This window comes from Sarcophilus harrisii, chromosome 4 (genome assembly GCF_902635505.1).
Source record: "Sarcophilus harrisii chromosome 4, mSarHar1.11, whole genome shotgun sequence".
Lineage (NCBI taxonomy): Eukaryota > Metazoa > Chordata > Mammalia > Dasyuromorphia > Dasyuridae > Sarcophilus > Sarcophilus harrisii.
Genome location: NC_045429.1, coordinates 390348095 through 390636452, shown reverse-complemented (window position 1 = coordinate 390636452; position 288358 = coordinate 390348095). Strand labels below are relative to the sequence as shown.

The following is a 288358-nucleotide window of genomic DNA, read 5'->3' as shown; positions in this document are numbered from 1 at the left end:
ACACCTTTTTATACAATTTGACACTATTGACTTTGTACTCTTGAGATTCTCTTCCTTTAGCTTCTGAGACATCCCATTCTCCTAGTTCTCATTCTACCTTCTTTTTTCCCCATTAAATTTTATTTTATTTTTGTTTTATTTTATTAAAGCTTTTTATTTTCAAAGCATATGCATGGATAATTTTTCATCATTGACCCTTGCAAAACTTCATGTTCCAAATTTCCACCCCCTTTCCCCACCCCCTCCCCATATGGCAAATAATCCAATATATGTTAAACATGTTAAAATTATAAGTTAAATCCAACATGTGTATATTATATATATGTATATATATATATACAATGATCTTGTTGCACACGAAAAATCATATCAAAAAGGAAAAAAATGAGAAAGAAAACAAAATGCAAGCAAATAACCACAAAAGTGAAAATGCTATCTTGTGATTTACACTCAGTTCCCACAATCCTCTCTTTGAGTGCAGATGGCTCTTTCCATCACAAGATTATTGGAACTGGACTGAATCATCTCACTGTTGAAAAGAGCCACGTCCATCACAGTTGATCATCATATAATCTTTCTTGTTGCTGTGTACAATGATCTCTGGGTTCTGCTCATTTCACTTAGCATCAGTTCATGTAAGTCTCTCCAGGCTTTTCTGAAATCATCTTGCTGATCATTTCCTATAGAACAATAATATTCCATCACATTCATATACCACAATTTACCCAACCATTCTCCAATTGATGGGCATCCACTCAGTTTCCAGTTTTTTGCCACTACACAAAGGGCTGCTACAAACATCTTTGCACATGTGGGTCCCTTTCCCTCCTTTATGGTCTCTTTGGGATATAAGGCCAGTAGAAACACTGCTGGATCAAAAGGGATGCACATTTTGCCTCATCCTACCTTCTTAACTCTCACTGAATTCTGACTTGTCCCAACTCCTTAATTTTTAGATTCCTCAGAATCTATCTAGCCTTCTCTTTTCTCCCTGGATTTAATTATCAAAACCATGAAGATAATTCTCATTTGTATTTCAAATCTTATCATCTCTCTCAAGCTCTGCATCTACATCTTCAACTGGCTACTAGATATCATCTTTCCATTAAATATGTCTAAAGTCTAACAATATCTCTCCCCCCAAAATAATTGTTCATTCTGTTTTTTCCCAGGGGTACCACTTTTTATGCAGTCATGGTGTATACTTTGACTATTACACTATACATAGCCATTCAGTTGGGAAATTTCTATTTAATCTCCATAATGTTATTTTTATATATTTCCATCCTTTCCATTCACACTCTAATTATCTGACATGATGCAAAGGAAACTGTGATAGAAGTGAATAATATTGACTTCAGAGGCCTAGCAATAATGCAAGACTTCTCTCAGTAAAGAAGTGATAACCTATTGCTTTTAAATTAGGCATCTAAAAACAGACATTGTCAATCTGTTGGTTTGTTCAAATGAACTCTGCTTATAAGAGAGGATTCTATGGGTGGTAGTGAGAATCATTTGAAAGTAATAGCAATGTTTTAAAAGAAGTATCTTTTATTATAAATTATAGGTGTATATATAAACCATTCTTCATACTGCTGCCAAAATAATCTTTCTTATGCATAGATTTGAACATATAACCTTCTGGTCAAAACCCTTCAATGATCTCCTATCACATAAGGAATATAGTCCAAATTCCTTAGTCTGGTATTAAAGGTCCCCCATAAAATGACACCACCATATTTCTAGCCTTAACTCCTACTAATCTCTTCCATATACTTTATATTTCAACCGAATCACTGTACTTAACAATATATACTTACACTATATACGTGTTTGACTAAGTTATTCCTTAATCCCACCAAGAATGCTCACGCATCCTCACTGGCTAAAATCCTCTACATCCTCTAAGACATATTCTTTAGCTGGTCTATCTGGTTAGATTGAGCTTTCTTTCCCTGAACCTCAGAGACAGGATGTTGCAATGAAAAAAACATGGAAGTTGAAGCTACAAAACATGGATCAAAATTCCAACTCTGCTGTGTATATTTCTGGGACTCGAGCATACATCTCTAACTCTCAGCCTCTTCATTCATAAGACAAGGAGGTTGAATTAAATGACCAGTTTTTCAGTCCCCTTAAGACTTAAGACTGGGCCCAGAGAGCAGCAGTAACACAGGAAACAATGGAGTAGAGAGGGGGAAGGAGGGACTGAGGAAGGGAAGAAGGGGGGAAAGACAGACAGACAGGCAGATAGACAGATAGACAGAGAGACAGAGACAGTGATAGAAAGAGAGAGAGAGAGAGATAGAGAGAGAGATTGAATAACATCCATCTGTCACAGGAAGCTCAGAACATAATACCTGATTTCAAGTTACCTATTGTACTTATGTCTTCAAAAACTAGGAGACCCCAAAAGAAGTCACTATTTCCCCAATTTCCTCTCCATGTCTATCTAGCAAAAGATTTCTTAATATATTCTTCACTTCTTTTGCTTAATGTTCCTGTGTCCTTGATTTTTGCCTCAAATATAATGAAGGATTAAGCTAAACACAAATTTAAGTTGGGACAGAATCTCAAAACTCTGCCTGAATATTAGGAATTTTTCTAATGGGAGTTCTGAATGACCATGAATTATTAATATTTTTTCTGATATAAACTTTATAAAGCAACATAAAGACCCTTGAATCTTTGTCATTGTAAATCCCCCCTAAGCTAAAAATGGACATAATAAGGTGTGGCTGATTAAAGCTCTAGAGATCAAAGGGATAGGGAAGAGTGAATGGGAATAAATACCATCAGGCCAACAAGTGTTACCATGTCATCCTGTGTCATCTTCTGGACCATTCAGGAATTAAGATATTCAGCCTTATTTACCTCCAAATTGATGTTTCTTTCTTATGAATTTGATTAACTTACAAATATCTAAATGAGAAATAGCTCTAACATGTAAAGGTGGATAAAATGTTAGCCTGGGTTTTAATGTTAGGGGAGTGAGGAAGAGAAATACAGAAACATGGTATCTGTCCCATCAAAAAATTTAGAATATATTCAGAGTGCCAATATCAACATAGTGATAAACATACTAAGTCAAATATTTAGGCAGATAAACAGAGGTAAATTATCTCCAGCACAATTATAACTTCCTATTTCTAACAAATCATATAAATGCAGATCTGGAAGGGACCTCAAGGTCATATGACCTACAACTCCCATGCTCTCCATCCCCAGGCAGGTCTCCAACTAAATGGTCTGAGAAAGTTGTCTACTCTTTCATTAAAAATCTGCAGAGATGGAACTTCAACAAGTTTCTATGCAAAGCTAGCAGTTGCACTGCCCTTGGTATCATTCAGGATGGATATATTCTGATTGTAAGCCAACCCCCTAAATCTTCTCCTATTTTTTAAAATACCTCGTTCAAAAAGACCACAAGGCAATCAACTAAAATGACTTTCTGGAAATGAATAATGTGAAACTCTGGGAAAGTGCTTTCAGCAGCAGGACTATCACAGCTAGAGTTAGCTAAAATTTCTCCTTGGAGGATTGGAAAGCCAAGGTCAGACAACCTCAAAGGGTCATTAGGCATTCGCCCAGTGACCTATATCATGATCTACTTTTTTTTTTTCCAGTATAAAGAGATAGCAGCAGAAAGTGGCCCTGCTTGTTTCTATCTCTAGCTAATATTCTGGAAGCTTGGGAATTCGCCTAGTCTGTCATGGGAAGTTTATCCAACCCTATCCCAAGGATTTGGTGAGGACCCAGGAGCCTTTAGCCCTCTATATGGAATCCAATTTAGTAATGGCCAGGATGATGCCATCCCTTGGCTATGGAACAAACCCACTGTTCCCCTGGCCCACATAGAAATTACCAAAGATAGAAGTCTGGGCCAAAAGAGCAAAAACGACTGCCCAGTGGAAGTTGAAACTCCCTAAAGTAGGCTCCAAACTGACCAAATATGAGGAACTTTGTAATAATAGTTATTAATTCTTCCCATATGATATAGTTAAATGTTTAGGTCACATTTAGCTACAGAGCCAGAATTTTCCATTCGCAACAAAGCTTTCCCTGTCTGAAAGTTTTAGTGGTTGATTCTTTAAATATCTGAAAAAGGTCTGAAGTTACTGAAATAATAACAGCTTACATTTATGTAATGCTTTAGGCTTATGGAGAGTTTAATATACATATATGTAATTTTTCACATTTGATACACATCATAGTCTTGTGGGGTAAGTAAACCCAAACCCATTGGATCCTAGACCATCCCCAGTCATCTTGATCTTTGTCTTGCCACCAAATGCTGATGAGTCCGGAGTAGTGATCAAGGCTGATAATTTCTCAACTATACCTCATTGAAATCTAATTCACACACAGGTCATATCACCTGATGTCCATTGGCCAAGGATGAACAACAACAGTGATATGAATTAACCTTGGCCCACATTTTTCTTACACATGTGCCTAACTATTATTATGTTCTAAGTTTAAGCCCACTTCTCCCGTGGATGCTGTGTAGATTTGTGGGAAGGAATGAACCGAGCTCTTAATAGATTTTTGTATTAACTGTCTTTACTATATTACCTGAGGATAATTGTAGCTATTCTCTGGAGACCCAACCTACCAATTTAAATAGATATTGGGAAATACTGCTATTGTTTCTTTTCTTTTCTTCTTTTCTTTTATTTTTCAGAAATCTAGGACAATTAACTTTTGGTTTTGATTTCTTAAAAAATAGCTCTGAAAAAAACAAACTACTCTTTTAAATAGAGATACTTGACTATACCTTTATACCCAATTATTCTGGCTTTCATTGAATGGTCAATCACAGGCTCAGCCTTAGCCTCTGTGGCTCATTGTTTAGGTTTTGGTAGTTTAGAAGGAGTGTAAATAATAATTGTTTTTCTGTTCTGGTTGGAAAATATTCTCCCAGATATCTTTGGGACTATAAATCTTTTGTCTTAATTCTTACCAAGCCCTTACTCCCTGAATGGGTGTGGCCTCAGACAAATTGAGACCTGGAAAAACCTTAATTTAGAAAGGCAAAAATAATCTCCAGTCATCTTGACTTTTGTCTTGCCATTGGACTTCCATGAATCTGGAGGTTCAAACTTTCTGAAGTTCTGTCTCACTTAAATCCAATTCACCCAAGAGTAAAGATATCACTTTTGTGATGGTATTGGTCCTCTTCTAGAACAAAGGATGAATAACTACAACCATTAACTTTATAAACTTACAAATGAGGAAACTGAGACTAAAAGAGGTTAAAGGATATATCTCAGGTCACACAGCAAGTAAATAGTAAAATTAGACTTGAATACAGGTCTTATGGCCCCTGGCACTATGCCATAAATAGCTTAATGGACAACACAAGATGAAGAAAAGGATGAAGATAATGTTGTTCTTATTATATAAATTGTTTGGGTTCTGCTCACTTTGCATCATTTCAAACAAGTCTTCCCAAATTTCTCTAAAATCATCTTTCTTGGCATTTCCTATAGTTACTTTGTTAAGCATATTTATTACAAGGGATCTCCCCCACAAGGGGTCAGGAAGGTAAGGAAGAAGAAGAAAGAAGAAAGGAGGAGGAGATGAAAGGAAGGAAGGAAGATAAGAAGAAGGAAAGTAGGAAGAAAAGAAGGAAGGAAGATAGAAAGAAGGAAAATAGGAAGGAAAGTAGGAAGAAAAGAAGGAAGGAAGGAAGATAGGAAGAAGGAAAATAGGAAGGAAGGAAGAAAGGAAGGAAGGAAGAAAGGAAGGAAGGAAGGAAGGAAGGAAGGAAGGAAGGAAGGAAGGAAGGAAGGAAGGAAGGAAGGAAGGAAGGAAAAACGGAAAAATAAAATATCAAATCTTTTTAACCTGTGATGGATGCCTATAACATAATTTTTATTACCTTTATTATACTATTTTTATCTCCATTATAGTATTTTTATAATATTCTCTTATAATTATGCTCTCCCAAAATCTATTTCATATTACCACCCCTGGTACCTTTCATACCTCTTCAAAGGAACTGTCTTTTACCTTTCTTTCTATACCCAATGCTTAGCCCAGTGTCTGGAAAGAACATAGTAGACATTGACTGAGTATAGACAACTCTTCCTCCAAAAAAGCCCTCCCCGGTGTAAATCTGAACCATTTAACAATATAAAGAGTTGCCTAGGATGGGGAGAAGTAAAGTAATTTGCTCTGAGTCACCACTGCTGCTCCTCATGCCAGAACAAGCTGACCCAGAAGCCAGTCTTCAATCCCTTACACCTCTATCTAGACTTTCACAGAGAAGGCTCTTAATAAGAGTTCTATGAAATGATTTAAATTTAAGTCTCCTCTCTATGTCTCTGTTTTCTCATCTACCAAATGGGCATAACAGTTTCTCCCTCCTGATTCACATGAATATTTTATTGAAAAAATTAGAGCATAATTATGAAAGGGTTTTTAAGTTTCTAGTGGCATATTTATTCCACTTTTATTCCATTTGGGCATCTTATTTTTAGTCACCACAAGAATACAAAGAGACTAAATTCCTAAACTAATCATCTTTTTTTATTTGAATTATTTTATTTTATTAACAAATGAAAGTTATTCAGGGCAGCTCTAGGCTCTGAGTCTCAGACACATTCAGCCTCAGACACTTACTAGCTGTATGACCCTGGACCTTGTTTGCTTCCATTTCCTCATGTATAAAATGAGATACAGGAGGAAATGGTAAGCCACCCTTTGCCAAGAAAACCTCAGATGGGGTCATCAAGAATTGAATATGACTGAAAATGACTGAACAACAACCACAATCATTCAAGTTGCTGACCCTCGATAATATGTTGTACTGCTGACTAGAAGGGACTGTGCTTACCTGGACCCCAGACTGTGCAGGTTTGACTCAGTCACTGGCCCATTCCACTCTTTCACTCAGAGGAAAGCCAGATAAGAGAGAATATTGGACTTCCAAGTAAGGTCAGTTCCCGTGAGACTGGCTCAATGTCATTGCCAGATCTTAGTTTAAAGAGACCCTAGTGTACCTCTCAGCTCAAAATCTATGGTCCTATGACCCTGATTCCTGGTTCTGTGTTCTTTCCACCATATGAGGATGCCTTCAATCATCTAATACCTCTTTGAGATAGGAAATGAGTCGGTATTGTTATCCTTTTTCTTCAAATTAGAATGTTCTGAGGTAAGGAACTTGGGTAGCCACAATCATTCTCTTAAGAAACTGTGTTCATTGCATTCACTGCTTCAATAAGTTACAGCCCCAGGAGCCTAAAGAGGACCCTGTGACCTAAATGACTAATGAATTTTCTAAAATGTAACTGCTGATTCCAAGAGAGTAGTTTAGGCATTGGGGAAATGGAGTTCATTAGATACTAAAGGGAAGCAGCTATAGTTGCCACTTAGAATGTCCCTCCTGATACAGCCTATTTTCTTTGCCATATTCTCTCTTTTCCCACCTAACAAGCCATAAACATTTACTTCTTCATGGAATTTCCCAAAACCAATCCTTCCAGGCACTTCAGCATCCCTTCAAACCTAGTGTAAATCTGTTAGACTGTACTGAGTAGTATCGGAAAAGGTTACTCAGAAAGTACAACTCATATGTTGTTGAAGCTGAAAAGAGGAAAGAAAAGGAGGGGAAAAGAATTTAAGCACCTATTATGTGCCAGATGGTCAGCTACAGTGGATAGAACAGGTACAGTGGATAGAAAGCCAAGCTTTAAATCAGGACAACTCATCTTCCTAAGTTCAAATCTGGCCTCAGACACTTAATAGCTATGTGACCCTGCACAAGTCACTTTGCCCTATTTACCTCAGTTTCCTCACCTGTAAAATGAGCTGGAGAAGGAAAAGACATAATATTCCACTGTCTATGACTGAACAACACATGCCAGGTACTGTACAAACTGCTTCACAAATATTGTATCATTTGATCCTCACAATGTGTTATTCTTATCCTCATTTTATACTTGAGGAAAATGAGAAAGACTTATATAGCTTACCCAGGGGCACACAGCTAGAAAATATATGAGGATGGTGTAGAACTCAGACTTTCCTGACTCCGAGGCCAGAGCTCTACTCACAGTGCCATCAGCACAGGAGACTTTCCAGTCCAATTTCTATCTGTTTCTCGTTCTTTTCTTTTTAAATATGTGTTATTTTTAACATGAAAAAAGTTAATAAATATAACATTTCCCAATAAAAAAAAGACCATAAAATATTGTATTTGACATCATGGATCTCATATACCGGGGTTTTTTAAGTATATATTAAAACTTACATAGAATTTCCTGGTTTCCATGTACTCTTATAAACTTCCTTCAGTTTCTTTTGTGTTTTTAAAATGTTTCACTGCCATTTTATTTCTTTTCTTGTTTTTTTTTTATATCACTGTTATTAGTGTCCCATTCCCCCTCATATCTCTATTCCTCTGCCCCCACCAAAAAAGCAGCCTTCTTTCATAAAAATAAGTAAAACAAATCTGCCCTACCTTACCCTAACCCCCACAGGCTCTATTTTACAAAGGAAACCTAAGGAAGTGAAAGGACTTAAACAAATTCTTATATCTTCTAAGTGTGATAGTCAGTACATGAACTTGGTTGGGTGTCCTGATAAAAGTTCACTAAACTATATTTCCAATCACAAATCATGTGGTTGGTTAAATCTAGAACTCTAAATATAGCATAATGATTTTGTTAGTAGTATAGTATTTTCACTTCAATTTTCTTTTTTAATCTTATTTTTGTTACTCGTTTTTGTTTTCATATCACCTTCATTTCTAAAATAGCTACTTACCCTTTAGAGTAAAAAATTAGAATAAAAAAAAGAGAAGAAAACACAATTTAGCAAAACCAATCAATACATAAGTTATATCCAATAGTGCCTGCTATTCCACACACATAGTTCTCTGCCTTTGCAAAGAAGGAAAAGAGATATGTTTTTCTCAACACTTCTTCAAAATCAAGTTTGGCCATTATAGTACAGCCCTCACTTTCATGTGGCAGTTTAATGCGTTGACAACTTTTGCAATTGCTGTTTTGACATTAGTGTCCAGATGCACAGTTACAGTACCCAAATAAGGTATTCTATAATTGGAAAATATTTTGAAAAGATGTATTATTGTAATAATGAATAATCATAATTAATACCTGATTTCATAATGAATTGCCAATAATTCTTCCTGCATCCACATCTTTGCTCTGAATATTCCAAATGCCTAGAAAGTCCTTCCTCTAATACCATCTTCAAGGCTGGTGACTTGGTCTATATCCTATCTTCAATATATACTGACTATGGACTTTGGCCAAATATATAACCTCTAATGCTTCAAATAACTTTTTAAGACTATCTGTAGAAGGAGTTTTCTTACCTGAAAGCTTCCTACACCAAAGAAATCACAAATCCATTCAGATAAAAATTACTTTGCACTTATTTTTTTTTTTTAGTTATATGTACCTGTTGCGTTCTCAAAAAAAAAAAAAAAAAAAAAAAAAAAAGTACATTCCTTAAGGAGAGAGATTGTTATAGGTTTCCTTTGATTTGGGGTTTGGGATGAAGGGAGGAGCTAGAGTGGGAGTTAATCCCTATAATCTAGTTGAGGGCCAAAAACATAATCAGCTCTTAAAAAATACTTGATTAATTGGGGAAGAGGAAGGGTGGAAGAGAAGTTCAGAACTATAAAATGAATGAATAATCCCAGATCCAGGAGACCCTCAATTAGAAATTAAAATCTCCAAACCAGCATCTAGCACACAGTGGTTCTTAATAAACATTTCTTGATATTGATATTTAAATATTTCTTGAATTGAATCCCTGTCTAGAGGAAGCAATCACAAATGCTAGCCTGCAAGTCTTGTACTTAAGGATGGCCTCAAGTCATGTGCCATTACTCTCCTTGAATACTTCCAGAAACAAACTTTCTTTAGCCTTTTTTCATAACCCCATCACAGTTTTTGATCACACTTAACCACACACGTAATTGTTGTTTTTTTCTTTATTTCCAAATAAACCTTCCTCAGCATTCATTTAAAACACCTCCTTGTGGAGTTTTGGTTTGTTTCCCTGAGAACAGAGACATAACTGCTCAACATCCTATTTATTTCTTTATAGGATTTTATTTTCCCAAATACATGTAAAGATAGTTTTCAACATTCATTATATAAAATTTTGTGTTCCAAATTTTTCTCCCTCCTTTCTTTACTCCCCCCATCCTAAGAGCGCAAGCAATATGATATAGGTTAAATACATGCAGTTATTTTAAATATATTTCCATAGCTGTCATCAACATCCTATTTATTAAAAGGCTGTCCTTAAGCAAACTCTTCCTTGCTATTTTTTAGACCAAGCAAACATTCTTTTTTTCCCCTTTTTCATTAAAATTTTTATCCTGAATTTAACAAAGACTAAATAAAATGAGCATTGTACATCATAGTACAAGAACATGAAATTTAATTATTATTAGGTATTTATGTATTATTTGTGTTATTATATATGTATATTATATGTATGTATTATATATTTAAAACACATAATACTTTAACATATAACTTTCAAAGTTATGCTATTTGTCTCTAATTTCTTTTTTTTCTTTTTTGGTAAGGCATTTGGGGGTTAAGTAAATGGCCTAGGGTCACACAGCTAATAAGTGTTAAATGTCAAGTATCTGAGGTCCAGATTTGTATTCAGATCCTCTTTACTTCAGGATCCATACCACCTAACTGTCCCTCTGATTGCTTTAGCTTTTGCTTAGGTTCTCTTAATCTTTGGGGGATGGGGGAGGAGAAGAGAAGGAAATCTATTTCTGATCCTCATCTGTCTCCCACCTCTCCCACCCCACATTGAAAAAAAGAAAGAAAGAAAACACATTCCTAATAACAAATATGCACAGCTAAGGAAAACATATTCCTGCAATGGTTATATCCAAAAATAGATGTCTCAGTCCATCACCTTTCTGCTAGGAAATTGGTGGTATACTTCATCATCAATCATCTGGAATGGTGGTTGGCCATTGCACTAATCAGAATTCTTTCAAAGTTGTTTGTCCTTACAGCATTGCTGTTGTATAATTTGTTCTCTCCACTCTGCTCACCTAAACCCACATTTTTTAAATACTTTCCTCATTTTCTATTCTTTCCATATTTGATCATGTATACCATTTCTTTGTAAATTATGCTCTAAACTCTCCATATCCTTTTAGTACAGTGACCAAAACTGAATACTATGTTCCAATAATAATCTCTAGTTAGTCTAAAGACAGGATATTTTTCAGGATCTTAAAAAAACAATTCTCTAAGATTATAAGTTCAAAGAAGGTACTAACCTATATCAGTAACATAAGGATAATTAGGCTAAAGAAATCATAAGTCCATACGATGATCAATTCTGATGGACATGGCTCTCTTCAACAATGAGATGATTCAAACCAGTTCCAATTATTCAGTGATGAAGAAAGCCATCTACACCCAGAGAGATGACTGTGGGAACTGAGTGTGGTTCACAACGTAGCATTTTCACTCTTTCTGTTAATGTTTGCTTGCATTTTGTCTTCTTTCTCAAATATTTTTTCCTTCTTGATCCAATTTTTCTTGTGCAGCAAAGTAACTATATAAATATGTATACATATATTGGATTTAACATATATTTTAACATATTTAACATGTTTTAGACTACCTGCCATCTAGGGGAGGGAGTGGGAGGAAGGAAGGAAAAATTTGGAACAGAAAGTTTTGCAAGGGTCAGTGTTGAAAAATTACCCATGTATATGTTTTGTAAATTAAAAGCTTTAACAAATTTTTTTAAATGAAAAAAAAAAGAAATCATAAGTCCAATCCCTATGCCTTATCCTTATTCAAGCATATTGCATGGTGTCTTTTCCCATAGTAGATGATTAATTTTTGAATGGATGAATATTTTAGGATAGAAAAATTCAATCATTCATTCAACAAATACTGTTGGGCAAAGCACTGTCCTAGGCACTATGAGGCACTTGATGGTGAGGGAGTTGTGATGAAGCGCCATGTGTGAGGAACAATAAGAAAGTCAGTTTGCCTGAACTATGGAGTATGAAAAGAGGGTGATATAAAATTGATCCCCCAAAATAGGTTAGAGCCAGAGAAGATATACCCATAGTTAGAGAACAAAATATAGATGATGAGCCAAAAAAGTAAATTGAGAAGGAATGGCCAGAGGGGAGGAAAAGGAGGAGAGCAATATCATGAGACATCTGAAAAGAGATAGTTTTAAAGAGAGAAAGGCAATAGTCAACTTTCCATGAAATGTCAAAAAGGAGAATAATTGAGAAAAGATTATCCATTATCTTTGCCAATTGAGAAATCATTGGTAACTTTGGAGGGAAGAAGTAATGAGAACAGAAACCAGACTGCAAATAGCTAAGAAGTGGATTTGAGGGGAGAAAGTAAAGGCAAAAAAAGTATATTTTCTAGAATTTGAGTTAAGAAAGGAAGGAGAGATATTTGATGATAACTAAAGAATATGGTAGGATATAGTGAAGATTTTCTTTTGTTTTAAAAGTGATGAGAGGTCTTAGGCAGGGAGAAAAATAAGTAACAGTTCCTAAAGGCATAATTAGGAGTTCTCTGAAAGTATCAATCACAAAGAAGGGCACCATGTATCCTCGAGAGAAGGGTTTGAGCAGTTGCCCAAGTCTTCTGTTTGTTTGGCAAGTTGTGCCGCTATTGCAAAGACTGTGGTATGACTTATGCAAGGGCATCTCAATGGCCATAACTACTCTCACAAAATGAACTAGGAAATGGGAAATACAAACCAAATTATTCCCAAACCACATCAAAGGATCAAATTTGAGGGGGCTTCTGTCGTCACTGATGAAGATTAACTACTCAATGGCCCAAATCTATGTAAGAGAAAAGCAAAGTTGGAACTAAGGATTCTGGTGCTTCAGGATTCCAGTGTTGAGAAAGAGGATGCACCATTCCAAAGTCTCTTCAAGGCTCTGAAGGAAGAAAGAGTTCAGGAAAAAGTCAACATGTAACTTATTACACTACAAATTTTGGGGAATTTGTCCCTGGGTAAGAACTGAGACTCTTTCAAATTGAACTGAGTTATCTCACTTCCAATGGGAAAGCTTTTTCATATATATTGTCTGGTATATATTATTTTATTTATATTTCCTCTGATTTATTTTTTGTTTGACTTGGATGAACAGATTTATTTATTATTTGCCATCTTTTTCCTTTGTGACACTGGCATTTGATGGAAAGGAAGGCAAGCTTAGATATATAACTTGGAGTCTTTCTTTCCATTTAAAGAATAATGAGCAAGAGTCTAACTTGAGCCTAAAAATTATTCTCTCTAGACTAATAATATATAAAAGATCAGATAAATAGAATTCTAGCCCATAAACCCTTTTAGAAAAACAGAGTGACCAACCTCTGGCTCTCATTTCCTGCTTTCCCCCTCCTGACAGGAATCAAAATCTTGCTTTTAGAAGGGGACAGATAGAAAGATAGCTAGATTCTTGCCTCCCTGCAAGCCATATCTAGACAGACCCACGTGGACACATATAACCTACTTGGACAAAATGCACAGCACCCACATACCATACCAACTCCTTGTACACACACACACACACACACACACACACACGTACATAAATACACACACAAATGTATATAATAAAGTAAACATTGCAGGAAAAGAAGGTTTGGAGGCCTGAATGATCAGAACTTAGAGAGACAGCATAGCACTGTGGATAGAGTGCTGAATTTGGAATCAGAAAGTTGAGTTCAAACCTAGCTCACACATTTATAATCTATGTGACCTTGGACAAGTCAATTAATTTTTCAATCTCTTCATCTATAAAATGGGGGAAATAATAACACCTCCCTCCACTCAGAATTATTGTGAGGATAAAATAAAGAAAGCACTTTGTAAAATATAAAGTGATATATAAAAGAGCTATTGTTATTATTCCAGTACTTAGCAAACCTTAAAGACATCTCTAGAAGTATCTGCTGTTATTTTCTTCAGTTCTCCATCTCATTGGACATGGGTTGAGTATATACTCTGGAGGTAATAGTTTTCTATAGGGACTGTTACCTTTCCAATAGCCCCTTCCTAGAAGATTATCTTCCATGTCTGGGTGTATTAAGCATAAGAGCTTGAAAATTGATTTTTTCCAGTGACCACATTAGATAGTGAGCCAATGTACTTAAATGTAGCAAGCTCTGTAGCAATCATGAGATGTGCAGAAGCTCTAAATCCCTTCCTGTGTAGAGCCCCCAGCAAGAATAAATCAGCAGGCATTTGTGGAGAACAATAGCACAGTCTGAAAATTAGATCTTCTTGGAGAAAAAAAATGAAAGAAAGAACGAGTGCTAGAAAGAGCTGGCAGATGAGAGAGAATTGGAAGAGAAAAAAGTTCATTAACTAATGGCCATTGCTCTTTTTGTTATTTCTTTTCTGTCCAAAAATAAAACAAAAGAAAAAAAATAGAGTTCAAGAAGTACATTGTATGGCATTTCAGATATAAATAAATTATGCAAAACAACATGCTGTAATTGATAAGAGTACTACATTTAAAGTCAGGAAGTCATGGGCACAAATCCCACCTGTGACACTTTCTATCTAGGCTTCTTTTGGCATCAAAATCTCTCTGTCCCTCAGTTTCTTTATCTGTAAAAGTTGGTCTTGATCTACTCAAAGATCCTTTCTGGCTCATAATCTATGATCTGTGAACAAATGGTGATTCAGTGATTATAGACAAGAATAGTAGTGTCCATTTGTGTTGGGTTTCTATAACTATTTTTAATCATTTTTTAGAAATGTCTGATTCTCCATGAATTCTATTTTGGGTTTTCTTGGCAAAAGCACTGGAGTAATTTATCATGTCCTTCTCCAGCTCATTTTACAAATGAGGAAACCAAGGAAAATAGCATTAAGTGATTTGCCCAGGGTCACACAGCTAGGAAATGTCTGAGGATAGATTTATATCTACCTCAGAATCCAGTTTCTAAGAATGACATTAGGAGCAGCTAGGTGATGCAGTGGATAGAGCACCAGTCCTGAAGTCTGGAGGACCTGAGTTCAAATTTGGCCTCAAACACTTAATACTCCCTAGCTGTGTGACCCTGGGCAAGTCACTTAACCCCAATTGTCTCAACACACCAAAAAATGACATTAATTAACTAATCAATTAACTCATTTATTAATAGCCTGGTATGTTTGGCACTAAGGGCACAAAGACAAAAATGAAATAGTCCTTGACTTTAAGAAACTCATCCCTAAGAAGACATATCACCTGTAGTCATAGTTGTTCTCAACAATATTAAATGTTTTTAATATGATATACTAGAAACCCCCTTAAATAATCTTAGTAACTCATTATGGTTTTTCCTGAACCTTTTATACATTCAGTTTTTAACCACTTCTTAGGGAGATTAATTGAGAAGAGAGGGAAGGTGGGTAAAAAAAAAAAAAACTCCATAAATTTGTTATCTAAAATAGTATTTGTAAAACTTTCCTCTCAAGCTTCCAGAAGAAAAGAATATTATGAAATTTAGTAACCAAATTCACATTCCTCCTCACCAAACCTCAGAACCAGCTTATAACACCTGGAATTTTGCTCTAGATGATAACAATGTTTCAAAGGGTATGATTCCTCCCCTCATTTCCTGGGTACGCATTCTATTCCTTTTCCCCAAAGAACCACCAAAATTAATTTCTTCAAAGTTCTCTTCCTTAAATACTGGGATCCAGTAGTTGTCATAGCAGCCAGGGTTGAATGGCTGGCCCCACTATGTGGGGACCCCCATCTCATCGAAGGGCCAGAATTAGGTGGAGTTATTAATTGCCGGTGCCCTTTAACCTCACTGGTCCTTGAAACCTTTCTCCTACCCCACCCTCTCTCCTGCAAAACTCATCCCTAGCAATCTTCAGCTCCATCTTCTTTTGCTTTCTACTTCTACTGCTGCCCACCCCCTATTGATGCACAATGGAAAGATCATCGTATTTACATCCAAGGAACCTGACTCTGAATCCTAGCATTGACATGTACTATTTCTCAGGGCTTCCATCAGATTCTTCTAAAAAATGAGAAGACTGAACAAGACAATTTCTGAATTCCCAGGTAACTCTAAATCTGTGATCCTATGAGCCTAGGAGAATAGTCTCTTCCTTCAAAGCCCACTCCAATCTGTCCAATCTTTTTGCCCTCATTTGCCCACGTACAAGTTTTTCTCTTTCCTACAGGAAAGTGAGAGGGAGAGACACACAAAGAACAAAGCAGAGGGTTGGGGAAGAAGAGGAAGGGGAGAAATAACTCTATATAGTTCCTACTGCATTCCAGGTGACACTTTGCCAAGTATTTTACAAATATGATCTCTTTGAATCCTCCCAACCACCCTGTCAGGTAGGTGCCATTATCAATTCCATTTTACAGTTGAGAAAACTGAGGCAGACAGAGATTAAGAGACTTGGCCAGAGTCACACAGCTTCTGTCTAAAGGCAGATTTGAACTCAGGCCTTCCTGATTCTGTTGCATCTCCTACCTACCCAAAATATTAAATTGTATAAGACTATACAGTTTGTAAGTGATAGGGAGGTAAGAAAATGGAATAAGTATTTATTACATACCTACTGTGTGCCAGACACTTTGTTAAGAGCATTACAAATATCTCATTTATAAATGCTGGGGGTTTTTATCTTCATTTTACAGTTTAGGAAGCTTAGGCACACAGGTTAAATGGCTTAGGTAGAGCAAACAGCTTGTAAGCTAGATTTGAACTCATCTGCTTCGGTATTAGAAGCCTCTCATAAGGGGTTCCATCCATTAATGAAAGCAAAGGTTTTTTTCCTCTCCAATGCTTCATCATGCTATGGTAGGAACTTTATTCCTTAAAGTCGATGCTAATGGGTAGCTAAGGGGTACGATGGATAATGCTTAGGGCCTGGCATCATGAAAACCAAAGTTCAACTCCAAACCAGACACTTAATAGCTGTGTGACCCTGGTCAATTCATTTAGCTTTGTGTGCCTCAGTTTCCTCATCTGTAAAGTCTGCAAAAGAAGAAAATGGTAAAGCACTGCAGTATCTTTGTCAAGAAAAAATCAAATGGGGTCAGTAGGAATCAGATACAACCGAACATCCTAGTGGAACAAAAGCTCAGAAGGTTCTGGCAAGTGAGGAAGACTTACAAAGGATCCCCACCAGAAGCCTGATCAACTGCATATGGATTTTTTTTGGCCATAACAACTCTCCATTACTGCCCAGTAAAACATGGAGCATTTATGAGCAATAAGAGAAAGTACTGACTAGTGATAAGAACAGGAAAGTCTTGATGTAGTAGATGGCTCTTGAGCAGAATTTTGAAGGAACAAGGGATTCTAAGAGGTAGAGATGAGGCAGGAGCACCCACAGTTGATGAGCACTGACAAAGGAAAGTATTGTGTTTGTTTAAAATTTGTCTTTAATTGGTATTCTTTAAAGTATCTACTGTCTGTGTTGCTATCAATTCAAGTTTCCAGAGGATGAGGATCATGTAAATCGAACTGGCTTTGTAGAATTCCACAGTCAAGCTATTGTCTAGTCCTTGTGATTCAAAAATCTATGAAATAGTAGCTGCTGTATTCAAATGGGGGTTTAATATGATCTATTATCTAATTGTTTTTTAATGTGCCTCAAGCAGCTCATACAAGGAAGACTCAATAAATATTTAATTGATGGATGGTTGATTAGAATTTCATCTTTATGCAGCAGCTTATATCTCAATTTTTTATTGCTATTAGCCAACAGCCAAGACTATGATAGAATCCCATACTCATAATATAAGAGGAATTCATGGTAGAACTCAAGCCTGGTCCTTGGAAGTTTTGGTCTGATATTAGGGGGGAAATGAAACATTCTTAGATCTAATAGTATTTTTAAAAAAGAAGGAAAGAAGGAAGGAAGGAAGGAAGGAAGGAAGGAAGGAAGGAAGGAAGGAAGGAAGGAAGGAAGGAAGGAAGGAAGGAAGGAAGGAAGGAAGAAAGAGGGGGGAAGGGAGGGAGGGAGGAAGGAAGGAAGAGAAGGAGGGAAGGAGAGAGGAAAGAAAGGAGGAAGGGAGGGAAGGAAAGGAAAGGAAGGAAGAGGAGGGAAGGGAAGGAGGGAGGAAGGAAGGGAAAGAAGGGAAGGGAGGGAGGGAGGAAGGAAGGAAGGGAAGGAAGGGAGGGAGGGAGGGAAGAAGAAAGGAAGGAAGGAAGGAAGGAAGGGAGGGAGGGAGGAAAGAAAGAAAGAAAGAAGGGAGGGAAGGAGGAAGGGTGGAAGGAAGGAAGGAAGGAAGGAAAGAAGGGAGGGAGGGAGGAAGAATGGAAGGAAGGAAGGAAAGAAGGGAGGGAGGGAGGAAGGGTGGAAGGAAGGAAGGAAGGAAGGAAAGAAGGAAGGAAGGAAGGAAGGAAGGGAGGGAGGGAGGGAGAAAGGGTGGAAGGAAGGAAAGAAGGAAGGAAGGAAGGAAGGAAGGAAGGAAGGAAGGAAGGAAGGAAGGAAGGAAGGGAAAGAGAGAAAGAGAAATTTCCTTAATCATAACAAGGATAGGATATTTCATGAGATGAAGATACTGCCTCTATCTAGCTGAGCAGAGCTCTTCTGCCTTGTCCATAGTGGTCAGCCAGTCATCAGGACAAACTCCTCTTGACTTTTTTAATTCAGATGACCAAGAATCAATATGAGTTGCTGTTGCTCTGAGGCCTATAGGTGAGAAGGGACTTCCCAAGGGCATCAGAAGGTAAGTTAACCTCTTACACAGGGCATAAAACCTGTGGGTTTTCTAAAGAGACTCGACTCTTGCATGAAGCAAGATCCCATCATGAAGCATAAAACCAGTGGCATCTCTGCCCTGGCCTGTCAGAATAGCAGGAGGGCACAGAGGCAACTCCCAAAGATACAACCATGCAGGAAATAAAAGCTGGTAATTTCAGAGTATTTAGAGATAAACAATTTGGACTAATTGAACAATAGAGTATGCATCCCCAAGGAGCTTTACATGAGGTCTAAGACCAGTAAGATCTATGTCATCCAACTGAGGTCTATCAGAGGGAAAGAACCAACTCAAAATTATTGAGTGTGCAAGGAGAAGGAAATAGAGACACCAAAGCCTGTGCCCATACTGGATCATCAAGAGATGCAGACAGAAGTCAGGAATTATTGCAGAGAGCAGGACCTAGTCACAACCACCCCATTCAGAACTACAGCAGCAGCAATATCCATATCACAAAATAATAGAACTAAAGAAGGCTGCCCATTTCATACAGTTGTGTGTGGGAAGACTGAGCTTGACACAGAGCCTCAATTCAGAAACTAAGTTTGATTCTATAATCTGATTCTGTCTAATGGTTCATTTCTGAAATCCCTTTTCAAACAGTAGGCACTTAATAAATTCTTTTTAATTGGATTTTTAAATTTGGTCAAAACTGAAAAGATTAACTTTTTTCTCAAGAGGTGTGAATGTTATTCCATGACTTAATAGAAGAAAACTATTTATATAATGAAAAAAATATAATGGGTTAGGACAAGGAAAAGAGATAAATCAAAAGAGAAAAGAGCAACTCTATAATAAGCACATAAAAAGCCTCAGAAAAAAGAAAGCTTTTATCATAAGGATTCCAAAAGTGGCTGGAAAAAAAATGAAGCCCAAGAGATTAAAAAATGAAAATAGAAATGAAATTACAATTCTTCAGGGAAAAAAACCAAAAGGAAAATAAATGACTTAGAACAAATGATAGAAAACCTTATCCAAATAACAGACTCTTTGAAAAACCAAAACTGGACATAACAGAGTAAACAGAACTGGATGATTACATGAAGCAAGATATATTAAAACAAAATCAAAAGACTGAAAAATTAGAATGTATCACGTATCTATTATTTTAAAAAAAACTAATGTGAAAAATAAGTCAAAGTGAAATAATCTAAAGATTTACAGCTTTTTTTTGAAAATCATAACCAAACCAAAAAAAATAGGATACCATATTACAAAAAATATAAAATAAAATTGTTCAGATTTATTAGAACAAAAGGACAAAGTAAAAGTAGAAAGAATCCCCTCATCATTGATCATCTTCTGAAACTCTGAAGCAAACATACTCAGGAATGTTATATCAAAATTCAGTACTTCCACATCAAACAAAAATAGTTTAAAACTAGCAAGCCTGATGAAAAAATAAAAAAATGAAAGAGAAACTTAGAAATGTAAATATATTTGAGTTAATTGGGAGGAACAAAGTACTGATTAGATGCTTACATTCTAACCAATAAGTCTCTAAGAGACAAGTATCCTTTAAGAATCCCACTATCTCCAAGGGTCACAGGAGTAAGGAAAGACAAGCAATTGACTTGGGATGACTTTGCTTTATTTATTAGGATTTTAAGAAAGGAAAACAGGGAAGGAAAAGGAAATGCATAGGGGAAGAAAGGGAGAAGAAAAGGCAGTTCACAAAATTTTCATTGATGTACACAAAAAATAATATATACATATCAAGGAAGAGTGAGAGAAATGAACATCTCATGAATCTCACTCTTATTTGAAATATGCAGATTCAGTAAGGTTGAATATACCAGTTTTGGACAAAGTTAAATTAAATTCGAAAGGGAAATAGACAGAAGAAAAGGAGAGAAGAATAGCTAAGAGAAAGGGCAAAATCAAGGAGGGAGTATTCATAAGCAAAATAAACTAACTTTGGATGGTTAATTATAAAGGAGGGAATTGAAAGGAGAGAGAAGAGGTTCTTATGTAAAAACCAGTAATTGAGATCTGGGCTAAATAATTTTTTTTTTTAACGAAAGAAGATCAGATTGCTTCAATTGCATATTGAAAGTATTAATCACATTCATTTTCTTCCTTCAACTTCTTCTTTTGGAGGGAAAGAGAATACAATAAAGAACAAAGAGGGAGAACGTGTAAGAGGATTTGATGGAAGAAAAGACACAATTAAATATCATGTGTGAATATGAATAGATGAACTCATCCAAAAACTAGAGACTACCAGATTTCTACATTAGAAAGCAGAATGTGACAATACATGACCTAAATATGAAAGGCTATATCAAAAACAAATGACAGAAGGGATGAAGATTTCACAACTATGTATGGAAGAAAATTATTGATCAGACAAAGGCAGAGATAATCACAATAGATAAAATAAATAATTCTGATTATACAAAATGGGAAAGGTTTTGCACAGACAAAATATATGTAAGTAGAAATGGAAAAGAAATAATTAACTAGGAAGAAATCCTCTGCTACAAATTTCTCAGAAAAAAAGCCTAATACCCAAGTTATATTAAGAATTAAAACAATCATATATGAACAAGAGCCATTGTCCTATGTATATAAGAATATAAACAAATATTATAATATTTGTCAAAGAATATCAACAAGCAGTTCTCAAAAGAAGTTATCAACAGTCATATGAAGAAAAATACTTCAAATTATAAGAAGTAAGTTATAAAACAATCTAAGTTTCCATCGTATAACCCGCAGATCAGTAAAGATGACAAAAGTAGAAAATCAAATTTCTTGGAAAGGCTGTGAGAGGATAGGCATATAAATTCATTGTTAGTGAATCTGTAAAGTTGTTCAAACATTCTAGAAAACAATTTGGAACTATATCCAGTAAGTCACTAAACTGTCCATACCTTTTAATAATACCATCACTAGAGTAAAATTCAAAAAGATCAGAGACAAAAAGAAAAGATACATGTATACAAAAACATTTATAGTATCAATTTTTTAGACTGGAAACTAATGATGTATCTGGTGAATAACTGAAGAAATTTATATATATATATATATATATATATGTGTGTGTGTGTGTGTGTGTGTGTGTGTGTGTGTGTGGTACTCTAACCCCTGAGCCACCTAGCTGTCATGTTGAATTTGAAATGTTTGTGGGACACCCAGTTTGAAATATCCCATGTGTAGTTGACAATGAGAGATTGATGCCCAAGAGCAAGACTACTGTTGGAGATACCCTCCACATTGAGGTGATAATTAAACTCATAAAAGCTAGTGAGGGCATCAAATGAGAGAGCATAAGCAACAGAACCCAAACAAGAGCCTTGGAACAAATCCGTCTTTAGGGGAAATGCTATGGAATATGAACTAGCAAAGGAGAAAAGGTATATAGAGAGCCAAAAAACAAAATATCTCTAATATTTGTCTAAGTATATACTTTAAGAGGTAATTTTTTGCACATTTCCATGGAATAATATCCATTTGTTAAAACAACATAACTAAAACCACAACAAAAAGACAGTCAAAAACATAGGAATGGCACAAAATTTATTATCTATTCACAGAGAACTAACTAAATGTAAGGAAAGCAACTCAATCTGGTTACATCTGGCCATGAACAGATGTTCTGAATCATTCTAGTGTCTATGAAAACATTAAAAAATGACAATAGCTGTCACAAAATAAAATCATATCAAAATTATTGCTCTTTCCAAGAAATTTGCACAGCACTATGCCATAGATATGTGGAAGTTCTGCTAAATAGGGAATCCATCTTGCTAGAATACAGATAAAAGAGCTTTTCCTATCCTGGAGTCAGGATTTTAATTAAAACTTATTCACAACTGAATCCCTGAATAGTAGTGAGAGTTTTATCAATTTTCACTTCTCTTAAGGGTCATTGACTCCAAGTCCTAAAACCCATTTTTTACTGGGGACTGAACCTAGATTTTATCCTGTGATAAGAATGATATACTATTTAGAACCCAATTCATCAAAACTAATGAGCCCTCTGGACTTTATGTCTCTCTCTCTCTCCATCAGCATATTACCCATGAGGCACCCTGTGTAAGTCCTTTCCCATCCAAGAACCCTCCAGTCCAACTCCAGCATGGTCCCTTCCCAGTCTTTCCATAAGAATCTTCAGTATTTCAACACAGATGGTTGTGCTGAGAAACAATCCATCAGATGACTCCAGAGTGTTTAATACAATTAAGGATATGTAATCTGAAAAAGCCTGAAGCCCTGACAAATTATCCACTATTTTCTGTGTTAAGTTTCAAAAGGAAATCAACCCAATCCTCTTTCTTTAAATCTTTTATCACTGTATTGCCAGTAGCAAGGAAAATGGCTAGCAAGGAAATGGACAACCTCCTTCACTTTAACCACTCACTGGCCATTTAAAAATAATGAGAGGGAAAGAAAATTTCCTAAAGAAAAAATAAATTATCCATTTTGTGTATACCACATTCCTGGGATAATTTGAGGAGATATAGAGCCATATCACAGTCTTAATCTAGGATGTTTGTGGAGTACAATGGATTCAACTTCATTTGATCTCAAAGAAAGAATTGTATCCTTAGCCCTCATCTGAATTTTCAAGCAGCATGACACAAAAGACAGATTCTTAGAGAGAAAACAATATAGTGTGGTGGGAAGGTAGGAGGAAACATTGATTTTGAAAACTCATTTTTAGATGATTTTGAGTTCTATTTCCCCTCCCTTTTTCCCTCTGTCCTCCCACCTCCCCAAAACAATAGGCAATCTGAAATAGGTTATACACATACAATCATATTAAATATATTTCTACATTAGCCATATTGTGAAAGAAAAATCAAAACAAAAAGAAGAAAACATGAGAAAGAAAAAAAATGAAAATAGTATGCTTCTATCTGCACTCAGACTCCATAATTTTTTCTTGGGATGTAGATAGCATTTTCCATCAAGAATCTTTAGAATTGTCTTTTTTCATTGCATTGCTGAGAGAACAAAGTCTATCCAAATTGATCATTGCACAAGGTGGATGTTACTGTGTACAATGTTCTTCTGGTTCTGTTTACTTCACTCAGCATCAGTTCATGTCTTTTCAGGAAAAACCACTGATTTTAGAGTCAGAGACTCTGGATTTGATTCAGAATCTGCTGATTCTGACCACAATTTGGGAACCAAAATTCTTGGTTCTGCTATTTACTAGCTGTGTTACTCTGGGAAATAATATATCCTTCCTAGATTAATCCTATATGAGGTGTTTAAAACAAGTATATCATAGGAGTTGGAAGAGAAATTTAAGACTATCTGTTTTATAGATGAACAAATTGAGATACTGAGAGAGGAAAAGTGACTTTCCTAAGACCACTCATGTAGTAAATAATGAAGATTTGAGCCTACATCTCATGGTTTCAAGGCTAGATCTCTTTTCACTATATAATATTGGTGGAGACATATGATTTCTAAAACATTATATTTTGCTTGATCTATATTGGATTGCTTGTTTCTGGTGGGGAAAAGAAGAAAGGGAGAAAATTTTGGAATGCAGGGTTTTGCAGGGACGAATATTGAGGGCTATCTTTGCATGTATTTTGAAAATAAAAGACTATTATTTAAATATAATTATTAAATATAAATATAAAAGAACATCATGTGTCTGAGGAAGGGAGACATGATTATATGATCATAGATTTAGACTTGACAAGAGACTAGTCAGAACTCCTTACTTTATAGACAAAGAGATTGATGCCCACAGAGGCTATCTCTTTGCCCAAGGTCTCACAGGTAATATAATAGCAGAATCGGGAATCAAAACATGGTCCTTTGTCTCCAAATCCAACATTCTTCCCACTAGACCACACTGCCTCCTTATTCCATATTAATACAAAATGTTCCCTAGATACTGATTTAACTTTATTCATGGCAGTTAGGTGACACAGTTAATAATGCTGCACTTGGACATAGGAAGACTTGAGTTTAAATCCTGTATCAGGGATGTACCACCTGTATGACCATTGGCAATATATCTAATTTTTCTAAACCTTAATCTCATTATCTGTAAAATGGGGATAAAAAAACAACTCTTATACAAAAGGTAAAAATCAAATAAGATAATATATATGAAATGTCTGACAAACTTCAGTATGCTATATAAATGTTAGTTATTACTATTATTATACAACTTCTCTTTCTTTGAAAAAGAGGTATTAATGGCCTCATAATGGAAGCTGGAGAAATAAATGGCAAATCATTCCAGTATCTCTGCCAAGGAAGCCCCAAATGGGGTCAAGGAAGAGTTGAACAGGACTGAAGCGACCAAACAATAACAATGGAAAGAAAAATCACTAGACTAGGAGCCAGAAGCTGGATCCAATTCCCAGATCTATCCATAGCTAGCTAGCTATGTAAACTTGGGCAAGGCATTTAGTCCTTTCTGGGTCTCAGTTGCCTCATCTATGAAATAAGGACATTGCATTAGACCCTCTGAATCCCAAAATTCTGTCAGTCAGATCTATTTTTTTCTTCATGCACCCAGTAAACAATGGAGCAGGTGCTTTAAGTTTCACCTCTGCAGAGCTTTTCCTCAGCTTTTCCCTCTCAATTTTGACTCTGATTTTTTTCCACACTTCACTTCTGTTCCTCAGTTGTAATTTCCCAGAAAGCCTGTAGCTTTCTTACCCTCAAACCTCTCTCTTTCCCATTTTCCAACTGATGAGTTCTTCCTGGAGTCTTTTTTGGAGGAATAAACCAGCTTTGCCATTCTCCATTCCATTTACTACCTTTTATGTGTTGTTTTCCCTCACTAGAATGCAACTCTTTAAAGAACAGGATCATTTTTCTTTATGCTTATATTGGTATCCCAGTGCTTTGCACAATGCCTGGCATATAATATGTGATTAATAGTTGCTTGTTGACTTGTCTTGCTACCATGACCATAGTCCCTCTCTCAAGCTCAGTCCTTCAATGTGAACTGTACCTAATCAATTTTCTATTATTTAAAGTCACCTATGTTCAAAATAGATCCTTATCTTCCATTTCCCCAGACTCAGAGAAATTTAGGAAAGGAAAGAAGGCAAAAGAGAAAAGGATGAATGAATTTGTGGAAGACAGGAGAATAGAGCACAATTCCTATCGTATTATAGGGCTTGTGATTAGCATCTCAGCCTGAATATATTTCATTAATGGAATTTCTCCCTTTTTTCCTGGGTTTTTTTTTTTTTTGGAGTATGTACTTTATAAAAAAGAGTGGGGAGGAAAAGATGGATTGCACAGTCAGATAAACACACAGGCTTCTTGATTCAATTCTGCTGGATTATTCTGATCAGGGACTGTTTTATTTCTGACTGAGCAGTTCTGATTCCAGACCATAATGGAGAGCAACTCCTCTGAAGGCAAATAGGCCCACATATAGCCTGACCTCAAGATATCCAGATGGTCATTTCCTTTCTTATTCCCCTGGGCATGTACCTTTGCCCAGAGAGCGTACAAAGCAGCGGCTGTCCCAGAGTCTTTGTTACTTTGAATTCTGGTTTTATACTAAAGGTCACTTCTCCCCATCCTACCCTGGGGCAGAGCAAATTAAAACTTGTGATCTCCAGGAAGCTGTGTCCAGGTTTGGATCGGCAGGAGCCCCAGGCTCTGTGCTCCCATCCTAAGACAGAAAGTCTTTCTCCTGACCTATCAACAGCATTCATAACATCTCAAACTTGTCACCACTTTACTATCACAGTGACTCCTCAGCAGTTAAAGCTTAGTCTCAGGTTAATCTGTGGACCTCATTTCCCTCATTTGTGCAATGAAGATGTTGGATTGAATGACCTTTAAAATCCCTTTCAGTTCTAAATCTAGGATACTATTATTTCTCCTGCCTCCCTCATCCAACTAGGTATAAGTAGGGTCAAATTAACTGGCATTTTAGAGCACTGTACAAAGAAAGAAGGGGAAAAATAATGTCTCTGCCCTCGAGGAGCTTACACTCTTGTATGAGTATGAAAATAGATTGTCAAACTCATGGTATTTAGAGAGTGGGTGGAAGGCACCAAAAGAGTATAGCTTGGTAAACTCCTAAAGTAGGTGAGATTTAAGCTAATTCTCAAAAAAAAAAAAAAAAAAAAAGCCAAGGAAACTAAAGAGACTGAAGCTAGAGCCCTGAAGATTATACATGGAAAAGGGAAATGAGAAAAATCTCCATCTCAGGCATTCACACCATCTAAAACTTAACCTCAATCTACTTTTTTGCTATGTGGTTTCAGGCCCTAAATCTATGATCCTCAGAAGAAATTCAGTGAGTGGCTTTCAGAACATCAATAGCTTGAAGTATAGGAGAAGGAAAAATCTCTCCCTCACAGTCCCTATATCTCCCAAGTAGATTGGAGAAATATTTGTTCACGTTTAAGGAATCTTAAGTTCTATATATTACACTTAAATATTTTAAAATGAAGCTCTTCATTCAGAATAGCTTCACTCCCAAAGGATTTTGGAAAAGGGGGAAAGACATTAAGGAAGAAGGTTAGAAAGAACTTGTAAAAGCAGATGGAAAGAACAGGGCACAAATCCTGCTATTAGTATTTTTGTCCTTGACTTCATGATATAGTCATAAAACAGATTCTCCAACAGTGATTGTAAAAGATTGTTTTGCTCTTGTGTTTGATTTTGGGAAGGTACCATAAAGACCTATTGTCTTCCCATCTTTTCTCAAATAGAGGATACAGAACTGGACTTGAAGTCAGATAAATTTGAGTTAGAATCCCTCTGACATTTACTAGCAGAGGAATGACAAGCAAGTCATTTAATATTTCTCTGCCTAAGTTTCTATATCTGTAAAATGGAGATAATAATATCTGCCTCACAGAGGTATTTAAATATAAATAAAATAAGGTACGTAAAGCCCTATATGAATGAATAAACTATATGAATGCTGGCTATTATTAGCAATAATGTACTTCTCTCTAACCCATCCCTTTCCAAGAAGGCTTTAAAAAAGGACATACAAAGGAATTCTACATCCTGTCCCCATAAGTCCAATTCTTCTTCTACACTTCCATCTCTGAAAGACCTTTTTCATTTATAAATGATTTATCTCTAAGTCTGTTTATCTTTCCCTTTCCTTTCATCTCCCTCTCTCCTAAGCATACCCAGAATGGTTTTTTTCTTTTGCTTTCTTCTATATGCATGCACACTCATTTACTCTTTACTCACCTAATTGTTCTCTCAACCAATTGTACACCCCAGTCTGATCCATTCAAAAACACCTGTCTGACACAACTGGTTCAAAGAAATTCCTGATTATAGAGGTTTTGAAAAACAGACATACTTTAAAAAGAATAATGATGCTATTAGGTATCATAACTAATACTAAGAGTCAGCGTCCCCTGGTACGATTCTATAACCTTTTCCTGTTGTTATTATTCAACAAAAATACTTATAAAAAGGCATTGGGGTGATAAAGACAAATAACAAAAAGCAAAGTTTCATGCATTCTACCATAGCCTTCCTTCCAGAGATGAATGGGCAGTGTACAGAAGGCTGGGGTTCATATGTGACCCAAAGGATTAGGTCCACTATATATTAGCAGATGCCTGGCCCTGGCTAGAATGTCAAAGAAAGACTGGAGGATTATATAAGAGGAAGACTTATCTGCCCCCTGTGAGTAGTGTAGAGGTCAGCAAATCACTTCATCCAGCTCTAAATCTATGAGGTGTGACATTTTGGCTGACATGGAGATCGGACTTATTTTCCTTTTCATAGCAGTTCTAGACAGACTGCAGCCTGTGTTGCTGTATACATTCAGGACATGACAGCTTGGGAGAATGCCTTTCCCCAAACAACAAGGGCATTTTGAACTCCACCATGCAAACTGAACCTAGGACAGTGCCTGCATTCAAACTCACCAGAGAGAGTAGTGTTGTAGAGCTTAGAAAATTACTCTTTTCTCTTCCACTGAACTGGGGACAAGAGGCTTCCTGCCATCTTGTTTTCCCTTTTTTCCAGAAGTTTCACAAGCTAGGGAAGAGTGTTATCAGTAAAGAGCTTAAGGCTCCAGGAATATTAAACATCACTTTTTTTTAATTTCTCTGCCTCAGGGGTCTCATCTATAAAGTGAAATTGTATTAGATGCTATCTTCCAACTCTAAGTCTTAAGCTCATCCATTTGCAAAGAAAGATCAAAAAGATCAAAAATTTATGATCCTAAGATCTATGAATCTGTCTTTGCATATACATGACCAGAAGACTTAATCTACCCTAGGTGGGCTACTCTAGGAAGACAGAAAGAAAATAATATTGTAATAAAAATGGGCCACATACATATATGTATATGACATATAACTATGCATATGACAAAACTCATGTTGCTTTCCAAAAGGCTACTAGAGGTCCATCCATGACCAATGGGTATCTATTTAGAATTCCTCAAAGTGATATTTATTTCATTTAAGCACATTATTAAGTTAGTGTTCTGTTCCCTATCTTGAACTCTTTTTCCCTCCTCTTCACCTTTCCTCTCTCATTAGCATGGGTTATGGGGATAATTTTGGTTTGATTCAGTAGAGGCTTCTTCCTGGAACTCTGGCATAAAGAATATACTTTAGTTGCTCATTGAGTATATCTGTGGTCCATCAAGTATCTCTGTCAAACTGGATATATATATTCAATGGACATTTTGTCTAGCAGAAAATTTCTTGGGGGTAACTCCATAAACTGACTATTCTCTCTCTAGCCCTCAGGAAGAAATGGTCTTTTTTATGGACAATTACAATAAAATTGATGATGAAGTGTATGGGAAGGAAACCAGGACAGTGAAAGGCTTTGAGAGCACTGTATTCACTAAAAGAATTGGGACTATTTACCCTAGAGAAGAGAAGATTTGATTATTTTCTTCAAATATTTGAAGGGCCATCATATAGAAAGGGAAACAAGTTGGTTATGCTTGGCCCCATAGGATAAAACAAGGAGCAGCAAGTGAAAAGTTATGGACAGACAGATGAAACTCAACATAAGACAAATTTCCTAAGGATTAGAGCTATCCACAAGTAAAAATAAGTGGGTTCCCATGCATTTGAAAACTTCAGTCAAAGACTGACCATTTTCAGGGATATTGTAGTAGGAATTCTTATGCCTACTAAGTGATGAGGTTCGGCACAGGGAAGGGAGTTGTGGGAACACCTTTCTGGCAGCACAGGTCCTTTGTAAATGAATTTACAAACCCGAAAGTTAAACTGGCAAAAGAGGTTTATTATTGGCATTGGGAAGTCAGCCTTTATTAGAAAGATTGAATTCCTTGGTGGCAAGGTCCTGACAGAGAAGTAAAGTTTCTAATGGAGGAGTCCTGGCAGAGAGAGAGAGAGAGAGAGAGAGAGAGAGAGAGAGAGAGAGAGAGAGAGAGAGAGTTTCTAGCAGAGAAATCTTCAAGCAGAGAAATCCCGACAAAGAGGTGAATAAGGTCTTGTTAGGATAATAGATGAGAGAGATAAAGAGGCAGTAATTCTGAAAGAGAATATCATTTCAGTGGGCAGAGGGTTGCCCCTATGCCAAGGGGAGAGAGGTTCCTTGTCATGGCATAGGTCCCTGCCAGGAGTTGGGTTGAAGGAAACTTGTTATATGGGCAGTTCTTGGTGGGGGCTGGGAGCAGTTTAAGTTGAAATCAAAATAGAGAATCTTGGAATTGAATGAGAAGTCCTAGATTAATTTTTAGCTCAATAGAGTGTAATCAATGTTATCAGTTAGTAGAGAGTGTTATCACTCACTACTGGGGATGGTTCCCATCTCTCAGGATAACAGAATGAAGCTACTTATTCTGTTTCCCTGGGGTTGGAGGGGGGAAAAGGTCTTTTAGAGAGGCAAAAATTCAAGGAGACTATCTCCTTGAAGGAGTTTCAGAGAGTTTCAGGGTCCCCCCTTCCGTTTCAGGGTTCTCATGTCATAAGGACCTTCCATTTCTGTGATTCAGTTATCTATGTCTTAGGAACCTTTTGGATAGTGTAAAAATCACATAGTGAGTTGTGTTCCTCATTAGAATGTAAGCTCCTTGAAGGCAAAGAATGTCTTTACTTTTTCATTTATATTTACTAATGTTTAAAACAGTTCTTGAGATGTATAGACACTTATAAAGGACTTTTCATTCATTTATCACATCCTATGTTGATGTCACCCAATATCAATGGGAGAAAATCTCAAAATCTCTAGTGTGATCTTCAAAAGTTGAACTGACCTTCAAATGAAAGATGAGACCTAATAACTGGATGCTCCAAATTCTCATTTTTTTTTTATTTCAGCCTTATTCTGTGGACAAAGTAAAGCCAGAATCTTAGTGAGCAGTAATAATTAAGACCTTCATCTTTCTGGCACTTCCTGGATTCAGTTTTAAGATTAAATACAACCTTATTGACAACAGAATGTCTCTGCAAGAGGTGGTTTTAGGTGAAAGTGACACAGTACCACACACCAATTCAACTGCTCCCCACAGGCAATATAATACTTCCCTAAACATTGTATAAATTGGAAATTGATGCAGCATGGTATGGTGAAGAGAACGGGGGGCTTGGAGTTGGCAAAACTTGGATTTAAAGCCTGTCTGTGACATTAGCTATCTAAGTCTAAGGAAACTCATCTGCTAAATAACAGACAGATTGTCCATATGCTTAGGTGGAGGGATTCCCCACTTTGCAATACTGGGGAAACTATTCTTTTGTACAAGTTGAAGAGGTTGTTTTTTTTTTTTAAAGGAAGAGTTTGAAGATTATGAAAGGTAAAAATTTGATGAAAGAATTATTCAAAATCAGAGGCTTATGATAAAGATCTCTTTTAATTGAGCTAAACATCATTATACTCAAAGCCCAAGGACAACAAGCTTTTCATGGCCATAATCCTTAAATTTATTGGAGCTGGCAGTTTTTCAAGCCTTTCATTTGGCAGAGAGAGATTCCTACAAGGTAGAAGAGATTGACCGTGATAGAGAAAGGAGGGAGGGAGGAGAGGAATCCAACTCATTCTTTTATAGCTCCCAAACTAAGTTTCTTTCCTCAACCCATATTTTCTCTATTTAGAATAAAATGAAGGATGCACCTTAAAGTAGAAGAGAATAGAAAACAAAATTTCCCAGCCAGTCCAATGATCTATCCCTATTGGTTTATGTATCCAAAGTTTTCTCCATAATAGGCTCCCATTAAAAACTATCCCCAACACTGTTTGACTAGAACTTTTTCCCTTCCTCATTCACATCCCTCACCCTTCAATCAAGCAAATCGAATAAATGGCACTATTTCCAAGATTAAGAGGAACACTTTTATGTTGTTCCCTATACCCTCCCTCCTTCCATTACTTCAATGTTTAGTGATTTTTCTTTATTTGAAAGGAAGGAAATAAATACCATTGAACAGTCTCACCAAGGCAGAAGAAGAACTGAGAAAAGGACTGATAAAGAGCTGTTTGTATGTTTTATGCTGCTATGGGTATAATTGGGGGCCTTGATTCTTCTGTATGTTATATGATTTCTGTAATAGGAAAATTAAACTTTGTTATTCTTGATTTTTTTAACTGTTGAGAGGTAATGATACCAAGACCATGAGCCCTTGGAAAGGTGTGGTGTACATGCTATACACATGAGAGATGATGTTTTTGTCAGGACAAAACAGGACAATCTGTTTAGGAAGTTGAAAGTGAAATCTGGCAGATTTGGGGATTGGGATGGGAAGAAGAATGAGGTCAGATGTGTAACACAGAAAGAGGTAACATAATGCAATCAGGTAACACACCTGATAACTCTTAAATGAGAATAACTGGGGAGTGGGTTGGGGAAAAGATATTAAGTATTTAGTACTAAGATAGCTATTGGCCAAAAGCAGAAAGTTTAGGTAACAATCAAGATAAACTTGAAATTTTAACACAAAAGTGTGTGCAACTCAGAGTCGGTAGTATGAAATTCATAAATAAAACACTACAGTAGCAGAAAAATATTGAGAGGCAGTGGTGGCAGGTTAATTGGGTTTTTGTTGTTTTAAAGTGAAATATCACATGAAAATGTATTCTAAAACAGGGATTTCTAGTAGCAGAGATTTATAATCATCATCTTCATTTGTTTACTCGTTTACAAGAAGTAGAAAGTACTGTGGTCCTTTATACAGACAAAGAAACTGGCAGGTAGTGACACCCCTCAGACAGGAAGAAAGAATGTTGGCAGATAAGGAATAAAAGTCAGAGTCTGAATCTATTTTTTGTTTAGCCCACAAAATATTTTGTAAAACTTTCATTTCTATTCATCAATCAATACTTTTTGCAAATGAATTTCATTTGGTTGAGGAAAAGAATTAAAGTGCACATTCAGTCTTTTTAGAATGAGTTTTTCCCATGAGAAGAACAACTATAGACCCTCATTTCCAATAAACCCTCACCAAGGGCCTGGCTAAATAGCTGATGTTTTGGCTTGTAGATTAGATTCAAGAACTACTTGTTCTTTCATATTAATGAGGAAAGCAGAGACCTCACCTTGAAGATCATAGGGAAGGTCAAGTTAGGAGATGAGGAAGCCCAATAGGAAATTGAGATTTAAAGTTGGAAAGGACCTGAGAGAGCTTCTAGTCCAAATTTTGCATTTGACAGATGAAGAAACTAAGGCCCAGAGAACTTAAGTGATTTGTCCACAGAGTTATTACAATTTCAACTCAGCTCTTCTGACTCTATATATGAGGTTTTTACTATACACTGATAGCTGAATTCAAGTGTATAAAGGGGGAAAAAATTCGACTTGTTCTACTAGAAGTTTCAAAGATACCAATTAGGCTTGATGTCAGAACAAACTTCCATTCAAGTTATCTAAAGCTGCCCTCAGAAGTTAGTGAGTCTCCCATTACTGAAGATCTTCAAAGGAAAACTAGAAAAGGACCCATGTTCAAAAATGTCTATAGCAGCTCTCTTTCTGGTGGCAAAGAATTAGAAATCAAGGGGATGTCCATCAACTGGGAAGTAGTTAAAAAATTATGAATAAAATGGAATACTATTTATCTATAAGGAATTTTGAATTTTGAGGGGGAGAGAGGGAAGGCAGATTTCAAAAAAACCTAGAAAGACTTAAATGAACTGATATTTAGTGAAGTGAGGAGAACCAGTAGAACATTGTACACAGTAATAGCAACATTGTGTTGATGATTAACTTCAATAGAACTTGCTCTTCTCAGCAATACAATAATCTAAGACAAATCTAAAATACTTATAATATAAAATGCTATCCACATCCAGAGAAAGGATTGTGGAGTCTGAATGTACAATGAAGCATACTGTTTTCTCTTTTTTGTTGTTTTTTCCTCCTTATAGTTTTTCTCTTTTTTTCTAATTTTTCCTTTACAACATGACTAATATGGAAATATGATTAATATGATTGTACATGTATAATTTAAAAAGGCAGAGGGGGAACTAAATGACCAGTTATTAGATATATTGTAAAGAGTTCACATACAAGTTGAAGTAGATGGACTATGATATCACTTCCAATTCTAATTACTAAAACTGGAGGAAATACAAAATGTAATCAATCAGTAAACATTTATTAAGTACCTATTATGTGCCTGTCACTGCCTTTAAATTCTAAGGTACAATTCTAAGAACATATATATCCATAAAACAAAGACTAGATTTTTTTAGTAGATAAAAATAAGTGTGTGGGGCAGAAAGACCCTATACAAAATGACTACTCAGAGATCACTTAAAGTAAAAAGCAGAAAGCTTGTTTATTATAGCATCTCATGAGAGATGGGCAGTCCAGCTGAGAGATAAGAGAAGTAAAAGTACTCATAGCAGAGGGGCCAAAGAGTCAGTGAATACACATAGTTTTTATAGATTTTGTTATAAGAGATTACATCACAAGTTAGAGAGCATTGCAGGGAGGGGGAGGGGGGACAGCTAATTAGTTTGAGATTGGAATGGAAGATTTCTTAGGCCTTAAGGCTTTAGATAATCAAGCCAACAGTGGTCAAGCTAATAGACTAAATATTGATAAATGTCAAATATTGATAAATGTCACCAACTTAGGTTAAGTAAATATGCCTGTAACTAACTAAGGTTTAAGTAAATATAGACCTGCACATATTGTACTTATGCAAGTCATAGGGAAACACAGAAATAATGAAAATAAAGAAAAAGAATTCACACATTACTATAAATTCTTCATTTCTCCATTCCACACATAAGTATGATCTCCTTTAAAATAGTTTCCTTGGGGACACTAATACATCGTTGGTGGAATTGTGAATACATCCAACCATTCTGGAGAGTAGTTTGGAACTATGCTCAAAAAGTTATCAAACTGTGCATACCCTTTGATCCAGCAGTGTTACTCCTGGGCTTATATCCCAAAGAGATCTTAAAGAAGGGAAAGGGACCTGTATGTGCAAGAATGTTTGTGGCAAGTCTCTTTGTAGTGGCTAGAAACTGGAAACTGAGTGGATGCCCATCATTTGGAGAATGGCTGAATAAATTGTGGTTTATGAATATTATGGAATATTATTGTTCGGTAAGAAATGACCAACAGGATGATTTCAGAAAGGCCTGGAGAGACTTACACAAACTGATGCTGAGTGAAATGAGGAGGACCAGGAGATCATTATATATTTCAACAACAATACTATATGATGATCAATCCTGATGGACCTGGCCATCCTCAGCAATGAGATGAACCAAATCAGTTCCAATGGAGCAGTAATGAACTGAACTAGCTACACCCAGCGAAAGAACTCTGGGAGATGACCAAGAACCATTACATTGAATTCTCAATCCCTATATTTTTGCCTGGCTGCATTTTTGATTTCCTTCACAGGCTAATTGTACAATATTTCAGAGTCTGATTCTTTTTGTACAGCAAAATAATGGTTTGGTTATGTATACTTATTGTGTATCTAATTTATATTTTAATATATTTAACATGTATTGGTCATCCTGCCATCTGGGGGAGGGGGTGGGGGGAAGGAGGGGAAAAATTGGAACAAAAGGTTTGGCAATTGTCAATGCTGTGAAATTACCCATACATATAACTTGTAAATAAAAAGCTTTTAAAAAAAATTAGTTTCCTTGGGAAGTTATTTAGGATTATAACCCCTGGCTTAACATTTGAAGCTCTAGTCTTATACAAACTAGATTCAATCTTGAATGGCTATAATTAATTAACTAATAACGCTGGCTTTGGCCTGACTGCCCTTATCCAGATTTGCCCCTGAGAAATCTCAGGATATGGTTCAAATATGTTTGGTCTAGGTCTCCATGCATATAAGTAACAAAGTACCCAGCTCTCATACAAGCACTTAAGCTACCAAGGAATATATTGTATACAGGACAGTCTTTGTTCTTCTCCATAAAAATGAGTTAATAACATTTGCACTACTTACCTCACATAATTGTCATGAAGAATAAACTGAATATCGAGTGCTTTATAAAGTTCTACATAAATGTAAGATATATATGTGTGTGTGTGTGTATGTATGTATGTATATAATAGCATAATTACTATTTCTAGGACCATAAATATTTAGATGGAAATGAACCTTATAGATAAGCTAGTCTAATTCCCTCCTTAGATGGTCAGAGAAACTTGGTCCCCAAAAATTGAGGTGATTTGCCCCAAGACCTTGTAGTCAAAGTAAAGCTTCAAATCTAAATCCTCTGATTATAAAAGGAACATTCTTTGCTCTGTCCTGAATGAGACCAATCTCCATTCAGTAAACACATTAAAATTTACTATATTCATAGAACCAACAACTCTTCTTTCTAATTCCAAGGCCCCAGAAGAAATTTTGTTCTGGTAGCATTAACTTGGAATTGATCACAGTAGCCCCACAGGACTGTATGTAGATCTCCTTCATTCTAGGTTTTCACACAATTGTCCCAATTTACACTACATCCAACATTAACATATACTACATTTATTTTTAGTTTTTACACAGAAATATATACTTCCAAAAATATAATCACAAAGATGCAAACTTACTCCCCCAGGGGAAGCATAATCCCTCTTGGTTTTCACTATTTCAGTCTCTGGGGAAAGGAAAAGTGAGTTCATATTATTTCTCAGAGAACACAGTCCCAAGTCCAAGTTCAAAACCCTTCTCCAGGCTCAAGTCCCATGTGTCTTCACTTCTCAGGATTTCTATCCAGGGCTGGTACATATATTTCAACAGCAAACCATGGTTTTTATTAGCATAGAGATTAAATCAACAGAGATAAAGAAAACATCCTAAGACACATTGCTTAGCCCCAGCAGAGAGACAGCAAGTTTATTTTCTTTTTCCTGGTAAAAACAGAGGTGGAGAACCTTTGTGTTATGGACTGGAACAATCCCTTCACCAAAAGACATTCATCAATACTGTGCTGAATCATCCATTGCTTGCCGTTGATACATATATATGTAAACATGGACTGGCTCACTTATAAATATAACATGGTTGCCCATTGGAAAAATAATAACACAATAGTCTTTATATAGTGCTTTAGGTTTATAAAGCATTTTATATATGTTATCTCATTTGATCCTCAAAACATTTCTGTATGATATGGACCATTATTAATCCCATTTTACAAATGAGGAAACTGAATCTAAGAAAAGTGACATGATTTTCCAGGATCACAAAACTGGCATGTATCTAAAGCAAGATTTGAATTCTGATCTTTCAGGATCCCTCTTATTGCTAACACATTTTCTCTGGCATTATCTCCAATTTATCCCATGAGTATTTTGTTTGTACACAATTGTTTTACATTCTCTTTCCCATTTGATTGTAATTTCCCTAAGAGCAGGGATTGTTTTTGTCTTTCTTTGTTTTCTTATTGCTTAGCAGAGAAACTAAATCATAATAAGTGCTTAATAAATATTTGTTGATGACTTTTTGACTTTGTCTTCTTGTTCCCAACTACATTGTCTTGGCTTCATTTAAATCCTACCTAATGTTGCACCTTCTATAAGAAGCCTTTTCCCCAATCCCATTGAATGCTAGTGCTTCCTTCTGTGATTATCTACAATTTATCCTGTATAAAGGATAAATGTTTCTACATAGTTGTTAGCATGTTGCCTTCTTCTTTGAACTGTGAGTGGCTTGAGAGCAAGGACTGACTATGTTTTGCCTTTCTTTGTTTTCTCAATGGTTAGCAGTCTGGTACATAGTAAGCACTTAATAAATTCTTATTTTCTTGACTTGACAGTTTGCCTCCTGGCTCTTTTGGTAACTTACTTTTAGACCTTGAATAAGTCCCTTGCCCTTTCAGAGTCCATTTCCTTTGCTATAAAACAAGAAGCTTGATTGGGAGGAGAGGGGGAAAGGGAGAGAGCATGGTAACACAGGAGAAGTCAGGCTCTGAAATCAGAGGATCCTCATTTAAATTTTGACTCTAATGTGATCTTGAATGAATTAATTTATCTCCCTGGGTCTGAGTTTTCTAGTTTATAAAATAAGGGAGTTAACCCAAATGCTATCTAGTGTCTGAGATACCTTCTTCCTTAAAATAGATGAATCTTGGAAGATCACAGAAACACTTTTCTTCCTGGGGCATAATATATCTTGTTCAGGTCTTCCTGCTTATCTTTTTGCCATGGTTCTTTTTTCTTCACAATCTAATCCTATCCTCAAAGGAATCATAACCTAAAAAATTATAATGTAAAAATCTTACTGCTTGGAATAAGAGACAAGAAATATCATAGAAATTGTTTCCATTTATGAATTTCAAAACTAAGTAAACAAACTTTTACAATCAATTTGGTAAAAGAAAAAATAATAATCTCTGGATCCTCACTCATTATAATCATTTGGAATTCTCCTATATGCCAAAGGACAAATGGCAACTAAACTAACAGCATCCCATCCAATAAGAATTGGCAAATGAGCATTTTAGCTAGAAGGTAGTACCCCTACAAACCAGCATGCACAGAATGGGAATAATTTGGCTGTGAAAAGGGATAAAGAACTTTTCTTATTCCATTTTCATCAAGTTTGGAAGAAATATTTCAATAAATATGAGCTTGAGATCTTACACAAGAGGGACATGCTAGTATATCGCTGACTTTTTTTTCCTAAAGAAGAGAAAGAAAAGTTAAGAAATACTGAGTCCAAAATCAGCGAGGGGTCAGTAGATGACATGAGGGTCCCTTCAGATTCTTAGACATTTGTCTTCTTCCAGCATTCACACCAGTCTAGCCAAAGGGAAATAGCTTCTCCTCCAAGCAAAACTGTCAATATCAGTATCCCCCCTCCAATACCCCCACCCCCACCTCTGCCCCTATCCAGTCTGACATTGATGGGAACACTGAAAGAGCAACTGAGTGGAAACCATGAGATCTAGGCCTTCCATTGACTAGCTGTGTGACCTTTGTAAGATCTAGCCTCAATTTCCTCCTCTATAAAATTAGTGGGTTTGACTATGGTCTCTTAAGATTCCTGATCCTATGCTTATGATTCTAATTTAAAAGTTAAACCAGATTTGGGTATTCAATGTTCTGTAGCAGGAAACATGACAGAACAGGTCAAATATCAAATTTTCAATTACTTGTGGTCACATAGGGAAAATAAGAAAAGAAAACAAGTTGGGCAAATGGGAGTGGGATGGTGAAGCAAAAGAAGAAGATGTGAAACCCAAATAATTAAAATCCACAAACAATCCAAAAGCATTATTATTTTTCTAGTTGTTCAGAACCACAGAGCCCCACATGGAAGCAGCTAGTAACTAATTAGGTTGCTTAAAGCTTTATTTCCTGTCACTTAGGCACTCTTCCCCTAAGAGGAGGCACTAATGAGTAGTGAAGTGGTTCAAAGGCTAGCATTAAAATAAGTAGAAAGAAACAAAGGGGCAAATAATCCAAAACAAAGGGCCTAAATTGTCATCTAGTCTCTGAGATTAATGGAAAAATGATTGTACCCTCTCCCTAAAATGCCTCTGGGAAATAAACATTCTTTACCTTGTGACAGCTTAAAGAAGACAGAACCATTCATTAAGTCATGCAATATCACATGGAGATCTCCCACAAGCACTATTAGAATCAGGAAACCAGAGCAAGGGACCAGAGTCCTCATCATTCTAGCCCATCCTTCTGCCTCTGGGCAACATCATTCCTTAGGCAACCCAGAAAAATTACTCTATTCTTTTAAAGACCCTTGAAAAGGATGTGTTCTACCTTCATCAGGTTAACTCCCTCTAATCCTCTTCCCCATGAAAAGGAATAGAAAGGAAAATACAACAGAGTGCTTTAGGATTAGACATGAACCTAACTCCTTCAAATGGAGTCAATGCAACCCAGTAGAAAGAGTATTAGATTTAGAATTAGAGGACCCAGATTTGAAATCCTGCCTCTGCCATTTACAACCTGTTTATGTTGGCTAAGTTATTTAATTTCATTTGCAAAAATTAGGATATTAAATTAGATGACTTTTAATGTCACTTCCAAATCTAAATGTATGCCCATGAAGATGGCATAAGAGTAAACTGGAAAGAGTTATGGCAATCAATTATTAATTGTGATTATTAGCAAAAATCTGAAGCTGGGTATAATATAGAAAGAGCCAGCTTTGGGGTCAAGAAAACTTGATTCAAGTCCTGACTCTGATACATACTAGCTAAATAGCCATGGACAATAATGGACATAATATAATCTCTTGGTCCCCCAGGAAACTCTGAGGCTATAAGCTTCAGAAAAGTTGCTGATGACCATCTGTAGAGAAAGTTAAATCACTGGGAGTCTAAACAAAAATAAAATAAAACAAAATTGCACTAACGATAAGCCTTTATATAACCTTTTCCATTGGTAACTGTCATTTTAGCCTGAGAACATAAGTATAATCACAAAGAAATTCAACAAAGAATTAAAACAGCTAAAATTCTGAGCACAGCCAGAAAATCATAATGAAGACCAAAAAGGACAAATCTAGATTCATCTCCCTGATCTGTCACATCAGAAAAACTCACTTAGCGCAGCTTGAGAAAGGGGCAGCATACAACCAGATATGCTGAGACTGCTTGCTCAAAGAGAAAGTGAAATTGTCGTCCTCGCTGAAGCAGGTCAGTGGTGCTCCTACTACTAAGGCTACCTCCCATCCATCATGGTAAGACAACAAAAATGTAGTTAAGGGAGCATTCAGAGGACTTGTTTTTAAAATTCACCTGAACTACTGGCCACCTAGATGAACTTGGGAAAGTCCCTATGCATTTTAGAGATTCAGTGTCTTATATTGTAAAATAAACAAATTGGATTAGACTATCTCCATAGTCCATTCTTTAAATGGACATACCTTAAGTTCTATAGTTCTATATTCATACAGCCATTCAGATTAGTTCAGTTACTAAATTAAAGATGAAAAATGAATCCTAGAAAAGTAAAAAGCTTGGTCACCCAACAGGAAGTCTACAGATCCCAAAAGTGCCATGTTGGCAATTGCTATGATTGCTTTAATATACTGAAGCACAATTATAGAGACAAAATAAGGTACTTTGCAAGTGGAAAAGATTTTGAAAAGGTATATTATTCAAGCCCAGACTTGTAAGCTCATTGCTAAAGAAAACTTTCAGGCATCAAGCTCCTTCTACCAATGTAGGTCAACACCTTGTCTGCAAGTTACTGAAGAGTTCCTGAAGTTACTGAAAGCACTAAAAAGATATGTGACTTACAAAGAGTTATATACATAATATGTAACAAAAATAAGGTTTTAACAAGACTTTCTGGTTTCCAGATCAGATTTCTATCCATTATACCACAGTTCCTATTAGTCTTTATATGGTTCAATATCATAATTATGCCAAATCAATTCTACAATGAATTGCCACATCTTTGCTCATATTCCAACCTTCATATTTTTGCTCATTTTGTCCCCATACCTAGAATTTCTCTCTCATCCCCATCCCCATCACATCTCCATCTACTGAAAGTTTACCCACCCTTGAAGAATCAATTCAAATTCCATCTCTTCTGTGAAGTCTTCCCTGATGCCCCCAATTAGTCACCAAATTTTATATCCCATACCCACAACAAAGTTAAACTACCCAACCCCAAGTAGGCTTTCATTGTTTCTTAGTAATCCTTTCATTTCTCTATTATTAATTCCCAGAAGTACTCGCTACAATAGAGGCTGAAATTTTTTTACACTCTCCTCAGGCCTATAAATTCTCATTTCCTCATCAGTCTCATTCTCAAGATAGAATCTTCCCTTCTACTTTACTGTGAAGATAAAGGCTATCTGACCTAAATACCCAAATGTCATCTCCACACTCTCTTCCTTCATCCATTCAAAGGAAGATATTTCTCTCCTATTTTCAAAGACTAACTTAATTTTATCCCCTCCTGCTTTTCCCAATGTCTTACTCCTTCAGTGATTCCATCTTTCTGACATCATCAATCTCCTGCCTTTTCTCTGAAGCTTTCTCCCTTTCTGTCTTTAAACATGAGTAATTTTTCAGTCTAATGGTTGGATGATTTTTCTCCAATATGGCTGAGTAAATTTACTCCCCTTTCCACTCAAGAGAAAAAAAATCCTGGCTGTTTTCTGTCGCTGAAGATGGCATACAATGATTTGTGACCTGTAGTTATAATAACTCATATTTATACATCACTTTAAAGTGATAAATTACTTCCTTCATGGTAACTCTGTGAGCTGAGGAGTACAATAATATTACCCCTAGTTTCCAGATGGGGAAACCAAGGCTCAAAAATCTTAAAAGATTTTCCCATGGACATTTAACTTATCTGACCTAATCTTAACTAAGCCTAGTACTATTTCTTAACATGACTCTGGTCCTTGAAGAGAATCACAGAATCAAAAGAATTATTTTTAATTGGAAAGAACATCACAGACCAGATAATACCTGACAGAGAGTCCCCTCTACCACTTTGCTGGCAAGTATTTCGTAGTGTTTGCTGTAAGGTACTATTGAGAGATGATCTACCTTATCTAAAGATAATTCACTTCAATTTTGGATAATTCTAGTGTGAGAAAGTTTTTTCTCTTAAATGAAAATTAAGATGTGCTCCTCTCTCTACAACTTCCATCAATTACTCCTAGCTGCCCCCTGAGGCTAAGTAGAATGTGCAGAATCCATCTAGCACTTGACAGATTTTCCAAAAACTGAAAAAAAAATCTGAATCTTCAATAAGCATTTATTAAACAATTAATTTGTATTAAGCACTGTGATAACCACTAGGAATACAAAAAGAAGCAGTGTGAAAGATTAACCCTCATGAACCTTATACTTCATTGTGGACATTCCTATCTAAAAGGAAATTTTAAAAGGTAGCGCATGGTAAAGAAAGAAGTCCCAAGAGTTAATACCAGAGACCAGAAAGGAATGAAGAAGTGAACATGGCTGACTTCTAAACAAATGGAGCTACCAGGAGAAACTGACCAATCAGAGGAAAGGACCTTAGAGAGAAGGCATTCTCCATGGTGCTGGATCATGGTGTCAGAGAACTATTATGTCTTCTAAGATAGGCAAGTAAACCCAAGGACCCTAGGAACACTAGCAATCTTAGGATGAGAATCCTTTCTTCTAACCTGGCCTTCACAGCCATAAGCCAAGGAAGTACTCCTTATAGAGAATATGACATAACAACATTCCCTGCAAGCACTAAGTCTTGCCTCTACAGCAGCCACATCTACTAAAAGCTTGAGGGAAGAAAAAAAATGTTCTTGTTATCAAAATCCTTGGCACTTTCTAATAGTTTAATATTAGAAACCATTATGGTTTTATTAATGGGAATGACATTGTAGTAGCAAAGAAGTGGAAACTAAGTGAATGACCATTGACTGGGAATATCTAAACAAATGATCATATCTATATGTAATGGAAAATTACTGTTCTGGAAAAAATATACATCTATACATGAACTAATACAAAGTAAAATAAAAAGAGCAAAGGAAATAGCATACTACAATAAGCAAATCAATATAAATGGAATGAACCATCACAAAACAATCAAAAATAAATATTGAAAAATTACAAAGAACAAGCTAGATCCCAGATAAGATGTATGAAAAGACACTTTCCTACTTTTTTACAGAGATGATGATTATTTAAAAATAATTCTTTGTTAGAAGTGGGAAGAAAAGCTACATGGGGGAAATTTAGGTAATATAAGAGCAATATATATATCAATAACAATGATTTTTAAAAGAAAGAAGAAGAAAAAAAGAAAGAAGAGGAGGAACAGCAGCAGAGAAGGAGAAGGAGAAGGGGAAGAGATGAAGGAGAAGAAGAAGAAGAAGAAGAAGAAGAAGAAGAAGAAGAAGAAGAAGAAGAAGAAGAAGAAGAAGAAGAAGAAGAAGAAGAAGAAGAAGAAAGAAGAAGAAGAAGAAGGAGGAGGAAGAGGAGGAGGAGGAGGAGGAGGAGAGGAGGAGGAGGAGGAGGAGGAGGAGAAGGAGAAGGAGAAGGAGAAGGAGAAGGAGAAGGAGAAGGAGAAGGAGAAGGAGAAGGAGAAGGAGAAGGAGAAGGAGAAGGAGAAGGAGAAGGAGAAGGAGAAGGAGAAGGAGAAGGAGAAGAAGAAGAAGAAGAAGAAGAAGAAGAAGAAGAAGAAGAAGAAGAAGAAAAGAAGGAGGAGGAGGAGAAAGAAGAGGAGGAGGAGAAAGAAGAAGAATCCTTACCATCTACTTTGACAACATATCCTTAGGACTACCAGGCCTTTCCATCTGACTTGTAGCTAAAATTTCCTGCTCTCTCCCTATTAAAATGAGTTCTTTGAGAACAGGAGTTATCTTGGATCTCCATTTGTACCCTTCGCCCTTAGCTCAATGCTTTGCATTGTGATATATAAGCAGTTAATAAATGCTTTTTCATTCATTCTCCTCTGCAGACTAATTCCAGCCCCTCCCCCACTTTCTTCAATCCATCCTCCAGTGACATATTTTCCAGTCTCTCATCATCCTAAGTGCTTTCTTTTGGATTCTCTTTAACCTATCAACTCACTTTCCTAAAATATCTCCTACTTTTAACCTCAGCCTTTGAGTTAGTGTTGAAGTGCTAAAGACTTAGCAAAACATAGAGTTATTAATGGACTTTATTACTTAGTTGAAAACCTAAGCTACATTTTAAAATGTTAACCATTTTTAGGTCATCGTTAAGAAATCATTGCCCTCAGTGTCATCTGTGAAACTAGGGGATAGAAATAAATTCTTTCTAGCACTAAGGCATAATACTATGATCCAATCATTTTATTGATTGATTTGTGAAAACTTGTATTATACACCTTATTTATCAACATAAAGTGTTAATATAAATGTTAAAAATATCTTTACTGCATTCATATATGTACTCTTTAATTTCTGAAAACCCTAAGAATGAATGAATGAATAAAAAAGCATTTATTAACTACTTACTATATGCAAGGTACCAAACTTGGGATATAAATAGAAAAGCAAGACAGTATATGCTCTAAAAGAATTCACATTATAATGAGGAAGACCTCACACATATAGAAGATTTCAGGGGTGAGTTTAAATGAACCATGCCATTTCCTGTCTCTCCCTCAGTGTGGCCCATGTTCTGTTGTTCAGTTATTTTCCAATCTTATTCCACTCTTTATGACGTCATTTTAAGTTTTCTTGACAAAGATAATAGAGTGATTTGCCTTTTCTTTCTCCAGTTCATTTTACAGATGAGGAAACTGAGGAAAACAGGTTTAAGTGACTTGCCCAGGATGACCCAGTTAATAATGTCTGAAGTCAGATTTGAACTCAGGAAGATTTGAACTTCTTGACTCCAGGTCCATCATTTTATCCACTGTGTCACCTAGCTGCCTCCAAATATAAGTCTCCATAAAATCTTCCCTTCCTATGGCTTCTCTTGCTATTATCCTTTTTTCTTTCTTCACTTCATACAAAAATTCTGAAACAAGCAAAATTTATCATTCCTTACCTCTCTGTAATTCCTCTTCTGTCTTCATCACTTCATTATATTCTTAAAGATCTCTACTTACTTATTTATCAAATCCAAAGAATATTTCTCTATCTTCGTTCTCCTGAAAAGAATTGTCCTGCAGAATTTGAAACTGTTGGCTTTATCTTAAAATCCCTCTCTTCCATTTACTTCCAGTACACCTTCCTTAATCTCTTCCTTCTGAAGAAGGGACCCCAAAACTCTAAAAATCCTTGAAGGAGAAAATCTCCTTCAACTCTGCCTCAGTGAGGGACCCCACCTGAGGGAAACAAGACAAACAGTTTCATTCTGTTATCTAGGTGAGGTTGGGTCAGTCCTGAGCAGAAGAATTCCAACCCTATTCACTATTCTATTCAAATTCCAACTCAAGCTGAAACCCAGCTAGTAGATGAGCCAACTTGGGACTCCATCCACGAGTTCCCTTCAGCTTGTAGCCAAAGCTCCTATTATAAAAGAGCCAAACTAAAATCCTCTCTTTGCAGAGGTTCTAAACATGCCATGCTATGCCATGCTAGGCTATGCCATGCTATGCCAAGAAGCCTTTGCCCACTGGAATACTTTTTCCAATGCCATCGTCTCTTTACCCTCACCTATTTCCTAACCAGACTTTATGCCTCTCTGTCAGAATTTTAACCTTACTTCCCAATCCCCATAAAAACCCTTTTATCAATCTAGGTTTTGCGGTTTGTAAATTCCTTTACAGAGAATATCTGTGCTGCCAGAAGGGAGTTCCCCAAAACTTCCTACCCTTGTGCCAAATCCCAAGGGGTGCAGGGGAACCAAACCTCTCCATTTGGTTCCCTGAATCCCAAACCTGCCACTAGACCTTATCATTTAACTCCCTGACCACCAGAAACCCTAATCTCATTTTGGTTCCCTAAATCTAGACCTTATCATTTGTTTCCTTACTAAAGGGAACCCCCAAACCTAAACCTCATCATATTTTGGTTCCCATACCGGGAGCCCCCAAAACTAGACTTCACCTCATCATATTTTGACTCATCAACCTCATCACTACCTCTTGGCTATCTCCTTCTCCAATTCCTTTATTTCATTCCCAATATCCTAACTGGAGATATTTTTAGTTTCCAAGGCTTAGTACTCAGACCTTTGTGCTTCTCCTCTACATTCTCTAAGAAAATTTATCCACTAATTGCTACAATTATTTACAGCTATGGCTGATCTTACTTAGTTGCTAGTCCTGCATTCCCAGCTATTTGCTGGAAATTACCGTGCCTGACTATTCAGATAGCAACCCAGATTCAATATGTCTAAAACTAAACTTACTATAGAGAACAGTGGATGGTGTAATAATCTGAGGTTCATCATCCTAGGTTTGAATGCCTGTTGTGCTATTTACTATTTGTGTGACCTTATGCATGTTGCTGAATCTCTTTGACCTTCAGTTTCCTAATCATAAAACGAGGAGGTCAGATATCTCTGAGGACCTTTCCAACTCTGAATGCTATTTTCTACCAAGAGAAGCCATATTGTTTGATGACCAATTGTGAATGATTTAGCTATGAATCATTAGCAATGATTCAAGGCAATTCCAAAGTACTTAAAATAAAAAATTAAATTCTATCCACTTACAGAGAAAAAAACTGATAAAATCTGAATTTATATAAAAATATACTTAAAAAAAAAACTATTGTTTCAGAGGGGTTTGGGGAACCATCATTTTTTTCACAACATTGCTAATATGGAAATATACTTTGTATGACTGCACATTTATAATCTTTCTCAAGGAGAAGGGATGGAGATTTTGGAACACAATCTTTAAAAAAACAAATGTTAAAAATTGTTTTTACATATAATTGGGAAAGATAAAATTTATCTTTTTTATTTTTTTTTAATTTTTAATTTAATTTTTTTTTTAATTTAAAAATAAAACTTTTTTTTTTCCAAAAACCTTCAGTTGCTCCTTATCACCTATCGGAGAAAATCCTAACCTGTGATGACCGAGTTAGCTTTAGAATCAGCCAGAGTCAGGATAAGCAATCTTTATTCTTTTTCAAAGCCAGAGGAGCAAGAGCAGACACAGGAATCTCTTCTTTCTTCTCCTTGTTGGTCCTACTCCACCCTCTAAATCCTCCACCCAATCTCTCTATTTGCCAACAGATCAAACCTGCACAGAGTAGTGGGTAGGGCCATTCTTTCTCCAAGCATATGCTAATAGAATATTGTCCAATTGTAATTAGCCTTAAGTGCTCCAACCTCAATGCATCAACTCAGTTTCAGCCCATTACACTAACCCTTTAATTTGATATTCAAAGCTACTAACTATTTGAATAGCCTCATTTTCCCTATACCTCTACTCCAGTCAAGTTGGTCTACTAGCCATAGCCATGGCATTCAAATTCCCACTGATCAACCATTGTTCAAATAATTTCCTATAGAGTAAGTGCCTTTTACACATATCAATGAACCCAGACTATATGAAGGATTCAGTTTAAATGCTACTTTTTCTGCAAAGCATTCTTTGATTGCTTCATCATACAGTAAACTCTCCTTTTTCCAAACTCCCAAGGTACCAATTGTGCCACTCGCTTGACTCTAATCAGATGCTGCCTTTTATTGGTCTGACATTTATATATTTATTATCTCCTTGATCCAACTGTAACCTTCTCGAAAACAAGCTGTATATTTTAAGCTTACTTGTTTCCCTACTTCCTTTTACCACTCAAATACATGGTATAATGTTTTGTATGTGAGGGTCAGACATCAATCAATTAAGTATTTATTAACCTCCTGGTATGGCCTCAAGGAGTTTACATCTAATGATGGAAACAAGAAAATAAATATGTATAAACAAGCTATAAAATAAATAAAAATAGGTAATAAATAATATTTATATATATATATATATAATAAGAATATGTTATTCTTATTATAATAGGGAAAGGCAGTAGAGTTATGAGGAATTGGGCATGATTTCTTAATAGATTACAGGATTTTAGTTAATACTTGAAAAATGCCAGGAGAACCAGAAGATGAAGAGGGAGAACATTACAAGCATGGGAGACAGCTAGAGAAAATGCCCAGAGCCAAGACATGGAATGACTTGTTCTTGGAAAAGAAAGAAGATTAGCATAACTGTATTAAAGAGTGGAGGAAAATCTAAGAAAACTGGAAAGGTGAGAAACATGGATAGTCTGATTGTAAAGAGTTTTGAGGGCTAAAAAAAAAAAAAAGTATTCTGCATTTGATCCTGAGGGTGATAGAAAACTTGAAAATATGGATGGGTAGAGGAGATGGCATGGTCAAACATATACATTAAAAAACTCTGGACTTGAATGATTTTATTGATATGGATAACTCACCATCTGGAAATTGCCTCCACCAATATTAAATCTGTCTGTAACAGAGACATATAGAGAATATATTGCACAATGAGAAACTAGGTGGTTAACTCATAGTCGGAAAGTTTATATTTGTCTTACTCCAATGTCAGCTCTTCAGACACTACACTATGCTGTTTCTCATATATAATAGGCACTGGGGCAGGGGAAGATATTGATTAAATTAGTAATTAGTTGGTCCTATAGAATGTGAATTTCTGGAGAGCGGGGACTATTCTGTTTTGATCTTTGTTTATTTAACTCCTAATAGAGGCACAGAGTAAGTAAGGGCTTATTAAATGATTACGGGATGAATGAATGCTCTAGGATTTCTTTAGAAGCAAAGGCATAATCTAACGAAAGGAACCCAAGAAAGAAAAAGTCTACGGCCTATTAGGGCATACAAAGTTCACAAAGGAAAATTGTTCCAATATTCATCCTATAGTTGCAGCTTGCAACCCAGACAACTTCCTTTCTTTGATGAGATCTAATCAATCAAAGAGAGCTGAAATGTGGTTTGGCCATAGTTAGGGATGAGTAGTGTGGCTAAGGAGTTTGGAAATCAGAGAGTTTTCAGAAGACATTTATCTTGAAGAATCTTGCCACACCCTGGCCTTGGGAAGAGACACTGGAAGAGCATGAAGGTTTGGATTCAAAAAAGATGCTGGGAGACTGTTCATTTTTTTCCCTACCTCCCAGAAGATGAGGTCCAAAAGGCCTAGCTCAGTAGCATTGCGGTTAGGGATCTGGGCTATTAGACAAAAAATAGGGGTAAGGGGATTTGGAGAGGGCAGATGAAGGTTAAACAAGGCATCGTTCCAACAATCCTGCATCCCCCAGATGTGTTGGCAAGTTTCCCTCCAGACAGAGGTTGTTTCATGAATTCATTTCCGGCCATTAGAAAATTTGCCCTATGGAACACCCAGTCAGGATCCTGGGTTATTTATAATGATAAATTTAGGTAACTTGCATATTACAGACTAATTTTCTCTATATATGTAAGTATGTACAGAAATAGCATGAAGGATAGAGAGAGGAGAATGATATGGTTGCAAGCTATGAATTTATAGTAAATTATCCAAAACAATCTGCAAGTAATTATTCTTTCTGGCCAAAAACAAAAAAAATATTTCCCCTTTGCTTCCCCTTCAGATGAGAGGATTGAGTCCTTTGCTAACCTACCTGAAAAATCTTAAGTTCTAAGTGGCACTCATACTGTGAGTCAAATTGCTGGAGTGAAAAAAAAAAGGTAAATGCCCCGAGACTACACTGCCAGCCAGAGCCCTGCCACCCAAATGATCAACACCAAATATCCAAGCAGGTCTCAACTCTACAAAGTTAGGAGCATTTTTAAAGCCTTTGTTGAAGCCTTTTTTCACTCCTTACTTCAGGGAATGCAATCTTTAGGTGGGGGAAAATAGTCTATCCCACCAAGATCAGTGTCAATGGTATCTAAGTGTCAGGATCTCAATCCTATTAGTGGAGGAAAGGGCTTCCTGCTACTCACAGGGAACCCCTTCTTTGGGACTTTTTGCTAAGTTAGCAAGTTACTATGAATAAACCAAACCATGAAACTTGTGAGTAGAATTTCATTGAGACATAATACCACTACAAAGATATGGGCTAGTAATTAATCTTTCATTTCTGTGACTTTTTTTTAATTCAGATGTAGTCAAATAATTTTATTAATGGAATACTGCAAGTATCAGCTGCCAGGAATTCTGCTCTACCAATCTGAAAAGCCTGAAATGCTCAAGAAGCTGACAGCAGAAAGAACAAAGTCCTTTCCCAGACCCTGGAAAAGCTAATCCACTTAGGTTTTGTGGTTGTTGTTGTTATTATTTAGTCTCCAACTAATTTTTGGTCCGTGTTTCCACAGTCGTTTATTAAATATGATTTTATTGCATTATGATCCAAAAAGCATGCCTTTAATAATTCTGTTTTTCTGCATTAACCTGGTTTTTATGGCCTAAAACATGGTCAGTTTTTATAAAAAGTTCCATGTATCACTGAGAAAAAAGATATATTCCTTTCTCTTCCCATTCAGTCTTTTCCAGATGTCTATCATATCTAATTTATCTAAGATTCCATTCATTTCCTTGATTTCTTTCTTATTTTTTTTTATCTAGTTCTGAGAGTGGAAGTGGGAGTGAAATAGTGCATTATTATATTCCACTTGTAAATTCATTTGCCTTTTCCTTTAAAAATATACTATAGCTAAAAAAAAAATGCTATAGCATTTAGTGCATGTATGTTTAGTACTGATGTTATTTCATTATTCCTTGTTCCTTTCAACATAATGTAGTTTCCCTGCTTTTCTCTTCTACTTAAGTCTATTTTAACTTTAACTTTGTCTGAGATCATGATTGTTGCCCCTGCTTTTTTTAATATCAGCTAAAGCATAATAAATTCTACTTCAGCCTTTTATTTTTACTCTGTGAGTCTCTGATTTTTAAATGTTTCATATAAACAACATATCATCAAACATTCTGCTATGTATTTCTGTTTTATGGGTGATTTCCTCCCATCCACATTCAAAGTCATAATTCCTAGTTGCATATTTCTCTCCATCCTACTTTTCCTTACTTACTTTTCTCTCTGTGTCTGTCTCTGTCTCTGTCTCTCTCTCTGTCTCTGTCTCTCTCTCTCTCTCTCTCTCTCTCTCCCTCTCATTGTATTCCCTTGCCTTTCTATCAAATTGTAAATTTTATTCCTTCTTTTTTTTTTTCCTGAGACAATTGAGGTTAAGTGACTTGCCCAGGATCACACAGCCAGGAAGTGTTAAGTAACTGAGACCAGATTTGAACTCAGGTTCTTCTGACTTCAGGGCTGGTGCTCTATCTACAATTTTTTTCCCTCTTTAAGCCAGTTCCACATAATATTTGCTCTTCATCCTATCCTCCCCTCCACTGTAACAGTTCTTCCATTCATGCCTCTGATGTATGAAATAATTTGTTCCATTTTACTTCTCCCTCCCCATTTTTAGGATTGTCCCATTATAATCAATTCAATCTCAAGCTTTATGTGTGTATGTATATATCCTTCTCCTAGTAATAACATTCTTAGAGTTACAAATATCATTTTCCCATATAAGAAGCAAATAATTTAATCTTATTAAATCCCTTTATAATGTCTTTCTTATTTACTTTCTTATATTTCTCTTGATTCTTACACTCAAATTTTCTGTTCAACTCTGGTCTTTTCCTCAAGTATACCTAAAGAATTTCCTTTAGTTCATTAAATATCCTTTATTTCCTTGCAAGATTACATTCAGTTTTGCTGGGTAGGTTATTCTTAGTTGTAAACCCAACTCCTTTTCTCTTAGGAATATTATATTCTGCATCTTTTGGTCTTTTAATGTAGAAGCTGTTAAAAAACATGTGTTATCCTAACTGTAACTAAATACTATTTAAATTGTTTCTTTCTAGTTGCTTATAATATTTTCTCCTTGACATGGGAGGTTTAAAATTTAGCTATAATGTTCCTGTGACTTTTCATTTGGGGATCTCTTTTAGGCAGTGAGAAGGGGAGTTTTTCTATTTCTATTTCACCCTCTAGTTCTAGAATTTGGGAGCAGTTTTCTTTAATAATTTCTTGAAACATAGTGTCTAGATTCCTTTTTTTAATCAAAACTTTCAGATATACTAACAGTTCTTATTTTATCTTTTCTCAGTCTGTTCCAGGCAGTTGTTTTTCTATGAAATATTTCACATTCTCTTCTATATTTTTCATTTTTTTTATCTTATTTTTATTACTTCTTACTCTTATGAAGTCATTATCTTCCCCTTGCCCAATTCTGATTTTTTTTTTTTTTTTTTTTTTTTTTTTTGCTGAGCTAGTTGGGATTAAGTGATTTGCCCAAGGTCACACAGCTAGTAAGCATTAAGTGTCTGAGACCAGATTTGAACTCAGGTCCTCCTAACTTCAGGGCCAGCACATTATCCACTACATCATCTAGCTGTCCCCAAGTATTTGGCAAGTTTTTAGATCTTTTGCAATTGGTTGACTTTATTTTCATAGTTTTTTCTTATTTCTTTTCCAATTCCTCAATCTCTCTTTTTTTTTATTTCTAAAAAAAAAAAAAAAAAAAAAAATAAGCTTTTGGGCTTATGACCATTTTACATTTTTCTTTGAAGTGTTAGAAAAAGTGTTTTTTGTCTTCTTCTGAGTTTGAACCTTGATCTTCTCTATCACCATTGTAGCTATCTATATAGGTTGTTCTTTTTGTTTTTCACTAATTTTTAGTGGCATATTGCAATAGAATGAGGCTATGCTCCTGGGGCATGGGAATAATGTCTCAGACTTCAGTTTTTTGGTGCTGCTCTTTTGTGAGTTCTATTTGGGGGACTTGGACTTTCTATTCTTCTGATGTTCTATAATCCAGGATTAGATGTAGTCACTGCTTCTCTGCTCACACTTTGGTTTATAAGTGATCTCAGGACTCCTCTCCACCCTAGATCCCCAACCTTGGTCCCTAGCACTGCTTCCACCACAAACTCTCTTGCTCCCTGCCATCCCTCAGATGGCTACAGGCAACAGCTCAACCCCCTGTCCTGAAACAGACACCAGAGACTACGGCAGGTGACCACAACCAGCGGGGATCCCTCTGCTACCACATTCACCCACCCCAACTACCAGGAATCCCATGTGATCAGTGCACCTGGGTGTAATGGGCTGAAACTGAGTGGATGCATTGAGGTTTGAGGCAGTTAAGGCTAATTACCAATTGGACAATGTTCTATTAGCATATGCTTGGAGAAAGAATGGCCCTGCCCACTACTTTGTGCAGGTTTGATCTGTTGGCTTATGGAGAGATTGGGTGGAGGATTAGAGGGTGGAGTAGGACTAGTGAGGAGAAGAAAGAGGAGATAACTGTGTCTGCTATTGTTCCTCTGGCTTTGAAAAAGAATAAAGATTGCTTATCCTGACTCCAGGGTGCTAAGGTGGTCTTCACACCTGGGTCCAGAGTCCAGCACTAGTGGGGGGAGAACAGCAATATTCTCCCGATCAGTTATCTGAACCCCCCCCCTCCCCATACAGTCCTAGGGACAAAAGTTCCTGAAGCTAAGCCTGCCAGTAATATAGGTGTCCCCAAGGCTTGATGTTTGTTGGCTTCCCCTTATTTGCCCAGAGATATTTGCTCTTCAACCAGACCAGACCACCACCCTAGAAGATCAAATGGTTCTTAATCCTCCTAAATTGTCTTAGACTGCACAACTGCTATACCCTGACTTTTAATTATTTCCACCTCTCAAAAATTTACTTTGAGGAAATTTTTAAAGTTATTTGTGGAGGAATTTGGAAAACAATCTTCCTTCAATTCTTCCCAAACTACTTAGTTTTGAAAATCCTACCCTCTGGAGCGAGCCATTTAACAACTGAGTACAAACTTACCTAGCTTTCCATTCTCCATCCGCCATATCTAGTCAGTTCCAGACCAGACCAGGTATCCTATCCCATCTCACCACCCACTCTGGCCATCTAGCCATACATGGACGGCTTTCACTCAATTAATCAAATCAATATTGTGATTGCTTCGCAAAAGGGCATGTCAAGGGACTGCTTATGGATCAACCCACTATCCCTGTGACTTCCCAAACCCAAACTCCCCTCGTAGAAACTACTCCCCTGTTTAATGTCATCTTCTGCTATTAGAATATATATGTTCATGGAGATTGGGGATTATTTCACCTAGCCCCATAGTAAGCTTTTTCATTCATTCCTCCACAGTAGTGTGCTCAGCACCCAGGGTGTATTCAAATCAACCAGCCAACCAAGATGAAGGAGAAAGGGCAATTTGGACAACACACATGGTTAAATTCAGCCACCAGCTCATCCCCCTGGCATAAAGGTTCAGAGAAGGGCCTGAAGCTGGAGGAGACTGTATCTGGGTGACACTTGTCCCTGGCTCTCTCCTCCTATGTCATTACAGAAAATCAGCAATGCCAGAATCCCTCCCAGAAAGGCTGGGCTCAGATGGCTTTCATTCTCCAGTGAAGTGCTTCCTGCTGCGTGGTTTCATTTAATTGTGTATTTTTATCATTGGATCTGCTGTAGCCAGAGGCCTGTGGGCAGTGAATGTCCTTTTCCAGCAATGTGATGCACTTGCCAATGATGATACTTGCTTCACTGAACTGCCGTCTTATTTTAAGAACAAAATCTTCTTCACCAACAACGCCTCCTCCCCTAATTTTTTATATATTTTTAGTCTTGGGGTGTTGTCCTAAGGCCCTTAGTTCTCCTATAGGGGACCCCTTTAATATTATATGATGCTGCCACCTAGTGACCACCTACTCAACAACCTCCTCAACAGTTTTTTAACTAACTTGTAACTTTCACAAAAAGGAGCTCCATGATCAAAAACAAACTATCGATTGGTGGCTAGCCTTTTGGTCATATAACTAGACTGGTCTTCATAAAGAAATCCTAAGTCCACTGATATCCATGTTGTTATGGTGAAAAGTACCTGATTTGGAATTCAAGAATCTCCACCTGAATATTGGCTCTACAATTTCCTACCTGGGTGACCTGGGTCAAAAGCACAAAATTCATCCATCTATACCTTTCTCACTTTGTCTCCATCTTCCTTGACCCACTGAGACTAAGAAAGCAGAAAGACAAAGGAGAGGATGGTCAGACCTACAAGGAAGGATTCAAAGAAAATGATTGGGCAAAAGCAGAAATGATATTATCTCAGAAGTTTTCACAGACAGAAGAAGGAACATGGAGAAATAGAGGAGGAGGCTGAGGAAGACTGGACGTGCTATGGAGAAAACTAGAAGACCTATGACCCATTCTATGCCATGGGGACTTTCACTCACTGAATTCTTTTCTAGAAATGGAAGGGACTTTAGAGATCATCCAGTCCAGCAGCCTTTTCCTGATCTGATTTAGCAGATGAAGAACTTGAGGGTGAAGGAAATTGAGTCTCTCTCTCTCTCTCTCTCTCTCTCTCTCTCTCTCTCTCGTGTGTCTGTGTGTGTGTGTGTGTGTGTGTGTGTGTGTTTGGGGAGAGATTGCCTCTCTGTTTTTCATAAAGTGTTAGCACTCTGAATGGAAACTCTGGTGTCTTCTACACTTAGCCAATCCAAAAGACACTTGCAGATCTGAAGTGACTAAAAAACATTTCATGCCTTCCAAAGAAGATCTGGAAGATATGATTCAGTTCTCACAAAATAGCTCTGTGATCCTGAGAAACAATAGCTTGCCCATTTCTTTCTCTTTTTTGTTTATTTATTTTTACCATTTTTAAAAATTTTGAGTTTCAAATCCTCTCTCCCTCCTGCCCCTCCTCCATCCGCTGAGAAGGCAAGTACATTCATTTCAAAGATAAAATAAGTGAAGATTCAATGGGCTAGAGAAGGAAGCTGAGTAAGTGTTCATTGGTTCCCTCTGTTTCATTCTTTTCTACCATAGAGTTAACCATTTATAAAAGATGACCTCGGGAGTCAAAAGAATTAGCCCACTTTCCAACATACCCATAATATAACATGCCTGGGAAGTTTGTCAATCACCTAGTCTGCACTGACTCAATAATCTTTATTTTCATGGAGAAGCATTCATCCAAGGTTCTCCAAATACTTGATATCCAGAGAGTAGTAACTTCACAATCCCTTTGATATCTATAGATCTGAAAGGTAACAATTATTCACCCCAATGGAAACATGAACTCCAGTGGGAAAAACGATGAAAAATCTTTCATAGTAGAAAAGAACACTGGAGATAGAGTTAGACCTGTTTCCTTCACTAGTCAGAAGGAGGTAGTTAATATTTATGGTAACAGAGACTGTTTTAGATCCCATCTTCTTAAACTGTGGGTCACAATCCCATATGGGAGCTCATAATTGAATATAGGGATCACAAACTTATGATTTATTATCCGTAAATGTTTGATTTGTATACCCATTTTATATACCTATATACCCAGGGTCACATAAAAATTTCTTGGAAGAAAAGGGGTGGCAAGTGGGAAAAGTTTAAGAAACCTTAGTTTAAATAATCTCTAAAATCCAGCTTCAAATACTAGTATTTCTTTGATCTGGTCTCAACTGATACCTTCCTATTGCAAAGTCTGGCATTTTTATAGAACGCTCTAAAGGTTGCAAAGCTTTCCACATTCATTTTCATTTCAAATTTTCACATTTTCATTTTCTCATAAGTTCTGTGAAATATTATCATATCCACTTTATCAATGAAGAAACTGAGTCTTTGAAAGATTAAATGACACAACTCCTCAATATTGGAGGCAAGATTAGAAACCAAATCTTTTGACCAGCACTCTTCCCACTATCATATACTACATGTCCCCTTCAAGTTTATTTTCTATAAGAAAATCAATGCAAACTTTAAATTTAATATCAGTCTGTATTTAATAAGATTAATTTTTTTGTTGTTGTTGTTGAGGCAATTGGGGTTAAGTGACTTACCCAGGGTCACACAGGTGGGAAGTATTAAATGTCTGAGGACAGATTTAAATTCAGATCCTCCTGACTTCAGAGCCAGTGCTCTATCCACTGCACCATCTGGCTACCCCAATAAGATGAAATTTAATAGAGATAAATTTTACAAAGTCTTATACCACAGTGTCAGCTGCACAAATACAACATGAGTGGGGACATGGCCAAATAATACATGTAGAGACATATTGGAGACAACTTGAACAAACTCAAGAAAAAGCCAAAATTAATTTTTCAATGTTAGCATCTACATCACAGAAATTGGCAAATACTATGAATCAGGCTTAATTTATCACTTTGTTGCTTGCTTATACTTAAAAGAGTGATGGATAAAATTTTAATAAAGCAGATTAAATTTGTCTTGTCTGTATATGCGTGAATATATCCATACTACAATAGATATATAAAATTTGGGGGAGATCTGGTTGTTAAATATTTATTTATATACTCTTAACCACCCCTACATACATATGTAAAACATTTGGGCACATTTTAATGAGTTAAAATCACAATATCAATCAAAAGTGTGATATAGTATCTCAAAACACAAAAAACGAAAGTTATAGTCCCATTATATTCTACTCCAGTCAGACCACACCAGGGACACCATGCTCAGACCTGAGTATCAAATTTTAAGAATACAAAGATAAGCCAAGAACTTCCAGAGAAGGATGAGAAGATTCAGTCAGTTCATATAAGATTTGGTTGAAAGAAATTGAGACCTTTATTCAGTAAAAGCAAAATTGCATATATATTTTCAAATATTTGAAGAATTTTTTTCATGTGGAAATAAGATTAGATTCATTTAACACTGACCTTGAAGGTAGATCTAGTACCAATGCATATAAAGTAAAGAGAAGTAAATGTTTAAATTTAATGTGGAAATTTCCTAAACAATTAAAGGGTCAAAACTGGAATCAGCTTAAGAGGTAATGAGTTTTCAGTTACTTGAAGGGTCTGTCTGGGTAGAATCTGGATGACCATTTGAGTGGAATATTTTAAGAAGAGATTCATTCTTCAAATATACATTGAGTCAAAAGACCTCTGAAGTGGCTTATAAGGCACATTCTAATAATATGGCTTCCAAAGCAAATATTTTTTTTAGGAGGGACAAAAAATCTTTTTAGAGCATCTCTACCAATCTGAGTGCTGGCCTTCACTCCTATAAGTCAATAAGCCTTTAATAAGAGGACTTTTAGAACCTTACATTAGCATGGGGGTAAGGAGATGATATACAATGTTTAATCATGATTAGAGACTGGAGTTCTCATCCCCTCCATTATCAGACTGTCCCCAAAGCTGAATATTCCTTCCAAACCCATCTTGGACTAATGAGTAAATTCTTGGCATCTCTTTCCACCAGTAAAAAGCCTTAAGCTTCCCCCCAGTCACTTCAAGCTGGATCTGCCCTTTGAGAAAGGAGAATTAAGATAACAGAAGACAGCTGGATAAACAGAAAGGAAACACTCTTCTTGGGTTTGTTGAAAGCTTGCCCTATCTGAGTTTAATAAGGTTAATTCTAATCCGTTGTCTTTCAGGAGGTGAGAAAGGCTCTCCTTTCTGATCATGACTCACTATCCAACTCATATTTCAGGTCCCAAGAGAAAAGTGATCATGTCTCAAACAGCAAGCCCAGCAGATGCCAAACAAGGATTGGCTAGGCTCTTTCCATCTCTAGGGTTTCCATATTATATTGATGTATCACAAACTCTGGAGCCTCTTTCCCAACCCCCACTCCCACTGACTATTCAGGTCCCCAGAGAGAGGACCACTATGTCTCAAAGTTCCAGGTACAGGTGGCCCTGCAGGGTCATGATAGTCCTTCTTTGGTATGTGTGTGTATAATTATTTTTTATAAGCATTTATATTCTCCTTCTATCCTACCCCTAATCAAATTTCATTTTTAAATCACCACAGTTCTTTTATACAGTGTAACAAAGCATTAAGATATTCTATATAAAGTAATTTGTTCACTTTGAGCTGCTACTCAAATACCAACTACCATCCTTTGGAGTAAGAAGACTAGAGTTTGAATGTGCATTTTGCTATTTAGTTTCTTTGCAAACAAGTTGTTTTATCTCAGTTTCCTTATCATAAAATGAGTAATTTGGATTAGAGATCATTCAAAGATTCCTTCCAATTCTGACATTCTATGATGCTAGGACTTTTAATATGGACAAAAGATTTGATTTTTTTTCTACCACCCAAAAGGAAGAATCTGATGCAGTGGATCAAAACTGTAAAGAGGAGAATTTGACAGCAGCAAAAATGTCCTCTCAATTAGAGCTGTCCAAAAGTGGACATGCCTTAAGAATGTGATAATAATCTTTCATTTTTCCTTTTACTATATTTTATCAGCCATTTCTTATAGATACTTTACAATTTCCTGTTAATATTAACCTCACTTGACTAAAACCTTACTTATAGAATTAAGAGAAAATTTTTTAACATTCCTCAGATAAGAAGTCAAAGGGGAATTTAAACATCCCAAAGTGAGTGTTTGTGGAAGGATTTCCCTGTAAAGGTCTGAAACTCTTGAGTTAATGCACTGAGGTCAGACAACAGAGCACTTAAGGCTAATTACCGATTGAACAATACTCTATAAGCATATACTTAGAAAATGGCCCTTCCCACTATCCTGTGCTGGCTCAATAATTGGTGTATATAGAGAATTGTAGGAGGGACTAGGGGGTAGAGTAAGACAAGCCAGGGTCACTTCTGGGCGGGAGATGAAGAAGGAAAGTCATAGAGATTCTGCATCCATCTAATTCACTCCTATCTCTAAAAACCAAGAATAAAGACCAAGGACTTTTGCTTATCCTGACTCCAGTTTATTCTAAGATATCCAGGGTGCTAACTCGGTCTTCACATTTCCCTAATTAACAATAGTTATGGAAAGATTTTCCTGACTCTAAGCGTTTTTTGTGACATGTAAATCTCCTCTCAATCAGCCCTCTGTGAACCTTCTAAATGTAGTAAATATTACCTGATTTAGTATACCTATAGAGTCTGTTTAATTAGGCTTGTTTTATTAGAAGGTGAATTAGAAGGTACTTTATTAGGTAAAATTATGATTCTGTTTCATCAATTTTGTTCGATTTTTGTGACCTAAGAGAATATACTAGACTGTTGTATGTCAAAAAGTATTTGTCTCTCTGACATAATTTTGTCTATAAAAAGTTTCATTAGAATCCTAATCTTGGTCAGGGTTTTTTCCTATCTTCTGAACTGATGCTTAAGCAAATATAATTTAGTGTTATGCTGTTGTGGTAAATTTATTAAGCAGTAGTAACCTGCCACATGAACTCAGAAGAGATGACTTCTTTCTCCTTGGAAGTCTTCAAAGAGGCCAGATAATCATTCTATGGGCATGTTGAAGTGGAGGCTTTATTTTGGGGTTAGACTGCTAAAGTTCCCCCAACTCTCAAATTGTGTGATGCTGTGATCCTGATTCTAGCTTAGTTTACCACAGAATTTCTTTCTTCTCTAATGGCAATCAAACTTTCCCTTAAAAGTCTATCACAAGTCCATGGAAAAAGCGATTATAACATACTTCAGGAGACAACCTAGAGCCAGAAATCAAAGTCTCCATTCTGGGTCTGTAATGATCTCCTGAAATTTTAAGGAGATGGTGGGGGGGAAAAAAATCCCAACTCCAAACCAAAAATGAGAGAACTCCACTTTCCTCCCTCTACAATCTCTTCCTGCTGTCATTTCAAACTATCCCTTTTGCCATGCTCTTATTCTCAAGGACCTAGAACCAGAGCTGCAACCCAAATACTTCTCTAGCAGAACTAGAAGGAGTTTTCCTAGTGGATGAGCTTTTCCAGTGTTCAGGTGGAGGGGAAGGAGAGGAAGAATCTGTGAAACAATTAATCTTATATTCAAGTATTGTTTTGGCCTGAGACCCACAAGGCCTCAAGCTGGAGATATCTATCTATACCCTCTTATCTTCCTTCCCCTTGGCTTCAGCAGCTTGACAGCTGAGTAAAAAGAGAATTCATATAGATCAACTGAGGAAGAAAGTATTTGTTCTGTGATGAAAATCAAGCAAGCCAAATATCAAAGCTGCTAAATCAGACTGTCTTTTCCTAACCTGTTACTTAGACTCAATGAGCTGAAAGCAATATTAAAAATCATCAACTCTAAATGTCATTTTTCCCCTGAATATGAGGACACAGATCCCTACAAAAAGGACTTTTTCTGTTATTCCTTAAACCTGCCAGAGGGGGTCAAATTAAAATATGGAAGATCTTTCTTTAATTCCTTTTATATCAGTGGGATATGTAGACTAACCATTGGTTATGAACATGTCCCTCAAACATCTAGTTCATTCATTCATAAAATGTGTCCAAAGTTCAGACTTTGCTTTTTTAAAAATTTATTTCATTGAAGGAAACTAACAACCTAAATGACTGACTTTTTTCATTGTTCTAATTCGGGGTGATTGGTGTAGGAAATGCCACATGAGGCAATTCTCTCTAACAAGGCAAAGCAGCAACTGTTCTGTGAATTGGAGTCTTAGCCATCTGGAGCACATAGAAGGTTAAGTACTCTGACCATAGTCACATGGCCGAAATGTGTCAGAAGCAGAACTTGAGTCCAAGTCTTCCCCACTCCAAAGCTATATCTGTCTCATGCACAATGTCTCTGGGATTTTTTTTTTATATATTTATGTGAATTGATTGGATGTTTTCGTGTTTTCACATCACAGATTTAGAGCTAATAACTACAGAGGTAATATAATAAAGATGAAGAAACTGAAGTTTTATAAGATTAGATAACATCTTACAGGTAATCACAGGTCACAGGTAATAAATGAAATGATGGCTTCTAAGGTCATATCCAACTCCATTCCACGCCGCTGCTGAATCAGATACTTCCACAATAAGTATTAAAAAGCACAGAAACAAACATTGACCTAAATAGAAAGGAAAGCCATTATCAACCTGTGCATAACTCTTGACTCAATAATACTTACTACTAAGTCTATATCACAAAGAGATTTTTTTTTTTAAAAGGAAAGGACCTATTTGTAGAAAAAACATTTATAGCAGCTCTTTTTGTAGTGGCAAAGAATTAGAAACTGAGAGAATGCTCATCAGCTGGGAAATGGCTGAAAACATTGTGGTATATGATTGTGATGGAATACTCGTGCCATAAAAGATGACCAACAGGATGATTTCAATAAAACCTGGACTTATATCAACTAATACAGAGTGAAGTGAGCAGGACCAGGAGAACATTGTACACAGTAACAGCACAATTGTATGATCACCAATTGTGAATAATTTGGCTATTCTAAACAATACAATGATCGAAGACAATTTTAAAAGACTCATGATGAAAAATGCTATTCACTTCCAGAGAAAAAACTGATGGAGACTGAATAGAAACTGAAGCATATTATTTTTCTGTTTCTTTATTTTTAATGTGACTTTTTCCACAAAATGGCTAATATTTAAAAAAAGTATTCCATGTTTGCAGAGGTAGAATCTATATCAAATTGTTTGCTGTCTGGAGTTGGGGAGGAGAGAAGGAAGGAAGAAAATTTTATTTTAAATTTATTTTAAAGGAGAAAATTTATTTTAAAAAATGTTAAAAATTGTTTTTGCATGCAACTGGAAAAAATTAAATATTATTTTAAGAGAAAGAGGAAGAGGAGGAGGAGGAGGAGGAAAAAGAGGAAGAAGAGGAGGAAATGGAGGAGGAAAAAAAGGAGGAGGAGGAGGAGGAGGAGGAAGAGGAAGAAGAAAGGAGAACCAAATTTGCCCTGGATCACCCCCAAAGGAGGCTTATTTTGTTCTACTCTACTACTCCCCACAACTTCCACCCCCCACTTCAGAGTTCAGGTCACAGTTCAGGCTTAGCTTGGTAAAATACAACCTTATTTCACTCTGTGTCTCTCCTATGTACTTCTGAATCCTCAGATTCTCAAGATCACCACTCTCCCCAAATCCTGCTGATATGAGCAGTTCTCCCTCTTTTCACTCAAGAAAATTTTAGATCAGCAGGAAAACCCAAATGATTCTGAACCAGTTTTGGGGGAGAAAGTGAGACAAATAGCCATTCCCCTATCTATTCTTTCCCTTTCCCATGCTTATTTGCATATATTTTTACTAGAATTGGGGATCTATTTGCTGTCATAAAGTAAAGAAACCTCACCTTTTCCTATGGAAAGAACTGATTATTTTTCTATGATACTGATAAACAATTACTAATTTAGGATTAAGGTTTTTTCCCCTTTATTTCCTCATTCAGGAACCAGTCTATGTAGGCCAATCAGCCTCTTGGAAGGACATTGCTGATAAATGACATTGCCTGAATCCTCCTGGTACATGCTCTGTTGTTCTGGTGAGAGAAGGGGTATACAGGAAGGGGAAAGGCCAGCCAATAAGAAGACCTTAGGAACAGAATCAAATCCAAGTGAATTCTTGTCTTTAGGAAATAAGTCCCTGTCATTGTACCCCTCCATCAGAATCTAGGGGAACCCAGTTTATAAAGGAGAAAATCAACCAGAGTAACCTGGATACAGATATCCCTTTGTCCAGACTGCAGGAGGTGGTTGAGTTTCTTGGTTAAGTCACATTCTCAGCAGAAGGAACTAAAGACTTTTAGCCTAATTCCTCATTAATATGTATACTCCTTTCATTAATTGTTCACCAATCAGTGTTGATTTTCACTTGTCAGGGGCACCTCCTTTTCCAAAAGTATTTAAACATTTAGGGGTCTCCGTGGTTTTTGTCTTTGGTTACTGATAGAGCCCAGTAACCATCAATTTATTATCCACTAGTCTAATTAATTGACTATTAATTACCCAGAAACTCTGTTTCTCAGGTTTTTTCATTTGTTTTATTAGCTCCTACTTCTTCCCATAGTGCCTCAGCCATCTGCTACCCCTGTGGAAGTAGAGGAAGAGAAGAGAAAAAAAGGAAGGGAAGTGAACAAGCATCTATATCCACAGGCACTGTGCTACTTCAAGATATAATGAGTCTCCCCTTTTTAAATGTTTGCAAGCATAGGCTAGATATCATACATTTGTTATTCGGTAGTAAGGAACCTAGAACCTGACACAGACATTTACTAACTATGTGACTCTATGCAAGTCACTTAACCCTGCTTGTCCCAGTTTCTCCATCTCCAAAATGACCAGGAGAAAAAAAATGACAAAGCATTCCAATATCTTTGCCAAGAAAGCTCTATAAAAGAATCCTGAAGACTCAGACCTGACTTAAACCACTGAACAAGTAGGGAACTCCACCAAATCAACAGGTCAGAAAATCCACTGGCTGTATTTTACCTTACTGTCAGTGATCTCAAATATAGCAGTGCTGGAAAGTGACAGTCAGGAAGCTCCATCTAGCTTTCTCATCTCCACATCATGATTATGTTCCTTCATGTTTCCAATATACAGCTGTCTCTGATCCCTACTCCCTTTTCTTTTTAGGTAAATTCAGCCCTTCAAGGACAGCAAATACCTTTTTCTATTACTTCTCTATGATCCTGTAGCCAATAAATTAAACATGGATATAACTTTATAAAACAAATTCTCAAAGGTGAGAAGGGCTTGGGTTGTGAGTTAAATTAAATGGGGAGAGAAGGAAATAAAAGGGTAGATAGCAGGACAAGAGATACCAGATAATGGTATTGAGGATCAAGGAGGATGTGGGTGCCAGATGATGGTATCTGGAGAGCAAAGGATGCAGGTGTCAGATGATGGTGTTTAATTCAACAAGAACCACACCTGCTGGGAGATACTTCTCACCAGAAATCTAGAAGTTTCAAATGGAAAGTTTGAATAGCCCCGAAACGCAAAAGAATCATTGCCCAAGAGTTTATCATGCTCCCACACCTCCCCCTGGTGATCAATTTTGAGAACAGCAGTAGATGTATAGACAGGAAACTACTCTACTGACTCTGAGCAAAGGCTCAGAATGAGACAAAGCAAAAAGGAAAAAAGAATTGTTGAAAACTTCCCAAACTTTTCCCCTTTCCACTAAAACTTAGATGCCCCTATGGAGCCAAGATCTCACTGATTTAAGTCCTCCCTCCTCAAAGCAGAACTACAACCCCTCAATGTCTTCCCATCTTATGGGATTCTTATTCATGCTGTCTCATTAATCAGCCAAAGAGGCATCCAGCAATATCCATATGGACCTTTGTCTCATTTTTTGACATTGTATGTATCAGAACAAATCCTAGCAACAGTGCATGAGGCACTGTTCTGGAAAATGGATTTACAAGAACAAAGAATAAAACCATCCCAAATCACAATAACCTTACATTCTAATGACAAGTATATCTGAAAATATACTCAGTATAAATATAAATTATATATATATATATATATATATATATATATATATATATATATGAATTTGGGGAGGAGGGAGGCACTACTAGTCGAGAGAATCAACCAGCTATACACACAGGTTATCCACTGATTAATTACCCTTCCTCATTCTCTCTACAAGATCAGCCTATCTTTTTTTTTTTCTGATCCTACATTTACCTGAGGTTATAATTTCTTCTAAGTAGTTCTTCATTTGAAATGCGTTTCACTTCAAGTTGTTCATGTCCATCATAGTCCTTAAAATACATCTATTGTTGCTCAGTCATTTTCAGTTGTGCCCAATTCTTTGTGATCTCATTTGGGTTTACTTGGCAAATATACTAGAGTAATTTGCTATTTATTTCTCCAGCTCATTTTACAAATGAGGAAACAAGACAAATAGGTTTAAGTGATCCTTTCCCAGGATCACAGAGCTAGCAAACTTTATCCACTAGATCACCTAACTGCCCCAAAAGTGAGCTTAGAAGAAAATTAATCAGAGACTGTGGTATATACCACGACTTACAGCCAAATAGCATCAGGAAAATACTTTGCATTTAAAATTATGCACTGTTGTTTCAGAGAGAAATTTGGGTTAAAATAACTGTAAGGTTTCCCAGGGATAATCTAGCTAGTGCTCCACCCTTACTCACTTCCCCAGTCCATTCATTATGAATCTACTTTATTCTCCTTTGAGGTACACATACATGTACAGACAGATGAACTAATAATATATGTACCAATGGACAAGCTTAGAAGGTTATCTATACCATTCAGCTTGGGCATCAAAGTCTAGACCAGAAGTATCAAATATTGTAGGTCACAAAACTATCAAGGACACTCAGATCCCACTCATTTACACTTATAAATAGGATTGTGTTTTCATATTAGTTTTTGTAAATGTTTAACCACTCGGGGGCACTGCTAACCACTATCCTGATACTGTTCACAATGAAACCCAAGCTTTGGATTGTCCTATGCCAAACCCAACACTAGAGAGAGCTCCAGAAAAGTGTCAAGTTGTGCATGATTCCCTATCTCTCTCTACTGCATTAGTGTCTTCCTATGGAAAGCAACACTAATATCACTCAAAGACTGTTATTAGTGTGGATTTATCCAATTAAAATAGTCTAAAGTCCCCTAGGAAACAGTCTCTCCTGGCCATTATTCTTCTGATCTATTGCTCCTCTTCAACTGTATCAGCAACCTTTCTTATTTTGGTGATGTTCTCATGAACCAGCTCCTGCACAGAGACTCCATGGGCTCATAAAAGAAAGCCAATGGCTCTCACCTCTTTCCTTCTCTGTCATTAAAAAGCCCAGCCCCTAATCCTTGCCATGATTACTTCATTCCCCTATTCACACCTTTCTCCTCAACTCTTCTGGTAATACCCATTGTCAGAGGCTTCATTGGGGTTCAACCAAATACACGGAATTTGGTCAATTCTCCCTCCACTCCGCTTTTCATAGTCATGGCAAGAGAAAGAGGATGAACAAGGGTGTTATAAAAAATCCATATATTCTTCATATAGATAAAAATGTTTATAAAACCTGCTTTGTGTAGCAGCTAGGCATTTTTTGATGGAAAATTAAGTCTCCTGCGACAAGGAAAACTCAAAGCTTTCAAGTCACAGGAATGCATAAGGAGCACAATTTTCAAAAACTGCCAAGGGCTCACCAGTGGTTTATACGATCTCTGCTACCTGGGCTTTCTTCCACTTCTTCCCAGGTTGCTGTTTTTCTCAATGCAATTGACTACATTTCCAAAGTATCTTCTACGATTTTCTGTTGAAATGGAAAAGTCACAGGCCAAGTTGACCATGATGGGGAGGGGATCAAGAACTTACATTTATTGAGAGGACTTAAGAAAGAAAGGATGATATTCTATAATAAAAGATGTGAAGTATTCTAGAATTTTTTTGAGGCCTAAATTTAATTCCACTTAGGTACAGGAGGAAAATCCTTCCCAAAATCTTCCAACATCCCTAAACTTTTTCTCATTTTTCTACCTCCTTTCCTCTCCTCCAAGGAAGAAGTTTTAAGAGATGGGTGACCAGAGTAGAAGAGATTTCCTTTTGTTTTTTCCTCTTCTCTACCCCAAATCCTAATATCATGATAGCTAAATCCTAGGATCTAAAGGAGTTACAGTAAGTAGCTAATTCAATTAGTACATTTCTACAAAACAGCTCAAATCAGAGTTTAGATCCTGCTTTTTGCTTTTTACTGACTGTGTTACTGTGAACAAATAGCCCTGAGTTTACATATAAGTGCAAAATAGTAATATCTATAAAATCTAATTGTGATATTGTGCCACAGTTCTCTTTTATTATCTTGACTCAGTTTCCCTAAAATGTCCTGCCTCAATTTTCCTAATTGTTCTGCCTCAGTTTATAATTGTTCTGCTCATTCCTACAAAACCACCCCTCCCTCTTAATCAGAATATTTGATAAGGATAAAAGATCTTATATTTTAGAATATCAGACTGCCTCTCCCCATCCCAAGCTATTAGAATATCAGATAGTCTTAACGAGATGTCTCTTCCCATCTCTCCGGTGCCTCCCTGTTATGTCATCCCTATCTCTGCACCCTGACTCCGCCCCTGCCTCAGTCTACCCCCTGTGTCTGAGCCACATGTATATAGGTCATTGAATACTCAGATTGCTGGCTGGATTCTTGGAGATGATAGTCTCATTCAGCCCTGGGACCAAACCATGGATCCATTTGGTCCCAGTAAATCTCTGCCTTTCAAGTAAAATATTAAATACTCTCTACTCTCTATCTTGCCTCAGTTTCTCCCGCATTATATTGAGAGCCAATTGAAATAAAAATATGTAAATGTAACGGTATGGTCCTGGGTCCCCAAGCTCCAGGTGTACAACAGAACTGGTTCATTCTTGGGGACTTCCTCCCGAATTAACAACTCTGCTTTATTATCCCAAAATTTCTACTTGGAAAACTCAGAATAAACTTTGTGTCTAAATCTTCAAAAAGTATTCACAGATCCCATACAAGTATACAAAGTAACAGTGCATACATACTGAGTACAGGATAGTCTTTAGTTACCTCCCTCCCAAAAAAAAAAAAAAATTCAGAAAACACAAGGCTCTCTTAAGAGCCCACAATCAAATCCACCAGATACATAAAGAATTCATAATAGCCCATAAACAATGTCCTCCTTTTCCACAGGTACTCATGCAATCCTCAGGAACCATAAGGCTCCCTTGTGATTTGGTCCCTAGAAAGGAAATAACCTTGGGGCTGCCAAACAGGCAACAACATAACATTATACTCTTATAGAAATTCATACAAATATTTTGCTTTAAGGCACTTAAATGACTAGGACTTCACAGGAGAGAAATACAATTGCAATTGGAACACAGTTAAAATCTGAAATTTTGGTGAATCGTTGTTCGACCATCAGAAAGACCCTCTTCTGAATATTTTAACTTCTCCAGAAGGAAAACCCATTTAAAGATACCAGACATTTAACTTTCTCCTTTCCCCTTTCCCATTTGACCCACACCATCAAATAAGTGATTCTGACCGTGAAATATAAAGTCCAGGTCCTTTAAAAAAAAGAAAAAGCGGGGGTGGGGAGGAACCTGCTCTCCTAACTGCTCTCCATCTGACCTACAGGAACCATTAGCACAATTCTATTCTCCAGTCAAGGAAATTATCCTAATCTCTGTAGAAAGTCAAATTCCTGAATTTTCAAGTTTGGTGTCTGGCTGAAGCTACCCAAGAAATTGCTTCTTTTCAAGATTCTAGTATCTTATTGCCAAACTTCCTAAAGTTTGCTAAAAACCTGGGAAGTTCTCACCTCCTGATTACTAGGTCCTCTTCCTTGCTAAGTAATTCAGCTAAAACCATCAGCCCTCATGTTCACTCGGACCGCTTACCTCCCTATTTCCACTGCTGTTCCTGCTGTCTGCTAAGGGGATCCCCTCACACCCGCTGGAACCAAACATTTTCACTTTATTCCCACCAAAATTCCCACCCTTGTTTTTCATCTCTAGCTCAATGATAAACAAGCCAACGCTAACTTTGTCTTTGGGAAGGGCACGACCGGGAACTGCCTTTTCTCACCCCAGACCACCAAGTTCAAAGGCCTACAGGCGCGGCAGCCCCGCCGCCGTCCGCTATACGATGGACTTTCCAGATCTTTTTTGATCCACATGAGTTGCATCTTGCATTAAAATGCAATCTCCTACAGGGCAAAGGCTAGCTCAGTTACATATCTGTATCCCCGAGCCTAGCCCAGTGCTTGACGTCACATGCTTATTGATTGACTGGTGATTCCAAGAATACAGTATTTTCCCCAAAGTGCTTAAAGAGCTCAACTCTGGAGACTTTGTAAGCAGCAGCAACTAGAAGGTGTCTAGTTTGTGTAGAATATTCCAACTCAACAGGAACGACGGGCAACCAATAGCAACATCCGGGTTGCAGTCATAAATTGTTTAATTAACTATGTAATTCTAAATGGGAAGGACATCAAAGGAGCCCCGCCCTCAGGTAATCCTTTATTTTCCTAATTCCTTCTTTTAAATGCCGAAGCCGGCAAAGCATCCGCAAGTTTTATTTGCCACGAAAGAGAAGGATGACTCCTTGGGAAAACGATATTTATCAAAATGAAGTTAATAGAAAGCGGAAGCGGCCGAAAGCTCGCTATCATTCAATTATATTGAAAAGGATGATAGGTGGCTCCATAGCTCAGTGGTTAGAGCACTGGTCTTGTAAACCAGGGGTCGCGAGTTCGATCCTCGCTGGGGCCTCTTCCTTTAACTGCTTTTTTTTTTTTTTTTTTTTTCCATCTCCAAATACGTTTCACAGGCTCTGAGGAAAAAAGGCGCATTTCGGAAAGCCTCGCCAGCGGCGGCCCGAGAAGAGCCAAACGCCGCGATGCTTAGGACGCCCCGGGCGAGACTCCGTAAGCGAAGGAGCTGCCGCGCTCGTGCTCCCCGCGGGCACCTCCCGAGGTCCTCACTAAGCGCGCTGCACTCACTAAGCGGAGGCAGTCTGCGCGGAACCCAGCGGCGCCACCGCGGGGATAGCCCATCTAGCTCTGCGCGCCGGGGAGAACGGGGGTGGGGTCCGGCAGGGTCGGGCGGAGCCGCGGCCTCCTGCCCTTCCCCGTGCGGCCGGAAGGGGACGCCAGAGGCGTGCGTGCTCGGCCTCCGCTCTGTTTGCCGAGACAATGACACGTGGCACCCGAGAGCCCGACCTGGGCAGCGGGAGGGGAGGAGCGGAGATGGCCTCGGCCAGAGGTCGGGCACACTCTGAGAGGTGTGGCCTGTCCGCAGCCGCTCCTGCACCCGGGGCCCGCCCCTCCTCCCGCCTTCTCTCACCCTGAGAGGCTCATTACCCGGAGTCCTATCCTTCGCTAGCTAGTCAAGTCAGCAAGCACTGGGCAAGCGCCTGCTCTTAGGAATGACGCGGGAGCCCACGCGCTAACAACCTCCATGGACCGTCTAGATATTTTGTAGTTGGGTTTCTTGGCATTTCCTTCTCCAGCTCATTTTACAGTTGAGGAAACTGAGGCAAAGTGAAATGACTTGTTCAGGGTCACGCAGCAAGTGAGTCCATAGACTTCAGGCTGGGAGGTCTATTCACTGGATCACATAGTCGCCCTAAACGTAAGCTAGAGACCGGCTGAATAGTGTCTGTCTCGGGCCTGGACCGAGTGGGGGATGGGAAAGACTTTTTGCACAAGCTGCGATATTAACCAGTGTTGTGATATTAACCAGCGTTGTGATATTAACCAGCGTTGTCCCCGGAACTCTTGCATTTACCTCCCTCGAGTCCGTAAACTATTCCTAACCGCAAGCATATGCTTGGTCTATATGGGGGGGGGGGGGGGGGGGGGGGGGGGGGGGGGGGGGGGGGGGGTATTACTATTATAGTCAAACGAGTTCTACCTCTTCATTTTACAATCAGGAGCGTGAGACTGACGATTTAATTGACTGCCTCTATTGACAACGAGCAACCAGTTTTTTGTTTTTGTTTTTTTTTTTTTTTATCAAACCAATTATCGATTTATTGCATTATAAACCCTTTGAGGGCAGAGACTGTCTTTTGCCTCTATTTCTATCCATAGCATTTAGCACATAGTAGGGACTTCATGAATGTTGATTGATTGTCCTGAAGAGCACAATGGCAAATCTCTGTGCCTAGCACATAGTTGATGCTTAGTAAATATTGAGTGAAAAATTACCCATGCATATATCTTGTAAATAAAAAGCTATAATAAATAAATAACTATTGACTGGTTATCCTGAAGTACCTGGCACATAGTAAGTTTTAATAAATGTTCATTGATTGATTGATTGTCCTGAAAAACACCGTGACAAATATCTGTCCATGGCATATAGTAGATTCTTAATAAATGTTGACTGTACTGAACAACACAGTGGCAAATCTCTGTGTTTGGCACATAGTAAGGGCTTTATAAATGTTGATTGATTGATTGTCATGGGGGAAAAAAAGAGATTTAGAATTCCAGTTCAGATTCTCTGATTCTAAATCCAGTTCTCTCCCGGCACATACCTATACACTTCTTTTTTTTTTCTTTATTCTTTTTATTTAGACTTAATAAGCTAGGTGAGGAACTCAGTAAATCCCTATTTAATTGAATGAAAATCAGCAGTAGGGCAGTCCCAAGTCTTTCCATCCAACATTGCTTTAAGCTGACTTGTATTTCATGCCCTGAATGCCAAATCAGTTTCAGAATTGGAAGGGACCTCAGAAGTCATCCAGTCCATTCCATATATGAACAAGAAGTTCCTTATTAAATAATCATACAGCTTTTGTATCTCTGATCAGTAAGTATAGGAGATGAGAAAAGGGATTTAGGGGACCCCATGCAGAGTGGACTGAGCAGAAACTACAGAGCAATTTATACAGTAACAAAAAAAGAAAACTAAAGGGGAAAGTGTAAAAAAAAAAAAAAAAAAAAACCTAAAAAATATATAAGAACTCTGATCAATGCAATGACCAATTATGTTTCCCAAGGACCTGCTAGCAGTGAAATGGTAAACTCAAAATCCAGAGTAAAACATTTCAGATTTGGCCATTTTAGGGATTGGTTTTGCATGATTATAATGCAAGGGTTTTATGCTTTCTTTCAATTTGAGTTGGAGAAATGTAGCAACAGTATAATCAAAATAGGAGGGAAAAAGTAAGAAAAGAAGATTATTGAAACATTTTTAAAATGCATAAGAAAAGGAACCTTAATAGGAAAGATAAACAGTGGCTTTTAAACCCTGTTGAATTTGTTATATATTTGGAGGGAGAAACAGGCTATGTAATGTCCAGGTTCCCCACTATGTGCATAATACTCTTTCTGTTCTGCTTTGTATTTTAAAATGTTTATCTTATTTGGTATTAAGTTCTTAATTAAAAAAGAAAAAAACAGTATGTAGAACTGGGAACTACATCTGAAGCCAAGAACTACTTGGCCTTTAAATGACCTTTAAGCTAATTCATATCTATTTGCCCATATGTCCACAAGATATTTACCCATTGCTTACCTACCGGATTTGTTGTAAATATGAAACCAGCTCTAATGTAATGTCCTTAAACTAATTTGGCCGTGAAATTCATTCTGAGCCTGACATAAAGTGAAAGAACTCTAAATGTTATTCTAATTCTAAAACTGAAGTAGCAGATTCTGGGAAATTTCTCTCACAAATAGAGAAAATTAAGGCATTTTCACATTCTTAAATTTGAAATATGCATTATTTAATGGAATGTGTGTATATGGGATATTATTAACAAGTAATTTTCTCATGAAACACCTATCTACATCACAAAGAAAGGTAAGGCATTTAACACCTCTCAGATTGGCTAAAATGATAAGAAAAGATGATGCTAAATGTTGGAGGGAATATGAGAAAACTGGGACACTAATGTATTGTGGATAGAGTTGTGAAGTGATCCACCCATTCTGGAGAACAATTTGGAACTATGTCTAAAGGGCTATAAAATTGTGCGTACTCTTTGATCCACCAAAGGGTTTATATCCCAAAGAGATCACAAAAAAGGGAAAACAAACCATATTGTGCAAAAATGTAGTGACTAGGAAGTGGAAACTAATGGATGCCCATCAGCTGGGGAGTGGCTGAATGAGTTATGGTATATGAATGTAATGGAATATTATTGTTCTATAATAAACGAACAACAGGATGATTTCAGAGAGACCTGGAGAAACTTAGATGAACTGATGCTAAGTGAAATGAGCAGAACCAAGAGAACATTGTACATAGTAACAAGAAGATTATGTGATGACCAACTGTGAATAAATAGACTTGGCTCTTTTCCTCATTGAAATGATTCAAAGCAATTTCAATAGACTTGTGATGGAGAGAGCCATCTGTATCTAGAGAAAAGATTGGAGACGGAAAGCAGATCACAGTATAGGATTTTCACTTTTTTGTTGTTGTTTGTCTGCTTGTTTGTTTTTTTCTTTCTCATTTTTCCCCTTTTGATCTGATTTTTCTTGTGCAGCATGATAAATGTGGAAATATGTTTAGAAGAATTGCATGTGTATCTATATTGGATTGCTTGCTGTTCAAAGAGGGGAGGGAGGAAGTAGGAGGGAGAAAAATTTGGAACACAAGGTTTTGCAAGAGTGAAAACTATCTTTGCATGTATTTTGAAAAATAAAAAGCTATTATTGTTTTGTTTTGTTTTTAAGAAAGAAAAAAAAGAAAGGTAGGGTTCCACAGACCATTGTTTGGGAAAGCTTGCTCTCAAGGGCCATACTCAGAATTTCTCAGAAATGAGCCTGTATCTATCTACTATTTAGCATCCATGTTTTAGGAAAACTAAGAATAGTATCCTGGAACTCAAAGGAAATAAATCATTATTTAAACATTTCTGATCTTCAGGTGCCAAGATACAAGAATAAGTATTTAGGTTATATTTTCTTCAATTGGCACAACTAACAGTGCTTACTTTTTCTGTATTTTGTCAAATTGTTAAGATAAATGAATCATATCATCTGCCATCAATGCTCTTCTCCCCCAAAAACTTTCTATTTAGAAAAAAGAAGATATGGGTATCGAAGTATCTTTTAATATAATGTTACTTTTTTCAGGAAAAAGAACCCACATGTGCAAAAATGTTTGTAACAGCTCTTTTTGTAGTGGGAAGGATCTGGAAATTGAATAGACGCCCATCAGTTGGAAAATGGCTGAATGAGTTATGGTATATGAAGATAATGGAATATCATTTTTCTATAAAAATGATGAGCAGGCTTATTTCAGAAAGGCTTGGAGAGACTTATGTGAAATGATGCTAAGGGAGTGAGCAGAAGCAGAACATTGCACACAGTAATAATAAGATCATGTGATGGACCTGGCTCTTTTCTGAATGAGGTGATTCAGGGTAATTCCAATAGACTTGGGATAAAAAATGCTATTCTCATCCAGAGAAAATTATGGAGACTGAATGTGGATCGAAGCACAATATTTTCACCTTTTTGTTTATTTTTTTTCCTTTCTTGTGTTTTTTTTTTCACTTTTGATCTGATTTTTCTTGCACAACATAACAAATATAGAAATATGTTTAAAAAGATTGCACATATTTAACCTATATCAGATTATTGTCTTGGGCAGGGGGAGGTGAGGAGAGAGCGAGAAAAATTTAGAACACAAAGTCTTACAAAAATGAATATTGTATACTATCTTTACATATATGTGGAAAAATAAAATACTATTTTAAAAAAACCCATAATGTACTTTTTCAAACCTTGGGGCTATAAAGTAGCTGTACTTGTTTTGGCCCCTCCACAGCTGAAGAATTTTTTTAAAACAAAACTGACATCCTACATGAATAGCTGGCACCAGCAATCTTTGCTGTCATCTTCCTTTAAAAAAAAAAAAAAGGGAAAAAAATGATACTCTACCCAAAAAGCAACATTCCACTTCTATCCAGCTAGCTTCCAAACTAACTGTTTAAAGACAATCTTTCAGTTCCTTTCTCTAGATATATTACTCAGTGTAAAGAGAATGCACAGCATGATGTTCATGATGCCCTGCTTTTTATTGAGACCATTCCTTTACTTTTGAAAAATTAAAGTTAATTCTCAGTTCATATACCTATATCCAGAGTAATCTTGACTGAATTGTCCTATAACATACATTTACGAAACCTCTTTTCACTAAAGGGTTCAGAACACCAGCATTTCCAGGGATTTTTCCATCCTACCATGCTTTCAGGCATAAGATTCCTATTGTGTCAGAATCCAAATTTCTACAACTGAACTTAAAGAAGAAATATTAGAAGGATTTCATAAGGAATTTTAGATTTTTAGCTAACCATTGAAGAGAAAAAGGCAGAAGATCTGTCAGTTTGAGGAAATGCTGCTTTATTCACCAATTAAAATCAACAAACATTTATCAAACACCTGGTTATATGCCAGGCCCTGTGCAAGGTACTAAAGATACAGAGGCAAAAATTAAAGGAATCTTATCCTCAACGAATTTAAATTTCCTCAATACTTGCCTAGACATTTTGATTCAAATAATTCAAAAAACATTTTTTGCATGTCCTTTATGTGCTAACTATATAAAGACAAAAAAAGAAAGAAAGAAAGAAAGAAAAAAAGAAAGAAAAGCCCCTAACCTCAAGGGGCTTCTATTAGTTTGAAGTTGTCATGGGAGTTTTGGGGTTCCAAAAAAGCATACCATGGATTGCCGTTGTTGTCTGTTAGTAGCAAAATTAACACCCATGGATTCATTGGTGAATAAAGACACTCACTGATTTCAATGTCAGTCCTAGCTCTCCAATAATTATTCACATCATAACTTCTTAAGCTGGGGCTGGGACTGAATCAGAGCCTCTGAAATGGGTCCCCATCCTTCTGCTGGCCATCAGGACAAAAAGAGGCAGAAGGAAGACTCCTAACAATCCTGCCTCAATGTTGCTGCCCTTGATTCTGGTGCTGCTGATTCTTAGGCCCTAATTCTCTTTTCCTGAAACTTAGTGGGCAGTCTTCTGGCACTTGTTTGGCGTTTGCCAAATGTCTGAAGCTTCTTCCTGGATGTAGACTTGTGCCTATGCTTGGCACCCAATTTCTGGGTATCTTTAGAGGAAACTGGCTTCTTAGAGGAAGCTTTCTGAGAAGAGCCCCTATTTGGAGTACTAGAAGCTGATTTTGCTTTGGACAATTTTCTGGCAGCTCTTTCTGCTTTTTCTTTTAGCAGCTCCAGGACAGTCTCTGAAAAACAATAATTTGAATGAGAAGATAAACAAGTAATGGAAAATTGAAATTATTCAAAACTTTAATTCAAAACAAAAAAATTCAAAATATCACCTATTAAAATCACAAGATTTTCTCATTTTTTACATATCAATTTTTGTTAGGTCAATTATCCCAAATTCTTTAAAAGGGAGCATCCTAGCTATTTGAATGCTCACAGGGAAAGGTTACCCTGGAAAGTTTCTTTTGTTTATTTTATTTCTTTCAATATCAACAATATTTTAAAATTTTTGCATTTTTTGTATTTTATTTTGTATTTTTTATTGCAAATACTTTTTTGTATTTTATTATTGCAAAAAAGTATAAACAATAAGAAAAATATTTTAATTATTTAAGATACTTAATAAATCACCATTCTATGAATGAATGTGTGAATGAATGCAGAATTCCTACTCATTCACCACACAGATATTCACTAAGTGCCATTATGTGCCAGGCACTCTGCCAGGAACTGGGGTCACAAAACCAAAAATGAAACAACCCAATCTCTGCCTTCAAAGAGTTTATAGTCTACTAGATGGTATTTATAGAAGAAAAAGTTAACAAAAACAGAGATGTTATGAAAGGTAACAAATTAATTTCTAATGACAAAATAAAGGTTGACAACAAATTCTAACCAACAAATCATCATTGTTCTTTCTGAAAGAATACTGACAAACGAGTAGCATAGAACAATAGATAAGAATACTGAGTCTAGAGTTTGGTTCCAATTCTGCCATTGACCGGAAATATCATTGCAGTTTTCAGAGCCCCAAATAGCTCGTCTGTAAAATTGGGTGAATGATACCGAAATTATCTACTTGGGTTACATTATGAGATAATGAAGTAAGGTACTTTGCAAACTTTAAAGGGTTACATAGGTGAGTTATTATTATTTTTAAACGACCACCAGAAAAGGAACCAGTCTGGAGAGTAAGTCCCAGAGGCTTACTTAGAGAAATGGAGATGTTTAGTCTTGGAGGGGATTTAGACATCGGGGGACACGGCATAGCTGACATAGCATAGTATGTAAGGACCTATTATGTGAAAGAGAGATTCAATTGCTTTCCTTGACCCTTGAAGAGTAGAAGGTACTTGATTTTGTCTCAACCTGAGGAAAAAAGGTTTAAAGCTGCCTACAGCTAATAAATGTACAGCTAATAAATGTCCGAGATAAAATTTGAATCCATATTTTCCTAATCCTAAATCCAATATCCTGTATACACTGTCTACTCCACACTAAATTCCCATGGGATTGGGGTAGGGGTAAGAGAACCATCCAGAGAAACTTAAGATATCATCAAAGATATCATAGAGTGATTTCGTGCTCAGCAATTTAGGATTTCATGGGGAAATAGGTGATCAAACAGATCTCTGGGCAACCACCACAGAAGGTTTTTCTGACCCCTCCGGTGTCCTCAAACTTTTAAAATAGGGGGCCAGTTCACTGTCCCTCAGACTGTTGGAGGGCCGGACTATAGTAAAAACAAAAACTTTGTTTTGTGGGCCTTTAAATAAAGAAACTTCATAGCCCTGGGTGAGGGGGATAAACATCCTCAGCTGTCGCATCTTGCCAGCAGGCTGTAGTTTGAGGACCCCCAGTGTTTAGGTGATCAAATTAAGAACCTCAAAGACAAACTCACTGGCAAGTGGTCTGAAGGGAATCAGCTTGCTCTGGGTTTTGACACGTGCTGGTTTGTATTTGCATTTGCCTGGGGGAGCTCGCCTGTAAAACAAAGAGGGAGAGCCTGAGTAACAGGGAACTGGGGAAAGGGAATAAGAGAGCCTGGCCACCAGTAGCCACAGAGGAACTCCAGATTTTGAATAAAATATAAACATAAATAAATAAAAATAGAATAAAATTTAAAGAAGTATAAAATATAAAAATAAAATATAAAATATATTGCTAAATTTTTTAAAACCCTTCACAACATTGCCCCAATATCTATTTCCAGTCTTACCGAACGTTATTTCCCCTTTGGTGCAGCCAAGTTGACCTTTTCTCTCTGTTCTTCACCCATGACACCATAACTTTTATATCTATACCAGTGCATTGGCCATCCCCCATCACTTGGAATGAACTTCCTCCTTACCTCCCAACCATCAATTCCTTTTCTTTAAAATGTAACTCCAGTAGTGTCTTTTGCAAGAAGTCTAAGATTCCCTCCTCCAGCCTTCCCTCCCAAACTATCTTGACTTTAATTACTTTGTATATATGTATTCACTTTATATGTACACTATATATATTTATGTATGCACTTTTATCTTCCATTAGAACGTCAGCTCACTGTTAGTAGACAGTTTCATTCTTTGAACTTGTATCCCTCCCAGTGCAGTGCTTGGCATTTAGGACACATAGTAAATGTTTGTTGACTAAGTCAACTCTGAATTACCAAAGTTAATAGCGAGAAGAGGGGAAGAAGATTGTGTAATTACTGAAAATACAAAACATCCCTAGATTCTATTGATATTTATATACAGCTTTGAAACAGATGCTATTGGATACCCATCATTTGGGGAATGACTGAATAAGTTGTGGTACATGAAAATAATGGAATATTATTGTTCTATAAAAAATGATGAACAAGATGATTATAGAAAGGTTTAGATTTACATGAACTGATGCTGAGCAAAACAAGCAGAATCAAGAATACATTATACACAATAACAACAAAAATGTGCCATAATCAACTGTGAAAGACATAATAGTTCTTCTCACTGCCTCAGTGATCCAAAGCAACTCCAATAAACTTCGGACAGAAAATGCCATCTGCATCCAGAAAAAGAACTAAGGAGACTGAATGTAAATCAAGACATGCTATGTTAATTTATTTTTTTCTGTTTTTTTTTTAATCTCTTCCATCGTTTTTCCCTTTTGCTCTGATTTTTCTTTCCCAACTTGACTTATAAGGCAGTATGTATTAAAAATAAATAAACTTACTACAATAAAAAAAATAAATTTTAAAAAATTTTTAAAAAGGAAACAGATGGTAGGAGGACCAAACCCCATGAATCATAAATTTAGAGTTAGAATTGACCCTCAAGGGCCATATAGTACAAACCCCTCATTTTACAGACGAGGAAACTGAGGCTGAGAATGGTTAAGTGATTTGCTCAAAGTCACACAACTCATAAGTTTCAGAGGCAGAATATGGATCCAGGCTTCTTTGACTCCAAGTCTAACATTTTACTGACTACATCCTTTTGCTTCTCTGGATAACCCTTAAATAGGATTTTAACATTTCTATTTAACAAGCCATGCTAAGACTTGGGTTCAAATCTCACTTTTTTTTAACTTACTAGCTGTGTGATCATGAACAAGTATTTAATTTCTCTGAGTTTTGTTTATCTAAAATTCAGAATAATACTTCACACAGATTGTTATGAGATTCAAAACGTATAAATATATTAAAAAAAAAAAAACTTTGCTAACTTTAAAGTATAATTTAAATGTATATTATTACTCTAGCTGGTTCCAAGTCACTGAATAGAGCTCAAAAAAAGAATCTGAAAGATTGGGGTTCCTCTCATGTGATGTCACATGGTAAGAGGAAGAGGGAGGGGCTGGAATTTGCCAGGTAGTCACTATTGCTTCCAACTTTCCACCTAATCTAAGACAAACCACTATGCAAAAGATTTTAACTACATTCCCCCTCCTCTCAGGCTAGAATTGTCAAGGTTCTGCCTTCAAGTTAGCTCAGCAGCACCCCCTATCTCACAAAAAAAAATTTCACGTCCTATTTGAATATAAGCTTCTTATAGGGAAAGATTGTTTCATTCTTCCTATATGACTAATAAACCTTTATTGATGACTGATTGATTTGTCTTCTAATGAGGAAAGACAGTAATCTGGATGTAGGAAGAGATGATCTTTTGTGACTAGGGCTGGTCTAAGAGCTTTTGTTAATGAAGCAGGAAGAAGGAGCAAATGGTCCAGATAGATAACCCACAAAACAATAAGAATCCTTCTAGCACTTGGAAAAGAGCCTTACATCAGTTTTTTGAGTTACATTTTACAGCAACTCTTAGAATAATTTTGTAAATTAATCCCAATGAATAAAGGTTAAGGAGGGTAGAAATTTAAAGCATCCATTAATTATTTAATTATATAGTTGATTAATTATGATAATCAATAATTTAATTAATTAATTAATTAAAAGGATTAAGGGTCCCAGTCCAGAGCAATCCAATTTCCTGATCTTTAAATCATTCCTAGATCTGTCAAGTAGGTAGAAGAATTCTTTCCCTAGTTCTTTGTAGTTCCCCAGGGTAAGAGTAGAAATTTGAAAATAAGGATGAGATAGAATCCAGACCCAGGAATGATAGAAAATAGCAAACCAAATGGGGGATACTTTGAAATACCAGAGGATACACAAGATCTCCCTAAATAGACCCTTTGAGATGCTGCCTTCTCCTATATCACCTAACTGGGGACATTAAGCCCCGGGATTATTTCCAACAACTTCTTGGGGGAAAAAAAAAAACAAACCTGCTCATTTGTTGAGAGTGCAAAGTTTATAATAATAATAAAAAATTAATAAAAAAATAAACCAAAAACCCCAACTTGCCAAAAAAGAAGGTTAAATAAAGACTTCCACCTCTCCCTCCTTCTCCTGCCTTCTGCAACTGGAAAGGTGAGTCCTCTGCCACAAATGTTACCAGTCCTCCTCACTTTCCAAGTGAAGAAGCAAGCACTTTTCTATCATTCTATATGGAACTAGATAGAATATCAATCAGTATAACCAAAAGATAACTACCAAGTATTTTTGTTTTTCTTTTGGGAGAGAGGGGAGATCTTAAAGGGGAGACTATTTAAAGCTTGTCAGAAGTCAGGGGGGTTAGAACCTAAACTTGTCAATTCTAGCCCAACCCAAACCAGGCAGTCCCATCTCTAGGACTGTTTTATTCCCATTTCCAAAGTTCCTAAGGAAGCATTATTCTAGATTTGAATTTGCTCCATCCTCAATTCAGTTTAATGCAGACACTCAGATATGAATCTAACAAATTTTGGCATTATAGATTTCAAGTATGAAAGAATCTTAAAAATTATCTGGTGTAATCCCTCATTTTACAGATGAGAAAACTGAAGGCAAGCGAGATTATGTGATTTGCCCAGTCACAAATAACATTAGATTGGATTTGATCTCAGACTTTCTGCCTCCATATCCATTGCTTTTTGTCTCTTGCCTATGAAGAACACAGGTAGGAAATGTGTAGGAAATATATACAAAACCTGTGTGCTGTGAATTTGGAAACCCTCCCTCCCCCAGAAATAGTAGCCTTAGGGGCCAAAGAAATACAGCCTTCAGGGCTATATTAAACAAAAACAGACACTCAGTTTGATTCCACCTCAGAGGAAGGCCTCCACTATCTTGGACCTAAATATTAGGAAGAAATTCACTAGAGGGCTCCAGACCCATGAAGATGGTCTGGTGAAAGTAACCACCGGGAACAACCTTACAGACCTGATATAGGATGACTCCAAAGTTACCCCAAATCAAGGTATTCTCTCCAATCCCTGACATCTGGTCCCTTTTACTAAATCTCCCAAATAAAGAAAGTGGCTGAACAGCCTCACCAAATAGGCTTTTTTTTTTTATGCCTCCTACTATGAAAGAGTATGTATACATGTATCTCCTAGTGTTTCTACTTTTTTTTAAATTGTAATTAAGTTTTTTTTTTAATACACAATTCTTCAGAGTTTCTAAACTGGCAAGCTGCCCATCTGCTGATACCAATTAAATTGTGTATCTTCCAGCCTAGGCTCTAGATTGACTGATCTTCAATCAAAAGGCCCTAGGTGGGAGGAATTATTCTCTGGGAACATCTTGGGATCTTGGGCAGAGGAATTCCCCAAGAGAATTAAGTTCTTACCTTGAAGGGTCAACAAATTTATAGATGGATCCATGTGGGGCATAGGAACTTGGATAAGAGGTGGCCAGAAAATACAGCTCTCCTAAACAAACAAAAAAGAGGCAAGACCACAAGATTTTAGTTTTGCCGATACTAAATCATCCAAAACATGTCCCAGAAACTGTAGAGCACATGTAAGAGGTCCAGTCAGTAAACACAAAAAATATGACTAAGTGTCTCACTCGTCACAAGTCTCAACACTGAGGCAAAATCATGGTCTGTAACTGAGTAAACAAGAATCAGACTAGTCTCTCCCGGAGGCCTTTCTAGGCTCAGAAATGTTATGTTAGATTTCATCTCAGTATAGTTCAATTCAATAAACCTTTACTCACTCGGTAAACAAAAACAAAACAGTCCCTTCCCTCAATAGTTATCATTTATACAGCACTTATTATGTTCCAAGCACTGGCTTTTACTAATATTATCTGATTATTATCCATATTTTATAGTTGAAGAAACTGAGGCAAATACAACTTAAGTGACTTACTCAATGTCACTTAGCTAGTGTCTGAGGCTGACACTAGAAGGAAAACTAAGGATAATGAAAACATACATCAGCAGTTGGAGATGATGGGGAGGAGACAATCAAAGAAAGACTCCTAAAGGACTGGCTTCTGAGTTGAGCCTAGAAGGAAAATAAGGATTCCAAGAGGTGAAAATGCAGTGTGCTTTGGACCACCAGGAAGAGAGGCAGGAATATCCAATCCTGGGAAAGGCTCACAACTTGGTTTGTCTCAAACACAGAGATCTTGGAAGTATGTTTTATGAAATAATAGCAACAATAACTAGCATTTATATGGCACTTTTAGGTTTGCACAATACGTTACATAGTCTACCTCACCTGATCCTCACAGCTACCCTAGGGAGTAAGTGTTCTTGTTAACTTCAATTTTGAAGAAGTGAAAAATGAGGTTCATAAAAGTTAAGGGACTTGCTCAAGCTCACACGAGTAAGTATCTAAGGCAGGATTTGAACCCAGATATTCCTGATTCTAAAATCCCCCCCTGCTTGATCCCATATGCTCCCTAGTTTGACCTGTGTGCCTCGCTTAATCCAGTTAAGGTAGATGTAAAAACCAGAGTTGTCATTTATAACACTGAGTGTGTGTGTGTGTGTGTGTGTGTGTGCATACAATACACCACAGAGAATCAAATAATTTAAGAGTTGGAAGAAACCTCAGAACACCTGATATTAGATGACAATTTTGTCTTTCTAACTACAGAACCTAGCAAATGGAAGACTCTTTAAGAGGCTTGTTGCTTGATTGATGTAACCAAAATGTCAACACTCTTTGAAGTACACCAGTAAACTACCCAACCAACCTGTTGTGGAATTAATAATTCCTTGTATATTCCTAAGAAGTACTCATCTGGCCTCTGGCCAGAGAAAAATGCCATATTATCTCCCTGGGGAACCCATTCCACTTTGGGAATGCACAATAATAAGGATGTTTCACCTAATATCAAGACTCTCTCTCTATCTAAGATTCCAAGCTGTCTCTCCTACAATGATATAAATATTTATTTATATTATATTTATCTATTATAAATACTACTACATTTATTTATTATGTGATACCATTTATATTATGTTATATAAATCTATTCATATTAAATAAATACAAATCTATTATATAACATAAATGATATATGTTAAGCATGTTTATTTTAAAATATATTTACATAAATATATTTTAATTTACATATTTGTATTAATTTAGGCATTATATATTTCTATATATTTATAAATAATATAAATTAAATATAATTTATTTATTTTATTTATGAATATATTATAAAATATATTGGTCTATTTATTTTATTTATAAATATATCATAAAATGTATTTATTCATGAATATGCTATAAAATATATTTGTTTATAAGTATATGATAAAATATATTTGAATATATTATAAATATATTGGTCTATTTTATTTATATATTGTAAAATATATTTATTTATTTAGAAATGTATTATAAAATTTATTTATTTTATTTATGGATATATTATAAAATATATTATAAATTACTTTAATTAAATATAAATTAAAATAACCACAGACTAGTGAAGCTTGGGACATGCTATGTTTTAAATAATTAGGTTGATGTGGATGGAATAAAAGTAGTCTCCCTTTGTTTCTCCTTCTTTCCCCACCCCTGCCCCCAAATTCCAAATACACATATATTGAATTAAATCTGATCTTGTCAGTCTTGTCTGGAATGTGGCCTATGCCATGGCTCTGCCAGGAGGGTAGGAGACAGTGTTCATTACACATGATGGGCTGGTTTATTATCTCTCTTCCTATGGGAAGTCCAGATTTAAGAAATTCTCCACTGAGAACAAGTTTTCATCAGAAGTTCCCTAGGTCCACCCAGGCTTGGTAAACAAGCCTGGGGAGTCCTCTCCACCAAACCCCAGCCAAAGATGTTTTTCTTTGCTTATGTTCTGTTTGTGAAGATAGCTTGTTTTTCTCCTAAGATTCAACTGCAGGCCCAACCAAAGCCAGAATATTGGCTTAAGCAATTGAGCCATGACAGCATCCCACAGATGCCCCAAGCACACAGGGCTTCCTTGTCTATGAGGTACTCAGGAAGAGATTTACACCACAGCCTGTGGCATTAGATCATCTGCCCTCCATTGACTGATCATCAGGTTGCTAACCTGTGGTCCCATTTATTTTTCATATGTTTGGGTTTTCTGTTTGGAACTCAATGGCTTTTTCCTTTCAAAATGTTTAGTTTTCCAAAATAACCTAATGCTACAAAATGTTCATCTGAAACTTTTAGTTTTAAAAGTTGGCTGGGTAGTTTACTGGTGTACTTCAAAGAGTGTTGACATTTTTGTTAGATTCATCAAGCAACAAGTCTCTTTAAGAGTCTTCATGTCCCAGATTCTGGATTATAAAGGCAAAATTGGAACCTCTATCCTATTGCTCCAAATGTAAGGAAACTAAAGATTTTATGTGGCCCTTACCCTGTCACCAGATTGAAGCGCTTAAAGCAAACTCCCGTGGAGAAGAGGAAAATCAAAGAAAGGAGAAAGCAAATAGAAACTCTCAACAGCAGAGGGATTTAGGGCTTGGGAAAACACAGAATCTGATGTGGCCATTCCCTGAGAAAGAACATTAAGTAAATGAATAAGTAGATATGATATAAACTACAGCATTCTCTGCCCCTGGTGCTATGGCAGCCAGAGAGCTCTGATAAGTCAAGGTTATTACCTGCTTCATCTTCAGCAAAGGAAATGATGAACTTGCTGTAGGTGCTGATCAATCCTGGAAAGGCACAGGTCTTAGTGTTCCCAATGCAGATGTCTTGTTTTTTCCATGTATTTGTTCTCTCATCTTCCTGCAAAGCCATAAGTCGACTAGATGAAAAGCAAAACCTTATATTTTAGGGATCCATATGTCCACTGTGCAGAATTCTTTTCATATAAAAAGCACAGAATCTTAGGACTAGAGAGGCCATCTAGTGTTACCTATAAATGAATGAGATTCCTCCTATAATATTCCAAACACTATCCAATGAATAGGAACCCACCTTCTAAAGCAAGCCATGCCCATTTTGGATGACTCTGCTTGTTAGCAAGTTTTCTCTTACATAAAATTGAAATCTATCTTTTTGAAACTTCAATCAATCAACAAACATATTAATAATCTACTATGTGGTGGATGTTAGAAATACAAATAAATAATTGGATAAATGAAACTGTCCTTGAACTCAAAACATTTATATTCTAAAGGAAAAGGCAACATATAAACACATAAATATGTCCAAAACACATATAAGTTAATCTTGAAAAGGAACTGGCAGCTGGAGGGATCAGAAAAGAAATCACACAGGAGGTGACATTTGATCTGAAGTAGCAGGAAGCTAGGGATTTGAAGAAATGGATATATTAAGGGACTACATGCCAGGCATGGGACTCAGCTGGTGAAAAAACACAGACAGGAAATAGAATATTATGTGCAAAGAACATCTTGAAGTTTGGTTTAGCAGGAACAAAGATGCATAATGGATAATAACATATCCATCCAGGAAAGGTACATTGGAATCAGATTGATAAAAGTTGTAAATGCTGATCAGTTTGAATTTAATCATAGAGTCTATAAGGAGTTATAGTCATTTACTAAAGGAATGATATGATAAATTTGTAATTGAAGAGTAATACTTTGACAATTGTCAAGAGGATGGATTGGAATGGACACTAATTAGAAAACTGCAGGAGACAGCTGATAAAAGCCTGGCTGAGGATGGTGACTAGGTGGAGAAGAGAAAAAATACAAGAGATGTGGAGGAAGAACACAAAAGAGCTGTCAGCTATTAGATAAGTGGTGTGAAGAAGGATGAGGAGTCAAGAATGACTCAGGTTATGAAGCTAGGTGACTGGAAGGATGGTGATTCCCTCAAAAAAAAAAAAAATAGAAAGTTCAAAAGTAAAGTTAATTTGGTGAGGAAAATATTGAATTCTGTTTAGGACATACTGAGTTTTCAATGCTTTTTTGGCTGAGATATCATATTACAATTGCTTCACATTATGTATGCAGCCAACTACTACTCCCAAAACTTTTTTTGTATGAATGGTTATTTAACTATACCTCCCCTGTATACTTGTATAACTGACTCTTTTGTGCTCATGTCAAATTTTACATTTATCCCTGTTAAGCTTTATTTTATAATCACTTCCTGGTCATCTCATTATGCTGCCTATACTCTGGCCATCATCCTTTCTCCTACCCCACTGCCTCAATCTTGGACTTTATCTATGGTTCCTTTAGGTGTAGTAAAAGAGCTTTCACCATCTTGCCTGAAATTAGAATTTCTCCACACTGTTTAGCCCTCACCATTCCAGACTATCACATGTTCTCTTATATACACTTTCCAGGTCTGCTTTATAAATTAGACTGTAAGCTCCTTGAGGACAGGAATATTACATATATATGTATGTGTTTATATAGATACATACATACATTTGTACACACTTATATCACATCATACACACACACACACACACACACACACACACACACACACACACACTATCTCCAGGGCTTAGCAGAATATCTAGCATAATAAGTACTTCATAGATGTTCCTTCTTTCTTTTCCTCCCTCCCTCTCTCGCTCTCTCTCTCCTTCATCCCTACCTCCTTCTCTCCTTCCCTCCCTTTCTTCCTTCCTTCCTTCATTGCTTCCTTCCTTCCTTCTTTCCTATCTGTTGGTCTGGCTGTCTATATATCTATTAATCATCTATTTATCATAGCTATTTTCAAGTATTTAAGAACTGTCACTGTTTGGAAAAGGGTTTCTACCTATTCAGTTTGACCTCAAAGGATATGTAGGAATAGTGAATGGAAGTTAAAAAGAATTTTATTTAGCTTCCATGAAAGTAAAACGTATTTACATTTAGACTTTCCAAAGTGAAAGGATTGCTTCTGAAGGTATTGGGCTCCTTCCTTCATATGAGGTCTTTGAGAGAGAGGGTGTAAAACCACAAGTTGGTTGTTGTAGAGAGGATTTTCGTTCAGGTACCAGTTGGGCTAGACAGTTCCTGGCGCCAACTTCCAGTTCTAGAATCTGTGATCATATGGCACCTCTTATTTTAGAGTTTACTCATGATTCCAGGTTTTCTAAATTTAAACTTTGAAGTTTTGGATTCAGGTTACAATTTAACACAGAAAGAGCTAAGTGAAAGCAAATGCAAAGGAGCTATAAAAACAAATTTAAAAAATAATAAATGATTTATAGAACTATTTTTATTGGAGTTCCTCATAGCTAGAAGCCAAGCAGCTTCCTAACAAAAATTAGAACTGCCTATCCCAGAGAGCAAGTTTCAAAGCAAAGAACCAGGAAAGAGGTCTACCTCCGACAGGAATCAGTTCTTTTTTAAGAACTCATCTTTTACTTTTGGGATCAGGCTCCTGAAAGAATGGAAGCCAAGCCTGAGGGGGATGAAAGTAAAAAAAAAACAGACTTAAGAACAACTCACACCATTGAATAAGTAAGAAGTCTACCATCATTTTCTTTTCTCCTAAGTCTTTTCTCCCTCCAGCCACAATCTTGGACTCTGCCAGTTGGTTCCCTGGCCCTGATAAGTTCGCCATCAACTTATCTTGCCCAAATCCAGGTGACTCTCCCCACCCCTGTGTCATGGCCATTCATCTGCATGGTATACTGCTACAAATATTCACTACCAGCTCCCCTCATATGTTTACTCTTATTAAGATGTAAGTTCCTTGAGGAAAGGGATTGTCTTTCTTGCTTACTTATATGTATAGTTTTAGTACAGTGTCTGGAATAATATGTGCTTCATAAATGTTCCATCAATCTATCTAATTCAGTCCAAAGTTTTAACTTGTTGAGATCATTTTGAATTCTAACTCTCCTCCTCTTTCTCCTCATACATCCTTCTCAACAAATAATTAATTATGCATTGGCTGTGTACGTCACTATTGTAGGCACTTAAAGGTACCAAAGAAAAATAGTTCCTGTCCTCAAGCAGCTTACATTTCACTTGGGGAAGGGAGGAAGGGTGTTGTGGGCATAGAATCTGTACATAAAAAGAAAATATAAAAGAATTCAAGGAAATTGAGTGCATTAATACATAGGAAGGTCAGGAAGGACTTTCCATAATGATGTCAACAGCTCCTATGGCTCCAGCTGTAATTTCCATGAAGATGATTCCCAAATCACCTATACATATCTAGTTCTTATTTTTGACTGCAGTTCAGTCCTGCATTTCCAGCTGTCTGCTGGACCTTTCCACGTGGCTGGTTCTTAGACATCTTAAATACAACATGTCTAAAACAGACCTCCTTAAATCCACCTCTTCTCCCAACTTCCATGTATCTATTAAAGATATTACCGTCTTTCCTAGTCACCCATATTTGAAACCCAGAAGTCATAAATTTGACTTTTTACTCTCACTAAAGCCTTTCCCAAGTCTTATGGATTCCAACACTTCAATCTCTCATATCCAGTCTCTTTCTCTTTATTCACACCACAACCACTCCAGTCCAAACCTTCCTCACCTCTTGTCTGGACTATTTTAATAGCTAATTGGTCTCCCTACATGTCATCTCTTTCCTTTCCAATTCTCTCTCCACCCAGCTGCCAAATTGATATTCATGAGCAGATGTGAACATATTACTCCTCTGCTTAGGAATCATTAGTGGCTTCCTATCTCCTCTCAGTTATTCAATCACACAGTGACTATCTTGTTTATGTAAATATGCAATAGATATGTGAGTGATCATTATTCATTTATGAAGTAACACACAGCTTGTTAGATAGATAGATAGAACATTATATAACAGACTGTGTATGTATCTAAGTTATTAGTAGAACTTTAGCAGGACTCCCAAGGGAAGCTGGCAGAAGCTCCTTGGTATATCATCTCCTGGTCCTTAAAAATATATAATTCAATGAATTTTCATCACAAGAAACTGGGTCCCAGGAAGATTAAGAATTTTGCCCAAGATAACACAGGAAATAAGAATCCTTACCCACTCATAAAGTCCCCGAAGATGTAGAGGCCATTTAGATTTGGGGATTCACACCCCCGGTAGACATATCCTCCGGTGACTGACTTTCCCACCAAATGGCCATAAGCATAGATCGGCAGGATGTCGTCTGTCAAGAAACAAAAGGAGAAGTAACACTTGTTTATCAGCTACAAGAACTGATAGAAGATGTAGAAAAAACTGACAGATGGTTGTGGGGGGAGGAGAGAAGCAGCTTTGAAAGTGTTTTTTAAAACTACTGCATTACAGGAAGCAGCAAGCCTGGTAGTGGTAAAGATGAGCAAATCCTTCTAATGATTGGCATGCAAGGTTACAAGAGTGACCTCAAAATACAGAAAGGTACGGTACTTAACATAGCAAAAGAATTAGAAATACACATTTTTAGCAAGAGATTGTCACAAGCTGGGTCAAGAGCACCCAGGAAAGGAAAAAGAACCTATTAACTACCGGATGAGACTGATTCAGTGAAATTGTGATTTACTTCTGGAAGCTTGGTGAAAGAAGGATTCTGGGCAAGAGACTGGTTTTTCTACTCAGGCTAATGAAGCCTGTTTCAAACATCCAAAAGCAAAGTAGAAGGATAAATGGAGAACACCCAGAAGAGCTAGGAATATTGAATTCAGACATGCTTTTATTTCAAGCTTTTTACATGACCCTCTCTTCCCTTTGCCTCTTCTCTCCCTCCCTCCCTTCTTTCCTCCCTCTCTGTCTCTGTCTCTGTATCTCTCTGTCTCTGTCTGTCTATCTGTCTCTCTCTGTGTCTCTCTGTCTTCCTCTGTCTGTCTCCGATCTAGCTGTCTCTGTGTCTCTGTCTCTGTCTCTCTCTCTCTGTCACTCTCTCTCTGTCTCTGTGTGTCTCTTTTGCTCTCTCTGTCTTATCTGTCTGTCTCTCTCTGTCTCTCTCTCTCTCTGTCTCTCTGTGTGTCTCTCACTTTCTCTATCTCTGTCTGTCTCTCTCTGTCTCTGTCTCTGTCTCTCTTGCTCTATCTCTTTCTGTATGTCTGTGTCTGTCTGTCTCTCTGTCTCTGTCTCTCTCTCTGTCTCTGTCTGTCTCTCTATCTCTCTCTGTCTCTGTCTCTCTCTCTCTCTCACTAACACTCACACACACACACACACACACACGGCCTCTGATTTTATCAGAAGAGCATGATGGAAGGAAACCCAAGCAGTACTTTATGTGTGCCCATGGTAGAATTTGAATCCAGGTCTTCCCAGCTCCAAGGCTCTCTGACTCTCCTTGTGTCTCTCGCTCCCAACCCTCATCCTCCCAAATCTCAGACTTTCTTGCTTACTTAAAGAGGTGTTATGACAGAGTTTAATGTCATAGCATTCAAAGCCCTCCTTGGCTCTCCAGCCGTAGTTCCCTCCTTTCACAATGAGGTCCACCTCTTCAAATCTGTTCTGGCCAACATCGCCACAGAATATCCGGCCGCGGCCCTTCTGGGTGCCGGGGTCACCCCGATCCACGGCACAGCGCCACATGTTCCTGACCCCGTAGGCATAGATAGCCGGGTGAGCCCCAGGCTCAGAGACAAAGGGGTTATCTGGAGGGATGCGATAAAGCTTCTTATCTGAGACTGGCCGGTTTACATCTATTCTCAACACTTTTCCCAGCAGAGAACTCCTGAAAGAAAAAAAAAGCAAAGAGGGAGGGAGAAGAGTCAGCATTGAACCAATGACTGTAGAATCATAACAAGAGTGAGTACAATTTCTGGGATTGGGCAGATGCTGCAGACCAGGCCTAGGGACCTAGACCAGCACAGTTGGGAGAGACGTCAGACTCTGGACTATAAAGCCCTGCTAAGGGCAGAAAGGAAGGGAGACTCAGAACTGGGAAGGGGTTGGGTGAGAGGTGGAACACTAGACCCCTGAGACAGCCATTACTGGGGGAAGGAGTAGAACAGAGTGAGATAGCAGAAGGAGTTCTGGAAAAGACACACATTATCTGATCACTTCTCATTTTAACCAGTTCTTCTTTCTCAGAGCTTAGCTTATTGTTTCTACCTGTTAGGGGAGTACAAATGATTTCAGGACCTTATACATTTTGGCACCCAGAGACAAAGTACCATTCCCCTTGTCCTAGTTAGAGTGTTTGCTTTGCTTGCCTAACAGACATTTTGTGGCAGCCTATGGTACGGCACAATCAGATTGCTTGAAAAGACTCGCTAGGAACATACATTCTGTTTTCTGCTACGTTTCAATCCGTGCAACATGTTAGGATTGTACATGCTGAAGATCAAAGAATAGTTTCTTAAATATTTATTAAGTACCTACTGTGTGTAAGATCCTGTGATGAAGATGCAAAGACAAAAATGAAACTATTTCACTGTTACCATGGAATAAGATGATATTAATTCTCTATCTTTTTTTATTAATTCTGTTTATAATTAATTAATTTTTCTTATAACTACCTAAGTCACGGTTCTTTGTCTCTAAACTTTTTGTAGAAATTCAGCTATGATGAGTTAAGTTCAGAAATCCAGTTCTCATTTATCACATTCCTATTCTTGCCTCATAGAAATCTACTGTTCTTAGGGAAATGCAGGCGGACCCCAGGAAGTCTGGTTTAGTCTCTTTATAACACCAACTATCTTTCAAGGATGTTTGTTTGTGCTACCTACTATCTCTAACTTTGTAGAACAACTCAAAGGATGAACTTTTCTTAGCCACAGGAAGGAAAACAAGGTTGTTGCAAGCCCGTCAATTATAGTTTTCAATCAAATTGTTTCTTATTTCTCCACTTTAACCAATCATGTTGTCCTTACCCCTGATTTTCCAACTCTGCAAACCATAAACCAATCATAACTTGTTTCCTGCCTACAAAGTCCTGTCCTTTGTTCTGTATTCTCCAAAACTATAAAAAGGGAGCTTTTCTTTTGCTAGAGACTTTGGCTTACGTGAGGCAAGTCACTGTCCCCTTTATTAGCAGATTCATGTCCTGTTAACAGTTATCTTGCTCACAGGATATGTTACTCAATCTACTTTTGTTGAATTTCACACATGATACATTTGCCCCTGATTTCACTATGTAATCCTGGGCAAGGTATCCCCCTTTTTAGTACTCAGTCTCTTCACCTGAGAAATAAATAATGCTACCTCTCAATCTCACTGAGGTATTAAGAATATATAAAAGATGGGCAGCTAGGAGGTGCAGCAGATAGAGCACCAGCCCTGAAGTCAGGAGGACCTGAGTTAAAATCTGGATCAGACACTTAACACTTCCTAGTTGTATGACCCTGGGCAAGTCACTTAATCCCAGTTGCCTCAATAACAACAACAACAACAACAAATATATATATATATATATATATATATATATATATATATATATATACACACACAAAGAATGGAGGGCCCCATTCTTCCAACTGCATTCAAGATGAAAGTTAATTTTTATCCAACTTCTCAAGTCAATAGTCAGATAACAAGCATTTGTTAAGGATTTACTTATGTCAGACATTGTGCTAAAGCCTGGAAGTACAAAGAAAGGCAAGACCACAGTCCCTCTTCTCAAAGAGCTGGCTCATGGAGAAGACAACTTATCAATAATTAGATACATACAAGATATATATATATATATATATATATATATATATATATATATATATATATATATGTACATATATATATGTGGGGGGGTGTATATATATGTACATATATATTTCTGCAGCAGGTAACCTTAGAGAAGAAGGTACTAACAACTTTGGAGCCTCAAAAGGAAGATGAGAAAGGCTTCCTGAAGAAGGTGGAATTTGAGCTGAATCTTGAAGAAAGTCAGGGAAGTTATGAGTCTTGGCCCTGAGGAACCTGACTAGCTTAGAGATATATAAAATAAAATTTATTCTCTAGTAGAAGGTGCTATAGGAATTCAAAAACTGAAATAATCAAGCAAGGCACCCTGTGGAAACCTGGAATTTGAACTCTGAAAAGAAGTTAAATGGGGCTTCTACACCCCATGCAGTGAAGGGTCACTAAGCAGTACACCTTGACTTCATACCTACAACAAGCTGAAAGAGCCTTGGGTCTCTAAGTCCCAAAAACATTCCTCATTTTGGCTGCCGCCCCACCCAAATGAGCACTAAGGGTAAAGTCCCTCCCCTCCTCCCCCCCCTCCCCCAGCTTACTTGTTCTGAGCATTTCCAAACTTGCCAAAGGGGTCTCCAGCTTGTCCACCATCCCCAGTGAATATATACAGGTAACCATCAAGGCCAAAGAGGAGTTGCCCCCCGTTATGATTGGAAGCTGGCTCTTCTAATTCCAGGATGATCCTAGAAGAGAAGAATAAACTATACAGATGTCCTTGATAGCCTTCAAATGGAAAAATCTCAGATACACAGAAAGCATTAATCCTCTAAGGCAGTCAGGATACCCAGGTCTAAGTGGCTTGCTTTTTTCAGGTTATAATCAGTGTAGGTATGCTGTGATTAATCAAATTCTTTCCCTGATTAGCACACTCCCTCTGTGAATTACTAGCTAGTTTTTAATTTGAGTGCTAAGTTGGGTTTGAGGACTTTGCTGAGTCTGGCAAGGACTAGAGGAGAAATTTTTCTGTGAACATGACTTCCATTTTGGATTCTGTACCTTATTTTATTTGGTTATGTACAGGTCTGTGCTGGCAAATATTTAACAACTGACTCAACTCAAAAAAAAAAAAAAAAGAAAAGAAAAGAAAAAAAAAAGAAAAAGAAAGAAAAACACATACAAGAAAAGCTTCCCTTGAATTAGAAGAAGGAGGGGTCCCCTCCCTGACATCCTGTCTAGATGGAAAGGTGGACTGACTCGTCAGCCCTTGGGATTCAGAATTAGCCTTGTGGTAACCAGAGAAATAAATGGAAAACTGTAGCCCAAGAAGAAACAAGGTGGTACCTCAGAAAGAGGCTGGATTTAGAACCAAAGGATTCGTCTTTGAAAACCAATTCTGCCATTACTTCCACCCATAAACCCATTAGCAACTCTCTTTGTAGCTCTCTGGTCTTTAGTTTTCTTATCTATAAAATGAGAGGGTTGAACTAGATACCTTTAAGGTCCTTTCAGCCCTAACTCTAGGATCTTCAAATGACACATCTTACTCTGGCAATTATTGAGGAATTTTGTCTTTGAAGTTGTTCCCTTATGACCAGGATTAGACTGAAGCTGACACTTATTGACTCCTAAGAATTTAGTTGTTAAGTGTCAACATAAACATTTATGCTTTGGAAATTGTCATAATTCAGGGATTGATTTGTTGCTTTGGTAATTATCTACGGGAAGTAATGGAGAAAATATTAATAATATAAATTGTATAATATAAATGTATCGTTGGGGACACATGTTTTCTTGGGAAGAAAACTTTTTTTTTCACATTACTTTTTAAAATTTCATTTTAAAAAAAGACAGAAAAAGAAAACAAAGCAAAACAAGACAAAACAGAACAATGTTAGGTGCCTAGCAGAACATCAGGGAGGTTCAAAATCTATAATAATAAATTTCCAGTTCAAGAAAGGTAATAATAGAAGAAATTATATCCATGAGTGTTCATCTTTATTTCCTTGTAGGTTGTAAATTGTTAAATATTTACCAGCACACACCTGTATATGTACACATATACACCCACCCATATACCAACATAGATATATTATATATATGAATGCAGGTATCTATGTGTGTATGTATGTAGATAGATAGATAGCCTGGTGCCATTTTATCACAAGTGGATAAGGCACTCTTTCCCAGGGTTTGACCTCATTGTTGAAGACTTAGAACATCAAACTATGTGCCCATGATGATTAAAAGTGCTACACATGGTTAGCATGGATTTTATCCAGATAGCACTTATACATGTTCCTATTTTTACCAAATAATTTTAAATGGCTTTTTCATGTTTGGTAAATAAAGGGTTCAAAATAATTAAGCTTGAACCCCTTCTCCATGGGTCTTTGAAATTCCCCAGTCTATCTGCAAGGAGAGTGAGAAGAAGTACAGCAAATAAAAAAGGGGGCAGCTAGGTGGTACAGTAGATAATCGAGCACCAGCCCCAAAGTCAGGAGGACCTGAGTTCAAATCTAGCCTCAGACACTTCCTAGCTGGGTGACCTTGGGCAAGTCACTTAACCCCAATTGCCTCAGGGAAAAAAAAGGATCCTCTTCAATTTGTACCTTCTTTTTCTTGTATTTTCTAAGTCTAGAAGAAGTTCAACTCAACCAATGAAACCCCAGAAGAGTCCTTGAGTAAAGGGAACATATTATAAGGGTCTACTCTGAACATTCACATTATTTGGCAATGACCCTTTGAAAATGTGATGAAACAGTCACAGAACACAGCCAACCAAAGGTGTCCTTATGAGTCATCTGCCACCTGTAGAATCCTTTACCTTTCTGAGTTTATATCCGCCTTATTGATATCAGCCCGAGAAACCTTCATCTCACTGATACGAATTTTTTCTACCTTCTTTTTCCCCAGGCATGAGTAGTATATATAGAACTTGAGATTGCGCCGAAATTTAGGGTGGAAAGCCAAACCTAAGAAGCCTCTCTCATCACCTATCCATGGGGTGGTCAGCACCAAGTTTTTGAGGTCTAGAAAAGGATCCTCTAAGCGACTTCCATCGGGCAAATAGACCCACACCACTCCAATCTGCTCTGCCACAAAGAGGCGATGGGTTCCATCCCCAGCATGGACCATGGAGACGGGGTTCCTCAGGCCGTTGGCCACCTCGGTCAAGCAGAGTTGCAGACAGCCCTTACGGTCCTCCACCACAGCTCCAAGGTTGCGATTGAGGTGGTCATTCCTTAGCACATTGGGGAAACAGTAGTCCTGGTCTGGGAGATTGAGGAGGTGGCAAAAGTGGGCTCCATTTTTCTCTTGGGATGCCCAGATGTGGCGGTCATTGGTCAGCAGAGAGATGGCAGAGTGGCAATTGGAATGGAACGCTGAGCAGTAGTCAGAGCAAAGGCCGGGGAGATTCCGGAGGGGAGTCTGAGAGTTCTCAGCATCATAGAGGTGAGCTGCATAGGGTGAGCACTCCTAGAAAGGGAGAGGAGGCTGGTCAGAGGACTTGACATCCAAGAACTTTAATGAGTGTGTGTGTGTGTGTGTGTGTAAGTATTAATAACTATTTTTCAAAATAATTGCCTTTCTTTGTAATCCTATTTTTAATGCATTTAATAATATTCCAATAAGAATACATCTTAATTCTAATAAGAATTATTCTAACACCAAAGTAATTCATGATGCAAAAAAGGTTAAGATTCATGTTTTCAGTGCTCTCAATATATCTAACCACTTAGGGGAGTCATGTGCGAAGTTAGGATCCAATATCCCCCCCCCCCCCCCCCCGACATGATTAGAAAAGTTAATCCTGCTAGGCCATCATATGCCTTCTCTGAGCTTAGGCTGCTTGAAATGCCCCTGGGGAGTCAGACACCAGACCTATCTCAGTCTAAGCCCTCCAGCTTTTCTCACTCTGCTGCTTGACTCACATCCATAAAGGAAGTGAACCAAGGGGTATTTTTGGTCTGTTCTTTTACAGTGTTTAATAATATGAAACACACACACACACACATTTTGTTCAGTTCAGCTCAGCCTACTTTCACCTTTGCTGAACAAATACATCTTTCATCTGTAAAAGGAGAAAATCATTTTCAATAGTCGTACATCCATAAAATATTTTGTTGGTTAATGGTTTATCACATTTTAAAAGCTTAGCAAGGGAAAGTAAACATTTAGGAAACGGCCCAAACTTTCACAGTCTTTAGACTGTTTTACACACACACACACACACACACACACACACACACACATACACATACACGCAGAGGCAGATAGAGGCAAGGGGCTGAGGTGAAAATGTGAAGACAAAAAAAAAAAAAGACATTTGGCCTCCCTCTTAAGGGAAGGAAGGGGAGAGAAAGAGGTCCCTGCCAGCTCTAACTCCATGATCCTGTGACTCTCTGTCACAATCTCTCCTCCTGGCTCACTCTTAATCAGCAAAACAGAGCTCTGTCAGCCCACAGTTCTTGCTCAGATTGTTCCTGTCATCTATGGCACTATGCCACCTCTTCATTCATATTGGCAGGATTCTGGTGATTTCTGATCCTGATGCTCCATGATGTCTCCCATGGTATCTTCTTCATTATTGTGGTTTCCTCTTTGCTCTTCCCCAAAACTCCTTTACATTTTAGGCCTGGGATATTTTGAATAATCTACCCTAAATCAAGTTCCTCTTAAGGGATCTTGGGAAAACCTCCCACTCCAAAAGCATCTTCAAGCTTCTCTTGCTACAGAGAAATTAAGTGGCTTGCCCCATTTACACAACCATATGTGTGAGATTTAACCTAGGTTTTTCAAATATCAAGGCCAGCCCTGTCTCTCTAAATGTTACATAAAAGTCAGATATGATTTTTAAGACTGCTCCAGATCCAGCATGACAGCCATAGGTTGTTTGCTTCCATCCATGATCACATATTAAAGAGGAAATGGAAATAATGGTGTATATGAAAAAGGAGCAATAGATCTGGATCAAGAAGACCTGGATTTGGCTTGGCTCTGCTATTTACTGCTTGGGCAAGTCAGTTCACTTTGGGCCTTGGATCATCTGTACAATGATGGTCTTGCACTCTTTGATTGAGACATCTCATAAAAGTTCAGTACTCTTAGGTTCTATTCTTAGTCTCTCCCATTCATATGTTGTGTGAATTGTTTCTTTTCATTGGAACCTGGCTATTAGTTATAAAAACATCTATTATGTGAAACTGAGTTTTGAAACAAATTCGCTAAATTTATAACTCCATTTAAATAAGCACCATCTTCTTCAGAGTAGTCCAGGGGGAGGAGGTCATAGACATCCCATCACTGCCCTCCAGCACCTTGGAGGGGTGACCCTCTTTTGGAGTGACCTCCAGAGTCCATAGCAGATCATAGTGATCTCTCCTAAATGATATATCTTCATTCTTTCAAGGTTAAGTTTAGTAAAAAGTTTAAGGTGTGATTGACTTCAGAAATGGGATGTGACCAGATAACAATGAGATTAGTTTTATTGTATTATAAACTGAATACAATGACAACAAGCAATTGGAGAAATATAATCTTATCAAAGTGATGCTAGACATTCCATCTCCCATCTCTATGTTTTTGCACTGGCTGGCTCCCATGCTTAGCATGCATTTTCTCCTTGCTAATGCCTTCCCTCCCTCCCAAACTATCTTTAATTACTTTTATGTATATTCATATTTTATGCTGTATATATTTTATTCCCCATTAGAATGTAATATCTTTGCAAGTAGGGATTATGTCATTCTTTGCACTTACATACACAATGCCTTGCACAGTGTATACTTTAATACTTACAGCAGGTGCCTAATAGATATTTGTTGATTGCTATATGTACCTGTTTCCAACAGAATGGAAGTTCTGTAAGGTACATACTGTTTGGCTTTTGTTGTTATAGTCCCTGTACACAGCACAATATCTGGTTCAATAAATAGTTGTTAATTGTTTGCTTCTAGGGATACAAAGGTCTAAGGAGATAAATCTCATCCAGTAAATTTCTTATATTCATTTTAATTTTGGTTTGGACCTGTGATTTCTTTATAGCAGAGTGTAGCCTGAGAAGACCCTCTTTTTCAGATCAATGGCTATTCTGCAACTTAAAGCTTTGAAGACTTGGCTGGGATACTGAGTGTTTAAATAATTTGCCCAGGATCATACAGCCAGCATATATCAGAGGCAGAGGTGGCAAGTTGGGCCCTATCCTTTTATCCAACATGCCTATCTACTATTACATGAAAATATATTCAATAAATGCATGGTTATCAGTTAATAATTAAGAAATGATACATTCAAAGACCCTTCTGTTGAAGCAGAACAAATAATTAATGCTAATCTGAAGTCTTTAGAATCTTAAAGTCTTTAGAAACTAATATAAAAAATAAAATTAGTGGGCATATATTCCTTACTTAGTTTTTTAGTCATTATTAATTATTGACTGGGTTAGTGTTAAGCTAACAAATTTTTAAAAACACCAAGGAACATGAAAAGTCCAAAATTAGCACTTTAAAATAACATTTTGCTACTTCTTTTCAGTTATAAAGGCCTAGGGCCTGATGATCTTTGTAAGTTGTAACACATTCCCTTTTAATAGCCTCTTGAAAATGAGGGTTCTTGAAAGCAAAATTCTCAGTCTTTAAACCTATCCCAATATGAAAAAAAAAATCTAATAAATTCACTGTCACTCCTTCAGCTACAGTTTTTATTTTCAAATTTCCTGTCCAAAATTTGAAGTTTACTCTAGGACTGCCATATGAATTTCCCAAAAATTACTTTGGGGACCGACACTGGAGTCCTTGACAAGAAGCAAAGTTGCCTTAGAGATGTTCTTTCCTTTATCTATGAAGACAGTCATTTTCCCACTGCTCTGAGTATGTGCTTTTCTTCTTGGAATGAGAGATTTTCATCATTTCATCTACTCTTATCCAAATTGTCCAAAAACCCATAGGGAAACCCAAGAACCAGCATTAAACTCTTTACCTCTAATTCATAAGCATTATTACTCTAATCAACTAAGTTAACTTTTCTCAGAGGAGTAAGACTTCTCTGACTGTTACTCATTTTTGCATTTCACAGGCTATCCTCTAAAGGAAGTTCCAAAGAACAATTAAATTATCCAAAGCAAACAATATATAGGAAGACCAAAAAAAACCATAGATATTGGATAATTAAAAAATTGAATGATCCCTTACTTATCTCAGAGTCCCCTAACTCCCACCCCTGAGATATCAATTTGCCCTAAGGAAGAAGGAATGGCCCAGAAGATATTACCAATTTAATATTCATATCCCCTAGTCCCTAGCAGAGTATCTTTTCACATTGCAGTTGCTTAACAAATTTTTATTGTTGAATTGAAGGCATTTTCCACTTGTTTAGGATTTCAGTTAAGCCAGAGAGAGTTTGATGTGACAGAGACAATAGGAGTTGGAAATCATATCTAGAAATGACTGATATGTGAAAACAAAATGTGATTAAATTAAAGGAGGAAGAAGTATCGAGGAAAAAAATCAAGAGAAAGCAAAAATCATGGAGTTTAATCAAAAAGGTCAAAAAGACATAAAAGCAACGAAAACTAAAGGAAGAAGATAGACAGAGGGCAATCACTCACAGCAGAGGTCAGAATGAGGGGCTATCCTTGTGCCAGTGGTCTGTCTGCACGCCCAGAATTTCCTTCTCTGTAAGTTACTGTTATATACAAGCAGCAGCATCTACCTACCTCTGGGTCATTCTTTCTTTCTCAGCATCTTCTAATGGGGAAGAGGGAAAGAATAAGCAAGGGTGTGGCTCCTACTATAATATATACTGAACAATATGCTGCATTTTAAAAATATTACTTTATTTGATCCTTACAACAACCTTGCAAAGTAGGGTTTTGTAGTTGAGAAAACTGAGGCAAACAGAAATTAAGTGACTTACCCACACAACTAGTAAGTGTCTGAGAATAAATTTGAACAGATGTCACTGTCTCCAGACTCCCCTCTCTATCCATTGAGCCACCTGGCTGCCTAATAACTTCTAGGCAACAATACTAGAAAACTAGTCACCTGCTCCATTGCAATGAGGTCCATCCGTTGTCATCACCATTGGTCATTATAGGTTATGATATGTAAGATAAGGACTAGTTTTATATTCCAGAAGCCCTGCTTTGTTCTGCTTCTATAGACTAGGTAAAGGCAGCTCCAAGGTAAATAAGAAGCTGCTGCCACCTTCTTCTAGGTTACTGCTGGCTTTTCTCTTTGTGCTAACATAACTGAAAACTGACTATAATAATGGAACATAAAACTTTGAACATGGGGAGACATTAGTAAGGAGTCCAATTTTTTAAAACAAACCACGAATGACAAGCTGTCTGTTGCAGTAGATTTGGGGCAAGAGTAAATTTGGGGTTTCCTTCAAGTTTTAGCTAATATTCCACCTTCTACAAGTATGTTTATATGTGAGTTTCACAGGAAATGGAAGGAGAAACAAAATGGTTTGGTGATCCACCTAGCTTTCTGATTTCCAAAATATTAATATTTCTTCATGAAATTACTTTGTATCTGTGAACCTTTATATATGTTATTTTCTCAGTTATTGAGCATTATTGGACTTTTAGGAGTAAAAAGGATGGGAACTCTATGTCACCCTCAATTGTTACCATCTGTATTTGGCCCAGAGATACAGTGAATAGGTATGAACAGGACAGGTAACCTTAACAGAAGTAGGACCTCAGATAATGTTCCATTATTGAAAGGAATGGTAGATTGATGAGATCAAAGATCTATTGAATTTGTGTCATGTCACTTAATACTGAAAGATCTTTGAGGGCTAGAACTGTTTCCTAGTACAGTTCTTTGTTAATAGGACATGTTAATAAGTGACTGTTGAATTGAATTGATAATCAACTTTGCAAAATATAATCCTAGCTAATTGTGTTTTTATCTTTATCTTATAAAGTCCTCCATAAATATTGGCTACCAGTATCTTTAAGTAAAATTGAATTGACTTGGCTCAGTTCACTGGCTGTGGGATAACATTTTATATTTGAGGTGAGGATGGCGGTAGGTTAGGAACGTTATCTGAAAGTCCTACTTCTGCTAAGGTTACCTGTCCTATACATACCTATTCACTGTATCTCTGGGCCAAATACAGATGGTAACAATTAAGGATGAGATAAAGTTTCCAGTCCATCCTTTTTAGTCCTAACAGTCTATTAGTGCTAGACACAAGCTGGTTTCTATGAGAGAGAAAAAAGGAGAAGAATCCTAGGAAGTTAGAGCTGGAGGGATCATCTTACTTCAGCCTCATTCAGTCTCATTGAGACCCAGAGAAATAAAATGACTTGTTTAAGGTTACATGGTAAATAATAGTCAAGATTCAATGTCTACAGGATTGGAAAAATAGGGACATTAATATACAGTTGGTAGATTCGTTAACTGATCCACCCATTCTAAAAAGCAATTTGGAACTATGCCCAAAGGACTATAAAATTATATGTACCCAGGTTAGAGCACTGGCCCTGGAGTCAGGAGGACTTAAGTTCAAATCCAGTCTCAGTTACCTGACATTTACTAGCTGTATGACCCTGAGAAAGTCACTTAACTTCAATTCTGCTCTCCCTCAAAAATTGTGAATACCCTTTGGCCCAGAAATACCATTACCATATCTGTATCCCAATGAAGTCAGAAAAAGGGGAAAGGACCTATTTGTATAAAATTATTTATAACAGCTTTTTTGTGGTGGCAAAGAATTAGAAACTGAGAGGATCCTCATCATCTGGACATCAATTGTGTGATATACTATTGTAATGGGATGCTATTGTGCTATAAAATATGATGAGAAAGATGGTTTCAAAAAAACCTGGAAAGACTTATATGAATTGATGCAAAGTGAAGTGAACAGAACTAGGAAAACATTGTACACAGTAACAGCAAAAAAATAGTGATGATCAACTGCGAAAGACTTAGTTACTCTAATCAAGACAATGATCTAAGACTATTCCAAAGGACTCTTAATGAAAAATGCTATCCTCCTCCAGAAAAACTGATGAATTCTGAGTGCAGACTGAAACATACTTTTAAATTTTTCTTTATACTTCTCACAAGTTTTCATTTTTGGTTTTCTTCTCCAACATGGCTAATATGGAAATCATTTTTGCTCGACTTTACATGTCTAATTGATATCATGGTGTTTGCCTTCTCAATGATGGAGGAAGGGGCAGGTAGGAGGAAAAAAATCTGGAACTTAAGGTTTTTTTTTTTTTTAATAAATGTTAATTTTTTAAAAAAAGAAAAGAAAGTCTTGATGGCAGCTGACACAGACTCGGGCCTCTCTCCAACTAAAGGGAAGGTATAAGGGTGGTGGTAGCCAGGAATTGACAATACAGCCTTAGGCTATAGATATCCTTCCTCCTGGTTTCTGAGTCTGACAATGTCATAACTCTCTCCAAGAATTTTGGTAACACTATTAACTTCTTTGGATCCCTCAAAGTAGTAAGACCAGAATTGAATGTGTGCTATATAGTATCTCTGTAAATAGACCGAATTTTTTTGTGGGCCTTCTCGTCTTAAAGTTGTTTGGGGCACAAACCTGTTAAGTGGTTGCTCAAGAACACCCAGCCAATATGGGACAAAGTGTGATGTGAATAATACTGATTTTGCTGATGTGAAAGTCAGCTCTCTACCCAATCCACCACACTGCCTCTAAATGACCTATAGTTTTCCCAGTAAAATCGAGAAGCTCTTTCCTAACTAACCTTCCACTCCCCATCACCCAACACTCTCAAAGTCAGCACACATTTTCATAGTTCACATTTTTAGGCTGAGAAGTACATTGGTCCTCTCTAGAATGTGGATTTTGGCTGAATCCAGGACAGCTAGTGAAAGCAAAGCCTGCATGACTCATGTGATCAGCAGCATGACATTTACTGAACCAGCTCCTGAAAACCTGTGGATTCATGTCTCTAGGGACAGAAATGCTCTCTCTCCTACTGTCCCCCTGCACCTGCCCCCCACCACTACTCTGACACTAAATAGAAGACCCAGGAGGGGATGGATCCCCAGATACTACATGGGACCCAGGATAGAAGGGGTCTCCTACTTCCCCCCTCTAAGACTGCAGAGAGGATGCAGGAGTGGCTAGAATTCCCAAAGGCCCATCCCCACCCATCTTTTACTCTCTTGCCAAAAAAAAAAAATTCCCTTAAGGAAATTATTTTAAGCTAAGGATACAGGTTAGCTTTGGCAGCTAAAGCTAATTTTGCACACCTCTGTTTTCACTGAGTGTCTCTATTTAATACAGACAGCTTAGAAGGAAGGGATGCTATTACATTCAGAACCTGGGGGCAAGATAAAGTAAGTTCCTAGCAGATAGGAACACAGGATTAGGAGCAAAGCTGGTAGGTAGTGAGTTCCTCATCACTGACAGTATCTAAGTGGAAAGTGGGTGACCACAGTTGGCAACTGTTGATTAGTAGCAGGTTGGAGTAGACAGCTTTTTCATTCCCTTCTGACTAAATTTGGTGATTGATGGAAGTAGAATGGCTTCACTACTGCCATCCAACCTGGCACCCACGCTTAGCAGCTAAGATCAAAGTCACATTTGAGTCTAAAGTCTACATTCTGTACTGCCTCCTAGCCATCATATCCATCCCTACCTGGCACAGGATGTCCTTGATATAACCACCACACAGCTCAGGGCCTCTCAGGTCTAAGTATTCCATGATGTCCCAGTAACGGGCAGCAATGCGGCGGTCCTTGCTCTGATCACAGCAGCCAAAAGTTTCATAGTCAGAGCAGAATTCTAGGTGCACGGGGGGCTTGAAGGGGGGCCCATAATCCAGGCACTGTGGATGTCCCTGAAGAAAGGCAGCCTGCATTAGGAAGAACAAGAGCCCAAAACAGGAAACATTGCAAGATTTGGGGAGCTGGAAGCCAAGTCTAGATGCTGAGTGTCTTGGACCACCCCTAGGGACAATCCCTCTCAGCATCTTGGCCTGGGAAACACTCAAGCTACTGTTTGCCCAAGTTGTCTTCCCTGTTTTCTACTTGATCCCTCCCTCTTTTTTTCCTCCTCCTTTCCCTCCTCCTTCTTCTCCCTCCCTCCTCTTTTCTCCATGAAGTTTCATAGGAATCCACTGAGCAGAACTTTTCTAAAAGGTGGAGAAGTCATTCTCTCTGTGAGATCTCCCCTATTTTTATTCAAAGGAGGGAATAGGAAGCAACCCAACCACGATACATAAAGCTGTTAAAAGACTCCCAACTCCCAGTGCTGAAGCTTTTATGATTGATCAATGAGCAGAGTGAAATTGTAGCCACAAGTCATGATCTGTAAGGTTCATTCTGACTTTAAGTCCAAAGAATCTGTAACTTGAACTCCAGTTCCAAAGCCCATTGGTAGGGATGCTCTCCTCGTTGGTAGAGATGAATGCCTTGTACCCTGGACTTTGAAACTGGGGTTATGTTAATATCAAATACACAAGACTCTCTATGGAGAGAAGAAGCAGGAAATCATAATGCTTACCAGTTAGGATACCCATTTTACAGGATAAAGAACCCTGATCCACAGCAGGATGATTTCAGAGAGCCCTGGAGAGACTGACATGAACTGATGCTGAGTAAAATGAGCAGAACCAGGAGATCATTGTACCCCAGGAACAGCAAGATTATGTGTTGATCAATTGTGATGGACGTGGCTCTTTTCAACAATGAGATAATTCAGACCGGTTCTAATAATCTTGTGATGAAGAGAGCCATCTACACCCAGAGAGAGGACTGTGGGAACTGACTGTGGATCACAACATAGCATTTTCACTCTTTGTATTGTTTGCTTGCATTTTGTTTTCTTTCTCATTTTTTTCTTTTTTGATTTGATTTTTCTTGTGAAGCATAATCATTGCAAAAATGTGTATAGAATTGCATATGTTGAATATATATCTGATTATTTGCCTTCTAGGGGAGGAGGGTGGAAGGAAGAGAAGAAAAAATTTGGAACACAAGGTTTTACAAGGATGAATGTTGAAAATTATTCATACATGTTTTGAAAATAAAAAGCTTTAATTAAAAAAAAAAAAAAAAAAAAAAAAAAAAAAACCCTGATCCTATCTATTTCTAACACTGCACATGGAAACTAGCTTCAGTGAGGAGGACCTTAAAAATATAATTTCATGATATTTCAGGCACCACATAGGACTTTGGAATTGATAAATTATGCCTCTGATAGCTGGATTGTAGATACACCAATGCAGAGGAAGTAGTAGAAAGTGAATTTAGGGAATCTTATACACATGACTAAGAGTAAGGAAAAGTGAAATAAGAGAAGAAATGAGCTCCATATAGAAATGTTTGGTTGGATAGCATTTTCACTTCTCTTGTTGTTGTTTGCTTGAATTTTATTTTCCTTCTCATTTTTTTTTCCTTTTTGATCAGATTTTTCTTGTACAGCAAGATAATTGTATAAATATGTATGCCTATATTCAATTTACATATATTTTTACATGTTTAACATATATTACTTGGGATCTAGGGGAGGGGGTAGGAGAAAAAAGGGAAGAATTGGAACACGAGGTTTTGCAAGGATCAATGCTGAAAAATTATCCTTGTGTATGTTTTAAAAATAAAAAGCTTGCGGGGCAGCTAGGTGACACAATGGATAGAGTACCAGCTCTAAAGTCAGAAGGGCGTGAGTTCAAATATGGTCTTAGACACTTCCTAGCTGTATGACCCTGAGCAAGTCACAATCCCAATTGCCTCAGCAAAAATAATTAATTAATTAATTAAATTTTAAAAAAAATAATAAAAAGTTTCAATAAAAAAAGAAATGTTTGGTTGGGAAGATATAACAGAAATAACACATTTTATGCTCAACCTAGTCACACAGAGAGCTCTCTATGGCTAAAAATTATGTTCAAGTGGTAATCTGAATCAAAGGAGGAAGTTGTCATAATAAAATAATAACTAAAATAAAATAATAAATATAAAAGATTTATATAGCATTTTAAGGCTTACAAAAAATTTATAAATATCATCTCATTTTGTTGTTGCTCTTCAACAGTTTCAGTCATATTCAACTCTTTGTGACCCCATTTGAGGTTTTCTTGGCAAAGATACTGGAGCAGTTTGTCATTTTTTTCTCCAGTTCATTTTACAGATGAGGAAACTGAGTCAAACAGGGATAAGTGACTTGCCAAGGGTCACCTAACTAGCATATGTCTGAAGCCAGATTTAAGATGAGTCTTTCCAATTCGGACCTGGTTCTTTTATCTACTATGTCACTAGATCTGGGTAATTATTATTATCTGTGTTTTAAAGATGCTAAATAGTCACCTCAATATCACATAGTTAATAAGCATCTGAAGCTTCATTTAAACTCAGGTCTTCTAAGTTTAGCACTTGTATCTACTGTATCTGTAAAGTAAGTTCTTGATATGTGGATAGTCATTCTTTAGAACAATGCATCATTTTTCTTGGGTATTGGATATGCATACACAAAGCCAAAGAGAAATGAATTAGCAGGGTTTGTACCCATAACTCTTGACTGTTTTGTTTGTTTGTTTTCATAGCTCTGCTAGGAACCTTGAATTTGCTCAAGATGAAAAGTTATCCTAGGAAATTCTAATAAAAGCAGCAAAGTGTCTAATTTCAGGTGTCCTTAGAAAGGCTCCCTCTCCCCACTTACCACCATAATCTTTCCTTGGTTGTATTCCAATAAATGAGAGACAAATAAGTAGATAAATAATCTGGTCTCATTAATTACTCAGATACTTCAAACTCAAGATAAAAATCAAACTAAAGCAAAAATAGGTCATCTTTTTTATGAAATTATATTCATTTTTGTTCATTTTTGCTCACTTCTTAAGAAAAGGCAAAGGGTTTCCTGCCATGAATTATGCAGATTGCTGTTGTCTTTACAATTCTCCCTGGCTCCTTTCTCCTATTTGTACTAATCTGTGTCCTACCTGTTTTATTCTTTTTTTTTTTAATGACCACAAGCCCAACACACCTGACTCATCCATTGCTGACTAAATAGTTTCCATGGGCGTAGCAGCTAAATAGGCCAGTAAAATCGGTTTTCTGGTAGTCTTGCTAGAAGCCATCTGAATGGTACAGTAGATACTGTGGCCAAGCCTGAAGTCAGGAAGACTCATCTTCCTGAATTCAAATACAGCCTCAGAGACTGACTAGCTAGTAAAGTTACTTAAACTGTTTGCCTCAATTTCCTCATCTGTAAAAGGAAATGGCAAACCACTCTAGTATCTCTGCCAAGAAAACCCCAAATGCAATCGTGAAGTCAGACACAAATGAATAACAATAATATCAGTATGCTGGCAGTCTTGGGCAAGATGTGTAAAAAATTGCCAAAATCTAGCCAGTGAAGTACACAGCTGCCATTGGCTTCTCAGGAAAAAAGGAGGATTATCCTCACCCCAATTTGGAATGAACATTTCCCTATTTTATGGAATACTTGCCAGTATTTTGGGGTTATTTGATGTCTATTTGAGTTTCAGTTGCCTTTTTTTCATAGAACTAAAGTTTCCATGAAAGGGCATTTCTTTCATAAAAAGCTTTTTTTCGTTTTTTTAATTGTAAAATCTTCAAGTGGTAAAGTGTAGAAATAATTTTAAAATAACAAAATTCTAGCATTTCTAGACACTCTGAATTTGTGAAGTCAGGCTTAATGGCGTTGTTTTTGACCTCTGGCCACCAGATGTACAGAACAAGTGATGACTTTTTGGGTTTTGCAGTTATTGGAGCAAGTTGCTTAGTTAGAATGAATGAATTTTTAAGGATGAAAATGTAAAATTTCAGAGAGGGGAGGAAGTTTCATAGGAAAGATCTACACTTTGATTTAATCACTGTTGGATTAAACAGCAGTACAGAGTAATAAATGTAAATACCAAAATTGAGGCAAAGATTACATGAATTGCCTAGGAACACACAGCTAGAGAGTGTCTGAGGCTGCACTGAATTCAAGTTTTCCTTTTTCCAGATCCAATGCTCCTTTGCAAAGCATTTTATCCTCATAATAACCTGGCTAAATGCTACTATTATCCTCATTTTAAAGATAAAGAAACCGAGGGAGACAGAAGTTAAATGTCTTGCCCAGATGTTTCTCTAATCCCTACTCCTCCTGATTTACATTTAAATATATGGTACTTTAAGATTTGCAAAGTATTTTATTAGATATCTCATCTGATCCTTAGGATGATGGGAAACAGGTACTATTACAGGTGAGTAAACAGAAAGTCTACAGAGCCAAGACAAAGCAAGGGACTCCAAAATCAGGTTTGAACATTGTGCCCTCTGTGCCTTCCCTGTAACATGGTCAACATGAATTGCCTTTGTGAGAGTATGGAATCTTTTGGCATTCATTTTTTGGTTTTTTGTCTGTTTTTTTGTTTTTTAAAGGACCCTTGTCATAGCCCTCTGTACAGTGGGTCTTAGCTCTCAACCCAAGCTCTACTGACTCTCCCTATCCTTGATCACAGAAATCCTATCACTACAGACTTATCTGAGCTTGGGAAGGTAAGACTGACTTAAGTTGTGATACCTGGTGATCATTTTTAATTGGCCTATTTGACTTGATTTGGATTATACCTATAATTTCATCGATATAGGGAACTTCTCCTGAGGAGTATAGAGTAAAGGGAAACCTGTGGAGATACCAGAGCTAGCTATTGTAGTTAACCCCAAATAGTACTGGGTCCTGAGAGGAATGAAAACTAGTTTCCTCCCGATAATGGAAATGGAGGCCAGGGTACTTTACTACACCAGCTCCCATAGTTGTTGTTTGTCTTTCATTCTTGAGGAGGACACAGGGATGTGATACTGTGACATGCAAATGAACTGGATTTAAATGAGGGAGGGCTGGCAAAGTCACCACTCTCACTCTCCCCTCCAGAGCCCTCTGGGTCCAGTGGCCAGATCTAGATCAGGACAACTGAAGATGGCCCTGGATGCAGAGGGAGACCTTGGCCTGTTTAAGTTGAGATCTTTAATAAATCTCAGTTTTGCTGATTTTGTGCCCATTCAGTGACTGACTAGCTAAGAATTGAGGCAAAGAATGGTCTTTTACCTAGTCAAAAATAAAATCAGTCTGAGAGGGGACGATGAGGCTGTAAGGGTGAGGAGAAGAGATGGCACCTGGAAGCTATTCCTACAGGGTGTTGAACAAAGCTGTCATTCCAGTTGTGGAAGCTGTGGGCAGTCAGCTTAGCTCTGTTATTACTATTACTAGGGGCATAAGTGATAGGGGGTTTGTTAATCTTGCTAATAACATATTCTCTCTATTGTTGGGGTTGAGACTAGTAATTCTCTTTCACCTGGAAGGAGTCCATGAAAGCTTCACTATCTTCCCCAAGATTACCCCGACTCTCCCTTATCTACTACAATGCACAGTATTGAACAGGTCCCACTTCCTAAGTGTATTGCTATACAGCCCTACATCAGTAACATAGTGGTGAGGGGGGTTTGTGAAGTCCTGATTGCAGAGATTTTATATTGGGTGGCCACTCATCTGAAGGACAAGGAAATGATTGGCAATCAACCCAAAGAAAATGCAGCCAACTATGTTGTTTGGGGGCATGCAGTGGAAGGAACGAGGCCGGATACTTCTGGACACAATCCAGAACAAGCTACAGTCACATATTTAAATAGAGTTTAAATAGAAATGGTTCATTCAAGATAATGCTTGTCTCTATCTCTCAGGTGATAACCCCCTTCAGGAACAGATTTTAACTCGCCAGAGGCTGAGGCCTCTGGTCCCAGCCTGGTCTTGACCAATCTGCTTTCCCTAACAAGGATCTGATTTCTAAGAAACATTGTTTTCCTGGTTCACTAACAGCTCTGAATGCTTTGCTAGACAACCATTATCCCAAAGGAGGATACAGTTGGGATGGAAGAGTCTACCTTTGCAGGTTAAAGGGGAAGCCATAAGGCTGTTATTTGAGAGTGCTTTGAGATACAAATCAATTAAGATCTTTCACCTACCCTGGAAGTTGGTTCTGGGTCAGAGGTCTGGAGAGAACAGTTTGAGACAATTAAAGGCTCTCTTCTTCCAATTTGGACCAATAGAGGAATTTTTTTGATGTCTGTTGTTGGTAGAGCATGTCAGCACTCTGCTATCAGGGGAGAGTTTTCAGCCCACAGAATTTCATTTGTCCCTTCCCCCTCCTACTTTAATCTGTTAGAGCTCAACTTAGAGCTGCCCAGGAACAGATCTTTCATTTATAACATTTTCTCTAACTGCTCCTATAATATTTATTTCAATTGACAAAGTGTTGTTATCTATAATATCTGAAATAACAGCTTACTCAAATCACTCACAAATGATCCCAGGTACTGTTTACACTCCCTCACATTGGAAAAATCTCAGTGATGGTTCAATTAACCTGAAGGATAATCAGACGAACCAAAATGGAAATCAAAGCTCATTTTATCCCAAACAGACAGCACCAATAGTGCCTCTTGGATTCACTATCAGGAACATACCTTCATTCAGCCTGGGAAAGACCCCAAAGAACCCCACTGCATCAAACTCATCACTAGAAATAAAGCACAGATTCATTCGACAATACAGTGTTCCTTCTTGGAAGGATCATTTTTTATTCCATAAAAAAGTTAGAAACATATAATAAACATTATAGTTACAGTGAAGCTACAGTTATGCTGAAATGTTTTCTTTGCAAAACAGATTATAACAATTTTAACAGAAAAATAATTTTTTTCTTGAAGACTGCCTTCTTTTAACAGAAGTACATTGTGTACACATTTTTATAATGTTTTACATTCATCAAATGCCCTTCTCACAGTCATCTTGTGAGGGTGGCAGAGAAAATGTTACTTCCCCCATTTTATAGATGAGGAAACTGAATCGCAAAGCTTTGAGACTTTCTCAAGATTACACAAATGTTAAAACTGGGACACAAATCCAGATCTATCTTTTGACTCTAATTTCAGTGATTTCTTCATTATGTTATAATTCTGTAACACTAATGTTCTTCTGAATCTAAGATATTGTGCTTCATCACAAATTTCTTCATTGTTTTAATGCTTTTCTCTCGGATTTTATGACCTTGTTTAGAAACATACATAAAATATTTGCAACCTAAAAAACAAAAAGTAAATAGTAAAAATCTGACACAAAACTCTTACCTTTAAATTGTTATTTTTTACTTCAACTTTATTTTATTATCTATGCCAAGAATTTCTATCCCACAGACCACCCACCTCTTATTACATAGATCTTTATCCAGAAGATAAATAACCTGATTAATTTGATAAAACTTGGTCTAGCATTTACTGAGTGCCAATTATGTGAATAGGAAGAATAAAAATGAAACAGTCCCTGTCCTCTAGATCATATTCTCCTGGAGGTAAATAATGATGAAAATAGGCAAAATGCATCAGAATAAATATAAAGTGAATGAGGGGAAAAGGGGAAGGATCAAAAAAGACCTCCTACAGAAGGTGACACATAAGCTGTGCTTTGAAGGAAACTGGGAATTTAAGTGGAGATGACGAAAGAGAGTGCTGCAGAGAGGGAGGAAAGCCCATGCAAAATCATGGAGTGGGAGATAGACTTGCAAACCAGGTAAAACAGTTTCACTGTTTTAAAAGCTTATGGCCAGGAAATAATCTGTCATTGATCTGGAATGATAAACTGGAACCAGAGAGGGAAGGGCTATAAAAGCCAACCAGATCTCAAAGGGCTATAAAACTGTGCATATCCTTTGCTCCAGCAATGTTTCTACTGGGCTTATATCCCAAAGAATGAGAAGTAATTTAAAAACTGATAGAAAGAAAACTCAATGTCACAAAAACCTGGAAAGGAAGGAACAGTCATTGTTCCCAAAAATAAAGTAGAGAAGAATGCCTCTGAAAGCAAGGTCAAATGCTACCTTAGACACACCCCATACCACCTAAGGCAAATCATTTAACCTTCCTTCCCCAGCACAAGGGGACTAGGTTACAGACTCTGAGGCACTTTTCTGCTTTAGATCTACGGTCTCAAGAACTGAGAAAATCCCCTGGATTTCACCAGAAGTCACGGCAGTCTCAGAGAGCAGTTTCAATTGAGTGGTGGGGTTTAGAGTCATATTCCAAGAAAATACATAAAGATTGAAAGGAAAACAAGGATAGGAAACAAAAGTATTTAGCTTATACTGGGGATCTGGTGATGAGAGGGAGGAAAGATATAGGAGAAAGAGAGTAGAGCAGAAAGCCTTAGGGAAGGCTTTTATGAACAGGATGATCTGGGCATGCTGATAAAGCAATAGAAAGGAAGCAAGTTAATAAAGAGAAATTGAAGATTTTAACAAGATAGCTGATGTTCAATGGGGGTAAAATCTCAGAGAAGAAAGGAGGGAATGGTAACAAGAACATGGGTAAAGTGGTTTAGCCTTGGCATGGAGACAGACTGTAGAGCCATGGGAGAGAATAAGCATTGGTTTTTAGGAGATAGGAAGTATAGGTATCAGGAGACAGAGCTCCTCCTCCAAATCCTTCTGAAGAGAAATAAAAATTTAGATAGTAATATTGTGAATATGCTTATAAAACATATAAGCAGTTTGAGTATAAGATCAGTGATTATACTGCTGAATAAAATTGCTTTCCAAGATTAGTAACATAATGTGCTGAAATTCATATGCTATGATCATACTTTTAACCCATCATCACTATAGTGTATATTTTTTTTATTTTAAGAATTCAACAAACATTTATTTTCAGTGATGAATATATATATGTATATATATATATTGTATGTGATCTGTCAGTGTTCCCCAATCAAAACTATATACCACATATACCCCAAAGAGATACTAAAGAAGGGAAAAGGACCAGTATGTGCCAAAATGTTTGTGGCAGCCCTGTTTGTAGTGGCTAGAAACTGGTAAATGAATGGATGCCCATCAATTGGAGAATGGTTGGGTAAATTGTGGTATATGAATGTTATGAAATATCATTGTTTTGTAAGAAATGACCAGCAGGATGAATACAGAGAGGCTTGGAAAGACTTACATGAACTGATGCTAAGTGAAATGAGCAGAACCAGGAGATCATTATACACTTCAACAAAGATACTGCATGAGAATGTATTCTGATGGAAGTGGATTTCTTCAACAAAGAGAAGATTTAACTCAGTTTCAATTGATCAATTGATCAATGATGGACAGAAGCAGCCTCACCCAAAGAAAGAACACTGGGAACTGAATGTAAACTAGTTGCATTTTTGTTTTTCTTCCCAGGTTATTTTTACCTTCTGAATCCAATTCTCCCTGTGCAACAAGAGAACTGTTTGGTTCTGCACACATATACTGTATCTAGGACGTACTGTGACACATTTAACATATATAGGACTGCCTGCCATCTGGGGGAGGGAGTGGAGGGAGGGAAGAGAAAAGTTGGAACAGAAGTGAGTGCAAGGGATAATGTTGTAAAAAATTACCCAAGCATATGTTCTGTCAATAAAAAGTTATAATTATTTTTAAAAAAAAACCTATACCACACACCAGTAAAATATCTAAATTCTCTGTGACCCACACTTTCCTCTGTATCTTCTGGACTAAAATTTTTAGTAGTTTTATGGAGCAAGATTAAGAACTTGGAGCAAGGAAAGAAGAGAAGAACAGAACAAGATACCTATAGAGCTTGTCAATCAGTATGTGTATGTGAGATGGAAAGATGGAAAATACAAAAGGACAATGATTTAAATCCAGAATTAAACAAGAAGCTGAGAATGGGATAGACTATCTTCAGAAAACTCCTTTCATGACTTTAAACTTCTACCAGAAACAAAGCGCCTCTTTTTAATATCAAATTCCACTAGTGTTATTGGATGGCTATGAAATATGAAATACCACAGACTCAAAAAGAACTAATAAAATGAATATTACAATGATGAAAATGATGGGATGATGGAAAGACATATGGTAAGTATGAGCATTGCAAAACCAATGAGGAACTTTGAAAAAGAATGGAAATCAATTAAGTCATCAAGAAAATATTAGGAGGAGGTAATATGCTGGTGATATGATGAAGATGGGAGATACATATCACTAATGGTCCCTAGTATCCTTGCAATGTCAGGAGACAGCAATTGGATTTCTAGAGCATTTGAGTAGATTCTCTGTGGTGAATTTGGGGAAGGACATCGGCAAGAGTCATATAAGACAGAGAGACAGAGATAGGTTTAGAGCAGAATCATAGAAAAAAATAATTAAAACTGATGAGATTACAGATCCATTTGAGTGTTGAGGAATCAATAATAAAAATTAGCACATATGGCTTATTGTACCTTAGGATTTACAATTACCATGAAGTAGTGAATAAATTATGGATTTACTTTTCCTAACCCAAGGCAATTAAAAGAACTTTATCAGAGACCAGTTCAAGTAACTTCCTCAAAGACAGTTTATTGGCGGGAAAAAAAGCAGAGATGATTAATTCTTTTTCTGTGATAGGTCTCTTTTTGGTCACCTGGTGGAAGCTATAAATTCCTTCTCAGGAAATAAAAAATGTTCTTAAGTGCATAAAATAAAATACATTGGATTGCACAGGAAATCAATTAGAATAGAGTTATCAAAATATTTTTAAAAACAAGTTCCCAGACCCCAGATAAAGAACTGTTACTATGAGATATGAGAAAGCCAACTCTGTTTTGGTTGTTTCTTTCCATCTATAAGAATTAATTAAAAGACAAGTATGAATTAAATTCCCATGGCATCGGAAGTGTCCACATTGAGATATATAATTTTACTAACTTGGCAAAGTAAGATTTGATTAATAAATTGTAAATTTGGTATCATGTGTCTTTAAATGAAAGTGTTATGCCAATCTTTGCTACTCTTCATTATCACACACACACACACACACACACACACACACACACACACAAATACAATTTCCTGAAGACAATCTCTTACTCTCAGTCTTTTGTTCTTTTGTTTAATTCTAGGCCTAAATCATTGTCTATTTGTATTTTCCATCTTTCCATCTCACATATACATACTGATGGACATACACATACACACACACACACACATGCATGTGTGTGCATATACTTATATATCTATATGCATATATGTATTTTTATATGTCTTCCCTTAGCAGGGAATTTTATCAACTTTCTTTGAGATTGTATAAGCTATAATTGTATCCACTTTTCCAAAGATATATATGTCTACAAAGATAAATAACATGGTTTTATGAATTGTTACACACAATTTCACTAAGTTTGATTATATGTCATATTTGTGGGAACTTGTATTTCATAGATCATATTAAATAAGCTACATTAAATATAAAAGCATAAGCAAACAAGCTATATTAAATATAAAAATTACTTCATGAAATTACGCTATTCAATCAATAGCTATTTATTCAGCTATATAACCATTTAATAATAATTTACTTTTTAAAAGTGTTTTCCTCATAAGTCTGTGAGGAAAATGAGACCGAGAGAAATTATGTAACTGGCGAGGATCATTCAGCTAGCAGCAGGCAGAACGAGGACTCAAACATAGGTCTTCCAACTCCAGAGCTGAGAATAATTTTTTGATGTTTAACTATAAGGGAAGAGGACAGAGGGAGGGGTGGAGGGGAAGCAAGGAAAGTCGGACTATAAAGAACAACAGAACTAGAGTCAAGGAGACCCAAGCTTGATCCTTTTTCTGATGCTTACTTGCTAAAGATGATAGACAAGTGACTTAACCTCTTAGTTTCTTCATCTATAACAATTAGTGATATAGACTTGTAGTATTAAAGTTATTTCAGGCATATCTGACTCTGTGTGACCCCATTTGGGGTATTATTGGCAAAGACAAGAAGGAAGCAGTTTACCATTTCCTTCTCCAGCTCATCTTACAGATAAGGAAACTGAAGCAAACAGGATTAAGTGACTTATTCAGGGTCACACAGCTAGAAAATGTCTGAAACCGAGTCTTCTGATTCCAGACCCAGCTCACTATCCAGTGTGCCACTTAGCCACTTGTAGTTTAATACCTATAGTATTAGCAGGTAGAACCTATAGTATCAACATTCAAGGCTGTAAAAGTGACAAAATGAGAAATGTTTTATAAGTCAGAAAGGGCCATATCAATGCAAGTTGTTTTAATTAATCAAAATAAATCTTTCAAAAATTATGAATTATGGAATCCAAGGAAGGCAGGACCTCTTCAGATTACTTTTATACTCTCAGAAGACAGACATTTTAGCAAACATCACTGTGAGATCCTCCTGTAGCCTCTTGGACCAGACTCACTAAACATGCTTTGCTGGAGATTGACATTAACAGTCACTGCACAGCACTTATTTCAATGCTATCTGCCTCTCCACACTGAAGTGCTATCAAGAGAATGAGAGTTTTGTCAAGCAGCCAACATCATTCACAAAGTAAAGATTGTCTCCTCTTTTCTCTTAGAAGGGTTTGTTTGTTGGGCTAACAGACATATTTCTTTTCCTTACAGGAAAAATTGCTACAGTGGAAGAAAAAAATTAATCCAAACTGCCATTACTATAACATGGTTAATAAATTTTTCGATTCCCTGACTGGAAAAAGCAGTGAAGCCCCCCAAAATTTCAAGCTAGCCACAGACATCATTTAAGACAGTGGGCTATTTCCAACTTCATCCTGCACCTCAGAATGCCATATAACACTACTAGAAATAATATTTTAAACCAATAGATAGCAAGACAAGTCAAATATGATCCATGACATAAAAATGTACATGGCACTCACCAAACAGATAGACCTGATCCCCAGTAATTCTTGCCAGGCATCTTATCTGAATCTCTAACCACCTCTCCCATTCTGCTTTATTGAGGGCAGAAGACTATATGCAATATACTTGCAATACACTGTGTCCAACACCACCCACTTAATAAGTATGTCTCTGCCCATTAAATAATTTCAATTTAAGCAACTATACAGGTAGATATTTTTGGGAGTTGAGGTCAACAGTTACCCCTCAGAGTGACACACTTGACATAGAGGAATAAAGGCACATACCTTTTCCTAACAGTATTCCAGATGTGAAAGCTTTTTTCAAAGCCAGAATCCTATTTTCTTTCCAATTTTTTTTTGCTAGATAGTAGCTGAAGTGAAATGTTGGCCACCAGTCCTTTCTAGAGCTCCACCCCTCCTGAACCCATTCTCGGTGTTTTCTGAAGGAGAAAAATGGGGAGAGGGAGTATAAAGCTGGAAAACAGACTAACTTTAGTAAAGCATTTGAAAAATGGAAAGGAAAATGTTTTTAAATTAGCACCACAAAAGAGAACATTGTAGGAATAATTTTTTTTTAAATTAAATCTCCATCTGATTTATTTTTCATTTATCCACTCAGGAAAAATTTTACTCTCCAACTTCACTTAATGAGTATATGTGCTTGAAAGACCTACCATCTTAAATCAGCAACCAATAGTTTTTATTATTTTATCTTATTCTCTTCTTGGTAAAAAGCATTTTATTTTTTCTAATTACATGTAAAAATAGTTTTCAACATTTATTTTTATAATATTCGGAGTTCCAATTTTTTTCTCTTCTTCTCTTCCTCCCCACTTCCTAAGACAGCAAGCAATCTGATGGAGGTTATACATGTGCAATCATGGGAACATATTTTCACATTATTCATGTTGTTAAAGAAGAAACAAAACAAAAGGGAAAAGCCACAAAAACAAAAACAAGTTTAAATAATATGCTTCAATTTGCATTCAGACTCATAGTTCTTTCTCTGGTTGTAGATAGCATTTTCTGTCATGAGTCTTTTGGAATTGTCTTGGATTATCGTATTGCTGAGAAGAGCTAAATCAATTATAGTTGATCATTGCACAAGATTGTTATTATTGTGTACAATGTTCTCCTGGTTCTATTTATTTCATGTAAGTCTTGCCAGGTTTTTCAGAAATCTACCTGCTTATCATTTCTTATAGCAAAATAGTATTCCATTGCATCCATATACTTGTTCAGTAATTGTTCAACTTGTTCAGGCATTCACCATGATGGGCATTCCCTCTTTTTCCAATTCTTACCACCACAAAAAGAACTCCTCAATCCAAGTTTACAAAAAACACAGGACAAATGGTCTGACTTTTAAAGGTAAGCAATCTAGCATACCTAAGATGTATAATATCTTAGTTATATAGAAGCTCTACACATTATACTCCACCTAAGAATTAGCTACCAATCCTCAAAGAATCAAATTTAGACATCTGGCTAAAAGAACAAAATTAGGTAAATATCTCATCACTAAAAACCAATTCCAGAAAAAAATTAATCTTCTCACAAAAAATTTAATAGGTATGTTTTCCTATACAGGAAAGCCTATCTAGATGTTTTCCTTCCTTTTCATAAACTGGCAATGTTAACAAAAGAAAAAAAGAAGGAAAAAAAGTTAAGCTGGGTAAGTATAGTTTCTTTCCTTTTGATTTGTTTCATCTTTTACAGTTGTGAAATATGAAAATGTTTTACATGAAAGCACATATATAACTAACCTATATTAAATTGTCTACCATTTAAAAAAAAGGGGGAAAGAAGAATGGAGGAAGAAGAATTTGGAACTCAAAATTTTGTAAATTGTCTTGACATGTAAATGGGGGGAAAAAAGAAATGGGAACCTGTTAAAATTGACAAGACACAGAACCTCCTACTCTTTCTGCATCATTGGGACTAGCCAGAATCCTGGGCCATTACGTTTCACTGTTTCAGCTATGTAAGATACTTTATACTTACCCCTTTATTATTTGTTTCAGGTACTTTGCCAAGTAGCTCCAAGCAGTTATGTTTTCAGTGCAACCAGAAAAATCCAATATTGCCAATAAAACTTCTAGCCCCAATTTATGGTGTTCTTCTTTATCTGAAATGAAAATACCAGGTCAATGTATAGTACTGAACTGACAGAGGTTCAAAAATTATAGTCTTTTGTGTTACTGCTGACTAGTAAATATTTTGGTCTCTTTCACGGGTTAGAATTATGCATTGTACCAAGCATACATAGCCTGTGATATGCATGGTTAATTGAACTGGTTAGTTTGCTTCTTACAGAGCTGTACATTTGATACCTGTAAATTCTCATTGCTGAAAAACAACTCAAATTAAAATTCCTACTAATGATAATACTAAAAGAAAAGCATAATACTGTCAGTATGATAGAAAATACGGCTAATTACATATTGTTAGTTCTGAAGTCTCAGCATAAATCAAGAATTCCAACCTCCTCTTTTCTAAACTTTTTTCCTGAGTTGCCCAAAATTTCATTTCATTTCTTTTCCCTACTCATTTTAATAGAAGAATTAATGATTAGTGAAATGTTTAAAAGGCAAGTTCTACAGGAGAAAGGACAAAGTTCCTCAATAATGTAATACAGGTAATGGATGATGGACTTTCTTCCCATTCAATGGAGACCTCCAACTTTGTAAAGAGCCTGGAAACAGTTATGCTTGGAAATGATTTTATATATTATTATTTTCTTTCTTTCTTTCTTTATGTATGTGTATATATATATATATTTCAACATATTATTTATTTATTTTTATTGTAGCTTTTTATTTACAAGATATATTCATGGGTAATTTTTCAGCATTGACCCTTGCAAAACCTTCTGTTTCAAGTTTTCCTCTCCTTCCCCCACCCTCTCCCCCAGATGGCAGGTAGATCAATACATGTTAAATATGTTAAAGTATATATTAAATACAATATATGTATACATATTATTTTCTTTCAATAAGGTTATCTTTTTCATCACTGAAATGGAGCCTATTACTGATTATGACAGGTTATATAAACTGAAAAATAATCATGCAGTCATTTTCTTCACTAGCCTTTTCTGACTGTGGCAAAAGCCTGCAATTTTTTTTTTTTTTTTTTTTTTTTTACACAAAAGGAAGATGTTCTGTTCATTGAAATTTTTACTTACTGGATTTTTTAAGTAACATGTGAAATTCTAACATAATCTTATGAGAAGGCACAATCTGGTGCAAAATCTGAAAAACAGAATAGTGGTTATTGTTATTATCATATTAGCAATTTATTTCTTAAGATTTTATCTCATTTCAAAGAAGTATCTTCCCTCTCTTCAAAAAACACTTTTTCTCTGAAAAATAAGCAATATGAAGATGTTTTGTCTCTATCCTATTTTGGCTACTCCAAAATGTGTTCTTTTACAATATTGCAGGAATCTTTGCTACAGATAATAAATCAGCTTGACTTTTTAACTAACCATCCAGTTGGCATTAATATTATATTGATATTTCCTTCTTTTTTTTTAACCAATGCTAATGAAAACAATTGATTTTTCAGGGAAAAATAATTAATTTAGGTTAATTTGTAACAGTTATTGATTATAAGAAATTATGAAACATTCACTTGGAATGAAAGTTCCCAGAAAAGAGAAGTTAAGGGCTTTGATCCCTAAAAGCATTTAATAAACAATTTGCTAAGAACTACATGGTATTGTGAAAGAATCATAATAGCCTTTAACATAAGCAGCCTTGTGTGGTGAGGAAAAAACCCAAACACAAAAGGAAGTCAAAGGCACAGTTCCTAGCAGGGTGTAAGGACCTATGTAAGGACTTAACAAGAAGCAGGATTCTTAAAAGAATTAAATCATGTATATAAAAATACTTTGAAAATTATAAAGCACCACGCCAATATAGGTCCATAGTCAAATGTATCTAAACTATATAGTAGTATTATAAGCTGCATGTGAAAAAACTAGAATTTCAAGTGGAAAATGCCTCTTTTTTTTTCATTTTAACATATCACAAGAAATGCTCGTTTCAATTTTTTTCCTTGCTAATTTGTCTTGGTCCCACATTTTCAAGAAACTTAGGAAATCACAATGTAGTCAATTTTGTTGTTTGGCTTTTTAAAAATGTGTTAAAGGGAATACGTCAAATACCAGTAACAGCACAGTTTTAAAAGAATCACAATCTGAGCAGTTACTAAGGAAGTCAGTTCCATTACTTTCATGAATTTGGGATAAAAATACAAAATTAAGCTGCGATATTCTTTAAAAAATGTAGTTTGCTAAGAAATCATTTGCACCTTATAAAAAGTTAGATTTTTGGTGCCACCAGGTGGCTACAAGGACCAACACTCAGGCTACAGAAAGTAACTAAAGATCATGTATGGCAATAAAGGAAGACTAAAAGGGAGAATAAATATGAAGAAATCAATTAGATAAAACAGAACTAAAAATACTGTTTTAAAGAACCAAGTCTTTCTATTACTAGAAAACCCTGGGACCCCTTCTCAATCCAGACTTTGCGACATTATTTCTTATTTTCTGAGAGCACCAGAGATAGGCTTTCCACAGTCATTTTCTGGTGGTTTCAAATAGAATCTGTCTCCTCCGTAGGTCAATGACACAACAGAAAAAAGTCTTGGTTTTTCTTTAACTTCCTATCCCTGAAGCAGAGTCCCTATTTCTCTGGAGAGCTTCTAAAAATAACAAAGAACAAAAGCTTCAATATCATGTTATCCTCACAATTGCCTGTTTTTCTTCATTAATTCCTATAACATGGACTATTTACTTTTTCTGTCCCACAACTCTAGATGTTGGATGAAGCCTTTTGGACCCCATCTCAGAATATACTTTTTAAATGTATAAAATATATAGTATTACAAAGGAAACTAATTATATTGAAAATGCAACTTTCAAAATGTTTTTTTAGAAAGAAGTTCATGGACTCTGGAATAAACTCCGTCATGGAAGAAAGAAAAAGGTGTCTGTCTCTAAGTGACAATGGTATATACCCAGACTCGATGAGATTCCTAAACACTTTGTATAGAAGAAAAAGTATTCATTTTTGCTTTATATTTTAAAGTCTTCACATTAAGAATGTTGTATTTTGAGTCAAATGTGAATGCAAGTTTTTAACCAATCTTTTGGCAAAAGAAAACTTCCCTTTAAGAATTTTTATCAGTATTCAAGATTTACTTGAAATTTTAAAATGTTATACCTTAAGCACACTAATCAATTTATCTTCTGGTGCCTTTTCTTTCTTCAGAAATTTGTATAAGTAGATGTGAGCATTTGGATTAGAAGGAAAATTGTTATCATAGGCATAGTCAGTGAGCACCTGCCGGGCTCCATCTTGATCTCCATAGAATTCCAGCATCTATAAGGAAATGGAAGTCACCCACAAAGTCAGAAATAGTAAGGACATATCTGTAACAGTTCAGGTAACTAGATTTCTAAAAACCTCATTATTGACTCAGTATAAGACCACAATATACTATTTGTTTCATTTGAGCATGTTTTACAAAGAAACAGAAAACAATACAGACAGCAAGCAATGTTGCAAGTTTTGCTTTCAATAGACTTTTACTCTGAAGAAGTTTCCTTTGTGCTAGAAGAAATGTAATATTCAAGTTTTAACCATCCACACAATTTCCATCCACTCCACTTACAGTGGTGGGAAGAATTGCAGATAATAGGTTGAAGTAAAAGACTACTCTCAAAGGGCCCAAAAGTGTCGGTGGAAACCCTTATGGGGAGGAAGGGAAGGAAATAAGGATTTACACAGCACCTATTATGTGCAGGAACTGTGCTAAGCACTTTTTACAAATAGTATTTTGTTTCACCCTCACAATGGCCCTGGAGGTAGGAGCTATTATTACCATTACCATCTGACAGTTGAGGAAACTGAGGCAAAAAAAGGTTAAAACCCTGCCCAGGGTTCCATAACTAGTAAGTGTCTGAAGCTGGTTGACTTGATTCCAAGTCCCACACTTCAGCAGCAGCAGCTTCCTTAGGAGTGAAAAGCTTCTTTTTCATTCAGAAACTCACCTTCCCTAACTAAAAAGGAATTGCAGGAATCCTCATTCCATGCTATAATCTCTAGCATATTAAAAATGTTTTTCAGGTTCTCTAATGAAGAATCGGGAATGTGTCCTAGTGCAATGGAAAGTATGCTGAATTAAGAATCAAAGAACCTAGATTTCAAACGCTAGCTTGGGGTACCTAGTATCTATGTAACCACAGGCAAGTTACTCTGTTTCCTCTTCTGTAAAATGAGAAATTTAGTCTATTATTATTTCTAGATTTCATTCCAGCTCTAAATCTAAGTGGCTATGAATTAGAATCTACACTTTTAACCACAGTTTGAATCGTGATAATGAAAAGAAAAAAGAATCCTATTCCATTCTAAATATTTGGTTATAAATAAGTTATCAAAAAATGAAAGTGGATACATAATATTCATAGCACATTTAATAAAATAAACAAATTATATAGATTCAAAGACTCGATGATATAGTAATTAATCAGTTTTGGGCTCTTAAAGAGTAAGGAAAGTAAAGTCTTTGCATATACTTACAATGGGGAAGAAGTAGCTAAACTCTGAGCAATATGCTTACCTCTACATAACTCTTTACAAAAGTGTCCCATACTCCAGGGATTTTAATGATCTCATGAAGATTTACTGATGCCTGTCGGAAGTAGCTGTGCATATCCTGGGTTGCTGCATTGGTGGCAAAACCATCCATATCTGCCCAAAGATTGAATTTTCAAAGATATTTAGTCACCCAGAAGCAACTATTGGGGATACATCACTATCCCATAAAACAAAAAAAGGGAAACAAGGGTTTCTTAATACTAGAAATCAATTTAGTCAATGCCAATGTATATTTGGCAATTAAAAAAAAAAAAACCCAGCAGACTAAAATGACATGAAAAATGCAAAAGAAATGTTCTATGTCCTTTAACTAGGAAGAAGGCAATAATACCAATAACAAACTTAATTACCATTTATCAAGTCCTATACCAGTGGCAAAGAATAGCAAAGAGATAAGACGCTGTCCCTAAACTAATGGAGCCTGAAATCCAGCAGGGGAGATAGGAAATATAAACAATTAAAATACAGTGAGTACCTAAAAGAGGAACTAAGCAAAAAAGGCTACTCTAAGTTGAGGAAGAAAAAGCTGTTTTCATTTGGGGAGGGGGAACACTAGAGAAGGGCCCAGAGAAGAAATGATGCTTGAAGTAGGTCTTCAAAAACAAGATTTTGGTAGACAGAAAGGCAGGGAAAGCAGAAGGGAGGAGGAGAAGACAGGGTAAAAATTCCAAGTGTGAGAGCTAGTATGAACAAATAGGAAGGCAAAAAAAAAACAAACCCTGACCTATGCATATAAGTAGTCTAGGCCCCATCACTGCACAGAATGTCCTGCAGAAAGTACAATGAGCCATGATCACAAAGAGAAGCTGGCATTTTCTAACAAAGGGCTTTAAATACCAGGGTAAGGAATCTGGAGAGGCAACAGGGAACAATTGAAAAGTTATAAGGAGTGACATGATCAAAGATATGCAGAAAGAAAATTAATCTGTTAGTGGCATTAAGATGGGTAGTATGATGCAGTCACTAAGATTCCACACAACCAAATACCCCAGAACCCAGATGGTTTAAAGCCACAGAAGCTGAGAACAATGACCAGATGATGCTTACGTGGTCAGGTGTTCTATTTCTTTGCTAATTAAACAAAATGTTCTGACAAGTAGTCATTTGAAGCTAAATAAAATCTGAAAAGCTATATACACATTTTGCTAATTTTTCATCTCTCTCTTTGCTCAAGAACAATATGTGCAAGGCACTGTGTCAGACTCTAAGGTTAAAAAGACAAAATGGAACAGCCTCTACTCTAAGAAAGGAAGGAAAGAAATGTGAAGAGGGGGAAATATTAGCTATCAGAGAAAGGCAAGTAGAATCTATAGAAGGGAAGAGGTTAGCGTTGAATACCAAATGCTCCAGTTATCAAATATTTACTTGGTCTTTTATACAGAAAAGGGTAAGGAGAAAGGGTAATATTGACTTAAAATCTGATCCTAAACATTTACAGGACTCACTGACTGTTCCTGGGCATTAAATACTTTGTAGGGAAATGGTTTTATGAGAGTCCCTCTCTTTGAAAAATATATATAGACTAAGTGGGGCAACTGAACATACACTTAAGCAGCAATCTAACAAAATAAAGCAACAGTTCAACATCCAATTCATGTAATGTTAACTATGTGTGTAGAGGACATAAAATAAAGGAATCAATATGGAGGTTATATAATCAATGAGGGAAAGCTTCCTGAATGTTAACCTCTAAATTCAAACATTTATTAAGAGACTACTATGCTAGGTACCAAGAGAGATAAAAAGTTTAAAAAGAATATTAGCCCTACCTTTATGGAGTCAAGTCTTTTAGGAAGATATGACACAAACACAAACAATTAGAGCAATAAAAACAATTGCTAAAAGTTATATAGTATTTTAAGAGTTACAAAATGCTTTTCTAATTCCTTGTAAAGAGAGATGAAGTGGTTATGTGCCACACAAATTTATAGTAAGTGAAATCAGATGTAGTTCATGTCTTTTTTCAGGGACACTCAGCAGCTCAGAAACAGTAGATAATTAGATGATGGGAGTTATTCAGGGGTTGAGGATTAGCAGATCAGAAAAAGCAGAAGGTTTTGAAGAAAATAATTGTCATGAGGACTGACTGCTGGGCAACAGTGGATTTGATGCTAAAATCAAAATAATTCCAAATAATGTAAACCTAGAAGCTTGAGGGTATGAAAGTCAAAAATAGGGAAGTTAGGAAGTTGAGTTACGGTTCACATGCCAGCAATTGTAGAAAATGAGTATGCTCACACTTAAAATTAAAATGGAAATGTTGATACAATAGCATGGAAAGGGCTGATATATAGGAAAATCAATTGGGTTTGAGAGAATTTACCAGGTTCTATTATTTACATGTATTAGTCTTATAAAAATAGTAAAATGAACTCCATTATAAAAGTGCACAAAGGAAAATTCACATCCACAGTCTCCACTAAGTAAATGACAAAACTAATTATAAATGCTGATTGGATTTTTAAAAAAATAATGACCATAAAATAACTGACCATTTTATGGATGCCTATGAAGCTAACTATTTAGAAGGATTTTAAGACACTAGAAATTATATCAAAGGCAATTGTGAAATTTCCTTTGCAAGTGATTTTCCTTCTCTGCAACATACAAATGAAGTCTAGAAATGAACAATATAATCTTACAACATTCTTTCCATTCTTATATATCATAAGATAAAGACTGAAATTCACTCACCAAAGCTGGACACTTCTGTCCTCTTTTTAGACCATGTATAATAGTCCAAAAGCCCTCTGTAGGCCTGGATAAGTTTAATTAATTTTTCTTGGGAAGCAGACATTTCACCGTATCTCCAGCTCTCTGCCTGGTTTAGATTCCTGTAAGCATCCTCAACCATTCCATTATGCAGAAGGTATAGTGCATGCTGTAAAGAGATCTGCAACAAATCAAAAACAATGTGGGTCACAGGGTTCCAAATAGGAGAGGCAGAGAAGAGAGGACAGAACAGTGGCCCAGAGTCAGGAATACATGGATCCAAGTCCTTCCTCTGACACATACTGACTGTGTGACTTTAGCAAATCATATAATCAAGTAGTGTCTCTATGGAAACACTCAATTTCAGAATTTATTTTGATGCAGGAATCTCTTTACTAATTACTTTACTAGAAACTCACAATACTGGACCAAAATGAGACTTGGGAACTATAGGAATATATAAAAGAAGTTGAGATACAGTCCTTGATGTCAAGAAACTAAAATTTAATCAGAAGACAAGATTGCTGTTCATGAAACAATTAAAGAACAATATGAGATATCAATGCAAGGTCTTAAAAAATTTTTGTTATAGGCACTCTTATTTACTGACATAGACTATGATCTTTTGTAATTTAATAGATGATCTTTTACTATTTTTGGAGCATTAAAATTAATCATCTTGCAGCCATCCTGGTGATGAACTGCTCCAAAAATAGCTAGGCTGCTACACAAAAGACAGACACACAGTTATCTACTAAGTTTACACTTGAAGTTTTCAAGCCTGGCAGACCTTGTCAGAGGTTGAATTCTGCTGGTACTGCCTTCATAAAGTCATCTCCACACTGGAGGAAGGGTTCACAGGAAGTCTTCACTGATAGAAGGTATTAAGAATTAAGTGCGAAGAGTATAAGACAGAGATACTAATGTTATGGTGCTCAGAGACAGAGCTCAGTTCAAAGGTGAACTACCCAAAGAGGCAAAACCTTCAATGTGTGAAAAGCATTGAAGGAGACAGCACCCCAGAAAGGAAGATCATGTGCAATGCAATTACAATGAAGGAGGTGTAACTCCTATAACATATGGTTAACAACCATAACTACAACTCAGATGACAAAACTCTGGACAGAGAGGCAATGGAATAAAGGCACAAAAGTAAATATACATTTTCAGATATAGGCAATGGATAAATTTGATTTGCTTGATTGTGCTTTCTTGTTACAAAAAGCTCCAATGATATGTAGATCTTTTAGAATTTAGTTCATCATCACATAACCACAACTACAAAACATACTCTTTGAGATCCTTCTCTGGAAAATAGAGAGAAATTCAAACTAAGGAATCTTAGTATTTTCTTTCTGAAAACACTCCAGGGCCAGAAAAAGTCAGAGAACATGAAAGGATAGTATAGAGAACTAAAGAAACAATGAAATGAGTGGATGTAATCTAACTAGTCTGCATGAAGCATCCCCATATTCATCTAAGGGGACCATTGTCCTTTCCTATCCCCTCCCAACAATTTTTCATCACCACTGGGATATTAATTCCCCACCACTCAATTATCAGCATGGTGTAGTGGGTAAAATGCTACACTTGAAAGCCAGAAAGACCTGGATTCAAATTCTGTTTACTAGTTTTGTGATCTTGGTCAAGTCATTTCATCTCTGCTCTGAGAGATTAAGTTTCCTCATCTGTAGTACTCAATTGCTTCTAAGGTCCTTTATTATTTTAAATCTATGATCTTACAGTGTAAGTCCTTCCTTACCTTTAAATAATTTTGGACACCAATATTTTTCATCCGGTCAGCAAAGGCACTGAAGGTTTCAACGTTACTCTTAGGATGATTATATAAAATTGTACTGCCCAGTTTCCAAATGATCTGTTAAATTAATGTTATGTAAAGAGAAAAATAAGAACCAAAATGTTAAATTCTTCCAGTTTTGATTTCTATCTGAAAAAACTATTATTAAATCCCATTATTTATTAATAATAAAAATTTTACAAAATATAAACTACCAAAAAACTGAAACCAGTAATTTCATGTAGAGTGGTTGTGGCATATAGAAAATAAAAAATAAACTATATTTTTATTTGGAGAGTTATCAGCAAAAGGTATTGTAAAACTAATTTTAAAAAATCCTTCCACTTATTTAAACCTAATCTTGTATTATTTTCTTGCTACCAACATTTGGGATTTAAGAGTTCTTCTTTCCAGTGGGCTTGCCTTTTTTTTTTCTTCTTTTTTTTCCCCTTTCCCCCTCTGATTTAATTACATAATGTTCCCTTTAAGGAAGATTTATTTGAATTTTGATTTAAATCATTAAATCAAGAAAAAACATCGACCTGGGATCTATTCTGAGCTCCTCCCCAGGGCATGACAAGTGGTCATCCAGTCCTTATTTGCTCTCTGGCAACTCAGCTCATTATGACAATCCATCTTGTTTTCTGAGAATTCTAATTAGGAGCAATTTTTTCTTATGTTAAGCTACAACTTGCTCAAATTTAAATCAATTTTATTGTGAATTTAAATTCATTATCATCTGTTTTGCCTCTGCACCTAAGGACTCTGGATCTTTCTATCTGACTCTCAAGCTGAAACCTCCTTTATCCATGACAACATGGACTGTCTTGATTTCTTATTTGTATCTCTAGGACTTATCACAGCACTCTGAAAATAGTAAGCACTTAATAAACATTCTCTCTTTCTCTGTCCCTCTGTCTCTGTCTCTTTCTCTCTCAAAATCCAGCCTAATATACCAAGCATTTTATAAATTCCTGTTGTCTACAAGGAACTATCCTGGTACAAAGACAAAAGGAGAAACAATCCCTGTCCTCAAAGAGCTTACCTTCTAATGCAGGGATAGAACATGTAAATAGATAAGAGTACATATATGGTGGATAGTATGAGGAAAGGCTGAGCGATTACAAATCTTGGGATCAGGCAAGGCTACCAAAAGAGATGGTACATTAGCCGAACCTTAAAGGAAGGTAGGACTGAAGTGAGGAGGAAGTGCCTTCCAGCCAGAGGTGACAGCTTGGCACACAGACAGGAAATGGAATGTCTATACCTGGACACCAGTTTAGATGAAAAAAAAAAAAAAGTCAAAGGGGGCATAATATGCAATATAATAAGCCTAGAAAAGCAAACTGTAGCTAAATTATAGGGAATGTAAATGTCACTCTGAAGAGTTTTTGGTTTTCATTTTGGATGAAAGAGGGAGCCAATTATGTTTCCAGAGAAGGAGGCAACAGAGTCAGATTTGTACTTTAGAAAGAACATTTTGGTAATTATGTGGAGAACGGACTGGAAAGAAAAAAAAGGTTGGAAACCAGTTAGGAATTGCAATGGGCTAGGGCAGCTAAGAGGAGATGAGGGTCTGAATTGGGGAGAGGGGAAATATACAGATGGAGAATAAGATTTGAGAAGTATTGAGGAAATAGAGTTAGCAAAATATGGCAACTGATTGGATAGAGGTAAAGGAAAAGGAAAGAGTCAAGAATAATCCCACTATGTTTCCTTACATATCCTTTTGCTTGATGTAATCTAAATACTCATTCTTCATAATTTGGAAACTAATGTTTATTTCATTTGTGGAAGGCAGAACCATAGAATTAAAAAGTTTTAGCTCTAACTATTAGAGATTTTCTAGTCCAAATGCTTTTTGAGAGATAAGGAAATCACAGCCCAATGAGGTGAAGTAATCTTGCAAATAAAGAAATAGGTGATTTATTAACTTTAGCCAAAAGAAGCAGAAACCTATGAAATCAAATGAATCATAATCACGATGATTTGCATATTTTAAAATTATTAAGACAACCCTGAGATACCACTACATATCTGTCAGATTGGCTAAGATGACAGGAAAAGATAATGATGAATGTTGGAGGGAGTGTGTCTAAACTGGGATGCTGATGCATTGTTGGTGGAGTTGTGAATGGATCCAACCATTCTGGAGAGTAATTTGGAACTATGCTCAAAAAGTTATTAAATTGTGCATACCTTTTGATCTAACACTGTTACCACTGGGCTTATATCCCACAGAGATCTTAAAGAAGGGAAAGGAACCCACATGTGCAAAGATATTTGTGGCAGCCCTTTTTTGTAGTGGCTAGAAACTGGAAATTGAAGGGATATCCATCAACTGGAGAATGGCTGAGTAAACTGTGGTATATGAATGTTATGGAATATTATTGTTCTGTAAGAAATGACCAGCAGGATGAATACAGAGAGGCTTGGAGAGACTTACATGAACTGATGCTGAGTGAAATGAGCAGAACCAGGAGACCATAATACACTGTATGAGGATGTATTCTGATGGATGTGGTCCTCTTCAACAATAAGAGGATCCAAATCAGTTCCAACTGGTCAGTAATGAACACAACCAGCTATACCCAGTGAAAGAACTATGGGAAATGAGTGTGGACCACAACATAGCATTTCTACTCTTTCTGTTATTATTTACTTGCATTCTTGTTTTTCTTCTCAGGTTATTTTTACCTTCTTTCTAAATCTGATTTTTCTTGTGCAGCAAGAGAACTCTATAAATATGTATACATATATTGTATTTAATATACTTTAACATATTTAACGTGTATGGGACTACCTGTCACCTAGGGGAGAGGGTGGAGGGAAGGAGGGGAAAAGTTGGAACAGAAGTTTTTGCAAGGGTCAATGCTGAAAAATTACCCATGCATATGTTTTGTCAATAAAAAGCTATAATAAAATGAAAAAAATATATGTGTATTTTAAAATTATGCATTCAAACCATCTTATCACTTCTTAAATTCCACTTCATTAGAAATATAGAAAATATAAAGGGAAATAAATCTCCTAATACATGTACACAACCTTCAGCTGAAGCTGCTTCTACTTAAAATACTCTTAAAAATGTAACAAAGACACCTTGATTAAAAATCTTGAGTCTGTCATCAACCATGAAGATGAAAGGTTCCCTCTCATTCCCATCACTTTTTTAATTTTAATTTTTTTTAATTTTATTAAAGCTTTTTATTGACAAAACATATGCATGGGTAATTTTTCAACACTGATCCTTGCAAAGCTTTCCAAATTATTCCCTTTCTCCATCAACCAATACATGTTCAATATGTTAAAATATACTCTCATTCCCATTATAAGCTCACTTACCTCCGGGGCCATCTGCCGTTTCTGGCTGTTAATGTCCTCCAAGGTCTGGAGATAACACTGCAGGAATTCTGAGGCTCGCTGCCACTGGTGCTTTAGCAGGGCTTCTTGTATGAAATTTAAACAAATACTTGTAGTCTGAGCAAAATTTGTCCCCTTCTGGCCATGACTCCCTTTAAAAAATAAAATTAAGCCAACAGTCACCACAGAGCACATGGAATAACTAAATTTGCCAGTATAGCTATTCCTGGGATAAGGTTGTCTTGACCAAGACAGTTACACCCTCTTAGTCTGGAAATAGTGGTATAACATAATTCAACCAGTTGCCCATTTATAACACTGTGGTCTTATGGTACAACTAGAAAATCAAAGAAAGTTAGGCCTTAAATGATGTTGTCCTATCCCTTATTCCATTTTACAGATAAGGAAATTGAGCTTCACAAGGCAGTGAAATGACTTGTACAAAATCAAACTGTTAATTCTCAGGGGTGGGCCTAAAATTGACTCTTCAGACTTCCAGTAAGAACCTTATGTGCTTTGGGAGAATATAATATACTTGCTTCAAATAATGTCTTTAGGAAGTGTATACCAGTACAGTATGTAAGGTACTTTAAGTCCTTGTCAAAGTCAGGTACTGAGGCCTAGTTTACAGTCACAAAATATCAGAATGGGAAGGAACCTCTTGGGTAATGTAGCTACACCCAATTTTTAAAAACATCCTTAGCAACAGGTTATCCCAATTATCCAGTTTTCTGCCTGAAACTCTCCAAAGAGAAGCAATCTGCTGTAACCTGAGGCATTGTGTGCACTAATAAGATAAAACTGAATAGGCACAATTGTAAAATGTAAAAATGCAAAATGTAAAATTAAAAAAAATTTTTCATTTGAGTTGAGTTGAGGGTGGGAAGGTAAAATGGTCCTAAAAACATCTAGGAATTTTAATAGACTCTAAGTTCAAGATGAATTAGCAGTAAGATATGGCAGTCAAAGGTTTAACTTACAGTATTACTACTAAATATTTGGAAATCTTAATCAGAAAAATTGATTGTTCTTCTGCACTGTGTCCTAGTGAGATGACATCTGGAACATTATGTTTAATTTTGGTCAATGATGGGGTGCAGGGGCTGAATCCAAAAAATATTGGTGTTTTAAGGTATCTCAAAAGAATCTGTAGACTTAACTCATCTTCAAATCAAGAGGCAAAGATTTTATTATTATACTACCGGTTGGCTGGTTCCAAAAAGGAGAAAGCAATTAACAAGGGGAAAGACACAGGTTAAGTTCATAATGAACTTAGTTGCCATAATGCTGGCGAAGTTCTCAGTGAATCTACCATTTTGATGCTTAGTGAGCAGGCAAAGTTCCCAAAGTCACAGTTAACAAGGGGGAAGAGAGGACCTTATATATAGTAAAGGCATAATGTGTATTGAGGGGAAAGGAGCTGAATCCTCTTATTACTTCTTCTTTCTTGCCACAGAGAGTAACTTGGATTGCAAATAGCAATTGTAGAAATTCACAATAAATGCCTCTTCTGCCAATGCCCTTCCCTTTAGTCCTTCAAGTAACAAGAACCGTCTTTTGCTGGGGTCTTATTCACCCCATCATCACCATATAGTTTACAAAGCTGGAGAGCATACAGGGGGTAAACAGGATTCATTTCCTAAAAAGGCACTGAAACTAGGGGTGTTTAGACTAAAAAAGAGAAACCTGGGGGAACAGGATAACTGTTTCCAAGTATTTGAAGGACCTTAAGGTGGAAGAAGGGTCAGACTTATTTCATGGTCACCAGAAAACAGGATTAGGAGCAAAAGGCAAAAGATACTAAGAGGCAAATCCAGGGTTGTTGTCAAAAAAAGCTTCCAGATGTGGAATGTGCTGTCCCAGAAGGAAGAGTTTTTACTTCATCAGATATTTTCCAGAAGAGGCGGAAGTCCCCTTCTCAAGCATGTTTTACTCTGGAGATTCTTTTTTTAGGTATGAATTGATCTAGATGAATACTGAGGCCCTTCCAAAATCAAAAATCCTGTGATTATGCAAACCTTATTTATATCCTTTGATCCTACAATCCTTTGCTAGGTACATACTCTTAATCACATTTCCCCTATTCTTTTCATTCTGAAGAGCATTCTCCTTCAGGGTAAAAGTAGAAGGAAAATAACTGAATTCTTCTGCTCTCTTGGTCATTTTTTTAGCATTAGCACCATCTGTACCAAGCATTAGACCTATTCCTGCCTTTTTCAGTTTGCCTAAGACATAACCTTTAAGTCTTCATTATTGCTCTTAGAACATTTTAGGAGTATCAGTATTGCCTGAATTCTTGACATTTATGATATATTCCTAAAAAAAACCTGTCAACCTCTTATATCTTAATTTCTTTGAATTTTTTAAGATGTATTTTTAAATTCTGAGCTCAGCACCCTATACATTTAAATATGTCATCTTAGATGTGTCTTCCTTTTCTTCCACATCAGAATCTCTGAATATTTTGGAGATTTGATTGTCAGAATTTAATTTGGAGAGTAATAAAAATAACATAACTTGAGAGGTATAGGGGACTTCGAGAGTCAACTGTTTCAACCTCTAAACCCAAAAATCAACACTACTAAGACCTGATAATCTTCCAGTGCTTCTCATTTCCTTTAGGCCATTTTTTTATTTTTAGAATCCTAGACAATGAAATTACATCTATTATGCTCTAGATTTTTAAACTCTATTACCTACTTTGGTATTCTTTTCCTTAACTATAATGAACCCTGAGATGTAGCATATTCTTCCCGTGTCACTTCCACATTTGCAACTAGTGGGTGTTTAAAATTAGGTCCAAAATATTGATTCCCTTTGTTGTTTCTCCTACTTTTTGGGAAAAAAAATAGGCAATTTAATAGATATTCTAATTTTTCTAGTAGCTACTCAGAAATGTGAAATCCTCTACCACCACTCTATCTTTCTTCTTTATAGCTTTCAGGAAAATGTTTATATTTTCTACCTGGCCAGGTGATTCGTAAGGCTATAATGATATTACTTGTGCTACATCATTGCTTCTTCCACCAGTTAGTTCTTTGGTCAAATCATCCCTTTAAGGCTGTGTGACTTTAACATTATTCTTTATTTCCTACTCTCTTTCACCTCACATAGCCAATCAGTTGCTGTCTCTATGTCCACAACATTTACTACATCTGACCCTCTTGCAGTAGACTTAACCAGCTACCACTTTTGTTCAATTCCTCATCAACTCTTTCCTGTACTACTTCAAGTAGTATACTTCAAATCTCTTCAATCCCACTTGCATACAGCAGCTTAACTGGTAGTCCTTGAAATACAGATCTCTCTTCCAAACTCCAATGACTTTCTATTGCCTCTAAGACATGAGTTCTTTTGTGTGTTGGAACTCTTTGGCAGTCTGCTGAAATTTTAAAATTCCCTTCTTAGAATATTTTTAAATACACAAAATATACAGGAGAACAAAAAAAAAACCCAGTTATGTTGAAATACAGTTATCAAAAAAAATTTTTTTTTAATTCACAGAAGGCAGATTAAGTACTTTTGCTAAAAGATGAAATGTAAAATCCTGTTTGACTTTTAAAGTTTCTGATGAAATGTTGCCGACTCTTTCCACTATTTTTATTTTCATTTAATCAATAGTCTGAGAACCTATTTTGTGTAGGACATAAGGAATAACGTCAAGTTTGAGTAATTACTCATAGATATTTAATAATTTGTTCTTTGTCATCTGCTCTTAATAAGAGTTGGGCAAATGGATAGCCTGACAATATTTCTCGAGAGAACTCTGAATTTAAAAAAAAAGAAGTCATGTGAGTGTGTGTAGAATTGGGCAGATTGACTTGGATTCCAATCATGACTAATTTTTTAATTAATATATAAAAATGTAACAAATTCAGCTTTTATTGTAGACTACTATTCTACCTTATGGAAAAGGCAGTAATGAAAATTACTTTAATGGACTATAATAGAGCACTTTCAATTTGTAATTATGGATGCATAATTTTCAGAGACTTCAGAGAGAAAAACTAAAAGATGAAAGTTTTTTTTTTTTTTTTTTTAATTTTTCTTCCTAGAACTTCTATGAGTATAGAGGACTGAAACTCCAAAAAGGTGTGTTTGAATCAGACAACCAGTCACTTAAGGCTAATTACCTATTTGCTGTGAGATAATGCCTCTATTAGCATAAATTTAGATAATGGCTCTCCTCACCATTGGTGTTTGCTGAATGTTTGGTGTTAAGATAATGATAGGCAAGGATTGGAGGGGGTGTGGGAGAGAAAGGCCAGAGTCACTTGGCAGCCAGACCAGGAGGAGAGAGGTAAGTGACTCCAGACTCTAGAATCCAAAATAGATCTTTGACAAGCCTCATGGCAACTTGCCTGCCTCCTTTACTTCTCTCCCTAAAGACCAAGAACTTTGATTTATCCTGACTCTGAAGCCTTCCAGGGAGCTAGCCCGTACTTTACATATGAGTATACATAATTCAACAGGTTAGCATATAGCACAACAATTCTTCTTCACTTTTTTTTTTTGAATAGTAATTCCAGTTTATCTTGCTTACAAGAAAATATACCATAACATATAAAGTCATGCTTAAGAATGACAAAATGGATTATACTAAAATGTTATTTTCAATACTGTTTTAGGCCAGTAAGACAGTAAAATACCTGAGGGCATATCTGCCAAAACAGACACAGTAACTATATGAATATAACATAAAACACTTTGAACAAATAAAGTCAGATAGAAATAATTGAAATAATATTTATTGTTCATGGGTAAGTAAAACCAATATAATAAAAAAGTGACCATTTCACCTAATTAATCTCTTTATTCAATGCCATCCCAATTAAATTACTAAAAATTTCTCTTACTGAATTAGAAAAAATAACAACAAAGATCCTTTGAAAGAACAAAAGTCAGAAACTTCAAAGAAAGTAGGAGGAAAAAACATAAAGGAAACAGATTTCACAGTATCAGATGTTAAACTGTATTATATAGTGAGAGCACTGTTGAAGTGTAACTATGTAGTCAAGAACAGAAGGAATGCAGAAAATTGGAAGCAAAAACTTTCATAGACAATCTCTCAGATAGTGGCTTGGAAAATTGCTATGGTGTAGGAAATGATGAACTGATTGATCTGTACTTATGAAGGAAGATGTTATCCACCTTCAGAGAAACAGATAGTATGGTCTTAAATATATGTGTGAGAGTATATGTATATATGTGTTTATGTTTATAAATATCTATGTATATCTCTGTGTGAACTTAATTGTAACCTTCATTAGGACAGGGAGAGGGAAGCAGGGTGAAAAATAAAGTTAAAAGTACATAGCAAAGAACAAAAGAAAAAAACAAAGTTGGACAACTTTGAAAACATTTTGAAATTTCATTTGCAACTCGAAGACCAACAGATGACACAGTCTGTGCCCAAAACACCATAAAAGAAAAAGAGAAATCCAGATTTCTTTGGTACAAAAAGAGCAACCAAAAATGTTATGTGGATTTTCCAAATCATGGGGTTGCTATAACCCTAGCCTTCAAGTTGTAACAGAAATAACTGCATATATTATATAGCATATATCCTACATACTACACTAGGGAAATATCCTTCTGAAGAACCCTGAGAATAATAGGCCCACTTCAAATGAAAGAACAAGATTTATAAAGAACTTATCATGATATAGTAAACTCTTATTTATCTAGAACCTATATAATCAGAAAGTTTAAATTACTATATTTGTTTTTCATATTCTGTATATTATTCCCATGGGTCAATTCCACTTACCAGTACTCTGGATGTGCTGTGAGAGCCAAGGTAAATGTATTTCTGGAACAGGATCTTTTGATGCTTCTACTTGATTATCCTTTTGCACAAACCCCATCAGTTCTTCACTGAAAGCATCCATATCTACTCCAAATAAAGAAGAATATTTACAAAAATCTGCACATACATTTATAGTTTTTCTACATTAAAAAAAGCATTTTTTTAAACTAGTATAGTTTTAAGTGTATAGCATACACTTCAATGTGCCTGGAATTTCCTTTAGTTTATAACCAAATTGAGCTGTCAGCAGTACTTGAAAAAAACCAGAAGTGACTTCCATATAAATCAATTTTTTAAAAACATGTATTAAGTACCTACAGTATGCAAGCACCTAGGTAGTAGAGTGGATTGAATGCAATCCCTGCCATCAAGAAGATTCTTCTATTTGCCTTTTTCCTGTTTGACTCAGTTTCCTCATCTGTAAAATGAGTTGGAAAAGGAAATGGCAAACCACTCCAGTCTCTGCCAAAAAAAAAAAAAATCCCATACGGGGTCACAAAGAATCTAAAATAACTGAAAATGGATTGAACAACCACACAGTATGGAAGATATTGTGCTAGCCACTTCTGTACTAAAGGAGCTTGCTAATAAGCTATAACCTATCCAAAGACAAGTATAAAAGAAAGATGGAGAATAACGGGGTCAGAGCAGCGAGTCAGACACAATATTGTGTTCTAAGAAAATTCATGGTGATGGGGAGAGTTATAGAGGCAGAAAAGGAAGAACAAACGTCTTGAAATTGTGAGATTTACCCAAAGTCCTGCTCTTGTTCTTCTTTTTCATAATTTTCCTATAATCTTTAAAAGGACCCTTTTTCCTACACAGGTAGGAAATAATCCTCCCCACATATTTCAATTATTCCATTTCTGAATTAAAATCCATCTTCAAAAATACAGAATAATTCATTTCTGTAGTTTTACTGCTTATAAATTACTTTCTCCAAGACAACCCCATATTATTATCCTTATATCCTAAAGGAGGAAAGCTACAATAAACCAGTAAAGTCAGGGCTTGTGTTCAAGTATTCCAACAGTACCTATTAGAAGTCAACTAACAATTACTGAATTTTTAGGTGCTGCAACAAACCACACTATCAATGAGTTCGTGGAGGCAATAAGATGAGGCTTCATGAGAATAAAATTGAAAGGAATTCCAAAACCAAATTCCTCCTGAAGGTCAGTAAGGGTCACAAGCAATCAATTTAGCACCTGGGAACACTATTAACACAATTATGTGGGAATAACCTTAGGATCATAGATTTAGAATTGAAAAGGACCTTGGAGGCCATCTAGTCTGTCATTCATTTTACACATGAGAAAACTAAGAACAGAAGGACATAAGTGTCCCACAAGTACTAATTACAGAAAAGTTCACTAAATTCAATCCTCTATTAGCATCTATTAATTTTAGCAAAACCCTGGCTCATTTACATTTTTAAATCTCTACAACTCATGACATCAGAGATTTCGAGCTAGAAGGAAGCTTAGAGCTCATGTCATTTATTCAACCCCTCTTACTATTAAATCTGACAAGGTACTACTTGATTGTTTAAACAAGTGATCAGATTTCATATAAAGTATAAAAAGAATCATAATTTTCTAATTAGTGGCTTGATGTGTAGAACAATGGTGTTAATTTCAAACAGAAACAAAAACCACTAAATTCTAAATAAGGATTCGTGAAGCCGCTTTTTTTTTTTTAATTTTTGTTGTGGCAAGTGGGGTTAAGTGGCTTATTGTAATACTGCTAAGATCTGAGTCAAATTTAAATCCAGACCCCCCTGACTCCAGGGCCAGTGCTCTATCCACTGACCCATCTAGCTGCCCTTTCTGCAGATGCCCACTGATTTAGAAAACCACGTATTAATACTTTATCTATGTCCTATTGTATTTTTATTTTGCTAAATATTTTCCAATATCAACTAAACAATTTAGTTGAGGCAAAACAGAAAAAAATCATCTGAAAACACCACAAAGCATTATATAATATGATATATAACATAGGTTCATGGAATGTTAGAACCGGATGAGCCTTTGAAAATCAATTCAACTTCATTTTCAAAGGCTTTGTCTCTCGGCATTTCAGTTTCTTTTTTCAAATGTGATAAATCATATTCTCTGTCAAAATGAGATAATGCATACAAAGCAACAGGGACTGGATCTGTCATTTCACCAATACAAGGAACTCCTAAATGTGAAAACTCCTGTTAGCAATGTAGGTCAGGATCTCCTCTATCAGTCGAACTTGCCTCTCCTAGATAATTTAAGTGGCTTGACCAGAGTTATACAAGCCAATAGGTGTCAGAGGCTTGAGCCCAAGGACAGCTCTCACTACACCTTAATTGGCTCTTTGAAAGAGAAGAACAAGTGCCGGACTAGGAAGTCTGTGTGAAGCTAAGGGATACAGCGGTTAGACTGGCCTGGGACTGGCCTAGGTCAACCTAGCTAGAACCCTGGCTCGGCACCCGCTTCCAGGGTTGTCGGAGGACTTCAAGAGATAGCCCGAGGAAAGCTTTTTGCAAGCCTGGGACGGATCTTCTAGCTTTTATAAATCCCTGCCCCGACACCTTCCCAGCTACCGTTGTCACAGCAAGCAAGTCACATAAAAAAACGCTCAGGGCCTCAGCTGCTCCAGGTCCCGGGCACTCTGAGAGCCTCTCCCTCCTCAGCTCCGACTCCTGACCTCCTGGGCTTCCATTAAAATCACACCTTCCACCGGAAGCCTTCCCAAACCCCTCAATGCCCTGGCTTTCCCTCGGCTCGTTATTTCTCACTTGTCCAAGTTTGCTTTGTATATGTCTGTTTGCCGGAATCTCCTCCGTTAGACTGTCAGCTCCTCGAGGGCTTTTTTTGTGTCCAGTGCTTGAGTATCCTGGAATAGGTCCTCAAAGGGGGCGATGATGGGTTGTCAAGGGAAAGGTAATTATTTTACAAACCCTTGTAGATATCAGTCCTCAACCTCATCCCCACCGCAGGACAATACACATAAATGTATAGCACGGTACAGATAACCGGTTTGCAAAGATTAAAACCAAGAATCACGGGAAAGTTTTGTAATTGGCATGAGACTGTAATTGATGGTGGCCGTGACCTCACCAAACACCGCCCCTTCTTCAGCTCATTCACGAGACCGAGGGTTCTAGGCCACCCCCCTTCCCTTTCTTCCCCCAGGAGCGCGTTAGCCATGGCAACCAAATCTTGTCTCCCCGGAAGTAGGGGAAGGGAAGAAATGGAAAAGAGAAAGAAGGAAGAATGGGGAAAGGACAAGGGCTCGAGCTCCCATGGCAACGGTGATGACCCATTAGTTAAAAATGAGCAAGCCCACCCGGAAGGGGACGTCCGAGACAAGGCCCAGTCGCCGTCTCCAGATACCGAATCTGGGAATTCTCATTCGAACACTTACCGGGAGCTCCGGTCAGACCTCGCACCACCTCTTCTTAGGACCCAGAAGAATCCTCGCAGAAGCCAGCCGGCTAGCCAGAAGGGGAAACCCGCAAGGCGCACCGTTCGACTGCGCGTGCGCGTTAACCTCGCCCCGCCTTAAAGGGTGCTCCGTGTCATTTCCGTCAACATGCCTTTTCATCTCCTCTCGCCCCGCCCCACTTCCGGTCTCTGGGTCTTCTTTTTGGGGCCGCTTGTAGCGTCTATCGCTCGTGGATCCCGCGTTTCCTAATAGGTCTCCCCTTCCCCAGGCTTTTGGATCCGGAGGATGAGGGTTATCCCCGTCAGACTAGGAGGATGAAACACGAGGAGGGAGCGGCTGAGTAGCCTGACTTGGGCCCAGAGGAAGCGCGAGGCCCAAGGGCTTGAGCAGTCGGGCCTGAGAAGCGCGTGCCTCGTGCGTCCGGCCCAGTGCCTCGCTTTTCTTTGGCGCGAATAGCTTTCACTAAGTCTAAGTGCACATGGTTATAAATGTGCCCGTGTAAGTGTGAATCCCCCTCAGTGTTGGCTGCAGGGAGCGTCCCGACTGCACATACATGACCTTGAGAAGCAAAGCCGTCTGGGCGCGAGCCCGGCCGAGAGAAACCCTTCCTGCCTGTCTTAGGTTTCAACCTCCCCGGTCCAGAGACTGCCCAACCTGAAATACGTCCTCTGGCCCAAGCCTGTCTCGGTGTTTGGAAATGAAGGAGAAGTTAAATTATTCTGCTGCTTTCACAAAGCAGCTCCATAGCCATTGAGAAAGGCAGATTTCACTTCAACGTGAGGGACTATTCAGAATTTACAGTGAATTTTGAAATGAATGGAATGTCCTAGAAAATGAGATTTGCCCAAAAAAAAAAAAAAGAAGAAGATGGGATTTACCTCATTGGGAGTCTTCAAAAAGATACCATTTAGGAATATTCTAGAAAGCACAGTATATGGAAAAAGCCCTGAATCTGGATCCTGGCTCTGCCACATACTCCCTATGTGATTTGGAGCAAGCTGTTTACTCTCAGGGCCTCTGTTCTGAAATAGAAACATGTGCTAGATGACCTCTAAGGTTCATTCCAGCTTTAAATGTAACATCCTGAGAGACTCTTATTCACGGGTAGTTTGGAGAATATGATATGACAAAGTTCCTGAAAGCATTCTACTTGGGAAAACCAATACCCTTCAGGCCTTACAGAGAGAATGGATACAAGGATTTATCACCTCATTACATTAATGTGGCTATGGAAAAATAGAGATAGGAAGAAGCCTGAGTTTGGTAAGAAAACTTCACAGAACTGTAGGCATTACATGTATAACCTATCAAATTGCTTGCATTCTCAATGAGGAGGAGAAAGGTGAGGGAAGCAGAGAATCTGGAACTCTGGAAATTTTTTTTTTTAATGTTTAAAATGATCTTTACATGTAATTGGGGGAGGGGGGGGAAGAGCTGCACGTATCACCTGAAGATTTGACTGATGAAATGTTGGGTTAAAATAACTCATTTATAAAATCAAGAATTTAATTCAACACTTAGTGAATGACTGCTATGTGCCAAGTACTCTGCTAAGCCACAAAGATTTAAAAACAAATCAGTCATTATAGTATGTTGACTGAACTTCTAGAGTTTATCTGGTAAATTTTAAACATAAGAACCTGAAGGTTCTGAAGGAGTAAAGTGACTTGCTTAAAGTGACTGTTATGTGATTTAGAGATTCAATTAAGCTTTAAAATAATTTTATGGAGAGGCCCAGAAAGGTTGAATGATTTATCTAAAGTCAATATTGATAAAGTAGGAAAGTCTACCTCTAACTTCCAGCTTAGAGTCCAGTGTCAGAAGGCAAGGTGAACCACCTCCATACTATATATAATCCCTAGATTTGAGCTTTTTTCCCCTTTTCTCCTATCTCTGAGAAATTGATTTGTTATGGATCATTCTCTCAACTTCATTGTTTCTCTGTTTACTTACAATCTATCTGTAAACATGCTTAAGTCCCCCCTTCAACTATTTTTTTTTTCATTGATCTTGTTATTTCATCAAATTATTGCCTATATCTTTCTTCCTCAACTTTTAGGAAACTTAGACTTATTGCTTCTACTTTATCATCATTTCAGACCCATGCAGTCTAGTTTCCATCTTTTTCACTTAGTTTAAAATGCTGGTTCACAAGTACTCGATGGCCTAGTTAACAAATTAAATAAGCCTTTTCCCTGTATGCTCTTTAACATCTCTGCAGTAGTCCATATTTTTGAATATTCACTTCTTTACAATGCCTTTTCCCTTGGCCTCTCTTAACAGCTCTCTCCTGATTGTCTTACTTATCTAATTCTTAATGGTCTCCTTTGTCCCCTAACAATGGTCAACAGAAACTATTATGAACTAATATGCAAATATATAAGGGAAAGTTAATGAACCAACCTCTCTAAGTACCTTTTGTGAATCAGGTACTGTGTGCTAAGTGCTAGGTACATGAAAACCTGTATAAGTAAATACAAAATAAATACACAGTAACACTGGGAGCAGAGGATGTATTTCTGTCTAGAGAAATATATACAGAAAAATAATTCAGAAAAGAATATAATGTTAATTTTGTTACTAAGTTAAATATGATATACATTTTAAAAATTATAACAATTTTACAGAGATGGATAAAGCATGTAAGTGCTTACTACGTGTCGAGCTCTCAAAATATCAAAACAAGACAGTCCTTACTCTCATATAAGAAAACAAAATATGAAGCATCCAGTATGGAGGTGGAACAGATTGAAGAATGAACAAGAAAGAAGCCCTAGATTTGATTATTCCCCCTTAGATTGAGAGCAAAGGGCAAAACTGTCCTTTACTTCTTTTTGTATCCTCCGTATTTAGCACAGTACCTAGTACATAGTAAATACTTAATGATTGATGGCACTCAATCCACTTGCTACATTTAGCTGGAGAGTGAACAGTGGAGCAGGCCAACTTCTTATATGACAGTTCCAGGCAAAGTTGAATCATCCATCTTATTAGGAACTTCCTGTTCCTAAGGAGAGGTAACCAGTTTGGAGATAAGAGTAAATCTGGATTGTGATGAAGCAGATCAGAGAATCTCATATGCAATCATTTATGGTTCATGAAAATGTTTTGATAAAAACATATTGAAAACACTGAAATGATGATTAAGTTCAAAATAAAAAAGATTTTTCTCAAATCTAACAATAAGTTAGGTTAAACTGAAGTCAGTAGAGAACTGAGTCAGGACAGGGAACACTGGATTTTTGGTCAGAGAATAAAGCTTCAAAACCTAACTTTGCCTTTTACTGCATTTGTAATGTTAGAAAATTTATTTCACTTCCCCAAGTCTCAATTTTCTTATTCATAAAATGAAGATGATAATCTCTATAATGATCCAATAATCATCATTATGATAATCAAATGTAATAATGTATTGCTATATAAAGATTATTTGATAAATAGCAGATCCATCCTTCAACCCTTGGTCTTTTCTAATATCAAACCCAGTAATTTTTATATAGTTGCCCTATTTTCTTTTCCTTTGGAGCCAAGATCAGGTACTGCTTCCTTCATGATGAAAAATTCCCTCATGCTGCCTTGTGATATAATAATTCCCCTTCACAAATTTCCTGAGAGTAATTTGTCTTAATCTCTTCCTTTGCCTCTTTCACATTCCGTCTTGGTGTCTGGGTATCCTTATTGAATAGTAAACTTCTTGGGCTTCTGGTGCTTTTCATATATGTATTCCAGGTGTCTATTAAGCTCAGTGTATTATATGTAATAGGCACATAATACATATTTATTAAATGAAAAACACAAAAGACAAGAACTAAAGACTTGTAGTTAAGATAGGGTATCTTAGCTCAAAGAACCATGGACTTTTAATTACTGAGAGGATCCTTAGATATTTTCTAGATTAATATGAGGAAACTGATTCCTAGGTCCCAAGATTGTTACATTACTCTAATATTCTTTTATGTGCAAATCTCAGTGGACTTTAATAAAAACATCAAACAAAAATTTTTAATAAAAGCTTTAATAAACCATTACCACACCTTTTAATGGGGGGTAAATATAATTTATTTCCATTTTGTTGATGGAAAGTATCAAGGATACATAGAAAGATGATTCTTCCAAGGAGAAATAACAGATGTGTAGAAGTTAAAGATAGAAATAAAAGTCATGTCTCCAGAATCCTGGTTTTCAGGTATTGTTAGAATTCTAAGTTTTGTATTAGGTTATTCATTCACAGATTTAGCATTTCTCAAAGTATTGGTATACACTACTGTGTGCCAGATACTGGGCAAGGTGAAGGGAATAAAAAGACCAAAAGGAAACATTTCCCTAAATCAACCAGAAAGAATTCAAATTTGGGGAATTACAATCAAAATCACATAAGATTTAGCAGATATTAAGGAGCAAAGAACTTGAAATTAGATATTTTTAGATGCAAAAGAAAAGTTTTTGCAACTAGAATAACTTTCCTAACAAAACTGAATACAATATTATAAGGAGAAAAATGGATCTTCAGTGAAATAGAGGACTTTAAAAGATAACTGATGAAAACACCAGCACTGAAAAGAAAATTTTAAAATACAAATAAAAGTAAAGAGAAAAATAAGAAATATAAAAATGAGTGATTAACCAGAAAGAACTAAATAAGGATGAGCTGTTTACATTCTAAAGTAAGGAAAGGAGCATTAAAAGGGTCCTGGAAGTTAGACCATGATCCTTTGGGAAAGGGCCAGCCTTGCTCACCAGCTGCTAATCAATTGCTATCCTCAGTATAGAGCTAACTGAACCTTTATGGTCTCCTGAAAGACAGATGGTAGAAAATGTCAAACTACTATTATCGATTACCTTGACCACCATCTTCACTCATATCCTAATGGGAAAGGTCTAGAATCCTGAATCCAAGAGCCTTAGGAATATCAGTTTCTCACAAAACAGGCCTGCTTCCAGCCCAACTCCTATAGCTTCCTTTGAAGGAAGAAATCATTCTGGAGAAGAGCTCCACTTTCTTCATCGTAAATAACAGCTGCAGCTAACAAAAGCCATCATCTGGGGAGGCAGCTCTTGTGGAGAAGAGCCTGCTGTCTCCATCAGCTACCAACCAACTTCCATCCATGGTGCACTCAAGTCAGCCTAGGTGAAGTAGTAATGCCCCTGCAGAAAGAAATGAAGTAGTAAATGCCAGGCAAATCAAATCATGACCATCTACCCTCAGATCCTAATGAAGACAACAGAGTATCCTGAAATGGTGTCCACTAACATCATTCCTAGGAAAAAAAAAAAAACAAAAAACCCTGTTGCAGCCTGTTAACTGAACCTGCAGGTGCTATAGTTATTTCTTTGGAAGACTCAAAAGGAAAATTCTTGTTACCAAGGTCCTTGGCACTTTTGAATGGTTAAATATTAGAACTTTTGAATGACTAAACATTAGAAATGGATGTGATTTTATCAGTGCCCATGTCATTTAAAAGAGGCATTTCAATGTCCTTTGTCAGTGTAATGTAAGAACCATAGTACTTTTCATCTGACATGAAAATTTTCACATTTATTTTCTCCATTATTAGAATATTTAATTTTCCTTAGGAGTAAAAACTGTTTTTTCTATGTACATTCCTAACATATCAATCAGTTCTTTGCCCATTATAAGTAATTCACTCATTCATATATAAGAGATCAGAGAAGTAGTCAAATAAGACAGAATATAAATGAATTTGTTATGCTTTGATGATGGTAGAAGAAGAAATAAAGGAGGAAGGATATACTAGAAGAAACTAGGATGAGGGAACTTATTGTTACACATAATTGGGGTGCACAAATAGAAGCAGATACAAATACAGAGGATATTGACAGTGGGCATCACTTGATCTCACCAAAAAAGATAAAGGCCAAAAGAGGGTAGAATACACATACGAAGAGTTTGGTATGGAAATATTCAACAGGAATCCAGATAGGAACAAGAAGAGAGGAAAGAGGAATATGATATGGGCAGGCAATTCTCAAGAATAAAAAAAAATTCTTATCTATAGCTATATGAAAAAATACTTCAAATCACTAATTAGAGAAATCCAAATTAAAATAATTTTGACATTTTATCTCACCTATCAGACTGGCAAAAATGACAAATATAAATGCTGAAGGGGTGTTGTATCCTACTTTCTAGAGCCCCCACATTGAGGTGGTTAAAATATACCTTCCTAGTGGAGAAGTGATGAGGCAGGACTCCCAAGGATGGTGGGAAAATGGAGTCTGTTTATTTCAAGGACTTTCCCCTTTATATAATGTAACAAAAACAACACTGTGCATGTGGGACCACATAAACAACTTGCTATTTGCACAGTTTGCCACCTGGTATCACTCTGCTTCATTTTCAACTCAGGTTGTCAATGGCCCCTGACTTCTCAGGAAGGTTGAGAGCCCTTAGGGGAGATGGGAAACCGAACCAGACATTGTTAGCAGGTTCCCTCTAGGCTGAAGGGTCTTATACCTTATCCAGAGTTTCCCCACTGACTGTGACCCTTTGCAAAGGGGCTGTGTTTAAAAAAAAAAAAAACAAACATTAATACACTGTTGGTAGACCTGTGAATAGAGACAATCATTCTGAAAAACAATTTGAAATTATCTACAAGAAGTTATTGAGCAATGCATACCCTTTAACGCAACTAACATTGCTAGTCCTATGTCCAAAAGAGATTTTCAAAGGAAGAAAAGGACTCATACGTGCAACAATATTTACATCAGCTATTTTTTGGTGATGAAACCTGGAAACTAAGAAGATACCCATCAATTGGGAATTAACTGAATGTAATGAAATACTACTGTGTGGTAAGAAATAGATTTCACAGAGACATGTATGAACTAATACAAAGTGAAATAAGTAGAAACAGAACATTTTGTACTATTATCAATATTATTTAAATGACCAATTTTGAATATTTCCATACACTGATGAAGAATGAAATGAATAGAACCAAGAGAACAATTTCTACAATGCTAGTAACACTGAAAGGCATACTCTTTGGAAATTATAAGAACAATGATCAACACAGTGATTATACCAGGAGAACAATTTACACAGTAATAGCAATGTTGTAAAGATAATCAACTGTGAAAGATGTAGTGTACCTTGGTAACTTACTTCACCTTTCTGGGTCTTGGTTTTCTTAGCTATAATTAAGGGGTGAAACTAGTTGGCTTCTAAAGTCCCTTTCAATTCTAATTCATTGCTATATGATTCTGTGAAATGTTTATATCTTCTTTACCTCACAAAGGCACTTACTGTTCCACAAATATTTTCCAGTCCATAAATAAGGAGGATTTTACTTTATTACCATGGAATTAGTAGGGGGGAAAGTACAATATGCCAAATATTTGTTATATTTCTTTTTCTTTTTTTTTTTAAAGCTAGCTTTGATGCCTTTCTTACTAGGAATAACTTTAGATTTTAAAAGATTTATGATCTAATCAATGCCAGCTTTTCCAAAACCAACATAAATAATACCTATTATGAATTTATATTAAGTCTTGAGGAGTTGTTAAAACATTCCATAATTATCATTTGGTGGCTAAACTTCTCCCTGAGTGTGATGAAATAGGACTTTGAAAGATAGACTGTTTATCTCTCAGTGGGCCTGTACTTGAAACTTTGGCAACCTGGTAAAATATACCAGAGCTCTGACTCCATGGTATGATCTTTAATAACTTGGAATCCCCTCTATTCCAGTATGAGGAAACATTTTATAGAGGACAGTAATACTAGAGAATTACATATAAAATATATACACATATTAGTTTTTAAGAGAGACTCTGCTCTATAGATAAACTTACCAACATCTGATATGGATATGAGAAGCACTATTTTTCCTCATATTCCATTTCCATCATTTTGAAGATAAATGGAGATTTAGGAATCACTCTTCTCCCTACTCTGGTACCACAGTCACACCCCAAACCTTTTCTGCCTCAAACTACTTATCTTCTGAACTGCCCTTTTTCTGTAGAAAGCAGTACCACCCTGACAAATTCCCCAGTTTGCAACCTCAATGTTATCCTAAACTCCTCCTCTTTCCTCACTTGACATTAAATCAACTGCCAAATCTTGCCATTTCTATTTCTACATCTGTTGCAACAACCACCAGATTAGTTCAAACTTTTTATCTTATTACAACAATAGTTTCCTGCCTCATCTTTCCCCCTTTCCAATCTATCCACCACACATCTTGCCAACGTGATTTCCTTAAGTGAAAGTCTGACCAAGTCACTCAGTAAAACTAGTGTCTTCCTATTAATTTAGGATAAAATAGAAATTCCTCTGTTTGGCTTTTTAAAGCCCTTCACAACCTGACCCACACAACTTTTCCAGGCTCATTACTCTTTCTTTTTTCCCTTGGAAATTAGAATGATTTGGCATGATTTGTTTTTAATGAATAAATCGCACAATAGTTCACTCAATTTCTTAACCTAGCCAAACTGGCCTCCTTGCTATTCTTCACAAATGAGACTCTATTTCCCATCTCCATGTCTTTGCTTTGGCCATCTCTCATTCTGGGAATGTACTCCCTCCATATTTCCCTCTTAGAATTCTTAGTTTCTTTAAGAATCAGCTCAACCAACTTTCTACATGAAGCCTTTTCTCATCTCCCCAACTACTAGAGCTCTTCTTCATTAAACTACTGTGTATTTATTCTGCATGTACTTGTTTAGGTACGGGTAGTTTCCTTCAAAATAATATTAGCTCCTTGAAAACAGATTGTTTTGTTTTCCTCTATCTCTAGTGACTAGCACAGTAACTAGCACTTTGTAAGCATTTAATAAATACTTGTTGACTGTTGATCAGTTGATTGCCTATAGTCACACAAATAGTAAATGTCAGAGGCAGGATTTAAACTCTGTTGTCTCTTGCCTCCAAGACCAACACATATACTCTGAATAACTTTAATAAGCAGAAGATTGAATGAAGCCTTATGGGGCTTGATTTTCATTTCTAAGCAATGAACATCTAGTAAATGCTGGGTTGCTGCAGGTATTTGATTTCAGAAAATATAGTACTCCAAACTCCTTCCTGACCACTCGTGAACATTAAAATAATAAACAAAAACAAAACAAAACAAAACAAAAGGAGCTGGATTTTGTAAGCCAAGCGCCTAGTGAAACAAACACATGCTACTAATTTAATTTAAATTAACTGTGTAACTAAAGTCAGGGAGGAAAAAAAAGTATATATATAAGCCAAGCAGTTCTATATTTTAGGAAATATCTTTCCCTCCTAGATATCTCTGTATTTTGCAGGTAGGTTATAAACCTGGGAGAATGAAATGATAGGAAATTTGACAGGAATAGGTAAGTTTGGGAAGATGGGATTCAGAGAACAATCGAGTTCAGTTTTGGATATGTTGAATTTGAAGTATCTCTGGGAATTCCAAAAGGCATCTGGTGATACAAGACTGAAACCCTAGGGAGAGACTAAAGATGGATATATAGAGCTGTGAGTCTTCTACAGAGAAATGTTAATTAAACCCAAGGGAACTGAAGAAGTTACTAAGACAACTTAAGTCAGAAGACTACATGGAACCTCCACATATAGGAGGTGTGCTATAAATGGTAAGCTAACAAAGGAGATTAAAGGTAAGGAAGATCAAGAGAGGGTAGAATCATGAAATTTAAGAGAAGACAGTATCTAGAAGGAAAGAGTCAAATGCAACAGAGAGGTAAATAAGGATTAGGAATGAAAAAAGTCCATGAGTTTGGCAATGAAGATACCAGTGAGGTCACTGATAACTTCAAAGAGAGAAATTTCTCTTGAATGATGAGATTGGAAGCCAGATCATAAAGGTTTAAAGAATGAGAGGAAAAGAAATGGAGACAATGAGAATAGATAGTGGTGGGTTTTTTTTTAAGACTTTGAGGAAGAAAGGTGAGTATCTGGTGAGGGACTGGCTCTGTAAATTGATAATTTATTAAATTATGAAATGGGGGCAGGCACATTTGATTCTGTTGAGTACTCACTGGGAAAGACCATGACTAGCAGAGGGAATGGGGCAGTAGTCACATTTTAATTAGGCACAGATGATACAGAGAAAAGTGGCAAAAGGGATACACAGGCAGATGTCATGAGAATGGGAGATAGAAGGGTGAAAAATGGCAGGCCACATGGGGAAGGGGATGGGAAGGAGGAATGAAGAAGAGCATATCATCCATATAACCATGGAATAGAGTTGGAAAAATAAGTAGCATGGACCCAGTGGAGATGGAAACAAGTAGGAAAGGCAGAAGTGTTATTTTTATAGGGTTTGGGGAGAAACTATTATCTTTGCTTCCCTAAAGTTAGTCCTTTTACCTATCCAAATCATCTCAAAGTTATCAGTAGCTTTTGATCTTCTAGCTGATCTGGAAACTTTAGAGGGCTAGAATTTGTCTGGAATTTATATATCATAGACTAGAATCCTGATAGCAGTAATTAGATGGCTTCTGCTGATTCAGCATATATTACCCAAGATGTAAATTTTCATTACTACATAATACAATTTGTAAATTATGTTCTCTTGATCTTTGGAACAATTTGCACATTCAGAGTCACCTTTGCAATCTTATTTCTTGCTATTATCCCTTTTTATACTGGCTATTTATAAACTCTCTTACTATATTGACTAAAAGGGGGAAGGAATAATCAGGGATTCTAGAACAAGATACAATTTCAACATATCTTGGCAGACAAAGTACACTCATTGTCAAAAACTGGGGTAAAAGATGAAAATGGATGATGATGCCAAGGGGCTTTGAGGTAAAGAGAAGGGAAAGAAACAATATCCTTAACTTTTCAGCAAAGTATAATTTCAGCTCTATTGTTGGATATTAAGATTTTTTTTTTTTAATTCTGATTTGAATGATGACCTGGAAGCTATCCCTCCCAGTTCTAGGTAATCTACATATTTGATGAGAATGATTTCTCTAACTTCATCCAAATCACAAAACATGAATGATTTGAAAAAGATGAGGCGGAGGACATAGCATATAAGTAGACACGTTAATATTAGAGTTACAGTTGTTCAGTTAATTTAAAAATTCTTCTAATTATGTTGGAATCTTTATAAACTGTTAAGTCATTAGAGTTGATAGAGACAATAATTATCTAATTTAGCATAGTTCAGTATGATCGATCTGATCCTACCAGGAGATGTTATGGGCCAGAACTTGAAACAAGGTACTAACTACAATTGATAGAAACAATGTTTGTGTTCATACCTTTAGAGAGCTCATATAAGCAAGAAAGAAGTATTTAAGTACTCATTGGAGTTCACACGTTTGGGAGATTTCAGGGTTTAGTATGAGATATCTGAATTCACACCTCCCTTGAGTTTTCACCTTGTTTCAAGTTGAGTTGACACTAGTATCCCAACATAATTATATTATCATCTCTTCTACATTCTTGCCACTTGTTTACAGATATACTATGAAAGATTTTATAATATTCTTTTTTGGATAATCTATGTAGGACACAAATTTGAGCTAGCTGTCCACTGTCCCTATCCAAAAAGGAAAATAGTTTAATGAACAAATGGCAGAGTAGTTCACTTAATTCCTTTCTTAAGAAATTAATTCAAATGGTTAATAATAGTTAATAATTGATAGGATTTTATAAGGATTAAGTTCAAACATATTAAACTGTACTTTCCAGAATCCTGTCTTTTACATTTTGGAAAATTGAGACATTTACCCATCAAATTACTGGGGAACCAAAATCACCCATAAGGTCACCCAAAGTGTAGGGCCTTTTTTCCCCCTCAATGTCTTGCTATTACTTGGATACAAATAAAGAACCTGGGTTGTCCATAGTTTATTCCTCACTTATGTGACATAGCCAACCTACTTTCTTTTCTGACCTAACATCTGCACTGCACATAGTAAATGCTTAATTTTTTTCCTTTTATTTTTAGAGACAATTGGGATTAAGTGACTTGCTCAATGTCCCACAGTTAGTAAGTGTTAAGTGTCTGAAACTGAATTTGAACTCATGTACTTCTGAACTCCAGCACTGGTGCTCTATCCACTTTGACATCTAGCTATACCTGTAAATGTTTAATCAATGTTTATTATTTAGTGAACAGGCTGCTCTTCTTTCTACTCTGTCCCTCAGAGAACTAATCTGGAGAATGATATATTTAGCTACCATCTACTATTCCAATGATCTCTAAAGATTTCCAATATTGTCCACTACTCAAGTGCCAGTGCTCGGTATACAAATATCTAATGAACATTCCCATCCTACTTGAATATTTCATTGTCACCCGAATCTCCAAGTAGCCAAAACCAAACATATTTCTTAGTACCTCCCTCCAAAAACAACAGCAATGATGAACACCACCACCAATATTCTCATAAGCATTCTGGCAATTAAATTTATTTTTTCCTTCTTCCATTCTTAATATTCTGCTATGCTCATGACATTTTTTAATAATGTCTTTCTAGGGCTTAGTTCTTAGGCTCCCTATTGCCTAAGAAATATAGTTTGACTCTAACAGTCAAAGGGTCATAGATTGAGACAGATGAATAAAAACAAGTAGTAGAGTAAATAAATATAATTTATTATATATAAAATATATTGTTACATAATTATAAGGAAAAGATAAATGAATGTTGATTTCTTTAAGGCTTTCTTTCAATTGTGATTGATTTTAACTAAAGTTTAAAATTTAACTAAGATCATAGAGTAGACAGATCAATAGACCAGTACTTCTGCTTGATAATTATTTATTGATTGATCTAGAGCTGGAAAAACCTATCACAATCTGGCTTTAATCCATCTGGGTGGCCTTATTTCACACTACAACATACAAGTTTTTTTTTCATGTAGTCTACTTGAATACTGGACTGCTCTTCAGTCTTTACTGTCATTCTGTCCCTTCTAGCTCTATGTCTCCATGTCATCCTCCATGCCTTGACAGGATTCTCTGTCAAGCTTTCTTCTTTTGTTGAAATTCTGCCCTTTTTTCAAGGTCCAATTCAGATGTTACTTCCTTTTAAAGCCTCTGACATCTGAGGGGAAAGGGATTTCTTCTGTCTCAAATTTCTCATAACAGTGAATTGGACCTTTCTTTTTGTACTTTGGGAGCACACATTACAAATCTGGAAGGGATCTCAGATGCTGTCTAATGCAACCCCTTCACTTTACATACAAGAAAACTAAAGCCGAGTCAAGTATTTGCCATGAGTACATATAGGTAATATAAAAGGAGAGATTTTAACCCTGTTAATGACTCCAGAATCAATGGTCTTTCCACTACAAACACTTCATCATTTCTTTGTCATTTCAGTCTTTTCTGTATTGTAGATATTAGGTTTTTGACCTTTATTAGATTTATAAACTTTAGATAGACTAGGGCTTGTCTCATTTTTCTTTTATCTTCAGAATCTGCTTGAATGTTTTGTACATAAAATGCTGAATGTTTACATTAATTACTTTCTATTTTCATTGTATAGAATGAGTATAGAATTTCACTAACTCCTTCAAAAAAAGCTATAACATAAGATACATAGACTTTCTTGGGCTATTCTAAGCACCATTTGTGACATTGTTTATATGGAAAAATTAATTACAAGTTCCAACAAAAAGACTTACATAATTTTGGGGTACAGATTGTAAATTAAACTTCCTCTATCTAAAAGTTAATGTCACATTGCTGAAGATTTGCTAGACTTCCACCCTAAGTCAACAGTACACGTGTTCTTGCAACTACTGTGTCATAGGTATTTGTTGAATATGTAAATATTTAGCTGCTAACAGGCTACTTACTTGTATCTATATAATCATGTTACAGTGTTGATTTCTTTAAGAATTTCTTTTAGTTTTGTTTCAAAATGACTAATTCTGATGGCACATGTTAATATCCTCTTCAAGACACAGAATCATTTAAGTTAGTGCTCGAAAAGGTGTCTGAGGTCATAGAATTCACAACTAGAAGGGGAAGTCTTAGAGGTGACAGGGTCATCATAATTTCAAGTTTGGAAAGTATTTCAGAAAGTACCTTCACTTACTTCAGTCCCCTCATTTTACAGATAAGGAAACTTAGACCTTGAGTTTAAGGGGCTTGCTTAAAGTTAAGACAATAAGTTAGTAGCAGAGATGTAAACCCAGGTGCTAGCTCTAAATGTAGTCGCTAATCACAGATGCCTCCTTTCTAGCATACACTCATATCACATATTTGCACGCATGACTTTCTCCATATGTACATCGCAATACATGTATGTAAATGTATATGTGCACACACACATATATGCATTTATATACTGTATAATATATACATCTTCCAAGTGTAGTGTAACTTCTTCTGTGGGGTCAACTTCCCTTCTATAAGGATTGTATAAATTAACTCCACTACAAAAATACAGTAGTGACTCAAATTTAGAGGTACAAGTAGAATTTAGAGGTGTTAGTGAGATGATTACTCAAAGTCCTCTCATGACCTAGACTTCTCTTAACTGTTAAAATTCTCCCTTTAGCAGTGAGAAGTTACATTCCTGGTCCCAATCGTTTGTCATTACCCAGACCGACCCCAGACTCTCCAAGTTCCCTCCTCCCTTTAGTTATCCGATTGGGCTTGGGATGTGGCCTGGGGGTGGGCATCTTCAAAATTAAAAGGAAGGAATTGTACTGATGTTTGAAAGTCAAGAATGGCAGTGGTGAGGGCAAAAGACAGTGGAAGAAGAGAGGACCAGGTGGAGAATGGAGGCGTGGAGGAGAGCGGGAGAGCAATCGGGCCCAGGGCATAGAAGGGCTGCGGAGGAGATCCCCGCTGGAACACAGGAGGTGGCCAAGGACAGGAGTCCGGGATGCAGGCAGTAGGGACGGCAAGCAGCATTACAAAGGATATAGGACAGGAGCTGCGGATAGGGCGAGGAAGAGATGACGGAATAATGGCCAGGTGGCGGGGTCTCCCTTGGATTTCCCCGCCCCTCTCCTAGGCCTGAGAGATGCAGTCTGGTCTTGGGTTCCTCCTCTCCTCTTCCCCCAGCCCTCCCTTCCCATCCTTCTCCATCCCCAGCGCGGCTGACGTGTCTGTCTGGCACTGCTCATGCTCTCCCTCCGCCCCAAAGCCGGGTCCCAACCTCGCCGCTCGCCCCCGCCTTCTCTTTTCTCCTCCCCGCCGCCTCGCCATCGCCGTCCCCCGCGCCTGGGGCCTCCCTCCACCCCCCTCACCCCTCCAGCTCCAGCTCCAGCCCTAGCCCCAGCCCCAGCCCCAGCCCCGCCAACATGGCTGCAACGCCGCGTCTGCCCTTCTGTTTCTTCGTTCTACTGATCTCCTCTGGGCCGCGGCTGGGTCAAACGAACCGCAGTGGAGATCGGCGCTTCGCGGAGCTGAAACAATGCTCGGACGAGGAATGCAGCAGTGAGTGGGCGCCCGAGCCCGCGGGGATCGGGGGGAGGAGCAGTGGGGGGGACTCGCGAGCTGCGGGGCTGGGGGCGGATGGGCTCCCTGCCCCCGGAGGCTGTGCCCCGTGGGAGCTGGAGACCAGAGGCGGCCTGGAGCGCGGGAACACCTCGTACTTGAGAGCCAGAAGAAAGTAGCCCCATTCTCCCCTTCCCCCCCGGCTTTTTTGCTCCTGGGTCTGGGCGTCTCCGCCTCAGCTTGCCACCGCGGCACCCGACCTCGCCGGCTCCCACTTGTTGCAAGTTTTTTTTTGCCCCCGATCGAGAGAGGGGAGAGCAGGAGAGACGTCCCCTCGCTCTCGCCCCAACTACAGGCGTGGGCCCTCGGATCTCTCCCTCCCCCCCTTCCAGCCTTCCCCTCTGCTCCCCTAGCTAGAAGTGAAGAAACGTAACAGTGAAGTCCTCTCTAGGCTCTCTTGCTTTTCAGAGCCCGGTGTTTGCTCTTTAGGCTGGGAGCGAGTGCCTTCCAGCCCTTCCACTGTTGTAAAGATCCGCTTTGCTGCATTTGTGGAACCAGATGGGTTGCTAGGTTTAAGGCAGTCTGGCGCTGCTCGCTTTCTCCGCCCTCTCTGAGTCTTACTGGAATTGTTTGTACTTAGCTGTATTTGGGGTTTAAGGGAAAGGTTATTCCAAATAATCCACGCACGAATACACATGACGTTATTATTTTTACTGTTGGAATCATCGATCTCCAATTTCGTCCTTGTATGAAACATTTCCCTCTTCAACAAGAGAGGGCATATCTTTCACTCTTGAGACCTAAAGCATTCCTGTCGGGCTCCTGGGATAACCCATTTCTTAGGCAAGAAAGCTGAAGCAGTTAGGTAAAACTGGATTTCTGATTTATATAAATCCTTTTGTCAGTTCTAAAGGGGGGAAGTAATATCCTGAATAATTTTGAAGAGTTAAAAAACAAAGAATTCAGCGATATTATAACCTAAAACAACTTTAGTTTCATCCCCTTTTGTTCTTGAACTTGAGTAATTTTTTTGTCACTTGTGTTATCTTGTATCTTTTGTCTGACAACTCTTGTGACAATTGGATTTGTAATTGGCTGACATAAGTGCCAGAAAAGAAGCAACTTAGCCCTTATTAAGCAAGGATAAATAAGAAAATATTATTCTGAAAAGGCTAAGAAGGGAATAATTTACTCTTCACATGCAGGTATCTTTAAAAATAAAATTCCCATAATTTGAAATATTGTATTGAATCGTATTCTAAACAGCTGATTCAATATACAACTAAAAGACTGAGTCCAATTTGTCAACAGATTGTTAAAAATTAACCTAGGGACATTGGAAATACATTGAAACTTCCAGTCTTTTCTGTTCTTTCAAGTGACTGTCTTGGAACAGATTTTTAAACCAAGTTATTACAAATATAGGTATCATTCCAAAGTATAATTAGAAATTAAATTATGTAGAACTTTGACTCCGCTGTTTAGAAAAGGAAGTGTTTTTCCATTGCCCCTGTTCTCCCTTTCCCCTTAACTAGTGTGCAAACATTTCTTGGTTCTTTTTTATAGGGGGTGTGTGTGTGTGGAGGGGGGGGTAATGTGTTTGCATTTTTAATTTTGTTTTGCATTTTTTTCCCTCTTTGTTCATGCCTTTGATTTTACTCCCTCTACCAATGTACATTAAGAAGTATTCTGCAGTTTGTGGTCTTAGGGAATTGTTTAGGACTCTCAGTTAAGTGACTTAACTTGCCCAGGATCCTACAACCAGTATCTTTAGGGATGGGATTTGAACCCAGGTGTTCAATTCAGTGTCTGTTTCTCTACCTTATGCTACAAATATAAGCATGTTTTGTGATTATATATGCAATAGTGTGCATGTATACCAATAATATATGTGTAGTTGTATATAACACAACATGTATACATATAAGCATACCTGTATTTGCAGCATTGCAAATGTATGATATATTTATACATTTACACATGTATATTATTAATATGTATATGTGTATATGAGGGGAGTAACTAAAAAAAAGTTGCAGTCAGATCTGAGTTTCAGCCTTGTTTAAATCCTTATTCAGCAGGATGCTCAAGTATAAGAGCAATTTATGACAGGTCCTGTGTCTTAACACAATCTCTGTGACCTTAGACAAATCATAAGCTCTCTGGGTTTCACTTTACATGTGCAAAATGAGAGGAGCTATCCTATAAAGTCTTTTTCAGGCCCAAATCTATATAGTGCTGTGATCTTGAGTCTAAATTTCTCTTTGGTGTCTGCTAGCAATGATGATATTTTTTTCATAATGCTGTTTTTTTTGTCTGCTTTTTTGTCCGCTTTATGTTGTACAATCATGCCTGACTTTTCGTGATCCGATTTAGGCAAAGATATTGCAGTGGTTTGCCATTTCCATCTCTTTAGCTCATTTTATAGATGAGGAACTTGAGGCAAACAGGATTAGGTGACTTGCCCAGGATCACACAGCTAGTAAATGTCTGTATTCTAGGCCTCTCACACTAGCCACTGTGCCACCTAGGTACCATCCCACTTCTACCCCCTGTCTACTTTAAAAGAGAAAGGAATTTTCCTTCTGTCAGTTTTGATTAAATCAGCTTAGTGTTTGATGCATTTAAAACTTATTTCCCATAAAAGCTTTTCATTGTAGGCATATTTTTCTTCTCTTATGATCAAAGGCATACTTATTTGGCAAAGACTTGGCGCCTCAAAAGCATCCTTTCCAGATAATTTGCTCAGATATAAGAAGTACAGTTTTGCTGCAAATATCATCAATTTTTACTGCTGCATAGTAGAAATTGTGTCCATTTATAAAGTAGTGTGCCTTATTGTAGTTGAAGATAATTATTCTTTGAGACTCCCATTCTCTTCACAGCTCAGTTATCAACTCTTTGTGTTCTTTCTGTGGCCTTAGTAAGTCATTTGACCTCTTTATATCTTAATTTATCCATCTGTGAAATGAACATTTTTATAGACATAAAATGGGAAAGTCCAGTTATGAGAGTATTTAGACAGAGAACTAAGAATACTGTCCAAATCACTTAATTTCTCCAGGTTTCTTTGCCATACATTCACAGAAAGGAATTAGTACCCACTAATGTAAACCTGTCCACCTATAAAGAGTTGTTATGAATGGTTAAAACAAAAAGCAGTCTTAAATTTAAAAAAAAAAAAAAAACAACCTCAAGTGCTACTCAGAACCTATTGAAGGTGACACTATCTACAAATAGAAAACAATTCATGTCTACAGAGAGTTCTCAGATTCCCCATGGGACATAAATATAAGTAGAAGTGTGAAAAAAAAGGACCATTAGTGATGCTTGGACCTTATCTTTCTTCTCTATAGTGCTGATGTACCGGGGTAGAGCTCTGCAGGATTTCACAGGTCCAGACTGTCGCTTTGTAAATTTCAAAAAAGGGGAAGCTGTGTATGTCTATTACAAGTTAGTAGGAAGATCACCTGAACTTTGGGCTGGAAGTGTAAGTAATATTTAGTGTATTTTCTTTTTTTTTTCTTTCCTTTTTAATTGTATTATACCATTGTCATTCAATAACCACATCTCTCTCTTCGAATTCTTGTTTATGTTTCTGGCAAATGTATAACCCTGTTTCAGGACCTTGTAAGTCATGAATATTCCATAAGTATTTTAAGGTTAAGGTGACTAAAAACTTGCAGATAAGTTCCTTAAGTGCATTGAGAAATAACAGATTCTTTAAATTTGCCAGTAGTATTAACTTTAAAAAGTTAAGAAGGTAAATCTATGTAGGGTTTCAGGATGTGCAAGTTTTAGTAATTGATTCTTTATCTTTGCATTCCCTTTTATACTGACAGCTAATATTTGTTTATGAAAGGCCTAGAGAACCTGGTAACTTGTGGCACATAATTATCTGTGTTATTAATAGGCTGTGTTGTTGGAGAGCGTTCAGCATCATTAAATGGGGGAAGGGATAGGGAAGAAGGAAAATTTGACTTTCATCATCTTTTTCGTGCTCCTTTTTTTCTCTTCAAAGAACCTTTAATTGATTTTGTAATTAACTTATTTTCTGTTATTTCTCCCCCTTTCACCATCACAATTTCTCTTCTTTCTACTCCTGCTTCTTCTTAATGTCTTCTGCTAGACTCTGTTCACAGGTACACATTTTACGAGTTAACTAGTTAGTTTTAATTAGACATGGCTAATCCATCAAATTGCATGAGTATTTTTTAAAAAATAGATTTGGGAAAATTATCAAAAAGAGATGTTTCTGACTGAAAAGAATATTTGTGAGTCCTCTAATTTCCTTTTTTTTTTTTTTTAAATAGTATGGTGGTTGAGAGTTTAATAGTTTCTCCATACTGGAAATGTTCTTAGTACGTTCAAAGAAAGATATAGTCCCTATTCCGAAAGTTTAAAAACTTGAGAAAAAACCAAATACTAATAGAAAAGTTTCTTCAGGAAGCAGTAGGTATAATAAAAAAAAAAAATAGAATCCTGAGTCTGGGTTCTTGAGAAGTATGATGATCTAACTTTTCCCAGCTTGTAAGGGTTAATTCATTTAAATTAATATGTATAAAAATCTATTCCATTTAAGATTCACAAGAAGGAAATTCAGAATAATTGTTCCAAACTGTTTTGGCACTATGCTAGATTTGTAGTTAGAGGATGAGTTCCAATCCCATTTTATCCATGAAGTCTTTCTTGATAACCTAATCCCCAATTTGTTTGGTGTTTGTCATCTACTATCTTGTACATATCTGATCTTTCTGGCTAGATTTGAAATTTGTGGAGAACAAGACATCTTATATTCATATATCCCTTACATAGTGATTTCAGCATAAAAGATTTGTTAAATGAATAATTATTTGAGTATGCATAGCATTTGTACTGGGACACTGAAGATTGAGGAATATAGATGCCTTTGAGGAGCTCTCAGTCTGTTTTCTGCCTCCATATCTTTTGACAAATGATCTTTGGTGGCAAACTATGTAGTTGAGAGTTTCATGTATGAGAGTGCAGTAAAAAAAGTGGCTACATTGTATTCCATATGTAGGTGGTAGAAAAAGGGATTCATTTAAATCCAATAAGTACTTATTTGATAAGTTCCTTTTAGCACATGGTTGAGATATATTTCTAAGCTCTATTATATACTTGTTAGTTACTCTGTAATTTACAGTCATTTCTGTTTTAGGAAGAAACTTGATGGTCTTCTTCTCCCAGATTTATTTATTTATTAGGTTTTGTTTGTTTATTTGACTAGGTAAGAGAGGAGATTCTTTGCCTCAGTTGCTATCTAACCTTAATCAACAAATGGGTTCAGCCTCAGATAAACTTGAGACCTGTTAAAATCTTAGCTTAAAAAGGCCAAGGTCTTCCATTGCATTCAGGCATATCTCTTAAGTATCTTGCCATTGAACCCAAATGACTCTGGAGGGAAAAGTGAGGCAGGTGACTTTGCCCAGTCCTCCTTCACTTAAATGCAATTCAGTTGCATGAACTAACATCACCTCCCTGATGTCATGGTCCTCTTTGAGAACAAAGGACAAATAGCAACAATATACTGTAGGTATAAGAGAAGTATAAGGCATAATCATTTGCCCTCAAAAGCTTATAGCTGTACATGAAATAGTTAAAGAGAAATATTATAGTTAACTGCCCACTATGGGCAGGAAAGATTTTGGTTTTAGAAGTTGAGAATGGAAAGATCATGGTGAACTGAAATAATTGGAGTAAGTTTTGTAGAGAAAGTCCCCTGAAAAATTCTTTGGATGAAACTTTAGCTGAATATTCTGTCTTCTAGATTTAAACTTTTTTTTATAATTGTCACTTGTATGACTTAAGGCAAATCACTCTACATCTTTAGAACCCAGTTTCTTGATCTGAAAAATTAAGGAGATAAGTCTAGGTATTCCTTAAGCTCTTCTTGGGCTCTAAAATCTAATGCTCTTGTGATTTCTATCTTCTATCATTAGAGAGAAGCCAGCATGATTTCCTACCATTCTAATAGACCATGCTTCCCTGACTAACTCACCATTTGTGTTTTTAAAACCAAAATATTTCTTTCCCTTAAATTTCATTTTATACCTTTAGGTTCTTCAAAGGATATTTGTAGGAATCATGCTACTGTTTGCAGAAACCTAAACTTTAATAGATTATTTTCAAACAAGACTCTTTTTCACTCAATCATATCAGGTTATTTGTTCTCTTGCTCTTTCTAGTATACCTCCTTCACTCTCAGTATTAATGTTACTCACCCACTCATTTGTTGCTTAACATTTTATAGAGTAGCTTGAAAGAATTAGGCTTATTTGTCTAGAATTTGGTTTAGAAGGTGTCTAGTAAGCTTTGTTAAGGAAAACTTTCTATTTCTAATACAGCTTTGGAAAGGAAATAAAACGATGACATTGAGAGAAATTCGGAATGTGACACCTGTAAACTTAGTTACACATTTCACCATACCTCTCGATTTTATCCTAATAGTAGCTTCTGCTTAATTTTGGTGCTTTCCCTCTGTTGATTATCTCCATTTTATCCTGCCTCAAGCTTGTTTGCATGCATAGTTATTTATATATTTTCTTCCCTATTTATGTGTGAGAGAAAGAAAGAGGGGCAGGGACTTTCTTTTTACTTTCTTTGTGTCTCTAGCACTTAGCACAGTGCCTGCTACATAATAGGCACTTAATACATGTTTATTGACGAAGTTGGACATTATTTTTTCTATGTTAGCAAAATCATACAGTCTCTAATTCCATTTGGTATTTTTGAGAAAGACTATACCACCTAGCATATAAACGTAGCATTTCCTATTGTCCATGCTTATGCTCTAGTGGTAAATATTAAGCATTCTTCTTTATTTTAAGAACTTTTTTCCTTTCTAGAAATACTTCCTCCTTCCTTTATTTTTCCTATTATCATTAAAACTTCTTACCCAGACAAGTGAAATTTGGTTTTCCTTAACATTACAGAGATATAAAGTTGAAAGATATATCATACATACTTTTCTAGTCCTCTTTTTGGCAGATTACTACTCTAGACTTTATTTTCCTTAAGTGATTAAGTGGTAGTGGAAGTTATCTAGTAGAAGAATTTGAATTAGAAACCACATCTTTAATTGTTAGTTCTGATCTCTTTCCATTGCTTTTATTGTCTTTGCCTCTTTCACTTCGTAAAAACCATACAATTTTTTCCAGAAAAAATGTAGGTTGTTTAAAAGTTTTCAGAGTAATGTTTGGGTCTCTTCTTTTTTTTTTTTTTTTTTCCCTATTCTAAGATCTTTATGGGGGGATATGTTAGAAACTATGACTTTAATGAACTATCTGTCAATTTTTTTATTGATTATCTAATCTCTACAGCATTCCAGGAGTAATGTTGACTTTTAGGCAGTTGTCAGATATTACTAATGAGATTATTGTAGCAGAATATTTAACTAGTTGGTAATAAAATGACTATTTCCTCTGTGTGTGTGTGTGTGTGTGTGAGAGAGAGAGAGAATATGTGTGTCTCCTAATGACTATTCAGTAAGTTACTTTTGATGTAGCTACTAAAAGATACTTATATGTCTATGGAAAGGACATGTGACAATTTTTCTAATTATCACACATTTGCTATTTTCTTTTCGTGGAATTACTGATAATTTCCTCATTTTGTTCATTTTTTTGGATAGGTTGGCAGTGTTTTTGGGTACTTTCCAAAGGACTTAATTGAAGTAAATCATCAATATTCTGAACAAGAACTAGAACTACCAACAGATGTAAGTAGTGAGGTTTTTTTTTGGTTGTTCTTAATTTATAATTATTCATTATCAATTATTCTGCTCAGTGGGTTTTAAAAGGCCGTGGGTAGTTATTTTCAGCTTAAAAGTAAAAAATCCTAATAGTCTTTGCATCAAATTTTAATTTGTTCCAGAACATGTTGTTATATAGAAAATTTTGAAGACAAAAGGACATATAAAAGAAAATCTTTGAGACATAAAAGATTTTCAGACAGTTGGATGGCCTGTGGATTCTTTCCTTTACATCAGGAATTTCATTTAATTCAACAAGCATATGTTCTGTTTTCTAGGTATCAGGTGCTTTGCCTAGGTAATATTAAGGCACATGTAAGCCCATTTTTGGGGTGGGGGAGGCAGTTGGTTAAATGCTTTATTCAGGGTACCAACTAGTAAGAGTCTGAGGTAGGATTTGAACTCACGTCCTCCTGACTCCAGAACCAGTGCTCCATCAATCACACCCCAAACTGCCTTTGTTAGCCCATTTTTGCAAGTAAATTCGCAAATTGGTAGGTTGGTCCATTAAAAATTATTTTTCTCTTATAAGTCCCTCCCTTCAATCTGACGCTGTGACTGCGTAGTATAGGCCCTTATCTCTTCACATCTCGACAGTTTTATCAACCTCGGCTCTCGTCCATAGGTGTTCCTAAAGTACAAGTCTGTCATGTCAGTAAACTCCAAACTTGATGTCACCTCTAGAAGCAAATATAAAATCCCCTGGTTTTTGAGTCCCTCAGACTCTGGCCTCTTTCTACTTCTCCAGTCTTTTTCCTCCCCTCTGGGTACTCTGCTCTCTGTTGATGCTGGACTTTGCATGCTTTGCAGAGGATGCTCCATCTCTACACCTTAAACATTTTCAGTGGTTGTCCCTCAGTACCTGGAACTCTTTTTCTCCTCATCTCTGCTTGCTGGCATCCCTAATTTCCTTAAAGTCTCAGTTAAAATCCTACTTTCTGCAAGTAACCTCTTGGACCTCTCCTCAATCTTAATGTCTTTCCTTTGAGCTATCCCCGATTTACCTTTCTGTCCTGTCTGTACATCACTCTTTGCATGCTGTATATTACACTCGGAGTTCCTAGATGGCAGGGACTTGTTTTTCCTTTCTTTGGATCCCTAGTGCTTAGCATAATGCCTGACACATTTGTTGACCCACTTAAATTGAGTGTTAAATGATAAACTTCAATGGTATTTCAAAATTAGGCTAATTCAACATTAAAGTGAAAAACACATGCTGCAAGTCCCTTCTACTTGAACTAAGAAGGCTCTTCAGAGCCAGGATGACAACTCTTCACTGAGAGCACTTACTAGTTCCAGAGGATGTGCATTCTATCATTATTGTCAGTGGATATCAATTTGTCAGCCCTATTTAATGAGCTTTTAGAAAGAGGTGTGGTGTATATAGAATTGCCATGTAAGGAAAACAGTTATCACCAAACTGTTTTCTCATCTCATAAGTTTATGACATACTTTCCCATGAATACAGTGTCAAAGGGAAAGCCAGTCTAAACAGAGAACGAAAGATCTTTGAAGGGGCTGAATCTATGTCCAGGCTGTTCTTGGTTCCTGATAGAGACATTGAAGTCAGTTTATTTAGAATTGCAGCTAGGATAGTATTGGGAAAATGGGAAGTACTCCAGACCCTGACATTTATGAAGTTATCTTCTGATCAAGGAGTTGGGAAGAAACTTGAGACGCAAGTTTTAGGCCTCAGATGTGCTGCTACAAATTTGTTCCTTCTTAGAAGTTTAGCTGAAATATTGTTTCATCCCCTTTTGATCAACTCTCTCTGGTCCTGAACCAGCATTCTGGTTTTATAGAGGCCCCACAAAGTATTACCAAGTTTTCTCAGTCAGCTTAAGTAATTTTTTCCATACTTAGTCTAAAGCCTATAATTGACTGATTGGGGAAGAAATGGATAAAGTATCTGGGAGATAACATTTTATCTCTTATTTTCAACGGTTAGGTGAATATTTAGTAGATTCAGGAGAAGGAAACAGAAAAGAGTTTTGGAATGGAAGGAAGCACCTTGGGTTATCTTCAGTGAATTAAAGCATTATGACTTCTTGCGTAAATTATAATATAATGTAGTTTCCTCCTACTAATTAACTTTTCTAGAATTGCCACAGAACTTAAAAGGTAGTAATAGTATTAGCTACGTGACCCTGGGCAAATCACTTAATCCCAATTGACTCAGCAAAAAAAAAAAAAAAAAAAGCTGGTAGTACTAACCTATGGCAAAATCTTGGCAGAGATAGCAGTATGGATGAGGGCTTTGAATTGTTTTCTTGTTACCTTTTCCAGTCTTGTGGGTTTTTAAATTGACCTTTATTGCAATAACTGTCCCACTTGTAATTTCATGGCAGTTCTATATTTAAATGTATGTGATACAGGCAGTCTGTAGATCATAGAGACATGACTTGGGCAGACTATTTTGTCAAGCAGTTTCAAGCTTGTCAGAATATCAATAGAATGGTTTAATTTGAAGTGAGAGGAACAACTGATCCAGCATTGTTTCTTATGCACACAACCAGTTGTTAATTGAAGCCATTAGTTATGCAACATCAAAATAAAGAGCCTCCAGTTTAATTCAGCATACTCTTTTGCTTGGTGACTTCAATGCAGAGAGGAGAACTTAGAAAAACAAGTTGGCAAACTTGGTTCATTTGTAGGGATTTGGAAGAGGACAAAGATTTATACACTATACAGATTTATCCTGTGTATACATCATGAGTATTTTTTTTGAGAAAAGGAATGAATTGATTATGTTAATAGATAGGAAACAAATCATTACTGGTGTGGGAGTTATTCTGAATCAATTGTTTATATATTCAGATCACCAGCTTGTTAGAGCCAAGATCAAATTTAATACAAAGCTAAAACAAAGAATAAAAATTCAAAAAAAAAAAAAAAAAAGATGACACCTTAAAGCTAATGAATTAATTGAAATTTTCTTTGTATGTGATTGATTTAAACTTAATACTTGCTCACTTTTTTATTTAGTTAGGATAACAGTAGCAGGGACAAAATAAAATCCACAAATAAACATGAACTTTCATTTAAAATAAATATAAATGTTTCCGGGTTACTTTAAGGTAGATCTCTCAACAAATCTCACTTTCTAAATCTTATTAACTTAATTAAGTAGAAAAGAACTTATAATGTGACTCATTATTTCTTTTTATTTTAAATTTCTTATGTAGTCTGCATCCCAATAAAATGTCCTTTAAGTCAACAATAACATCCTTGCTAACCTAGGGAAAATAAGGCATAATAGGTTCTATTGAGTTCTAACAAGATAAGCATATTTTAAGAAGATAAATTGATAAGGAAGTTAGTTTCTCAGGTTCTTTTGGGTCTTGAAGTAGTTTGATAATTTTGTTTGAAGTTAATTCCTAGACCATTAGTTGATTTAGTTTGAAGGGAATTCCTAAATCATCAGATATAGCTATCTTTAAATGAGTACAAAATTCATTTGAAAATGAATCGTTGATAAGCCACTGAATATGTATAAGCAAGAGTTGATTGTATTATAGCACTTAGAGTGTGTGTTAAACACAGTGAATAGAGCACTGGCCTTGAAGCCAGGAGGACTTGAGTTCAAATCCAGCCTCAGACACTTAATATTTCCTAGCTTTGTGATCGTGGGTAAGTCATTTAACTCCAATTGCCTCAGCACTAAAAAATTTTTTTTAGTGTGACACAATAACATTTTATTTCCTTTCAGGAAACAGATTTTGTTTGTTTTGATGGAGGAGTGGATGATTTTGACAACTATGATATTGAAGATCTTTTAGGATTTTGGGGAGAAACTGTGAGAGACAAAGGGGAAGATGAATTGAACACTTCCGGGACTGAAAACTCTGAGAAACTTACAGAAGAAACAGAAGAGGAGAATCCTAAGGAAGTCGATGTTGAAGAATCTCTTGAGATATCCAAGGATGACAATGATGAGGCTGAAACATCAGTGGATAGCAAAATTCTTACAAATTCAGAAGAAAATAGTTTACTTTCTGAAAACACTAAGAATTTAGAGGGAGAATTTGAAACACATAGGACCCCCATCCATGTAAATAGTCATGCAGATAATCCTCAGGGAAATCAACCCTCCCTTGAGCCTTTAGAAGAAATGCTACAAGATAAATTAAAAGTGCCAGAAAATGAAAATTCAAGGAACATTAATATTTCTCAGCTTTCTAAGGACTGGGAGGAGATTGATGCTTATAAACTTTTGAAAAAGGAAATTAATTTGGATTTGAAAACAAAATTTGGCTCAACTGCAGATGCACTTGTATCGGATGATGAAACAACTAGGCTTGTTACTTCATTAGAAGAGGAGTTTGATGAGGAATTGGACACTGATAATTCCAAAGTTGAGGAAGAGGATAAAGGTAGTTTTGATGAACCACCATTACTAACTTTTACAAATGGAGAAGATAGGAAAACAGAAGAGAAATATTCAACAGGTGAAAATTTGTATACTGAAGAAGATACTGATGAAATAGCTCAGCCCAGCATTGGTGAAAAAAATGACAAAAATATACTGAAAACCTTAGGAGATACTATTTTCTCTATTGTTGGTGGAGGCGAAGCAGAAAACGATGCCACAGATTTGGATGATTTTGATTTAGACGAAGAAAAGATAGAGGATAAGGAAAAAGTCCTGATTGGTAAATGGGAAGAAGATATCCCTGTAACAAGTCATGACAGAAGCCTAGAAGATACCCTTGAAATTGGCACAGTGATTGAAATTAAGGAAAAAAGAGAGATAATACAACCATTCAAGGAAGAATTCATGAAAAAGGGAAAGGAATTAGGAGATGAGGACATTTCTATAAAAAGTTCTACTCATGAAATTGAACTTATGCATAATAATCCTGCTGAAATGAGAGAAGACACCTTAAAATCACCCCTTAATTACATGAAAGGTGACCTAAAAGAAACTATTACTCCTCAGATTACAAAAGGGGAGCTTCCTGAGGAGAAATCTGGAGAAAAGGTTTTAGATGACAACTTTGAGAGTGATCCTGTACATAAAGCACTCTGGAAGAAAATGAAAGAGAAAAATACTGAACAGAAATCTGTAAGTATTAAATCATTGCTAGAAGATGAACAACAAAATGCATCCAAAGGAAATGTGGACATAAACAGTATTTCAGAAAATGAACAAGAACAGGAAATGTTTCCAGTAAAGATGCAAGGAAAGGAATCCTCCCAGCCAGCTCTGCTTAAAATTCAAAATCAAATCAACATTTCTTCTGTAGATAAAATTTATTTACCAGAAAAAAAGGTGGAGGAGAATCTGATGTTGGAAGAAAATTTACTGGGCCAACAGGATAAAGATATGGAAACTGAAATTAGCAAGCAGCTGGATGAAAAGATCAAGCATTCTGAAAGAGAGATTCGAGATCAACTTTCCAAAGATGAAAACAAAGAAATGGAGAACACAAAAAATAAGGACAAAGATATTCTTAAGGATGGAGAAACAAATGATTTCAAAGAAAATGTGGGCCAACAACCTCTTATCATGGAGACAACACAGTTGCAGAGAGAAAAGGCAGAAGCTGAAGATGATGACTTCCACATAGCTGAGGACTTGTTAGAAGATGAAAATGCTATAAGCGCTGCTGCCAGTGGCCAGAGCAGTAGCATAAATGTTGATGTGCAAATGAAAGAAAAAGCTAATTCAGAAGTCCCAAATCTGCTTTATGCCACAGAAGACACCAAAGAAAAAACAAGTATGATTTTGGAAGCTGAAGGAGTAGATAAAAGCTTGCAAGGGTCAGGTGAGACTATGCCCAAAGGGGTAATTGCAAAGATTGAAGAATCTATTAAAATCACTCTAGAGCAGCAAGAGAAAGATCCCCTTGAGAAAGATGAAAAACCCACGTCCTCTGCTGTTAGTGACTCTTTTGGCAAGGATGAAAATCAGGCTCAAAATTTATTTGAGGAGCTTGATTATTTTGAAAAAGAAGATGGTCTGGAAAACAAAAAAGACTTCAGTTACACAGAAAGGTCTTGGCCAGATGATTTCTCCCAAGAAGATCTTGAATACTCACAAAATTTCATTGATACAGAAAGCCAAACAAATCAGCAATCTGATTCTATGGAGCTTGAAGATAACCTGGTCTATAAAAAAGCTCTTAAATTAGAATATAGTGATACAGTAAAGCAACTGTCTATCATTAAGGGCTTTCTTGATGAAGAACAAATAGAAAGATTAGAAAAGTACCTTGGGTCAGAGAATGTCCTGCAGCTGGAATCCACATTCCATGACATGGAAAGTAAGCTAGCATTTGCTCAAAAGGAGAGCCTGCCATATAATATGGAAAAAGCACTGGACGATGTCTTTCACTCTTCAATGTCAAATATCCTTGAGATGGTGGAGAAAATGTTAGATTCTAAAGTGGCAGAAAACAAGGAGCTGGGCATGAAAGAGATGGACACATTTGATGAAGAGGTTACTCTGCTGAATGATATTCAGGACCTGATCTTTTTTGTCAGATACAAACACCCTTTGGTAGAAGAGAGTGTACCCCTAGCAGCTGCTGCGCCTCCAGAAGACAGTTCTAAGGTCCCTCTTGCAGGTAAAATACAAATCTCTTTTCTTCCTGAGTTAGCCTGGTTGATAAAAGTATGGTTATGCCATTTCTCAAATCCAGTACAAGGCAGGTATATTTTTCTGGGCTAGTTATATGAGAACAGCTTGGTCCAATAGGAGAGTATGACATTTCAGTATTCTTGGACTAGCTGTCATTTCCCTCTCTTTAATATAGAATTCTCTTTTATCTCAGTAGCAATTGGTTATTATTGTTGTTCAAATACAAAACATATGCATGGGTAATTTTTCAACATTGACTCTTGCAAAACCTTCTGTTCCAACTTTTCCCTTCCTTCCCTTCACCCCCTCCCCTAGATGGCAAGTAGTCTCATACATGTTAAATATGTTAAAGTATATGTTAAATACAATATATGTATACATATCAAGTATAAGTTTTATTGATGATTTTTATTTTTAACCACAGTCATCTCTAGATGACTCATTCTTCCAAATTGAATCCTTCATTATGGCAACAATAAAAGTTAAGCAAAGTAAACAAAAACATTGACCATTTCTGACAATATATACAACATTCTTCCCTAATAGTCTTCCATCTTTCTGTCAAGAGGAGAGATTGTTTTTACTAGTGATAACTAATTTTTGTATTGTACTTTACATTTTGGAAAGCACATTACTCACAACAAATGTGTAGTACAATTTATCATTCTCATTTTACAGATGTGGAAACTTACTCAGAGGTTAGAAGCCAACAAAACTTTTAGGCATTCCATCTTCCTGAGCCTCAGTTTCTTCTTCTGTAAGATGAGGAATGGACTAAATGCCCTTTAAAGTTTCTTCCAGCTCTACATCTTTGAGCCTTTTAAGATTTTTTTTTACCGTTTTTTTTTTTTTTTTGAGAGACAATCAGGGTTAAGTAACTTAGCCAGGATCACACAGCAAGTGTTAATTGTCTGAGGCTGGATTTGAACTCAGATCCTTCTGATTCCAGAATTGAAACTTAGCTCTTTTGACTTGAAATTCACTTTTTTTTTTCGCTGTATTATATCTCCAGCACGGTATTACTCTTCTCAATGGTAAAGATAATTAAGTTACTGAGGTATGGTAAATATAACTTCCAAAAAATACTATCAATAAATAATTAAATGCAGTGGTTTGATTGATTTATGCTTTTAAACCTTGTTTATAAATAAGCATAGAGTGTCCTCAATAATTTAAGTTGTTTTTAATCTATTAAGCTTTTAGGAGAATGAAAATTTTTCTAAAAGTGCTATTTGTAAGCATAGGAATAAGTTTTTAAGCATTCTCTGAATGCAGAGAATAAAGCAGAATAATGTATCAATTGAGGATCCAGAGATCAAATTATATGCATATTCAGGGAGATACTGATAAATCCCCATGTTTAAATATATGATTATGTTCAGACCTAACTTTCCCAGGAAGAAATTTATTCCATGTAATAGCATAAGTAACAAATGAGCATATTTGGAGATAGAATAACATAACCACAAATATTTAATTTTAACAGGTAAGTAACAAACTTTATGTAAATCTACAAGGTATTTGGAACCATATACTATGGCTTGTTATACAACAACATAAATATGGAAATTTTAGTATTTCCTGTAGACCCAAAAACAGAACCCAAAAGAGACCAGGGAAGAAAGTTCTCAGTGAATGAAGGAGATACATTTGCACCAGAGGAAAACAAGAGGCCACCAGAGAGCATAGAAATAAAAGTTCATACAGTGGAAGTACCCAAGGAAGATATGGACATCTCAGAAAAAGCTGATCTTTTGGATTCGGGAGAGATCAAAGATGTTGGTGACTCACAAGATGGACTACTAGTCAAAAAGTCCTCACAAGATCAAAGTATTGGGGAAGATCTGGCTAGAGGTAAGGTTTACTCATTTTTCTTTAAAAAATGCTATTCCATGTACATGACAGACAAGATTTTCTTGGTGAGTGCAGTAAAATGATTTTATTGTCAAAGTGAGACAAAATTCAATGAATATGTTGTACATTTTTTAAGCTTGTTTTTATTTTAGTTTTAGTTTTCAACACTCAATTTTATAAGATTTTGAATTCCAAATTTTTTTCCCTTCTTCCCTATTCTCTCCCCTCCCCAATATGGCAAACAATTTGATATAGGTTATACATGTGCAGTCACATTAAACATTGCTACATTAATCATGTTGTGAAAGAAAAATCAGAATAAAAGGGGGGAAAGACCACAAGAAAGAAAAAAAAAAGTGAAAATAATATGATTTGATCTGTATTCAGACTCCATAGCTCTTTTTCTGGATGTGAATGATATTTTCCATCATGAGTCTTTTGGAATTGTTTTGGATTCTTGTATTGCTGAAAAAGGGGCTAGGTCTATCATAACTGATTATCACATAATACTGCTATTGTGTTGTTTATGTTTATAAAGAGTATGAGAAACTATCATTCATGACCCAATTTAAGACAATTTTATATTTAAAAAAACTGAATTAAAATGGACCTTGATTAAGATCTTAAGTTCTAAAATTATAACTTGATTATTGGTTAATTTAGCTATAACAATCCATGAAACACATAAAAACACAAAATAACCACCTCTCCTGTGTGGTCTTTTGCATTTGCAGTAAAAGTGGCAAGAGTGATAAAAGAGAGCAGAGGCTGCAAAGAATTATTAGGTTTTTAAAAAATATCTCTAAATATTTATATTTGTGGATTACTTGAAATGTAAGAGCCTTGTCCTGTGACTGAGTAGACTTACTGCGTCATAATATTTTTCACAATCTCTCTCTACATGAGAGCAGAAGACAAAAAACTGACATGAAATGGTTACAGATTTTACTTGGAGAGACAAATAGAGAAGTTGGCAAAATTACTTGATTTGCCAAAATTACCTGCAAAGTCCTGATGTTTTTATACATTTTGTTTCTCAATGTTTGTGATACAAACATTTATAAAAAAAAGACTATCATAAAGATAATTTCAGCCTATTGGCTGAATTGAGTTTTAGACTATAAAAGAGTAGAAGTTTTAGAAAGATTTCAATAAGGGCCTCCTTATTAACTCAGTATGTATGTACACAGATTGAATGAATATGGAGGATTTATTGGAAGACATGAATAAGAATCACACAGGATATGTGATTAAAAATAATAAGTAGCTAACACTTTTATAGCAGCTTTTGTGTGCCAGGTACTATGCTAAGCACTCTGCAGATATTAAATTCTTTGATTTGAGGCTGAAAACCTTGGAAGAGAAGGTGTTTTTTTAATCTCCATTTTACAAATGAGGAAACTGAGGCAAGCAGAAATTAAGTGACTTGTCTAGAATCACACAATCATAGTAAGAGTCTGAGGCCAGATTTAAACTCAGGTCTGCTTGACTTCAGAGCCAGTATTTCTATTCACTGTGCCACCCTAGCACTGTCTCATCTATATGCCCTTAACCTGCATGTGATGAGTTGCAGTCTGCAGCATTGGATACAAAAAAGATTAATCAAAGATTTCTTTTAAATAGCAGGCTTTTCTTACACAATAATACTTTTTGATGCCTTTTTTTTGATTCAACATATACATTTTTCTCTCTATCAAAAAGTGTATGCTTATGATGTTTTTTTTAAACTGCAGATTTATTGGACAGACACTATTATCTCCCTTGCATAATCTCGATTTAGTTTAACATAGTTAATGCTTATGCATTTTGATCATTCATGTGAAGAATATTTAAAAGAATGGATTTGTAGAGTGCTCTGAAAAGCATAAGATGCCATAAAAATGTTAGCTATTATTCATCATCCTAAAATAATATTGGCTTGGAAACAAAGTATTTGTATGAACAGAGATAAATTCTTATTGGGCAGTCCATGTTTTTAATAAATCTTTATCAAATGAATAATTAATGTTGAATTCTCTCTAACACCCAATTTAACTCTTGAGAATGTTGGGAACTTAGAAAAACTGAAGAAGTATAAATTCACTTAAAAAAATAGAAAATCCAAATTTGTCATCACCCCACAAAAAATTCAAGCTTGTTCTGTAGCTTTTTAAAATTTCTAACAAAAGGATCTTCACAAAACAGTTCACTTTAAGGTTCATTTGAATAGTGAAGTCTACTGAATTTGTTAAATGAATTTATATTTAAAAATTCAATTCACATGGCAGTTTTCAGAAGTTTAGCTGTGAAAAATAAGATTTAATAGGAAAAGAGAAATTAATATCTTGTCACTGATATAGTCTAATAGGTTATTCTTTTTAAAAATTGTAATTTTTGTGTACATGCTATGGTTCAAAGTTGAGACATATCAGTGCGTAAGATAAACTTTAGGACTATGTCAGATATGTAGCTATTTTTGAAAATTCATTTGAAATTACTTCATCTTACATATGTTAAAGGGCTTCTTATGTACAAAGTACTACCTAAGTACCAAAGATAATGAAGACAAAATTAAACAGTCTCTGTGTTCAGTAAACTTACATTCTGGGGGAGGACGGTTGGAGGGAGACATATGCTACATAAATAGGTATAATACAATGTAGGGAGAGATGGGGAAACAATGGTGAGATAAAACAGATTCATCTAGGAAGGTAAATTTTTCCTCATTCAAAGAAGAACACTTCTTCCTCCTTCCAGGGCAGGGATCAGGGAAGACTAAATAGAGCATGTGGCACTTGAGCTGAGAAAGATGAGGGATCTAAAAGTTGGAGATGAGTAGAGTTACCAGCATGGAAGACTACCTGTGCAAATGCACAAAGGTTGGTGTTAGCATGTCAAGTCTGGGTAATAGCTAGTAGTCCAATTTGGCTAAAATATACATTTGGTAAAGAAGTAACTTAATATTTCTGCTAAGGCAGATTGGAAGTCCCTAAGTGTCAAGATAAGGATTTTGCATTTTATTCTAGTCAATTTAGGAACCTCTAAAGGTTTCTCATCAAGGAAGAATCTGAGCATCTCAGAGCAGCAATCCCTAACGGTGTTTGTGGGCTGGTAGCTTTTAGATGGAAAAGATGAGCAATAAAGAATAACTATTTCTCATTAAATGAAGATTGACACAATTGGTTCTTGTCGTTGACAATAGTTACATTCCATAAAGTTACTGTGAACACTAAATTAGTGAATATTGAACCATTGCTCCTGGGGGATATATACAGAGTTAGATTTTTAGCAAGTCTATGGTCACATCATTTACTGTAGTACTTTCAGGAGTAATCTCATGTACACATCAGTGAATTTCCTCTTCCTTTTTCTGGACGTTGCTCTACTGTTGATTTGTTAACATTGAACTCACAGCCAACAACATTATATGACTGAATGAAGCTTTTTAACACAGATTTTCCCTGTAAGGCACATCCCAACCTTCTTGGGCTTAAGAACACTAGATAGCTCTTCAGCAGAGTGCTTGGAGATCATTTTAAACAGCAAAGATCACGCGCCTCCCCACCCCCCCAAGCTCAAAAATGAAAAAAAAAAGGGGGTAGATCTCAAAAAAGACATGAAACAAAAAGGCAGAGTATCCCCTTGTTCTGTCTCAGCTGGAAATGCATACATCAAGAACTCAAATTCTTTGCTGCTCTGTGCATGTCCATTAATCATTGCAAAAGCACCACCAGTGATTTTGAAGTAACAAATTTTAGAAAATAGGAGAATTCAAAAATATGGAATTCACAAATCATGAGAATCTACTATGATTGTTATCTTTAACAATTGGAGACTTTTTGTCACCTCAAGCAATTTTTGAGGTGATTAGGTAAGAGAGGGAGAAGGGGACAGGATGTCATAATTGGATAACTCTGGAGGTCAGAAGGGCAAAAGTTCTGCTTAGGGGCTTAGAATTTAATCTACGCCTTTAAGTGGTTTTTAACCTTTTGAATCCCTTAACAAGAATTTTGCCAATTCTAGTTATTATAGAACCTCAGAGAACAAGAAAATAAATGAGAAGTGGGACTGGGAGATTATTAAGATCTCTTAAGAAATACAGCAAAACAAAACTGAACTTGAACAGTTTAATTTGGCTCATCAATTAAGAAATAAAATTAGTTTCTTTCTCCTGTCTTCTCCTTCATCTCATGTTTTAAGAATCACTAGTATTTACAGAAAATCTGTTTTTTAAAATTTGCTTAAAAAATATCACTTCCATTTTCAAATATATCCCTCCCCCCCCCCCCCCCCCCCCCCCCCAGTGAATACTGCTTTGTGTAGCAAATGAAAAAGGGAGAAAAAAGCAATTCAGCAAAACTTAGTGACACATGGACCAATTTTTGCTTTATACATAAAAGATCCACATTCCTGGTTTACCAGTTCTTTGAAGAAGGGATTAGTCAAAACAATCTTAGTCTAAGTATAATATCACTTATGGGCAGGCAGTTTAGGTGGCACAAAGAATAGAGTGCCAGACCCAGAGTCTTGAAAACTTAACTTTGTGAGTTCAAATCTGGCCTCAGATCCTATCTATGTTACTATGGTGAAGTCACTTAATCCTGTTTTCCTCAGTTACCTCATTTGTAAAATGAGCTGAAGAATATGAATATATATACATATATATGTGTATATATAGATATATATACACACAAAATCATGTATATAGCTATATATATTCACTTATTGAGACTGTTTCCCCACTTTTATCATTGTATTCTCAGCATTTAATTCAGTGAATGGCATATAGTACATACTAAACAAAAGGTACTGATTGCTTCATGTTAAACAGAGAAGATAGCCAGCTATTGTATAGAACAGACCCTGGAAACTCAGTTGAACTGTTGCACCCAGTGTTTCACCCAAGAAATTTCACAAGACTCACGTGGGTGTGTGTGTGTGTGTAATTAATAGAAGATAACCTTAAAGAGGAAGAAACTCGAAGCTTAGGAACTAACAAGATCTAGGCAGTTTTACTTGCTGGTTTGCTGCAGGAGTAGTACGTATAATGAAAAATTTAAAATTCACAGACACATTTCACAAATAGTTTTATTTCATAAGAAGTACATAGGAAAACTACAGTTTGATAAAATACTATGTAAACTTTTAACCTTACATGACCCCATTTGGGGTTTGATTTGCCATTTCCTTCTCTAGCTTATTTTTACAGATGAGACAACTGAGGCAAAAAGTTATAAGTTACTTGCTCAGGGTCATACAGCTAGTAAGTGCCTGAGGACAGATTTGAATTCAGGAAGATGAGTCTTCCTGCTTCCAAGTCTGGCACCTAGCTTCTCATCTATCTTATTAAAGATATTAATGAATTAATGCATTATTTTGAGGATTAATTATGTGACTTTTTTTGGAGAAAATAAAAAAGTGTTCTTCCCTTTTCTCTCCTAGATATAAATACTTTTCAACTAGACATTTATAAAAAATAGATAGAAACTTGTTTATTTTATAATCTTAGGGGCCTTCAGGGGAACTCAGAAGTTTATAGCTACAGCTCTATCAGGAGGGTCATACATGTAAGGGTGAACTTATGTTGGGAATTGTTTAAATGGGTCAAAAATTCCATGTTCTAAAACACCATTACACTTTAAGTTAATTTTCTTTCTTTAGGACTGATTTCAGCAGAAGATGTTTCTTTGGATACAAAACAACCTCCTTTAGAAATCATTTCCACAGAAGAAACTCCTTTAGATACAAAACAGCAACCTCTAGGAATAGGTTCCATAGAAGATACTCCTTTGGATACAGAACAACAACTAGAAACAAATCCAGTGGTGCCACCAATTCTTGCAGCTATAAAGAGTGCAGGTCTTGTCGCAAAAGAAAACATGAAACAATATACTGAGATGGTAAGTATGACATTAACTTTCCAAATGGTTTATTGGTGTATTGTAATTATTTAATAAGTGTATTTTGAGCATTTAGGGTTTTCAGCAAGTGACTAGCTCGATAGATCTGAAATTTTTTTTTTAATAATTTAAAGCAATTTTTAAAGATGGAACCTGAAATACTTTATAGATTTTATGATGTGTTTGGGATTTTTATTCAGAATTGACTTTTTAGGGGAATTATTGAGGCAGTTTATGGAAGGTGAAATATCTAAAGTTATTTTTAGGGCTCTGCTCCCTGTGCTGGTATTTGTTGACATTAGTAATTTTTCTTTAATGTATACTTTAGGTCTGGGCAAATTTCTAGTAATGGGGTGTTGAGTTTTACTAATCCTTATACAAGGTGTGCATAAGGGAAAGGTGTGCAAAATTCAGAAGTTGGGCTCCTTTGTCAAACATCCTCCCCTCTATATTTTCTTTCTCCCTTTCATTCAGTTGATTAATTTTCTCTTTTAAAAATAAAATATCCTTAGAATAATTGAACCCACGTTATTCACACTTCATTGTGAACTGCCCTAATCTAATCATTTCTTTTCTCACTGCTAAATTTTTCAGTGAAGAGGTAGTAACTGGTTGATAATTAACAAGAAATTTTGGAATACTTTTTCTCACGGGATAGGACAGTGGAATATAAACAGATTTCTAGAGGGCAGAAACTTTGTTTTGTTTTCTCTGCATCATGATCATCATGTAGGAGAGGGGAACATTTATTATTTCATAATTAATTGTTGAACTGAATTTGATTAGGATGAAAAGAGTGTGAGGGATTTTTGGATTGGCCAGAAGGTTAAGGAACCTGGAGAATCAAAGTGGAAAGAGGTTGTAATTGTCTATTTCAGGGTTGGGTAGCAATTACTATACTCCACACAGTGCAGTGTGAGCATTGTCTCAGGATTCAGCGGATGATGAATTTAGATATTGAGTCTAATGCTTTACAATACAAGTCACTTCCTGTCACTTGACCTCAGTTTTCTCTTCTGGAGCATGAAGAAGTTGGACCAGATGACTGCTTGGATCCTCTCTAGCTCTTAAATCTATAATCTTTTAAAAGTGGTTACAGTGAAAAGCATTTCTCCTGCTTGAAAATGGCCTTTTGAAACCGTTTGTGTCTTCTTCATTAGAATCATTGTAAGTTATAGATTGTCACAACAAGGGTCTTTAGAGGGTCTTTAGAGAGTCTTTAGTTGAAGAGAGGAGAAAAGAGAAGCCAATAGAGGGGAAATAGCTTGCCTAGGGCCATCTGGCTTCATGACCAACATTTTGTACACTACATTCTTCTTGTCTTCCTAATGATTAGGATCAGAGGATCATAGATGATATATCTGGAATGGGAAGGAACCTTAAAAGTCATGTAGCCCAATTTCATAGTTCATAGATGAAATATAGGGAGGTTAGATGATGCTAGCCCAAGATCACAAAAGTAATAATTATTAACATTAAAAAGAACCACCACCAATAATTTATAGTAGCTAAAATTTAGTTAACATTTTTAAGGTTTGTAAAGCACTTCACATCAACTGTGCTTTATTTGACATTTTAAACTAAAAGTTCCATTGGCATGTCAAAAATCAAAATGTCCAAACCAGAACTTATGTTTTCCCTCAAATATGCTTCTATAACAGATTTCTTTCTTTTTGTGGAAAACCATCATTCTTCCTGGTCATATAATTTTCGCTTCATTATTCAGTTCCTCATTCACTGTTATACCTACTGCATATCCAAACAGCTACAAAGACTAGTTTCTTCCTTTTCAACATTTTTTGCATTGGGTCCCCTTTTGTCTATTTGTCTCTTCATATAATTTAAGTTCAAATTTTGATCACATCTTCATATAGCTGCCAAAGCAATTTTCTTACTCAATGAATTCCTGTGATTCTCTCCTCTGATTGGCATCTAAAGCCAGCCCTTCACAACTTGATTCCAACCTATCTTTCCAGTCTATTATACATTGTTTCCCTTCTTGTATTTTGCAGTTTAGATAAGCTCATCATCTTGCCATTTCTCATGTGTGATACTCCATATCCTGTCTATGTATCTTTACTGGCTGTCCCCTATGCGTGATAATGTTGTTGAAAGGGAGGAGAGGGGGAGAGAGATAGAGAGAAAGGGAGGGAAGAAAAGAGGGAGAGGAAAGAAAAAGAAGTAGCTAGACAGCTAGACATGACCTACTTTTTATTCTTTTCTCAGATCCTTATTATTCATTCCTTTAACGATAAATGCTAGAAATTTCCTGGAAATCCAAATCAAACTTCCTTACCTATACTTTGTAGAGCTCATTTTTTTCCTGTTAAAAAAAAAGACACCATTTGACCTTTAATTCCCTCCTCCATTTTCCATAGTCTTTCAGATATTATTTAGCAAAATCTCTGTCAAAGCATTTGAAGGTCCTTTCAATACTCAAGCATGCAGTTCATCTGGGCCTGGCATCTTGAATTTGTTAAGGACAGCTGGTTGCTTTCTTATTGTATTTTCTATTCACCTTGAGTACCAACATTCTATTAACCACCTCTGCCCTGTCATTTTTATTTTGAAGGCCATTCTCCTTGGCAGCAGAGAAAATGGAACTCAAGTTGCTGTCTTTTCTGTTATCAGTTGTCATCAATCCCCAAATGTACCACAAGGTCATTCATTGCTCATTCCTTCTTTGGTCCTCCAATATGGCTGAAAATACTATTATGGGCCTTGTTTTCTCTTACCAGCTCAGTAATATTCTAAGCTTTAGCACTCCTGACACTAATATTATTATGGTACAATAGATCTTATATTCAGTTGCTGTTGGCTGCCTTCATTCTACCATCTGTATTTTATTTTTTAATGAATTGTGCTTGTTTCTGGGTTCCATGGACATCCACATTAGACTGTTTCCCTTCTGCTTCTGAATTGTATTCTTGACATTTTCAGAATTTTTCCTATTCATCTCAGGCTGACTTCTCTCATAGAATTTTAGTTGTTGGGATTTCACACTTGGATTTCATTAATAGTTTGTTAGTTAAATTTTGTGTCCTACGATTTTGGGGAGTCTCAACTGTTATTTATTCCTTATTGTAAATGCTCTATTGTTTCTAGTTTGGTGGTCTCTACATAGGCAGTATTATTTCCTTGATGTTAAAAAAAGAAAAAAACCTTTTGATATGATTTGCAGACCCTAGGCTATTTAAATAGCCTTTTTATTTTTATTTTAAAAATTTCCTTCTATCTTCTGTCAGGAATTTGCTATGCCTGTATTTTAAAAATAGAGCAGAAATCCAGATTTCAGTGTTATATACCATCTTCTTAAGTAGCAGATCATTTCCCAGTTTTAAGGGAAGTGACTTTAAAATAAGAGGTGTGTGATTAAAATTGAAGCTTTTATAGTTTCATGTTTTTTGCCTCTTTTAGTTCTAATCTTTGATTTTTTTCCCTCTTCCTTTAAATATATGTTAATCAATTTTATTGCTTTCTTGTTTTTAGGATTTATTTTGTATTTTAGTCATTTTTCTTTTTTAGATTTAAAAGTTTCTGAAGGGGCTGAACTTGGATAGGAAAAAAACTGAAGACATTAAAAACATTCGAGTTGGGAAGTTAGTACAAAAATCAAGAAAGGAGGGTGACAAGAAATCTTTGGGAATGATTAGAGGCCTCCTATAGGAATTAGAACATTATTCTAAAGGAGTAGTTTTTGGTTTCTTTCAGGGGGGAACTCATTTAATCTTTCTTTCCAAAAATGTTTGAGAAACCTTATCTCATTGGGAAATCCTTATTAAAGAGGACTATGACCTGAAGAATTCTTGCTTGTGTTAGTTTGGGATGGCTTTCCTCTTTTCACGTGGGATGGTCTTTCCTTATCCCACTCTTTCTCCCTCTCCCTCTCCTTCTCCCTTCTCCTCTCTTCTCTATTTTCCTCTCCATCTCTGTCTTTCTCTTCATCTCCATCTCTCTCCCCCTTCTTCTTTCTCCCTCTCCCTACCTCCCTCCTCCTCCCCTCTCTGTTCCCCCCCTCTTCTTCCCTCTTCTCTTCCTCCTTCCCCCTAGGCAATAGATTTAGATTGGAAAGGTACTTAAGAATTCTGTAGTCCAAATCTTTCATAAGTGAGGAAACTAATGTCCAGAGAGATTTTACCTACTATGGTGTTAGGACCAGAGGCAGGGTGACATAATGGAGAAAGCTGTCCTCAGGTTCTAGTCTGGTCTCCGATATATACTGCTTGTGTGCCCTCCTCTTAGTGTTCCAGGTAACCCTCTGAGACTCCTAACATTTTTGTGTCATAGACTCCTTTAGCACTTTGGTGAATTCTTAGGGAGTCCTTAGAATGTTTTTAAATGCACAGAACACCTTCGATTACAAAGAATACTAATTATGTTGACATACACTTGTGTTAAGACTCCCCAGGTTAAAAACTCGTGCCCTTAGCACAGTGCTTTGCAAATAATAAATGCTTGGATGCTTTATTCATAGGATGCTGTGCAGATATATTAGCAGGAGTTTCCAAGTGATCACTGAGTATTAATTGCCCACTCTATGCCAGGTACTGCCCTAAGCATCGAGGACACAAAGGTTTGAGAGGCAGGCCTCCTTCTCGTGGGCTCACAGACTAAGGAGGCCACATGGAAGCACTGATGTAAACAAGTAGACAGGACAAACCGGCCGCCATAGGAGAGGGAAGGCCTTAAGGGGGATTGGGAAAGCCTTCCTGGAGAAGGTGGGATTTTAGGGGGCACTTGAAGGAAGCCAAAAACCGTTCAGTAAGAATACTCAGAGGCCGCTGGCTCTGGAAGGACTGGTCCTCGGGCGCCAGGTGACCTTAAGGTGTTTGAAGGGCTAGGTTTGAAGGTTTTGTTTAGACAGGATCTTAAAAATGTTGGAAGCCTGTGGAGCACTAAGCCAGACTCAAATCGGCCCGGTCCTCTGGGAGCGTCTAGAGGGGACGCGGACATGTGCGCAGACAATAGGTAGCAGTCTTTTTAAAGGGAATCATTAATAACTGGGAGGATAAATGAATAAAGCACTTATTAAGCGCTTGCTGTGTGCAGGGCCCGAGTCCCTACCCCGTTAGAGCTCACTTTCTGGTGCGGGGACAACACTTATGGAAGGTTTCGGCGGAGATAAGATCCCACGGTCCCCAGGATATAACGGGAAAGCGGATGGTCATTTGTTTACTTTAGCGCGGACAGTTCCGCGGTTCCACTCGCTCCTTTCTGATTGTAGGGTGAAGAGGAAGTGGCAAAAGGTCCCGAAAGCTTCCGCCCCGCCCCTTAGCACTAGCGCTTTGATTGGCTCCTCGGCCCCTCCTTCGGACTCGTTTTGGTTTTCCTCCTTCTGGGAGTTTGGAGTTCTGACTCTCCTCCTCTTACAGTGGAGCCGTCTCTTATCGGTTAGAGTGGCAGTTTTTTCTTTGTCCCCCCTCTCCCGGCCTCCAGTTGGTTTCTTCTGCCGGGACCTGGCCGGCCCCGCCCCTCTCGGTCCTGTTTCCTCCGAGTGTCGCGCTCTTTGCCTGGGACGCGCGGCTGCGGCGCCAAGTGCTGACGCCACAGTGGGGAGGGGCGGGGCCGGGACCGGCTTGGGGTCAGGTCTGGTCGGGTTGACGTGTTCTTGCCTGGGGGAGGGAAGGACAGGCGAGCGGCGGAGGCAAAGTTCACTCTCCTGTTACCCCAGAGGAGACCGGGGCTAGCCGGAGGAAGCCGAGGCGGTCCCCGGAGGGTCTTTGCCGCCTAAGGCCGAGGGGGCTTACCGTCCGCCAGGCTCATCGCGGGGGGCGATGGACACGGGAGCCACCCCGACCGGGCCGTCGGCCGGCGCCGCCGGGAGCCCGGAGCTGCTGGGCCCCCTGTCGGTGCTGTATGCCGCCCTCCTGGCCAAGCTGCTGGAGGTGACCGAGGGATCCGCTGGGGTGGGGGGAGGAGAGAGCCCGGGCGCCGGGGATGGGGGTGGGGCGCCAGGAGGAGCGGACGGGCAGGGGCAGGTGCCCGGAGATCCGGGAGGAGGAGGGGCCCCTCCCCCGTGGCCCCAGAGTGAGTGAGTGTGTGTGTGTGTGTGTGTGTGTCGCAAGTTTGTGTGTTGTGTCTGGAGGAAGGCGCATGCTGCTGTCATAAGTTTGTGTGGTCTGTGTCTGGAGGCAGGAGCATGCTGCTGTCAAAGTTTGTATGGTGTGTGTGTGTTCTGGAGGCTGCTGCTGTGTCACAGATGTATGTGCTGCTTTCGCAAGGGATGCCGCGGCAGAATGTGGGTGAAAGTACTCGGGAGTAGAGTTTTGAAGAAGAGAATGTAATTAAAATTGGGAAGCCCTCTCTGCAACCGGCCCTCTGGAGAGCAGTAATGCAGGAAGCTGCATGTATCTCTATCCGTTCCAAAAAGGAAATTTAAGTACATTATCAAACGAAATAACAAGGGAATCTTGGAGAGTTTTATTTTGTCTTTTGAAAGTGATCTTGATTTTGATAATTGTTACGTTTCTGAAATTTTGAGGCTCATCTACATCCACAAAAGTTAGTTGATGTTGAATGAATCCACTGCTTTATGTGGGCATGAAAATAGAGGTAAATGAAGTTCCTACAACTGGAATGCTATTTTTAAAAATCTCTTCTTTTTACTATTTTGTTATCTTAAAATAAGAGGTTTTAAGATGGCTGCAGAAATTTTATCTTAAAGTCAGTGAGTTGTAAGGATGAGTTGGGAGATTTTCCATTGTTCTTTTATTTTCTTCATTTGATGTGTAATATTTAAGAAAAATGAAAGGAATGGGAAGAGATGTTAATGAAATAGTTTCCTTTTCCCGCAAACTAACAGAGTTCCTAGCAGTTGAGGATTAAAAGCTTTCCCTTCACTTCCCTCTTCTTTTTAAATTTGATAAAGTAAAACTAAATCACAAAATGAGTATCAGAAAAAATGCTGTGGTCCAGATTATTGTTATCAAACTCAAATGGAAACCTGTGGGACTTGAAAACCAAAAATTACCATCTGTGTTGTGTTGTATTTGTATTTATTTTGTTCAGCTTTTCCCAATTACTTCTTAATCTGGCATGGGGGATGTTCAGGAGTTGACTCAAGAGTCAAGGATTTAATACCTCAGATTTAGACAACTCTACTCTTAGTTCATTAAATCTCCAAGAAATCAGGCTTAATACTTTAAGATTTGTTTATTGTTGTTTTTTGGCATGCTGTTTGTTTTTACTATATTTTACACAGCACATCATAGGCAGAGACCTTTTTTATAGTATCAGTTTTCAAACTCATTGGCTTCATGATCCCTTTATATTCTTAAAAATTATTGAGGTACCCCCATCTGTCTGTCTTCTGTGCATATATATGAAATTATGAATTTAAAAGACTTTTTATTGTGAAAATAGTTTTGACCTCATGTACTGAAAAGGTCTTGGAGACAGCTGCTTTATAGAACTTGAGAGCTATAAGGGACGATAGAGATCTTCTGATTTAATCTTATTTTTACAAATAAAGAAACCAGGGCCCAGAAAGAGGGTACTTAATCACAGTGTTGGACCTTGGATGTAAACCTACATATATCTGAGTGCTCTTTCAATGTAATAACCACATCATGAAAACATGTTTGTAGCTTCTTAGTGACTAAAGAGTTTAATAGAATTCCTGTTTTTTCCTTCTTTAACCTCTCTTCCTTTCCAGTTCTCTCCCAAAAGGAAATAACGCTATTTTGAATTGTTTGGGAAGCCTAATCCAAAGTTAATTTTTGTAAAAGTGACAGAGGTTCTTAGTGTCTTTGTGTTTTTACGTAATTCACTTTATGTGCTTGATCTAAAGGCAGGAGATAATTTGTTTATTACTAACTATATAATAGCTAAAAAAAAAAAAAAAAGAAAGGGATAACTAAAAGTTATACTTTAGTTATTTGCTCTAACAACTGATATGTAAAGTATTCTGATTTTGCATAAAAGTTTTTATTTTTCTTAAGAGTTTTTTTTTTTTGAGCCCTTGTTTTGAAACTGGGTTAATGGGTGTTAAAAGTTAGCACAAGATATGTGAACTAGGATTTTGGCTTCAAGCAAGAAATGGAACTTTATTCATTTATTTGGAATTTTTTGGATAGTTTATTAACTTTGAGCATGAAAACTTTGGGTAAGTGAAATTCATATTTGAAAAGTAAATATCAACATGTTGGAGAAGCTAACTCCTTTCCTCTTTAGGATCTTTGTTCATTCATGTGTGTATTGTCACAGTTTTTTATATAGTTAAATTTCATTGTATATTGATTTTCCAGTTCCAATTTCTTCAGGTTTATTTCATGTAGGTCTTTCTGCAATTCTTTTTATTTGTTGTATTTGACTTTTTAAATTACGTTGCTGAGAGGCAGTGTCTTTTAATGGTTATGGTGTTGACCTGAGTCAGGAAGGTCTACCTTCAAGTCTTTTCTCTGGTTTAGACTGGCTGTTGGCATCCTAGGCAAGTTAGTTAACTTCTGAGTGCCCCAGGAGGCTTTTAAAGTTGCAAAGTGACAAGAAAGATATCACACTATGTTAAGAAGAGGGAGTTCCTAACTAGGAAATAAAACAAAATTACATTGAGATAATACACAATTCTCTTACATATATTGTACCATGTATTCCAATCAATATTAATTGGAATATTAATCATCTATTCCATATATTTGTGCAGATCATCACCATGCTTGGAATGCACTTGTTCTCCTTACATCTCAGTTTGTAGAAATCCTTTTCTTCTTTCAAAGCCCTCCTCTGGCACCAATTTCTCTTTCTGATTTCTTTTCTCAGCTGCAAGTGATTTTATACTTCTTCACTCTTCTCATAGCATCTTGTTTATATCCCTGCAGTTATTGCATTCTTCATTTTGGATATTTGTATATGTCTTACTCCTCTATTAGATGAAACTCTTGGCGGTCAGGGCCTCTTTTCATTTTGCATTATAAGAATCTAACACAGTGCCACTTATATATGATAAACTTGAGTTTGGAAAATATATTTGCCACAATTACTCCATTCTCCTATTCCCCACACAAATGCCATATAGACTACTTTTGCTATAGGTACCATTGTTAGAAACTTGGTACGTTTATAGAATCTGGATCCAAAGATGTAGAAAAGGAAGAATCTTTGTAAGTTTGGAATGGTGAAAATTTCTATTTCATGTATTCACTTTATTTCAATTTAGCCCAACTAAAATGAGGTAATGAGATCTGCCCCCATCTCTTTCTTTTCATTGTTAATATTAATAACAGTATGGAATTTTAGCTTTTTTAGAATATGTCTCCCTGAACTTTGAAGACTATTCTGATTAATGAAATTATTGATTTGCTTTGTGGTCCTTTCACGTTTTCTATTGGGGCTGATGAGATATATGTATGGTATTTACTTATCTTTTCATTTTTTGAAGTCTTGTTTACTCCCCAGTATTTGATTTATATGAAGATGCAGAATCATTCAGCATATATTAATTTCATCAAAATTTTAATGTTAACTTTATTATATATTTAAAAGGAATAGCAAGTTTCACATAATAAATTTGCAATTTTCTGTGCACGTTTCTTTATTATACTGTTATGAAAATGCTTGTTTTAGTCCATAAATTGAAAATAAAATAAATAAATGTGAACAAAATACATGTTGTGGTAACTGTATTGTTAATGGATTTTTCTAACATTTCCCTTTGCAAGCTTTGCCATCTCCTGTATCTCTTTCTGATTGAAATAACTGCTCATATTTCAAGTCCTACTTTCTCTATATAACCTTTCTTGGTTTCTCCCTATCCATATGGACATGATTTTCTCTGAACTGGCATAGCATTTTTTGCTGCTGCTCATGTTGAAATTTGTATCCTATCTCTATGTTTACATTGATTGCTACAAGATTGTAAGTTTCTTGAGAACAGTGACTGTGTCATTGAGCATATATTTCTTGAGCATTTTCTTTTCCCCATTATGTAAGGAGGGATACTAGAAATTCTGATGATTTAAAGAACAAACATAACAATTTAATTAATAAAATTTGGCAGGGACGATTCATGCTTTCAAGAAACTTTTAGTCTAGTTAAGATGTAAAGAAAAATACTAAAAGGTACCAACAATTTAATGTAAGTCTAGACAATAAATGCAGAGGAAGGAATGGTCTCTAATTATCTCTAACAATCTTCATGTTTATAATAATAATGATGATAATAATGACGGCATAGGAAACAGGCAAGTGGACATTCCCAGATCTGGGGATGTTGCCTCAAAGAGGCAATGAAATAGCATAATCAAAGGGAAATTGATATTTGAAATGGCCTCAGGAAATTTAAATAAGAGTTTGAAAAGGAATGGAAATTTTAAAGTTATTTTTAGGAGACAGCAAGTCATTTTTAACTTGACCAGGCTTCATTTTGGGGAGTAAAGGGAGATGAGATTATAAATGTAGGTTCTTTTTAGAATGTTTTAGAAGAGTTTGAATGCCAGGTCCATCAAAGAATTTGAACTTCATTTTGTAGGCATTGGAGATTATTGAAATTTTGAGAGGGGAGTGGTAAAAGAATAGAAATATAATTCATTGTGAATATGTCATGAGAAACTTCTCTTTTAAGTTTGTTCATAATTTCCAACATTGATATTTCAGTTAGTTGCTACGTTGCCTGAGGATATTCGACCTGGTCCTGATTTTCATGGAATGCCCTGGGAGCCTATAATTATTACAGCCTTATTGGGGATTGCTTCATTTGCCATTTTCTTCTGGAGAACTTTCCTTTCAGTGAGTATATTAAATTTATTTTTAGGTGAAATTTGCATAAAACATTAATATTTTATTATAAATTTAAGCATCTTTCAGTTAGTACTTGACAAATAATCTGTATTGCTAGTGATAAGTTCCTACACTTTAGGTTCTTGTCCTTTTCAGACATAAGATGATGAAGTCAACTTTAGAAAACATGGGAAATTTTGCTTGAAATAAAAATTTTGTGACATTTTTGGTTATTATTTCATTGACATTAAATATAAGGATTTGCTCTGTTTCAGGCACTGTGCTAATAAGCATTGGGAATACAGAGAAGAGAGGAATGAAACAGTCTCACCTGTTAAGGAATTAAACTGTTTGCAAAGGCAGACATGTAGATACATAATTATATGTAGAAGAAATATAAAGTAGTGTTTTTTTTTTTTTTTTTGGAAGGGAGAGCACAGTATTAGCAGGCTTCAACTTTTTCAGGAAATTCAGAAAAGCTTTCTGTTCATATAGATATGAATGTTTTGCAAATTGATATTTTTACATCTGTACAGCAAATTATAACTAATATAATAACTAATTACTCTGGATTTGCCTGGAATGTTTATAACTGAGATTCTCTTTCTCAGATAAAATAGTGAAGTACTGTAGAAATTCCTGTGGTTCTGATTCTCATGGATCTGGGATTTCATTGGCTTATGATCTGCCATGTGATATCTCCTTGGATCAGAGGTTCTTAATAATTTAGTGTGATCAGTCCCTCTGGCAGTCTGGTGAAGCCTATGGGTCCCCTTCCCAGGATCTTATTTTTAAATGCACAGATAAAATATCGTTACAAAGGAAACCAATACTATGGAAATGCAAGTGATGATCAAAGTATTTTTAAAAAGAAAAAGAAAACCCATACTTCCAGGTTAAGAACTCTTGCCCTAGATCAATGAAATTTGTCACTTGTTTTGCAATTTACAGTGTCCTGGGACACTACTGGAGTGGCATGTGACTTAATTCTACAGGCAGGATATGTATGGGGGGATTTGAACCTAAGCTTTTCTTGGTAATGAAGCTTGCTTTCCCCTGTGCTACCCTGCCACTCTGTGCTACCTGATATTGTACCATCTATATTTAATATCTCACACTTCTGATAATCAAAGAGTGAGATGGTCTTCATAAGTCAATTTTTCAAATTCAAAAAGTTATACTTTTTAAATTGGCAAGACAATTTTAAAAATTTCATTTTAAATGGCCAGATGAAATTTGGATGGAAATCTAAGCAGAGGAAGATCTGTTTTTGGCATCCCAAATTGGAACTATGAAAGCATTTGTCTCATTGGAACAATCTTATAAATGATGGGTCATTTCTGTAGCACTATGTGATTAAGAGAGGCAGCTTATTGTAGTTTAAATAGAGATCTTGCTTTGGGGCCAAGAAAACCTGCATACAAGACCTGTCTTTCACATACATTGCAGTACTTTGTGATTTGAGTATCTTCACTTCTCAGTAACTCAGGCAACTCTTTTAAAAATAAAAGATGCATGTAGAACAGGTGTTACTCTTTGTTGTGAGAGGGAGTTTTATAATTAGGACTTATCACAATGAAATTACAGGTCCTGTTTTAAAAAAAAATGAGGGTCTCTTGTGGATTACATTCTTATCACCTCTCTTTGGGGTGGCTTGTAAACAGTTCTTAGAAATAGTCAATATTTAATAAATACTTATTGAATTGAATTTTAGTGAATGGAATATAAACCCTCCATTCTTGCATATGTTGTCTTTAAGTGTTACAGAGGTCTCCATTTGGTACTGCTTGCCACTAATATTAAATGTCCCTAGAATGGAGGGTAATTTTAAAATTTTTGTTTCTGCTTTTTATAGTTTTTATATGTTATCCTTCATTATTTGCTTTTATTCTTTGTCCCTGTCAGAATGATAGTATTTAGCAATCTTTTCACTTTGCCTCATTTTCATTTTGCTTATTCTGGTTTGAAGTGGGATGAAAAATGAATTAATCAGATTTGTTAGAATTGTGTGTAAAGTATGCCTTAAGAGTGTGTACACTTCTCTCCTAAAAGCAAAGTTCATGATTTTGGGGTATTGAAGATCCCTCTCCTTTTTAAATTTATCCTTGTTTGATGGTATTTTGTTGTATTGGGTTTCAGGATAAGTGATCGTTACATAAAATGAAGCATAAATTGCCACTTTCCAAAAGAGGGAATATAGGTTGTAAAAATCCAGAAGTGGAATCTCAGAAGACATCTAGTCAAACTCAAACATGAATAAGAATTCTTTCTACAAGACATATGACAAGTGGTTATCCAGCTTTTCTTGGACCTATTATTTCTTTAGATGGCCTTCAGTATTTCTACTTATTAGGAAATTCTCTTACCTCAAGTTTAAATTTGTCTTTCTGCAAATAGGGGCATTAACCTATAGGCTTTTAATTTAAAATCCTCTAAATATTTTTATTTTATTTAATATAGTAGCAATATCAATCATTTAAAAGTAGAAATTATATATAATTGTGTTACATGTTTTATCAGGTGCCATAAAGTTTATAAAAACCTTGACATATTATTCTCTGTCTATTCTAGGTAAAGAGCAGAGTTTATCAAGGTAACGTTTTTGGTTTGTATGTTACATATCCACTCAAGTCCAATATTTGATAGTTTATATATCTGTTATATGTAGATACCATGATTTCTAACAAATACATTGAATTTAAAAATGTTAGTGGTGGTATTTTAAATTAGACTTAGGGAAATTCAGATATAAATACCCATTGATCTTATTAATGCTTTAAGATGCAGAGATTATTTGGTCAGACAAAGAGAGAGTGTTAAAAGAAGTTCTTGTTTGCCCTAAATAGCATGATGAATAGTTTGTGGATCCAAAAACTCTCTTTCTAGTACTTGGAATAGTAGGCCTGTTTTAGCCAAGCCTCTTATGTATTATTTTGTGTGTGAAAATTATAAAGTAAGGCAGTGTTTTAAATGATGCTTTTGTTTTTAACATCTTATTTATTTCTAGAGACATCCTACTTTCTCTCTAGTCTCTACTTTCTCTAATCAACAAGCTGTTTCTTATGAGATTTTTAAAAAAAGTATTGTAGATACATCAATTTTGTTTGACAGCATATGCAATGTACATGCCCATAATGCCCCCTGTCTGTAAGAAAAGAAGGAAGTGCATTTTCTTAACTTTTCTATGAGAGCCAAGTTTAATAAATCAGTTGTTAAGCATTTACTAAGTACCTGCTATGTGTCAGGCACTGTGATAAGCACTTAGTTGGTTAAGAACAACAACAAAAAGGCAAATACATTTCCTGTCCCATTAGAATTAAGGAATTATAAAGCAGAGAATAAAGTATAAGAAAATTGGAAAGATAAAAAGTGTAGGGGGGCTAGGTTTTAAATCCAGGTAGGATTTTGTGTTTGATCTTGGAGGTAATAGGGAACCCCCACTATATAGTCTATTGAGTGAGGGTGGTGGTGGAGGGACATATATGACAATGATTGAATTTATACTTTAGGAAAATCACTTTAGTGGTTAAATAGGGGGTGAATTTAAGTGGGGAGATATTTAAGGCAAGCTAACCAATTTAGCAGATAGATCATTATAATTACATAATAGTTGGCTTAATTTTTATTGTTTTTTTCTGTTTATATTGTTGTTAATCATATGGAGTTTTCTTGGGTTAGCTTACTTTATTCATATAAATCTTCCCCTGTTTTTCTGAATTCTTCATTTTATGGCATGGTAATATTTTTATATTCATGCAACACATTTGGTTGGTTTAAAATAATTTCTCATTCTTAGATACCAAGTTTTGTGCTACAATGGATACTTTGCTATATATGGAACCATTTTTTTAAATAAGTTTTTTTATTTTTCCAAATACATGTGAAGATAGTTTTCAATACTTACGTTTGCAAAACCTTGTGTTCCAAGTGTTTTCTTCCTCCCTTCAACAGCAAACAATCCAATACAGGTTAAACATGTACAAGTCTTCTAAACATATTTCCAAATTCTTCATAATGCACAGGAAAAGTCAGATCAAAGAGAGAAAAAACATTAGAAAAAATAAGTACCATGCTTTGATCCACATTCAGTCTCCATAGTTCTCTGGATGTGGATGGCTCTTTTCATCCCAAGTCTATTGGAATTGTCTAGAGCCAAGTCCATTTCAATGGATCATCACATAATCTTGTTGCTGTATACAATATTCTTTTGATTCTACTTGCTTTTCTTAGCATTAGTTCATGTAAATCTTTTCAAGCTTTTCTGAAATCAGCCTGCTCATCATTTCTTATAGAACAATAATAATCCATTTTGTTCATATACCATAACTTATTCAGTCATATTGTGTTTGTGTTAGTTTCCTACATATTTTGTATACCATAGATTTTTATGTATGCAAGATCGTTTCAATTTTCTGTAATGTGATCTCTGTCCTTGGTTAATTTAAGAAGTATCTCCCAGCCATAGTCTCAAAAGATGTATATACGTGTTTTTTTTCTCAGTTTTTTTTAAAGTGGTGTAGCCTTTTACATTTTAAATAGAGTATCTGTTCAGAACTTATATAATAAATTTAAGCCCATTTTTTGACAGTACTTTTCAATTTTCCTACTAGTTCTTGTCAGATATAGAGTTCTTTCCAAGTAGTTTATGTTCTCAAGTTTTATCAAACACTAGCTTATTGAATGCTTATCTAATCAATTGGATGAAGTTAATGATTATATTATTTTATTAGGAATAAATGTAAACTACTACACTTGGGCTAAAAATATTTCAATTCCACAGTTGTAATATGGGGGAGTAGTGGTTAAAAAGAAATTAATATAGAAAAAGATTTCCATGGATCTTAGTGGATTTGTAAAAAATCCACTTTAAAAATTTGAATTTAGTGGATTTATAAAAAACCCACTAAAAAAAAAAATTGAATATTGAATTTACTGCGTGCTATGACAGCCAAAAAAGCTAGTATCTTAAAGGCTACACTAGTAAAACACAGTGTACAGAAGAATGGAAGCATTATTTCCATTGTTATCTTACATGGAATGGAAGCATTAATTCCATTGTTTTCTTACATGGTTTGACCACATGGGTATAGTTGTGGCCAGTGTCTCATCTTTGAAAGGGACATTTTCTAGATTAGCACATGACTAGAATGGTCAAGGGATTAAAAATCTTGAAGATCAATTAAAGAATTTTGTCTGGAGAAAAGAGACTTGGTGATCTGATAGTAGCCTTCAAATTGTTAAATTGTTATATGATTTAAAAGATTAGATTTGTTATACATTGTTCTAGATATCAGAACTAGTACTTAAAGGACAAAAGTCATGGAGAGAGAGTTTAGCTTACCATAAACATTAAAAACTAAAAACAGTGAATCAGAAGTAAATTAAGACCGTCTTATAAGTTGAATAATCTGTCACTTCAGCTATTGGCTAAATAATCAAGCTTAGTGATTTGGGTAGACTTTAAATTATATGAAGCCTGAGATTATTTCTACCTCTTAAGATTTTAGTGATTCTACTTAATAGTACGTATTTTTATAGCTAGGTCTTAATTAGTTTACATTAATCTATGACATGTTTTCATGTATTTGAATTCACATTTTTTTAAAGTTAATTAATACTCTTTTTTAATCCCTCAGAGACTAACAACATTCCATGACTTGTAGCCATATGACAACATTGGTATAATATTGGCATTAAAGAACTGTATATGACAAAATAAAATTTAATGCATGGTCTAAACCAGAAGTGTCATATATGCACATTCCTGAGTGTAGTCCACACCAGAATAAAATGTAGTAGTTTTATGATTTTAAGTGTGTGGATTTATTAATAAAAACATGAAATATATAAATAAGGTTTTCTAAGTCAGTATGTGGCCTGCAGGGATCCTCACATACAATTTAAGAGCCCCTATTTCTATTTGATTTTGCCATCATTGATCCAGATCATTAGTACTAGAAAGTTTTAGAAGTAGTAGTCTACCTAGAACTTTGTGGAGTAAAAGAGACCCTAGCATAGTGCCTGGTAAATAGCTAGGTTCCTAATAAATGGCTATTGGCTGACATCATCTCACATCTTCATATAGATTTTTAGTATTTAGAACTGGAAAGGATCTTGAAAATAATCTTAATTCTATACCTCAGTTTACAGGTAATGAAACTTGAGATAATAGGAAGGGAGAAAAAGACTTGTCCACAGTTTTTGCAGGGTAGCAAGTAGCAGAATTGGGATTTACGGTTGAGGAAATAAGTTTAGAGAATTTAAATGATTTGTCCAGGTTTACGTGGGAAATTAGTAGCTGAGCAGGAATTGAATCTCACATTGAACTGTGTTTTGAAAAGATATCTAGAGATATATTTAGGCATAGAGTATAGAAGAAGGTATTCCACCAAAAATGCAGAAATAGAAATAGTATTGGGGGTGGGGATAGAGAAGAGACATTTAGAAAACTAGCCTTACTGGAGAAAAGACTAGCAGCAAATTGAGTAATAGCTAAAGTAAAGTCAGATTATGGAAAACCTTACCTGTGAGGAAAAAGAACTTGGCCTTGATCTGGTAGATAGTAGTGAGCAATTCCAGCAGGTGTAACATGATTACAGTAATGTTGCAGAAGAATTACTTTAGTACAGAGGTTCTTAAACTTTTGTGTGTCATAGAATTTTTTGGCAGTCTGTTAAAGCCTGAAGGTTCCCTTCTCAGAAGCATGTTTTTAATTGTATAAGATAAAACTTACGTGGATCAAAATATAGAATAACCTTTTTGTTTGTTTGTTTGATTGGTTTTTTCTCTTTTTTTCTTTTTTATCTGATTTTTCTTATGCAGCATGTTAAATGTGGAAATGTTTAATTTAGAAAATTCTACATGTTTAACCTATATTGGTTTATGTGCTGTCTAGGGAAAGGAGGAAGAAAAATTTGGAACCCAAGGTTTTTCAAGGCTGAATGCTGAAAACTATCTTTGCATGTATTTTGAAAATAAAAAGCTATTATAAAAAAAGAAAACATACAGAACAACAAAGGAAACTAAAGAGTTAGTGAAAATAAAGTTGTATTTCATTTCCTATTCTCTGAAATCTATCCATAGATCTATTTGGGGGAGGGGGAGTGGACCCCCCAGGTAGATTACCTCTGTTCTAAGCAGCAGTAGGCAGAATATGGTTTGGAGTGGTGAGAAATTTAAAATAGTTAAGCTTATTGCAATAATGTAGGTATTGGGTGCTTTGCATTAAAGAGGAATCATTAGGAAGGAAAAATAAATAAAAATTGAATTATTAGGATATTGTCAAGAAAGAGAAATTAAGAATAAAAACTGTCAAGTTTTTGCGAGTGGTGGGGAGAATTATGGTGCACCTTGCTAGTAGAAAAGACTAAGTTGAGAGAAGAGCCATCTTTATGGGTTTTAGATGCTTGATAAGTTTAAAATGGGAAATATTTAGTGGACAGGAATGCTGAGTTAGAACTCAAGTTAGAAGACAGGACTTAAGATTTCTAGAAATGATAATTGAAGTGAGAGTGGATACATTTTGGAGAGTTTTGATAGAACTACATTTTTAAAAAAAGAATATAGACAAGGCAAATTATTTAATTCTGGGATGTAGTTTAGGAAATATGATTGAATTGTTTTCTGTTCTTTAAATTATTTGATCTAGAATGATAAAACTGGTTTTTTCACTTTGTGTTGTGAATTCATTCTACGTAGTCTTTTGTTCCTCTTCCATAATGTTATTGCATATAGTATGTGGAGGATTTATTAGCAGATTAATTGATTGAGTTACTATTGTCAAAACTAAACATTTTTAGTTTAAGACCTTGATCATTGGTATTTAGAGCTGAAAAAGTTTGGATTTGAGTTCCTGGTATGAAATGTAAAATCTAGTTTTGTCTCATAAACTGCTAAATTGATTTTTTTAAAAAAATAGATATATAAATAATCATGAAATTGTTCATTGTTTATTTCTGCTGTTGACATGAGAGTTGGTACAGTGGAAAGAATCCTGGTTTTGAGATCAGAGGACTGATCTCACATTTAGGTTCAAATTTCAACTCTGATACCAGTTCTGTGACCTTAGAGTTACTTACATGACTCTTTAGCTCTCAGTTTCCTCATCTGTAAAATTAAGGGGATTGGACTAGGTGACACCCTGTAAGATTCCTTTATTGTTATAAATTTATCTTCCTATCAAGTGTAATAAAAAAGATTAAGAAGAAAAGTGCAGAGTGGCAATATGCTAACTAATCTTAGAACTGATATAACAATACCAGTTGACATGGATTTTCTACTAACAGTAGGGTGATTATAACATTTTGTATGGCCTTTTTTCCCCCTTAGTGACTGAAAAACAACTTGCTGAGAAGATTAAAACTCTCTTACAAGAAAAAACAGAAATTTTAGAAAAGATGTCAGAATATGATCAGAAGGTATAGTGGTCCTTTTTGGTTTTATTTTCTTTCATTTCTGTTACCTCAGCACTTTCCTATTATCTTAATCCATTATTTTCTATAAATGATCAAAATATGAAGAAAATGCAAATATAATGCTTTTTGCAGTTATATAAAGTCACTTAGACATCCCAAAAGTCTTAGTGAATTTTAATTATATTAACTGAACAAATAAGACTTTTGAGACAATGTTATATGTTTTTGCAGTTTGCTTTTTGCTTCTTTTGAATACTTTGTCTGTCTGTAGATCAAAAAAGCAAAGGAATCAGTAAAGGAAACCAAAAAACAAAACATCAATCTTTCTGATGAAGCAGCTGACCTTAAGGTACCAATGTAAAATCAGTGATTTTTAAAGTAACCAATTATATGTAGCAGGCACTTCAATGATTTGTTTCATTTAATTCATTGATCTCATAATTTTTAGGATAAAATCAGAGGACTTGAAGAAACAAACCAAAAACTGGATGACAAAGTGAAAAATCTTCGTTCATTGTTGGAAACTGAGAAGGAACAGAATGTAAAAAAACAGGACATGGTAAAAATCTTCCTTTAATTTGGATTTGGACTTCTTTGTCTTAGTTGAGATTTTTGCTTGAAATACAGAATAGTCTATTTACTTTTGAACATTTCTTTAAAAACATTAGTTTTCAAAGGATAGTCTAAAGACTTATGTTGGTTCTTGATACCCTTTCAGAGGGGTTTGTGAAGTATTATCATAGTGCTAAAGATATTTTGGTTTCTAACATGGCAAATTTCGATATAACCCATGTTAAAAAAAAAAAACCCCTCAATTTTTTTGGGGGGATGGGGGTCCTCAATAATTTTTAAGAGTAATAAAGGAATCCCGATACCAGAAAGTTTGAGAACCACCTACTATCTTAGATTTTTGAGTACATACTGCATGTACTTATTATTGTTGCTATTTTTTTGGTAATAATTTTTATCCTTTTCTATCCTTTTCTCAGAGAAAGGTAAAAATGACAAACTGCAATCGCAGTGTTTCTTGTGAAATTTTCACTTGTATTAAAAAACTGTCTCTAACAGTTGTTCAATATCACCCTGCAGAGGTTGGGAGAAACATCAAGTTGGATTATCTGAGTTTTGAATCAACTCTTTAAAAAATTTTTTTTCCTTCCCTTTTCTTTAATCATATTGTTCATTTCATTATATATGATTATGTATGACCCTATGGATTCTTTAGGACATTTGTACCTTCTTTTAGGGGTTCCTCGCTTGTTGTCCTTCCGATGGAGGACTGATTTCACACTTGGATTCAAATTTCAACTCTAATACCAGTTCTATGACCTTTAGAGTTACTTACATGACTCTTTAGCCCTAAGTTTCCCTCATTTCCGATGGAGGAGGGACAACAAGCAAGGAACCCCTAAAAGAAGGTTCAAATGTCCTAGATCTTAAGTTTGTTGGTGGCCTTTACCAGAAGTATAAAGGAAAAAAGTTTAGTTAAATATTGCTTCTAAAGTGTACTTACTTTGTGGGTCTACTGAAGTGGCTAACATTTAACTTTTTAATTGTCAACATACATTTCTGTTTTCTTTTTCATACAGATCTTGGAGACTCAGAAATCAATAGAAAAGCTACAAGAAGTTATTACAATGCATTCTGTTGAACTTTCAGAGGTAAATATCAGACTATTCCTGCCACTGTAATCTATAGTGCCAGGTATGGTGGATGAAAGATAAAATGATTGAGGAAACAAAGGTTTGAGTTTTCAAGTATATTGATTTAATCAAACAATTGAAAACCATACTTGGACCTCAAATGCACAGAGAGAGAGTGATTTTTTCATTAAATTTAAAATCAATTAATTTAATATTAACATTATTTAATATTAATTTAATTAAAATTAAAGATAATTAGAAAGACCAATTAATTAAAAGAAAACAATTAAACAGAATGCAGAATTTGGTGATGTAGCTTCTAATTGGAGGAAAGATTAGGAACTTTCCAAATTGGGAAGGAGAGAATGAACACGTGAAATCAGAAATGTATTCTACTTCCCCCAAGTGTCTGTATTCAATTAAACAAACATGGAAACAGTAACTGATTAATCTTTGTAGGGGTCCAGTTTTCAGATAAGACATGTAAGTTGTTTGAGATATGTTCAATTATGAGAATATTTTTTTGCCTTAGTCTTCAAATCTGATTGGATTTCTGGTCAGCATAACTGACAATAGGTAGAGCTTGTCCAGTTTCCCAGTCATACAAAGTTAGGTTCAAACAATGCAATCGAGTTTTCTCACAATTCCCTTAATTCAATGAAGTTTTCTTATAAGGCAGAAATTGAACTAGATCCATAATTGAATAGAAAAGGAACTGAACTAACTCCATAAGGTAGTCAGTGCAATTCATTCAATTCCCACTACTACTTGTCCTAATCTCAGTTCCCTCAAGATCTCTCTTAAAATATAATTCATGATATACTAATCTGCATGTTTTTGTATTTAAAAACTCAAAAGAGCCAATGTAGATAAGAAATAGCAGGAATAGATTACAATTTTAGTGATAATCTTTTGTTTAGGTGCAGATAGCTCTTAATGAAGCTAAGCTCAGTGAAGAGAAAGTGAAGTCTGAACTACATCATGTACAAGAAGAAAATGCTCGACTCAAGAAGAGAAAGGAGCAGGTATAGTGAATTTTTCTTTAAGTGCCATAACTAATTAGATTTGCGTTTTTCTTATCTAACTTTTCTGAATTTGATCTTGTATTTTTTGTGTATTAGCCCATAGTTAATTCACATTTATGTAGTTTTTAGTTTACTGAGTGATTTCCCCATAACAACCCTATGAAAAGTATACAGTAAGAAAAAGTGGGAGCTTATGTAATTAATTAGGTAGAGCTTAAATTTTTGTTATCTAACATATTTATTTATGCAAAGCCACCGCATCCAGATTTCATGTTTTTTTATCTTTCTTAAATTTTATCTTAAATTCAGTATAATGCCCTCACCTGTCAAGATCTTTGTGGATCCTAACTACTCTTTCGGCTTCATTTGATGAACATTCCATGAATTCCTTTAATTCAAGGCATTTATCAGAACATTGAATATCCCACAGCCAAGAACAGATCCTTGGCACACCCCAGTAGAGATCTGCCGTGGTAATAGCAAAGTGTTGAAGGAGCACATCGAGTGCGATGGTTCACCAAGTCCGTTCCAGGGCTGCTCATCCACCTTTGATTTCTACCTGATTCTTGCCTCTCACCTGTAGCTCTAGGAAAAACTGGAGCCCACCAGCCTCACCTTGGTAAATACATCTAGGCAAATGGGCTAAACCAGGTTGAGGGTAATCGACAGTCCTCAGGGCTTTCGGCAGGTTAGGGGGATGTCTACTCCACGCATGTAAAGACTTCCCCTGATGAAATGTACTGAGAAGAGTTTATTCCAGGGGGTGTGGAGGTGGCTAAAGCAGGTGCTGTGGAGCACTTAAGAGTTTGTTTGACATTGAAAGCATCAAGTTCGTCCATTGCATCTTGACCCTATCAGCAGTCTGCTTTGTCATTTTATTTCAATAACTCTGGAAGAAGAGAATGAGGGTGACAACTTTGTATAACTCTGCCTTATTTAAATCTAGTTTACGAACAAATCACCTCTGATGTCACTGATCTGCTTCTAAAATGGACATCTTTGAATCTTGATCTTCTATTGAAGCTTTCAGTCAGTTCTGAATCAATTTACTTATCTTAACTACATTATATTCTTCTATCCTCCCCCTGGAATGTGAAATAACTATCAAAAGCTTGATAAAATCTGGGTAAACTATTCACAATTCTCATCTTATTGACTAGTTCTGTTTAAAAAGGAAATATTATTCCACATCTCTCATTCTGTTAATCTTTGAAGAGACTGAAGAAATTATCAGTCAGTAGTGTGTATTAATTTTGTATTAAGTGTTAAAGATACATAATATACTTAGTTATCTTCCTTGGAAAGTTATTGCTGTATGGATTTGATGGTGAGTATTTGATCAGGAGGGCTAGATTTACCATAAATTAATGCTGGGAGACAAGGTAAAGTGTGCACTATCATCTGTGTTAAATGTCCATTGTGTGAATTACCAGTTTTAAGAATTATTGTCCAATTGTTGACCAAAATGTATGCTGAAGTTTAAATTTAATTTGATTAACTAATTTGTCAATTATTCCTTGGGGGCACCCAAGGATACAGCTAAAACTTCGTTTTAAATCTCTTTTAAGTTCATGTTTAGAGTTGATTCCATTCAGGTTTATACAGCAAGTTTTCTTACTCATCTTTATTTCTCCACAGTAATGAAAATAAGCCTTAGGTTTAGGTTTAGGTAATAGACCAGGAAACAGACATTTTGTTCTCCCCTTCCCTCATGCCTCTAAAGTGGACTTCACATTTACCTTGAGAACATTTGTTTTTAACCTTAAGAAAGGTTCACTTTGTCAGCCATCCTTTCAATTTAATTATGCTGGTGGTGGTGGAAGAAGGGAGAAGGGGGGTGGAGGAGAAGGAATAGGGGTAATATTTTATATTGAAAAAAGGCTTTTACATTTGAGTTGAGACCCCAATTAAATTCTCTGCTATCTGCTATTACACATATTTGTGCAACCCTGGACAAGCTTTATTTAACTCTTGTGATCTTTAGTATTGCCATCTCTAAGATGGTCATACGTAAGAAAAGCATTTTCAAACCTTTCATGTTATGTAAATTTTTTTTTAGGACAGTGTCATTCTTTAATATCATTGTCCAGATTTCCTTGTATGTTTTTATGAAAACCTCCACTAAAATTTTTCTCCATTGTCTCATTGTGATATGGCCTTTTTAACTCTGGGTTCTTTTTTATTTTTTTTAAATTTCTTTAATTAATTAAAATTTTTATACACATTGCTTTATGACTCATGTTGGGAGAGAAGAATCAGAACAAAAGGGAAAAAACCATGGGAGAGCAGGAAAAAAAAAAGTGAACATAGCATGTGTTGATTTACATTCAGTCTCCATAGTTCTTTTTCAGAATGCAGATAGCATTTTCTGTTGTAAATCTATTGGGAATTGTCTTGGATAACTGGGTTCTTGAAGGCTGTGTTAGCATAGTATACCAAGGTAGAACAACTTTGGGCATGGACAGTAGTAATGGATGCTATATTTCATCTAAGGACCAGTGTGCCTAAATCCATACATGCTTATCATAAGATTGCCTGAAAAATGAGTCATTGTATTCTGTGTCAGTAGAGGGAATAAAATAATATTATGGCTTGTTGAAGTATTAATGGGAATCTGAAATAAAAGCAAACTCAAAGTAAAAAGCATTTTTTCTATACTTGTTGCCATAAAATAATGAACTACTTTTAAGCTTTGTTAATCCTTGGAAATGATTATCATTCTCATTCAAGGAAATCTGGTATGTGGAGACTGGAAACCCCAAATTTGTCCAGATTTTAAGATAATCATACTATAGATCTTATTTCGTTTATCCTTTTTCTTCCTCTGATGATTCCAAATATCTGAAAGATTTATAGTTTTGTGTTTGATTAATATTGTGTTGTTTTTTTTTTTTTTTTGGTGGTCCTGTTTTTATTTTTCTTATAGAAGAAATGAAATTCTCCTTTAGATCTCAGAAAGATATTAGTACTGCAAACTCTGTGTATTTAATTTTGAATTGTATTTTTGGATGTCAATAAGCAGGGATGATGTTTTTTAAAAGAAAGAGCTTCATTTGGTACTTCAATATTAGTAGTACACAAATTATGATTTGTTTTAATGTAGTCTTTTTTCCCCCCTAGCTGCTACAGGAAGCAGAAGGTTGGAGTGAGCGACACACTGAACTTAGTGAGCAAATCAAATTATATCAGAAGACTCAGAAAGACACAGAAGAAGCTCTTGCTTACAAAGAGAATGAAATTGAAGTAAGTTTCTGCTAAGAAACATGTCTTTTTGACTTTGCTTTTGCTTATGGAGTGGAATAATATTTGGAACTTTTTTTTGATGCTTTTTGGTTTCTTCATTAGGTTTTGACTAATTGCATTATGCAACTGAAACAACTTGATCTTGATTCTGAATCTGAAATAAAAAATAATGAAGAAGGAAATGGATGGGATGACTTAGCCAATGGAGAACTGTCAGATAAAATCACCTCAGGTAGCTCATTGACTTTTTTGCCTATTCATTTGAGTGCTCTGTTAGTAAGGTAGAACATTGAGAACTTTCACTAGAAGTGAAAAAATGTTTATATAGTTAAATATGTTTGCTAGAAACTGTTTGGAAAGTACACTAGGGAAAAACTTTAGCTTTACTTTTTATGCCACTGAAAATGAAATAGTCCCTTGGATCTATAGTTAGGTCTACTCACTGATTAAATCCTAGTTCCAAAATAAGAATTTACCTTTTTTCTCACTTCTGCTAGTTAAGGATAGGAAGAAGGGAGAAAAGAATTATCACCATTTCATTTAACCTGAAGGTAAAGAGAAGACTAGGTTTAATCCTTAGATTTATTCTTAGCATTAAAACAACTTCAAGATGTATGATGTAGTAGATATGCTTTAGAATTGATGTCTAAAGCCAAGAAAGAATTGATTTCTGCGCATAGGGACTTTGGTGAATTTGTGTAGATCTCTTTTTCAGTTCTTTGGTTTCAGAAACCAGGAGCAAATGCCTACCACTTGCAGCATGTATTCTGAATGAGCCATTTTTTGGTCTTTTGGGGTTTGGGGAAACAAGAAAAAAAATTTATTTTTCAAGAAGATTTTTGCTTTGTCTCACAATTAAAATGTGTGTTGGGTTTTGATTTTTGTTTTTTATTCACAATGGAACAAGTTTTTATAAGAAGGTAGAAGAAGCAAGATAGCAAAAATTGCCACCAGCACAAGCACAATACCACAGAAAGGTGTTTCTCAATTGAAAGAAAAGAGACTTTTATACCATGTAAAGCTCTCTTCAATCCAAGAGCAACTGCTAAAGTTTGTGTTGGGCAAATAAAGTTTTTGTTGTTTAGAGAATTAGTTTCCTCTCAGAATGAATTAACCTGTGTTGAACTGGTGAATTCAGATTTTCTTTAGTGTGTTTCATTTTTATTAAAATATTTGCCTTTCATCTTAAGAATTTTTGAAGGTAAAGGAATAGAAAGTGATAAATAGTAAATTCTTTTTTATCTTTTTTTAAAAGATAACCGGAATGAGAAGATGAAGAGCCAGATTAAACAGATGATGGATGTGTCACGGGTATGATCTGATTCCTTGTAATACACTAAATTGCTTATACACTTCCCAACTTACATTTCTGCTTGATATTCTTCTCTCTTTTCTAATTTATAGGTTAAAACTACATTAACAATAGTTGAAGAAGATAGAAATCATTTACAATCCAAACTAAATGATGAAATAAAAGCTCGTCATGAATTGGAAGGTAAGTTCTTCCCTGGGAAATGTTTTCTTTCTCAAAACCATAAATGAGTTTGTATGAAAATTGAAGAGTTTCACTTATGTACCCCTGGCATCATCTGTCACAATTGCATACACAAATGGGGAGAATTTTTTTTTTTTTTTTTACAGAACAGATTAAGAAATTGGAACATGACTCCTCTTCCCTGCAGTCAGCCAAAGCACAGTTAGAAAATGAATGTAAGAACCTGCAACAAAAAGTAGAGATTCTCAATGAACTCTATCAGCAGAAAGAGATGGCTCTGCAGAAGTAAGTTTCTATATACTCAGTAAATATTTTGTGAATGAATGAGAGTGTGGGTCACATATTGACTTAGAAAACCACCACATATGTTTGTGTCTTTTTTAATTAATTATTGTTGTTCAGTTGTATCCAATTCTTTGTGACCACATTTGGGTTATCCTTGAAAACATACTGGAATGGTTTCTATTTCTTTTTCCAGCTCATTTTACAGGGAGGGGGAACCAAGGTAGATAGGATGAAGTGACTTTTTCTGAGTCATATAGCGAGAAAGTTTCTTGAAGCCAGATTTGAACTTGAACATAAGTCTTTTTGACTTTAGATTCAGTACTCTATCACTGCCCTTTTTTCCCCTCTCAAATTAATACATCAAAACAAAATCAAATAGGAGCTACATTTTAATCTGATTTGGACTGCATTTGGAAGTATTGTGGGCTACTTGTTTGTTTGATATGCCTCTGGATTAGCAGAGAGGCCGCTTAATTTGGAGTTCCCTCACATATCATTACTGGGGGTGAGTCTGGGTAACCTGAGGGCCTCAGTTTCCTCATTTACAAAATGAAGTTAAAACTAGATAGTCTCTGAGATCTCCTCTGTTTAATCTTGTTCCTACGAAGTACATTTTTAATTTTCCTTAAATGACAAATATTTTCTAATACATCATTGGCAATTAATATTTTTGGCGTGTATCATTTTGGAATTTGGTTAAGAAAAGCAAAAATACTAAGAATCCCTGAGCAGGTGGTTAAATCTTGCTCTTGATAATTCCAGGAAGCTCACTCAGGAAGAGTATGAAAGGCAAGAAAAGGAGCAGAAGCTCACAGCTGCAGATGAGAAAGTCAGCTTGGTTGCAGAAGAAGTGAAAACTTATAAGTGAGTTCAACTTCTAGAGTCTTCCTACAGAAATTGCTGCTTGTCTTTTCTTTTTGACTTTTAAAAATCTTTTATTAGGCAAAGGATTCAGGAGATGGAAGATGAATTACAGAAAACAGAAAGGTCATATAAGAATCAGGTACTGACTTTATCACCCTTCATTCATATATTATAGGGTCTTTAATACAAATAATCATGCTATTAAATATGTCCAACCACAGATTTTTGTTTTGTGCCTTTTAGATTGCTAGTCATGAGAAGAAGGCCCATGACAACTGGGTAAGAGGATTCCTTTTGTTTCCTGAGTATAAAATTTTTAGAAAATACTTTTTAGAGTTTCTTTTCATAATTTAATTTCTTCCTTAATATTATTTGGTCTGACTTTATTTTATTTTACCATAGCTCATTGCTCGTGCTGCAGAAAGAGCTCTTGCAGAGGAGAAGAGGGAAGCGGCCAACTTGAGGCAAAAGTAAGTATGTGGGGCAGCTAGGTTGTGCAGTGGATAGAGCACCAGCCCTGAAGTCAGGAGGACCTGAGTTCAAATCTGGCTCAGACACTTAATACTTCCTAGCTGTGTGACTCTGGGCAAGTCATTTAACCCCAGTTGCCTTAATCTCCCCCCCCCAAAAAAAAAAAAAAAAAAGGTAGTAATACGTATGTGCTATCTCTCGGGGTGGTGGTGTGTTTCTGAGTTAGGATGTTGGTGGTGTTCACTCACCTATTTTATTGATTATTCATTTAAAAAACCTTATTCAAGTCTATTATCTCTCTCTATTTAAGATTAATAGAAGTGAATCAAAAAATTGCTATGCTCCAAAGGCCAATGATTGTAAAGCCAACTCCAGGAAGACCTGATCATCAGATCCCCCCACGGAGAGGTAAGGAGCATTTCACAAACCACAGTGATTTCTCTTTTAGAGTGGAGGTCAAAATCCATTGTCTGTGAACATGATGTTGTGATCTTAATACAATCTTTAGCACTTAATAAAGGAAAATAATTATTATAAGATAGTGACAAGCCAATGTCTTCTTCAGGGCCCCTGAGCCGAGATGGCTCTTTTGGTCCATCTCCTGTGAGTGGTGGCGCACCCTCCCCCCCACTGATGATGGAACCACCCATACGGTCTCTCTCTGCTACTCTTAACCGAAGAGATGTTCCTAGAAGTGAATTTGGTAAGCAGTTGGTTTTTTTCTGCCAAAAAAAAAAAGCTGAAAACGTATTTCTTTGAATTTTTAGGGATCTATATTTTAATTTTGTGTATAAAAATCTTTTTAGAAAGTAGTCTTCCATTTTGGTTTGGTATATCATTATGTATGATGAGTAGAATATTCTCTAAAGCAGAATTTATTTACTATTCTCTTAGCAGCTACTACATGGAAATTCCCCAATGGTCATTACACTGGACTCTAGGAATAGTCATGAAGTTTACTAGGAATAGTCATGAAGTTTACTACAAAAATCTTATCTAAAAAATTTGAAAATACCTGAATTTTATATTTTTAATAAAATTCTTATAGCTTCTAGCATTTTATTTCAGGAACTGGGCTATGGATGATAAGATTGACTTTGGGTTTTTTAATTGGTAGACTCCTTTGTTTAAGATTTACTATTTAATGGAGTTAATCCTAACCTGCCTACATGGCATTTACCTAGAGTGATTATTTAAAGCTTGTTTCAACTCTTTCTTTCTCAAGGACCTATGGATGGGCCTGGTTTGAGGAGGTCATCTGAAGTATCTGGAAGAACATCTGCCTCTGGTAAGGAAGCTAGATTTATTAAAGGAAGAACTAAAGAGGGAAATGACAAAATATGCTCTTTGATTTTTCTCATTTATAGAAATTTAAAATTAAAAATGTATGTAATGTATTTTCTGTCCTTTTAACAGATTTAGGCCCTGGTCCAGTTCCTTTGATGAACAGTGGCCCAAGAAGTTCTTCTCCCTCAACAGTCATGGATGGCATGGTAAGATTATAATCATTTCCATTTCCATTTTAGGAAATATTTATATAATATCCCCTCTACCTGGTTTATCTCTTAATTGTATGTTCTGTTCTATTATATCTGTACCTTTTCACTAAAAAAAAAAAAAGCAAACCTTTCCCCCAGAGGCTGAAGGCCCCTGTGCTCCTACTGTTCCACCATCAGCTGAGGAGTCAATTCCAGTAAGTATTTGGAGGCTGAAAATGGAGCTGGGCTTTTACTTTCTGCTTTTGGGAAATCTGGGAAAAACTAAGGAGAAGCATGATACTACTTTTCAGTGCTTTATATGCATGACACATCTGGTTGATCTTTCACTGGGTTTTGGAGGATTGCTGTGTTAAACTGACTTTTCCTTGTTCCTTTTGAAGTTAGGAGACTAATTGCTTTTGGGAACTTGATGATGGTAGAGGTCTTTCATGCAAAGCAGTTATACAACTTTTGTGTCTGAAGCTTTGATGCTTTGCCTAAGGGCAATCTATACTGCTCTTAGGCAAAGTATCAATTATAATTCACATAGCAAATTAAAGTTTACAAAGTAAATTGGTTGTGCATATAAGGACATTTATGATAGATAAGTCCTTGTTTTGGAAATCTTATTTTTTAAAATGAATCTATTCCTGTTTCTTAAACTGAAAAATACTTTTTGATTGAAACGGTAGTTCTCTAATATCTTCATCATAGAAGCTAGATATACTAAATATTGGCAATTTTACATTGGGCCTATCACTAGGAAGAGCTTTTAAAATTAATTAATTGTAAGTTGCTGCATTTTACTGTGTTTACTTCTGCCCCTTAATTCTGCTTTTCTTTCATAAGCAAGAAATTTTGCTAATTCTTGGTGTTGAATATTCTAAAAGCATTGTGCAGGCATTCCACAACTTATGAACAAATTCTGTTCTAAAAGTTCATTTTAGTCAGTTTGGTTCTTGGAATATATTTTCCTGTAGAAAATTTGATGGCTGTTGATGATGTTCCCAAACCTCTTAAATAAATATGGCTTTAGAAACCATCTAAACTTAAACAAGAAGATCTGACAATTAGCTAGCCAGGATTTATTGAAAATTTCCAGTAAAATGGAACCTATTATCTTCCAAGGTAGTCCATTCTCATAGTCCATTCTCATTTTGGCTACTTCTAAGCTATTTATTTAAATTGGGCCATGATTTTACTGAGAGGGGGTTTTGACAAATTCTCTTCCAGTTTGGGTTGGCACTCAGCATCTCAAGTCTGAGAGAGTTGCATGGGCACCAAGAGTGCTGCTTGCCCTTATGGCCACATAGTCAGAGAATGGACTTTTGAACTTCACTTTTTTTGACTAGAAACCTTGCTATTATTCCCTCAGCTCTAATTTTGAAGATATTCTTCCTAACATCCATTCTAGACTGGCCTCTTAACAACTTTCGCTCATTGTTCCTGCATTTTCCTTCTGGGATGAAGTAGAACAAATTGAATTCCTCTTCATGTGACAGCCCTAGCTGCATAGAATATGAGATCTGGAAGGGACTTTAGAATCAAGTCCAATTTTCTCATGTTATATAGCTTGATGCTCTCATCTGTCAACATTTTTGTCTTGTAGTACAAGTCTTGATAAGGATTCTTTAGCCAAGTCAGTGAAATTAAATGTCAGTGTTAAATAGCATAGAGACAAGCAGTGAACCTCAATCACTCCACCAGAAACATGACTGCTCTTTGAGTCCAGCTAGTAAGCCAGTGCCAATTCTGTCCAATGGTATTGATGGGGCCCACATTTCTGCATCTTTTCTACAAGTATATCTTGAACTTAAATACTTGGTCATATATATAGTTTACCTAGATTCTAGCATTCCTCTAGTTTAAAATGTAATTTTATCTGTCAGAATAAGAAGTGGTTTGAACACAGTTTGTTCTTGTTGAAACAGTTCTTCCCGATCACCATTTCCTTTTTCAGATGGTTCATTAACCATGGTAGAAATCTTTACCTCTCTCTAATCTTAAAAATTTGTTTTCTTACTTTCCCTTAGTTGCCTGAGTGTGTTGTTTCTAGAATTCCTGATCTTGTTCTGACAAGACACAGTGTCCCACTTTTGTATTCATCCTTTTTTACTTATCATTGTTTCTCTCTTATGTTTCTAAAAATTATCTTTCTAAAACTGAAGTTGGTTGATGAGTTCCTCTCTATCAGCATGGTCTTCATAGACAGCTTACCCCTCTTCATTACTGGAGAACTATTCTCATCCCTAAGAGAATTACATACCATAGGATCTTTTTATTTTAAAGCTTTGTGAGTTTTGATTTACAAGATTCCAGGCAATTACTGACTCTTATTAGGCACATTTAATCTTTGTCCAGAAACTTGTCATTCCATATATTTTAAACCATAGTCCTGAAATCCAAATCTTCTCTCTGATATCATTTTCTTTAAAAAAAAAAGAGAGAGAGAGAGAAAGAAAAAGAAAAAGTGTGTATACACATATGTGTATGTATGTATGTATATGCTTTTTACATATTTTGTTAACTATTTCTCAGTTACATATAAAAACTTTTTGTAACATTCATTTTTTAAAAGTTTGAATGCCAAATTTTCTTCCTCCTTCTGGAGGGAGTAATATGATGTGTAAAGTCTTGGAAAACACGTTACCTGCCTCCTTCCTTCCCCACCAACAAACAATAAAAATAAACAGGAAAAATAAGCCAGATAGGAAAAAAAACATGTTTGAGTCTGCACTCAGAGTTCATTAGTTTTCTTACTTACAAGTAGGATAGCATTTTTCATCATGAGTCACTATTCACTTCCTAAGTATCTTGCCTTTAGTGGGTAACAGTATGAAAACACTGACCCCAAGATCTAAAGTTACTTTAGTAGTATTTTCCAGTTTCCTTCTGGAAACCGTTATTTGTGCTTGCCTACAGTGAACTACCAGCATTATCTGTACTTACAATTTGTACATTCTCCTTAAGTCTTGGGAGATTTCTCTGTTGTGTCTTGGATCTCTTCTCTGAGAAGACAGCAGATCTTTTTAATTGAAATGAGATTATAAAGTAGCTGTTTCAGTATTCCTCACTGGGACCTTGTCTTTTTCCCTCTGACTCTTACCAGACTTTCATCTGATAGCACTTATAGTACATATTATTCCAAGGAGTCAGGCAGCTCCCATCTCTTTATGAAAAGCCTCTTGGTTGTCATTTCTTTTTCCTCTGTATAACATTGTTTTACTTTTCACATGAAGGTCTTCTGGTAGTTGTTTTTTGGTTTTCCTTAGAATGCCCTATTCTTTTTAGTATAGTTGAAAGTAAAAACATGTTTCTCAAGCCCTTGACCACCTTTTCTCTTGATGAGGAGACAGACATCTATACTTTGCTTATAATTTTAATTATGAAGTGTTGTCACGGTCTTTGAAGACCATTCCCTGAATTTATCTGGCATTTTGTTCTTGTTGAGAGTGAGATCCTTGGTCCTTAGAATTCTTAACAATGTCTTACCTGCTTTGGCCAGTGTTTTTTGTGTATGTGGGGGGGGGGGGGTCTTGAGAAACATTTATTCAGTTTTTTTTAAGCATATCAACACCTGTGCTCATTTTCATTTTACTTTCAAAGCCTCTGCACTGGTCTTAACCTACTGTCTTGTGTTTTTTCCCATCCTGGATCCTTCATCTTCTCCTTTACCCATTTCTTCTTCAAAGCATCCCTTTTCTGGCCTGTTTGCCTTATACCTTCCATTTCTTTCAGATTTTTACTTAGCAAAATTTGCTAAATATTTAGCAATATTTGCTAAATAAAAATTTCTGGTCATCTTCCAAAGTCCTTCATATTATGGTTGCTTTTCAGGTCTTATGTTCATAGAACCTGGGATCTGAATCTCCTTACTATTTAAAGTATAGAATGAATAATAATATTATTTCAGCTGTGTCTAATTATTATAACATTTTTTATTGGGCAAATGCATTCCTGTTTCCAACTTGAGATTTCAGTTTGATTTCTCCCCTGAAAAAATTTTCATCTTTTGACTGGGAAGTGGGGTAATCCATATATTTCTGGGCATGAGTTACTTGGAAAATTTCAATTAACTTTTGTTATTCATATAGTCTTAAAAACGATCATTTAGTTATTTTGAACTGGGAAACACAGTAGTTGTTTCTGTCAGAGCATAAAATCCAGTCGACTTCCCTTCTGATTTTTATGTAGCTTTTGTTCTTAAGCCAAGGTCTGCCTGCATTATGTTGCTGCCTTCTGTCTTCTGGCAGGAATGTTTGTTGGGTGCTACCTGTTATTTTTAATATGTTTATGATAATAGCAAACAGGAAAGAAGAAACATTTACTACTATACTGCTTAACTTCCCTAAGAAACATGTCATCAAATGGAAGCAATTTGCTGGATAGTAATAGAAAACAGCAACAGCAGTGATTGAATCCTTCAAAACTAGCTGTAGGGAAAAGATGCTAAGGTCGCAAGCAAGTTCTTTCTAGTAAATGTGTTTTATCTGTCACTGGGTTTTTGGTTTGGTGCTTTTGACATCTCATAAAGCATTATTTTAAAATTTGTACTTGTGTTATAACAGGTTAATGCCGGTCCCAAAGGCCACCCACCATTTCCAGGAATGCCCCTCATGTCATCAATAGGACCTCCACCACCACCTCTTCGATTTGGACCACCTCCTGTACTCCGAGGACCTTATGGACCTCGACCTCTTCCTCCACCTCTTGGTATGGTGCTGCTACCTAGGGATTAATATCTAATTAGCCAGGCTTGTATTGTTGTTCTTTTAAATATTCAGCAGAGAATGGATAAGTAGAAAAATCCTGGCCGCCCTCCAGGCCTGAATTCTCTCATCTCTATTTCCTGGTTTCCCAGGCTTTCTTCAAATCTTTTATTATTTGAAGGAAGCCTTTGAAAATATTTATTTCCTATTGTCTTTCTCATTTTATTCTAAGCTCCTTGAGAGCAGGGACTGTCGATTGCCTTTTTATCGCCAATGCTTAACTCTGCCTAGCACTTTGTTAGGTGCTTTGCAATGTACCACATTAAAAAATAAATTACAGTTCTATTTTGGAATGAATAGCTCTTTTAGCCTTCAGCTTTTCATTTAATACGTTATCTGGGAGGGTCACTATGCAACTCTACAAGTCTAACACAGGTTCTCATGATTAGTGTCCAGTGAAATAACTTTTATGTAATTTGGTGGTTGTGGTTTGTTTTTTTTTTTTGCTACTTTCAGGTGGTCCTCCACCTCCAAGCTTTCGGGAGTACTTACATGGCCTTCCGCCAGGAATAAGGGATCTACCTCCTGACCCTCGAGAGTACGTACGTGGACACCCACCTTTTGGACCTCTAGGCCCTCCTGGCCCAAGAGAGTACCTTCCTCCTGGCCCACGATTACCACCTCCAGCCCATGGTCCAAGGGACTATCCATCTCCACCTTTTACAAGAGACTTGGCATCTTCAGGTTCTAGAGACTACCCCTCATCTCATCCATCTCATGCTTCTCAAGGAAATACACAGGACTATGCACAGGCTCCAGAACAGAGCCCATAACTTTAGCCTTCATACTGAGAGAATGGATTGTTGGAACACTTCATACAGGTAAAAGACTTCAGTGGCTTCAAAATAAATTTTAATTTCATGATTAGGTTCATATGTAGGTTTGTTTACTGTTTTTTGCAGGACTTCCCCCCATTAAGCTGCCCCTAGCATCATTGTGCATTTATGAGCCAAACTATTAGCCTCTCCATAATTTGGGATGCAAAAATATATATTTTTTGCCATGAATGAGGACTTTTTAAGCTGTAGCCTTTTGCAGCTCTTTAAATGTGCAATACAAAAATATACCTGTGTTTTATTAGTTTTATGTAGTTTATGTAATTGATGATTTCTAATGTCATAAATGTAATCAGAACATTTCCTGTGGAAATACTTTATTAAAAAAAAGGTTAAGCGTTATTCCCACTGCCTCCTTTTCCCTATTATTTTGTTAAACTGTGGTTAGTGTAGACCATTCTGCAACTTACTTATATATAACTATTAGAAAGGGACTATGTGGATAAACTTGATTATTTTTAAAAGGAAGACCAGGAACATAAACAACCTCCCTCCAAAATTTACTAATACAGTAATAAAAACTACTGTCCCCCTTCCTGGACTCTTGGGCAGATGATTATTGTATAAACCGTCATCCAAAGAATTATTTCCAAGTTATTTTTTTGGTTGAAATGTTGAGATTAAATTCTGGTGTTAAGATTCAATCCAATAATTTGTGGCCTTTTGAAAAAGTGAGGATCTAGCAATTAAAGAATGATTTAATATTGGTTACAAAGATGGTGGATACTTATCCCCATTTAAAACCAGTTCATCTGTGCTATATTTATGCAGTGATTCCTAATATTATCTACTTCAAACGTGCTAATAACAACCATCATTGAAGAATGAATATAAAAATAATTTTGGATATAACCAGTAAAATTATAAAGGAAAATTCAACTATCAAAAGTTTTATTTAAGCTGAAAAAGGCTTTATTATTTCCTCCTCCTATTATAATCAATATGTTGTGAAACTCCTTTCCTGAACATCCCTGAATAATCAAAAAGAACAGAACCATGTATTTATGGCAATTTAAATATTACTTCCACAGTAAAGTCTGTTATTATAAAGGGCATAGAAATTGTGCTTACATGGTAGAAACATTCAGGTGGACAAGGCTTATCAATATTCTTTGAATTTATTTGTATTTTTATAAAATTGAAAATAAAAGATTTCTTGTGCAAACTGAACTGTTATGTGGTAAATACAAGGTGTTCTCTTTCTTTCATTCAGCACCACAAAGATGGGTACAAAGCACTAAATAAGCAATGTGGCTAACCTCTATAAATAGCAAGTACTTGTTGGGGCTTACAGATAGACTGATAAGAATAAATGTAGTCTGCTACACCTAATAAGGATTTGTAGATATTCAATATTTTTGAGCAACACAAAATTCCCATGTAATTTCCCATCTATTTAACTTAATAAATTTCAACTTGATTTGGATTTGAATGAATGCAGTTAATCCATAAATCCTGTTTAGATAGAATAATTCCTTTTGGACATGGTGGCGCCAGAATTTTGATTAAGGTCTTCCCTGCCTCCAATGGTTGTGGTGTTTTAATATAATAAGCCACATTCTTTGAATCTGATCTTTGAATGTTTTTTTTCCAACTATGCAGATGAAAACCCAGTTTTATGTTTATGAGTTTGTCACTAATGTGGGGTAGAATCTAACCCTTAGTTTGTCAGCAGAGGTAATGACCATCCATTGTGTTGGACCAATTTATAGATGAATGTTTTCAATTTAAGAGATCTCATCATAATCTGAGTAAACAGAAGAGAAAATTTTTTCCCAGGGCCCCTCTTATTTTATTTCTTCTTAGAATCCTTTCATGTTCTCCACACTTTAAGCTGCAAATGGAATAACTTTTTGGACTAAAAGCCATTTTCATGAAAAGTCTGCATTTCCTTCCTGGGCTGTGTGTGAAGAGCAGAGAGAGGAAGAAAGAGTGTTGTGTTTTCTGGATGAAAAGAGTTCCTCCCACGAAATAAAAACATGCATATAAAATGTTATCAAATTTATTTTACTGTTTTGTTCATTGGAACATGGCTGAAATGTAGATCTCAAAAATGACACACTGTCCAAGCAAGAAACAAGAATTTGCAGTATTAACATTTTATAATAAGCATTTAGAGCCAAAAGAAACTTAACACCTAACTAGTTATGGAACAGTCCTATATGCTACGAGAAATTCCAGGGGTAACCAAAGAAACCAGTCTGTTACATGAAAGACAATAAATAGAATAACAAAGTAGGAACATTTCCATTTCTCCAGCATTGTTGAGGATGTTATAGCTTGTTCTACATGAGTGAATAAATTTTCCCAGAAGCCCACCCATTTAAATTTTAACTTACTTTCTAAAATGTATCACATACTCCCCTACATTGGTAAAAGGAATAGAGTACATTTAACCATTTCTTGACAAACTGGTATCATTAGAAATATTATTCATCATTGTATTTTGTGCTATCATAGACTAATTTCTTTTAGGGCTACTGATGGAGGTAAGACAAACTGTTCCTACACGAGTTCTGAATGTTTTAAATTTATTTCCTTTGTTTTCTCTATCACTATGCCTGCTTTTAGCACACACTTATCTGTTTGTTTAGAAATCATATTACATAAAAATTTAGTGAGATGGCTAAAGAAATTAGAGTAAGGATCTGAGCTGAGGGAAGTCTCCTGTGTATGTAAATAAAGTGCATTGCTTCAGTGCATAGACTGTGATGATTATTTTGGTTGTTGACTTTATACTAGTAAATAGGGGAGGGGAGGAGGAAACTAAAGATATTGTCAGACCTTCTGATAATGTAGCATTAACTCATTAAAATGGGAAGGGGGGGACATTAAGAATCCTGACTGTAAATTTTAAATGGAGCTGAGTTTTGGCTCCATGTGATAGGAAAAATCATGTTTGCTGATGATCAATATATCAATACAGTATTGATGAAACTTGTTAAACAGTAATGAGCATTTTGTTACATATCACCACATTATCATATAATTGTAAAAGACAGTTTTTGCTGGTACTTCAAATCATACTAATTCTAATTCATATTATATAGGTTAAGATTTAGAACATAACTAAGCTATTTCAAGTTGAAAGTTAAAATTATTCGTTTTGAGACGTGCACTCTTCAAAAGTTCTGCGATTCAAATTATATTAGTATGATTTCTCATTGCCTCCATTTTTTTTTTAGCTTCAATAATGTGTGAATAAAGGGTGCAAAAGCGTTAGTGAGGAAGAAGTGATTGTTCCTTGGAAACTAAAATTAATCTGTTATGCTGATGGCATTACATTATCATAAGTCATTTGAGAAAAATGAAAAAGGGACACATTTCAAAGTTTTTATAAAGGAATAACTTTCATTTTTTCATGTCTTCCCACACACCGATATTCCAGCCCTTTAAAAAATCATAAGTGGAGAATTTCTTAAAAAATAATTCCCTATTTCACAGTAAAGGACATGTGTTTTAAACATTAGTAAAATAACAAGTTTTATTACTTGATCCACAAACACAAACTTTTGAATACCTAGAACACCCGGACGTGTAACACAATGCTGAGTCAAAAAGTTGTAAACACCAGTTGGATACAGATTCCAGTTAGGTAAATAATCACAGTAGCAAAGCTAAATCCAACCTAATCATTTACTCAGAATGAGAACTCTTTCCCTTTCCATAACTCTTTTACCCCCAAGTAATTTCTATGGTATGTTGCTCTTCAGGAAAACTCATAGTCCTAGCAATGAAATTTAGAAGAACTCAAGTCTGGCTTAACATGAACCAATCCACAAACATCATAAAACTTTCAAATCACATACAGCTAGTTGCACCATTTCCCCCCCAGAAAAAAACCCCTAGGTTGGAGTATCACTGTAGAAATATCACAAATCATTTTTAAAAAAAAATTAGATTGCACTCCCCCCAAAATTAACTGTATTGTACTATAGTAGTCATCCCATCCAACCATATTCATTTGCTCACTTGCTAGTGTGCTACTATGTAAAACTCATTCAACTACACAAAGCCTTCTTATTTGTGAATCAGCAGCCCTCTTATTTTGGAAAGATAAATGTATAGTGTAGTTATTGCTCACTGCTTCAGATTAGTGAAAAAAATCAATCACATAAAGGAAGACTTTATAAATTGCTAAAGATTTGGGATACCAAATACCGAGTTTAAGTGAATAGTTGGTGTTTTTGCAATAACAAGTGCTTATAGAAGAAAACTGAAATAGTCAGACTTAAGCTTAGGCTTCTTCAATCAAATGGTTTTCCTAAGGCACTGGTGCTTCTAAATCACACATGTGAAGCAGAAATGTTACTTCTTTTTTATATAAACTATCACACTTCATTTCATGCAAAGAAAATTTTAGTGATTATTAAAACCTAAAATTAATCCCTAAAATATTTACTGAATATTCAGGTTTCATAGAACTATGGGAACTTGACATTATTTAAAGATGATGTGCTGTCTGTTCTTGAATTTTAACTCAAGGAATTTGTTAGCTCAAAAGGCAAGAGCTCTTTTAAACCCAAATAATAGGAATATAAAAAATTATCTCCCCTCCACCCCATGGGATTAAGCCAATCAAGATTGAGTAAAGGAGAGAGATTTTCATCATGAACTACTGGTGGTTTATATATAAAACTGACAGAGAGCTGAAAACAAAATATTATATCCCTTTTAAAGCAGGAAGGGGATAAAGTGAATTATTTTGTTTGTTGGAGTTTACCTAAAATTGTTATGCAACTGGTAAGAATTGCGTGATACAGAAAGCAAATGAGCTGAGTGGTACGACTGATTATACAACAAAAAATAAAGCTAGTAATGACAATGCATTCACTCGGTGCTGGATTTTTTTTTTTTTAAACTATTATATAAGTGCATATGAAAGTATGTGCATACTACATATAATCCACATAAAGCACACAACAGACCTTAAAGGAATGTATTAAATATCCCACTTATTAAGTATATGAAAGGTCTGCTTGGGTTTTATTTATGTCCCTTTATTAAGTAAAAAAATTATGTAGATATAAGCTAATGACCTGCATCTTTCCATATAGATGACTTAGTACATCTGAATAGAAAATAAATGGTAATCCTAGCTATCTATCTATCTCAAAAACAAAATTTAGGATAACTTTCCAGACTTGCATACTAATTGTTATAAGAGGTATGCAGGTTTTTCAATTATTCACAATCAGTTTTTTTTTTTTTTTTTTTAAACAAAACGGCAGAAATTTCTGCACATCTCTTTAGAGAACTGATTTGAATTCAAACATTTTTGGATTAGATGGCTTAGAACCATACAAAACGTTATTTTAACCATATCATAGTAGCTGAATACCATCACAAAATCAAAATTATTTTTAGATACTCTTTAAGATCTTTGAATAAGAAAAAAAAACCTAGGTGACCATTTCTTTAAATATCTAAAAAGAATCCAGCTCTTCAAATAAGTTTTACCGTAAGTCATTTGGTGAGTGGGCAGCTGAAATCTGGAAAACAAGCTCTCCCCTATGAGATTTCAACTATGTTCATGGTAAAGTTATGCATTCTTCTGTAGCCTCCCATAATCAATCAATCACCTGGTTTGGATGAATGGTAGGCCACTCCTAAGTTTACCAATTCTGGAACTTGGCAAATATTTTTTGACGACTCTTACCATAAGCAAGATTTGGAAATAAACATATGGATTCAAAGGAGGGCACTGAACAGAGGTGAATTAGGGGAATAAATCCTGCACAGTAAACAAGTGTTCCTGCCTGCTCCATTGTTAATTGCTATAGTAAGTAAATTAAAACCGTAACTTAACCTTTACCATGTACACAAATCACTCATAGGTCAAAGACTATTTCAAAAATCTGTGGAGAAACATGTGCCAAAGGAGCTCTTTATGAATGAATGCAGTCCTTCTGGTCTCCATTGATGGACTGGGGACAGTAAACATCTCTGTGATGAGTTCGTAGAACAAACAGATCACTTTTCTCTTATTAGCATGGAGGGGTTCCTAGAAGCTGTGCTACACAGAGCTACCATGACTTTGTAGTGAGGGATTCAGATCACAGAAGTTTCAAGATATACATGCCATGGTCATTCCTTATGCAAAGTTTGATGGAGGTGAAGATAAAGTGGTTTCTTGGTCAACAACTGCAGTTTCTTTCTTTTAAAGTCAGTGGGTTTCTTGTATCTGGAACCACAACAGAAGGCATGTTGTAAATAAACTCTAGTGACTAATAGTTTTAGTGAATAAATTTTAACATCCGAAAGATTACTCCTAAGTTCTAGGATTCTGGGTCTACAGAGAACCATTTTACTTTATGAACAGGGGAAGGTATCCATAGATATGTAACTCATGGCTATTAAACAAATATTAATTTACATGCATATCACTTACAGCTCTATTATAATCGGCCCAGGTTTAATTTCATCCATCTCCATGAAAGCAAAACACTTGGTGCTGGTAAACCTTTTCTTAGGCTTATAGTGTTTGAATTCAAAGAAAATAGCTGCACCTAAGAGGGAAAATAACTTTACATAAGCAATAATGTAGTCAGTATATTTCTGCTGAATAAATCCATTTCTACCAGTAGGAAGCAGCACATGAAAAAATGGCAGCTGGCAAAATTATAGTAACCTGAATCAAGTATATTTTTTCTCAGTTCAAAATATTTAGAATTTGTAGTGTTTACCAAAAACTCTTCTGTAAGCTAGACTAACTCAAATTTATAAAAATCTTATGAATGGTTAAGATCATAAAACACCAAAGCATTTTTAAAAATACATATGATGATGTTGAGAATGATAGAAAACATTTATCTGGTAACCATGTTTAAAAGTCAGTAGATGGAAATGCATTAAGGTTGGCAGAGTGCTTAAGAGAGACACTAAAGGAATTCTAACTACAATCCTTTAACCACAACCACAACAAAAAATACAAATCTTTCGTGTATTTCTCTGTTGAAGTGACAAATCACATTACAGGAACAGAGGAAATACTTCATTAATAAAATGAAAAAATAAGCTTTTATATCACTAACTTTTTGGAAGAACAAAATACCTTATAAAATGAAAGCATACAGGTAGGCTAGAAAAGAAGCCATTTTCCCATAGCTATAAAGTGCGGTGCTGGGTGGCTTTATTTTTAATTCCCCAAACCACACAGGAAAGCTTTCCCATCCTCCCACCCCCCCCTACAAAATCTTTTAAAGAGAAAGAGAAAGAAACACCACATACCAGTAGCAATTAATTTCAAAGGAAGCTATATAAAAATTGGGGGAGGGAAAATCAGGGGAATTTATATTAACTGGTTACCTATTAATGCTGACTTAACCGGAACTGTGCTGTATCTCGGATTTAAAGACCGCCAACACACATCTAATATTTTCACTGATGACAAAACTCACAAGTTACTAGAAGCTTAACAATGTTCAGAAACGTGTGCACAGCCTTGGCACTTGGGTCCAATTGGAGTGCCTCACCTGTCAGGGGGAAAAGAGAAACCAATCGCTCAGGAGACAACAGGATCGGGATGGAGGAGATAGAAGCATGAGTGGCCAGGTTTCTCCCACCACAAACAATGGATTATAATACTTAGGCTGCTGGTGGACCTCCCTTTCCCAAAATAAAACCCTCCCAGATCCATAAAATAGCTACTTCCTCCCTTCCACCTCCCACAACACCAGAGAAACTGTCTCCGAGCCAATAAGAACAGATCAAAAGTATTACCTCTTCAAGAAGCGTAAGGGGATATCTGTGATCTAAAGTGAGCATGAGATTAATTTGAGAGTGATGAGAAAGATCCCAAGTGTTTTTCATTTTGGGGAAGAATAATTTTAGAAACCAGAGTTTCTTTTGAATTATTCACCTATCACCAGCAAATAATGTATTTACATGCATAGCCCTGTACTACATGTTAATGTATAAGCACAAACACAAAGGCAAAATCTGTGATGAGGCCATTCATTCGTTAAAATAGACAGATGGCATAGACTAATTAAACTTCAAATAAACAAGCACCAAGTATGTACCTTAGCACTGGCCCAAAGAAGGGTTGAAGGAGTTGCAAAAATAAAATTGGAAGACCTGGGAATGTGAGGGGACTCAAACTCTGAATACAGTTTTACTTTTAGCATCTTGTGAGTCACGTCATCAAGGACACAGAGGTGTGTTAAAACGGAAAAGTTATTTAGCACATCAAAACTTCCCTTGCCTTATATGTACAACATCTTACATTTTCATGGAAAAATCTACTTAATACAAGGAAAAACACATTAACAGTTCTCATTCACATATCTTCCAACCTGAAATTCATTCACCAAGTACTTATTCTTTCAAACAGCACTTCTTGAATGTTCACTTCATACCAAATGGAGAAAGAAAACAAATATTTTCTGGAAAGATTTTCATAGCTTTTAAAGTGATCTTAAGAGTTCAGAAATGACTGTGGGTTTGATTGAATTCCATTTTATTTATTTCTTCCAAAGAATGAAGATTTGAGAAACTATAGGTAAGCTGTGAAATCTCAGAAGACAGAGAGATTTAAAAAAAAATTTTTTTAGGGGATATTCTAACAAAAACATGGTAGAAGTCACAGGAAAATAAGTTCTCAAGAAGTTTAATTGATCAACAATTTTATTGCATTATGCTTTTTCAAAGATTTTATTTTGTCCTCTATTCCTCTTGTCAACTAATTAGGAATTAGGAGTACCCACCTTTCTATATGGTAAATTGGGGGGGGAGTGCTTTGCTATTGAGTAGCACCCCTGGTTCATTAGGATAAGAAAAACCAAAATGAAATTTGCTTCTAAGCAAGTTTTTCTTAATTACATAATGCTTAAATTTAGTCATATCTCTATTGATTAAAGTCCTCTGACACCATTTCTTACTCTTTCATGCTACAAACCTTTCGTTAATTTTTCGATGTGTTTCTGAAGTTCAATATCCACATTAAAGTGAACATATGTATCCTCCTTTCTTGAAGCCACAGGAGTGTCTTGCACAGGAGTTAAATCTATGCCGTTCAGATCTATAAAAAAGAAAATTTCTACCATGAACTATGAAATACCTAAATACAAAGAAAAAATAAACCACGTAAATGACTTAAGTTATACTTCTCATATTGCCATCCCACAAATGTCTTCATTAAATGATTAAAGTTTTACCCGAAGCAATATTTGCCCTTATTGCATGTGGCCTTAATAACCCAATCAATTTTTTTTTAATTGCAGAACAAAAGGACTTCAAGACACTGTGAATTCAAAGTGAAATTTAGGGACAAAAATGTAACTACAGATCTAATTATATTACTGTGAAACTCCAAAATGACACCCAAGTTCTTTAATTATATTGTACTTCCATTTCACTAAGAATTTCTTGAAACGAGTCTTAGGGTAGGTCATGGAATCATTATTATTAATTAAAAAAAAAAAGAATTATTAAGTGACTATTATGTGTAAGACATTTATACTCTAATAAAAATAATTTTTAAAAATATACATTCCTTAAAATATAAAGCAATCTTATAAGTAATTTTTTTTTTTAAATCTACAAAACATTTCTAATGGAACATGTATTTGATGGCACTTACCACTGTTAGCTTCAAGTTAACATATATATATATTTTTTTTATGTTTTAGTAGTTAACAGCATATCTCCTTCCATTTCCATTTAATACCATAATTTAAATTAAATCTGTCCCTGTGATTTGACCAAAATGAGGGGACAGTCAAATAGACAATTTGTACTAATTATGCAGTTCTTATTAGATAAGACATAGCAAATTAGTTTCATAGTTCTTTTTAGTAATTACTTAGTTAAATTGAAGTGGGATATAAAAGCTTAAAACAGTAACAACAAAAAGTCCAATTCTAAATCTCTGCTCAAAGTAAAAAATGAAAATAAAATTGTCTACAATCAACAACTGCATAGAAGAAAATTCCTAAAAATAATCATGTTTAATAACCATGGCAACATAGTTAAGGATAACAAATAATTTCACTTTTTCAGTGTCCCACAGGATTACATTCAGGATATGGATGTTTGTGGGTGTATCCATGTTTTTCCATCTGCACTGATGATTCATCAAAAATCTAATTCTCAACTACCTCTACAGCTCTCTCCCATGTATTGAGTTCCCTTGGAAATGAATGGAAGTGCCTATAACAGGAAGGTCTGGGAAAATGAGAGAGTAATTGATTTTGCATCAAAAAGGTCAGTAAGATACTAGAAATATATAGTGAATTAACTCATTCTCCATAATGAGGCTTATGAGGATTATGCACAAAATATACTAGAGTTATACTAAAGTAATACTAGAATTAAATATACATTTTAGGAAAACTCGAAAAACAATATTATGTGTCACGTTATAATTAACAAGCAATTGCTCTTAGCATATCCTTCTCAATTAGTGAGGGGGGGAGGGGGGTGTAAAATGGGGGGAGTGGATATGATGGAGATCTATTTCCAGTTATCCTATTTCACTACAGAGTAGACCAAAATGAGTCTGTCACAGATACATGACCAAAAATATCAATGGCTTGACCACAAGAAGCAGTAGCGTAAAATGCACCAGAGATAGAATGTAGAAACAGAGCTATTTACCCTTTACACTAACTGTAATATAGGGATCAATGCACTGCCCGGCATCTTTCAGACCAATTTTCTCAATTTTGATAGTGAGTAATGTCATTCCTGGTTCAGATGGCAACCTTGGTAATAAAGTACCTGGTAACAGAGAAACAGCAACAAACATTAACCCTATCAATAATTTTAAATAAGTACTTTAAGAACATAAAGACATTGCCCTTGCTCTTACACAATTAAATAAACTATTCTTCCTAAAATCATCAATATGGCAAAATTATTTTCAGATTAGGTAGTTCATGGAATCACAATTATTAATCAAAAAAAGAAAGCTGCCCTACATCTATAGAGTCCTAGTTCAATGCCAAAAGCTCACTTAGTACTTGAACAAATAATAATTCCAAATTTTATCATTTAAATAATGTAAACTGTACAGAAATTGCAACTACCTGTTGCCCTGAATTAAGTATAACTTAAAAAAACATGGTAATTAATAATTAAGAGGAATCTGCAATAACTAAAATTTTGGATGGAATTCAAATTATTTGGGAATCTGAGAAACTTTAATATGACCAAATACCCCAAAAATTTTTGTTGTGAAAAATAATTTCCTCAAATTTAACATAGGGTGGGAAAAGAAATGCATCCCAAATCTCATTCCTTTCCAGATTTAGTCCCACATATTTGCTCTCCCATATATCAGTAAGAATTAGTGATAAGGCCAAAGCAAATCTCAAGAGGAAGAGCCCAAGAAGGTCCAAACTGATTGAAATCTTTGGTCTAGCTGACAATTTAAAGGTCAAAAGGTGCAACACCACTCATTAACCACAAGGATATTTCCTTCATTCTAATAAGTAATGTCTAACTTTCTACTCCAACAATTGTCGTTGACGTTAGAAAACAGAGTTGTTTTCTTGACCTTAAATAAAGAGGTACCCTTGTGTTCTAGAAAGCTATGCACAAGATTTATTTGTCCCATAAGTTTCTACCTAATTAGTAAAATTGTATTTTGTATACCTTTTTTTTTAAATTATTATTACCAACAGGTAAAATAAAAACTTGATTCATTCCACTTTTTTTAATCCACTACTTATAAAGTATCAGTTTAAGAGCTTAAAAGGATCTTTCCTTTAAAGGAAATATGCATTCACAACTACATAATGGGGACCCAAGCCATACAAAACTCCTGCATACATCCCTGAAACATAAACTTAGGTATAAAGATTGTAAAAGCCGCAAATTACAGATTCAGAGATCGGAAAACTTTATTGACGGGCACAGCAGAGCTAGAATCGGAGTTTCAATATTCCAAGAACAACCCTTTCCTCAGTATACCAGGAAGTGTCCTTCTCCAGGGTTAAACCAAGTTCTGTCATTCTTTTCTGTTTTCCTTTTTGCAGCTCAGACACTAAGATGTGTATGTGACTCTTAAGTAATCTATTTCTTTGATTACTAACACTTCTTGTTAAACAGTTGAATAAACAAAATTAGCATTTGACCTTTAAGTGAAGAAGCAGCAAAAGCACTAGCTCTTTAAAGGGTATCTTCTCTAACAGTTTAAAGAAATGCATTATGACAATACAAAGAACCGCCTGGTCAGTTAAGTGAAAAAGTTCACCAGCAAAAGGCAGAAGTTTTAAAATCTATGTTGAGGATAAATGTATAATCTGTTTGTGTATAAATGAGTAACATAACAAGAACACACAATCTGACCATGATGTTCTAGAATGAGTTACTTACTCCTACAGCTGACTGTTCTACTACTTTGGCAGTCATCTGTTTTGTATTGCTATATTTATCTCTTCATGAATAATTTCTCAGCTAAATTAAATGAGATAATGTATATAGAATGACTGCAAGTCTTACAGAACTACGTAAATACCAGCTATAATAAGTTCTCTGAAACTAGATGCATTGTCATATGCCCTGTGAAAGATTTATGGCAAAATAAGGACAAGAACCACAGAAGATGATCAAAAAAGTAAAAGTAAAACCAAAACGGTGGTATAAGCTCTAGGACAGGATCTCTTTTCCCACCATCTCCAATTTTCCTGCAGCTCAAGTGTCAAGCACTACTCTGCCCTTTCAAAGGCACCAAGATTATAAGTTACTATATTCCAATTAATTTGATTTGTCTTTTCTATGTATGTTTACACTCAGAATAAGAGAAGCTCAAACTTGATAGTGAAAATTAAAAAAACCATTTTTATCTAACTGTTCTATAATACCATTTAAAAAATTTCACTAAGCATCAACCAACAAGCACAAGGCCAATATAATGTGCCAGGAAATGGGAATACAAATACAAAAAAATGGAAAAGACCCCTTTCCCTCCTAGAAGAAGCATATTTTCTAACTGGGGAAGGAGGAGGGAGAGAGAAGAGACAAGTAGATACATAAGTGTGTACAAAACAAATATAAAAAGAATAAATACAAAGTAGTTAAAACACAAGATAGTTAAGGAGGAAAAAAAACCTAACAATTAGAGAGAACAAAAAAAGTTTCATATAGTAGATGAAGCTTGAGTTGCAGCCTCTAGGAAGAGAATTCACGAAGCAGAGTTAAGGAAGAAATACATTTCAGACATGCAGCAATGGCCAATACAAAACAGTGTAGGATCACATTTGTATCTTCAGTTATATCTAAATTATAGATATATAAAATATTATAGATATATAAATTATTAAGCTGTATCTAAAGTTAAATCTAAATTTCAGACAAAGAAATGAGGAAAGAAATAAGCATTTATTAAAAGTCTACTGTGCGCCGCCCAGACACTGTGCTTTTATAATAAGCACTTTACAAATAGTATCTTTTTTGATCCTCACAACAACTTTGGGAGGTAGGTGCTATTACTACCTCCATTTGACAGTTGAGGAACCTGAGGCAGGCAGAGAGGGATTTGCCCCAAAGGCAAAAAGTTTCTGAGGCCAAATTTGAATTCAGGTATTCCACTCTCCAGGTTCAGCACTCAATTACAGTGCTACCTCATTACTCCTGAAGCCAATCTACTTACAGACAACTGTTTATTAATATCAAGCGGATCAAAACTGTTTACTAATCTCTCATGCCAAACAACTAGAAAATCAAATTTCAATTTCACAAACTTAAGGCTGTAGGCAATTACCGAAATGTGAAGTTTTCCCAATAACAAACTTTTAAAACCATTCTTGATTGCTATCTAGAATTTACATAAAGTTCACATTTCAGAATACTCATGCAGTTTAATAACCTTTAGACAAATCAGTATAGTTTGTCTACTTAATAGTGTTAAAGCATGAGAATTCAAATTAGTCATTCCAAAAGTATGTGGTTTTAATGAAGTGTTTAGTCAGACCAATTATAAGAATTATTCTGCTACTAAGTTTGCAGATACAGCATTTAGGCAAGATTTAAAAAGAGAAAAGTTCCTGTGCTTTGAAGATGCTTTAAAAGTTATTTTTATATTTTTCAGAATAAATGCAACTTTACATACAATTGTGAAAAGGACAGCCCCAACCGGCAATCCAAAGTAACAGACACATTCATTTGGTTCTACTACACTTCCCCCACCGTCTGATTACGTTTACTTCTATATACTTCTCTACTTTTCATAATAAGTTACAAAAACAATCAGAAAACTGCTATTTTCAACTATGTAATTTTGGATATTTTACTGATATCGTCTTTAGTTTTTTACAGAAGTCTTATCCCAAGATACGAAGTTCTCTTCTATAACAAAGAGGGTCAATAAAATTGACTTGTCTCGGCATATACAATATTGTAAACCTGCAGACCCTGTGCAGGGGACAGGAGAGAGGGGCTACACTTAAATACTACAATACCACTTCAAGGGGAAAAAAACCAAAAAACCCAAACCTCCTAACACCAATCTCTCATAAAAAGATGAGCCTCACAGTAAGAGAACAGGAAACAAGTTCAATTGAGCATCTTGGAACATAGATACAAATCACTTCTGTCTCATTGCTGTCATTTGCTCCAGGTTTCTGGTCTAGTAAATTAAGTCATCATTCCAAAAACTTGAAACCACATTAATTATAGCATGCAGTTTGAGGAGGAAATAGAAATTTCAAGCCAGCAAGAGAATTTACATAGTCCACTTTACTTCTTTTGCAAAAGATTGTTTGCAGTCTTATAACAACATATTAGAAGTAATGTAATAAATAAATCTTATACTGTGTTAAGAATCCTGGACTCTTAATTATATTAAAAAAGCTTCCACTGCCTTAAAAAAAATGCTATCCTTGAATATTCCCACTTTCTGAAGCTCATGACATATATGAAATGAACTGTACAAAGAGAGAAAAACAGGGTGTGGTGAGATGGTTGGGGGCCAGGAGAAAAGACAAGGAAACTCCCCAGCCTGCCAAGGAAGATAAAAGGCCTGGCGAGCTGCAGAAAAGGAAGAGAAGCATGGAGCTCCCTGACCTAGGCATGTAAAACAATTCTCTGTGCTTATTCCCTCTCTCACAAGACATAGGAGTCATCCAAGGGCCACTTTGCCTGAGCCTAGAGTTAGTTACTACTAAACTCATGTCGTTAATTTTAATTCCTAACTCTGATTACTTAAAAACATTCTAGGAAAATAATATATGGAAAGCAATTTTGTAAATCTTGAGGCACTCTAAAAATGTGAGCTATTTTCAAAATGATAGAGGAGAGCAACTACTTTAAACAAGCCATGAAAACCAGCTTGAGGAGTTTTCCTCCCTCCTAGGAAGAACAAAGGGAAAAAAACTCCACCCTTCCCAAATTCAAATAAAAATACATGTATCATTTTCAAGTCTTACCTGGAACTCTAGCAGGAAAAGAGTCTGGAGACCCTGCTCCAGCACCACCTTCCTCTTCATCATCCTCAAATTCCAAATTCTCTTCTTCACCGGGTGCTAGAATCCTTCTACATAAAAAAGGCCATAATGCGCTATGTAAACAACATGCTTCCAAGTCACTTATTTCCCAAAGATATACTACTAACTCATGTGAATACAAAAATAGCCATAAAACCAGGAACAACATTGGAGTTACAATAGTGGATTTTTGGCAGGGTTTTTTCTTACCTTAATGGGACAGGCTGAACATCAAAGGGGAATTCCTTATTATAAGTAAGAATATTCTTTAGGACTGTAAGAAGAAACATAAAAAATATTTTCTTGAAGCCAGAACCAAGAAATCTTATGTGCTTTTACAATGAATTTTCAAAACTAATATAGAAAACATTTTAAAATATTAATCAACCTTACCACAAACCCTGTGCCATTATTACACATTCTGCAAAGGAAAAGCTAAACAAGGAATAAATTTCTTGTTTGTTCCAAATACCATCAACCCTTGGATTCCGCCAGATTTCCATGGAAATTAAGCACCAAAGATTGGAGACCTTACAGAAAACTACCAACCCAATCACAGTCAAACTGAGACTAACATCAAGAATTGACCAAAGTTGAATCAAGATTAGAATGGCTTCAGCACTTCACCTTCAAAGGTCTCTTAACTATGTTTTGCCTTATTATCTACATTTTGCCTTATTATCATCTATCAATGCTTGCCTGGTTTCAGCATGAAGCACATTGGATTGGATCTGAGGAGACTTGAGTTTGGTTCTTGGCTCCCCTATAAGCCTTGAGACCCTGGTCAAATCACTTCTCTCTTCTGAACCACCATTTCCTTATCTGTAAGATGGAAGGTCAGATCACTGTATTCTAAGGTCCCTCCCCACAAATTTGTGCTACAAATTCCTTTTGACATTTTTAGTGAGATCCTATTCTGAAGAGTAAATGCTATAATCAGCAAATTCCTTTAATTTTAAGTTATAATATTTTCTTCCCATAATACTTGTGCCTACAATTGATCCACAATACTGTAACTTCAATGGAATTTTCTTTAATAATATGATTACAATATTATATATGTACAATACTACAAAGATAGCAAAAACGTTAAAATACAATTTCTTTTACCCATCTTCTGTCTAAATCTCCACAGTTTGCTATTTTCCTGAGATGGTATGGCGCTTCTTTCCCTATAAAGTATGCACTATTAGGTAAATGCTCTTTCATAAATTTTAGATGTCCTTGATTTGTTCTATCAGAATTAAATGTAAGAAGGTAGTTTTTCCATTTTTATTTTTCATAGCATGCTGAATTGCTCCAGGCTCCTATGACTTCCTAGTTGACCTTGGGCTTCTCTATTTTGTGATTTCTTCAAGTTTAGAGCTAAATTAGCTATACTATGCTAAAAGTCTGAAGAGAGAAAAATCTTTTACTGGTGCTATTGGATGAAGTTAAATATTATTTTAAAAAAATTAACTGCAGACATTTAACCGAAATCTCAGCATGGAAGTACTTCCCTAACTTCTTCAGTTTTAGGATACAAGAAATGTAAAAGTCCCAAGATTTGGATTTGGTTCATCTGAATCATGCCTATTTCCTAAGTGATCCAGATCTATATTATGTAGATTTCTGTCTTCAATGAATGCTATCATAATATCCAGTTCTACATAATAAAATGTTTCCACTCTTTTGCTGAAAGCTTGTTAAATAACAATGTTTACAATAAATTATGTTGAAAAATATTGTGTGTGTGTGTGTGTGTGTGTATGTATGTATTTTATCATGTTTAGCATATATTGAATTACATGCCATCGGGGGGGGGGGGGAGAAGGGAAAAGGGGGGAATTGGAACATAAGGTTTTTCAAAAGTCAGTGTTGAAAAAATTATCCTTGTATATGCTTTGAAAATAAAAAATTTCAATTAAAAAAAAGAAATAATGTAACATATTCACAAAATCCATTCCTCTAGTAATCTATTTTTAAGACTATTTTTTGATAAAACATTTCTATAAGGTATCTGTAAGAATATTGTACAGTATCAAATATCTTAATAAAATTGGAAGTATGTTTTAATATATTAGTTTCATCATTTTTTTTTCAAAGCCCCTAACTGACGTTTGCATTGTTGAAAGCTACTGAATGAAAGGGCTCTGCTAGCTCAAGATTGAGACAAGAAGAAATTCTGTGTTGTCTACAGAAATTTTAGATTTTATCTTTTACCCACCCCCTTTAGCCAAAGAATGAAACAAAGAACATTTTAGCCCAAATAAAATTTATAAAATATTACAATATTTTAGAAAACCACACCAATTAATAAGACACTCTTAAATTCAAATAGTTATTACATCAGAGCATTAAGCAGTATTTAGGAGGCAAAGTGATGTATTTCAAAAAGCATTGGTTCTAGAGTCAGAGTACCTGGTTTCAAATTCTTCTCTGACAGTTACTACTTTTGTTCTCTTGGACAAGTCACTTATCTTTCTGGGCCTCAGTGGGGTAGACCAGGTGGCCTTTGAGGTCCCCTCAAGATTTAGACTTATGATTCCTTCTGCTTTCTCAAGTATCCTTTGGAATAGCCAAAGTATCTCATTTTTCAAAATGGCTTCTAATCAAGGTTAACTATTTACAAAATACACTAGATTTACTTTTACAAAAGTAAAATTTCAAGAAACCTCATTTAGCTCTTCAGCATATACTTTAAATAATATGTTTCCATTTTAACAGCAGGAATTTTGACACCCCTTCAAGTTGATTAAAAAGGGAGTCTGTTTAGAGAGTGAATTTCTTCTTATCTTGATGGGCTGAGAAAGTGACAGTAGTTATCAATGTTGTTTTAGGCACTGGGAGAACCACAGAGTAATCAGAACATAGATAGCATTAGAAGGATCAAGAAATGTATAGTATGATATGGTGACTAGCTGAGCCTTTTAATCTGACAGATTTTAGACTTCAGAAAAGCAGGCAGAGAAAGCATCTAAATTTATTCTACTAATAAAAAATTAAGCACTCACAGCATGCTATCACAGAACATATACCCTGATCTCTTGAAGCTTACATCCTAAAAAAAGACAAGACAAATACACAAATATAAATAACAAAGCTTTTTTTTTTTTTTTTTTTTTTTTTTGGGGAAAGGACTTTATGATTGGTTTGTTTAGTTTTATGACAAGACAAGATGGGACCCCCATTTTCTGGATGGCTATATCTCCTAAAAATTGATTTTTTATAAGAAAACAGTAAATAATAGGTAGGAGTTGGACTAGACTCCTGAAGATTTTTTTTTTTTTTAAACAAGAAAATAGTAAATAGATAGGTATTGGACTAAATAACCTCTGAGGTCTCTTCCAACACTTAAAATGTTGAAGTTACAATTAAGTGAGTAAATTAGACAAGAAGTCTTTTATGAATAATATAAAAAATATATTATTAGTATTTCATATTTCAGATATTTGAAGTACTGAAGAAAAAGACTTGAAGACAAGATATCTTTTAAAAGGATCTATGTCCAAAAAAAATCTGAAGTTAATCTTTCATTTACTTTACGTTTCTCTAAATTCTTAGGCTATCCAGATGCCTAATTGGTTGACTACTATGTTGTTTGTTCTAAATTAATTACTGTAATCTAGTTATGCACCAAAAAGCAGAAAATGCAAGACTGATAAAATAATTAAAATCTCTTAACTATTAGCTAACTTTAACAAATTCCAAACTACATTCTATTATGTGCAAAAACACCACAGGATGCCATGTTATATTCTTTTTTACAAGTCAATTAAGAAGCAGGTAAATGCAGAAATCAAATTCAAAATCATAGAAAATTCAAAGTATGATAATCTGAAGGCCATTAAGTTATTTAAGCTGTAAAATATGGTTCCCTCCTTCCACACACACAAAAAAGATTACAAGACTCAATCTTATTAATGTAATAACAATAGAGTATGCTAAGATATTAGGGAAAAGATCTGTGCATTTAATTTGATATAAAGGGAAAAATTTTGTCCAAAGATTGATCTCAAGTGATCATAATGGAAAATTTTGGGGGGGAACTTAGAAGGAAAAACAAAAGATCTCAGAAAGAGACAAAATATAAGCATATTCTTCTAACAAAATGTGAAAAACATTTTTTTCAAAAGAAGAAATATGATTATAACTGATTATAAGTCCTGAGGAATGCTGATATAGTTTGTGAATAGAAAACCCATGCTTTCATATGGTGGAAAAGTTGACTATAATTTAGATCATTAACAAAGAGAATTAAAATAATTCATTAAAAATTAATGATTCCTCTACAAATGAATGTTAAAACTTTTTTTTTTTTTTTTGCTGAGGCAGCTGGAGTTAAGTGACTTGCCCAGGGTCACAGAGCTGGGAAGTGTTATGTGTCTGAGGTCAAATTTGAACTCAGGTCCTCCTGACTTCAGGGCTGGTGCTCTATCCACTACACCACTTAGCTGCCCCAGTGTTAAGACTTAAAAAAAGGTACACAAATGGCAACTAGTCAATGAATAACAAAAAAACTATAATTAATTGTTATGGGTATTCCAAATTTCCTGTCCTAAAAACAATAATGTGATACATTGGTATCATGGACTGGGGTTAACTTGGAGTCAGGAAAAATTGAATTCAAATCCTGCCTCAGATGCCTATTTTCTACAAGACCCTTCTCTCAGCTTCAATTTCCTCATCTGCAAAATGGGAATAAATGTTTTTTTTTAGCTGTGAAGATAGCAGAGTATCACATAAAAGTACTTTGCAAACCTTAAAATGGAAGGTATATGACAGAAATTATTATTCACACAGAATCAGATATGGCTTAATCTGAAATAAATAGAAATAAAATTTCAGTATTTGTGGGATTAACAAAAATATTTTTAGTGGGAACTATATAAGACTACACTTTTCCCAAAAGTAATTAATATTTTATTTCCCCAACTTTCATTGTAGTCTGATTGATTTTGAAATAATTTTTAAGCTGTTAATATGGAAATTAAAAATCAAAAGAACTAGCTTTATGTGAAAGAAGTTCTTAACCTCAAGAGATCTAGGATTATATTCTCTACTATAAAATATTAAAACCATGATGATTCATTATATACAACTAAAATATGATTTTATTTTTATATTTTTTGCCATCCTCAGAAAAATATTGAGAAGTAAAATAGAAACCATTAAAAAAAGAAAACTTTAGGAAAAATACCAAAATCATAGCAAATCTGCTACATATCTTCATTAGTTTGGCAGCCACGTTTAATAACAGCCAACAGATTCTTCCCTAAACTGCTAAATGGAAGCTCTCTTCTTTTTACTTGATAACTATATTTAACTTATAAAATTCAATCCTTTTGTCCATGGCAGTTATACCATGAATCTTGAAACCAGTCTGCCAAAGCCCCAGTAGCCTCCTCTTAACTTCATAGTGAGGTGGGCAACACCAAAATCACCATGGCATGGGCCAGGTTCTAATAAGGAACCTGCAAAGTCACTTAATCCTTTTAAGTCTCACTTTTAGTCCCAAAATCAAGAATTTTAAATTCCCTCTCCAGTCAAGGATAGAGTCAGCATAAGAGACAGGGGAAGGGGCTTGTTTCAGAGTCACAGAGTCTATGTTCAAATATCATCAAATGACCCTGGGCAAGTCACATGCTTACCTGGGACCCAATTTCCTTATAATAGTATAATTGGTCTGTGGGACCGAGAAAATCCCTTCTAGCTCTAATCAATGATTTCTTGCAATCCTAAAATTAGGATTTTATAGCCATTTATAATTTGACTTAACAGACAGATAAAGGCAAGGAACTGTGATTATCATTTTTAACATTACCAAAATAATTAACATTTGCCTTAATGAAAGGACAAAAAAGTTTTTGCTTATTTTACTCTCATATTTAATTCTTGTGGTCATCCTTATTTTGGCAAAAATGTATCCTAATAAAATGCTTGTTTCAACCAAAGAGATTATTTGGCAACAACCTTAATGCTAACAATTACTGAAGCAAATGTTTTCTTCCAGGGGAGAACAATTTTCAGAAAATAATGTAGACATTTACATTTCCTAAAAATTATCACCAAACCATAACAACATAAAGAACCACACTGATCAGACTTTAGATTGCTAATGATGAAGTATCTTCCTTTCTTTGGACAGTAGAGAGGTAGCAGAGTACAAATATATGAGTTATATTTTCAATATAGCCAATGTCGTCTTTTTTTTTTTTTTTTTTTTGACTACTTTTTTGTTGCTAAGGAAAGGCTCTGGAAGGAGAATTAGTGGTAAGTGACTGATTTTTTTTTTTTAAAGAATTTCACTAAAATATTTTAATTATCACCAATATACATTTCCACATATAATGACAATTTTTAGATTACAAGTATTTTCTAATCCTATCAGGAGGATTTAAATTTACATAGATATATCAAAATAAAATAGCATACCTACAATTACTCTTATCTTATTTCTAGTTCTCATCAAGGAGGTCTTTGATGAATACATACTTTTTTCATAAAACTTTTAAAATACAGATGTGAGACTAGGGACATAGATCAGTAGTTGATAATTTCTTGGACACTTATTTTAATGGAGAAAGGAGAGAGAATTAATATTTTCTTTCATGTTTAGTATCTTTTCTTTCCAAAATGTATGAATCAAGATAGAAAAGTGGCATGAAGATGAAATTCAAAGAGATAATTACTATAAATATTATATCATATTAATTACGAGTATGTAAGATGAAGCATATTTGTAATTTTACAGAACATAAAAATTACCCATACCATTTTGTTAACCTTATTATCTGAAATAATGTTTAAAATAACTGTAATAAATAAATAAAATAAACTTACTTGGTTCTAGCTTTTTCAGGTCCTCCAGTTTAAATTCATCTTGAGACTGTGTGGACTAAATAAAAAATATGTATATTATACATTTATTACATACCTAATTTTTAATCTTTGTTCTCCAGTCAGTGAGAAAAGCATTCCATGTTTTTAATAGGCACTTCTCACATATAAGCTAAAAGCAATTTCTTATTAACAAGAGACAAATTGAGTTACTGTCACCTGTTTTCCTGGAAGCACCTAAAGATAAGGGAAGTAAGAAAGGAAAAAGAAAAGTCTTCTATATTGTGTTAGAAACACTAAATATTCTTACTAGCTTAATGGAAAAATGAATTGTTACAACTGTTACAATTGTTCTCTGAAAAACTATGGTCTTTCAATATGTATAGAAAACACTTAACAGAATGACAGCTAATGCTTTTATTAGAAGCAGGAATTTCTTTACCTGTAAAGCTGCACTTCGTAATTCCAAGCAAGTTGCAATTTTTCCAATGGTCTTCTGGAAGAAAAGACAGACACATAAGCATAATAATATTGGTATACTCCTAAAATATGCTGATCTAGTCAAAAGTTATTAAAACATTATATTAAATCCTGCTACAACCACTAGGCATTGCCACATTTGTAGCATTTTTCCTGTAGAACTAATTACTTCTGTAATGTCATTTAAACTACCCTATTTTCTCAAAATCTACTAATTATTTTTAGGTAGGATATACTTGTACTACAGGACAACTATTGAATGTTCAATATGTAAAATTTAATCTGCATTTACAAGATCAGTGAAATTCCTTTAAAATCATGAGATAAATTTCTAATCTCTCAAAAAGTTGCACTCAAATTAACCAGTTACTATTAAGAAATACCTCCTCAGTCATGTTCTCTAATTTTTCATTGTTATTCATGCCACAAATAAACCATGAAGACTGAAAATATATATATATAGCATATACAGATAAAATCCGCAACTTTGATCTAGTGTTGCAGAACAATGAGAATAGTAAAATGTGATTAATTAGCATTCTTTTAAAGCATTCTTTTTACACAGTCAAGCCAAAGTTTTAGTTTTTATCTTCTCAGTTTGATAGGGTTTTTATTTTTGTTTTTACACAGCTGGAACCATATTGACAAGGTCATGGATGTAATGAAATATCTATAAGCAGCATCGATAACCAAAGTTCTCCCTAAAGCCATTGTAACTCCTGCCACCAAAGATACTGAGATATACACAAAGATGAAGACTTGAAATATAAGAGATTTTTTTCCCCTTTCCTTCAGGGAAATGAAGGGAAATCTTCATTCTAGGTCCTCCCCTTTATTTCAAGTCCCTCCCTTCACCCACACCATATCCAAGAGCTGAGATTTTCAATATTAAATCCAGACAATAGTACTCTTATGACTAATATCAACCAATTTATTTTTCACAGTCCTCAACCACACATATCTGAGTAGTGCTTTATTCTACTAAATATATATGTATCTGGAGATAATCAGAATTTTCTCTCTCCTTCATCTCCTAAATTGGCCATATTTTGCACCCTTCTTTGCATTCATACACTCATCAACTCTACTTGAGTCTATGCTACTCTATAAAGTAGACTATCATTCTACTAAATCAAAAGATTTGTTTAATGGTCAGTCCAGTTGTGTGATGGTAAAGAATTAAGTCACTTATGGGTATTTCTTGTAAAATAACTTCCTTATTTCCAATTTTCATCAAGGTTTTTGAGGAGTATGGTTATTCCTTCCACGTCTTGGGGGTTTAGAAACCCCCATGATCTGGAAAACCCATACAAAAATTTTTGTTCCTCCCTTCATACCAGAGAAGAATTCTGAATTATTATGGTATTCAAAGATAAAATATATTGATGATATACAATATCACACATATATTTTATGCATTTTAGTTTCTAAACCTTTTCTGTGCCACCTGTTGTGACATCTACAAAGCTCCACTGAAATTCCCTTTTCTCATGCTGACCTGCAATAAATCTAACCTGATGGGTAAAGTCACACAGTGGAAAGGATTAACTTATATATTATTCTTATAAAATTTTTATATAGATGGGAGAATAGAAGGTCGGTAGTTGTTGATAATTTCTTGGACATGTTTTGGAGTCGTAGAAGGAATTAATATATTTTTCATGTCTTTGGTATCATCCCCTCTTTCAAATACTTTGTGAATCAAATTTTCAAATTTGTCAAAATTATTACTTCTAGTTGAATCTCCCCTGTATACAACTGATCTTGTCCACTTGCTTTTCCCAACTTGGTTCTCTTTAGTATCACTTTTTATCTTCTCCATGAGATAATTGGAACTGTGGTTCTCTGTGGTGTAGTTCCACTTTCCTTGTTTCTTTTCCTTAGGGCAGGTGCTCATTTGCTCAGGGTCAGACTGAGCTAGTAAATGTCAAGTGTCTGAGCATTTGAACTCGTCTTCTTGACTTGAAGGCCAGTGTTCTATCCACTGAGCCACCTAGCTGCCCCTCCACTTTCCATGATTATATAAATAATTTATTATGAATCTTTACAGATCTTTCTTCTTCTCTTATGTTGTTCTTCCAATTTCATCCTTAAACACCATTTGGATAATTGTCATTAGCTGAGTTTCTTGCCAGATTTTATGCTTGTTTTATCTTTCACTTGTTTTCTCCTGTTTTATGATAATATTGCTCATAAGTGTCTACCATCCTTCTCAAATTTTTACAAATTTATTTTCTAAACTGGTACTGTCTTAGCTGCCACATCTCTCCTAACCTGTATTTGCTAAGACTTTTTCAAGCTTTTTCATCTCATTACAAAAATTAGTATGGTTAAATTTTTTCTTCAGGTAAAAAAATTAAGGCAATATAGAGCAGGGTGCGAGAGATATTTTGGTGTAGGGGAATATTTTCCTCCTTGTTCCTGAGATCAAACCACACCTAAGGCTATGCCTTTCCCCCCAAACTCTCAACCTAGTAGAGAGGGATGAACTGCTTTTAGGAAATGGCAAAGCTCCTTTATGACACTCGAATTCGTCATCAAACTTTTAAAGTTGTGACTAGTCACAGCATTCTCTAGTTTTTAAATCTTTTACAACTGTTACTCTTTTTAATGTCATATAAATCGTTCTGTTCTGCTCACTTCTTTTTACATCAGTACATAAAAGTCTTCCCATATTTCTCTAACCCTGTTCCTTTTATTATTTGTTACAATACAACAATAATATATTAAATAAATATAAAACAATGTGTTCAATTTCATAAGTAGGCATCATTTCGTTTCTGGTTCTTTGCTACTGTGAAAATTGCTGCTTTTATACACGAGTTCTCTCCCTCTAAATGTGAACATTTGGGGAACATATCTAAGAATAATATTGTTGTATCAAACGAAAAATATTAATACTAGCTATACTTTTTAAAAGTTCAAATCTGCCAGAAATAATTGTATTTAATTTTACATTAATCTAACATCCCAGCATTTCTATCTTGGGAGAGATGTCAAATTGGCATGATTCCCTTCCCCATCCCCTCCAACATGATTTTTCTAGCCTGAGATATCCCTTATAAAAATCCTGAAGGAAAAAAAAATTATAATATATAAAAATACTATTTGGGTTAACATTCCAGAATTGTTGAGTAACCAAGTTACCATTTCATTCTTTCCTGGACCTCTCCTACCTCACCCTGGAGTAAACAAACAAAATAAAAAAAAAACCTCTTTTCTGATAGTTACCAAAATCTTTTCTCAATAGCTAGCACTTATAAGGTTGGTAAAGCACTTTACAAATCTTTTGTCTGATTCACACAACAACCTAGTGAGAGAGATAACACCTGAATTTTACAGAAAAAAAGTTAAGTGACTTGTTCAGGGCCATATAACTAGTATTGCCTGAATAGAGATTTGAACTCAGGCCTTTTGACTCTTGGATCTCAGCTACTTAGCTAGACAAGGATGGGTTATGGCATTACTTCTTGTGGAGGAGCGGGCACGGCCCTATTTATTTCCAGGAGTGGAGAAGACAATGATATAAACATGTCACTTTTATTTAGTTACAACACTCTTTAAGTCAATTCCCTAAAAGAAACTTTTTGTCCTAAACTTATTACCAATTTTTCCAATGAACTTTTGCAAAGATTTTGGAAAATGACTTTTTAGAGCAGATACATGACTAGAGAAACTAAAAAGGAGATTTTAAAACATGCTTCCATAACTGGGTTAAAGATTATGCAGTTTAGTGACTTTTTAAAGGGTTGAAACAATTTAGTTTCATCAAGAATACAAATTTGCTTATATTCTACAATCCCTATAACAACTGTAATTTTCCTTTTGTCATCTCTGCCAATTTGATGGGTGTGAGTTAGAACTAGAATTGTTTTAATTTGCATCTCTTATTGTGATTTGGAGCATCTTTTCTCCTATATGAAAGAAAGTCTTCTTTTTAGGACCTGTCTGCTCATATTTATTGACCATTTATCTATTGAGATATATCTTGTTCTTATATATTTGTACAATTCCCTATAAATTTGGAATATAAATACTTTGCCATGATTTTTTTGCCTATTTTATTTTTTAAATATATTTATTTAATATTTTTATTTTTCCCCAGTCACATTTAAAACTTTTTTTAAACATTTGTTTTTAAAAAACTTTTTAATTCCTACATGCTCAACCTATATCGGATTGCTTGCTGTCTGGGGGAGAAGAAAAATCTGGAAAAAGCTATTATAAAAAGAAAACCTTTGAATTCCAGATTTGCCTCTCTCATCCCCATCCCCACCTCCATTAACAAAGCACATGTGAAGTTATGCAAAACACCTCCATAAAAGTTGTGCTATAAGAGAAAACATAAATCTCTACTCCCACCCCCCAAAAAACCTTCAAGAAAAGTGAAATTTAAAATGAGAGTTTGCTTCAATCTGTATTCAGACATAATCAATTCTTTTTCTGCATATGAATAGGATTTTTCATTATAAGTCATTCAGAGCAGTTATGGATCACTGTATTGCAGAGATGGGGACATGGAGAAGAATCAGGGAAATAGCAAGAAAATACAGAGAGCATGTTGAAGTCAAGTCAACTCACATTTATTAAGCACTTAATAGGTGCATAGTGGGTAGAGTAATGATGCTTGAGTCAATTAGACATATTCCTGAGTTCAAATCCAACCTCAGAACACTTACTGTGTGTGACCTCATCAAGTCACCCTGCTTGTCTCAGTTTTCTCATCTTATAAAATGATCTGGAGAAGAAAATAGCAAACTACTCCAGGATCTTTGTCAAGAAAACTCCCAAATGGAGTCACAAAGAGTTGGACATAACTGAACAACAACAATTTACTATGCACTGGGGCATACATAAACAAGATATATACAAAATCCATTAGAACTAAATTCAGAGGGAAGATGCTAAAAAGCCCAGGAAAGCTTTTGAGGAAAGTGGGATTTAGTTTAGACTTGAAGAAAGGGGATGAGATAAGGAAGTTATAGGTATGAAGGAAATCAAGAAGGTCAACAACAATGATAATGAGGAGCCCCCATCTCATACCCTTCATCCTCCCCACCCCACCCCCAAAAAAGTAAAGAGTGAAGATTAAGTGATAAGAACATTGTTGGTGATTGTTGAGATAGCAATATAGCTTAGTGATGGAAACAGTCACTCAAGTATACAAGTTAGACCAGGCAATGCATTTGTCAACCTCCTCATCAATCTGTACATCCCTGGAAAGATTACTGCTAAGATAAGTAGATTTACTCATAGCATTCAAAACTTCTCTCAAATGTGAAAGAGAAGCAGAATTAGGTGGCCTTCCTATCTGAAAATCTTAACAGAATTCTGTTGCTAATCTGGATGTTGTATGCTTATGAAACCCAGTGCCATGTCAGAAAACCGATTTGCTTCCATTTGAATTGTCTTAACACGATTCTGGAGATCACCCTACAAGATAAGGTACTAGACACTGAGGTCCTTTCTTGAGCTGAACTGCCCACCATTGAAACTCCTCCACAGAGAATTCTAGTCTGACAAGCTGGCCAGTTTATTCAAATGCCAATTGTACATTCACATAAAAGACTATTTTAAGGAAAATTCACACAAGACATGCAATCACACAGAGGTCAGAAAACGTGATACAAGATCTCTCTGAAGAACTTTTGAATCAACTTTGAGACATGGGAGATACTGGCACAGGGAGAACATGGCTCAGCATGATGTTGCCTGCCTCAGAAGTGCTATGCTCTGTGAGCAAAGCAAAATTTCAGTAGCTCAAAAGACAAAAGTTGCACAAGACTATCAGGCACAGAATGAATGGGAACATCCTAGGTTCTTTTCATGCTATCCCAAACTCACCAGGTATGATAGTAAAGAAGGAAAATAGGATAACAACAATTCATATTTTGAGGTTTGCAAGGTATTATACAGATATTCTCATTTTATCATAATAATACTGAGAGACAGGTGCTGGATCAAATAGCTGAGGCTAAAAGAGGTTACATGAACTGTCCAGGGACAAATAGAGAATAAATTATCAGAGGCGGGATCACAACTTAGAGAGTCAATAATTTCAATCTTTATCCAAATGATAGGCATTAATCAGGACTATGAGCATCTTCTTGGTACTTTTGGCACATTTTAAAATCAAAGGGTTATCTTGCCATTAAGAAATTCTTCTATTCACTAAACCAATCAAAATACTGTGAAAGATCTGGAATAAGAATATAAAATTTTAAATTATTTTTTTACATGGCTGCAGCCATAGAAAAAACCGCTCTTGAAGCCAATAAAATCTGGGTTCAAGTTAATCCTTTGACACATGGTTGTCTGACCTTAGACAAGTGACCTAACTTAGTGATCACCAAACTCAAATAAAATGGATCCTGTTTGGCATCATCATGTCTCCGAAAACCACAGTTTAACATTATCTACATTTATTAGGTTAATTACCAATTCTTTTTAGTATGATTCTGGGTCTGAAGCTATACTGGTTATTTGTCTTTGGACTACAAGTTAGACACTTCTGCTCTAAGCAACTGAGACTCTGAAATGGCAGAAAAAAGGGCAACATTCTTCCATGAATCACAGAATTCACAGGTCTAGTACTTATGTTTATTCTGTGTTTAAATGCTGTAGCAAAAGGATAAATTTTCTAGGAAACTAACAAAACTTTCTCTCTAGGAAGGGGGCACCCTTGCTTGCTATAGCAGGTACACTAGCTTGGGGTGACACCATTTAAAAGATAACGTAGCAACATAGTTACACCTGGTAGACCTTCAATTTTCATAAAATTTGGATACAGCTTTCGATTTTAGTTCTCTTAAAAGTATTACCTAATTCCTTTTTTCTTTCTTTTCTGAAATTGATTTAACTGACCTCTTTCTCTTGACAATAAAGAATTTAATCAGAAGATGAAAATTGCTTTAAACTTCCAAAAGCTTTTCAAGTTAAAAGGCATCAATCTGTTTTTATACAGAATCTCCTGAATTATGGCAAAATACCAACAACCATTATTCATAACCATTTTAAGGGACCACACCCAACCTCAGTATAAAAATAATGTAGCTAAACTATCATTTTCAGTTGCAACAACAGCATTTTACTCCAAAAATTAGAATACTTGGTATTTAATTATTTCTGTTTATGAGATAAGCTCTTCTTGCTACAGTTATGTGTATCTACTTTCAATATAAATAAGTGATCAAGAAAAGAAATTTTATGCCACAGAATGCGTAATGACTTAATGAAAGCAAATTTATACTGAAAAGGAAGTGAACAAAACTCAACTTCAAAAAGATTTAAGTTATTAGCAGGTCGTTCAGATTTTCTAAATCACCCAGGACTAGTGTGACTAAAGACGTTTTCATTTTAGGAACTGATATTTTTATTTTTTACCATGCCTAATGAAACAGTTAATAAAAAAAGTATTTGGGAGGGGAGGCAGGTGGCACAGAGCCAATATGGCAGAGAAAAGAAAGGCAGCAAATCACCAGAGTTCTCCCCCAAATCCCTCCCAACATCTTTAAATAATGCCATAAAACAATTTCTGGAGCACCAGAACCCACAAAATGATAGAGTGAAAAAATTTTCAAGTCAAAGACAACTTAAAGGGTTAGCAGGAAAGGTCTGTGGCACCTGGAGAGTGAAGCACAGCCCCAGTCCTAGCAAACCAGGAACTACTGAATCAGCAGCAGCTACCTTCAGGGATTGCAGCCCTCAGACAATAAGGGGGGGAATCAAACCAACTGGTCAAAAGGGGACTATAGTTAGAATTTTTGTTTGCTTATTTTCCTAGCCTATTTCTTGACTCTTTGTTAAAATAGGGATCTTTGCTAACGCTAAAGCAGTATTCTGTCGCTTTGCCCCCATACTCAGATCCAGGTCACAGTTTTGAGTTAGCAGTCCTGGGATGAGGAGGAGCACTAGGCACATCAAAACTTATGGCCAGCAGGGGATTCTCTTCACAGTTCGAGGGTAGTAAGGAGTGCTTGTGATTATTCACAGACCAGAGCACAGGCCAGAAGAGTAGTAAACACTTCTCCTTAAGATCACACCATCTTGGAAGAACTGAAAACTTATAGGTCCTTAGAAGTCTCTGAAAAAAGCTGCACAAAACTCTTTAACCTTGGGACATTGTACTCTCCCCATCCTGGAAGGCAGAGCCCTGTTTTAACAAAGAGTCAAGAAATAGGCTGGGAAAATAAGCAAACAAAAATTCTAACTATACTGTGATGACACGAAGATCAAAATATATATTCAGAAGAAGATAAAGTCAAAGCTCCTACATCCAAAACCTCCAGGAAAAATCTAAATTAGTCTCAGGCCATGGAAGAGCTCAAAAAGAATTTTGAAAATGATGTAAGAAAAAAAATAAAATGATGTAAGAGAGATAGAAGAAAAGTTGAAAAAAGAAATAAAAGGAATGCAAGAAAACCATGAAAAAAGGCAACAGCGTGGTAAAGAGGCACAAAAATACTGAAAAATCACAATAAAAAACCCAGACTAGATGGAGTGATAAAAGAGAAGAAGAATAAAAAAAAAAAAAAAAAAAAAAAAAAGCCTTAAAAAGCAGAATTGGCCAAATTGAAAAAGGAGGCAAAAAAATTCATTAAAGAAAAAAATCTTTGAAAAGTAGAACTGGTTACATGAAAAGGAAGACACAAAAGTTAAAATATACAAAAGGAAAAACAATTCTTAAAAATCAGAATTGAGTAAAAGGAACCTAATGACTTCATGAGAAATCAAGAAACAATAAAAACAAAAGAATGAAAAAATAAATGATAATCTGAAATATCTCATTAGAAAAACAACTGATCTGGAAAATAGATTCCAGAATAGACAATTTTAAAATTAGTAGGTTTACTTAAAAACAACGATTAAAAAAAAAGAGCCTAGATATCATCTTGCAAGAAATTATCGAAGAAAACTGTCCTGCTATTCTAGAAACAGAGGTTGAAATACAAATTGAAAGAATGCACTGATCACTTCCTGAAAGAGATCCTAAAATGAAAACTCCCAGGAACATTATAATCAAATTCCTGAGTTCCCACGTCAAAGAGAAAATATTATAAACAGCCAGAAAGAAATAAAGTATGGGGGAGCCACAGTCAGGATAACACAAAATTTAGCAGCTTCTGGTGAAGGATTCAGGACTTGGAATACAATATAAGGACAAAAGAGCTAGGATTATAACTAAAAATCACTTCTAAAAAAACAGAAAAAAAATATCAGGAATAAAAATGGATATTCAATGAAACAGAGGACTTTCAAGGATTCTTGATAAAAAAGACTAAAGATGAATAGAAAATGTGACTTTCAGAGACAAGACTCAAGAAGCATAAAAAAAGTAAACAGGAAATGGAAATCATAAGGATTAATAGGGTTAAACGGCTTACATTTCTACATGGGAAGATGATACCTATAATTATAAAAAATGTTCTCATTATTGGGGCAGTTCAAAGGTGTAAAGACAGAGAGCACAGATGTGAGTTAAATATGAAGAGATAAAATCTAAAAAAAAAAATTAAGGGTGAGAGAAGAATGTACTGAGAGAAAGGGAGAGAGAAATAGAACAGGATAAATTATCTTATATAATGGAGGCTAAAAAAGGCTTTTATAGTAGAAGGGAAGAGGGGGAGGAGAAGGGGAGTGAGTGATTATTCTCATCAGAACTGGCTTATAAGGGGAACAACATTATACTCTCAAATTGGGTACTGAAATCTATCTTACCCTGTAGAAAAGTAGGAGGGAAGGGGAAGGCACAAGAGAAGAGAGAAGTCAGAGAAGCATTTTTGACTGTTTCTTGAAATACTAAAGTCAGAGTACTTTTGAAGAGGAACGGGATGAAAAAAGAAAAAATAAAGGGGAGGGGGGGAAGTGAATAGGATGGAGGGAAACAGTTGACCAAAAAAAAAAAAAACCAAAAAAAACTTTGAACCAAGTTTCTCTGATAAATGCCTTATTTCTCAATCACATAAGAGAACTATGTCAAATTCATAAAAATAAGAATCATTCCCCAACTGATAAATGATCGAGATATATAAAGTTTTCAAATGAAGCAATCAAAGCTGTCTCCATGTAAAAATTCTCTAATAATTAAAAAATGCAAATTAAAATAATTCTGAGATACTACTTCATACTTATTTAGATTGGCTAATAGGACAGAAAAGGATAATGACAAATGGTGAAAGGAATGTGGGGAAAAATGAAATATAAATGTATTGTTGGTGGAGTTGTGAACTGATTCAACTATTAGCAGAGCAATTTGGAACTATGCCCAAAAAGCTATAAAATCATGCATACCCTTTGAACTAGCAATAGCACTACTAGGTCTGTATTCCAAAAGAAATAAAAAACAAAAAGGAAAAGGACCTATATGTACAAAAGTATTTAAAGCAGCTCTTTTCTGGTGGCAAAGAATTAGAAATTGGGGGGGGGGGGGGGGGGGAATACCCATTGGTTGGGGAATGGCTGAACAAAGTAGTATGTGATTAAGGTGGAATACTATTGTGCTATCAGAAATGCTGAGCAGAATGTTCAGAAAAATGCCCATGAGTTGATGCAATGTGAAATGTACTGTGTACCAAGTAACAGCAATATTGTAAGATGATTAGCTGTGAATGACTTATCAGATAACTCTGAAGGACTTAAGAAAATTCATTCGTAAAGAAAGAATTGATGGTATATGAATATAAATTGAAGCATACTTTTTTTTTTTTTTTTAAACTTTACTTTTCATTTCACCATTTCTGAGGCAAGAAAATTCACTCCTAAAGAAAGAATTGATGGTATCTGAATATAAATTGAAGCATACCTTTTTTTTAACTTTACTTTTCATTTCATCATTTTTGAGGAGTTTTCTTCAATTTTTTCTTTTCCAAGCTACTGATTCTATTTTCATAATTTTCCTGCATAACTCATTTCTGCACCCATTTTTTCCTAAATTTTTATTTCATTTTTAAAATCCTTTTTGAGCTCTTCCAACAGAACCTTTTGAGCTTGCCATGAATTCATATTCCCTGTTGAGGCTTCCTTCACATGTAGGGATTTTGCCATTGCTGTCCTCTTCTGAGTTCGTGGACTATTCTTCTGTCACCATAATAGCTTTCTTTGTTCAGGGCTCTTTTTTCAGCTTAATTCTTCTCACAGGGCACAGGAAACATTGTCCCAAGCTTCTTTTATATTGAATGCCAGGGGCCTCATTACTGGCTTTCCTCACTAAGGCTAGAGGGTACTGGAGGCTTGTCCACTGTGCTGGGTTGCCTCAGTGACCTAGACCCAGGAATTCTAGAGCTCACATTTGTCTTCTGCAATGGAGACCCCACAACTGGTTTACTGAGTCAACAGACCACTGCTGCTGATCTGTGCTGTGGCTAAGAGCCTTCAGATAGATTGCCCCCACTACACCTGTGAGACAGACCTTTCCTGAAGTCCTTCTAAATCATTTGAAGCTGGAAAATTGCTTTTATTCCATCTTTTTCTGGATTATTTAATTCCAAAATCCATTTAGAGGTTTGATTTAGAATTGTTTCCAAGAGAAACTAGGAAAAGCTCAGACAACCTGCTCATTTCCCATGCCATCTTGGTTCTACCCATCTCATTTTATTTTTCTTGAGGAGGATTTTTATCTGGTCTCTTGTTTTTTCCCCCCTTTTGTGAGACAATTGGGGTTAAACGACTTATCCAAGATCACACAGCTAGCAAGTGTTAAGTGTCTGAGACCAGATCTGAACTCAGGTCCTCCTGACTCCAGAGCCAGTACTCTATTCATTTTCAATATCTAGCTGCCCCATGATTTCTGTTTTCTTTCACAACTAATATGAAAATATTTTGCACAACTACACATATATAACCTATATCAAATTGCTTGTCCTCTCAATGAGAGAGATTATGTGAGAAGACAGAGAATTCAGAATTCAAAGTTTTAAAGATGAATGTTAAAAATTGTTTTTACATGTGACTGGTGAAAAATAAAATACTAAATAAATGTTTTTTAAAAGTATTCCACGAAAAAGGTGGAAAAGGGAAGAGACAGAAGAGATAGCATCAAAGGCTAGAGAAAAAGCTGTGGGATGGAGGGTGCTGTTTGTGCAATAGCCGGGAAGGCAATTTCAAAGGACTGAAGAGTACAGTTGAAGAAAGAGGAATAAGTAGACTGTAAAGGTAAGGGTAGATAGGAGGTTATGAAGGGCTCTAAATGCCAAACAGAGCATTTTCCTGTTATCTTAGAGATAACAGGAAACTGTTGGAGCTCATTAAGCAATGAAATGGCTGGACCTGTGCTTTAGAAGAATCCCATGGAAAATGGACTGGAGTGAGGATTCACTTGCTGCAGGGCAACCCAGCAATAGGCTATTGTAACAGTCCAAGTGGCAAGGGGATGAGTGGTGGCAGGGTCAAAGAAGAAAAAGAGTGTTTGAGATATGTTGCAAAGCAGAGAGAGGGACAAGTCAAAGATAACACTAGGTTTGGAAGCTTGAGTTAAGAGACTGGGAGGCTGCTGTTGCTCTCCACAATAACAGGGAAATTATGGGGAAGCAGAGGGTTTAGGAAGAAAGATATTGGGTTCAGTTTTGGTCATGATGAGTTTAAATGTCTACTGAACATACTGATGTTTGGAAAATAGGCAGAGATATGAGACTGGGGGTCAGCAGAGAAGTTAGAACTAGATAAGTAGAACTTATGAGCACAGCAAGAATAATCAAGAGAATGAAGGGAGAAAAGAGTCCAAGACAGAGCTCTGTGGAACACCTATGGTTATAGGGTGTGATCCAGATAAAAATCCAATGTAAAGGATACTGAGAAGAAACAGCCTGATAGGTAGGAGGACAACCATGTGAAAGTAGTATCCCAAAAATGTAGAGAGAATATCAAGAAGTAGGTGATCAATAGTATCAAAGGCTGCAGAAAGGTCAAGAAGAATGAGGACTTATTTTAATGACCTTGAAAAAATAACAACAAAGTTCATATGGAAAAACAAAAGGTCAAGAATTTCAAGGGAATTAATGAAAAAAAAATCAAATGATGGTGGCTTAGCTGTACCAGATCTAAAATTATATTATAGAGCAGCAGTTACCAAAACTATTTGGTATTGGCTAAGGAATAGATTAGTTGATCAGTGGAATAGATTAGGTTCAAGGGATAAAACAGTCAACAAATATAGCAACCTAGTCTTTGACAAACCCGAAGATCCCAGCTTTTGGGATAAGAACTTACTGTTTGATAAAAATTGCTGGGAAAATTGGAAACTAATATGGCAGAAACTAGGCATTGATCCATACTTAACGCCGTACACCAAGATAAGGTCAAAATGGGTTCATGACCTAGGCATAAAGAATGAAATTATTAATAAATTAGAGGAACACAGGATAGTTTACTTCTCAGACCTGTGGAAGGGGAAGGTCTTTATGACCAAAGCAGAACTAGAGATCATTACTGATCACAAAATAGAAAATTTCGATTATACCAAACTGAAAAGTTTTTGTACAAACAAAACTAATGCAGACAAGATTAGAAGGGAAGCAATAAACTGGGAAAATATTTTTACAGTCAAAGGTTCTGATAAAGGCCTCATTTCCAAAATATATAGAGAATTAACTCTAATTTATAAAAAATCAAGCCATTCTCCAAATGAAAAATGGTCAAAGGATTTGAACAGACAATTCTCAGATGAAGAAATTGAAACTATTTCTAGTCATATGAAAAGATGCTCCAAGTCATTATTAATCAGAGAAATGCAAATTAAGACAACTCTAAGATACCACTACACACCTGTCAGATTGGCTAAGATGACAGGAAAAAATAATGATGATTGTTGGAGGGGATGCGGGATAACTGGGACATTGATGCATTGTTGGTGAGGTTGTGAACGAATCCAACCATTTTGGAGAGTAGTTTGGAACTATTCTCAAAAAGTTATCAAACTGTGCATACCCTTTGATCCAGCAGTGTTACTACTGGGATTATATCCCAAAGAGATTATAAAGAAGGGAAAGGGACCTGTATGTGCACGAATGTTTGTGGCAGCCCTTTTTGTAGTGGCTAGAAACTGGAAACTGAATGGATGTCCATCAGTTGGAGAATGGCTGAATAAATTGTGGTATATGAATATTATGGAATATTACTGTTCTGTAAGAAATGACCAACAGGATGATTTCAGAAAGGCCTGGAGAGACTTACACGAACTGATGCTGAGTGAAATGAGCAGGACCAGGAGATCATTATATACTTCAACAACAATACTATATGATGACCAGTTCTGATGGACCAGGCCATCCTCAGCAACGAGATCAACCAAATCATTTCTAATGGAGCAGTAATGAACTGAACTAGCTATACCCAGAAAAAGAACTCTGGGAGATGACTAAAAACCATTACATTGAATTCCCAATCCCTATATTTATGCACACCTGCATTTTTGATTTCCTTCACAAGCTAATTGTACAATATTTCAGAGTCTGATTCTTTTTGTACAGCAAAATAACGTTTTGGTCATGTATACTTATTGTGTATCTAATTTATATTTTAATATATTTAACATCTACTGGTCATCCTGCCATCTAGGGGAGGGGGTGGGGGGGGGTAAGAGGTGAAAAATTGGAACAAGAGGTTTGGCAATTGTTAATGCTGTAAAGTTACCCATGTTTATAGCCTATAAATAAAAGGCTATTAAATTAAAAAAAAAAAAAAAAAAGAAGAAGAATGAGGACTGAAAAAGACCATTGGATTTGGCAATTAAGGTAATTCTGAAGAAAGCAGTTGCAGTAGAATGATGAAACCAGAAGCCAGATTCTAAAGGCTTAAGAAGTGAAACGATGGCAAGCAGATGTAGCTATTAGAAATTTCAGTTAGTGTTACTAAAGTATACTGTAGTAGCTTTCTAGAGGGAATGGAGCTTTTAAAACCAAAGCTGCCAAAGAAAGTCTGACTCAATTTGAAATTTTCTATACTTAAATATAGCCAGATAGCTAAACAAAGTCTACTCTGGAGGACTGTAGAAGTAGACAGATTCTGCTGGAATGCTCATTACTACCAAATTTGACACAGAACAAGGAAAAATTGTCTTAGCATCAGGGAACAAAACTATTTTGCCCAGAAACTTACATGAGAAAACCTGCAACACAAATCAAGTAATCCAATCAAATTAAAGCTGCTTGGCAACTATTTTTTGGCTTCTGAACTCAAAATGTGTTAGAATGATAAAACTACTGAGTTCTAGGATGATGAATACTTCAGAATAGGTCATCTAACTGAAAGGAAAAATCAATTAACACCAAATTATTTAAATAATATGGGACCCAAAAAGGGATGTTGGAGATTATCTAGACTAGCTCCATCATACAAATGACAAAATTAAGGCCTGTATAAAAAGTAATGTGTATGTTAAAAGTCACATAAGCTATTTGGACAGTAGAAGAAGGGGGGGAAAAAAAGTATAGGTCAGCTATGCTTTTTTTTTGTCTTTAATATTATTTCAATAATATTATAAATAATATGTTGTCTTTAAATATTAAATATATTTTTGTCTTCAAATATTATTTAAATAATGTCAATAAAAAATTGCAAATTAAAACAATTCTGAAGTACTATCTCACACCTATGAGATTAATATGAAAGAAATGGAAAAGGACAGATCTTGGAGAATCTGGTAATTTAGGCCAATTCCTATCCATAAAGAGACTATGGGGACTGAATGTGGATTACAAGGTAGCATTTTCACCTTTTTTTCTTTCTCTTTTCTCTTTTGGTCTGAATGCACATGTTTAACCTATATTAGATCACTTGCTGTCTAGGAGAGGGAAGGAGGAGGTGACAGGAAGAAAAATCTGGATCACAAGGTTTTCCAAGGGCAAATGTTGAAAATTATCTCTGCATGTATTTTGAAAAATAAAAAGCTATTATTATATTAAAAAGGAAATTAATGAGACATAGTAAAAAAAATTTTTTAAGCTGTGATGAATGTAATGGTATATTATCGTGCAGGCAGATTTCAGAAAAAACTTGGAAAGACTTATATGAATTGATGCTGAGTGAAGTGAGCAGAACCAGAACATTGCACACAATAACAACACTGCAATGATCAACTATAATAATCTTAGTTCTTAGCAATACAGATCACCAAGACAATTCCAAAAGACTCATAATAGAAAATGCTGACCACATCCAGAGAGAGCACTATGGAGTCTGAATGCAGATCGAATATCAAAGCATACTATTTTCATTTTTTTTTTTTTTGGCTTTTATGGCCTTTTCCTTTTTGTTCTTTCAGAACATGACTAATGTTTAATATAATCTATTATCAGATTGCTTGCTGTCTTGGGAAGGAGGGAGTGGGAAGGAGAGAAGGAAGATTGAAAAAAATAAAATACTATTCACAAAAATGAATAAATAATACTATGTTATATGGCAAGGACAAAGGATACTGGAGCAAACTATGTATTATTTAAAAAAAAAAAAAAAAAGGGCATGAGCTAGGAGATGAAGTGCTGTATACAAAGGACAGATCTAGCCAGGATGCTGGATCATAGAATATAAGAAAAGATTCAAGTATAAGAAGAAAAAAAAAAGGTAAGAATAGACTAGGTTATGGAGAGTTCAAGAGTAAAAGGGAAGGCTGGGAAAGTATTGGATGTCAGAAACAAGTCAGGAAGTTCTGCATTGAACATGTTGCATTGAGCCATACTGAGATGTCCAAAAGGCATCAATGATACCTGAATTTGCCATCACCACATTTCAGAGTTCATGAACTATGAAATTTTATCTGATTATAATCTCTCTCTTCCCTACAACCCTTAACCCTTCTTCTGTCGTTTCTGAAAGTTCCCACTCCTTCATCCATCATTTCTTTTCCAGACCATTTTCTCCAATACTGATTATTCTGTCCTAGTCCCCCATCCAGACCTTTGGTGAATAAATTCAACTCCTGAGTATTTTGTTCCTTTATCCTATCAATGAAATCATCCAGCCAAGCCTCAATCTTGGATTATTCCCACTACCTTCACTCCTTCTCATGTGCTGCCGAACAAAGCTAGAAGCAGGAAACTGCCAACTATGTTCATCACAAATCTTGACATCTCAGCTGGATCCTCACTGTGGCAAGACAATCCTTTCACAACTTCCTAATCACACTCACCCCTGTGTCTTTCCCAAATCTTTCCATCCCCCTCAAATCTTTTCATGGTCCCACCTCCACCTCCACACTGGGAACCTGAGACCACCTGCAAAGTGCTCCTTTCCCCTTCCTTGTCCTCTGACAATATTCAGCCACTATTTCCTATTTTGTTCCTCTCATGGGAAGATGTGGCCCTGGCTTGTCTAGGAAAACTCTCATGTGCACAAATGACCCCTTTTCATCCTATCTGCTCCAGCAAATTGCCCCCTCTATCATCTCTATACTGGTGCAGTTGTGTCCAACTCTTCCAATGCATGTCCATTTAGCATATACATTTCTCAGCTATTACTTTGTGTACCTATTTTGTTATTAAAAATTCAGTAAAAAGCAAAGGCACATAGTATGTGAAAATCCTGGACTTTTCCAGTTTTCTACTCAAGACTAATATTGCTATAGACCACTTTTACCTCTCAAAATAAACATGCATGAGCAAGTGACAAAAAGCCTAATTTTCTAAGGCTTTGTCATTAGGTTATCTGGCTATTAAATTTCTTTCCAAGTCTACTCTGTTAATAACCATGAGAGGTTAATTCCTATTTTCCAGCTACCCTGGCTATTCTGTCAAGGGATAACAGAGTTAGCTTTCTCAAGATGATTCTTTTGAAAAGTGAAATATTTTGTTAAGGAAGCAATAAATGTACAATGAATAAATGTGCCAACAAACGAATATTCAATTTCAGACCAAGTTTGAGGAAATGTACTCTAATAGAAAGTAATAACTACCCAGGTATGACAACATTTGCTTATAACAGGGAAGGGCAAGGCTGGGTTATTTAAGCCTGGGATTCTGAGATACAATAGAGCTAAAATCCATTATGTATTTGCACTGTGGCTAGCAATAATACAGAGAAATATAGAAGTGAAAGACCGTCAAACTGAATGTCTAAAGAAAGGCAACTTGGGCCAGGTCAGAAAAATAGAGCAATTAGTTTTTTAAATGGATCATGAAAAAAAGATTGCAGAACCTCTTCCCTATATTATCTTGATGAACTCTGGGATTCTAGGTCTCTGATCAGGACAAAAAAGACAAAAGGACTAGTCTTTCTAACTCATAAAGATTAAATAGTCAAGATAAAACAAACAATAAGTAGACTAAGTAGAAAATGAGAAAAACAACACTATTTTAAACACATAAGAGATTTTATTTCTTCTGTTATGTATTCGCATGTACTTAGTGTAATTTAATTTTATAATTCAGCAAAAGTTTGGCCTCCAGATACAAGTTATAAGACTATCCTCTACTAACATTCTTTCTTGCCTACCTGTATTTGTTGATCATGGTGACATCTTATAAAACACTATGTAACATAACAAAGCAGTACTTCAATCAAATTAGTAGGAATGTCAAAAATAATGTAAAATTATACAGCAATAATACTATAAGAATTTATCTTAAAGACCAAAAATACTTAACGACTTTAAATTTGAAAAGGCAATGGCAGCTGTTTTAATATAGCCTCCAAAATTGATTTTAAAATATTTTGTCCTGTCCTCCCACTTTTTCAAATGTCTACTACTACTGAAAGCTATTCATAAAAAATTCTCTTACTTGTGCAGAATGAAAATTAATTATTAATAATCTCCTCAAACACTCAATAGTTATATGCATTACTTATAAAATATGCTTTACAAAAATAAAGAATTAATAGAAGATAAGTCTATTATTCAAGTCTGGGCTGTATCAATATAATCAAATGATTCTTTTTTGAATGGGACCAGGTAAAGATTCCTCATTAGACTATAGGTCAGATCCTATTCAGGAAGTCACATGATCCCTATTCTCAAGAGGGCTGTAGGGCAGAAAAGGTCTAAACTTCAGGAAGTCTATGACATAACCCCCCAGGAAGTAGACTGTGTCACTCTGACCATTGGTCAATAGTTACTGCATTTTCAGTCCATTCAATGAATTTAAAAATCAACAGGAAGGAGGGGGGGGGGGGAGGTAATACTCGCATCTTTTCCATTATATAATTCATTCCCTGTTTCCACCATGTGCTACACACCATGCTGGACTATCCAGTTGGTGTACTTGGACTTCTTGCAATGACTGAATAAATGCTTTCTGTTTGTATCTGGAGATGCCCCTGAGTAATTTGGGTAAGGGTGAGTCTAGCACCCGTCCCACACACTTCTGAAATAAATGAACAAATTTAATGCCATATTACTCAAAAGAACAAGGGGTACCTTTTTAGAACTAGACATAGTAACAAGGAATTTTTAAATGACTATCTCAAACTATATTATAAACCAGTGCTGATTAAAATATTTGGTAGTGATTTAAAAAATAGAGAATTTGATTCACACTAGATAAGAAAGACCCAAAAGCAATCAAACACAGTACTACTAAAGTAGTCTATTGTTCCATAAACAAGAGAACACAATCTACTAGGGCAAGGACTTCCTATTTAACAAGAATTATGGGAAAAGCAGTTTGGCAAAAATTAGTCTTTGAATAACATTCTACAAAATATGGCATAGTAAGTTCCAAATAGATCTGACTGAAATATAAAAAGATTAAATCTTTTTTTTAAAATTGCAAATGGAAGGAGGTACTATTTACAAATATGAAAAGAAAGATAATTCCTAAACAACAAGGGGCAGAGGTATTAACAGAATGAAAAAAAGAAAAAAAAAACATTTTAATACCTCACTTTATTCTAGAACCTGAATATACCAAAAAAACAAGAAAAACAGTCCCTGTGCTAAAGGAACTTATGTTCCAATATGGAAGCAACAATATCTAAGGGGAGTTGACTTGAAAAGCACAAGAAGACATAGTTTGGCAATGGCCTGGAAGTAATATGGTAACCTGGTTCCAAGCAAATAAGGTAAAAGTTCACTTATTAAAACCCAGTTTCCAAGGACAGAATCTTAAGTTCTGGTGGGGAGTAGAAGGCGGCCAGAAGTTTGGAAATGGCCATAAAGTTACAAATGTTGAAAGTGTTTGCACAAGATTAATTTTAATTAATTTAATTTAATTAATGGAGATAACACTCAAATGCAAAGTATACTAAATGTGAAATACACAGTTCCCACATCTTGAAGTAGTTGACAATGAGTGAAATTTAAAAGGCATACTGTCAGATTCTGCCAATTTATTGGCTTGTTTTACTTACCTATGTTTCCTTAATATGAAGTATATGAGAGTGATGTTTTAAAAAGCCATCAATAAAACTAGTACATGAGAATATTTTTTAAAAACCTCAATAAAACATTTGAAAAAAATTATCAATGACTTTAATAAACCATTTCCAAAAAATTTAGGAAGAGTAACTTCAAAGAAAAGTTAAGAATTTATAATTTTCAAATTATGGGTTTATGAAATCTTACTATTTTAGTATTGATATACATTAAAGACAGTTATATTTTTTGGAAAGTCATTTAAAAATAGAATAACTGTTTACTTAATGCATAGAACAATCACTTGAAAGTTTTACAGCAGGAAATTATTAGAAATTAAAAACTGAATTTGTATTAAATTGCACTGTTTAAACAGATTCATAATACTGCAGCTTTGCTTATTTAGAAAACTTCTTTCCCCAGTGTGTGAATTACAGGGAGGAAGATGTTCTAATATTGAATGGATCATCTTGAGCAATATTTGCTGTCATTGGATGTGTTAAAAAAAAAGAATAGACAAGCACTTTCTGGGCATGTTTGAAGATGGGATAAGTATATCAAGATAGAAGAGTATTAGAATAATGATCACTAAGATTGCTACTAGCCTTAATCCAGAGCCTAAAAACTTTGGAATATCTCCTCTTCTTGATAATTAAGACTACATATGAAATTTCCAGGACAGTGAACTTGTCATCCTTATATGATGAGTAAGAGATGATGATTAAAAGCTGGTGATTAAGTTTTAAGGTGAAAAGCAATTATCCAGTGTGTTTACTAGGTTCAGATGATTCTAGAATGAAAAATCACATAGTACAATTTTCTTTATAAATGAAGAAGATGAGATTCAGAAATGAAGTGACTTTCCCAAAGTAAAACAGGCAGTTAATAATCTGAGTCAGACCTGGATCTCAGATTTCAGACTCAAAATCCAATATTTTCTACCACGTCACCCTTTTACTTTAGCCACTCTCTAGTGAAAGGAAAAGATACTAGCAAGTGATTTGTTAAGTCCTTTAATTTTACCTCCAAAGTAGAGGTGCCCTTTATCATATCTGCATCAAGTCTGAATTGTTTGTAGTTAGTATAACTGTAGAGGAGCAAAAATATATTAAACAATAAAGTATAGAACATTCAAATAATCACTTCTTGTCTAAGTTACTCTAATAGTTCACAATCCAATAGAGAAAATATAAAGAGCATCATTTTTACTCAAAAGCACAATACTTAATTTTATTGTTTTTTTTTTTTAAACACCGTTACTTCATATGGGTTCTTCTATATTTAGATTGCTTTAAAATACTACCTTTTGCTCTTCTGTGAATTCTGAATTGTTGTGTTGAGCCTGAGCTTCTTTCTGAAGATGTCTTGCTAATCTATAAGAGAAAATAAAGTTTCAGTATTTAAACTTTCTTTTTTACTTAGAAAATATTGTAGTGAAACAATGTGACATAAATCAAACCTTGAGAAATAAGAGCTGATGCAGCATTACAAAATTTAGAACAATAACAATTGCTAATATTATTTATGCAGAAGTTTGTAGCAAAGCAAAATCTTTTACATATATTATTTCACGTAGACCTAAGAACAACTCTGTGAGAGGGAAAGCTCACTTTACCGAAGAGGAAAGTGATGTTGGAGGGACAATCCAGTGACTTGCCCATTGTCCCAGAGCTGGTAAGTGTCCCTGACAGTACCATAATACCATACATAGACCATGAGTTCCTTGAGAGTAAAAGACTGTCTTTTATCTTTGTCTGAATTCCCAGTGCCTTAACACAGGAACTTGGTACATAACAGGTGCTTAATGTTCTTTGATTAACCTTATGTATATCTATTAAAAAAAAATTCACTATCAATTGACCTGCTCTGGTCCCTTGAAATATTTTAAAATTCTGATCCCTTTAATATAGTAAAATTAAATCCACTAAACATTACAAGAACAAATATTTACCAGAAAAGCATGCAATGCTTCACAGAAATTTTTTCCCCTCTGTAGGATCAGAAGAATGGGGTAAGAAGAAGTTAAGACTGAAGTGACTAAAATATTCTTAATTTTTAACTTAGAGATTATACAGCTATAAAAAAATCTCAAAGAAATCAATAGTGAAAAGTTCCATACATATCACTTTTAGCAGCAATTTTGTAGTAGTAAAGAGCTGAAAAGAAAGCAAATATCTATTGATTGGAAAATGACTGAATTGTGGTATGTGAAAATAAGAAATATCATTATGCCATAAGGAACAATGAATATGAACAATACAGAATGGCATGGAAATAATTTATATAAAATGATACAATGAGATAAGCAGAAATAGGAAAACAATATGCACGAAGACAACAGTATAAATGGAAACCACAAATATAAGGCCAATACAATGAAATTATGACTTGAGCTTGACCTTGAAGTAGAGATATAAAAATGTGCTTTTCTTCTCTTCTTTGTAGATGGTTGTGTTGATTATGCTTAAATATTTTCTGTCTCATTCTTTAGTATATGTGGTGGCTGGGGGGGGGAGGCAGGAAAAGATGGATGCATAGGAAAATGATTTCAACAAAAATCCAAATAAAAAGAATGAACTAAACTTAACAACAGTAGTATGAAACCTGTTAATTTTATATATGTCCCCTTTTCTCTTCTGACACTGGAACCATGAAGGAACAGGACCCCATCACTTGATATATGGACTCTAGTCCATCTTCCACTCAAAAGTAATAGAATTAAAGTTAAACAATATGAAGTAACTTTTGTCTCAATATCTGTTTATTTGATAATTTTCTCAATTTTTGATTTCATTTTGTAGGAAGTATGAAGGCTCACAAAAATTTAATTCAGTCTCATTAGGTTTCTATTTAAACTTGAATTAGATAAGTCTCCATGCTTTATCTGATTTAAAGGAAAATTTTAATTAAAGTTCTAACATGCGTAAAGCCAAAGGTTTTTTTTTTTAAACATATATTACATCATACTTTTCTGAATCATGCTGAAATACTCAAAACTTTGATCTGGAGACATGATTTGCATAGTCAATTTCCCTCTTCTAGAAGACCAAAAATTCTTCAATTGCTAAATAGCTTCTGAATGCTAAAACCTATTTTACTTTAGACACGTCGTATAAGGGATTCTTAATCTGCTATTCATGAATCTCAAAAAAATCCATGTATAGACTTCAGGGATTCTATGAATTTGGAAGGGAAAAAATTGTACCTTTATTTTCACTAACTTCTAACTGAAATCTAGCATTTCCTTCAATTATTTAAAAAGACTACCATGAGAAGGGACTATAGGCTTCAGTAGATTACTACCACAGAGGTTAATTTTTATACAAACACAAAAAGTTAAAATCCTATTTTAAAGCAATTCTTATTTTATAGGGAAGTAAGAAAAGTCATGTCTAATTCAAAGTCACAAATGCCATTGGCAGGATTTAAATTCAGTTCTTTCTGCCCTAGCTATGATCAGCTTGCTCCTAAATATCAATGGAAGGCAGCTTTAGATTTTGGGGTAGATATTACATTTAGTTAAACACAGAAAACAAGAGTATGTTTGAATCCTAGCAGACCATGTCCCTACAAAATAAAATCAAGTGCAAAAAGTGCTCAAATAATAACTTTGGAGATGAATGAAATACTTTCATTTATCAATTTCATTCATAATGTGTTAGTACTACTCACTTTTCCACATAAAGGTGCATCAAAATATTTGTTTCACTCATTCCATTCACTCAACAAACATTTGCTAAGCTTCTATTCTATGCTGGCAGAACAACGATGAAAAAGGGATAGCCTATGTCTTCAAAGAGTTTACATTCTATTGGGGAAGAACATGTACCCATAAAAGTCAACTCAAATTGCATCTTCTGCAGGAATCCTCTCCTGGATTTCCTAGTGCCTTCTCTTCCGAAATCACTTCCCATTTATTGTGTATATATCTGGTTATCTATATGTTATCTCATTCATTGGAATGGGAACTACTACAGAGTCCATTTTAGCTTTTTATTTTTATCCCTAGCATTTAGTACAGTGTCTGGCACTTAAATGCTTTTTAACCTATTAAAAGTTATTAAAATTTATATTTATACCAATTAATATAAATTATGCGATAATAAAGGAACATTTAATACCTGGGGATATCTGGAAAGGTCTCATGTAGAGGATGTGATAATTAACCTAAGTGTCCCCCCCAAAAAAACCCCTAGGGATTCTAAGTTGTGGGGGTGAGGAAGAAATACATTCCAGGCATAATGGACAAATGCCCTGAGATTACAGGAGCTAGAATACTGTTAAGGAACAATTCAGTAAACATTTATTAAGTACCTACTATGTACTAAGTACTGTGTTGTTTAGTATTTTTAAAAGAGATATGTTAATGCTTAGATTGGAGCCAACAGTGAAGCATTAGGCCAGAGGACTCTGGACTGAGCTTGCATGACCCTAGAAGAAATAGGGAACCAGTGGAGTTTCCTAAACATTGCTTCAAGAAAATCTCAAGGACAGCTTTGTAGAGGATGAAGTAGATAAGAGAAAAGCATTCAAGGAAGGAGGAACAATTAGGAGACTATTCTCCAGTGAGAATCAATGAGGATTTAAATGAAGGCCATATGAGTAGAAGAGATGGATGTGAGAGATGATATAAAAGTTAAATGAATAAGACTTGCAACTGGATATGTGGTATAAGGAAAAATAAGGAATTGAGAATGATTCTGACACTGTTCACTTTGGAGATTGGAAGAATGGTGATACTCTCAACAAAAATAGATTAGTCTAGAGGAAAAAGTGGGTTTTGGGGGAAAAAAGAGATGATTTTCTTTTAGACATGTTGAGTTTGGGATGCTTACAAGACATATAAATTGACAAGCCCAATAGGTGTTTGATGATGGAAGATGGAGCTTAAGGAAAAGACTAAGGATACATCTGGGAATTATCCACATAGAGAAAAATTGAACACAGGGGAGTTAGTGAATCCATGGAGAGATAAGAAAAAAGCCCAGCAGAAGAGACTTGAGCTATATGCATATACTGAGGGGGTAAGAAATAAATGATCCAGCAAAAAACAAAACCAAACCGAGAACCTCACTATCCATGCTAATCATTAAGTACCAATCTACTCCAATACTTGGGAGAAAGCATTTCATTCACACACAGTTTAACATTCTTCTAACGAACAAAAGATTACTTTCTTTACTGAATCAACATCCTCATAAAGAAGCAAGAGCTTGCAAACAATAGTTATCATGTTTTAATTCCATACAACACTACTCCATCTATTAAGGACCTACTAAAGTTTCTCATGGTGATGTGCAATTTTTCTTCAAAAGGCTATTTCAGAGTACAATAAGATTCTATCAATTTGATAAAAGATTTCAAGTAAATCAAGTAGGGTCTGGCAGTAAACTCTATCTGCCACAGCTCTACATTAAACCTACTTAAATCTTGTGCATAAAGTCTTCCCATTTAAGTGGGCAGATTATTCTGATAAAGTCACCAAGTACTGAAAAATGTTATCACAGGTGAATTATGAATTTAATTGCCTATTAGTGCACTACGTCCCTGAAGAATCATTTTTAAAAGTACCTACAGAAAAAGTAAAACCAAGAATACAAAATACACAATGTTAATGAAGAAAACAAGAGACTGACAACTGTGTAATTTCAGTAGTCAAGCACCTCCAATTCTCGTTCGCAGAGAAGTACAACACTGCATATAATGAAATACTGAATTGATGTAAATACTTTTGTTCGATTTTTTTTACGGAAAAAGAAAGTGTTTCCTTTATAAAGAGATGGTTCAATGAGGAGAGGAGGGGCAAGAAATATATTGGGAAATGGAAGTCCAACCGAAGTTATCCATAATGTTTACAGTATTCCTGAAGTTTTTAAGAAGGCCAGAACGAAGTCACCCGGGTAGGGATGTCCAGGAAGCCAGTACCCACGTGTACCCTGCAGTTACCTTTCACCCACCTCATCGGGAAGCCCTTACGCAGGAGCTCCTCGGCCCCGGCCGGGGACCAGGAGGGCCACAGCTGAGGAAGACAGAGCTCCTGGAGCTCACCCGAAGCTTACGCTCTAATGCTCACAAAAGAGGGAAGAGGCGGCGAGGGGGAGAGAGCAGTTGTCAGAGGCGGGGTGGAATTCGCCTTTTTGCCTTCCATCCTCCCCGAATCCGGAGCTGGAGCTGACTCCACCCAAAGCAACAGAAAAGGGTGTGGGGATGTGCTGCTCCAAGCCTCGCAAATAACAGTTTCAACAGTTTCGGAAACTGAAACCACAGCGAGGGGGCCTGGGAAAAGGCGCTCCTCCGGGAAGAGCCAACCAGAGGGGGAGGGGGCCCCGGGGACGCCCCGAACCAGCCCAGCGCGCCCCAGACCACTGCTTTTTAATTTTAAAAAATGCCGATATGATCTGGGATTCAGCCTCGCAGGAAGCGGGCATCCAGGCTCCGGGACGTGGGCGGGGACCCTCCTGCGGGGGGAGTTTTCCTCACCAGGGGCGGCCACCTGCAGGGGCAGAGGAAGCAAGGAAACAAGCAGGCGGGCGGGAGGGAAGGCCGGCCCCGGGAGGGCGGCAAAGTGCGGGGATCGCGGGCAGCTACCCCGGAGAAGGGCGGGGCGCGGCGCGCCTACTTGTTGAATGGCCCGCTCTGTCCGCCGAAGGGCCGCGACGGCCTCCGGGGACGAGCTCCGCAGGGCGTCCGCAGAGGCGCCGCGCGCCAGCCCGCCCCGGGGGCCGCGACCGGGAAACGGGAGCAGGATCGGGGGGAGGGAGACCGCCGCGCCGGGCCCAGCCACTCACATCTGGTACTCGTCTATCGCCTCCACCAGCTGCCCCCACGAGTCGAAGTCAGCACCCCTCCTGAAGCTGGCGCCCCAGCGCTGCAGGAGGCTCCGGGTCACCTCCGACATGGCCGGTCCCGTCGCCGCCCCGCCCCTGCCCGACCGCTCTAGGGAGCCATGGTCTCGGGCGCGCGTCGCGGCATCCACAGAGCCCCGAGGAACGGCCCCAGCCGCCGCCGCCGCCAGCTCAGGAGCCGCCCAAGCCCATTTGCCGCCACAGCCAAACTTTGCGGCACCGGGGGCGCCGCCCCTCATGGGCCCCGCCTCCCGGGTTAGGTTGCGTCGGCCCCGCCTCCTCGGAGCAGCCGGGAGGAGCCTGAGGCCGCCATTGCTATTGAAGCCCTTCACGTCGAAGAGAAACCTAAAGAGTTCTTCCTCCTTTACTCTTGATTTAAAGGAGGGGCCACAATCCGACTCTAGAATCCCTAAAGTGAAGGAGAGAAGCGACGGACTCTGGTTTGAGAAGGGGCTGCGCGGGCCACCGTAGCAACGATCTCCGAGGGACTCCGGTTTCCGCCTGCTGGCTTATTATGGCTGCGGGGGCCACGTGACCTTAGCTTAGTCTCCTGTAGTCCTATTACTTTTAAGTCTCGAGCGTATCAGCATTATCTCTATTTCCCCGGAATTCTCTGAGAGTCTGGTGAGTCTGACGTGTCTATTATTAGTTTCCCAAAACGCCCCCGCTCCCATCAACACGCTCGGTAAAGATGGGGTATCTTAACTTTTCTCCTGCTTCCAGTCAGGAAACATCCTTACTTCGGCCGCGCTCTTCCCTAGAGTCACTTTACACTCGGCTCCCCAGAGCCCATTGCCTGAGCTGCCCAAGGCATTTTGACAGCCCTCCTAAAGGTTCGCGAACGATGATCTCGGCTTGCAGTAGCTTTCCCCTGTCTTCCGCAATTGATGCTATCTATTTTCGATTGGAATGACTCCACGGCTCCTCCCTACTTCCCTGTGTCCAGCTGTTAGGAGCGGGGGAGGTGGTGGGGGGGGGAGGGCGAACGTGCGAATACCTTCCTATGGCGCAGGCGCAGCTTGTTTGGGGTGTGGGAGGAGGAAGAGGTGAGTAAACCAGAAACGTCCCCGCGCTCAGGTGAGTTGGTACTTGGTGGGGCCCGGTATATTTCTGCCCTCGACTCGCGCGCCCCAGCGTCGTCAGGCGGGGAAGATGGATCTCATCCGGGGTCTCAGACACAGGGGCAGGGTATCCTGCTGCCGGAGGGAGGCTTGGGCAAAGTTGTGAGAGGCTGAGGCGAGGCGCGCTCAGTCCTCCCAGGGGCTCCCCCTTTTCTGTGTGTTTTGGACCCTCTGGAGTGGAAACCATTGACTCCCTTCTTGGAATCGTGCGTATAGTTGCATAAAAGAGAGTTACAAAGGGAGGGAATTAAACTGAAAAAGGTACGGACCGCAGTAAAGAGCCCCGAGCTGAAATCGGAAGAAGCGCTCCTTCCGTTGTAGCCAAATTTACGCAAAATCCAGATTTGTGTTCCACACTTAAGTTGTAGGTGAGATTTCTCTACGAGAAGTTACATAGCCAATGGGTTGGAAGTTCCCAAAGGGAGTTTTCTTTGTTAGTGACGAACAATTTTTGCTTTTATTGGGGAAAGTTAAAATGTGTTCATGAAAATTGCGACTATTTAAAAAGTATATGTTTTTTATAAATCAGACTTTAGTTTAAGTAGTGTATTCTGTGAAGCTTGACCAACAGGAAAGTGTTGGGAAGGTACTTTTCCTCTCATTAGGTGATAAAGAACTATTTCCCAAAATGCCATTCTAAAACTACCAGGTATCGTACTGAGTAGTAGATTGTAGTGATACATGTAACTTAGTTTGGCATAAATTCAGTAGTCAAAGGAATGTCATGCATTTTGTAAATTTAGTTTTAGACTCATTAGAAAAGTGCAGAGTTCTGTGCTCTTTTTTTAGCTTCTTTGTAAAAACTTGACTTTAATTAACTGAATTTGTTTGGTTTCAAGTTGAGTACACCTAAAGAATCCTCTACAGATGTATAATGATCCTTTTAGAAAATATCTTTGAGGAAGAAGATGCTGCCTAGAAATCCAATCATGTGTTTTGAAAAAAATTTTTAAGGAGTGTCTCATTTGCTTAATTTCTTTCCTCCCACAGAACATCTGTTAACAGATTACCTTCCTCTCTTTGATATTCATTTAAATAAATCATACTCATTTTCAAAAATGCAATTGGTCACTCTGGCATGGAATAATCTGGAAAGGCAGTGTATTATGTTAAATTCCTACCTTTGATAATCATTTGTGTGATTTGAGGCAAGTTATTTAAGATGGCTGTACTTCAATTTCTTTACGCTTAAAAGCTCTTTATCAATGATCTTATAAAGTATTAGTATTTATACTGTCATTTAAAAATATGTTTACAACCATATAAGATAAATAACCACCTAAGGATAAAAGGAGCATCAAAGTTCTGTCTTATTAGAGGGGAAAGATTGCAGATGAAACGGTTTGGTTTATGAACTTTATCTTTAACCATTAATGTAAAAGATAAAAGTAAGAATATATTATTATTTTTGATTTCAAATTCATTTTGTTTACTGTAATAGTTCAAATCCCTCATCTTAATGCTCAGCAAGTTATAGGATTATATAATCAGTCACTTCCTCAGCCTCATTTTCCTCATCAGTAAAATCAGAGCAATAACATTTACACCATCTACCTCACCAAAATATTAAAAAGAAAGCACTTTGTTCAAGTGGTATATAAATGAGTTGTGTTGTCGTTTTTAAACTTCTGCCATAACTGGTGTGCCAGTCAATAGTTAAACCCATTTAATAGCAGTAAGAAAAGCCAATAAAGATTATTGATTTTAAACATTTTGTAGTGAGGCCAACTGAAGTAAATATTATTGAATCATAGATTTATTGACAAAATGTTTTCTGTGCACTATTTCCTGGCCTAATTTCAAGGTAATAGTCATGCTTCCCTTTATATTCTTCATTGCCAGTAATCTTTTAGAAATACATAGATTTATTTTTCAGATGATGACCAAATGTAGGTCAGTCTTTTTCTTTTCTTTTTTTTTTTTTTTTGCTGAGGCAATTGGGGTTAAGTGACTTGCCCCCAGGGTGTCACGCAGCTAAGAAGTATTAAATGTCTGAGGTCAGATTTGAACTTAGGTCCTCTTGAAGACAATCTTTTAAAAATAGTACTGCATTTAAATGAGTTTTTTTTTTTTTTTTTTTTTTTTTAAGAAATTATGGGTATAGTGATGGGATTTGGGAAGGATTTTTTCTTAAGCTCAATGAATTTGTTTTAAATAATGATTATCTTTTTTTCCTGCTGCTGCAATGGAAAATATTTATCACAAAGAAAAAAATGTAAAGATTTATGTACCACTAATGAAATACATGAAAAACAATTATGGAAACTGCTATTAGAGTCTAAATTTAAACCCAAACAGTAATATCTGATCCATTGTTAAATGTTATTTTGAAGAACATTCTTCATATAACTCTGCTTTTGTTTCTTGCAGCAGCTATATTAGGTCAGGTAAATTCAGTATTACTTTGCAAACCATAATTGATACGGGACAGGTTTCCAATCAATTTTGTGTAGGCAAAATTTAAATATAGTGCAGTCTTTTTAATAGAAAAGTATTCTAGAAAAATGTTGTAAATATGAAAAACAAAATATAACATATTTAAATTTTTCATTTTAAAATTAAAGTGGTTAAGAATTCACTTTATAAAATATTTCCCGATTAACATTCTTATCTATACATTTTTTTTTCCTCCTGTGTGTTTAGGTTTCTTTTACATAGATCTGTAGAAAACATCTAGGAAAAATGACACACTGGTTTCATCGGAATCCACTAAAAGCCACTGCACCTGTCTCCTTTAATTATTATGCTGTGGTTACAACTCCTGCAGCTTCAAAAATTTGCAAGTAAGTTTGAATTAGATCCAACATTTCTTGAACTACTATGCTTTGTTTATTTACTCTGTTAGGTCTGATGGACAATACAGAGTAATATGAAATGTACTTATCCTCATTAACTGCAATTTAATTGTAGAGAAAACATGTGAAAAGTTAAAACTCCCACATCTTAAAATTTTATATCTTTGAGATATTTTGGCTTTTTTTTTCCATATTTACATAGCAGAAGTTGTATTTTGCCAGAACAGTTAAATTATATTATAAAAGCTAAATTAAGTAGAAGAAAATTGTGCAAAAGATGTCACAAATAAGCATGTTGTTAATTTATCAGAGATAGTGTGTTATGAATTGAGAAATGGAAACTCTATATTAGGTTTAACCTAGCCAGAGAGTATGCATAACAGGTTTGGAAAAACTGTGAGGCTAGTGGTGTGTGTTAGACTTAGTGTCAGGAAGACCTAAATTTAAATGGGATTTCAGATACTTACTAGCTGATATCATCCAGATGAGCCACAAAGGATTGTTGTTATGTCAAGCTCAGGGCACAGCTTGCCTGTTGTGCCTTGGCTTGGAAAAGAGGGTGTCTCCTAATAGTAAAACGAGAGAGTGGGGATCCTAACAGTTTTCTCAACTGTAAAATGGGGATAATGATATCTACTTCCAGGATTATTGTAAAGAACAGATGAGATAATAATTATAAAATACTTTGCACAGTGCCTGGCACAAAGTGAGTGCTATGTAAATGTTAGCCATCTTAGTGTTACAGGGTTAATTAATTGAGTAGACCAATTTTATTGTAGTCATAAAAGGAATGTTTGGCGGGGTACGTTGGAAAAAATAGTTTGGTGCTAAATTATGGAAAGTTTTAAAGGTATAGACTACTGTGGTTGGACTTGTAGTTAACAAGGAGCATTTAAACAAAGAAATTTGAGCAAAAACCATGTTTTAGGAAGACTGACATAGTAGCAGTTTGTAGGTTAAGTTGATATAGGATTGACTTGAGAGTGGGAACTAGTGATACACTATTTAGGAGATTGTTGTAGTCTAGTTATGAGATGATGAAGACCTGGCATTTGAAGGTAGCAACAAATAAAATGGAAGAGACTCTTCTAAGAAGTATGTCACTTGGCTAATTATCAGGTGATTGAAGAATCATCTAAATAACCAGATAAATTATGATTCTAATAAAAAGAAATAGAAAAATCAGAAAGAGGAGCTTGTTTTGTGTTTTGAAGAACATTCTTCAAATGTTCTTCATTTTTCAGCCTAGTAGTATATAAAAGTACTTGATTGGAAATCAGAGACCTGGTTCTAACTCTACTATCGAGTAGTCATCTGACCTTGGACAAATTATTTAAACTTGTTAGACATTCTCTGTAAAGTGTATATTGTGGACTAGATGGTCTCTGTTGAGTTCTGACAAAGTTAAAATTAAGATAAAATGAGGCACAAAGTTCTTAGTATGACCAATTTATTAGTAAAATGAAATTTACAAATAAATAGGATCTCGGTTTCCTCTGCAAAACTAAAACCTCCTCCTAATGAGGGGAATAGAGCTCTTTTATGATTTGGGGGAATACAAAATAAAGAATAGGACTTTGTAGGTTGGGAACAAGTTATAATTGGTTTCAACATCTTGAATGATGAAATCAATAACAGAGCTGAGACTTGGAGGGCAATATGAATGATTAGAAATTAAGAATGAAGGATCAGCAACAACCCCCCTCTTTCTCTTCTGTGACTAAGAAATGTTCATTATTTGAATTATCTGCAAGCTACATTATTTAACAATAGTGGATGAGACATCTTGGATAAAAACCAGACAGTTTGATGGCAAAAAGATACTATATCAGATGGTAGATTTCTTTGAGGCAAACAGTAAAACTAATTTCTAAATTTTAACTCATTCGAGACCAGCTAAATTTCTGAACAAAGTTCAGAGACAAAGAACCGTGACTTAGGCAGTTGTTATTCACTTGTTTTCAGTCATGTCTGACTCTTAACTCTTCTATTGATGTTTTCTTCTCAGAAATACAGGAGTGGTTTGCCACTTCCTTCTCCAGTTCATTTTATAAATAAGAAAACTGAAGCAAATAAGGTTAAATGATTTGCTCAAGGGCCTCAGGCCAGTTTTGAACTCAGAAAGCTGAATCTTCCAGATTCCAGGCCCTTACTTTCCATCTACTTCACCACCAATTAATTAATTGTAAATAGGATCAATTTTTAAAAGATACAGTTTGATCATTCAATCCTAAATTCCTGTGATTCTTTGTTGAGTTTTATAATTACACTGTGTCCATCTTTGTTTAGTCCCTTATCTTCTTTCACTTAGAATATTGAAACAGTTTCCCAATTGATCATTGTATCTCAAATTTTTCTCTACTCCAGTTCTCTGCTGTTGTCAGTGATTTTCTTTAAGGATCAATATGATCATATCACTCTTCTACTTGATTAACTCTTAATAGCTCCAAATTGCCCCTAGAATTAAATATAAATATTCTTTTTATATTCACAACCTGACTTCAACATCTTTCCAGTATCATTTTATATTATTTTCTCATTTATACTTTGTGATATAGTCAAACCGACCTCTCTGTTCCTACTTACAACATTCCATTTACTGTCCATGTTTTTCACTACCTGTGGAATGTATTATCTAAATATGATTCCCAAAATCCCAAAAAAATACTTTTATCACAAAAGCAACTGAAGCAGACCTCCAAGCACATCTTCATTTTATTAGGCAGACTGATAGTCCCTAGGCAATTGGATCCAGAATTCTTCTTTGAAATCAAGGTTGCCTCTACTTGAGGAAATATTTCTTTTATAGCCATTGAGAGAGTACCAAAAATGGAATGAAATGGTACAATTACAGGGTTGGTCAATTCCACATGCTGGGGAAACGTTATGGTTGGCTGTGGGACATACCCATCAATAACCAGTGTTTTGTCAATATTTAGTCACCAGGTCTGAGACTTTCCACAAGCAGTTATAAACATTGGTTGTGAAAGAACATAGAACATGAGGAAACTGATTTTTTTGGAACACAACTCTTATAATACATTCATTGGGGAAGGGAGGCAAGAGGATAGGATGAAATTAATACACAAGTTAATGTAAATCTTTATACTAGGTCTAATATATATTTCATACTGCCGTGGTAATACTTTTGAATTTGGTCTTGAAGGATCTAGACTGAGTAGCTATAGAATATTATATTAAACATCACCTAAAAGGTAGTGAAAAGATGTTTGGTGGACAGGAGAAGACTGAAACATATCACAAATTAGTGATTCTACCAAAAAAATCACTATAAAAAATGTCATCAGAAAAATATATGACCAGAAAGAAAGGCCAGGCATGTAAGCAGATGAAAGAAATAAGCATTTGATAGCTAGACAGCTTCATTGATGTTTGGGCATTGTCAGAAGGAACAAAGGACTGTTGGTTGAACTTCCTGCTACAGATTGTTAGGTAGACATGAACAAAGCAGATAGAATGGACAGACATGAGTGAATTGACATTGTTGTCTTTGGAGGCATCTGAGGTCACAGATTGATTAGAGTATTTGCCAGTTATGAATAGGAATTCTTTAAAATGTCCCTAAACTAGAAGATTCAACAGAGTCATGTATGTTATCTAAAATTAGATCAGCAATACATTCAGTGTGACATCTTAGCAATGAAATTCTTTTTTTTTTTAAACTGTTTTTTATCTTTTTTTTTTTTTAATGGTTAGAGAACTCTTTAGAAAACCCTTTTAATACACATTTGAAGATATTAAATTAGAAATATAATTTTTTTCTATTGGTGACTAAAAACCTCAAGATTTTTCTCAGGACTTATAGGATTCATAAGATTTCATATATAAGAACAAGACCTAGCTTTTTGAAATGATGGATTTTTAAGTACTTTAAAACTATCCAATATACTTCATACTATAGCTTACTTAGCTTTACTCTCTTCCCTCTTCTTCAAGTGATTTGAGATCATCAAGGACACGTTTGCTTGAGCTATTCACTGATTTGACCTGTAACCCAGAAATGATGAAGAATGCAACAGATTCCTACTTTTCTCTTTTGCAAGGTTAGATGTTTAAAGTTTAATAAGTGTTGAATATCTTCTATTTGTTAAAATTTAAAGTTAAGGGGGCAGCTAGGTGGCACAGTGCATAGATATCAGCCCTGAAGTCAGGAAGTCCTGAGTTCAAATCTGGTCATAGACACTTAATACTTCCTAGCTGTGTGACCCTGGGCAAGTCACTTAACCCTAATTGCCTCAGCAAAAAATAGATAAATAAATAAATAAAATTTTAAAGTTACAATTTAAAATTATAATGTCCATTTTGTTGAGTAGATGTATACTTTTTGGAATTTTCAAGATTTGTTTTTATTTTTCTGAGGTGGATTGTGGTTGTATTTCAGAAGAATGGTTAAATAGGTAGGAAAATGAGGTCATTAAACACTATTTTGGACATTTATTTCTTATTCTTTGTATATGTTCAAGATTTAAATTGTTGTCAGATAGTTATTTTGGGATAGAGAGAGCATTCTTTAAGTGTTTACTATGTTTTAGGTTCTTCACTAAGGATACAAATTCAAGCAAGCAAGACAGATGCATAATGGGAAGTAGTCTTGGGGATGGAAGTATACCTGCATTGGGGCATGATGATGTGAAGCCCAGAAAGGGATATGTGGTCTAGACCCTAACTTAACAAGACAAAAGCTCACACCTAACGGATAGGGGATTTAAGGGTTACTGTCCAAGTTTCTGGTGAGATTAGAGGTAGTTAGAGAATAAGATTAGGGTAAAAAAATTAGAAAATATGAACATAGTGCCTTTGAAGCTATGGAATAGAATGTGTATGCTTGATATGGTATCCATCTGAATATTTTAATTTCTTTACTATAAGATACCTGAAGTGCTTTGAAACTAACATTTTTAAATTTTATTTTTCAGGTTTCATAAATTCATTGGATAACTCTACCCAAGAAAGCAAATTGAGATATATTCAAAACTTTAAGTGGACTGATACGTTACAGGGACATGTTCCAAGGTATATAGGGCCAAGTTATATCTAATGTTTGTAACTGATTATTGGGATGCTAAATCTTAGGCTCCATAGTTTGAAAAACAAATAGAGAAAAAGAAAAAATAAAAATCTGAACAAGGATTGTTTTTTAAAAAATATTCTAAGAAATTAATCCATTGTGCACTGGGAAGAAAAATATTTCATCCACTTGAAAAATAGATTTTACCCATATGAAAACTGGGGTGGGGGTGGGAGTAAGTAAGTTCACCTTCACCTTGTCAAGAGGAGATTAACTCTTAATTAAAAAAAAAAAGTACTAACATGCAAAGCAGAGATGTAAGTCTTTTTAAAGCTGAGTTAATTTGTTTAAGAGTAAAGCTGGAAGTACTTCTGTTCCTCTGTGTATTTTACTTTTTTGAAAGGGAGCTCTAGAGAGCCAATCTCTTTCTGTTAGTTCCCTAATACAAGCCTGTCTGTACTAACAGGCTTTATTTCTTTATGTTCTTTTCTACTTTCTTTCCAGTGCTGAAATTCTCCAGCATCAATGAGGGATTCTATAGCCTTCCTTACCATTTAAAATGTTATTTTATTATCAGTAAATTATTACAGTTTCAACTTTATTCCTCATTATACCTCTTCATGAATTCTCCATTTTAGCTAGCTATTTAAGTGCTATTATTATTCCCTTAATTTAAAATTCTTTTTCCTACTTCAGTGCACCTGCAAAAACTTTCCCTGTGCCTCTCCTATGGTGTCCTCATTTCTGCTTGTTACAGGCCTTATCTTCCCTCAAGGCTTAGTTCAGGTGCTATCTCTGGTGAGAAGCCTTCTTGATCCTTCCCTTTACTTGATATTATTTTCTTCTACAAAATACCCTGTATTACATGTTCTTTTATACATGTTGTATTCTCCCATCCCTATGTGATTTCTTTTGTGTGTGTGTGTGTGTGTGTGTGTGTGTGTGTGTGTGTGTGTGTGGCTGATGCAATTAGGGTTAAGTGACTTGCCCAGGGTTACACAGCTAGTAGGAAGCCCCATGTAGTTTCTTGAAGGGAAATGATCATTATCATTTTAGTGTTTGAATTCTCAATATTTACAAGTACATCGCATATAGTATAAATGAATGAAGGATTCATCATGCATTAATTGTTTACATATATTCAAAATACCATGTTAAATCCTGGGGATAAAAACTGAAAGTCACTGGTAAGTACTTTAAAAATTTTTGCTGAGTAGCATTGAAAATTCCTAATCATAACAAGGTGATTTTCATGGAATACTAGCTCTTTAGAGGATCACAGAAATAATGTCTTATTTTTTAAATTGTTCCAAAACAAAATTTGATATCTTAACGAATAAAGGAAGAAATTGAATAACAATCTTTTTTGACTGTAATCTGTTCTAATAGTTCAACAGTTGATCTTTTTTAATGTCTTATCATTTCAATTCACTTTTTGATCTTCAGTGGAAAGAAAAGTTTGTGTTGTCTGATATTTAAATGCCTATATTTTGCCATTAACAGGAATGTTATGTGTGGAACAGAAAACTCTTTATGTTGTTAGGTAGCAGTGATATCTTTAGGATGTTTCTAACCATTTTCAAAGAGAAGCTATTTAATTTACCCAAATCTTAGGATTGGTAGGGGATAGAGCAGGTGGTGAGGTTGATACTAAGATACAGTCATTTAGCATACCATTAAATTGTTTAAATATACACATATATGTGAAATCTCTGAAAAGCAATCCCTTTCATATACTTCCCTATTACCATGCCAGTCCCCCTAATTAGAAATGCTTCTTTATAAATCTGAATCCTTTCTATTCTTTGACAGTTGATCTCAAGATCAGGTTATTAATCTTTTCTTGAGAATCATTCCTTCCTGAATTGCTCATAAGTTGTAAGATAGGATTATTTTCAATTTCTCACTCTTACCTTCCATATCCAGTAGTAGGCTAATCTTATAAATTCTATCTCCATAATTTCTTTTTTCTGTATCTTTTTCTCATCATCATATAGAGTATTTTTCTCAACTCTTGCTGTCTCCCTGGCTCTCCCTCCGGTCCACTTTCCATTTTCCACATGGTTTCCAAAGTAATGTTTCTAAAGAACAGATCTGACCCTGTCACTCCAAATAAACTTGAGTGACTTTCTCTAAATACATAATCTGGCTCCAGTCTTCCTTCCCAACCTTTTTATATATTACTCTCTTTCAAGCAGTCTTTGGTCCAGCCAAACTGGTCTTTTTGTTGTTTCCTAAAACCTACTTACTACATGAGGCCTTTCTCAGTTTTCCAGATGATAGTACCTCCATTTACTTCAAATTTATTTTATTTGTATTTGGTATGTGTTCACATGTGTACTTGTTGCCTCTGATAGAGTGGACACTTTTTGAGGGCAGAAACTTTCTTTTTTGTAGTTTTGTATCCCCACTGCATTTTCATTTATAGTTGTCTTACCTTCCTAAGTAGATTATATGGTATTTGAAGATAATGTTGTAATCTTCACTCACTTATATTGCCAATAGACATTCAAAATAAATATTTGTTAATTGATAGTATTCTAAGAAATCATTGATACTAATGTTTTATATAGATATGAGATGACCAAATTAATGAAACTGTATTTAATTTTAGTGCCCAGCAAGATGCTGTGTTTGAATTGATTTCCATGGCATTTAATGTTGCCTTATGGTATACCAAATATGCATCAAGATTGGCTGGAAAAGAAAAGTAAGTGTGAATAGGAGGGGCAAAAAATATGTGCGTGTGTGTGTGTGTAAAATTAACTTTAACGTTGGCAATATTATTTGAGGGTTTGTAATGCTTTCTTGTTAAAATATGCAAATTATATCTAAATGTTAATGATTGAAATGTTAGGCTATAATATGCAATATTAGCATCGAATTTGCAAAAAGAACAAGGCCAGAATTTCTATAAATAATCATTTTTATTGATTTGAAGTATTCTTAGAAAACCAAGAAGAAGAATTAGTATGATTTGCATTATTATATTTTAGCATAACAGAAGATGAAGCAAAAGAAGTTCATCGAAGCCTAAAAATTGCAGCTGGGATTTTCAAACATTTGAAGGTACCAGAATACATTTTTGCTTTTGATAATTTTCTCACTTTTCAAAGCTTGTGTCAGTGAAAAGATTCAAGAAATATGTTTTGTTGCTAATTAGTCCTTTATTTTACATTATTATTTTGCTATGGCATAGTTACTTACCTTTTTATGTAGCGAAATGTGATCTTAATAAATAGAAGATCTTTAATCACAGTGTATTGTTTCAGTTGCTTCTAATAGGGTGGGGATGAAAAAAAATTAGGAATGTAGCCTTCATTTCTGATTAACCTGGAGCCAAAATATTCAGTACTCATGATTTTGCTTTTTCAACTTCCTTGGTGCTAGAGATTTTTATCTTATTATTATTATTCTTAAATTTCCAAGAAGGCAAGGGCAGTGTTTTATCCAAAATTTGCATTTTCTTCCATTGTCTAAAACTGTGCTTGTATACACAGCAGGCCTTTAATAAATTTCTATTGTAATGTATCTGCAAAGTGATTATATTATTTATAATAGCTGTTTTGAAAGTTTATGAGGAAAGTGTTCTTTTTAAGCATTAAAACTTTTTTATAAATATCTATCATTTATGTTCTTGGTGTGAGATAATTATTGTAGGTATAAAAACTATTCTACATAGTATTTTTCATATGAGTCTTTTAGGTGCATTTTTTTCCTTGTATATTCAGTTTTTTTTTTAATTGTCTCTAAAGCATAGTTCAGAATACATGCAAAAGATAACTTGGTTATGTTAGCATTCTGGCTAAATGTTTTCCAAAATGTATGAGTTATATACATAAACATTTTATAATACCTCCTTAATTTGAACCAAAAATTATTTGCAACTGCAGTTCTGTTCTACTAGTTTATGGTGTGTGAAACTCTTGTAATTCTTTTGTGTTTTGGCCATTAAAACTGCCCTATTTAGCACAATTTTAATTTGCCCTTGAAATTTCTAGCAAATCCCCAAATTGAATGTTTCATATCAACTTTTAGAAGTATCATTCACTTAAAATATTTAAATATAACATTAAACAGCTGACAATAATTTGGGTTAAAATAAAATTTGGCGTGTATTTTGCTCTCTCTTAGGAAAACCATATTCCCAAACTTATCACACCTGCAGAAAAAGGCAGGGATTTGGAAGTTCGACTCATAGATTCCTACATTATTCAATGTCAAGCTGAAGCTCAAGAAGGTATTCCCAAATATCACAGTGTAGCATTGAATTTCTGAGAACTTAATTTTCTACAAGTATATTTATTTTGCAATTCAGCTACATTGTCCAGAAGACAAATGGTTCTGAAAAATCTGTAGTCAAAAGCAATTTAAAAATTTTTTTAAAGCTTTTGGCCTTATTAGTTTCTAGCAAGACTCTCTGGCTAAACAAGGTGGTTTGTTTCCTCTGGTTCTTTTAACTTCATTCCACTTTTTCTGAAAGTGAAAAATCACTCCCCTTTTCTTGTTATTTGTTCTCCTTTTCTCCCCTTTCCATTTCTGCTATTTGCACCTGCTTTTTTCTGTGCTCTCTAGATTTGCTTAGAGGCAGACATACACCTATGAGATCGAGAGCTTATGCTAGGGGCTTTTTTGATCCATTTTTAATTCTTTTGTAGGAATAGTTCTTGGTGTGTCTCATAGTTTTTACAGTAACTTAATAGTTAATGCAAAAAACCACATTTCTTAGAACATTTGGGGGATTTAACACTGTACTACTGAACTCAGCAATTTCTGCATGTTGGTGCTTTTATTTTCAGTAATTTACATTTTTCACATTAAAATTGTTATATAGCAGATTCTTATTCTTGGTCCAAAACTTTAGTGACACAGATTTATACTCTTACTATATAACCAAATTGAACTTGTATTCTGTTGTAATTCTTAATATAGGGGTGCATTTTTTTTTTCTTTTTCAGTTACAATTGCTCGAGCAATTGAACTCAAACATAATCCTGGTCTAATTGCTGCACTGGCATATGAAACAGCCAATTTCTATCAAAGAGCTGGTGAGTTTTAAGTTCATTATTGTGCTCCTTAGCCTTCAAAGAGTTCATGTGTTTTTTCCATTTATTTAATTAGGGATACTGTGGTAAGCCACTTATCAGACAGGTATCTATGTAGATTGATTTACTTAAAAGTAAAATGTGATTAAAATGAAGCCACTCCTGTGGATGGAAATGAATCCCAATGAAAAAGTAAATGCTAAACTCTTACCAATATTATCTCATTGTACAGCATTATCATTTTCCAAATGATCTCATAGTCACTTTCCATGGACTTTCTTCACAGCAGTGTGAGGTGGCTAAATGTATGTCATTTTTATTTTGCAGAGAAGTTAAATGATTTGATGGATTAGTTCTACTAATTGAGCTCAATTGAATTAGAGTCAATGAAGCATTTTGAAAAGGGGCTATTTCTGTGATTTCTAAGAGTCTTAAAATAAGAATAAGACTAGGGGTGTCAGAGAGTACCAAAATGAAAGGAAGTTGGTTCATTATGGAATAGTAACTCTAGAGGTTGTAATGGAGGAGAGTGGGCAGAATTAGAGTGAGACATGGTTGATGGGTATGACTGAGTACAGTGGGCATGAGAAAAGATGAAGTTGAGGTTGAAGATAATTTCTACTAATGTGATGGGTGATTGTTTACAGGTATGAAGAGGGAAACAGAAGAAGGATAAATTAAGGAGTACAGTAATAAGTAATAATTCTGTCTTGAAGGGATGTAGATTTTGGTTGCCATCCTGATATCCTTTTATAGTTTTAAAACCATATAGTTCTAAAACCATGCTCCTATAATTTTTGCTTGCGTTACTTGTGTGATGATTTAAAGTATTCAAAGCACTTTCACATCTGTTTTCCAATTTGAACTTCACTACAACCTTGCTAAGCATGAAAATATTATCTCTATTTGACATCTGGGGAAGCTTAAATTCACGGATATTAAAAAAAAAAAATTGCCCAATATTATATAGGTACAAGTAGTACCAGAACTGTCCAGCTCTACAACTAAGGCCTTTTGACTCTTAGTCTAGTGTTCTTTTCAACTCCCCATGGCCTGGATCTATTGCTCTTCAAAAGAGAAGACTATCATTATATGATTGGTCTCATTGTCTAACTTGGCTATCATTGAAAATGAATTGTTTTAGCATTTAAGAATATAAATCAGTCTTAGATTTTTAGTTTGAAATGGTTATAGAATTTGAACTCTTTGGAAGAAATTAAGATTCTTATGAGTCAGAGAAGTTATGTTTTGCTTTATAAATGTAATTATAGATCACACGTTATCCAGTTTGGAGCCTGCATATACTATTAAATGGAGAAAATACCTTCACTTGAAAATGTGTTTTTACACAGCTTATGTAAGTATTTTATTTAATGTTGCATAATATTAAAATGTTGTTTCCACATGTCACATTTGCTATTTTGAAAACATTTGATTAATTCCTGTCTTAATGCAAAACAAAAAGGTATGACTACTTAGGCCTATTCATTAGTGATTCTCTAGTACAAACATTTAGTTTGACACAGACTAGGGAAAGTGAACTGAATGTGATCATCTACATCTTACTCCATCCTATTTTTTAGTCAGAGACTTCAAAGATTTGTATTCTTAATATAGCTAGAAAAATGGTCTACATTTTCTACAAAGAACTGATTTAAACTCTGAATATTTCATTTTCTAAGTATAAATCCCATTTAATAGAATTGATTTTTTTGTTCTATAACATCCTATAATATACTTTGCTATCTGCATGCGTGAATCTGACTTAGTTTGGCATTTTTTACATTAGCTTTCTTTGATAACTGTTTGATGAAGTTTTAATCCATGTTCTGTTTCCCTCATGAAAATTAAACAGTTACAAAACCCTACTCCAGCGTCCCCATTTTGGTATGGAGGTAGACCCTAAATTATTGAAGGCTTTGCCAGCAAAGCTTGAGCTTTCTTAGAGTCTGCCATCCTAGAAAGGCTTTTAGAATAGACTTAGCAACAAACAAGAATGTATTTTAAGTACAGAAAGGTTCTTCCATAGGTTGGCTGAAAGATAACAGATTTTTAAAAAATTATTATTATAACGATCAGTTTGATGCAAGTCCTTCTTTTTCTGCTTTGGTTATGTGATTATGGCAGAGGAGGCTGAGAATCTCACAGTTTTAAACTATCTATAAATAGTAACTTAACTCTAGATACTTTATGTGTAAGATATTTGTCTACTGACCAACAAAATTGATATGCTGTTTATTGGAAGAAATAAATCTGGTGTGGATACATGAACTTAGAAGACAGAAATATGCTGTGGTCCACATTTATCATGCTGCACAAGAAAAATCAGATTAAAAAGGAAAAAAATGAGAAAGGGGAAAAAAAAGCAAGCAACCACAACAAAAAGGTGAAAATACTATGTTGTGATCCATACTCAGTCCCCATAGTCCTCTTTATGCATTGGAATTGGCCTGAATCATCTTATTATTGAAAAGAGCCAAGTCTATCACAATTGATCATCATATGATCTTGCTGTTGCAATGTATAATGAGCTCCTGGTTCTGCTCATTTCACTTAGCATCAATTCATGTAAGTCTTTCCAGGCCTCTCAGAAATCATCCTGCTGACCATTTCTTATGGAATAGCAAGATGTCATTACATTCATATACTATCACTTATTCAGCCATTTCCCAGCTAATCCACTCAAGAAGTATCATTTCATGGGATTTCTTTACTCTTCTTTTCTTGCCATGTTCGTGGTTAACATTTATAAGCAAAAAAAGACTACAATGAAGATATTTGCAGCTTATGTGCTTCAAGCTCTGATGATTTAAAATTGCGGGTCATCCAAAAGAAAGTGGAGAGTTGTATGGTAGGTGCAACTAGGCTATAGCTTATGAATGGAGTATGGGAAATTGTTGAGTAAATTCATAATTAGAGAAGGAGGTGAACAAGTCATTTAAGGAGAGTTAAGGATAACACATGGAGATCCTGAGTACTTCACTGATAAAATATTTAAAAATTAAAAGAAATTCTGTAACACATTGGTTAGATTTTCTGTGACATAAAATTAATAAACACAGAATCAGAAGTCATAGATAGGTGGCAGCTTGTATTGATAGAATATGTACATCTGAGATTACAGTTTCATTGAAGCCAAGATGGAAAATTGCTCAGTGTTTTTATTTATGTAATAGTTCTTGATATACTTGAAGATATCATGTTTCCTTTTCAGACTGGACAATTATAACTCTTGTTGTTAAAATAAACTTTTTTTAAGTTGTTTCTTTTTAAAACCTAATGATCTAATCTTTTCATCATTTTGGTCAGTATATTTTTAGACTCTATCTTACCATATTTCTTATTCTTGACTAATGCTAAATAGATTGGGAAAATTCACCATTGTTTAAAAAAAAAATCTAGTATACCCAAAATTTAGGTGCTGAACAAATGTTTTCTGTAGTTCCTACTATGTATAAGATATGATTTATTCTTGTTGGACATTTTTATGGGCTTAATTTATTAAGACTACTTTGATTTCTATCTTCTACAAGTTTGTAAGGCCACTTTCAATTTAGTGTCTTGACTCGGCGAATGTCTTTTGAATTCCTTCATCTTAATTATCTCTTTAATAAAACCAGTCATGACACTCCACCTAGTATAGCCTTCCTAAGCTGTTAAAATCTCTCTTTTGTTTGATCCATCAGTTTTGTACTTATCTAATAATATAACTTTTTATACCTTTTTTTGGATGAAAGGTGTTAGAGTAGACTTTAAATAAGTAATGGATATTGATTTTCCTCTCTCTTTGTTTTAAAACCCATCTTTAATTGTAAACTTCAACCAAGGACATTGCTCTAGTTAGCCTTGATATCAGAATACTTTCTATCCTTCTAGATGTCTCCCATTATTAAATACTTGTAAGAAAGTCCCGTCTTCCAATATTTGTAACATTTCAATGAACTTTGTCTTTGCTAAGCAAAAAATATTATGTTATTTATAAAAGGAAATAAAAAGGATAAGAAGAATCAGCATTTGAAATAATAGTCAAAGACATTTTTTTATACGACATATTTGAAATGTAAAAGAAGTAATGTCTGTTGTTGCATACCACTTGGGAAAAGTAAAAATCAGAAATCTTGTTTTTTCTTCCACCAGGCTTACTGTTATCATGGTCAGACTTTGCTGGCAAGTGATAAATGTGGTGAAGCAATCAGGTCTCTCCAGGAATCAGAAAAATGTAAGCTTTCTTGCTGGAATATTATCTCCCTTAAAAACTAGCTTTTTATTTATTTTTTTTTTTAAGGAGATAAAAGGGACCTTCAAATAGGCAAATGAGAATCAGGGAGGGAATTTTCCAGAGTTTATATGGTAAAAGTTTGCTTTTAATTTTTTAAAAATGTATTGATACTTTTTATTTTTACATTACTGTTATATTCAAATATAAGCCATCATTTCCATTCCATCTCCAGGAAACTGTCCCTTATTTAAAAAAGAGAGAGAGAGAGAAAGTGAGTTTTAGAAGACTTGAAACACATATCAGTCAAGTCAAACAGTAAATGTAGTATTTAATACCCATAGTTGTTCATCTCATAATTTATTATTTCGCTTTTGTGAGGAATCTTGTTTTTTTATTTCATTAGATAAATGGGAATAAGCATGAAACGACAAACTGTAATCTAATAGACTTTTTTTTATGTGCAGTTTATTCCAAAGCTGAAGCATTGTGCAAAGAATATGGAGAAACCAAAGGACCTGGGACAACAGCCAAACCTTCAGGGCATCTATTCTTTAGGAAACTTGGAAGTCTAGTGAAAAATACTTTAGAAAAATGTCAGAGAGAAAATGGTTTCATGTGAGTTGTGGATGTCTGAGTATCAGAATCTTTGTTTTCTTTTATATTTAATTAGGTTATATAAAAATGTGTTTGCATGTAGAGTAACCTTAATTTGCCTTAATTCCTTTTTTCCTTGAACACAGACTGAAAATTCTAACTAAAATCTTTATTGCCTTTGGAACAAAATAATACAGCAAAATTTGTCAATTTGCCTGGTTTTAGTAGACATCATTTTGATATTACTAAGAGTCTCTAAAGCCTCTGAAGAACATAGCAGTCACTATCAATCATGGGATATTTATTAGGTACCTACTATGTGTCAGGTTAGGAAAAATCTTATCATAGAGTTGACATCTTGGTAAATCATTTTGGGGAGATTAATCCTTTTTGGAATCGGCTGACACCCATAAGATTCATTTTTAATAGATGAAGAGAGGCGGTTGAGATGAATTATTTATGTCCTTGGTTTCTTTTAAGGAAAACTTGGCATTAAATTGTTTTTTAAATTTTCTTTTATAGCTATTTCCAAAAAGTTCCAACAGAAGCACCACAACTCGAACTCAAAGCAAACTATGGTCTTGTAGAGCCTGTACCCTTTGAATTTCCTCCTGTAAATGCACACTGGACACCAGAAATACTAGCTGCATTTGATCTCACCAAGAGGCCAAAGGATGATAGTGTATGAATCTTATTCCATTTCATTTCTTCCATTTCTGTTTTAAATTTAAGATAAGAATCATAAAGCTATTATTTAATATCTTCATTTTTCCTGTTCGTAAAAATAGAAGTTTATTTGAGAGCAGTGACAGCTAATTTAGTGTTTTCCATCTGGAGCTGTTCTAATATCCAGGAAGGCTCTGCAGTATTTGTTTCATTCCAGAAAATTTTCTAAATATTTCCTCTTGAATCCTAAGAAGTAAATACTTTCAAAGTAATGTGGCTTTTTTCTTCTTTCAAGTTTGTAAACATTGTTTTAAGATGAGACAAAAGGGTGATAGTGGTATCTTAAACTCTCTTAAAAGAATACACTAGTTAAATATATGATTCTGCACTAAAGCTTCATAGTCTGCATTTACTATTTTATTGAATATTTGAAGATATGATCCTAATTTTAGCATTTCAGGAAATAAACTGTAAAATATTTTGATTTGTAAAGATGATGATGTTAAATGATTGAATTTTGATATAAGATGATCAAAGATTTAGGGGAAGATTATTAGAGATCTGTGAAAGCTAGAAGTAGGAATGCTTTTTTATTTCATAGTCATTTTATCTCCCTTGGGTTTTAGTTAAAACTCTTGCATAGTCAAACTAACTCTATAAAATAGCCTTTACTATGTATTGCTTAGCCACCTGCTATTTATAAAGAGCTTTTAATGACCTCAAAGTAATGTGGGAATTTGTACTTCCAAATGTGGGATCTCTGTGTTGGTGGCAGCTAGGTAGACTATGAGTTCCTTAAGGGGAAGAACTGGTTGGTTTAGCTTTGTGTTTTTGGAGGGAGGAAGTTGGCTCAAGGGAGAGAGCCCTGGGCCTAGACCCCAGAAAGATCTGAATCATTGAAGGTCCTGCCTCTGATACTTTCTAGTTCTGTGATCTCTGTCTGCCTCAATTTTCTCAGATATAAAATGGGGATAATAATAGTATCTACTTCTTAGAGTGGTTGTGAGGATAAAATGAAATAATATTTGTAAAGCTCTTTGTAAACTTTAAAATGCTATTTAAATGCTAGTGATTGTCATGGTTGAAGTTGTGGCTTCTTTATTTTCTTTTCACAAGAATAATGATGTATAAATTTCTTCTTCAGCAAAAGTGATACTTTCTAAGTTAGATATGTAATACAAATTTACCAGTACTTACAGTGTCACATGAAAAAAGTACTATTTTCAGAAAAACTAATAATATATATATATATATATATATTTAATATATATATATATTTCTATTTAGTTTCTTAAACCTTGCCTCAGATATTCATAATTCCTTTTACTTCTCTATAATAGGCCAAACCCAAACCAGAGGAAGAAATGAAACCAGTCAAAGAACCAGATATCAAACCACAAAAGGATAGTGGCTGCCATATTTCCTAGAAGACCAAGGAAACAGTGAACTCTTCTCTCAAGTGGATTAGGTTAACTCTGGGAGTAGATTTTTTATGTTTCTTTTGGAGCCTGAAGAATAATTTGCTTCTTTTCCGAGGCTTTCACTATGTCAATGCTCACTTTTTAATAGGATGGGATTTTTTTTAATGCTTTCTTTCTTTGTTATTTCACTAGAACAGCTTCTGCAGACCTTAATTCAATTTAAAGATACAGGAAGAGTTTTGGGGGAGAATTCTAGGGGAGAACTCTAGATTTCAGGTTAATGTATTAAATTATAAAAAGGAATCATGGTTCTCCTGTCACAAAAAGCTGTTTTCATTTCTCACCTGTTATTAAAGTTAGAGGAGAGGTACAGATAAGAGTCAACAAAGAAAAAAACAGTTCGTTCTTCTTTATGTCATGGCACAAACCTGTAACACTCCCAAGTCATTTATTATTTCTCATGAAAAACAACTTTCTTATAATGGAACTTCCTTATAATGAAAATCATTAGTAGTTGGGCTCCTTGATACATATTTGCCTACATTAATATTTTTAAAACCAGAATTGTAGTGTACATGTTAAAACATTAAGAAAACTCTGAATTTTAAGTTGACTAACTGTAGTTTCTTGAGTCGAATATTTATTTTAAATACCCTTTTATAGAGCATATGTGATTTAAGGAACTAATTTGTGTATAACAGCTTTAGTATATCTCTATGAAGGTAAGAAGAAATTATTCTTTGGAAATCCATACCATACAATAATGCAGAACATTTTTAGAAGCTTGAAAAACTACCTCTTTGGAATTACACTGGTTACCCTCTATTTCTCTTTCAAAGAAGTGTCCAAATCATTGTTTTTGGTTTTGGTCTTGAATATATTCATTTTCATAAGGCTTTCAGTAATAGTCTGTATATCCTATCAGAGTGAATGAATAAAAATGTGCTTTCTACCTATTGAGCCTTTTGTTAAGCAATTTTAAAGATACCAAAAAAAAAAAAAAAAAAAAAAGCAAGTCAGTCCCTCCCTGAAGGAGTTGACACTTTTGGAAGGAGACAACACATAAAATATAAAAGTTCTGCTTCAGTGCAGAGAAAAAGGTCTGAAAGTCCTGAGGATGCAGCAATAAGGTGGATGACATTGCCCCAAGGTCCTTAGATATATCAGGAGGTTGGATAATTGTCCTGGGGCTGTGAGGCCTATTGGAAAGACTGACATTGTGACCTGTTATGTCTTAATGTTGCTTTTGACCAGATGATATTACAAAAGTGAAAGAGCAAGAAGTTAGGTAAAAGATGAATTGTCTGTAAATTATAGGGCTCCATGCAAAGCAAAGTTAGTGTATCTGGACTCAGTGGGGTTATAGGAGATGATTTTTTAACAAATTTTAAGTCATTGAAATTCAGACCTAACAGAAAACCTTAGAAATGGATCATATCATCTAATTCCTTCCTTTGCAGCATTTGATTATTTTGCATTCTTAACACATTTACTAAATGGTGCATCACTAAATAGTTTTACAGAAGCCTTTTTGGTTGCAAACTATTTGTGTATTTCTTACTTTGAGAAAGTGGTAAGAGGCTTGATGTAAGCCATAACTGACCAAACATCAATCTTGTGTGTATCACTTATGTGCAGAGCACAGCAAATGTTAGTATTACATTTAACTACCACAATAAGAATTTTTTGTATATTTTATGTACTAATACATTTTACCCCAGTTTTTTCAGTTTTCATATTGAGTATTTTATATGGTGCATCCTCCCATACATAAAATAATTCAATGTGTGTTATTTCTTTGTTGTAAGATATTGTAAATACCGAGATTAGTGATTAACAGCTTTGTAAAGAATAGAAAATTAAAGCTGATGTATAGTTAGAATCTTCTCTCATAAAATTTCAACATCATGTTTGGAGATTTTTAAAAAAATAAAGGTGAAGAGGTTGCATGAAAATTAGACATATATTGTTTGTATTAGCTGTTCTACATAATTATTGTCTTAAGCCAGTTCTGGTCTTCGATTAATGTCTTACACTAAAACCATTGATTCTGTAAGCACTTACTGTCCCATTTACCCTTTTTTAAATAATAGACATTTTGCAAATCTAGTTCCTTAGGATTTTAAGTTCTATTTCCCATTGAATATTTATGCCTGTATTTAGTTAATGTGATTCCTATTGCATAACAAAATTATGATTTTTCATAGTAAAGTTTTTAAAAGATATATGTGTGTATGTATATATACATAGTATATTTATATTATTTGATTTCAAGCACTATTTAATTGTTTTAATTACGTATGTCTATATGCCCTCTTTAGTATGATGAGTTTTCATCTGCCCATCTGTAGCTGTTACTGCTGTGTAGCATATGTAATATGATCAGAAGCATATGGTCAGAAAGAAAACTTAGCATTATCTCTCTACAATATTGTGCAGCAAACTTTGTACTTTACAAACTTAATATTGCATTTCCAGTGCTATGTAAAAGTGTTTGTAATTCTTTTCCCTTTGTTGTACTGATCACCTTGCAATACAA

The 288358-nt window shown here is 35.7% G+C and overlaps 5 protein-coding genes, 3 long non-coding RNA genes and 1 other non-coding gene across 21 annotated transcripts; 6 read left to right on the top strand and 3 right to left on the bottom strand.

Annotated features, from left to right (window-relative positions):
* The first annotated feature begins 70413 nt into the window (after positions 1–70413).
* Positions 70414–70486, top strand: TRNAT-UGU. Its single transcript has one exon. It is a non-coding gene; the product is annotated as a tRNA-Thr (tRNA).
* A 5253-nt stretch (positions 70487–75739) lies between these two features.
* HHIPL2 (HHIP like 2) lies at positions 75740–106134 on the bottom strand. Its single transcript, XM_003767724.3, has 9 exons — positions 105546–106134; positions 96738–97390; positions 94513–94656; positions 91681–92012; positions 90371–90497; positions 86089–86234; positions 82828–82909; positions 78597–78679; positions 75740–76932 (listed from the first exon to the last, which is right to left on the bottom strand). Exons 1-9 carry the CDS (start codon positions 105876–105878, stop codon positions 76667–76669), a joined length of 2166 nt encoding a protein of 721 aa, XP_003767772.1. The 5' UTR covers positions 105879–106134; the 3' UTR covers positions 75740–76666.
* Positions 97368–120242, top strand: LOC116423380. The gene is made up of 3 exons (XR_004233978.1): positions 97368–97462; positions 101394–101588; positions 120200–120242. It is a non-coding gene; the product is annotated as an uncharacterized LOC116423380 (long non-coding RNA).
* On the bottom strand, positions 112461–142485 carry TAF1A (TATA-box binding protein associated factor, RNA polymerase I subunit A). Of its 2 annotated transcripts, none has more exons than XM_003767732.4 (11): positions 142365–142485; positions 138924–139046; positions 133136–133305; positions 129755–129868; positions 127975–128173; positions 125243–125373; positions 123844–124002; positions 121797–121863; positions 120614–120737; positions 118895–119049; positions 112461–112993 (listed from the first exon to the last, which is right to left on the bottom strand). In XM_003767732.4, the coding sequence occupies exons 2-11, from the start codon at positions 139042–139044 to the stop codon at positions 112878–112880; spliced, it is 1356 nt and encodes a 451-aa protein (XP_003767780.1). In that variant the 5' UTR covers positions 139045–139046; positions 142365–142485; the 3' UTR covers positions 112461–112877. The 2 variants fall into 2 exon arrangements, with proteins under 2 accessions (XP_003767780.1, XP_031822943.1); XM_031967083.1 differs by lacking the exon at positions 142365–142485 and adding an exon at positions 139281–139422.
* LOC116423379 lies at positions 120241–120717 on the top strand. Its single transcript, XR_004233977.1, has 2 exons — positions 120241–120284; positions 120634–120717. It is a non-coding gene; the product is annotated as an uncharacterized LOC116423379 (long non-coding RNA).
* A 14763-nt stretch (positions 142486–157248) lies between the features above and the next one.
* On the top strand, positions 157249–216244 carry MIA3 (MIA SH3 domain ER export factor 3). Of its 7 annotated transcripts, XM_031967075.1 has the most exons (29): positions 157546–157756; positions 161113–161246; positions 165408–165494; positions 169237–172096; positions 173686–173964; positions 179605–179843; positions 190434–190565; positions 193128–193149; positions 198885–198973; positions 199242–199319; positions 199419–199529; positions 200560–200631; positions 201534–201638; positions 204759–204881; positions 204984–205113; positions 206137–206192; positions 206286–206376; positions 206523–206661; positions 207424–207525; positions 207604–207664; positions 207769–207804; positions 207928–207995; positions 208307–208404; positions 208562–208699; positions 209222–209284; positions 209413–209489; positions 209618–209689; positions 214043–214187; positions 214700–216244. In XM_031967075.1, the coding sequence occupies exons 1-29, from the start codon at positions 157621–157623 to the stop codon at positions 215014–215016; spliced, it is 6060 nt and encodes a 2019-aa protein (XP_031822935.1). In that variant the 5' UTR covers positions 157546–157620; the 3' UTR covers positions 215017–216244. The 7 variants fall into 7 exon arrangements, 6 of the variants coding, with proteins under 6 accessions (XP_031822937.1, XP_031822935.1, XP_031822936.1 ...); XM_031967076.1 differs by lacking the exon at positions 209618–209689 and having other exon boundaries at positions 157547–157756; XM_012547903.3 differs by lacking the exons at positions 157546–157756; positions 161113–161246; positions 165408–165494; positions 169237–172096; positions 173686–173964 and adding an exon at positions 176701–176822.
* An 826-nt stretch (positions 216245–217070) lies between these two features.
* On the bottom strand, positions 217071–265178 carry AIDA (axin interactor, dorsalization associated). 2 transcript variants are annotated; one of them, XM_031967082.1, is made up of 10 exons: positions 264873–265178; positions 259388–259457; positions 237769–237822; positions 237330–237384; positions 230718–230781; positions 230451–230557; positions 225679–225801; positions 223979–224101; positions 221471–221588; positions 217071–221263 (listed from the first exon to the last, which is right to left on the bottom strand). In XM_031967082.1, exons 1-10 carry the CDS (start codon positions 265166–265168, stop codon positions 221167–221169), a joined length of 1107 nt encoding a protein of 368 aa, XP_031822942.1. In that variant the 5' UTR covers positions 265169–265178; the 3' UTR covers positions 217071–221166. The 2 variants fall into 2 exon arrangements, 1 of the variants encoding a protein (XP_031822942.1); XR_004233975.1 differs by lacking the exon at positions 217071–221263 and adding an exon at positions 222388–222554.
* Positions 225107–229665, top strand: LOC116423378. Its single transcript, XR_004233976.1, has 2 exons — positions 225107–225285; positions 229115–229665. It is a non-coding gene; the product is annotated as an uncharacterized LOC116423378 (long non-coding RNA).
* A 37-nt stretch (positions 265179–265215) lies between the features above and the next one.
* Positions 265216–286830, top strand: BROX (BRO1 domain and CAAX motif containing). Of its 5 annotated transcripts, none has more exons than XM_003767725.4 (13): positions 265216–265553; positions 268694–268833; positions 272803–272909; positions 273783–273879; positions 276489–276584; positions 276871–276943; positions 278009–278114; positions 278833–278922; positions 280191–280276; positions 283057–283138; positions 283603–283753; positions 284255–284414; positions 285739–286830. In XM_003767725.4, the coding sequence occupies exons 2-13, from the start codon at positions 268733–268735 to the stop codon at positions 285823–285825; spliced, it is 1236 nt and encodes a 411-aa protein (XP_003767773.1). In that variant the 5' UTR covers positions 265216–265553; positions 268694–268732; the 3' UTR covers positions 285826–286830. The 5 variants fall into 5 exon arrangements, with proteins under 5 accessions (XP_003767773.1, XP_031822940.1, XP_031822939.1 ...); XM_031967079.1 differs by lacking the exon at positions 265216–265553 and adding an exon at positions 265904–265975; XM_031967078.1 differs by lacking the exon at positions 265216–265553 and adding an exon at positions 265922–266006.
* Positions 286831–288358: the final 1528 nt, after the last annotated feature.

Coding starts and splice junctions, on each gene's coding strand:
- HHIPL2 (XM_003767724.3), bottom strand. CDS start 105,878: ATGCTGAGAGGGATTGTCCCTAGGGGTGGTCCAAGACACTCAGCATCT. Junction 94,657..96,737: donor GCGGATATAAACTCAGAAAG/GTAAAGGATTCT, acceptor CTTCTCTTCTAG/GATCATCCTGGAATTAGAAG. Junction 92,013..94,512: donor TTTGGAAATGCTCAGAACAA/GTAAGCTGGGGG, acceptor TTTTTCTTTCAG/GAGTTCTCTGCTGGGAAAAG.
- MIA3 (XM_031967075.1), top strand. CDS start 157,621: ATGGCTGCAACGCCGCGTCTGCCCTTCTGTTTCTTCGTTCTACTGATC. Junction 206,377..206,522: donor AGCTCGTCATGAATTGGAAG/GTAAGTTCTTCC, acceptor TTTTTTTTACAG/AACAGATTAAGAAATTGGAA. Junction 207,665..207,768: donor AAAGGTCATATAAGAATCAG/GTACTGACTTTA, acceptor TGTGCCTTTTAG/ATTGCTAGTCATGAGAAGAA.
- AIDA (XM_031967082.1), bottom strand. CDS start 265,168: ATGAGGGGCGGCGCCCCCGGTGCCGCAAAGTTTGGCTGTGGCGGCAAA. Junction 237,823..259,387: donor AATTCACAGAAGAGCAAAAG/GTAGTATTTTAA, acceptor CTTTTCTTCCAG/AAGACCATTGGAAAAATTGC. Junction 230,782..237,329: donor CCTGAAAAAGCTAGAACCAA/GTAAGTTTATTT, acceptor TTCTTCTTACAG/TCCTAAAGAATATTCTTACT.
- TAF1A (XM_003767732.4), bottom strand. CDS start 139,044: ATGGATGCTTTCAGTGAAGAACTGATGGGGTTTGTGCAAAAGGATAAT. Junction 129,869..133,135: donor AACGGCAGATGGCCCCGGAG/GTAAGTGAGCTT, acceptor TTAATTTAACAG/ATCATTTGGAAACTGGGCAG. Junction 125,374..127,974: donor GACAGAAGTGTCCAGCTTTG/GTGAGTGAATTT, acceptor ATCTTTGGGCAG/ATATGGATGGTTTTGCCACC.
- BROX (XM_003767725.4), top strand. CDS start 268,733: ATGACACACTGGTTTCATCGGAATCCACTAAAAGCCACTGCACCTGTC. Junction 276,585..276,870: donor AGATTGGCTGGAAAAGAAAA/GTAAGTGTGAAT, acceptor ATTATATTTTAG/CATAACAGAAGATGAAGCAA. Junction 283,139..283,602: donor TCTCCAGGAATCAGAAAAAT/GTAAGCTTTCTT, acceptor TTTTATGTGCAG/TTTATTCCAAAGCTGAAGCA.